General features: G+C 40.7%; 20 protein-coding genes and 1 non-coding gene across 29 annotated transcripts; 12 read left to right on the top strand and 9 right to left on the bottom strand.

Annotated features, from left to right (window-relative positions):
- Positions 1-4,184: 4,184 nt before the first annotated feature.
- plp2b (proteolipid protein 2b) lies at positions 4,185-14,339 on the top strand. The gene is made up of 5 exons (XM_073470789.1): positions 4,185-4,532; positions 10,588-10,743; positions 10,848-10,946; positions 12,096-12,192; positions 12,278-14,339. Exons 1-5 carry the CDS (start codon positions 4,434-4,436, stop codon positions 12,289-12,291), a joined length of 465 nt encoding a protein of 154 aa, XP_073326890.1. The 5' UTR covers positions 4,185-4,433; the 3' UTR covers positions 12,292-14,339.
- A 1,149-nt stretch (positions 14,340-15,488) lies between these two features.
- prickle3 (prickle homolog 3) lies at positions 15,489-41,246 on the top strand. Of its 3 annotated transcripts, none has more exons than XM_073471011.1 (11): positions 15,489-15,635; positions 22,989-23,068; positions 33,096-33,279; positions 33,522-33,635; positions 34,716-34,853; positions 35,164-35,367; positions 35,975-36,161; positions 37,511-37,849; positions 37,959-38,264; positions 38,554-38,949; positions 39,033-41,246. In XM_073471011.1, the coding sequence occupies exons 1-11, from the start codon at positions 15,594-15,596 to the stop codon at positions 39,488-39,490; spliced, it is 2,448 nt and encodes an 815-aa protein (XP_073327112.1). In that variant the 5' UTR covers positions 15,489-15,593; the 3' UTR covers positions 39,491-41,246. The 3 variants fall into 3 exon arrangements, with proteins under 3 accessions (XP_073327112.1, XP_073327111.1, XP_073327113.1); XM_073471010.1 differs by having other exon boundaries at positions 22,986-23,068; XM_073471012.1 differs by lacking the exon at positions 15,489-15,635 and adding an exon at positions 22,817-22,877 and having other exon boundaries at positions 22,986-23,068.
- Positions 41,247-41,475: 229 nt separating this feature from the next.
- On the top strand, positions 41,476-44,810 carry fam110a (family with sequence similarity 110 member A). Its single transcript, XM_073470737.1, has 2 exons — positions 41,476-41,598; positions 43,113-44,810. Exon 2 carries the CDS (start codon positions 43,252-43,254, stop codon positions 44,482-44,484), a length of 1,233 nt encoding a protein of 410 aa, XP_073326838.1. The 5' UTR covers positions 41,476-41,598; positions 43,113-43,251; the 3' UTR covers positions 44,485-44,810.
- A 2,213-nt stretch (positions 44,811-47,023) lies between these two features.
- Positions 47,024-52,588, top strand: mfsd2al2 (major facilitator superfamily domain containing 2a-like 2). The gene is made up of 13 exons (XM_073469699.1): positions 47,024-47,029; positions 47,119-47,238; positions 47,314-47,438; positions 47,542-47,674; positions 48,741-48,819; positions 48,903-49,060; positions 49,960-50,050; positions 50,179-50,300; positions 50,460-50,543; positions 50,667-50,750; positions 51,810-51,922; positions 52,172-52,315; positions 52,408-52,588. Exons 1-13 carry the CDS (start codon positions 47,024-47,026, stop codon positions 52,586-52,588), a joined length of 1,440 nt encoding a protein of 479 aa, XP_073325800.1.
- A 2,678-nt stretch (positions 52,589-55,266) lies between these two features.
- On the top strand, positions 55,267-60,092 carry fkbp1aa (FKBP prolyl isomerase 1Aa). The gene is made up of 5 exons (XM_073470879.1): positions 55,267-55,371; positions 55,480-55,527; positions 56,065-56,177; positions 57,877-58,051; positions 59,189-60,092. The coding sequence occupies exons 1-4, from the start codon at positions 55,335-55,337 to the stop codon at positions 58,006-58,008; spliced, it is 330 nt and encodes a 109-aa protein (XP_073326980.1). The 5' UTR covers positions 55,267-55,334; the 3' UTR covers positions 58,009-58,051; positions 59,189-60,092.
- A 2,690-nt stretch (positions 60,093-62,782) lies between these two features.
- Positions 62,783-66,146, bottom strand: snpha (syntaphilin a). Its single transcript, XM_073469451.1, has 4 exons — positions 66,103-66,146; positions 65,876-66,007; positions 64,210-64,359; positions 62,783-64,031 (listed from the first exon to the last, which is right to left on the bottom strand). The coding sequence occupies exons 1-4, from the start codon at positions 66,144-66,146 to the stop codon at positions 62,783-62,785; spliced, it is 1,575 nt and encodes a 524-aa protein (XP_073325552.1).
- A 4,299-nt stretch (positions 66,147-70,445) lies between these two features.
- Positions 70,446-78,303, bottom strand: rad21l1 (RAD21 cohesin complex component like 1). 2 transcript variants are annotated; one of them, XM_073470892.1, is made up of 14 exons: positions 78,246-78,303; positions 77,736-77,898; positions 77,531-77,660; positions 76,424-76,523; positions 76,160-76,263; positions 75,316-75,411; positions 73,500-73,595; positions 73,263-73,361; positions 72,777-73,009; positions 72,574-72,655; positions 71,749-71,891; positions 71,510-71,620; positions 71,173-71,247; positions 70,446-70,893 (listed from the first exon to the last, which is right to left on the bottom strand). In XM_073470892.1, the coding sequence occupies exons 2-14, from the start codon at positions 77,877-77,879 to the stop codon at positions 70,717-70,719; spliced, it is 1,590 nt and encodes a 529-aa protein (XP_073326993.1). In that variant the 5' UTR covers positions 77,880-77,898; positions 78,246-78,303; the 3' UTR covers positions 70,446-70,716. The 2 variants fall into 2 exon arrangements, with proteins under 2 accessions (XP_073326993.1, XP_073326994.1); XM_073470893.1 differs by lacking the exon at positions 78,246-78,303 and having other exon boundaries at positions 77,736-78,211.
- Positions 78,304-84,278: 5,975 nt separating this feature from the next.
- Positions 84,279-90,200, bottom strand: opn7d (opsin 7, group member d). Its single transcript, XM_073471019.1, has 5 exons — positions 90,110-90,200; positions 89,828-89,990; positions 87,485-87,612; positions 87,057-87,391; positions 84,279-86,394 (listed from the first exon to the last, which is right to left on the bottom strand). The coding sequence occupies exons 1-5, from the start codon at positions 90,198-90,200 to the stop codon at positions 85,912-85,914; spliced, it is 1,200 nt and encodes a 399-aa protein (XP_073327120.1). The 3' UTR covers positions 84,279-85,911.
- An 18,781-nt stretch (positions 90,201-108,981) lies between these two features.
- On the bottom strand, positions 108,982-112,525 carry emilin3a (elastin microfibril interfacer 3a). The gene is made up of 4 exons (XM_073469689.1): positions 112,374-112,525; positions 112,145-112,264; positions 111,456-112,017; positions 108,982-110,934 (listed from the first exon to the last, which is right to left on the bottom strand). The coding sequence occupies exons 1-4, from the start codon at positions 112,523-112,525 to the stop codon at positions 108,982-108,984; spliced, it is 2,787 nt and encodes a 928-aa protein (XP_073325790.1).
- A 14,246-nt stretch (positions 112,526-126,771) lies between these two features.
- samd10a (sterile alpha motif domain containing 10a) lies at positions 126,772-137,619 on the top strand. Its single transcript, XM_073469687.1, has 5 exons — positions 126,772-126,784; positions 128,965-129,146; positions 135,318-135,486; positions 135,577-135,717; positions 137,318-137,619. The coding sequence occupies exons 1-5, from the start codon at positions 126,772-126,774 to the stop codon at positions 137,338-137,340; spliced, it is 528 nt and encodes a 175-aa protein (XP_073325788.1). The 3' UTR covers positions 137,341-137,619.
- A 203-nt stretch (positions 137,620-137,822) lies between these two features.
- On the top strand, positions 137,823-149,783 carry uckl1a (uridine-cytidine kinase 1-like 1a). The gene is given in 16 exon segments (XM_073469686.1): positions 137,823-137,911; positions 142,073-142,260; positions 142,481-142,587; positions 144,365-144,535; positions 144,777-144,848; positions 145,005-145,038; positions 145,041-145,163; positions 145,274-145,335; positions 146,352-146,368; positions 146,549-146,647; positions 146,733-146,826; positions 148,059-148,121; positions 148,223-148,345; positions 148,587-148,694; positions 148,940-149,096; positions 149,704-149,783. Coding segments are annotated over 16 exon segments (1,587 nt in total).
- A 5,208-nt stretch (positions 149,784-154,991) lies between these two features.
- On the bottom strand, positions 154,992-163,246 carry LOC140999246 (uncharacterized). The gene is made up of 6 exons (XM_073469566.1): positions 163,113-163,246; positions 162,568-162,625; positions 162,372-162,405; positions 160,777-161,324; positions 156,226-156,363; positions 154,992-155,531 (listed from the first exon to the last, which is right to left on the bottom strand). Exons 1-6 carry the CDS (start codon positions 163,244-163,246, stop codon positions 154,992-154,994), a joined length of 1,452 nt encoding a protein of 483 aa, XP_073325667.1.
- A 13,052-nt stretch (positions 163,247-176,298) lies between these two features.
- On the top strand, positions 176,299-183,533 carry nkain5 (sodium/potassium transporting ATPase interacting 5). The gene is made up of 6 exons (XM_073470830.1): positions 176,299-176,473; positions 177,529-177,666; positions 179,778-179,858; positions 181,789-181,989; positions 183,203-183,263; positions 183,475-183,533. Exons 1-6 carry the CDS (start codon positions 176,420-176,422, stop codon positions 183,531-183,533), a joined length of 594 nt encoding a protein of 197 aa, XP_073326931.1. The 5' UTR covers positions 176,299-176,419.
- A 1,893-nt stretch (positions 183,534-185,426) lies between these two features.
- Positions 185,427-192,975, top strand: ythdf1 (YTH N6-methyladenosine RNA binding protein F1). 3 transcript variants are annotated; one of them, XM_073470804.1, is made up of 6 exons: positions 185,427-185,807; positions 186,225-186,252; positions 187,608-187,702; positions 187,795-189,459; positions 190,131-190,175; positions 191,440-192,975. In XM_073470804.1, exons 1-6 carry the CDS (start codon positions 185,778-185,780, stop codon positions 191,452-191,454), a joined length of 1,878 nt encoding a protein of 625 aa, XP_073326905.1. In that variant the 5' UTR covers positions 185,427-185,777; the 3' UTR covers positions 191,455-192,975. The 3 variants fall into 3 exon arrangements, with proteins under 3 accessions (XP_073326905.1, XP_073326904.1, XP_073326906.1); XM_073470803.1 differs by lacking the exon at positions 191,440-192,975 and adding an exon at positions 190,537-190,735 and having other exon boundaries at positions 185,449-185,807; XM_073470805.1 differs by lacking the exon at positions 191,440-192,975 and adding an exon at positions 190,537-190,735 and having other exon boundaries at positions 185,449-185,807; positions 187,592-187,702.
- Positions 192,976-199,097: 6,122 nt separating this feature from the next.
- LOC141000316 (voltage-gated purine nucleotide uniporter SLC17A9-like) lies at positions 199,098-208,347 on the bottom strand. The gene is made up of 13 exons (XM_073471015.1): positions 208,188-208,347; positions 206,299-206,496; positions 205,461-205,600; positions 204,218-204,317; positions 204,002-204,127; positions 203,631-203,723; positions 203,439-203,535; positions 203,178-203,265; positions 203,050-203,084; positions 202,205-202,320; positions 201,115-201,170; positions 200,998-201,027; positions 199,098-200,071 (listed from the first exon to the last, which is right to left on the bottom strand). The coding sequence occupies exons 1-13, from the start codon at positions 208,304-208,306 to the stop codon at positions 199,902-199,904; spliced, it is 1,368 nt and encodes a 455-aa protein (XP_073327116.1). The 5' UTR covers positions 208,307-208,347; the 3' UTR covers positions 199,098-199,901.
- Positions 208,348-208,663: 316 nt separating this feature from the next.
- On the bottom strand, positions 208,664-227,624 carry LOC141000253 (glucose-induced degradation protein 8-B homolog). 2 transcript variants are annotated; one of them, XM_073470926.1, is made up of 5 exons: positions 227,509-227,624; positions 212,885-213,012; positions 212,552-212,748; positions 212,036-212,233; positions 208,664-210,268 (listed from the first exon to the last, which is right to left on the bottom strand). In XM_073470926.1, the coding sequence occupies exons 2-5, from the start codon at positions 213,003-213,005 to the stop codon at positions 210,095-210,097; spliced, it is 690 nt and encodes a 229-aa protein (XP_073327027.1). In that variant the 5' UTR covers positions 213,006-213,012; positions 227,509-227,624; the 3' UTR covers positions 208,664-210,094. The 2 variants fall into 2 exon arrangements, with proteins under 2 accessions (XP_073327027.1, XP_073327026.1); XM_073470925.1 differs by lacking the exon at positions 227,509-227,624 and adding an exon at positions 213,355-213,533.
- Positions 218,564-220,808, top strand: dnajc5aa (DnaJ (Hsp40) homolog, subfamily C, member 5aa). The gene is made up of 4 exons (XM_073470808.1): positions 218,564-218,673; positions 218,769-218,982; positions 219,090-219,261; positions 220,528-220,808. The coding sequence occupies exons 1-4, from the start codon at positions 218,564-218,566 to the stop codon at positions 220,629-220,631; spliced, it is 600 nt and encodes a 199-aa protein (XP_073326909.1). The 3' UTR covers positions 220,632-220,808.
- Positions 225,142-230,166, top strand: LOC141000252 (tumor protein D54-like). Of its 3 annotated transcripts, none has more exons than XM_073470923.1 (9): positions 225,142-225,208; positions 225,809-225,924; positions 226,050-226,198; positions 226,474-226,521; positions 227,552-227,653; positions 228,558-228,584; positions 229,430-229,465; positions 229,613-229,661; positions 229,741-230,166. In XM_073470923.1, exons 1-9 carry the CDS (start codon positions 225,196-225,198, stop codon positions 229,822-229,824), a joined length of 624 nt encoding a protein of 207 aa, XP_073327024.1. In that variant the 5' UTR covers positions 225,142-225,195; the 3' UTR covers positions 229,825-230,166. The 3 variants fall into 3 exon arrangements, with proteins under 3 accessions (XP_073327024.1, XP_073327023.1, XP_073327025.1); XM_073470922.1 differs by having other exon boundaries at positions 225,806-225,924; XM_073470924.1 differs by having other exon boundaries at positions 225,806-225,924; positions 229,591-229,661; positions 229,741-229,828.
- A 1,255-nt stretch (positions 230,167-231,421) lies between these two features.
- On the bottom strand, positions 231,422-231,493 carry trnae-cuc (transfer RNA glutamic acid (anticodon CUC)). Its single transcript has one exon. It is a non-coding gene; the product is annotated as a tRNA-Glu (tRNA).
- Positions 231,494-231,924: 431 nt separating this feature from the next.
- ppdpfa (pancreatic progenitor cell differentiation and proliferation factor a) lies at positions 231,925-234,438 on the top strand. Its single transcript, XM_073469802.1, has 5 exons — positions 231,925-232,065; positions 233,412-233,516; positions 233,641-233,718; positions 233,825-233,918; positions 233,999-234,438. The coding sequence occupies exons 2-5, from the start codon at positions 233,462-233,464 to the stop codon at positions 234,129-234,131; spliced, it is 360 nt and encodes a 119-aa protein (XP_073325903.1). The 5' UTR covers positions 231,925-232,065; positions 233,412-233,461; the 3' UTR covers positions 234,132-234,438.
- Positions 234,439-247,087: 12,649 nt separating this feature from the next.
- On the bottom strand, positions 247,088-270,951 carry nol4la (nucleolar protein 4-like a). The gene is made up of 11 exons (XM_073470771.1): positions 270,610-270,951; positions 259,286-259,441; positions 256,414-256,525; positions 254,037-254,146; positions 250,869-251,010; positions 249,895-250,187; positions 249,629-249,814; positions 248,876-249,064; positions 248,645-248,764; positions 248,327-248,516; positions 247,088-247,302 (listed from the first exon to the last, which is right to left on the bottom strand). Exons 1-11 carry the CDS (start codon positions 270,949-270,951, stop codon positions 247,088-247,090), a joined length of 2,055 nt encoding a protein of 684 aa, XP_073326872.1.
- Between the last annotated feature and the right edge of the window lie 6,715 nt (positions 270,952-277,666).

The following is a 277,666-nucleotide window of genomic DNA, read 5'->3' as shown; positions in this document are numbered from 1 at the left end:
TAATGACTTCTTTCCAGATAAAAACACACCTGTCCTACTGCCAATCCTCCGTTTGGATATACAAGATCGTGTTTGCCAAATGGTAAGAGAGGTGTCTTGATTGGTTGTTTTTTTGCTTCCACAGTCCTCATCAGGATGAAATCGTTGTACATCTCTCAGTATATATCAATCCATCGCACAGCCATGGATTCACTCATTTTTTTTAAAATCAGGGTTCTTTGATTCAGGCGGTGTAGAAGCACCTGGCTTTCTCTCTTCCTCCAGTCCTCCCCATGAACCTCTGTTTCTTTCTCTCTTTCACTGTAGCTCTTATAAATATGCTGAAATGAAATATACTCTGTTGTTAGTGGTGAATGATGTCTTGTGGTACTCTCTACGCCTTTGGATAGTGCTGTGTTTATTGTGTATGATGTATTCATATTAGTATTTATGATAATGATAAGTCTGAGAAAAAGAAAAAAAAATCCAAGACTCTCCAGAATTCTGCTGTATTCTTATTATATGGGATCCATGTGAAACAAAATGAAATAAACTTGAAATTATTCTGTTGAAGGTTAAAATGTGTTTTTCTGTTCAGAGGAGTCTTTCTGCTTGTTTGGTCGAGCCGGGTTACTAAAACTATGTTTCAAAATGCTCAGTTTGTCACAGAAGATACCTAAAAAGTCAACACTACTATTCTACAATAAACTACATTGAAAGGTGCAAAATAATAGTGATGCTCAGTCGAATTCATCTTTAACGTTGTTTTTTGTGTTTTGTCCCTTATTTTGGTACATAACTGTGCAATAGCACAAAAAAGAGCAATTACACTTAATGAATTTTACTGTTTTATGGCGGGTGGCAACCAGCGTTAAAGGGTAATCACACCAATTTTACACATTAAAGTGTGTTAACAGGTCTTGTGGAGTAATACTGCATATGTTGAAACCTGGCGCCTACATTACCCACAATGCAACTCAGCCACTGAGTGACATCACTGGAGACAGTGTATCAGATTGCATGTAGCTTCCTCTGGAGCCACAAAAGGCTTTATATATATATTTTCTCATATGCAGTAGACCTGTCAACACACTACTGTGTAAAATTGGTGTGATTACCCTTTAACGCTGGTTGCCACCCGTAAAAACATAAAACAGTAAAATTCATTTAGTGTACTGTTACTGTTAAGTAACTGTTAAGTTACTGTTTTATGGCAGGCATTTGAACACCAACTCAGGCAGGGTGTGTGTGTGCAGGTTGGTCTGGTTTTGTGAGGACTCTATCTTGCACTCCCTAGTGGTCGGGGAGGGTATCAATTCAATTTGATAGGCTTTATTGGCATTACATTTTACATGTCTTGCCAAAGCACAATTAGATCATGAGAGAAATAAAGACAGAAATTAAAAAACAAAAAAGTGTGAGTAAAATTGATAATGAAATACATAAATTAAACAAAATAACACATACACACATACAGTATATAACATATCACATATGCTGTATATCCTATTTCATTATGTATGTGACTGTATGTACATACATATACATGTACATACAGACACATACACACACATCAAATAAAAACAACAATAAAAACAAATAACAAAAGGTGATGGGAGTAAGAAGAAATATGGCAAGTTTTCTCTGTTGTGACATTTAGCAGTCTGCTCTGCACATTCTTTGTTTTTTTAAGGAAATTTTGGCCTTTTTTCAAACTTTTGGGAGAATTCTTCTCTAATATGCCTGCGATTTTGGCATTGTGATAAGAAATGTAGTTCTCAACAGCTCCCCCGTTACAACAACAGCGCAGCCTGTCTTCTCTATAACTGAAGTGGTTTCCTCAGCCAAAAATGATAAGAGAAGAAACCAAAGAGACAGAAAGAGCATATCAATACTGCAAAATGCATTGTTAATGCAATGCATCCGTTTTTGCAGTGAACTGACAATCAAATCAAAGTTTAAAATACATTTAAATTAAATTCAAATGACTATCATGGAGTGGGTAATGTTTCCACAGAGATGTCAGAATCGATATGATAAATGTATGAAGAATTATGATCATATGTTATAATTTAATGTAATACCATGGCCTGTTCACACAAAGATACAACCCTCTGTTATCAGCTTGCAGGTTCTTAAAACTTCTCACTGTCTATTTAGATTTTACAATCTGTATGTGAGCTATTTACCACAGCTGTGTCTCATAATACAAACCTGCAAATCACAACCACAACTGGAATGTAAATCCACACAGTGGAAAAAAAGGTCCACCAATTAGGATATGATGCCTTCAGAAACTATTGGAAATACCAACATTCTTAGTTGAACAAATATGAAGAATGGAGGTATCGTGGATTAGGTAATCAAAGCATTTCAAGTAGTAACACACCACACTATAAAAAATCATCCATAACAAGTAAAAGCCCTGCATTGGCCCTTTAAACCTGCACTTGAAAAAAATGTACAGAAGTTTTTGAAACCAACTGCACTTAAAGTTCCTAAAATCAATATACTTAAGAGCTAGAATGGGCCATGATTATTGATACATTAACACGTAAGCAGTACTTTAATGTTGTTGCATATTTGTATATACTTTTCAGTGGTGTAATCTATAACATATTGTCTGATATATATTTTATAAATTTATCATGTGTTTTGTTTGTAAAATCTTAAAGGAAAAGTTCACGCAGAAATGAAAATTGAGTCATTATCTACTCACCCTCAGGTCGATGGAAAGTCGGTTTCAGACTCCACAGTGTTGCAGCATTCTCCTAAACACCTGAAGTAGATGGGGACTTGTTTTAAAATACAAAACAAACAAACGAAAACATCAAATGGCTCGTCTGGCTACAGCTTGTCCGGCATAGTCAAAGCCTCTGGAAGCCCCTGCGATCCCAAATTCATTTGAAAAGATGTTATTTATGCCTTTGAAGCAGGGTCAAGCTCATGCAGCAGGGCGCTAATGGTTTAGGTTAGCAGATTAAGGACAGATTTCGTTTTTTAAAAAAGGTGTAAATTACGTTTTGAGCACCTTTCAACAACAAGGCTATTCAAAAGGCTTAACAAGATGTAAAAGAGATGCAGTGCAATGTAAAAAAAACAACAACACATAAATATGATTAAGAAGGATTAAAACAAAGTCAAATTGTAGAATATAAACAGATTAAACAGTAGAATGAAAATGAAAGTGCAAATAAGACTGTGCATTTAAATAAAAATAACATTTGCATCAAAATATACTTAAAGTGTAAATAGACAACTTTTCAAGACCCCTCCTTTCCTTCGCGGTGTAGAGTTTCCACTTCCACTGTCCACTGATTTTTCTTCAGCTATTACACCGTGCAATCAGTATTTGTTTCAAAATGGTAAGATGAAGCTAAAAAGTTGTCTGTTTCCAGTTTAAGGAACCGAAAGCAAATGTACTCAATTTGCAGAAAAGTAGATAATGTAGAAAGTAGAGTAGATAATGACTCATTGCTAATGTATTTGTATTTGTATTTCTACTTTTATCTTGTGTTTTATACTGAAACTGTTGTTTTAAACCTGCGTCTTGATTTTAGGATGCCACTTTACATCTGGCCAGGGACAACAGATGAAAACTAGCCTCTTGGCTAATTCTGGCATATTTACAGCAATGTTCATCAATATGCACTGTCCCTGACAAATAAAATGAATAAATAAATAAATAAAAACCTTTAAACATAGCTTTCTGTGTTTGAAAAAATGTCTTCCTCAAAACTACATAGTGCACCTTTAATGCAATAATGTGTACATCAATGTAGTATTGTAGCAGGTGGTAGGCCTAAATGTGGATTATTGTGGTTATGGTTATTTATATACATTTGTTATATATATTACTTTGAAGAAGAAGAAGAAGAAGAGGAAGAGGAAGAGGAAGAGGAAGAAGAAGAAGACGCTTTATTAAGCTCCCTTGGGGGAAATTTGCATGCTTAATACTGATGTTAAGTGAAAGTATCTCAAAACTACTTCAATAAAAGTATAAACTGTTAACAGATAAAAACATCAGCCAGCGAAGAATTAACTTTGCAACAGGTCTCCCGCGGAGTCTCCGAGCAGCCCGTGAAGGCATCACGAGAGCAGCCCTGCTCCGCTCGGCGGTACCGGAGAACCAACAGCAGCTCCCCCTGAGAAAAGTGAAAGCCAACGCCCCACTGTCAGCTCCTCAGCTCCTCCTTCCCTCCTCCAGAGAGAAGTTGAGTTTCTTCAGAGCAACGGTGGTCGTGACGGAGCTCCTCTAGGTTACATTTTTACCGAGACTTCTCATCGGAGACGGTTGATTCATCCGACAAACAAACTTGTAGCTAGCTTGAGCGGGAGCGGCAGTCAACACCCGGACTTCTTTATAAAACTGAAGACAAGTTTGTTTGTTCAAACGCTGGTCGTCGGCTGCTCATACAAGCTACTGTCGGTGATAATAAGTTAGTTGTTACAGGATGGCTGATACAACCGCGGCCAGCTCCGGTGCTAGCTGCCTGGAGAAGCTGAAAAGTTACGTGAGGACCCCGAAAGGTTTCATCCTCGCAGCAGAAATAGTAAGTTCACTGACCAGGCAGCTGACATGTAACTCTCAGCTTCTGTGCAGCTCCCTGCCACTCATGCTTACAAAAAACTGTTTATAATGTGTTGTGCGCAAGTAGCCTGCAAACTAATCAATATTTCATACATTGTAAAGTGGGTTAATGTGGCCTTCGTGATTGCTATTGATTTTGTCCACTTATAAGAGCAGAGTTATCTCAGTCTAATGCTTTTAAGCAGCATGTCTTGTTTAATTTCTGTCACTAATATTCTCTGTTTCCTTCTGGAAAGCTGTTTTGTCTCAGGTCTTAGTCAGGGAATGACAGGCATGTGGTCTGGGCGATCATGAACAGAGGTTAAGGGTTTCCACCTGTCACTTGTGCTCCACTGTTTTCTCATTTGGCACCAAGGAGCCAAATGCTGAGCGTTAGTGGCAGATGAGAGGTCACATGGGTTAACTCGACCCAGTGACTGTTGTCAGGCTTCTCCCTTCCTTCTTATTATACCACAGACAGGCAGATAAGGAGTGTCTTATAATATGGTGAAGAGAAAATGCAGCACATGATACATTTCTGAGGTTTTTCACCTTATGTTTTTGCACATCCAGCTCGAGTTAACACAGCTACTAAGTCACAAATAGAAACATCAGAGTGACACACCAATGTGAGCGTTAGGTTTGTAGTTTTAAGTTTCCCACTTCCTGGCAGACTATAACCACTTCCTGTTTGGGAAGGCCTTTTTTTATTTACACTGTCCTTGAACACCCCTGTGCACATGATTGCCTTTGTTTGCATTTCACAGTGGTGTGTTCATTTAACACATGACTTACTTTGAGCTGAAATTCTTTACTTAAAGGGAAATTATGGTATTTTTAAACCTGGGTTTTGTATTTACATGTTCTGGTGTGTTATCGGTTCATATCAGGGACATCATAGAGGGCACAGAACACCTAAGGCCTTCTGAATAGAAAAGTCTTTAACACGAGATGGCGGTGGTATGACACACATCCCGCCCTGTTTTAAGCCCATATTTTGGGACAAAGTCACTGATGGCTGCTGAGGGGCAAGACTTGCCTATAAGGTCTTAGTTCATACTTAGCAAAAGTTTTGGTCCAGGTGATCAGCTTAGCTGGCAACCGCAACATGGCTGCAACGTAATCCTTCGGGGCAACTCAGACTGTCAAAGTTACGATACTTTTTTGATACCAATTTTCTGAAAACAAAATATTACGTTACACATACATGCGTTGAGCCCTTTCTCTGCGTAACCTAGTGTGTTTCCTGCTTCCTTCGAGACCGTTAGTCACCAGCACTATTAGATCTTGGCACAGCAAGCGTGCTGCATTTTCCGTAATGTCAGAAAATTAGAATAACAACTTCAGCCTGTCAGTAGACAAAACAAGCACTTTTAGTGGGTGTAACACCGACAGTCAGAGTTGCCCCGAGGGATTTAATGGCAGCCATGTCGCAACTGTCAGCTGAAGCAATCTACAGGACCCATTCTGAAACTTTTGATAATATCAATCATATACACACAAAAAAAACTGAATTCCCCTTTAAGCTCTGCAATTCAAAAAAACGTTCATCAGGTTTTAACTTGGCACATGCATTGGAATATTATCACGTATCTAACAGTTGCTTGCAAAGTCCTGAAATCGTAATCGTACTACTGTGTTATTACTCTCCAAGTTTTTCTAAAACTGTAGAAAGCTCTTTCTATAGCTGATAAAACGGTTCCCCTCAGAACTCAACAGGCTCATTATAGAGCAGGCTGTCAGATGTTGGTGGTCAGAGGTCCACCCACTGTTAAGTCTTTTTTTCCTTTTCAGAGGTAATGGAAATTCCAGCCTGTGTGTGAAGTTTAGTCCAGGGGACAAAGAATGCGTGAATTGCTTAGCACACACATCTCTCTGGTGTGTGCCATTTGGGGATAGCCTCAAGCCTCAATGGATACACTCGGTAGTTCGTTGTTTCCTCTCCCACTCACGTCTTTACCGGAGCCTGCTAATCTGTAAAGGAAGTCATCTCTGACGGTGGATGTCTGAAATAGTTTACAGTACAGGCAGGGAGGGAGAGGGGTGTGGGAGTGAAACAGGAAGACAAATGCTATTACTGCTTATTATGTTTAATCTAATGGGAAATTGGGTATTTAACCTCAGCAGTCAGGATTACTGAGGTTTAAATCTTCCAGATGATAAACCAAAAGTCTACAGGATTGGATTATGGCTTACTGTTGTTTGTTGATTGATCTGTGGAGTTCTTTATGCTTGGACTACACTGCATTTTTTAGTCTAATTGATACTGCGCTATTTTATTTGAGGTCACTTTATTTTTTATTTCATTTTAATTAGCTGGTTAGCTCAGTTAGCTGTGTAGCTAGTGGCTATAAGATGAGTTGAGTATGCACGGACTGGGAGCTGGGAGTGTTTGCACTGCTTGCGCAGGAGACTTGGGCTGGCGGGGCTAGCTGGTTAGCATGCTAACTTTAGTAGATATCTTGTCACACAATAGATAACGTCAAAAGTAATATTTCTTTCTTCACATTCTTACTTTACAAAGTAGTCCAGGCCAAGACAGCAGCATAACATTTAAAAGAGACAAGTAACAGACAGCAAATTACATCAAGACAGTGAATTTTCCGGTGTTCAGCAGTAGGACATGTGCATTCAACTGTAAAATAGTCCATGATCCTATATTTATAATACTTATCAAATAATCAAGTTAAAGGCGTCTCTGCTACTCACACCAAGATAAAGGAGCAAAAACTTTCCCCAAAGACAGTTGTGCCGTTTCTAGGAATGACTCACACAATTTGTCCACAAACCAAAGGTTGCAGCTGCTGGTAGCTTTAGGTGTTGTTGTTATGTTGATATGGGCCCCAGGATGATTAGCAACCACGTTAAAGCAATGAAAACAGAGAGTTGTTTTGGCTGAACAGATGCTTTATTATGACTTCACAAAATATCATGTCATCACATACAGGAAACTTAATAAAAACTTAAAATATATCTATTTCCAATAACAGTAATACAATAAAACCGGTATAACGCTGCAACCCTACACATAAATACATGTTCCTTTTTGAGCTGACTTCACTCACTGCCAAATTACACCTACAAGTTTTTCCTTTTTTCTGGCTGTCAGGGACATGACAATACTTGAAGCTGCAGTACAACTTACAGTTCACAGACACACACCCATTTAGTGCACATTTCTGTTTGTCTTTGGGCACAGTTAAGCCAGTAGCGATAAGTCAGGATGAGTCATGCAGCGAGCTGATCTTTCACCCTGCTTTGAATTGTATGAATATGAAGTGGTCACGTATTTGTATAACTGGAAAGCAATCTTTTCAGATAAGGGAGGAGAACGAAAGTAGAAAATGACTAGATGATTGGAAAGAAAGAAGAGTGATGAAATGAAACTGAACTTTCCATTTGCTCCTCAACACACATGGTAATGCGTTTTAGTGAGTCACAACTACTATTAAGAACCAGCCCAAAATGTGCAGGACTTCCCTAGCAACTGTTGCTGTTTTGTGTGTCACTGTACCACGGGCGGGCTCTTGGCTCTCATGTTGCTGCTGACTATAATTAGCCGAGCGTTCACGACAATTTCCCTCCAGTCAGTTTTAAAGAGCAGCTCATTATAAGGATGTGAAAAGATCCTAGCAGGGATTTTAAAAGCTGACCCATGCAAACAGATCCGCCGCTGTGTGGAAAACATAAAGGTGTCAACATCTCACAGCTTTTCTTGTTCTGAGGGACTCTTGTGCTGTGGGTGTTGCTCTGTGCGACGGCCTCCTCAGTAGCCGCTGCCCTCAGAGCAGCCGACTCTGACCTGAATAGAGCCTCTGTTGTGTAGGACTGTGGCCTCAGCCAGCCCGCTACTCTACAGAGGCAGCCTGTGCCAGTCTCGAGAACACATGAACTACTGATGCATCTGGCTGACTAGCTGACTGGCTGCGTGTTTACGTAACGGTTTGCGGGCTGAGGGGAGGAGAAGCAGTAGTGACAGATGTAGGGCTGGTGTAGCCTCAGTTACATCATGTGTGTATGTATCATATAGGCTGCTGTGATTTGACACTCGCCACCAAGTGGTCTGTGTCTGAGAATAAAACATTGCAATGTCCAAGATGAGCTTGTTGAAAATAAACATCAGAGTAAGAGTCTAAAGGGAAACACTGGCACTGAAACGTGTATTTGAAAACGTATAAGCACTGAAATGTATTACTTTTTTCAGTGCCTATGCAACTGTGTTTGAAGTTGTGTTTGAATGCCAATGTTTCTTCTTTCTGTTCAGCTTTGTTCACAATCCCAAATATTATTTTCAATGCCAGAATATAAAGTCACTGTTCTAGCCCCATATAAACTGTAAATCTCTTTCATTAAAGGTGCAGTGTGCAGTTTTTCTTAAACAAAAAGTTGTCTTTACATTTAGTGTCTTTTTTGCCAAACACATTGTGTGTCCTTGAGGTCCAACTCAGTTGTTACTATTTTGAACACATAAAACGATTGTAAAGCTGCATTGTTTACATCCATGTTCGCTTGCCGTTTTCTTCCCTGCATTTGTTGCCATATCAGTATGCTTCCTTACACGTTACCCCACCAATTATTGATTAGTGCAGTTGCATGAAAACAATTGGCAAGGGAGTGAATCTCATCAGGCTGTTCCCTTGTGTGCGTGCTTGTTACAAAGACAACAGGGATTCGCATGACTAGAACTAGTAGTTAACTCCACAGAGTACCTTTAAAATAACACCTATAACAAATACGAATGACTGCTTTTAATCTCTCTTTATATTTTTTCTACTTTCTGTTTATTGTTATTAGGGCTGTCATGATATTGATGATTTCAGCTCAGTGGATCATATGTAACTACAGACAATTTTAAAGATAGGATAATATGATTATATGTAATGTAAGTGATCATATGCACAACTTTATTAAAGCTGCAACAATTAGTAGATTCATTAGGAGTATTTGGTTGGCAGAAAAATTAATTGGCACCTAATCGTTTTTCAAGCAAATATATACCAAACATTAAATTGTTCCAGCTTCTCAAATGTGAAATGAGTTGATTTGTCTTGTTGTACACATTGTCGTGAATAATGAATATTTCAAATTGAATATTTTGGGATTCTGGATTGTTGTTTGGATAAAAAAAATTATATCTGATGGCGTCATATTGACCTGTAGGAAATTAAGTGGATATTTATTTTCAGATGTTATATAGACAAAACCTTAAAGTTTGTTGGCACAGTGTGAAGGTGGCCATGCAATCTTTCCACTCCACTCTATCAAATCTTAAAATATTTAAATGTACTAATATGCAGATGTGCAGGGTCATCTGTGTCGTAGAAAAGGACAATCAAATTAATGCCATTGTAGTGTTTTCAAGTACATTACATTGTCAGGCTTTATAAGACTGAAGGACTATTTGAAATGTCCACTCCTTCACAGCTGTAACATGTTGTGTGAATTCATCAACCCACACAGTTTCACAGCAGCAACAATAGCAGTATTGAAAAAAAAGGGTGATACTGGTTCAAGGCCGTAGGCAGCCTAAGTTTATGATTTCTCCACATTGGCAGCATTTCAGTGGAATGGACTGAGAAGAATGCACGCTGACTTTTTTCCCTCATATGGAAAAATATGATCTTGATTGAACAAACACGTGCTGAAAATCTGAGAAGAGAGCAGCATGTGATGGACACACTAACTGAGGGTTTTATTAGACAGCATGCATTGTTGTCTCCCCCTAACAGTATTTTTGCCTAGAAAATATATTTGTTTTGTTCTTCTGTTGATGTTGAATTGTGAAGTGGAGTAAATGAAACAATGACAGCTTTGTAGGAGTGATTTACTGTCTGGCTGGCCTCGCCTATTGAGTGGACACAGATCTTATTCTGTTACTGAGAACTGGGATGACAAGTCCTTTATCAGTGGAATTTCAGCTGTTTCATGAAATCATACAAACCTCACCCAAATGGGAGGAATTTAGGCAGCATCTTCTAGTTTTATGGTGTAACACTCCTCTCCTCACGTCAAATGATTAATCTGTCTGTCAATCTTAGCTCATCAGTTTCATCATCATCATCTGCTACGCTGCGTCCCATTATGGAGGCTACTCCGCTGTGGCCATCTGCGAGATGGTCTTCGCCATGGTCTTCTTCGGGATCTTCATGATGGATCTGGACAAGCAGATCCAAGTGGTCAACTGGGTCTGGAGCGTGAGTCCACGCCTCTTACAGCAAGCATTCACACACGCACAGTGACAAACACACACGTGCAGAGTAGCATAATGCTTCATCTTATGCTTCCCTCTTTTGTGCAGGATCTTTTCCGTGCTGGTATTGGTGCTGTCCTTTACATCATCACTTCTCTGATCTGTGTGATCGGAGGCAGCGGGGACGGTGCTCGTATCGCAGGCGGGGTCAGTGCTTGCAGCCATAAACTGGATACCAAAAGTGTTTATATGTTTGTAAATGTTTTGTTGCTTATTTTGACAACCATCAACCAGCATCTATGACTCAGTTATATTGCAGGTGTTGAAACCCCGAGGTGGTTTTATCACATTTGATGTGTTCGACACATTTTGAGTAAAGGCTGTCAGTCAGTGTTGAGTAATGTCAACTCAAATCATGTTTCATGCTTCCTTCCTGTTTAGGTAATTTGCAGACTGCAAGGTTTTGCCATTATTCTCTGACTCAAACACATTTCTTAGAACTCAGACAAAAACCTGCAAGTTAACACAGAATCCACAGGTTATTTGGTTTAAGCAGTTCAATGACATGTCTTCACATTTTTGTGAGCTGTCCCAACCTTGTTTTCAAACAGGTTTGATTTTATCAGTATAAGAAAAGTATGCACTTGTAGGGGAAGCACCTTGGAGATAAGTCTGAGATTAAAACGAACGACATTCATTTACATCAACGGGAGGTGTGGAGGGAGGCAGTGGAACCACACACACAACTACAGTACCAAATTGATCAGTCAGCCACTAATTATAGGCTATTATTCAAGTAATAGCATGCTTCATTGGAAATAAAATGGTGGTGGTGGAAAGACAAAACACATACAAGCTACTGTAACTGGAAGAGAGTGAATGACTGATGTTGACACAGCCGCTGTCTTACTACAATACTGATGTTAAGTCAGTAACTAAATATCATTACAGTGAAGCCTTTCGTGGGATGCAAAAAAAATGTTGCCTCACATCCTGCTTAGCTTGCACACTGCACTTAAAGGAACCAACTCCAATTGCCCAATAGCAGGACAAGTGGAATAATCTCGTCTGAGAACGGTTATGTAGGTTGTGTGCCTACAAGTCAAGATGACAGAAGTCTGGTACTAAAACTGTCTTCTGGTGTGAGGGACACAACAATTCTGAGGCACTGAAAGTCTTGCAGTCTGCACTTGGCTTTAATTGTGTAACAGAGAATATGAGATATATGTATTGCAAAATAGATTACAGTATTTTCAAGCATTTCTGTTGCTTTGTCTTGCATTAACAAAACGTTGATGCATTTTATGTGACCAATGATTATTATTGTGATTCTGATCCTGAGCTGTCGTTTCTTAGGTATTTGGTTTGATCGCTGGTCTGCTGTTTGCCTATGACACCTACACCATCTTCCTGCAAGTAAAGAGCACCAGGCAGCACACAGCAGCTTCCACTGGTGAGAGCAGCATATATTCTCTGTCATGACATACTGACAACAATCCTTGTTTCGTATATACAGCAAGTTTTCTTCTTGTTTACAGATGACAGAGTTTAAACACTCCCAAGACACGTGTGCCTCTGTCAAGATGGCAGCAGGAGAACAAAGATGATTTTGTGCAGAAGTTAACGTAAGAGTGGATCAGAGAGGATGATGGACAGTAAAATGAACAGGTCACAGTTTAATCAATGCCACTGTATGGTGTGAACAGATGAGAGATTTGCTTAAGAAGAGGGTGACGTAGTAGCCTGCATGTCAGACAAAATCGTGTCTACTACATGAGGAATTCCCCCTCACAAAGATTTACTCCAGCCTCAATGTACCACTGATTCAAAAGGGAAAACTGTAAATAACAGGCAATGGTTGATAGCAGCAAGCCGCTTGTCTAATACACGTGTCTACTGTTGACGGACTGCTGTAGTAAGTAGTAACTGTAAGTTGTAACTGTGTCATTTGAACTTTAGAAGTACACAATGAACAGGTGCTTTAGAAATTGTCTAACATAATTATTCATTTCTTTAGTGTGTTTTCTGTATACTCAGTGAGGTTTCTCAGCTGGTCACACATTTTCTTCTTTGTTATTTAAATGTTGCTCTTTAGAGTGCTCCCCGTGTGTCACAGTGCCTTAAAGCAGCTACAAAGAGTTTTTAACTGGTTAGGAAACAGTTTAAATTTAAAACGGATGGCCTTCATAAGTAAATGAGATCATCAGCGAGAAGATTGGCTATTTCTGTTCAGTTAATCTTAATGCCTGTCCCCGTAAAAAAACACTATCAGCTATATATCTGTATCGGTGAAATTATAGCCGATAAATATCAAGGGTAAAACAAAGCCAAGGACTTAACAAGCATCTGAGCCTTTCTTACCCTCGGCTGGCATTGACAACAGGTTATGAACTTTTTAAAATACAAAAATGTAAAATTATTGTTTAATTTATCTTGTGATGAGAAGCAGGTAAATTTTCTGTTAGCAGTATTGGCTGAAAAAATCTATAGCATGCATCTCTAACGTTTACATTTTCACGGGCAAGCTTTGCAGTGCGTTAGCAACTTAAAAGGAAGCATGAGAAGGGTTTTTGTTTTAGAGAAATATATTTTCCATTATATTTTCTTTTTATGCCTGATCCTAGGGCAGAGTCAACAAAGACACAAAGACAAGAATTGACTGTGGATTAATAAAAAGCTTAAAGGGACAGCGATAGAGCGGGGACATAGACACGAGTCAGTAATTAAACAGACGAGAAAATCGTGGGATTTGAAAGGATTCAAGGACAATCCTGAATCCTGAACAAGTTTTCCTCCTAATATGTATACTTTATTATTGTGAGACATGGAGCAAAATCAACGTCACAGCACACTGCTTTTATTCTGCCTCAGTGACATTGACACGCAACTTGTTTAGTTTAGACTACAGTGTGAATAGTTAAGTTAATTCTCTCACTTGGCTGGTCCGTTTTATCTTGTTTAATATCCGTTGTCACAACAGTGTGCACCAGTGACAACATAACCACGTATCCGACAAAATCCACACAAAATGAAAGTTCCTTGTAGTCGCTTCAAAGTCTCTTTCAAATTAACCAGTGTCTTCATCTTACTCATCTTTTATTTCTGGATATAAACATTTGAAGTGGCCTACCGTTACTGATGAGAAATATTTTGGCTGTTTTTGTACTAGACAGATTTTAGTTTGGGTCAATAGAAGCTGTAGACGTCCATTAACCATCAACCACATGTTCATCATTTCAATTACAGTGTCATCCTCCAGTTTCACTTATCTACTTTGATTCTTGCTCAGGTTGTTTTTTTTTTTGTTTTTGTTTTTACATTTGTAACACATTTTAAAAGTGCAAAATATTGTTCTGTTGACATTTTATACCGACCAGTAGTTCAGTCCAGTGTTTTGTTTTGTTTTTTTGATGAGACAGGTGAATTTCTCCACAAAAATCACGTAGTTAGAATTTTACTACATGAATATCACAATTTTGAAGCAGTTTTCTGTACCCTCTGGTGGTTATTTGACCAAGTAAAACATCACCTTCTTGTAATTTGTTTAACATGCTTTACCCTTGCTTTGGGAAATAAAAGCCATTGTTAAAACAAAGAAAATCTGTTTTTGTAGCCTGTATTGATTACTCTTGTTGCCTGATATATTTGAACTTTAACTTGCCTTCAATCAGATTGCCACTAGATGGAAGCATACTACCATTTACAGTGTATCTGAAATGAAATGTTTAATCAAAGGGCTCCTGTCCCGTCAGCTTGGGGTTCAAGTTGTTAAGAGTTAACATTGCAAAAGTAACAGCTTTGGTGATGTTTGCTCTAGTCTCTTATCATGTTGGTGTTCAGATGTTATCAGGAACTACTATGTTTTTACACTCTCTGCCAGGATTTTTACTGACCTTGTGCAGCGTGCATCTCTGATCTCTAATCTCATCTGAAAAAATGTTATATTGCATGCTGTGCCCTTCTTTTCATTTTGAGATTACGTTGCATTTATGAAAATCCTTTCCTCCTGCTGCCTTTCAACTCTAATAATCATTACAGTATGTTACCCATGTCATTTTAAAGACCTGCAGTGGAATGATAATCCTTTGTTTGGGGTCATAGTACTGACTGCTATCAAACTAATTCCCCATGCAGCAGCCCGCTTGTAAGAATAACTTTCACCCAAACATATCTGTGTTTGTATCTCCTTGTTAAAATATTTATTTAGGAATATTTGTTCAGAAGTTTAATGTTTCCCTATTTGAACTCTCTTCAGATGGATAAATAAAGACTAAATATGGTATAAATCAAACAGAATGGGAGATGAGAGAGTAGGGGGTGTATAAACTAGTTAAATTCCTTGTATCCTGGGTGAAGTAAAGGCCAAACTTTGGGATAGTTGGCTGCCTGTGTTCACTTCTATGGGCTGCAGAGGTCAAGCTGGAGCTTCGTCAAGATGGCGGCTAAGCACCCACACCTTCAAGATAAAAGTCGGGACGTTATCAGTTTGAATTAAAAGAGTTTCCCAACACAATCTTTGACCTGTAAAACAATGTTACGTGCGTTTAATGAAAACGCAGTGCTTGTTTTGGATTTCATTTTGTCTCTGCTCAATAAATGTCGAACATAATGTGTCGGTGGGTGTTTTACTTTGAAAGCTCCGACGGAAGTAGCGTTTTTCAGTTAGGCTAGCTTGTCCGTGGAGTCGCTGAAGTAGTTAGCTCAGGCGGAAGGAGGAGTCTGCGGCGGTCTGAGGGGAACATCATGTAGTTTAACGCAGACTGAGCGACTTTTAACATTAATACCTCGGTGCTTCTTCCCTTGGCTTTCACTCGGAGACTCGTATGTGTTTTTAACATCCAACCAACCGACATCATGTTCCTGCGGGGGTCCAAAAAGCGACGGTCGACCCGCTCGGTAAGTATCTTTTTTTTTCTACATTTAATTCTTAATGACTGCCCCAACTTACTTTTGGTAACCTGTTCTAACATCTTTTTTTTTTTAATACAAAACACACTTTAAGGTTATTTGTAAGGTGTTGAAGCCCTTCTTCTCTGCTTCACTGTAATAGTAGACTTGAAATGAACTTGTAGGCTATTCAAGTCCAACACAGAAAGAAAACAGCCCGAGCGGAACTTTTCCCACCTTCACCTGGCTTTTGTGTCCGCAAATAGTTGTTTGTATAATGTCCCACCCATTCCTGCACTTAAAACAAAGAGCTTTTTATGTATCCGTTTAGATATTGAGTTAATGTTTTATATTGTGTAGCAGAAAGTCCCAGCTACATTCTTTGTTTCTTGAGTCATTTCGGGCGCCCCAGGTATAGTCAGGAGGGGTCAGACTACGTCATAGATTTTTTACCTTGGCAGGTTGGGATGTGGTGGCTGCTGAAACCTGAACATGTTTACTGCCTTTGTCAGGTTTTCATTAGAAAAACAATTCACGCTGTGTTGAATTATCCCCTTGCTGGACTTTTGCCCAAAACACAGCCTACATGGTCAGGTTACTGAACAATGAAGCTTGTTTTCAGACTAGACTTAACAGCTGTGTGACCATGAAACATCTGGCTCTCCAGCACACTTGGAATATAACCAGACAGTGACTGTGAATCCAGCTGACTAGCAGCAAACCAGACTATAATACCTTTTTCTGAACTTAACTCTATGTCACTATGTTTGTATATACATTTATTAGACACCTATTTGATAAGCTTAGATTTTGCAGTTTGCATGTAACATATCTTCAGTGTCACTGCTTTAACAATATTTAAACCCTCAAGACACCTGTTCCCACCTGACACATGCAGTACCTGCACTCAAGTGATAATGGACATCATTAATATTTTACGCCACACTCAGTTACATCAGCACTAGAAAGCAGACTTTTAAATAATGTTACAACACAGAAGTCTACAAATTTGAAGTGTGTCTTACACACTTTTGTAAGATGCAATTATATTGCCTGTAGTCGTTTAACAAACTTAAAATTACTTAGATCAAACAAATAGATTTACAGTCTATGCAATTAGATATCGTCTGAAATTTCACCATTGGTAAAACTTTATAATAACCATCATTGACAAATGGTACATTTTACTACCTAGTCATTTCACTGTTAACAAACAAAAAAAATGCTTTATAGACCATTTATCACATCTGTAAATGTTTATATTCATTAGTCTAAATAATGTTTATAGCTGAACTACACAGTATTTATTAACCATTAACAAATAATAATAAACACCAGTTGCAACTTCACAATCAACAATTGCTTAATAAATGCTTCGTAAAGCATTTCATTGGTTATTAACAGTTAAATAACTATTAACTGAAGTTTAATTAAATATAAATTTACCATTTTTAATGATACTTATTACAATGTTTACCCACTAATTATGATACAGATGAAATTGCTTAATTTTCTTAAAACCTGCATTACACTTAAGTAATAGCATTTGTGTACTAATCTGATTGTTGTGGCTGAATGAAATGAAAGATGAATGTCTGTACAGTAGCACACTGGCTCTTGGATCTCTAATCTCAGGGACTATATTAGATATAATTATAAAACTCCAAGAGATTAAATGTCCTTTTTCAAAACCACCTGTTATCACTTTTTTATTGATTATTGACTAAAAATGACAAGTCAGGTTATGAATATGACGAAATGAGCATTGAATGACAAATGCTTCACATAGCCAATTTGGTTATAATAAATATTTCCTCAACAGTGTTCAATTGAGACTGCTTTGTAAATTAAATTGCAATACAGGATTTGAGAACAGAATATCATCCTTTACAATGTGTCATAAACTCTTGTTTTCAAGTCCATGTCCAACCTTTTAGGCACAACGATGGACAGCCACTCACCTCATCAGTTCCAAATATTCATCATATGACTGTTTAATAGATGTACAGGTGCAGAGAATAAAAAAAATACTACCAGACAGTGTTGCTGACATACTCTATCTGCCAATATACAGGAAAATTGGATATGTGTTTTGTCCATACACATATCCAATACCTTTAGATAGCGACTTGAGGAGTATGTAGCAACAGCCTCTCTCACAGCAGATATTCTGACATGTCACAGAAGGAAAAGCCCAGTTGTAAATAATAACTTGACAATGACTAAATTCCATTTAGCTGCTTTGGTTTCCAGGTCCTTGTGTTGTTCATGCTGGTTCACTATCATAGAACGGAGCTGTCATTCATGTTATTAGTTTCACCTGCACTTTTCCTTGGATAAAGATAGCTGCTGTGATTTCTGTCAACATTTTAAAAGAGCTGTTCCTGTTCCCACTCACAACAATGAGTTTATCATTCAAGTAACTTGGTGTTTACTTTATTACTATTACTTTTAACTCCTAATGTAGCCTACTCTAATTTTTGCATGAAACATAGATCATGTCAGTGGTTAAAACAGTTTTCTCATGTAAAAATGTCCAATATATTTAATATATTATTAATGATTAACCAATAATCAATTGTTAAGACAGGCCATCAGATAAAGAAATTGTAGTGCTATTACAAATAAAATCTCTGTTTGATCCTCAGGAACTTGTATTTTGGTTTAACCATCCCATTATTAAAGACTGTTGTTTGAGTTGGCCTCAGGAGAAGGAAGCAGTGGTGCGTAAACCATAAGAGCAACAAGAAGTGTTATGCCACAGAGCGACAGTCGGCTTCAGGCTGTCTGTTTGATCCTGTCCAGTGAGGAGAGGTGCATCTACTCGGCATGCCGAGGCAGCAAAGGCCCCCAACCTCTGACCCCTTTTGTTAATGTTTAACCCCTTCTACACCATAACATAGTGGAGAAGAGCAAAACCTAAATGATAATCTTTGTCTCCTGTCACTGAGGTTAATAAACTAAACACACCTGAATAGTATCACTCATTTAGCGTGAGCCTAATGACATAATTTAGGTGTATTAATTCTCCATTCCCTGATGTTATTGCAAATATGGGCTGGCTGAACCAGTGCCTTCTGGTGTGAGGTAACAAAGCTGGCAGGGTTTCAGTTTGTCCATTACCTGCCTGGTTACACGGTTACTTGGTAGCAACAAAAAAGAGCTCAAGCAAACCGAGGCAGCGTCATGTGATTAAACCTTATACCCACTTAGTGAAAACAAAGGAGCTGATATGAAAAGTCTGACGCCGGCCCGAGTGTGAGCATGTGAGCTGATGTGAACATGTTAATGTTGTATTTACTTTACCCACACTTAGTTTAGAAGAAACTTCCTCCCGCCACTCCCATCACATCCTTCACTTGCAGCACAAAAGCTAAACCTCATTGTTGGGCCACAAACTTGACGACACATTATCTTTCTTGGAAAAATGAGAGGAAACACACACGAAAGCTTCAAGTCTCTGTGTAGCCTTGACATTCAAGACACTGTCATCATGATAAGGAAACATTCAAGGAGATGTAAAGCTAACTTGCAGCGGCTAATGTTCAAGGTCGCCCTGTGTTTTCATCAAAACACAGTCGTTAAGAAGTAAATTAAAGGTTCATGTCTGTTCAAATTAACGTCTGTTTTTAACAAACAACAGCTGTGAGGAGCTAAGGTTTTGATGTTTTTCCATCTAATAATCTAGTTTGATCTCGTGAAGCAACCTAACAGGTTTTTATGCATCTTCGGATATGTTTACATTCTTATCTTTTAGTCTGCAATGAGGCTTAATATTTCAAGTAAATTTAAAGCTTTTCTCAGGATTCCTAATCCTTCGTTATTCATTACGTCATGACTGAACCCGTACGTAACTCTTAATTGCCATCTGTCTTTAAGAGAGTGAGCGTCAATGCTATGATGTTGAAACGCTTGTCACTGTTTTGTCAAACTGTTTTAGGGTTGGTCAAGTCATTATGCAGAGTTTAATCTAATGTAGGTCGACCTCTGTATCGCCAGCCTCACAGAATTCAGGAGAAATTTGAGCACAGAAGTTAATTATAGAAAGGCAGAGATACAGTGGGCTGCCATGCTACATCAGACAAATGATATTACTCTTAGAAAGAACTTCTTTGTTTCTAATAAAAAAAAAAATCACGTCTGATCAAATCTGGATTTTGAAATCTTGCTATCTTAATATTTTTGGAAAGATTTTCTTCAGACCTCTGTGAGGTTGACAAAATTGAGTTTTTTTCAGTTTAGTTCAGTATATTTGAGAAGGGGCTGTGTGAATTAATGAAACACATGATAATACATGAGTAAAACACTAGAATTTTCAAAAAAAAGGCTATTTTTCATCTGTAATCCTCTGGCCAAGGTGTAAAAAAGGCTATACATGATAACCCTTACCTACTGTAGACTCTCATTTATACACTCAGTTATACTGTATGCCATGCCAAGTATAATGTCTAACCTAGACCTAAAACGTTTCTAATTCCATGTGTAATATAACCATCTTTAACTTAAGCAGATAAAAACTGTGATGGTGGCTCTTCAGACCTATAACACATACCTTTTAAAGAGGTTAAGAGGTTCTTTTTAAGTGCACCACCAGACAAGTTCAGAGGAAATGAGCCTTGAACATTAGCTTCCTCAGTATCCCTTACTAAATGGGTTATTGAAAAAAGAAGACGGAAATCATAAATTCTGGATCTGTTTTCTGTTAATAAATCATGTTAGTGCTGGTGCAACTTGTGTTAAATGTTGTGCATAGTAAAGTAAACTAGTAAAGTTAGGCTTGACTAAAAAAAAGACAGTCAAAGAGTGCCTGAGTGGAGAAAACTGACACTGCAAATGCGAGGATATAAAGTGTCATTTCAGTTCTTCTCTGTATGAATGGAAAGTAAGTAACACCCTGTAGTATCCTGAAGAGTAATCACTTCTGGTCAGGTATCATTTCCAAAAGTGTTTTCTATCCTGCAGCTGTTAACTTGCATTCTGTGTCACATTAATATATGTAATATTTAGAAGTGTAGCTGTATATCAGTGTTAAACATCCAAGCATTTTGTAGTGTGTGCCTCCCAGGCCCAGTCACCGAATGTGACGGCTCAGGAACACCTTCCAAAGCAAATAACAAGTGAAAGGTCCAGTTACCCAGAAATCATCTGTTCGCTTCATTTAGCCCGTCTTGTCACCTTCCATACCTGCTGCTGTTAACCACAATCAATGTGAATCAAATAAACGATTAAATAGGCAGCAGGGAGCGAGACGGATGCCTGTGCAGACAGTGTGCAGCGACGCGTTCAAAAACAACATGTAAATTATAGTTTACTGTCATGTAGGACTATTCTGGACTAACGAGTTCATGTTCCTACAGCACTGGATACAGTCAGCAGTGCCTTATACAAGCACGCAATTATCTCCACACTGGAACCATGAACAAAACTAAAAAAAAAAAGATTTTATGTTCACAAGATAGCAAGCTGCTATTTGCTCTCGTGGTTTCTCATTTCATTTCTGCGGCACTAACAACTCATAGAGCAACCCTTACGACCCTCAGATATCAGTGAGATAAGCTAGGCAAACTCTGTGATAATCAAAGTACTGCACCGCGGTTCTTGAGTGATCTCATAAAGAACTCTGCATGGGAAAACAGGCTTGACATGAATACTGATGTTGGTTGGTTAAAGCTTCTGTTGAACGTAATGTGTGGTTGGAAAAAGACGATCAAAACAAACTTGAGCAGGTATGCACAGGTACCTCACTCTATCACGTGCCTGCTTTTTATTGTTTCGCTCGTTAAATGTCATTAGCGCCTGCGTGCATGCGAGTATTTTGCATCCTATTGTGCAATTTGTTTGTGCGGCTCGTCCTTCTCTCAGTGGTGGAGCTTGAAACAATAGTGTCACAGAGTCTCTCTAGAGGTTAAAAAATAGATGATAAAGAGCTTATAATACAGAAAATCACAGATGATAAGAGAGGTGTCCTACTGAATAATAAAGGCGTGAGAGAAAAAAGAAAGTGGAGACAAAGAGACTGCATGGAGAGGGAAAGGGTGCAGCTCTCATCCTGTGTCTGCTTCCTTCCTCTCATCTCTAAAAAGAGGCCTATGTCTGCAGTCTATAGTCTGCACACACACACACATTAGGCTGCAGGAATTGAATCAGAAGTGAGATATGAGGTAGTTGGTTTAGTGCTACATTGTTCAGTTGCTGTTGGCAAAGTGAGATGCACAGCTCAGCACTTTTGGCAAAAGGAATTTTTGAGATGTCTCTCGCCTCATTATACTGTACTTTATTTCCCATCATTATACAGCAGACCGAATCACAGTGTTTGTGTACATTAACTTGCAGGTAGAAAACCCCCACATCACTCATTAGCTTACATACAATTTAACTGTATTTTGTAATGATGCTTTTTCAAAGTGTAAACATCTAAAATGCATGTTCGATGCTGTCGTAGCTTATTGAAAAACAAAACTTTCACTAATGTTAGGTTGGATACCTAATTCACCTGTGGGGCCATAAGGCTGAAAATGACAGCAAAATAAATAATTTGGCAACGGCCAGTTTTCTACCCGGAAGTAACTGTTGTTGTTACTGCGTCGTCACAGTGATTTGGTCTATACTGGCAGTATAGCATTCCTAAAACCCATTCGAGACTATAATTAAGCTGCAGGTTTAACACCCACTGAAAGAATTAGTCTTCATTCCGCATTGCATTGACTAGTGATTGTACACAACTAGAGCCCAGCTCTGATATTATCTGCCAGCATTGGCCTTTCACACAGATATATCGGTATTGGCATAAATGTTGTCTGATGTGAGCTGATCTAAAAACATTTTTTCAGAGAACATTATGCAGAAAGAGTTTATTGAGTCATTTCTAATATAATTCCCAGTGAAGTTTACTGTTTTCGTGGACTGATTTCATTTTCGACAAAATTCAGCAACTCGCATTAGAACAATCCAGGTGGATAAATAGCGCTACAGGTAAGAGGAAAGTTGTCTATTCTTGATTTTCGAGTGAACTGTCCCTTTAAATGCTGTCAGTCACAATGCTGTCTGTCACCATACCGTGCAACAGTTCTAATGGTTTATATCTCTGCCAGCGATACATGAGAAATCTATGGATAGCCCGCACTCCAACGCAAACGCTGCTGATTTAAAGGCTGACGCGATGGACTCTTAAGTGCATTCTGCTCGTGGCTTAACTGGACTCACTCACTCAATATGATGTTGATGTTTCTGCGGCCATGTCTAGCGACCACTGTATGTACTCACTATGTTGTTTTAACCTAACTATCTTGTGGCAACAGGTATGAATGGTGCTCCCTGGGAGACGTTGTGAGCTGAAGTGACTTTGTGTTATGTTTTCAGCAGGAGGAAGAGGACCCGGACAAAGGCCAGCCGTGTATGCGCTGTGGGGACCAGTGCCCCGGCTTCCGTGTCCATGGCTGGAGGTATGAACTGTCGGAGTCTTGTACGCTGCTTGTTACCTAAGCAGGAAATGTTTGCCTCAGTCTTTATTTACCTTTGGTAGAGTTACACTTTCTCCTGCTGCTCTTTGGATCTGGTGCAACTTCTTATAATAACCAACACCACGGTCTCAAATCAGCTTTTTTAATCTGTAATCACAAGATGTGGCACCTTAACCATTTATTGGCTTGTTGTGCTTTTGATTTAGTTTTAATATTCTTTTACACACAAGCTTTTATATATGTTACCCACATTTCTGAAGACGAGCCCGGTTAAGATCCAGCCCATGTTTTTTTTAGTGACTGATTGTCAGATATAATATGCAGCTATCAGCAACAAGAAAATTTATCTGTTTCTTATTTATTCATTCCACATAAAAACACTCTTTCCTTCTTTGTTGGTACGTTCAAGTGTAATGAATAGATCTATAAGAATCAGTGTCCTTGTGTTTGTGTATTTTCACATGTCTTATCTAGAACAGCAACATTACAACTAACGGAAATCAGCTTAACCGTGATCTGTGTACGCGATGAGTGCTATACATTAAAAGACAACAAACATGACCCAGTCAGGGTGCCACATGATATTCACAGAGCCGATCAGCCTCCCTGACCCCCGTGGTCCTAAAGAATCAGGACTATAGGCTCAGTGCCATTAAGCCGTGACATCTGCAACAGAAGCAGCTGCATTTTGTTTGAGTCGACTTCATCTTCATGTGAAAACAGAAGCACTACACAGCAGCAGGATTACTGATTACTGTCGTCCTGCAACATGTGCTGTATGTCTGAGCTCCAGAGAATTAGACTTAAGACCTTTTCCTATGTCAGAGTAGTGCTTGTCATTTATTGTACTGAAAGTAAGGCCATATGGTGGATATGCACACCAGAAGGCTTTTAAGGTGAAAATCACTGTGTTGCTTGATACAATACAGGGCTTGACAGTAAGAGTTGCCAGGTTACCACTGGCAACGACTTTTAGAAATTGGCAACCAATTCCTGGCCTTGGGTTGACATCAGTGGCAACCATTTTTAACATAGAAAAAACAGTTGGAACTGAACATTGCTGTAAGTGTGTTGGTGTTTTTATTCACGTGGGCAGTGACTTGCTGGATTTATTTTTGAGGGATCTGTTAACATGACAACAGCTGCACTACAGGTATTTTTTATACCATCAATTGAGGGTGGACACGTTAACTGTTAACACTTACGGGCCCTGACACACCAAGCCAAACCGTTGGTGAATGACTGTGGTCCAAGTTGTTTCGGTGTGTCCTGCACCATTGGCACTGAATGGCCCTTGGCAGAGGTAGAATCGTCAGTGGAGCCCATCAGTCCCTCTGATTTGCTCTTCAGCTAAGGGAATCATTGAGTACCGGCAATAGAAAGGGAAAGCGCCTTGAGCCTGTCACTGTAGTGCATGATTTTGCCCATTTAGTGTGGTTTCTCCTTAATTTTCGCCTCCGCCTCTGTGACAGTGTTATTTGCAACTTTTTATCAGACATATTCATGAGTAAAAGTGTCTGTATTAGCAAGAGTGGTGTCAGAAAACGCTGCTTTATCACAACAAAGGTTTGTAGATCTCACGCAGGCGCAATACGTACAAGCTAGTTGATCATCGTCTGTAGCTTCTTGGCTGAGATACAGGTGATGTGAGGCGACACAACATCAGCCTTCATCGCTGCTACTAATTAAATGTCGGTTTGGTGTGTCTGCACCCTGAGATTCAAACTCTTTGAAGAATAAAACACAAACTACTAAGAATTTTTTTCGTTTACCGTCATAAAACTTCTCAACAGTCTTACAAGGTGACTAAAAATGGCAACCATAATTAAATTTTGGTGAACTGGTTACTATTTAAAGTTTGTGTTGAGCCCAGCAACAGACCAGCTGAGTGTTCATCTGGAAGTTTTATGGACAAAAGACAAGCACTACTCTCCAGATGGACGAGTGTTTCGTAGGATGTCCATATTGTTTGTTTGAGTGTTTGGAGAGTTTTGTTGTTGAGTTTGAGACTGTTGGAGCAGCAAAAGTCTTTACTTTTTAAAGTAGAAGACAGAAGACACTTGAAAAGTCAGCCTACATACCTCCTACACCTTTTTGTTCAGGAGTTGTTAACAACTGTCAAAGGCCCTCCCAAACAACAATTCAGCTTATTCTGTTAAGCAGGTTCTTGCGTTCTTTCCTTTGAGCCCCCTTTCTTTCCTCTTCTTTCGTCCTTTAGTGAATATCCAGCTGGTTCGGTCTCTTGGTTAGTCTAATCCTGTCAATCACGCTAATAAGATTAGGCCTTACTGCTGTGATAGTATCCCTCTCGACCACTTCATACCTCCCTCTGTGTCCCCCATTGTCTCCCCTTCCCTCCCTTTCACTGCTGCTTACGCCTTTCAATGTGACATTTATATTTCATGAAGAGTCAAATCTAAACAAAAGTGTATAAATATTTCTTTATTACGTATTTGATATAGAAGAAGCAACGAGTCAAGCGCTTGGAAGGTTCTTATTTTTCCAAGTACATTGTGTTGTGTTTAGTGTTTCCAGACTCTAAGACTGCAGAGTACAATCACCCTGTTTGACACACAGCTAGATGAATGAATAAAAAAGATTTATTTCTGGTTACAAAGTCTGCATTCACAATCCCAGATGGGCACTGCATGGCTGTGGCTCAGTGATGGAGAGAATAAAACAAAAGGCAGAGGAATGCGTACTGCATGTAACCAAAAGACTGTAATTGTATCTTTTAGCTTTTTTCAGTTCTGTTCCCTCTATTCAGGTCAAGACAAAAAGCTTAGAAGTTAGGATGTAATCTAAAACACGTGTGCTGCTCTCTACCTCCGGCCACACTCTGGTGTAAGTCTAGTCTCTGTACACATTGATTTGTTTACAGTATATTTAATCTCCGTAGCATTAACATACTGCTTATGGAAGATTTTCAGCTATGTATTTGTCTAGAGGACAGATCTGAGATGACTTTTGGGTGAGGTTAAAGAGGGAAATGTCTTGTTAAGACGTTTCAAGCTGATCCAGGAGAATGAGGAAAATGAAAGTGATTCAATGATTGAGATTTATGGGGGTCAGTGTTTAAGACCCCGTAGTCCGTTGCTAATTACATCTTCCTTAATAACCAATTTAGAGTCACACCTTATCTGACGGAGAAGATCATCCAAGTGACCACAGGCTTAGCTGCTGATACTCGCTGAGAGGGAAGTGATCCATCTTCATCCTGATCTTTCTCAGACCGAGCCTAAACTGTGGTGGGGGGCAGATGGTGCTTCCGCTGCCCAGCAGCAAGTGAATTGAGTTACTTTTGACCCGGAGGTCCCTGCCACGCTTCAAAAGTGTTCAAAGCTGCCGTTGCTATTAGTCTGGGTGGCCATGCGGCAATTACTCAACCACAAATTAGTGGCAGAGACTTATAGGACAAGGCCCATCTGTTTCTTAAAATCAGATCTAAGGAGGGCTTCACTATACCCCACTGCAGTATGTCTCACTTATAGATTATCACACCAGCAGCACACAGTTAAAGCAGAGGATTATCTTAGGCATGCTATACGGGATTCTCAGAGTGTTTTAATAACTATATAATGACTACAATATATCTGTATTAGGGCTGCGAGATAACGCATTGAAATAATACTGCAATATTTTGAGGCTATGTAATATATTCTATATATGTATAATATATAAATCTCAATATTTTGAAAATTCCTGAAAAGCACTCCATAAATGCTAGGACTGAGCAACAAAATCAAATCACAATATTCTTTACCAAATACCTAATGACTAACAACTATATTTATACTATATTATATTTGTTTGGTTTTTTAAGGAAAAGCCCCAAAGATTTTTTTTCTGTTTCTGTTTTTTCTGGCATTTATCATGCCTTAATTGGTACAAATATTTGATACAAAAATAAAGTTTAGCATGCATTTGACACCATCTAAATATCCTATTTACACTGGGTCAAAGCACACGTTATCGAAATTGAAGTTGTTCCTGATGGTGCCAAACATTTGATATAACTCTTTGTAGTTTCTGAGATACAGCCATTTATGTATCATACTATATTTAATCATTAGAGGATAGGGATAAATCAAAGGGATAAACACAATGACATTTTTTATCAATAATCATCAGTAATGTGGATATAATGACTAAGTTGATAGGAGCCTTTAAAACCAGGAGCCTTTAAAAACAGGATATACACTAATACTATCACGATTCAACGATCTCCAAAATCTAAGAAGATATACAGAATTCTTATATCACAATAAAGACAAAATATCAATATATTGCCCAGCTGTAATCTGTATACCTAACAAACAATGTATTTCATAATTGATTAATAATATTTTTCAGTAAAATGTGAAAGTGAATAGTATAATATTTCGCTACTTCCCAGAGCAGAACTTAAAAGGAATTAAAAGATTGACTCAGTTTATTATCTTGCAAGACAAAGAAAAATCTGAAACTCTTGACAGTTAAGAAGCTGGCACCAGAGAATGTTTGAAACTGTGTCAAACTAGTAGCGTTTTTTTGTCTGTTGACTAATGAATTAATCAACTATCTGTTACTCATCCTCATATATTGACTGAAGACAGATGAGTGTCGTGACTTCACGAAGATTGGACGTCACGCTGCCAGCTTGATATTTCACTAGAGACACTTTTTTTTGTTTTGGACACCATCATGATCGCATAATATGACAAATACTGCACAGCACAGCTTTGCTCATAGGCTCAAAATCTGCTCTGTGTGTTGCTATGATTAATAACTGCATCAAAGCAACAATCGTCCATCTGTTATAAATCAGTTACAGCAGTCTGGTCACAGTAGAAAAGACACAGTGAGTTTGCTCTTCATGATCGTCACTTGGTCTCATTTGTTGCGTATCTACAAAGGCAGCGTGAGTAAATAATCGGCCTAAATTGAAATGTATAACAGAAAAGCCTGGTGCTTGTGTACTTTAGCTTATCTATTTAAGTAAATTTAAAAATCACATGAGCATGTGAGAACTTTGTATTTTCTGCAGCGTGTGGTTGTGTGCCAGCCTTTTGTTTGAGCCCACTGACAGCACGGAGGAGGGCGGGAATCGGGGGTGGCGGGGACATTGAAAAGAGCAGAGCAGACAGAGAAATTATCACATGAGAAGGAGCTGCCATAGAATATTCTGCTCTCACTGAACGACAGGCTGACAGTAGTCGGCGTCTATCGGATGCAAAGTTTCACGGTTTCAGTGGAAGACAAGTCTGGATGGGACAGCATCAACAAGCCGACCTGGACTAATTTGTCATGATTATAGCAGGTACTGAAGAAACCATATTTACGGTCTAACTGGATTAGAGGGACTAGAAACTCAAACAGTCATTAAGTTGGGAGATGAGGGTAGACTGAAGGATTTGTATGTTTGTCTCTGTGTGTGTGTGTGTGTGTGTGTGTGTGTGTGTGTGTGTGTGTGTGTGTGTGTGTGTGTGTGTGTGTGTGTGATTCTATTGGTGTTTCATAGTCTGACTTTGTGTTGTTTGGTACACACCGTGGGGATGTTAGGTGTAGACCATAATGTCAGTTACAGCTAGTGTTGTTACGCCTACAATGTATCTTAGCAAGAAGAATATATTGTAGCTTCGTGGATACGGTTATATCATGATGTGGCATAAGTGTTGTCTTTTCCTGGTTTTAAAGACTCCATTACAGTATGTGATGTTATTTTGTTAGCAGGTTGACAAAAACTGACAAAAAATTCATAATTCTAAACTTTTTTTGTAGCAGGATTGATACTTTTAAATAAAGAGGAAAAAAATAGACGCCAAATCAGTATATCAGAGATATCTTCCATATTAGTAATGGAAAATGAGAACTGTGCATGTTTTTCTTTTGTATCAAGCAGCAGCAAAAAAGTTGTAGCTTGACATGTTTGAGTAAATTTGCTTTAGGTGACATCGTACATTCTGCGATGTATGATGCTACTTGCTTTTACCCTCTTAGTCATTATATCCACATACCTGATGATTATTTATCAAAAATCTCATTGTGTCAGTATTTTGTGAACGTACCAATAGTGACGCCTCCATTATTGTCGCCATATTGATATCGAGGTATTGAATATCAAAAATGTGATATTTGATTTTGTCACCCAGTCCTAGCACTTATGGAGATATCAAAATATCAAAATATATTGTGTATCGCGGTATGGCTTAAAAAATTGCAATATTATTTTAAAGCCATATCACCCAGCCCTATTTCAGCTCCATATTGTGTCAATATTTAGTTTCTCTTCATTGTTCCATCTAATACTCCAACAGCATGAGAGAGCTGTACTCCTGTTGGCACCTAGCTTATTTTATTTCATTATTATTTTATTTATTATTATTTTGTTTAATATCTATGAATGGGCTATGTATAACCTATACATAGCCCATTCAGATCTATGAAATGACTATCCAACAGACCATGACCCAAAGATATTCAATTTATGAAGATTTAAAACAGGGGAAAAGCAGCAGATGCTCACATCTGAGGAGGTGGAATGTAGACAATGTTTTACATTTCTGCTTTTAAAATGACTTCAACAATTAATCAATTGTAAGTATAATTTCAGATTTCTCTGAAATGACTAATCATTTCAGTTTAAAGTTTAACAGCAGTTTCACACATTTTACATTTTCAAAATTATAAACCAAATTGACAACTCCCTTGTCGTAGTCATAGCTGTTCTTGCTCTATAAATCAACCAGGATAATCAAACTATATTTAATTGGATTTTTCCTCATTTGAAACTTTCCTATTAATTTTTTGATCAATCAGCAAAAAATGTGGTACACAGCCACCAGACAGAGTCGAAACAGACCAGTCGTATTACATCAGAGGATTGTGACTCAAATAATTGAACAGGACGGGGCTGAGCACAGCAGGGGTTGGTAAATTACAGTGTTGAAATACCCTTCAGAAATGTGCCGCTTTTATGTTTACTGAGGTCATGATCTAACAACCAAAAGAGAAATAACATAGATTACAGTAAACTTTGAGGGTGCTGATTTGCTCATGTGTGGGTTCAGCATTTTGTCTCTTGTATACATAGTAAGCCCCCTTGGTTTATGGTTTGCACAGAAGAAGTGTATCAAGTTTAACTCTGCCCTAATGGCATTATACCCGGAGAGCAGCCTGCACAGAGAGGGACATAATTTGAGACTCTCCTGCAAGTTTTCAAACCCAAAATTCTCTCAGATTGGCTCTTTGTCATCTCCCAATTACTGAAGGTTGCATGTGAGGGTTGGCACCCGCTGGTAATTATATCCCTGCTCCAAATGCTTTCATCATGTAGAGGCTGCTGGTGGTGGATGTGGGGGGTGCTGGTGGGGTGGAACAGGGTGAGACGTGGTGCATCTGCCATCTGTCCCATCATGCCAGGTCTCCAGCTCTGTCCTCCTACCCACTTACATAGGCATCTGTGTCATAGTCATCCCCCTTTTTTTGTTAAAACAGCCATACGCATACAAAGACTCATGCCAACATGGCTCAGCCTAAGCTGACGTGTTGTGTTTACTAGTATTTATATTGGGTCTACCTGCTTGGCGATCATAGCGTTATAAGGTGCCAGCTACACATTACAAGAGAGAGATGGTACTGGGATCGCATAGTAGCATTCCCTGTTTTGACAACTTCTTAACAATGAAGTCGTGTTGAGTAAAGAGAGAGGTATACATTCACGCTGACACGCAGTAATTACCGGCCACTGCTAACATTTCAAAGGAGGAAGACTTTTCATGAGACGATTGATTAGAAGAGGAGCTCTCCTGCAGTTGACAGGCAGTTGTGTGTGTTTGTGTGCTAGCTGTTTTTGGTTTGTGTGGGGGTTGGGTGGTGGAATAAAGCAGCTTTGTGCCTTACGAACTTGAGCCACAAGTGCCAGCTGGCAGTCTGTTATGCAATCGTAACAGAGATGCACACATGCAATACACGCTGCATATGGCCACATTGTCGCATCCACACACATGCTCGACACCCACCCCTCATTTTCACCCCTGGGCGCTTTAGTCTGACTCCACCGTTCCCACACACAGAGGCACACCCACCACCAGATTGAATGTGGTGAGGAGGACAAGATGAGGTGTAATATGAGGCAGAGGGAGATTATTGCTCCCATCTTCACCTCCCGCTCTTAACTGCCCCGGGATTGACGCCCAGGCTTATGTCAGTGACCTCATTTCCTGCTTGTTTGGGAAGTGCTGGTCCTGATGTAGATCGGGTCAGTGAGATGTCAGTGTAAGGTGGGCTGGGTTGTCTAATTGTCAGTAACATCTGTGATTAATTGAGTTCACTCCAATTGTGAAAATGCATTACCCCTACACACTATGCTACACACTACACTGCATATTGTTTTTATTTCTGAATCTTCTGTGAAGTTCTGAGTTTGTTTTAAATGATCTGGAGGTTGTGTTGTTGTGTCCTGGCTTGACAACTGTTGTATTAGTAATATTTGGCTGCTAGTGTAGTTGAGTCAACCTCGAGAATGTGTGTGGGCTGATTTGTGTGTCTCCAACGCAAAGTGTGTTCAGAATGTATATGGCTACCAACTGTGGGAGTGCCGGTATGACTGTGATGTAAACAGAGTTACTTCTTTAAGAGCTTTTTGGATTCAGTGGCATCTAGTGGTGTGGTTGCAAATTGCAACCAACTGAATTCTAGGTTTCGTTTCCAAACAGTGAAGGAGCAACAGACTCCTTCAACCCCGCTGCTTAAAGGAACAGCACAGGAAATCATTCCTACCTGCTGCCATCAGACTTTACAAAGCTCACTCCAAAACGCACAAAACATCTATCTATCTATCTATCTATCTATCTATCTATCTATCTATCTATCTATCTATCTATCTATCTATCTATCTATCTATCTAAGTAAGAATACCAACCTAATTACATTGGTACTACCAAGTACTGACTCCTGTAGAGAGAAAGTGATACGTCACCCTGGCAAGAAGTCGCAGTGAGTCAGGGCAACACGCTGCAATATTGCAAAATACAAATCTGACCAGGGCAACATGCCTTACCCGAGGAGACACCTGCTCTAACATAAAATGCATCAAAGCTGAAGAGTGTATCGTGTTTGATAACCTGAAAGTCAGCTGAAATTCCTTACCAACATGCTCCTCAGTGCGCTAAAACAGTGTGTGAGGTTTAGCATGTCTGAAACCTTAGTATGAGATTTGCATATTATTTACAGGGAAATATTACAGTATGCAAGCACTGATGTGGTGACAACAACAACATAACAGACAATGACAGTGTTTCTTTTTCTTTGGATCAAGCAGACTAGATACTGCAATCGTATTGCTGCCCTTTCCTGCTTTTTTTTTTTACGTTCCCCTTGACAGTTACTTCTATCTTTTATTAAGTCCAATACTGTGCTGATATTCCATCAGTTTCTTATTTTTAGTCCAGGTTTCCAGGTTGAGTCAAAGTGTGCAGAGTGAAAACAGTTTCTCTAGCTGCCCTCAGGTCTTTGAACAGCTTCCTCCTTCCTCCTTTTGTATTTGGTGACTTATTTATTGAACTTGAAATTACATTTTTGTCATTACAGAGAGAGTAAAGTGAAGTAAAGCGAGGTCTGTTACCAAATACCTGGTACTGGTACTAGTATTGGTATTGTTTCAAATGTGGATGATAACCAACCCTACTCTGTAGATATAAAAGGCTCATTTTAATGTAATGAAAACACAACAATTCTTAGTTTCAGGTAAGATCATACGCTGAAAACATAATTATGAATATTATTTTCTATTACTGCCAATAGATCCCTTTAAATCCTGCACACTGGACCTTTTCCAGAAATGAGGCACTGATATAAATCTGATGTAGGGTTCAAGTTTTTGTTCTGTGGTTTGCACTTTTTGTACCTGAAGCATCAGGAGAAGAATCCACGTATATTTCCTGAAGTATTTGACATTTGATCTTTTTTAGCTTCTGTTGTAAATCAGTGTCTCAGGGGATGAAGCCTGAAGCTGTCCTTGTCTCCACAGGAAGATCTGTGTGCACTGCAAGTGTGTGCGAGAGGAGCATGCAGTGCGCTCGGTGCCGGGCCAGCTGGAAAAGATGATGACGAAGCTGGTATCAGACTTCCAGAGACACTCCATCTCCGACGACGACTCGGGCTGTGCCTCCGAGGAGTACTCATGGGTCCCACCTGGGCTCAAGCCCGAACAGGTAACAACCACAGTGTGGTGCAGATGCAGAGTAGAGACAAAAATTATTGCTACACAAGCATGAAGCACACTTCCACCTGAACATGTTCATACACACTCAAACAATTTTATAACCATGGGAAAAAACTATTCAGTGTTTTGATTTATGACTGTAATTGTATAAATTGCTCTGTAATGGGTTAGATTGCTCTCTGTCTTCTGTCATTGCGGCCTCTATGTGACCACACTTGTCTCCTCATGCAGGTATACCAGTATTTTAGCTGCTTGCCAGAAGACAGGGTACCTTATGTGAACAGTCCAGGGGAGAGATACCGAATCAAACAACTGCTGCACCAGCTTCCAGCCCACGACAGTGAGGTAACATCACTGTGATTTAGGGATGTTCTAGTTTTTGGCTTCACTCCTGCTGAATTGTAGTGTGGTGACATGCTAAATGCAGGTAATCCTTCAGTCTAGCAAGTTTGCTAAATCACAACACAATAATACTGTGTTATTATTATTGATTCTGAGCTTTTCTTTCAACCTCCACATAGATGCTGTTGTTAGAAAGGCTGGACACTCATTTTTCTTTTTTTACAAGGAAAAAAAACGTGTTGCCAAACTGTGATTTCACATTTTGGATCATGTCTTTTTTAGCTTTGTTTATGTTTAAGAATCTCTTATAGGGTTATTTGATGCAGTTTGAACAACAATATGCCTCAATGTTTTTATTAAAACACTTGGATGTGTTTTCCCTCTGTTCCTTCAGTTTTACAGGAAGCTAACATCCTTTGGACCCTTAAAAAAGCCTTTTTTCTTACTTAAAAATCCAGTAATCCATTGCTTTCTCACTTTTATAATTTATGAATTAATGTAGTTACAGTGATTCTGTGATGTTAGTGGGTTAGTGCTCATGAGATGAAATGATGCATCTCAAGAGCTGTATCCTATAAACAATGAATGTGTTCTAAATTATAAAATGATTAACAGGGTTACAAAAGACAGATTTAAAGGATAAGTTCACCCAAAAGTTTTCGTGGTCCACAAAACATTTCAGGATCCTCTCAGCAACACAGCTTTGCAACATTCTCAGCATTCTGAAGTAGATGGTTACATTAAATTTTAAAAAAAATTTATTATTACAAATAAAATAAAAAACATAAAAACATAAAATGGCTTCATGTAGCTCATCCGATTGCGCTTGTGCACCCACTGCACTGAGCTTTTAGCTTGGCAGCGACAGTGAAGATGTTTTGCTGTGAAGCTCCAGAAATGTTTCATGGACTGCGAAACCTCACCCCACTTTCCATCAGTATGAGGGTGACTAGATAATGACTGTTTTTTTCTTTTGGGGTGAACTTTCCCTTAAGTAATCACACTGAAACTATAAGGAAAATGAGGTGTAGAAATTGTATATTTATGCACCTGTCATCAAGCATATCTATGTGTTTCTTGCAGCCGCAGTACTGTAACTCTCTGGACGAGGAGGAGAAGAAGGAGTTGCGTTTGTTCAGTCAGCAAAGAAAAAGGGAAAACTTGGGCAGAGGCGTCGTCAGACTCTTCCCAGTAACGATGACGGGAGCCATCTGCCAGCAGGTAGAGCAGCACTTTTTTTATGTTCAGAAAACATGGCAGATTCTCTCATGAGACAGGCCAATATGAAGCTCAAAAACAACCAGTTAAAGCCTTTTAAAATACATCAGAGCCGTGCAGAAGAACAATTTCTTACAAAGACTCGAGTAAGTTCAGGTGCAAGTAGGTGCAGGCATTGCTCAGGGGCCACAGCACACTGGGATTTTCTGATTACAGGGCTGTATGAGCAAACTGCAGCGTTCATCATTTGTTAAAGGACACACCAGCTAACTTCCTTCCCTCTGCACCACCCCAACCAAATTTATTTTTCCAGTGTGGCAGACAGATCTGCGGTGGAGACATAGCAGTGTTTGCCAGTCGGGCGGGACATGGCAGCTGTTGGCACCCTCAGTGTTTCCAGTGTGCCTCCTGCAGCGAGCTGTTAGTCGATCTGATCTACTTCTTCCAGGACGGACAGATCTACTGTGGCCGGCACCACGCTGAGAGGCTCAAGCCTCGCTGCCAGGCCTGTGACGAGGTGACTGTCTCAATAATATCCCTGACATATTGAATAAACTCAGTAGCAGTGTTGTGCAGCTTGTCTCTTTGTTTCCATTTCAAATCTCTTGCACCCCTTGTTTCCTTCTCTCTCTACTGTGAATGTCCGCTGAAGGAACATTTTTTAATAATATTTTAAAAAACAAAGCAAGAACAGTTGTGAGTGAGTTATGTAAGACATACGGCTTTTTGTTAACCTGTTTAGAAAGATCCTTTAATGAGTCATAAGGCCCTGTCAGGTGTTTTGTCAGGGCAGACTTCATCATGAGATATTTGCAGATTTTTCAGTTCCTCTCTTCTTTTTTTGAATAGCTTCTCAGTTTGACTTAAGAGATTAGTTGACGTAGTTGACTAATGGATCTGGCACGACTGACCCATAAGTGTGATTTAGACTCAGGGGATGGCGAAGCATGCAACAGGGTGCCGATAACATCTTTTTTTTCCCCTATCTTGTTAACCCAAATCCTCACTACTCATTTTTACGACTGTGATTTGTTTACTACTGTAGTCATGAAATCACCACTGCTGTGCTGGGTGACCTCTGTCTCCCTGTCTGTAACTGTCTGGGATTGTTCTCTCAATCCCAGATTATTCTCGCTGATGAATGCACGGAGGCAGAAGGAAGATACTGGCACATGAAGCACTTCTGTTGCTTTGAGTGTGAGGCCGCGCTCGGTGGCCAGCGTTACATCATGAGAGAGAGTCGGCCGTACTGCTGCTCCTGCTATGAGTCGCTGTACGCCGAGTACTGTGATACCTGCGGAGAACACATAGGTAATGAAATAAGTCTAAAGAAACTCATTTAGCATGAAGCTAACAGCCATTATCAGGCAGGAGAAGGGGATATTCACTCTTTGTTTGGTGACACAAGGATTTATAAGGCTCATACATTTAATAAATTGTTTATAACACACTATAATGTAGTTGTAAGCAGATGTAAGGACATTTTAAGTGTTAATTAATGCACAGAAAATGTATTTTATATTGTTTACAATTATGTTTCACTATATTATTATTCATTATTTGTTTTTACACCATTGTCCACTTGGTTGCCCACAAAGTAGTTAAAGCTGTTGACAAAAACACTTAAATCTGCTCACGACTACATAATACTGTGTTATAAACTGTTTATTTTACGTTTATGTTCTGCTCATAAATGCAAACTAGGGCGGTTATAAGTGAAGTGTTGCCATTTGTTTTAAAGAAAGTAAATAATTAAGAACTATTTCATCAGTAGAAAATTGTAAAAGTAAATACAGCCCCTGTCAGATAGGCAGCTCGTTATGTAGAGTGATGGCAATTAAATAAGTTGGTCTAGTTTCTGATTTATTGCCTGAGTCACTTTTACATAAAAACAACAGCAGTAATCTTACTACATCTGACTTGGAAAGATTCCTGTGACAATTCTGTAAAACCTCCAACACGGCACAAGTCTGAACTGCAGCAGCACAGAGAGAGAAAATAAATGCAAGAGACGCTGTTTAAATTCATTACTCAATTATCATCTCTTTTGCACAAACGAGCAGTGTAATAACCAGGGATCACTGAGAATAAGCTCATTTTAATTTGATTCATGTCAGATCAGTCTGTAAAATTACTTTTTTCTCCTCCTGGTTCTTGGTAAAAGAGGTTTTTAAAAAAAGCCTGCGTACAACCACGATAATATTTGGACCAGCTGTCTCCCTCCTTGTCTTTTAAATTTCATTCATGCCAGCTGCATGGAGAAATTATAAACATCTCAGCAAAACTCCTCACAGTACAACAGTTCCTGAGGTTCTGTCTGAGTTCACAGTGAAAAAACAGCAAATTTTGACTGGCATTTTTTAAAAGTTCTGGCAAATTCATCCATTCTCAGACAAAACAAGCCAGACTGAAACTTAAGTTTCTCCTGCATCAAATGATGTACAGTACTTGATGCTGACAGCTAGAATATAATTAAAAACTAAATAAATACAGGAGAGTCAGGAACCCCAAGTAGTTCAAATATGGCTGAGCCAATCAAAATTGCAGTAAAATACAGTACAGTACAGTACTACTGATATATGTTCATACTGTATACACATTCTGAGATGATAGAGACAGATTGTGTAGTCTTGTGTAATCATGAAATCATTTCCTCTCAGGTATCGACCAGGGCCAGATGACATACGAGGGTCAGCACTGGCATGCGGTGGAGGCGTGTTTCTGCTGTGCCCGCTGTCAGCTACCTCTTCTCGGCCGTCCCTTCCTCCCTCGTGGGGGGCTCATCTTCTGCTCCAGGGCCTGCTCGCTCGGTGAAGACCCCAACAACTCTGACTCCTGTGACTCGGCGCTGCAGAGCAGACCGCCTCAGCATAGACGCTGTGGGAATATAGAGAAACACCAGCAGCCACAGTGTGGTTCTCCACTGCAGCCACTAGAGGGCGTTAAACCCCCTATAACTCCTGTCAAAGACTGCATCCATGCTGCAGTGGAAGACAGAGGTGATCACAGTACATTGGTGTGATACTCAGATGCTATGTAGGTCACAATGGCAATAAATGACCCTGTGAGAGACTTTTCTCACACATTCATCTGCTCTGCTTCTTTCAGGTGTCCACTGCACTGCTCCAGTTCAAAACGGACTTCCTTCACCCGGTGGTCATCCTCACCCAAGAGGCTCCTACTCACCTCTTCCCCACATTCATCTTGGAAATGGCTTAGGGCCATCTTGGCCCAGTGACCTTCCACATTACAGTTTACTGCCAGAGGACTGTGCGATCAAACTTCCTGTCAGTGGTCTTCAGTTCCAGGAAGAGCTGAATGGAGGTACTGGACTAACTGGTCTTAATTCAAGAGGAACCTCAACGGCTAAAGACTGCAGGAACTGGGTGGAAAGGACAAATCAAGTTATGCAAGGTAACAGAAACCTTGAAAGCTGCTATCATATAATGTAACCTGACTCTGTTTTAAAGGATAAGTTCACCCAATAAATAAACATTTAGTCATTATCTACTAAACCTTTTAATTTAGTAAAACATGCTGCTTAGGTTGTTCAAGAGAATGCTGCAACACTGTTTTGCTCCAAAGCTCCAGAAATGTTTACTAGACTACGAAACTTCACCCGACTTTCTGTCAGCATTCGGGTGAAGTTTTGGTCAAACGTATTCTTTAACTACAAAGTGCCCACGTGTTTCTGTCTCCACAGTGTTTCCTCCTCAGAAAAACTCCCATGTGAACCACCTCATCTCTCCAGACTCACCTCCCCTTCTGCCCGACAACCCCTCCATCCTCCCACCTCCTCTACCTGTTAAGTCTCGTGACTTGATGCCCGGAGACTCACCCCTGCCAAACCTCCCCCCACCGGAGGAGAGACCCTCTGATTCTCCGCCCCCGCTGTCCCGCAGTGGCACGGCGAGGGTCAGCTTCAGAGAGCCAATCAGCAGCAGCTACTCTGTTGAAGAGGATGAGGATGAAGATGAGAATGAGGAGGAGCTGCAAGAGGGCCAGGAAAATGAGCAAGAGGTGGAAGATGAGGTGGAGGGAGGCTTCGGAAGCAGGTTGCATCTACAGAAAGGCATCCCACCGCAGATGGATCTGCTGGGTAAGAAAAGGCTTTGAGAGAGTCGAATATTAACGCATCTCATGAAATATGGAAGTTAATTTTGTTTTTGTCTTGATTTCCAGATGGATCCTCCTACCACCAGCGGGGTCTGCGGCGAGGGTGGAGCCGTTGCCGCATCCCCTCCGACCCTGCTCTCCACCCTGGAGCAGAGAGGCGCTCCCGGCGCCCTCGGTCCGACCGGCCTCGACTGGACACCCTGGACCGGAGGGGCGAGCGAGACAGGGACAATAGAGGCTCTTCCAGCACCTCCTCGCTGACCCTCCAGTCAGGCCAGTACAAACATGAAGACTGCTCTACTTGCTCTTCATCCTCAGACTCAGAGGAAGAGGGCTTCTTTCTGGGACAGCCCATACCTCTGCCCCCGCAGCTCCGAAAACAGCAACCCGAGGAGGGCAAAGACAGAGAGGGGGAACAAGAGAGGGAGGTGCAGAGAGACAGGGGACTGAGAGGCAGCATACGGAGGAGAAGAGCTCACAGTCTTGGTGCAAAGGACAAAGATAAAAACTGTGCTATCTCCTAACCCCCAACTGCTAGCAACATCAATATACAGTATGTTGTTTTCTAAATTATGGTGCACAAGAAGAACAACGGCCCTTCATTACTTCGGTGTTCAAGCTGTTTTACGATGCTGATGTAAATCCAACACACACTTACAAACTTTTCCAAAGCTGAAACACAGCCATTGTTCTTGACACTTTAATTAGCAAAGGGAAGAAACCTCAGAAAAGTCACTACCTTGAAAGAGCAATTTATAAGATATGGCCCGAATTTAAGCTTAAAACATTCCAAAAATGAACATTTTCAACAGAATGTGAAGAAACAACAGTTTGTCAAAGATGGCTATGAACGTCCCCGTCCTGACCCCTGACAGTCTTGGAGGCTGTGTTCAGTCCCAGTTTGGTGTCCTGTCGTGTTCACTCTCACGTCAAGGATAGCTAGCAAAGAGCAGCAGTTGTGGGTTACTCTGGTGATATGCTGCCCTTTATGTTTTTGAAGCTACCTTCAAATTACTATCTATCAATCAATCAATCAATCAATTTGGAGCAGGTCGAGAACATACTCTTTAATTAATTTATTCACTACTCGTCTAACTGTTGGATCTCTGGATGTTACAGTGAAGAAAATGATGTATGGACTGTGTGACTAGTGATGAATGTGGACTAATAATTGTAAACATATGATGGGATTATATTTTAAAACCCAAGAAAGAAGTCTCACCTGTGCTGCAGTTTGTTTGAACACTAACTGCCGTGATCCTGAAGTGAAGTGTGACAGCTTTTTAACATCAGCATAATTTACATATGCAAACTTACAGCAGCACATATGACCCGGAGCTCACTGCACACAAAGAAATGTTAAATATGTCTTATTTTTAGTCTACTGTAACATTGCCCCGTGCTCTTATGTGCAATTTTTATATGGCTGTGATATATTACAGTTATGAACACTAAATGGCCAAATATTATGGGATGGATGGCTTCAGCAAACTGTGGTAGTTCTATGCTTTTGAGATCATGAATGTGAAGTTTGTTGCATGTGTTGTATAGTTCAAAAAAAGTACTGCAAAGTTTGTAAACATTTATGTTTTTAATCAAAAATAACACTTTAAACGATAAATTCACCCAGAAATGAAAATTCAGTCATTATCTACTCAACCTCATGCTGATGGAAAGTTGGGTGAAGTTTCGTAGTCCACAAAACATTTTTAGAGCTTCACAGCAAAACAGTGTTGCAGCGTTCTCCTAAACAACTGAAGTAGATGGGGACTGAAATTGAACATAAACATGAAATGGCTTCATACAGCTTGTCTGGCATAGAAGACGTCATTTACACCCTTTTTAAGCCAAAATATTTACTGTGGGTGCTAAGCTAGAGGCGTTAGTGTACACCTCTTCTGACATGCATGCACAAGCTCGACCACACATTGAAGGCTAAATAAATGTAAGTAACATCTTAGTCAGCGCTTCTGAAGACTTGGATTACGTGGGCCGAGCTGTGTGGAGCCATATGCTGAAATGTTTTGCTTCGAAGCTCCAGAAGTGTTTTGTTTACTATGAAACCCAGCTTTGTCTCAGCATGAGGGGCGAGCAGATAATGACTGAATTGTCATTTTTGGGTGAACTTATCCTTTAAAGTCATTTATTTTTATATTCTTGGTGTAGGTCGCTGTTCTTTCTTGTTTTATTTTGGGTCAAAGGAAGAGATTATAATGTCAGTTTCTGTTTCTCTGAATGTGTGAGACGACTTTATGGTGATATTAAATTGTTTAAATTGTTGTTCTGGTTCTGTACTCTCTCACACACTTTACACGGACCTTTGAACAGCAGAACGTGTCAGTTAGTGTAGATGATTTATGTCACCTGCACAAACAAACTGCTTATCATCTAGCAACATAAAACAATAGCAGGGTGACATGTGACTAAAGAAGTCAGCTCATATCCTTGTAGGAGAGTGATTGGACCAATCAGGAGGAGGGGGCGGGCTCAGGAGGAGCACACATGAGTTGTCAAACAGGTTTGTCTTGAGCTGCCTTCAAACACATTCTGTTCAGCAGGACGGCACAGTGTGTTCGCTGGGATCAAACCACAAACCCAGGAAAGGCTGTGGAGACCAACCGGGACTGTCAAGGTGAGTTTTCTTCAGAAATGAGAAAAAAAAACAACCTGTCTACAACTATTACCTTCATAGAGGCAGGGCTGAGCTTGTCAGGGCAAGACCAGGTATGTAGGCCTTGAGTTCATACATGAAGGACATTTTTTTTTTTTTTTTTTGTTTACCTGCCTCTTTGTGTTTCTGTTTCATTTGTCTCCCTGCTTCTCTTTGTCATTTACCCTCAGTGAGCTCAACATGCCGGCACTTGACTCAGAAACACTAAATTAGTGGCTCTATTTTTGTTTGTCTGACCCACCTCTTGACATTCCTCTTTGGTTTGTAATAACACCAGCCTGCTTCCTCATAATCATACACATCATGGTGGTGCTGCCACTGGTGGCGGCCTTTACCGGTAAAGGGAGATCACTTTGTTTTTGTAAACTGGGGGAGACGTGGAGCCAGGTTATAGGAAGTTTCCATCAGCTCTGTCAGCAGGAGTTTGGCCTGGCTCAGACTGGAATGGCAAATATGTAGAGAATGTGACTGGCAGACGCAGATTGTTCGAACGCGCACTGGGAGCCTATCTTAAGTGAAGTGCAGAAAGAGCGAATGTATTTATCAAGTTAATATTATGACCTTCACCACAGTTAAAGGCTTAGAGAGACGGGTCAGCAGATGCTAAGCTGCACCGCTTTGTTATGATTTTACTTAAAGGGGCGCTGTGTAGTTTTGGAGAAGAAATTCAAACTAATATGTACAATATAAATGAGTTTGATCGAATAAACAAGCTGTTCTCAGAGGAAAACAAGGTCCCAGAACACTTTGAAGTTGGAAAGGTGGCAGGGTCCGCCACACATAAACAAAGTAAAATGAAATTGTGTTGTCCTTTTTAAGGTCAGTTTCTTTTTTCAGTTTATTCAGTCATGAAAGCAAAGAGAGTTTTTTCTTTTGTTTGTTTAGTCAATGAGGATCTTTCTCACCTGATTAAAATGTCTTCCCCAAAACTACATAATGCACCTTTAACCCACAGAGATTTGTAGTTCAGGAAGGAGCCCACTAACAAACCCTGCTGGCAACTGGCTGCTTTATTTAAAGATGAGGAGCCTTTGTTCCCATAGCAGCTGTTGGTGTGTGTGGTAGTGTGTGTGATCTGCTCTGTATTGCCTCCAGACAATAGCTTGTTGACAGCTGTCCTGATGAACCTCCCCATCACCCCTCACACACACACACACACACACACACACACACACACACACACACTTGTGCCACTCTTTTCCCAGGCCGTCCACTACTGACTGAAAATGAAGTGTCAGTTTTTTTGTGTGTTTGTCTGCGGAAAGATGGATGACTGCGAGTAATTGTTCAAATCCGCCAGCGTCGGCAGCCAATGAACTTGTAAGATAAAGGGGACTTCGAGAGGCTGATTGGCTGCAGTGAAAGACGGAGGAGGGTTTATGGGTGGAGGGTGTTTGTGGAGTTGGCTGTGTCTTGTCTGAGTGTGCTCGTTGTCTTTAACACACTCTCCTCACTGATGTGTCTCTTTTCCACAGGAAGTACAACTGAGATGCTGAGGTCGCAACTCAAAAATGGAGTGGAGCTGATCATGAGACAGGATAACTTTGCCACTTCTGCAGAATCAAACTAGAGAAAGAGAAAGCAGAAGAGGACAGGTACTTTTAGTTTCACAACATGCCTGTTGAGACTCTTCAAAGCCCAGCGAGGCAGCCGGGGAGGACTGCTGTTGTTGCTACACCACCACGCTTGCGACCCAAAGGGCCAGTGGGGCCGGACTTCTACCGGCGGTTCCCGGCAGCAGCGGCCACACCGAAGCAGAGTGCGGTGGAGAGGCTGGAAGCAGACAAGGCGAAATATGTCAAGAGTCAGGTGGCTCTGTCTAAACAGCAGCCAGTCCGGGCTCCAGACATGAGGAAGCCTCTGCTGAGCCCCGATACTGATCTGAGGCCCACAAGGAAGACTCAGACTCCAACGAAAGCAAAGAAGGAGGAAGTTAATCTCAACTTGGAGCATCTGACTAATCTGATCAGTGGTGTGAATGATGCTGCAGCCTCAGGGGACAGTAAAGCTCCTAATGGTGGTCCTTGCCCCACACCTGCAGGGGTGCAACAGAAGAAGGAGAGACCGTGTCCACCGCCACGTCCCGACTGGTCCAGTCCAGCTAAAGTGAGATTAAAAGCCTCTGGACCTGCCAGGGTGGAGAGTTCTGGCTCTCCTGGAGCTCCAGCTGCAGGGACGGTACGCAGAGTGGACGTCATGCCTCAGGTGAGGACACCCAGCAGACCACCTCACTTCATCCGGCAGCCCCTTCAGCCCATCCCTTTACATTCCCAGTTTCCACTCCGCCCGGCTACCTCACACCTGCGTCTCTTCCACTCCAGAACAACACCTCCTTCTCCTCTGAAACCCGTTGTTGCACCATCGAAACCAGACAACCTCCCCTCCTCTCCAGCTGGAACCCCCACCCCGGCTCCACCTCACCCAAACCTCCATCTTCTCCCTCCCCCCTCCCCAGCGATCACCCGTCTGTCCTCCTCCAGCTCCAGGAAGCGCCCCTCCCTGACCCGGTCCAAATCGGACATGAGCGACCGGTGCTCCCGAGCCGGGACGGAGCTGGAGCGCTTCTTCAACCTGTGTGGTCTGGATCCAGCAGACCTGCAGGAGTGGACCGGATCCACTTCTGACATTGTGTCCATGGCTCGTTTCCGCAGTGTGAGCGCTCCGGGGTCTGAGTGTGCAGGCTCCGGCAAAGAGGATGAAGATGAGGAGGAGGAGGAGGGCGCTGGTAATGCTGCTGAGCGTGTTCCCTACGGTGTTTCTGTGATTGAGAGAAATGCAAGAGTGATTAAATGGCTGTACGGACTCCGGCACGCAAAGGACAATGCAAGTAAAAGCACCAACTTGTAGGAGGTGTCAGGTGTTAAATGGTCTAAAATAAGCTTCAAACCAAAGTGAAAATTTCAATGAAGTGATGGGATCCTGTGATTCAACTGATGATATGTCTGAAAAGTAATTCACTTCCATTTGATTCATTTTGTTTGTTTCCTTTTCTTTTTTAAGATATTTGATTTTTTTTGTTGTACAAACAGAAAACAGCTATTTCTACTGCAGGAAATGATTTTTTTGTTGTTGATGATATTTTTTTGTTTTTTGTGTGAAGCTCATGTGGCTCACCATCAGGACGTCTCATCTCCGGCTGTAAATGGACATTAATGGCATTAAAGATCGAACGATGAAAGCATCTTCTTTGTTACTCTCACACTTTTTTTTCAGAACCACAACATTCAAACCCTTTGTTTTTTAGGAAATAATATGTCCATATTATAAGTCTATATAAATGTATGTGATGGGCGAGGTTGCTTTGAAACTCTTCTTCATGAAATTGCTGTTTATAAACCTGTCAGGGAGAAGAAGAGCAGGATCGACGGGCTTCATCTGATGGAGAGTTTCACTGCTGTTCCACAAGAGGTCAGAGCGGTCCATACTGACACACTCTGTGCTGCTACTTTATACTTAATGTACTTTTACTTTTACTAATATTGTACTTTTCACTCCACTACATTTATTTGATAACTGTGCAGATTGCACGCTGCACCAGAGCCAAAGTAGCGCGTTGTTAAGTTGATTTATGCTCTCAGCAATCAGATGACAGACAAAAAAACATTGATTCTGAGTCTTACTTGAGTGAAGATAAAGATATTGTCTTAAAATATTGCAGTTTCTGGCAATAAATGGGCTTTACTATCAAAAGTACAAGTAAAGATAAATGATACATATATTTATATGTATGTTTACTGTGATTATTGGCCTGTTCGATTATTGGATCCGATATTTACTGTTTTTCTGACTAACAGAATGATCGTTTTTTTTATTTGTCATATTTCTGATGAAACGGATTAAATTAAAAATGTGCTGGTTTGTCTCTACAGCTTGCAATCTGCAAAGTAACTAGTAACTAAAGTTATCAAATAAATGTAGTGGAGTAAGAGGTACAATATTTGCTTCCAAACTGTAGTGGAGTGGAGGTATAGAGGAGCAGAAAATTGAAATAATCAAGCTCAAAACTGTACTCAAGTAAAGGACATGAGTAAATGTACTTAGTTACATTCCATCACTGCTTTTACCTGTACTTTGAAACTTAAGTACATTGAATATCAGATACTCAAAGACTTTTACTCAAGTACTAATCTAATGGGTGACCCTATGTCTTTACTTTTACTAAAGTATGACTTTTGAGTACTTTTTTACAGCACTGGAAAAAGAAAAAGAAGTTAGGATTACTTTTCCTCATGAATGAATCATGTCTTAAAGGAACACACGTGAAAAGCTTTGTTGTGCAGCTCATTCATTCATTCTTACTGTAACCATGAGCAGGTGGGCTGGATAATAAGAGCAGCTCGCGTTCAAAGACGAAGAAGTTGTTCAACCAGATTTCAGCGTCAGCAGGACTTGAATACAACCGTGTGATTATGGAGAGAGCTATTGTTGTGTAATGTACGCAGAGGACGAGTGTAACTGACGGTCCACATGTGGCTTTATTCTCTCTTAACTCCAGAGGATGAGTTGTCTTAAGGATTTTACAAGTCGAGTACAGACATTAAAGAATCAGTTAGTAAAACAGGCCGAGGACGGAAAGTCATGCAGCGAAGGTCAACAGAGGGTGAGACTTTCAATCTACTTCTTTCTACATTGTTTATGTTGTAATATCAACACTGATTATTAGTATAATGCTTTGTCAAAACTGTATTTAGTTATGGTCATGCCAATAAAGTTATTGGACTGAAAACTTTTTAGATTGTCCAAATGAAAATCTTTATTGAAACAGGACAGGAAAATATTCATCTTTTGTGTGCAGATGTGTCATTCCTCGGATAAAATTATTATTACTTCATGGTTTTCTCTCTCTCTCGAGTGTTGGATGTTAATTCACCCCTTGTTCTGCGTTGTTTTGATGCATTGTTAGAATCATTTGTATAATTTTCAGACTTGGTTATGGTGGCACAAAAACAAAATACTCCTCACTCAAGGCAGCAAAATGCAAAATACCCTTCTTTTAAACGAAGTCCATCAAATCACAGAAGACACTCATTTGAAATCTGAACTTAAAATGTTCTGCAAAACACTTTCACTGTGAAGAAAACTGTGTAAACAGTAGCTGAAATCATTAAAGGATAAGTTCACCCAAGAATGAAAATTCAGTCATTATCTACTCAGCCTCATGTTGATGGAAATTTGGGTGAAGTTTTGTAGTCCACAAAACATTTCTTCACAGCAAAACAGCGTCACAGTATTCTCCAAAACAGCTGAAGTAGATGGGGACTTGTTTTAAAACGTAAAAAAAATAACTGTGAAAAACATTAAATTGCTCCACACAGCTCATCTGCATCACTGTGAAGCTCCAGAATTGTTTTGTGGACAACAAAACTTCATTCGACTCTCTGTCTGCATGAGTGTGACCCATTTTTGGGGTGAGCTCATCCTTTAAAAGTCAATTAGCAGAAGATATATCTTCTTGTCTGCTCTTCTCTCTGGTCCTCACAGGGGTCGGGGGGGATTCCTCTTGCCAGGAAGCTGTGTTACGCTGTGGGTGGGGTCCCGTATCAGATGACCGCAGTAGCTATGGGTGTTTCCCTGCAGATTTTTCTTCTGGATGTTGTGCAGGTACAAGTTGTCCTCACAAACAGCAGCTTGCACTTCTATCTGAATTTCAAAAAAAAGCATGTCGGTATTTCACAGATGGAGGCCTCCTACGTTTCCATGATCTTATTCGTGAGCCGGGCCTGGGACGCCGTGACGGACCCTCTGATTGGATATCTGGTGGGCCGCAGTAACTGGACACCCATCGGCAAACTCACTCCATGGTTGGTTGGTGGAGCCGCATGTTTAACACACTTCATCTTGAATTAATGTAGGACGCGTCCTCCGGCGCTGAATTCAACAGAGCCGACGATGTTTATCTCTCAGGCTGGTTCTTTCCACTCCGTTTGGTGTCCTGTCCTATCTGCTGCTCTGGTTCCTGCCAGGAGGCTCCATGTCTCCGGCTGTCAGAGTGCTGTGGTTCCTCACAGCGGCCTGCCTGTTCGAGACCCTCATGAGTGTAAGTCAGTGTGAGTGTTTCAGGCACTTCATGCTCCTTTGGCCTATCTGGTGACCAGGGCCGCCCGTAAGGGAGAGCTTTCTGGGGCCCAGCTGCTTGAGGAGCCTATGGAGGCCAGAATAATCATGTACACCCTAACTCTGATAACCAAATTTTCTTTTGAACCCCAACACCATGTAACAATTTGTAGCAATTCACATGTATGAATCACTTTTTTATCGGCCACTTGTGAGCGGTTTGTAACTTGACGTGAGAATGAGAGCTTCCCCGTCTCTCTCGGTCACCTGTACAAGCCTGTGAACGATTTCTTGAAGTTGTTTAATTCTGCTGGACTGTGGATTTTCTTTGTAAAGGACTCAGGTCAGATTTTCTGCGACAGTCCAAAGGATGTGATTTAATGCACGTTCTTTATGCCACCACCTCCAGCTGCAGTTTTTAAGTTACTTTTAAAATGAAGAAGATAATCTTAGAAAATAGCTGTGTCTACTCAGGGCTGCCTGTCACAGTTTTCAAATATCTAGGAGTTGATAGCAGCTTCACCAAAGACTGATTTACCCTCTAAACTTTTCAAATGATTATTTGAACTGTCTGCAGCCCATAAAGGTCAAATTATTCAATATTTCACCAAGATACAGATAGAGATAGAGCTCCACCTGGAGCCGCTACAACAATAAAGTGCTGTTTATACACTCTTACAGTGCCATCTATGATAATAAATCTGTCACAAGAAACAAGTATATTTACTGTTGAGTGAATATTTGCTGATAAAACTTGATGTTCTTTTATTTAAATTGACTTTTGGATACAGGAATATAACCTGTACTGGAGTATTTCTAGGATTAGAGGTTTTGAGTACTTCTTCCATCACTGCTGCCGCTCATTTCTGTCATCTATCCTCCATCTTGTGCCTCAATCTACTTTTACCCTCACCACATTTCTCTCCATCTCTTCAATTCACTGTTGCTGCTGCCATTTTGCTCCAAGCTGTGTCACCATGGCGACTGAGTTTCACACCGCTCGTGTGCTGTCGACCGGCGTCATGTTTTCTCCTGTCACCCATTAACAGTGCTACAACGTGCCTTACCTCTCCCTCAACATGTTCCTGGGGGGAGATCACAGAGACAGAGACTCTGCCACAGCCTACAGTAAGAGCACCGGCGTTCATTAATCTCAGGCTAAGAGGCTGAACAAAAATGTAGACCGGGATCTTTGTACCCTTCTTTGGCAGGAATGAGTGTGGAGATGGCGGCGATGCTGTTGGCCTCTGTGATTCAGGGTCAAGTTGTAGCTGTGTACAACGCAGAGAAGCAACAGGCCTGTCAACACGTGGACCATGAGACACCTCAGAGCACATCTTCAACACCGATTGCATCCCTCCAGGGAACGGTAGATACGCTGCACTTGAAATGTTAAATATAAGTGGTCACTCCGGCCGAGGTAACTCATGTTTCTTCAGCAGCCAGGCAGCATTGTTTTGACATCGTGCTCACACAGTCTCAGGGGTATCTTGTTACCCTGTAATTTACTTCTCAGCTTCTCTCACAAAGGCATTGTTGTGTTTTCATCCCTTTATGTTGTCAGGATTGTGTTCTTACACAAGTGCATTTAACATATATTACACAACTACAATGTTGAGGAGGCAGATTTAACTGAATTAGCTCTTGAACCCAACTAAGTGAATCTACATCGTTAAATGTCCCATGATTTAATTACAAAGTGCTTACGTGTCTTAAAAACGGCGGTTGCTAACAAGTCACGGACATTAAACGTCATCACCCCGAACACAGAGACTCATCTACTCACTAATCCGTCTTTACAGGCCGACTTTTGCTACTAACTATTCTAACTTTAGCTTTACAACTTGTAGATTTATCAATTTACAGAAAACTTGTATAGTAATCATGTAGTCAGACGCTTAGTGGTGGTGACGTCTAAGTCATGCGACTGCAGTGTAGTCTGTTTATAGCCTAACGTTAGCTTTTAACCTCCAGTGATTTAATTTACGCTTCCAGAAAGTATTATGTCATGTACGTGATAGACATGGAAATTAAAATGAACCTAAAATATATAATGATCATTAATAATCATGAAAGTGAATACTATGAAGTGGAAAAACTTGTTTAACGTGATCTTAATGCAAAGTAATCTCAAACATATGACAGATTACATAACTGAAGGCCTGTTGGCTTGTGTTTGTAGCCTCTGGACATCTGGATGTGTTTGTTGGTAGAGTAATTGTGTCTTTTTTGTCTTTAAATGTTTCATGTGTGTATTTCTGCCCCCAGCAAAAGGCTTTCCTGACCTCAGCTCTGGTCATGGGCGCCCTGTTTTTCCTCTGCAGTCTGGTTCTCTTCCTGGGGGTGACGGAGCAGCGGGGTGAGTCATTCACTTAGTGGCCGATGGTCAATGTTAATAATGCACCAACACTACAAATAAAAACACGTGTTTGCGGTAGATGTGTGTGATTTATGTCATCATAATGTCTTCACTCCTGTTCCTTCCAGCACCTCTCTGCTCCGATGACAAAGTACGACCGCCCTACCTGACCTCGCTGAAGATGCTGATGTGCCACATTCCTTACCAACGCCTGGTGCTCGGCTTTGTGTTCAGTGCACTTGCTTTTCAGGTAGAGTTTGAGCTGCATTCCTCTAAAGATAAGGCCCATAATCCTTGTATAACCATCTTTGCACATCTACACTTCCATTTTTAAATTTGGTTTTGTGCTTTTAGAAGTCGTGCATGTATTTAACGGTTATCTAACTGTCCTGTTTCTGTTTTATCTCAGATGTCCTTGGGTAATTTTGCACTCTTTTGCAGTCATGCAGCTGGGCTGGGTGCCCAGTTCCAGCACCTCCTGCTGGCTCTGCTGGTAAGATGCAACTGTAATAACACACTCTGCTCACCAAGATGTTTTACAGTCATCTAATTTCCCACAGTGCGTGATTCAAAGTCACGACGCATTTTGAATTTCTTGATTTCAATATTTCCACAGTTGTCTGCCTCAGTAGCGGTTCCTCTGTGGCAAGCGGTTCTTCTGAGAATAGGAAAGAAGGTCACAGTTTTCATCGGACTGTCAGTAAGAAACAATACATGTGACCCTGTGACACCCATTAACTGAGATTAGTTAACACGGTCATAATCATTAACTAAGAGTTAACAGTTAACTAATGTGTCCGGTAATCATTCACTAATGGTGTTCATGTTAACTAAGGTATTCATTTGTACATTATTTAATAGTTTATAAAGATTCAAGTGAAGTTTTTTAAGCATATGAAGAACTGTTAACAAATGTTTCTTGTTAACTTTTATTAAGACTTTACATATTAATTTAGGTTTGTACTAAAAGTAGTATAGGGGTGATGAAGATGTTAATAAACATATATGTCATGAAATTCACTGTTTTCATAAATGAACGACTGTCCGTCCTCCAGATTATGACTTATTTTTGGTTTTGCTTTTTGAGATCAGTGGACACATTCTGTGGCATTGATGTCAAGGTGTCCGAGTTCCTTTATCTTCGAGCCGTCCCGGCCCAAAAACCTCGTGTTGGCAGTGTAAACACTCCCAGTCTGAACAACTAGCTGCATGGCTAACTGAGCTAACAAGCTAACGGCAGCTACGGTCAGCAGCTGCAGTTGGCAGCAGTCCGCGGTTACTCTGATGATATATGCTCCTCCTTATTTGTTTTGAGAACAGTTTGACAGGTGGATCATTTTTACATATTGCACCTTTACATTTCCTAGAAAAAAAAAACACAATTTAAAAAATAATTTTGTGCCCCCCTGCAGTAAGTCTGAGGACCCCTCAGGGGTTGCGGACCCCCTGTTGAGGATTACCATAATAAACCATTCATTAATGCTCTTTGTTGTTGAAACACTTGATAAATGCACAAGGTTACTAAGTATAATTAACCGTACTACTATTCTATTTGTAAAATAACCTTTAAAACATGATGAAATAGAAATTTGTTTGTGACTTAATGTTTATTATTGTTTTATATAACTGTTAATTAATGATTATAACTGCATTAAGTTGATAAATGCATCCTTGTCGTAACTTGTTACTCATGTCCCTGTACAATAATCTGAATAAGAGTCATTTTCCACACCTCCCTGCCTGTTCATGTCTCTGTCAGCTCTTCATCCCAGCTTCCACTATAGTCGTCTGTGTTCCCAGTAACCTGCCAGTCTTCATGACTATGTGCGTCCTGATGGGGTTCAGCATTGCGACCATATTCCTGCTCCCCTGGTGAGTGATTTCCCAGCCAGGACACAAAGTTCTCCGTCCTTTTTCCGAGGCCCCTGTCAGATCCAATCAGAATCAGAACCGAATGCGGCGCACATGAATCATTTAGGTTGCCTCCACCTGACCCTGGTCACTGATGAATATTCTAGCGATGATCTGTGTTTTGTTGACTGGTCAGTTTTTCCTCCTCATCTAAGCTGACATGTGGTTTTTGGTATGTGATATGTCAGCTCTGTTCTGTTTCTGCCACAGGTCCATGCTCCCTGATGTGGTGGACGACTTCGCCGCGAGACACCCATCCTTTAAAGACCTGGAGCCTCTGTTTTTCTCCTGTTATGCTTTCTGCAATAAGCTGGCTGGAGGCCTGTCTGTTGGGATCTCAACCATGACATTACAGTGAGTCACTCCTCCGTCCACTCACTTTATCTGTTACGTGCGTGCATCAGTTTGTCCGTCAAATTTTTTTTTGTTTTTCTCCTCGTCTCCAGTTTTGTGGGCTACAGAGCGGGTGCCTGTAACCATGGCGACGGAGTGGCGACGGCTCTGGTTGTGTTGTTCTCACCGGTTCCCATCGCGCTGCTGCTGACAGGGATGGTCTTCTTTCGCTCCTACCCAATCAATGAGAGGCAATCTTTACAGCTCCAGGAACAACCGAGTACAGATCGGTAAGTGGCAGATTAACCTCTCAGGGGATGAAGCCGACATGCCAGCTTTAAAGCAGCTGCGATGAGAGAGACTTTTACATATTGAGATGAAAATGTGAAATGGGTTGCTCGTAGTGCCGAACTGGGCTGTACAGTGTTCGAAACCCTCTCTCCTCCCAAAAACACCTTTTTAGCATGTGTGAAAACGATGGAAGAAACCTCAGGAAGAGCCACAGAGGAAGGATACTTCTCAGAAATGCAATAGATGTTACGTGAACAGAACATAAAACAGTAAACAGGCTCCAATGTCAAGGTACAAGTAGATTAAATATGCGTGAAGAGTGTGGATCCAGGAGGAAGACTCAGCAGGTCGAGGCACGCCGAGCGGAGGCGAGGACAACCCACACAAGATAATTGGCTGGAAAAAAAAAAGCCACATCTGAATGTGTACAGATTATGGCAACAAAAGTACAGATTGTAAAACATACGTGAGCGATGAGCCATTATTCAGCTCATTGTTCAGCTGTTCGGCGTGCCGTGTTGTTTTCAGCTGAAGCAGGCAGCTGATTTATTGAGAAGAAAAGGTCTAAACGCTCACTAAGCACTACCTGCTCAGCACCAAAGAGCAGGCAGACAAATTTAGCCACCAGCAGGTGAACATAATGGAGCATTTAGCAGCTTGTGACGCACATATTTCCCCCAGGAGTTGTTAAAAAACCCTCAACAGCACCAATTTAAAATCTGGTTTCCACCGAGTTATAGTATTTCATATGTTTCTCTTCATTCTTCATCTAGCCCAGAAGCTACATCATCCTCATCAGAGCCGAGAGAAAACAACAAAGAGCGACCAACAAACGTGCAGCCACCTCGTGATGATGTGACAACAGCTTCACATTATAACACTAAGACCAACACGTCGCACAAGTCCTCACCAGGTTGTTACAAGCATGATCAAAAATGCTCTGTCAAGTCGTCCGTCCTGTCGGATGTATCAAGGAGCTGTTCTGGAGAATACAGCGGGCCGAAATCAGTTGTCAAGTCAGATGTAAATCTGAAGTGTCACAAGCAGAGACTCAGCCTGTACCAGCGGTCAGGAGAAGATAAATCAGGCAGAAATGTTCCTGAGAACGATCCTGGGACATCAAACGTGAAATCTAAAGTGTCCTGGGTTTAGTGAGGCACCTTACAGTTCCACGTTTTTTACGTTCTCGTGTCTGTGAGACCTCGGTGCAAATCCCAGCCGTGTTTGTGGTGACGAAAAGTTGTTATTTAGGCAAGAAGAAAGATCTTTTACACAACCGGAACAGGTGTTTTCTGTGCCTAGACCTAACCAGTTTATAAGTACAGTGTTGTCACTACATGAATAAAGAACTGAACCTAAAGAAATGCAAAGTTTCAGCGTATCCGTGGTTTGCAGAAACATACACTGCCAACAGCATCCTGCTGACTGTACAACATGTACAAAGCCCATGTTGCAGATTTGTTCAACTTTGCACGGCTAGCTGCTAGCTGCTGCCAGTGTTTATGCTAAGCTAAGCTAACTTCCGGCTTCCTCTGGCTTCATATTTAGCGTACAGACACGACAGTGGTATCAGTCTTCTCATCTAACGCTCTGCAGGAAACTAAAAAAGCCTGTTTAGAGTAATATGTTTGTTTTTTCATTCACTTTTGAATTTCAATTTGCTGTCTAAATAAAGTTGATTGATTTATTGATTGATGGGTTGAAGGAATGATAATTTATTTTTTGGATAGGATAAGTAGCTTTATTGCTGCCACACTCAAAAAAAAAAGAAAAACAGATCACTATCACGCTGTAACAAGGTCAAATTATCTGATGACGCTGCCTTGCTGCCATTCTCCGCTGATCAAAATCAGACCGTGGGAATGTTTCTGTGGATTTTATTTCTTGGTGTGATAATATGTTCCTGGTCTTAAGTGTATCTAAAACCAAGGGATTGATCATTTATTTCAGACGTAACAGAGACACAGCCGAATAAAACATTATTCACAATGAAACTGTAGAAATTCAATTTAATTCTACTCTTATTTTATTCGTTACTCGTCTATTTCTGTGTCTACATGTTACTGTGTGTTCCAGTATGTGTGCAAGGCGAGCTGTTCCTGGTGGGATTAATAAAGTTGTCTCGATCTGAATCTGAATTTATTATCAGACGTTGGTTTGAAGCTATGTTGAAAACAGGGATGCAGAAGGGCTTTAACATTTTAAAGTGGTTATGATGGTTATTGTGGGAATGTAGGAATATATAGCCTATATTTAAATATGTAGGTATGTATGGTGAGGGGTAAGTGGGTGCTGGACAATACATACTTGGTTATAAATGATATATATTTGTGTGTGTGTGTGTGTGTGTGTATTTATATTTATATGTATTTATTAATGTATTCATAAGTTATGATTAAATAAGGAAGCCTATGCTGAATTATAAGCTAAAGATTAATTATATGGTTTCTTATTTATGGTCTTAGAATAAAGATTTCAACCAACCAATCAAGTTATCGATTATCAATCCATCTTTATGTCATAATATCACTCTGTCACACACTTTATAAAGTGTTCCGGTTTAGTTTCCACGTCAGATTGTGGATGATGTTGTTTTAATCACCATCATCATCATCATCATCATCATCACCGGAGTGTTTTCTCTCCCCGCATCTGAGCCCACCCGCCCGGCGACAGGCCGCCCCTGACTCCTGCTTCCGCTCGCATTGTAGGGTGGTCGAGAAGGAAGGAAGGCAACTCGAGAGCGAACATGGGAGTAGAAATTGAGACCATAAGTCCGGGCGATGGTGAGAACAAATCGGCCTCTTTTAAGCAGCACGACACCGACTTTAACTTCAGATGATGTGTGCTTCCTTTACTAGACACGGTTTTCTGTATTTTCTCCTCATTTTCAGGACAGACGTTTCCGAAGAAGGGGCAGCGCGTCGTGGTGCACTACGTCGGTGAGTGAGGAGGCTGCGGTGCGGGCTCGGTGGGGACTGAATGAAGCGGAAACGCCGGAGGCTAAATCTTTTGTTATTTAGGAAGCGTTTACTACATAAACCTCGCTAACCTCTGGAGAAGTAAAAGCCTGTTGTTTGCGTGTAAATAGACGCGGGGCTTAGTTTGTTTCAGCGGCTAACTGCTTCTGCTGGTTAGCATCGCAGCTAAGTTAGCTAACAAATCGCTTGTTTTTGTGTGTCGGGCTAACACAAGCTACGCCGATACGAATATCAGCATTTTGCTCGCTTGTGTAGTTAATTCAGTGTTTTCTCAGTGTGGCCGTGGTATCGTTATTCAAGGCGTGTAGACGTACACAGGAGCGGCCGAGCTAACGGTACCGCAGCCGCTGTCAGCGTTAGCCAGCCAGCACCGTTATGCTAACGCTAGCCGAGTTAGCGCCAGGATGTGAGTTACCCAGACAGGGCTGCTTCACCGACCCCAGGCTCTGATCGCTCACCAGCCGCCCTCTCTCTTGGCTTTTTTTTTTTTTTTACCAGGCACACTGCCAGATGGGAAAGTCTTTGACTCGTCGAGGTCCCGGGGAAGGCCGTTCAAATTCAAGATTGGACACCAGGAGGTTATTCGTGGTTGGGAAGAAGGAGTAGCTCAGGTGAGGAGCTTGTTTACAACACTGGAAAAATGCAAAAAAAAATCAAAATGACTCAACAGTGGTCATCTATTATACAGTCAAGTGTTTGTATGTTATAACTGCTTTGTGGAGTACTTCATTTAAAAGCAGCAGCAGTAACACTACTGTGGGATAAACACTTCACCAGGGCCAGGTGTGTAGGTGTGAGACCAGCTGAAATGTCCTGTTAAGATCCTGTCTGACATTATTGCAAAACACTATATGATTCAGATAACCATCAAGATATTCTTTAAACTTTAAGATAACAAATACAATTAGATTAAAAATAAATTTCTGCTCACATTTTGTTTTGCATCACAGGTGGGACACGTTTTTTGTGTGGAAAAACAATCAAATCAAATCAGTTTCATTAATATGGGCCAAAATCACAACCGCATTGCCTCAGTGGGCTTTAAAATATGTACAGCGAGCGACATCGTCTGTCCTCAGAGCCTCGATTCGAGTGAGGAAAAGAAAAAAACCTGTCAACAGGGGAAAAAAAGATGGGAAGAAATCTCAGGAGGAGCCACAGAGGAGGGATCCCTCTTCCAGGACAGACAGACGTGCGATAGATGACGCATTTACAGAACAGAACAACAAAAACACAGTTTACAGATTTAATTGATGGAGCATCAGATGCAAGTGAATTATATAAAATACACGTGAAGTGTGTGGATCCAGGAGGACGACTGAGCAGGCTGAGGCATTGCCAAGTGGTGGCCGAGTCACACGACCACACTGCACCGATGTTGGCCTATCACAGATATATTGTTATCAGCAGATATGTTGTCGATATCACCGGGTTTTTTAAACTTTTTGGTCAGAAAACAATGCTTGGAGTGATTTATATTTATTAAACTTTGAGTGATTCAAGGTTTCAGTTAAGTTAAGTGTTTGATACCCACCTTTTAGGAATCACTGTAGAAAATGTGTGTTTATATCAGCCAATATATCGAAATCAGAAGTTGTTATACCCTAATATCTGCATCAGCATCGGCCCCAAAACCTGAATATCAGGTCTCTGATCCGTGATCTACACACATTCGATTCAACTTGTTTTTGTGGTGGATATGTGCAAGACATGCCTTCAGCCATGGTGTCAGGCTTTGGCAGTTCAAAGTAAATTCAGGAAACGAATGTAAGACGTCAAATCATTCATGTGAGGATATTCAAGATTCAAGACAATCAACTTATTATCGCAATCCACGCTGAAATCCTTCCCATCTCAAGTTCAGATCCTCTTTCACACAATTTGCAAATTTTTCAATAAAACAAGTGCAGTCAGAGTCTGAAGAAGTACATTTATTGTAAGCAGACACTTGAACACAGTAAAAAATCCACTTTTATGTCCTCCTTCTGTTAGACGCTTTGAGAATCACACACCCACAGATATTTTTTTCCAAACCTACACTGAATAACCGTCTTCATAGAAACCTCCATAGAAATTTCACGGCCTTGAATGTTTTTATTTTAACAGAAATGTTATATCTCATGGGACTAGAAAAAAAACCGTGGACAATGTCCACCTTCCCCAGTCGCTGATATCTCCTGGCCTTGAGTTACTCCCCATCTTCCATCACATTCTGCGAGGCTAACAGAAAATAAATGTCTGAACTTGACCTTGAATGAACATAACCACGTAAAAATATTTTAGTTAAACCTTTTTCCATCTCTTCCACAGATGAGTGTAGGCCAGCGAGCAAAGCTGACTTGCTCGCCAGACTTCGCCTATGGCAGCAAAGGTCACCCGGGGATCATCCCACCGAACTGCACTCTCACCTTCGACGTGGAGCTCATCGGCCTGGAAGCCTGAAACTTGTGCACTCACTTTGTTTAATTCCACTCAAATTTTCAGGGTGAGACGTTTTACTTAATTCGTACAAATTACCGTCATTTACGTGCATTGTAAACTGCGTAGGTGGGGTAATTATTAGGGCTGCACGATATTGGAAAAGAAAATTATAGTTTTCTGCACACAGAGACAATTCACGTGATGTCACAGTGGGCGGAAGTCAACCTGGCTACAACCAGCGAGTGGCAGATAAACTGCTGTGTGGCAAAAGTGTTTACATTTATACTGTGCTGTAATCCTACACTTCAGTTTACTTAAAGTGACTATTGCGATATTGATGCTGAAGCGATCGTGCAGCCCTGGTAATTATGTGGCTTTAAAGGATAATTTCACCCAAAAATGAAAAATCCAGTCATTATCTACTCACCCTCACGCTGATGAGAAGTTGGGGGAAGTTTCATAACCCACAATACATTTCTGGAGCTTCACAGCAAAACGGTGTTGCAGCATTCTCCTAAGACAGGGACTTGTTTTAAAACGAAGAAGCTCAAAGATCCCAAATTGATTTTAAAGATGTTATTTACATCTTTTTTTAAAGCCGAAATCTTCACTGTAACTGCTAAGCTGAAAGTGTTAGCGCACACCCCGTCTGAATTGGGTACACGAGCTCTACCGCATGTCGAGGGTGTAAATAACGTCTTTTCAAATCAATTTTCTTCCGGGGACTTATTATGCCTGTTGAGCAGTGTGGACCAATTCGATATTTTTTTCACGTTGTGGAAAAAGTTCCCATCTCCTTCAGTTGTTAATGACAATGCTGCAATGTTGTTTTGCTGTGAAGATCCAGAAAAATTATGCGGACTACAAAACTTAACCTGACTTTACATCACTTTCAGGATGACTAGATGATGACTGACTTTTCATTATTGGTTGAACTCGTCCTTTAAAGCATCTCAAAAGTGTAGGTGACGAATGACTCTGGATTTTTCTGTTTGTCACCTCAAACATGAAGCCTTTTTCAGCACCGCGCTCACTTCCGATTTAACAGTGACTTTACGTTTAGCCTTTGAATTTACCCACCGATGTTTAGAGATTAAGTTGTACATGCGTAACAAGCTTTCGCCTCCGCATCCTGTAATCCCCTCTTGCTTCTCCGCCTTAATCACTTCACTTAAGACTCTCCTGTCTTTTTTCGCCGCAGGTTGACTCCTATCTCGGGAACATGGAGGAAAAATGTTCACAGATGATTCCTGCTCTTGATCCCTGCATAGGACCTATGTCTATAGCTTCACAAGTTCACTCTCCTTTCCATCTAGATACAAATTGTGTTATGTCACTTGCTTTAAAACTTTATCCTTCATCCTATACTTTTAGATTCCATAAAGTAATAAGTCATAGGCCATCCCATCCCATGTATTTTGTCATATTCTGTTATGTATTTTTATGGTGATGTTTTATCTTTTTTTTTTATTATTTGACTTAAAATGTTACAACATGTGTCTGCCATCAGGACCAGGTTTTAGATAAATGTCATGAATATTTAATCAGTCTCATTCCTGTGGCTCCGTGGCCTTTACACTAAAATTGTATTGATTGCGGGTAATGAATTGTCTTGAATAGAAATAAGAGTAAATTGTTGTTACACACAATGATATTTCTATGAATTACCTTTGTGATACTTGTTATTGGGTTGAATTAGAAAAAAAGGACATGTAATACATTGTTAAACAGGGATTCATGAATCAAGCACATTATTGCCATGAACAGCCTACAGTTCCCTGCAGATGTAGGATTTTCTTTGTCTATACTGCAGCATCAATTCTTAATTTATGACAGCAAAGTGACCCTTGCTGAAACATTCACAACTGGACATCATTTGTCTTGTTGATTGCTTGTAAAACTTTATTTTTTAATTTTTTTTTTGCCAAAAGAAGGTCTTTGTGTCCGGTGAAAAGGTTTCTAAATGTGCATGGTAAGCTCCCCCACAGGCACATCTTGGGGTTTGTGATTATCTTTATTTGAAGGAGTTGTCTGTAACAAGCTGTGGATGTTGTAAACGGTCTGTTCCTTACTCTGAACACAATAAAAGAGTAATTTTAACACAACCTGCTGTTTTTATCTCACTGGTTAGCCTCAGTTTTTCCTTTTTAAAATAGGCGATATCCTCACTGATTTATCAATTCATGTTTGATGGTAATTCAGCAGTAAAATCATGAAAGAAAACAGGAAGAAGCATCTTTTTGTTTTCCAAGAAGTGAGGAAACACCCGGGGTATTTTGCAGTATTCTGTCATACTACAGTTAATCACTATTTAATTGCTTTTGCATCCAGACTGATAGCGGGTCAACACTCACTGACTCAAACTGCCAAAATCAGAAATCAATTAATGTGCCTGTTAATGCACCAAAATTAATACTGAAAATAGTTTTAAAATACAGGCACTGATTAATTTTATGTGTCATAAATTAAAATTCCTGCTTTAATTTCCCCTCTGTATTTACTGACCTCTATTAATTTAACTATATATTTAATTTGCATTTTATTTATTGATTTATTCATTTTTAAATGTATTTATTTCTGTATTCACCTTTCACATTTCTTAATGCATTTTATATCTATGAATTTGGTGCATTGAAGGACATATTGATTTGTTTCTTGAGTCATTTATTTATTTATTAAGTCCTCTGGATCCAGGCTATGCAATCAGAAGTGCAGCAGTAATGACATATCGAGCAGTTTTGAAAATAAACAACGAAGCAAAATAAGAAAATAGAAGTTCAAATACTACAATATGTGCTTCTCTAACCAAAGATACATTATACTTTTTTTTTCACTAAATTCTGAATATTGAAAACTAGTGGAACCTTATTGGAAAGATCCCTGAAAGTTAAACCATTGCTCTTTTTTGCACAACAAGTCCAAAATCTGTGGCTATACATACTGTACGTCATAGTTTGTAGTTACAGTCGAGCCACTTGTAACATGAGTATTGACAGCTATGACACACACTGTACATCATTGTTATAAATTTGCAGTGAAAGCAACCTACAGTTTACCTTTAGCTGCACAAAGATGTAAAATTAGAAAATATATCACTGTATCAAAATCTCTTCCCATCATCAGACAGAACGAAAACTGCTCATCCATGTCCCTCATTCATTAAGCCATGTTGATCACAATTAACTGTATGTTCTCCTGATCTCCTTTCATTTATAGAAACATGGTGCACACTTCAGGACTGGAGCAGCAGAAGTCAGGTGCGTATTAATACTCGACTCACACACCCACCTCCAGCCTTTATTTTTAGATCCAAACTGCTGTAAAGGCTGTCCTGCAGTGTAAGCACAGTGTCTTGTTCCCCCTCTAACATGATTTAGAGTTTAGCTTTATCTCCATTCTGTAAATTTATGATAAAAAAAAAATAAATGTATACATTTTATCTTGCTCTCTAAGACTCATCTTCATGTCGACGGAAAGTCAGGTGACCATTTTGTTTTTTTCCCCATCATGTTTATTATCTCTTTTGCTGTGAAGCTCCAGAAATGTTTCGGGGACTACAAAACTTCACCCAACTTTCCATCAGCTTAAGTAGACACTGACTGGATTTTCGTTTCTGGGCGTACTTATGCTTTAAGGATAATTGTCCCAACAGGATAAAAGAAATCGAGTCTGTACAGTTTTAAACTCCCATGTTTTGTTTATTGGCAAAAAGATCAAGATCTGTCTGTTCTGCACCTGAGTACTAGATTCAATGCACATGCTCTACTTTTTCAGAAGGTAAAAGTCCCAACGGCTTTAAACCATATTCAACATTTTCATCGGTGGGGATGACTGAGGTACAAAAATGGACGCCTTCCGCTCACTGTGCTCTATAAATCTATTGACAGTTTCGTGCAGCCCAGTCGGCAGAATAAAATGTTGGCATTTTATGTTTCTGCGAAGTTTCGAGTTCGTAGGCGTCGTACTCTTCGTAGCAACATTTCTACAACATGTTTCATGTACAGGAGCTGGCTCTCAGGTCAGGAGGTGGTTCTGTATTTCAACAACTGTGGGTGAAACCACTGAATATTTTTAAAGGAGACCTCGGGGGCAATTTCCAGCTGTGTTTGTGGCCGAGGGAACCGGATAGGCCAAAACTTTTCCTAACTCTAACCAAGCGGTTTTTGTGCCTAACCAGAACATAAGCACGACCCTGTCACAACAGAAAAATTGAACCTAAAGAAACAAAAAGTTGCAACATGTCCGTGGTTTGCTGAAACATACTCTGCCAACAGTCATTCTGGCAACTGGGTTGAGTCGTGACTGACTGTAATGTATTTTTCTGATTTTGTGGGACGTTGTTGATGCCAAACAACAGATTTTAAAAGATGTGATTATAGAGGAGCATTCAACTTCTGACATTTTTTTCCTCTACGTCTTTTCATAAAATAAACTGAAAATATTTGCCCAGAAGATGGATCGTCTGAATTCAGGTCAGGGCTTTTTTAATTCAAGCAAGAGAGACCAACCAAACTGTGGGCTACATGCAAATTCCAATAAAGAGAAAAACCACTTAAACTGCAGGCAGAAGCAGTAAGTATATTTGAGTCATGAACGTTTATGTGCAACTAATCCTTTGTTCTCTAAGGCAAGGCATGACCACAAAATCACAAGGGCATTATGTAAAATCTAAAAATCTTAGACGAGGAGATATCCAGCACACGGCAGTAACCAGAACGTAGTGAAGCAACGTTAGCATTGCTGTGGCTGTGCCTGCAGAGGTTGGGAGTTGTATTGTCACACGGAGCAGGACGTCTCAGATGGATGTTGTCCCGTTCATGCTGGCAGGCCTCCCTCCTCTGCCTGCACCCCGGCGTCGAAGCGAGTAGAGGGCCACAGCACAGCAACCTCTCAGCAGGGACCCGATGTGATAGGCCGGCATGACGTCTCGGGGCGCCCCTCTGCACAGCCACGCCATGGTGGGGACCACTGGCACCGCCAACGCCAACAGATCTACGAGGAAGTAGCGGCTCCAGTGGCAGAGCTGAGGGGAGTACCCGTCTTCACTTGTAACTTCAGTTTCATCCATATCGTCTTCTTCTATCTCCACTACTGTAGCTTCCTGCCTCACAGGAAGTGGAGCAGCAGGGAGGGGCTGGCAGGTGTGTGGCTCTGACGGGGTCTTTGTTACCTGCTCTGGTTTGTCAGGTGGTAGCGGCTCTAAACTGTATGAATGCTCAGGGAGGGACAGAGGAGGTAAGGATGGTGGAACCAGATGTGGCTCTGAGGGGGGGATGTCTGTTTTTAAAGAAATGACACTCAGCTCTTCGGCACAACTTTCCTCACACAGCCAGCTCATGGTCGGGCTGCAGGCCTGGGAGCGCACCTCCGGCTTCTTCTCCGCTGCAGGACTGGGAGTGGGGATGGGATCAGAAGCAGGGGCAGCTGCAGGTGCCGTTGTGACCGGGGCCTCCTCCTGAGGTAAGTGCAGGAACAGGTGATGATGAGGGAGGTAGGCGTGGGCACTGCACTTGCAGGTGCTACTGAGAGTGTGACAGGAGTGTGAGAATGGCAACACCGCCCCCCCGCTGCACAGCTTTTCATAGGTGGAGGAGCGCGGCACAGTTGGGGGGCCTCGGAGGTGGCCCTGCGGGGGCAGCGGCTCTGATAGGAGGGCCGCCTCCAGGAGCAGGTGGGTCTGTCCTGCTGGGCGAGACGCTCGGCCTGACTCAGGAGCATTTGAGCCACGCTCCAGCTGCAGAGCCTCGCTGCTCAGTCGGGTGTGGGTGGCGCTGCGACTCAAAGTGCTGGCTGGGGAGCAGCCACAGGAGCGAGACTTCCCCCCTGGCCGAGCTTGCAACCCTGAGTATGGCTTGTGATCGTGTGGGTCTTGTTCACGGACGTTCAGGTTGGACCTCACCGTCTCAACCACCTCCTGAAGGTGCTGGATCTCTTTGCGGGCCTCTTTCAGGGCTAACTGGGCCTCCACACGGTGACATTCCTCCTCTATCCAGTCCTCCTGCATCCTGTACAGCTGGGTCCTCAACTCATCTATCTCACAGTCTCTGATGACGTATAAAAGGTAAGTGAATATCAGATTTACTATCTCTTTTACAAGGTAGTTAAGCAAACAGGACATCTATAAAGATAAAACTTTGACATTTTAGGGTGTGACCACCAAAGGTAGCTGAAATAATTCTGCATTTAGCATAAACATCAGAGCTGAAGGGGAGAAAGGCTCACCTGTGTTGTAGTCTTTCCACATTGTCCCTCAGTCTGGCTCGCAGATGTCGTATACACACCTCCTTCTGTTGCAGAGGTGTGAGATACTGCTCCGGGGTTGGAGGCCTGATCCCATGGTTGTCACTGCAGGCTGTGTGCTTCGCCTGACGCCTGAATCAACACATAGATATGGAAAGGTAATTTAAGTGTGTCTCTTAAATATGTTATTTGAGCTCCGGAGGAGAGAGTCAGGTGCAGAGCCTGACCTTCTGGAGGAATAAACACCCCGAATCACATCAGATTCTGCTCTGATTCTGAGCCATTTACCGACAGGAGGAGAGCTCAGAGATCACTTGTAAAGTTTTGGGATTAAAAAGTGGATTTATCTTCACTTCTGCTTATCAACCTCACTCCAGCGATAAGATGAGGTGTTCTCCATTGTCGGGTGTTCTGTAATGTTGACTGCTGCCCGGAGCTGCAGGGGAAATGTACTTTACTTCATGAACGTAATGTTACAGAGAGGAGAGGGAAAAAGAAGAGAGTGAGAGTGCTGAATGTGCTGAGGGTTGACCTGAATGCAAACACACAGGTACACACCCTCTGCATGTCCTTGCTTGCTAGTTCATCACTAGTATACAATAAGACAGACTGTTTGAGGCAAATAAACACAAATAATCCCATCTATCTGACATGACTCAGGAAGAAATGTTCATGGACATGGAGGCAATGTTTTAAATTATTACCTAATCTTCTAAAGTCTTGTGGATTTCATTTGGAATAATCATAATAAAAAGTACACAACTCAACAAAATATATTATATAGTTTTTTGGTATTTTAGTGCAGAATTCTAACATATTATATCTTTAATCACATGTGATAAATAAAAGAAATCTGGTAGTTAAAGCAACATTATCTAGAAATCTGCATTTTGGTGCAATCTGGCGCCCCCCACAGTTTCTGAATGCAACACCACTGTCGTAAATACAAATCCCAGGTCTGTAGCAGTTTGTAGGTGCTAACTACAAACAAAACTCATTATCTCATCACATTGTTATGTCTTGAAAACTTAACGCTGTGATCCTGAAGTTACATAGTGCAGAGATAGGGGGGCGGAGTGGCTGAGACAGAGACACCACTCACCCTATTACAAGACACTGTACCATCAACATGATTTTGAAGATGTTATTTTAAGATTAAAAAGTTACATAATGTTGCTTTAATTGTGATAAAAACCTGCATCGAATTAACCAAACTTCTTTTGAGCATGGCCCTGCAGGGGATGAACAAAGCTACAGTATACAAAAGGAACTCTGCTGCAGTATATATAAAAAATAGTTTTAAAACTGCTGAAATCAAAGAAATATTCCACTTAATTAACAACGTATTGGGTTAACCAGTGCAGTCTTATGAAATCCCATTTAATAACCCGGCAAGAAACCCTTAGTGAAGCTTATAATGTCGTCTTTTGTTGGCATCGTGCATCAATCTTATTTTGAAGTCAGTAATCTATGGTTTATTGTATTTCACCAAAATAAAATAGTGGAAATCCCAATTTATGGGAGCGGATGAGAGAAGCAGAGAGCTGCTGGAGTCTCAGCTGATAAACACCCTGAGAGAGGTCAACAAGTCCATCACATCACACCTCCTGCACAGGCAAGTTCATACATTTTGTAAGTCATATCTCACCTGGGTGTACTGGGATGCGTCCTGGCTGTGGGGCTGCCGTCTGCCGTCCTAACCCGACCCGGGTAGGTGTGGGTACTGGATGTGTCACTGTGAGAGTATCGCCCACTTCCGCCACCAGTGCCCACTGAGCGCCTTGAAAGGAGAGATCAACATTACACACATTTATAAAACACAAGTATGTCGGCATCAGTCTGAAACTAAAGATGTGAGAAGGGGGCAAACAGTACCTGCGCTGACCTGAGGAGGGTTTTCGACTCGGAGTGAGAGACATTGATGTGCGAGGGACCTCCAACCTCTCCACTGCTGTCTCTAGAGAGGGACGCTAGGAGCCCTCACAGCTGGACTGTAATAGCCGTTACATAAACGCATTAGAGGCAGAAACCTGCAAATCAGCGATGCTAATCCACATCACAAATGTCCCGAAACAACTGGAGGAAAATTAATCCCAGCGAACAGGAGAGATGTTTTTCTTCCAACACACAGTCTGGTCATTATGTGCTCCTTCGCTGTAAGTCAGTGACAGTAGTCTAACCCTGGCCCTAATGTAAAAAAATCGTCTAGGCCTGTAGCAAAATAAAGCCTCCTTTCTGCGCTGACACAAAGGGGACACAGTGAGTTCACGGTCGGTGCAGCTGCCTCTCTCTCAGCTGTGTCCTCGCCGTCTGCAGAGCTGCAGATAAACATGATAAACCTTCACATTAACTGAGGAAAGACAAAGAAAATCTGACATTTGGAAACTGGCAGGAAAGATAGTTGGCATAGTCATTTCCTGCCTGCAATAAATTGACAATTTTTCATTACTGTTAACTGGGCTGAGGTGAATTCATGTAGATTTAGACTCATTGTTTTCTCCTATAGCCGGGTCCCGTAACTACAGGAGTCGAAGAGGCCTCGACATCTTGTGTCCTCCTTAAAAAGAGTCCCATGTCAGGATTTTAGAAATACTGAAGTCGTGAGTCTAAAGCAACCTGAGCATGAATTATTTAGATATTTTTTGTATTTTATTGACAATTAACTGTTGAATCGTATCATCAAGGTATCAGAACTCATTCCTCGACACTGACTATCGACCTTATCAAAAAGAGTTGGTATCAAACACTGGTCAGATTTCTAGGTTTATATTCTTTTGATCAGTTATTTCTTATCCCAGTTTTTTCTAATTTAGATTATATTTCATTTAAGGTAAATCTTTTGATGAAACTCTGATGCATTCAGAAGTTTGATACATTTTGTTGATTATAAATACGAGACAAAATGTGTTTATTTTCCCCTAAATTAGGTGCTCGATAGCCAACCCTAGTCCTTCACCTGTTTATATTTGTAAAAGCTGTCAAATTGAAGTTTACATTCTGGAAATATCCTGTAAAATACCGACTATGTGTACGTCTTTTAATATTAGATTGTTAATACCCTCGAATTCATAGGAAAAACCCCTGCAGATGACGTGACCTCAGTTGTCTCAGTGGTAGCTACCTTCTAGCTTGAAACCAGACACGTCCCGAGTCATTTTTTTGGTCGCACTTTATTACAGTACACTAATAAAACGCAATAAGTCGTCACTTGTATCAAATTAGGCAAAAAACTAGAGACAATACGTTATTTATTAGACAATAAAAAACACTCAAGAAAACAAACAACATGTAAAAAGCAAAATTTTGTCGAATTAGACAAAAACTAGAATTGAGACAAACACAAACCAAGTATAATGCCTAATTAGACCTAAAATATACCTTACTTAGACACTATTATACCAAATTATACTCTAATTATGAACCAAATAGGAAGTCCTAATACACTATTACACAATATTTTACAAGATCATGCAATTAGAAATGTACGGAGCCCTGGAGCGCGCGAGTTAAAAAACAAACACATCCATGTCACCTCCAGGGCTCCGTATGCAATTTAAGAAAATAACTAAATTTAATTAGGGTGTAACTGTCTTTGTTTACAGTCTAATAAAGACCATATTAATTAAGATTTTTGGCTAATTTGACAAAAAGTACAGCTCATTATGTCTTTTTTGTGTACTCTTAAATAAAGTGAGACCAACTTTTGTTGGTCAAGTCGAGTCGAGTCCCAAGTCAAGTCACTACAAGTCAAGATACGACAGTCCTACTGCAGTATTTGGTCATTTTTAAGTATAAGTGCCTTTCTAACAATTATATTATTGGTCAGTTTATCTAATCTGTTCAAAAAGCATGACAGTGAATTGAAATTGTACTATAATTACTCATATTCAGTGAAATAAACGTAATCAAAGAGAAAATAACATTATGAAAGCTTATTCATGTCTTAAATAATAGAAATACTGGCAGCCAAGGCATCAACACAGCCAAGGCATCATGTCAGGAGTCTTTAACTTCAGAGTCCAAGTCGAGATTCTTGTTGTTTATTTTCATGTCATGTCAAGTCATCGAAACAGTGACTGGAGTCAACATCTGTCTCAATATGAGCTGCTTCTGTCATCACCACAGCTAAAAGACAAGCTCTCTGCTCCCTCAGAGCAAAACATAAAACATGAGGACAAAATGTTCTCCTCTCCTCACAAAGTCCCTGACTCCACGCAGCTGAGTCCAACCTGAGGGATCCTGCTGATCCAGGGCCCAAAAATACACCTGCTGATGGATGAATCTCTGTCGTGGCTGCAGTCACAACACAACTACTACTCCGCTGCTCGTCACGAAAATGAAAAAAAAAGCAGCCTGAAAGACACATTTTAGTCCTATATTTAAATTCTAGGACAAGGAGACATCTCACCTCCCTCTCTTCTTCTGTCTGCGCAACAAGTGGCAGCCACGTTATTGGTGAGAAATACGCAATCATCTTACGTAAGTGTGAGTGTCAGTGTTTACTGTGGAGGCGAGCATCGCACAGTAGGAGGATGAAACTGTGCTGAAAGAGACGCTCGTCTGAATGTTTGAGGGCAGAGAGAGAAAACATCAGGAGGTGCGTTGATGCTGCGCTTCGTCCTTGAATCATCATCATCATCATCATCATCATCATCACATTTCCACATCTGTCGTGTTAGATAAGCAGGCAGGTCTGATTACAGCAGCAGACACGTAAAAAAAAGCCCCCCAAAAAGAAGTGTTATCTGCCAGCTGACTACAGAGGAGTCCTCACACAGGACGTCTAAACAGCCCAGCAGATACTTTCCATAACGCAAAAAGACGCATCCTGATGGAAACAGCTGACTAACACGTTCAAGTCTCCAGCTGTGCCCTACATACGGTTACTTAACAGGGATATTACCGAGTGTCTCACAATCTCACAACAAACCTTCCTGGCAAGCCACACAGACAGACACACACACACACACAACAGACTAACACAGCCCACATTGACAGTGTGAAACATCACCATCTCGGCCGGTGGAAGTTGTGCATCGTAGGAAAGCGTCGGTTCCCGCCGGACTTGATGGTGGTTGAAGAGTCCCTGGTGGCAACAGGAAGAAAAGATGCTGCTGCTGCTGCTGATGAGAGTCCATCCTGCAGCCATGAAGCCCGGAGATGAAATGAGGCGACTGCGTCTGCTGCATCGGTGCTTCTTAAAGAGACAGGAGGGGATGATAACGCTTCATCTGGCAGCCGCACATTAATGGTTTATCGACGGTGTTTAATAGGCCTGAGTAATACTGTCTGACAGGTGACTCTTAGTTTATAAACCCCTCCATCCTCCAGATCTGTCAGCAGGCAGGAGGAGGAGGAGGAGGAGGAGGAGGAGGAGGTGTGTGCAGCTGGACTGGTGCAACCATGTTCGGCCCCTCATGTGATGGATGATTGTGCAGGGTACCATCCTCTGACTAACGCAGGGCCTGGTGAGACACAAAGTTTGTGTCTTTAAAACAGAAATACATTTAGTCAGTGGTGCTGAAAAGTAGCAGCTTCCTCTGGAGCCACAAAAGACTTTATACTACTTTTTTGCACATATGCAGTAGCACTCCTCAAGACCTGTAAACACAAATTGGTGGAGTTATGGAGTTGTTATAGGCTAATAGATAAATAAATGCTGATTTGAGTCCATCAACACTGTATAATCTAACATCAGACACCCCATTTCTTGCTAAGGATTCAGCTTGGTGCTGTACAGAAGTGAGGTCTCGGTTTTCTGGATTTAAGCTGCAGGAAAAAAAAAACCCTGAATATAAAATCTGGACCACAATAAGAGCAGGTTAATAAATTAATTGAGCATCATATCCTAAACATTAGTAACAAAAAAATCATTCAGTCGTTTCTGTTTCATATACATGCCAGATATTTATTTTACCCATTATAACAGAACCATGTTAAACATGTTAATAACACATGTACTTTGAAGCAAGAATTTGAACGTGCATGAAATTTCAGTCCTGAAAGAAACAAGAACAACTACTTTGGGGATAATAAACAATAAAAAATACATTAATTCAAATGTTCTTGCACATCATTTAAAAGGTGCAAAAAACTCATTTACAGGATTAAGCAGTTGTAAAGGTTTATATACATCAGTAGCAACTTTATAATGGCCATCCAAATGTTTGGATTTTGGATTAATGTTTGTGAAAGTGAAATACACAGTATTTATGAACTATTTACAGTGTTATAAACATCAGTTGCAACATCACAATAATCATTTTTAATGATGCTTATTATAAAGTGTATAATAAGTATGTACAAGTTTTGAGACACACACACAGAAACATATAAATGTTTAGGACATATAATCAAAGTAGTCCAAGTTTTTACTATTTAGCCCAGAAACCTATTCAAGTGAACTCTGGGAAACTGACATCGCAACACAAACATACAAACTCAAGAAGAACCAGGACTGCAACGCATTATAACCTGTTTTCTGTCTCATTAATCACAGAACTTGGGTCCAGGTGTGACAAAGATGTCCTCATAGGGAGCACTCTGGTGCAGCTGAAGGACTTTTTGTTTCTTCAGGACCAGCAGGCAGAAGAAAGTAGCTGCAGCCTGCGAACGAGATCCTCCTTCACAGAGCGCCTCCAGGCTGAACCTGGTGTCACTGTTGCTCTGAACAGACACACACAGACGCACGTACACACAAATAACAGAGAATTTAATTTAGCAGCATCATCCCTAATCCTGCTCCGGCCTTCTCTTCTTTAAATCCCTCTCTACTGTGACTTTAGATTTGTATCTGCCAGTCAAATGTTGAATAGAGCAGGAACACCACTCCTGTGTCATGACCATGCAGGCTTTACAAGCACATCATATAACAGATACACGTAAGACGGGGTATGTAGCGTTACTGTGATTCTCATGCCTGAACATTTATTTTTAGGTCCGTACTTTTAGACTGCTCAGAAGCTCCTGTGCACGCCTGGTTATCCTCCTGTCCTCAAAATCCTGGCTGTTCAGCGTAGACTGCAAGATAGAAAAAGGATTTCAGTGGGTGATGCCGGGCACATCGCCAAGGCAGCATGGGAAATTAACACCCGCCATCTGGTAAACACTGACAGACTGAAGCTTGTCCACTGCATCAGCCATTTTTGCAGATAACCATCAAATATTAGTTTGCTTTCATTCCAAAGATAAGGCAACTGAAATGTGGACTCCAACAGAGAATAATTCCCCGCACTTTTGTATTTGTAACCGTATGTGTGTTTGTGTGTGAGTTCACAAGCACCTGAGTGTGAAGGGCGGTTGACTGAGTCTCCTGCTCCATGAACGATGGGTGGACAAACATGGAGGCTTCTGATGGGAGTTCTGGATGAGTGAACTCCGACCTGTTTTCATCCTGACAAACCGCACAGATTATACAGATAAAGATGAGAACGTAAACGGAGCATCATGAATAAAAGAAAAATATATATTTTTTTTTTTAAATGTAAACACCTTCACTTCACCTGGCATGTTCATGCTTACTTGTGTGATCTCGGAGTAACTCATCATTCGATCGTCATTCACGTGATCGAGGCTGGTCAGCTCAGTGTTGTGTGTTTGTTCAGGATCTATCGACGAATCCACGACACTGACATCTGTGGTGAGGGCGCTTATGTCCCTCTGAACTATATGAGACAATATGGGACAACACCAGTCATACATTAAAAATAGTGCGGTAGCTCAGTTGGCAGAGCGTGTGACCCATGTACAGAGGCTGTGTCTTAGCCGTAGCAGCCAAGGTTTCGAATCTGACCTTTGTTGCATGTCACCCCCCCTCCAGTTAGTCGTTGGCGACAGCTTCGCTAAATAAAGGGCTGCAGACAGACTCTGAGCGGGACTTGTTGCAGTTGAATAGTGATGTTTATTTTAGTATTAGCTGGCTTGCTAAGTTCTATGTCTTGTGTTGTTGCACATGCGTAATGGTTGGCTGTGTTAGCAAAGTTGTTGACTCCACAGAGGCTTACTGGTAGCCTGTTACAGCCAGGTGTTATCGTCTCTGGTTCAGGTTACGTTAACGGCCTGCTGTTGCTGTTCTGATTTGTGTGCAAACTTTAACTGTGTGTGAAGATGCATTTTAGCTTTAAGACCGAAGTTTTCAAGACATACCACTGTCAGGACGTGCCAAGTTTTGTTTGCAGTTAGGATGCAATGTTACATTTCATCTGACAAATTGTTACAGAAACCTGGGTTTTTGACTGCACTCAGAGACAGTGGGGAGCGCCAAATCACACAAAATACACATTTTTGACATAATGTTGCTATAAGAGAAATTATAGCTCTCTCACTGTTTGAATAGCAACTTCTTACCTTCCTGTCCATCCTGGCGCATCACCTCAACCTCCTCACACACTCCATAACGTTTCACCTCAAAAATACTCTTAGCAAAGAGCTGCAAAAGCAAAATGGGATTTAAAGGTCACAGCAGTAACTTCACTTTAATGTTCACTATTGATAGATTCATTGTTGTTATGATAAAGACCAAAATTGCTGGAATTTGTTTATCTTTTTACCTCCTTTATCTCTGCCGCTATTACAGTAGAACATGGCTGTGCAAAGAGCGTGTCTACACCTCCGCTCTCCTTCCACTGCATGAGCTGCACAGTTGGTGGGGACATGTCCAACGGGGTGATCAGATCAGAATAGTCAGAAAGCTGGGCTCTGATGAATTCATTTTTCAGCTCTTTTATGCGGTCCACAACCAACTTGCGTTTCCTGTTCCCCCTCTTCTTCTCCTCTGAGGTTGCTGTAAAGAAACAGTAGAACGTCATTAGAATTCTTGTTTTGCTGCATCGAGTATGAAGAATCTGCCGTTTGTTCGACACCGAACAGTTTTTGGTTTGGCTCTCTTTGCATAATAATGTTCAGAATTATGTCAGTGGTGGTTTCAGGGGGTTGATGCCAGCTCTTGCAGCAGCATCTCAGTTAATGTCTGCATAATATACAGTACATTTGTGAGTTAAAGGAACATAGTCTGAGAGTTGTTTGGTTGTGCCTACGAGTGATGGCCACAGGCTCAAGGGCAAAGGCAGTCTCCTCATTGGCAAGCAGGGTGGTTTCACTCAGTGCAGATGTCTCCATTTCCATTCTGTCAACATCTGGAAAAACATAAAGAGTCTGAATGCACGTCTCTCACACTGGTGCTGCTGTACCATCAAACAAAATCTTCATCTATCCAAACAACCCTAGCTGAAAAAACAAAGTACGGTAATAGCACTAATCATCATGATTATCACCTTGTTGATAATTTAGTGCAGAACTCTCTGGATTTTCCTTTTCTTCTCGGACGAAGTCAGGAGACTCAGCGTGATCATTGGAGTTTGTCAGAAAGTCTGCAGTGTCATTAAAAATTAAAAGATAATTAAAAAAGTATCAACACTGACATAATAAGGGCAAAGACATAGTATTAGTATTTGATATTTCAAAGACACGGCCCACGAACACTGGGTCCTTCAGAGGACATGAAGCCCAGGTTGAATTTGTGTGCTCTCTCCCCAAATGAGACAGTCCAGGCTTACAGAAACTAAACGCTAATGGTGCACTTGTGCAATCTCTTGTGAAATCAAATATTTCACAGATTATGACTAAGACATTGCTCTTAAACTGCAGACAAAGTGCAAACACTACTGGGAAACTGGGGCAAATTCCAAAACATTTCAGTGAAACGCATAATTGAAAACTGGAAATCATACCACACTAACTTTATTTTCCCTTAATACCCTCTGATTCATTTAATTCCCGAACAAGAACAAACAGTGGAAAAAGTCGTTTATCAGCATGTTATGACATGCTTGGTCTACAAAGGCTGACTTCAGAGGATCCAGACCTTGAATTGGGACATTGTATTGGGTGCACTCAAGGCATTTCCTCATGGTTTGAGATCGATCACTTTTTGACTTCAGGGTCATTCCATGCCAACTCACCAAAAATTCAGCACTTTACAGTTTGTATCATGGATTTTCTGGAGGAAAAAAACATATAAAAACTTCTAGTGAATTCATGGTCCCTGGCAAAATCCTAAAGCTGTATTCAGAATGGCCCACTGTGCAAAATGTAATCTTATTTGTATGTGTATTCCAAGGATCACCAGTTTAACTGGATTGGGTTGAAATGTGTCTTAAACATCCAAGAAACCTTCACAATGATTCACAACAAGCATTCATCTAAACAGTGGTTGCAGAATGTTTGCAGTTATCGAATTAATAAAAACAAATATTTTTTCATCCCAACGACAAATCGGTCAACTTCACTAGTTTCAACTTTGTTGCAACCAATTTTGATTCTGTGTATTATTATCATTAACTATTATCAGGGTTTCTTGGATATTCGGTACATATTTCAAACCAGAATACACATACAAAGAATTGCTAAAATGGTAAACTTAGCTCCTATATATTTTAAAAATCATAAATAGAAAAGTATTTGGAGTAGAGCTAGAGAAGGTTTTTACACAAATAGTTTTCAAGAAAATCCATGACATGAACCTGGAGGTCCTAGGTGAGTTAGTATGTAATGACCCATAAGTCTACTGTATATACAAATAATACAGTAGCATCTTTTAGCCAAAAATCCAACATAAAGAAAGCCCACTTGGTTTCTTTTGGTCAAACTGGTGGTGTCACGATGCTGGAATTTCTAAATTTGATACAATACAACATTTAATACCATGTTCAATACCACGGGGGAAAAGTGAGACAACACTGAGGGCATAAAACTTTCGATTTTTACAAAAGCATCAAAGTTGATTTACTTCTGGAGGAGGTGGGGCTATGTTGGTACTGCAACAGTAAATGTATTAACTCACTGTTGGAGAGGAGAGCGACAACAACACAGCTAGTACTGGAGTAGCAATACTGCGAAAAATCACTAGTAACACCGTTTCAAATATTCAGAATCAATATATATCAATATTTTGATATTTTTGACAACACAAATTTAAACTTCAGCAATGTGTGTCAAATAACACTATCTACTGTTGTAAAACACAAGAAGTGTTAGTTTTCAGTGCATGATGTTCTAAAATATGTCAAAAACTCATCAATTCATCAATACCGAGTATGTCCAACCCATTATCCTCATCGCCAAAAGCGTCTCCATTTTGGAAGCTCATTTCCAGCAGGCCAGTCTGGTGACTCTGGGACTCATCTCCTACCCAACAGAGCGCAGAAAAGGAGGGAACAAATTGCACAGTCAGTATGATATGTCAGCTCTGCACAGAAAAGCATGTCTTAAAGGGGAAGGTTGATGATTTCGCATATTTTTGTTACTGTCAACAAATACCATGGAAACAGACTAACAACCACAATGTACCCGTTTGTCTCTCGCTACATTCAGATTTCTCAGCCCGTCTGTGGAACTCAGCCCCGAGCACATTCATTTCTGCTTCAGATGTAAACCTTAAAAAACAGGTAACAAATATAGTTTCCTGTCTGCAACTGGTTTAAAAAAAACTGTACATATCTAAAAAAGCTGTGGACTCTTAAAAATGTTACTCAATCAGGTGTTCAAATGTGTAGGGGAGTATTTTGAACTGTGGGTTTGGAGCACTAGTGAGTATTTACTACAGCTGTACCTCATCATTGTACCGAGGAAACTTCCGCTGTCACACCAGCTGAAGTTTAATGTGTGGTTAATGTATCTGTTTATAATTGTTTTGGACCACAATGGAGCTTTATGGCAAGGAGAAATAAGCTGTGTTAAGATTTAGCTGTGTTTACACAAAACACTTTTAATTAGAATCAATTTATTGTTGGTTTTTGACTCATCACGGGATTTGTTGACAATAAGAAAAGTACAGAATATTGCCAGAATTATCTTATGATCTTATTAAAGCAGTAATTCAATAATTCACATCAAATCAGGAAGTACCATAACTTGAAAACAAACTGGCTCTTACCAAAATCTACCAGGTTTATAAAGCCACTTCCCAAATCCTCTTTCAGAGTGATTTCTTCTGATCGACACTGGTTCAGTAAAAAGTGGTCCGCGACATCTATGTTACTGGTGATCCAGTATGAAGACAACATGGTACAGACACAGACAGAATACTTGGTGATACAAATTTAAACTCAGCTCTAAAACTTATGACATCAGTAATGTTTATAATCCAGTCATGAAATCTTAACAGGTGTCTGTGAGTGTATTAAAAGCTGCTCTGTACCTCAGGTCTGGCAGCGGGGCATCAAAGGCAGTGAAATCTTCGATCAAGGTAATTGCTTTTACTGTGGCCTCGAGCACCTCCACAGGCATATCTGTCTGACCTGGTGTGTTGACAAAGAGACCCAGGGCAAAAACACAAATATATACTGCATTTACAACTGTTTTACAATGACAGTAAAGACTTGAATCTAGAAGAAGTATAAACACAACCCAATGACTGAACTGAAGAGATACTTCTTTGGGAAAGGTAAAAAAGGAGACAGATAGAAAAATCACAGGCAGTGTGCCATTACTTTCAGATACTAAAAGGTTGTATCTAGTAGACATCTGACATCTCCTTGTTAGGTGTGTCTTAATTTAGATTTTTTAGCTGCAGAAATGTGTTCCTACTTTCTGTCTGAGTCCTGTAGAAATGTTTAGTCTTGTGGTACTGTACATGAGACATCGTCACGCATGTAACATTCTTGCACTGAGCACCTTCCTTCCCACAATAAGTTTAATAAAGTCTTTGTCACCCTCTGGTGGTGTATTGACCAGTATTTACATTTACACAGTTGATAGTTGGCTAAATTTAATGGAGTATAATGCAACAGTCCCGCAATGAATACTCACTCAGTCAGTTTAAATTTTAAAAAAGCCTGTGTTAAACTGCGGTCAGCTTTTTCTGTTATAGGTGTTGGCCTCTAAGAGCTGTTACAGAAACTAAACAAAAAAGCCATTCTGGTTAAAATCACACAATTCACATGGTCTTTTTTCCCTTCAATGCATCTAGGTGGCCATAGATGTCATTCCCTGTCCTTGGTTAGAAATGAATAATATGGTGGGGCAGCTAATTCCTGTAATGGGTGTGTGAGTTTCTGTCCATACCGTTGTATTTACTTTATTCATATGATTTTATCTTGTCTGTTCACACTCTTTTAATGCATTTTATCTTATGAGTGAGTTGTTCCCTTGTTTATTTTTGGGTGAGCACTAATGTCATTCACTTTATGTTGCTACGGTAATGAAGCACTGAATCTTGAATCATGTCAGCCAGTCCATTTTAACACCACAGCCCTTTCAAACTACAACTTTAATACTTATTGACAAAACAAACAGGATGTGTTACCTGGTCTGAATGCAACTTTAATTTTAACCAGGGCATCATTGCAGTCTGCAAGGAGATACTTTGCTTTTCTCGAGTAGATCCTGACCACACCAACGAGCAGATGACCAAAGGTCCGCAAACTGATTTTCATCTACAAAGACAAATACATCTCAGACAGCTGTCATTACTTGCAAATAATCACATTATACGGTGTTAAGAGTCTTACCTTTGGGGAAATTATGTCCTCGATAGTTGTTTCCAGGTTGCATTCAAATATATGGGCCTTTGTGAGTTTTCTCTCCAAGTGCGCTGCAAGCCAGATTCTGGCGAGAGGTCCCCGCTTGGACGTGAAGAGTTGAGTGTAGAACATGTCGGAGAACCGGAGCTAGCTGTCAAATGTGACAAACACAGCAACTATTTTTAAAGGCAATGTTAATTTGTACCGGCTGGTATTAGGCAACTTAGCAGAATGGGTCGCTGGCTGTTTAGTCGGTGCAACGCGATTAACTGAACTGATCTTAGCAAACGTTTAAGGTCAAAGTCGGCTAAGCTAGCTGCGTTCGCTAGGAGTTAGCTAAACATAGCGTTAGCGACACGGCGACGGCAGGCTGGTTTTTCATACGTAGCTAGCTAAACATCATGGCGGCATGTCAAGTAACACAGTTCATATAAAATTGCTAATTTAATCCATAATACTCTCGTTCCGAGCTGCCTCCACATCAGCAGGACACCCTACCTTCACTCTGAAAGTGTACTTTAAGCGCCGCGTTTGACGTTTGGAGCGTGCGAATCAGCGCGAGCGGTAACCATGGCGGTAACCAAGGTCCGACTTCCGCCCAAAAAAAAAAAAAATAGAAAAAAAGAAAACTGTTGGTTTGAAAGACAATATTTGTAAACATTAATAAATATGTCAGTTGACAACATTAATCTACTATTCCTAGTCTATTTATAAATGTATGTTTAGTTAATAAATGTGTCCGCTGTCTCATGACGTCATCTGGTGTTTGTATCCGACGGTTCGCCAGTGGTGCGTTTCATTGCAAGTCGGAATTCGGGATTTCACCTGTAGTGCCGAGAAGAGACTGCTTGCCGAAAAACGAACGCTTTTATTGTTGTTGTTGTTGTTGTTGTTGTTGTTGTTATCGTTGTTGCAATGTGATTTTACACCGCTTTGATCTATAAATAAAGTCATAATTCAATATCCCTGTTTCAGTGATTTTATAACGAGGATTAGGAAATCAATGCAGAAAAGAATGCAGGAGTGTTTCCACGTCACGTTAGATAGCAATCATATAACACATACTGAGAAATTAGTAAGTGCTATCAGAGGTGGGTAATAACGATTTACATTTACTTCATTACATTTACTTAAGTAACTCTTTGGATAACTTGTACTTTTAAGAGCATAATTATGAATACAATAATGCAGTATATATAGAACTGTAGGCTAACTGTAACGGATTGCCTTTACAATCTGCATAACATTCTCTGTGTTTGCCAGGTGCATGTACAGTGAATTTGGTCAATATCACTCCTTGCAATAAGGACTTACAGGGTGCAGTCACTTTTCGGCAGGCCCTGCCGAAAAGTGACTGCACCCTGTAACTCTGGATTGGGAGGGGTTACATTCTCTGTCTTTTCAGCATTAATAGTAGAGGAAACCAGGTGCATGTACAGTGAATTTGGTCAACGTCACTCCTTGCAATCCAGAGTTACAGGGTGCAGTCACTTTCCGGCAGGGCCTGCCGAAAAGTGACTGCAGGGCCTGCCGAAAAGTGACTGCACCCTGTAACTCTGGATTGGGAGGGGTTACATTCTCTGTCTTTTCAGCATTAATAGTAGAGGAAACCAGGTGCATGTACAGTGAATTTGGTCAATATCACTCCTTGCAATCCAGAGTTACAGGGTGCAGTCACTTTTCGGCAGGGCCTGCCGAAAGTAACAACAACAACAATAAAAGTGGCAAAATAAAGCATCTACCCTCATCAATTGTTGACAACTAGCCTACATTATGGAAACATCAGGTTACTTTTTCTATATGCGCCGTTCTTTTTCCGTAGCCTCTTCACTTGGGCTACAGGACTGCACAGTGAAAAAAACATTTCTCTCGGTGCTGCGTCTGCCAGCTGACCCGTAGTAGACCTGCGCCCACTTCCTCTGAACTGATGCGCGTTCCCATCGGGGGCAGTCGTTTTTCGGCAAGCAGTCTCTTCTCGGCACTACACCTGATCACTATCCCAACCTCCAATCTTAAACGCGTTCCAGTGTATTTGCTCAGAAATGACATGACAAGACAAGAATCTCTTTTTCTATGCCTTTTGATTTTAGTCCACAGAACAAGGAATAAACGGGCATATGTGATTCAAGAATGTAAATTAAAGTGCGCTCGGTTTAAATTGGAAGGCAGAAATTCCGACTTCTGACTTGCATGGGAACGCAACATCGGCACACCTAGGTTAGCTAGCTAACGTTAGCCACCTTTAACACCAGGATATCCTGAACCGTGTCTCACGAAAGTTGAACCTATAATGTTAGTATCTTGACAAAAACGGTCGGTGTAATTGTTTCTCAGTCCTGTGAGATGTAATAACATTGATGTCTCAACTATTTTAGGTGAAAGCAGACGAGCTCAAACTACTTCCAAAGCAGTCAAGAGGTCAGTGTTACTTTTTAAGCTAACTACCACAACCAAGCCATTTGAATCATGTATTAAACATGTTTAATGGAGGGATATTATGTTAATCAACCCTAAAATGCAGTTTAAAGTAATTGTGAAGTGGCAGGGAGTTATGTTATTTATTTTGGTCACCATCAAGGCTCCTTTCAGTGGTTTGATGCACCTCATGGACTCTTTTACAAGCTTTATCTCAAATGGGCAGACTGCTTTAAATTTTATGCTACCCCAAATAGTCTAAATAACTCAGAAACCTTGTTGAGAAGAGTATATGCTGCAGCTAAACAAAAGTGTATGAATATTATGGCATCCTATGCTCCAAGTTGATTTTGAAAACGATTGTGGTTTTTCCAGATATATTATGTTGTGTGACTGCCACTAGACTTTGTATTGTCTCCTGTGTATTTGTTGTTGAGTTTTATGTTTTATGTATTGTCAAGGCCCATCAAGGGGTGGACATTTCAAATGATCTTAGACTATAAATGTGGTGTGTGGCATCAGTTTATGCTGCATACTTGTCCCTATACAAAAAAAACATAAACAATATCAAATATTACACGTATCAATAAGAATAACGAGTGCAACAGAACTAATAGGAGCAACAAATTATCAAAATGAGCTTATGGGCCAGAATTGTTGATTTTTTTCAAAATATTCAATGTACAGTATATTAAAAATACATTGGGGTAAATAGGCTATGGTGCTATTTGGCTGATAGTTGTTCCTCCTGCTCTTCTTTTTGTATACACTGGAGGGCGTCAGGGCATTAGCACATCACTGAGACACTGACTGTGGACTGGAGTATGAATCTAAGTTTAACCTCTTATCACATTGTTATAGATAAAATATGGCAGAGGCTCAGTAGTGCTGACACAGTGAACATGTTATCTAATGCAGTCCAATACAAAAGGCTTGCAAAAAGCTGCTTTAGTAAAAGTTATCATTTTTATCCTTGAGACTTGTTTCTGCTCTGTGGCAATGTTTGATCCTGAGTTTGTCATCATGTATAAATGCGAGCGGTATTTATTTTCATCACTGATTAATTGGCTAATTATTTTCTTTATTGATCTGTCTGGTCTTAATTTACATTCAGCAGAAATGTAACATACAGTATCAAATCCAAATCAAATCAATTTTATTGTCACATTATATACAGTTATGCTCAGCTATACAGTATATAATGTATTGTGAAATGATAAGCACAAGGAGCAATGGGCAGCCACTGTGGCGGGGCACCGGCAGCAGAACTTAATCTAATGTACGTGTTTTTTGATGAATCCAATATGAGTTGGTTTTTGACAGAGCTGGAATAAAATATTATTATTATCTTGAAACCTTTTTTTGTCTGACCAAAAGTCTAAAAGCTGGAGATACTGAGAAGCTGAAACTAGGAAATGTTTGATAAAAAATGACAAAGACAATTTGATAATCAAAACAGTTGCTGATTATAATTCCCCCACCTTACTGCTAGATTAACTGTCTAATCGTGTCAGCTCAACCTTAGTGGAAGTACAGCAGCAAACAAAAACACTGGCAGTGATTAAAGAGATCATTTTTGTTTTATCATTCATCCTAACCAGTATGTTTTGATTAATACAGGAAGGTGTAAGCCTGATGTCAGGATGAACCTGTCAGACATGGTAATGGACTTCTCAGCCAAGAGGTAGGGTGAAGAAAACACTTAATCTTTCTTTCTTTCTTTCTTTCTTTCTTTCTTTCTTTCTTTCTTTCTTTCACACACATACTTAGGAACTAAAATTGTCCTCAAGTCACCACTGAGGCAGCGACGTCAGGCAGAGAATTAAAGATGCCAAAATAAGTTTGTGTTTTGCGTTGACTGTGTGCCGGGGGTTGTGTTGCTGCACAAGACGAGCTGGTATTGCAAGTCTGGATTTCAAGAGAGAGAGCGAGGCAGAGTTTTTGGGAAACTGAGGAGAGCAAGAATGGGGCTTTGGAGAGGAGAGTCAGATGAGGATAAAGATGTGCAGTACTGTTTTTTTATATATAAATTTCACACTCATTTTCTTTGAAGTGGATCCTAATTAAAGCATTTGGTTGTAGCTTTTGGATGCTGTACTGGGTAAACTCTCACTACATCTGTGTTTTGGGTAATATTTGTAATCGTGTTAACTGGAAAGTTTCCGTCTGTCTCTAGAAAAGAAGCTTACAGAGTCCAATATCAAGAATTTTGCACACAGATGGCGCAGTAATGAAAAACCTGGCGAGGTAAATCATTGTTTTAGATTAAGTTTATGGGTTGAAAAATATCGCCCATGTAGCATTAATCTTCCAGTCTCTCTAAAGAAGAGTGAAAAAAAAAGTGCCATACCAGTTCTTTTTCTTTAATTCCTCCTCTGGCTTCATTTCAGTGTTTGCCTATATTAGTTGCGAGGGAAAAGCTTATCCCCCAGACTTTTTTTTGTTACACTGAAGGAAATAAATTACTTTGCATCTAAGTCGAAACTTCATGCATTTTTGCTTGGGCTTCCTGCTGGCAAAGAGGGTTTTCATTTTCATTTTATTCCGGTTCACTTGAGCTCTGATAGAAGCAGATCACTTCAGCAGATACACTATCTACAGGGCATATCTTTGTTTTGTATTTCTAAGATTTAAACTCCACTGTGCTTGTTTATGTGTGCTTTTGGATGCACATGTTTATTATCTTCAAAGGGTTGGAAACCCCCCAGCTGTAGCTTTTGCTGTCATCATGATTTTGGTCAGTGTGCTCAAAAATACTCCTCTGCAGAATGCAGCCTCAGTGGTTACAATGATGAGATAAAGCTGCACTAATTTGGGAGTATTACAGAACATTAAATAAGAAGTCTTTCAACCTCTCAAGAGAGTGCTTTCCCAGATTAAGCTATTCAAATCTGAAATGACAGTGTTGTACTTCTCCACAAACAGATTGGTCAGTTTAGGAAGACAAATAATGTAATGATTAAACAAAAGTTAAGACAAATATGCATTGCAAATTTGGTCGCCAGGATAAAATGGCGTCGGTTAATGTTTCTACAAACCGCTGATATATATGTACGTAGGTCATAGGTTATGTACCATATTGACACGTCATATAACATTCACATTGCATGTTTATGACATGATTTTCATATTGGGAGGTGTAGAGAAGATGGTGGTGGAGACTGTGTTTCAACTTTTGTAAGCGTGACACAGCTGGATGAGACCATGGGACAATGTCCGTGGTGACAGTAAACAGATATTTTTAACGGGAACTTGGGACATCTCCAGCCATCGTTTGTGGGGACAAAACTGGGTGTTTTTAACAAGACCGTGGGACATTTCCATGTGTGTTTCTAGTATTCAAAGCCAAGACATCATTTTTACTTAGCATGAACAAAAGTGTTTTTTTTTCCTAAACCTAACCAGACCATTAGCACAGCATTGCTACAAGATGAAATTGAAAATTGAACCTAAAGAAACATTTCAAGTTTCAACATATCTGTGGTTCATAGAAATGTACATTTTCAACATTTGTCCTGGCGATTGTGTTGACAGTTGTCTTGACTTTTATGATTATGAGGTCAAAATTTTGCAGTCATTTTAAGCAAATTACTCAAAGTGAAGTAATAATGAAAATACAGTTGTTTTGTTTTTTTTTGACTTTTTTTTATGTCACTTTTAGTATATTTGATTGAAAGCAATACAAGCAGTGTTATCGTGTAAAATACTAATGCCATTGTTTAAAAAGTGAAGGGAAATTTAAAACCCGGTGTGCTCTCAAGTTAATGAATCGTGTCAGTTTCCACAGCAACACTTCGTCATAGTTAATTAAATTGAGGGAAAAAAATCAAGTGGTGTTAAAAGTATCTTTCAAAAGTTTCTTACTTTATTAGCTTTACTTACTTCTTACTTTAAGAGCTTTATTCTGTTATGGTATACTGTCAAGTAATTATGTGTTACCATTTCCCTCATATTCTACAGTATATTTTGGTGCTAATGTGATGGCTAATAAGACTCATTCAGGTTCTGATTTAATCTGAAAATATTAAATGAAAGTACTTTCATCACTCTGAGCCCTGGCTTTCTGGGAGAAAATGCAAGTACCTTCCTCCCCAGAAAAATCAGACCACAGCGATTATTCAATGCTTTTATTTCTTTAGTAAATAAGGCTGCACAAGAGTTGATTTTGATAATGATATTAACACATAACCATATGCTTTTCTTCATATGCACACACGATGAAGCCACACAACACAGTACCACATTTAAAAAGGGAAAGCAGAGTAAGATATAGCTAAAGGCTGTTGCTGTTTTTTGGGGGGTTAAAAAAGGTCTTACACTTGTGCCGTGATTTTATTTTAATTGATAGCTTCATTTTAACAGTAAATGCATAAAGTTTGCATGAGAAAATAATAAGTAGAAGACCCACATAAGAGGATCTATAATCTAATATTCATTAGAGATTATATACACTTCTGTGTGTGCACTTCTGTAAATTAATGCTGATCAAAAACATAATTACATTTCATTTGCTATGGGCTACTGTAAAATAAATGCTTTTTTCCATAGTTTTTCGCCTGGACACTTCAATATATAAATATTTTAAAAAATTGGGATTGGCTCTGTTTGTTTACCAGACAGATGATTGTTTTATTGTGTATCCCCTTTAGTAATAAACCAATGATATCAAGTTGAAATCAAGATTAGAACGGAGGGAGTCTGGAGAGGACGAAAATTCCCACAAGAGTTTAAAAGAAAGCGAGCAGCTTGGGTGGCTTTCGCTAAAAACATTCTGTCAAAATCTGGAAACAGCCTGAAGGTCTACAGTGTGCTAACTCGTTTTTGTTGGGTTTATCCAACAGTCCACTGTAGGAGGTGACTTCAGGCTACATGGCACAGTCCAGCCTCATCATGTACATGTGATACTCCACCTAAATCTGTTTTTAAGTTTCTGATACTCGGCCCCTGTAGGCTTCCAGTGGCTGCTAAAAGTTGGTTGTTTGATTCCTTACAGGAAACAGCGGCTGTCAGATTGAGTTTATGTCTCCGTTATGACGGTTTCCACTCTTGACAAGGACAAAACGTCAGTAGTAACATTCAAGCCTACAGGGGCTGAATACTTGACCGTTTTAGGTCAAGTCTACGCGTCCTTTGATGACACATTAACCTGTTTGTCTGCTATCACTGGAAGAACCATAACATTTTCTTCATCTCCTTTAAATCCATAAAAATAATTCCACATATCTTCATTTCTTACGATGTGTTTTGTTTGCACAGGCCAGATATTAAACACAGTTTGTCCTCACATTACAAAGTATGCTCCTGCTGTAGGCAAAAGATAATGAGCTGCCTTTAAGTGTCACATATTTGCCTAATAAACCTTGAGCCCAGCGGGGGTTCCCCGTCTCATTTTCTGCTCCTTCAGAATCCAGTTACGTTACTGTACATTAAAATGAAACAGGACACAAGCTGATACAGAATCAGGCATCAAGACATTACATGTATACAATTTGTTCTCAGATGAGGAAGAACTGTGTGGATTTTTAAAATCTTTTCACAACGAAGCAGCCATTTGTGAGTGACTTTCAGGAGGGATGCTATCAAAGGTCCTTACAAGACTGTGTTGCTGTCATGCCGTAACGTCCCGGTAACACACACTCATTATTACTTGTGGGGGCCTTTTGTCGCCGTGTTGTCCATGCCCAGTAATCTCTGTCTTTTGAGCACATGTCCTGTCTCGTTTGCTTCACGATAGAAGGAGGTTGTACCACTAGAGCAAATCCGCCTGTGGTTTGTCTGAGAGCTGGCTAACTGTCACCTCTCTGTAGCTGGATCCAGTCAGGATGCAGGCAGTCCTTTGGGGAGTGGTCACATGACACGGTGCCGCATTCTCAGTGCAGTGCAGACACGCCCCGTAGCTCTCCTGTTGTCCATTTGAGAAGCGCGTGGAGATGCTCATGTCCTTGTTGCGCTGTGAGGTGGAGCCTAAGCGTTCTTGTGGATCTGAATGAGGACTTCCCCTATAGATCCTCTGTCGCAACATTGATGTGTCTCTGTAGAGACACTCGCGAAAGTTGGGCTTACACAGCAGGTAGACCATAGGGTTGTAGATGGTGGAAGATTTGGCAAACACTGCGGCAAGGGCGAACGCATCAGGAGGAACCTGTGTGGCATCTCCAAAAGCAGCCCACATGGCCACGATGGCATATGGAGTCCAGGCACCCAGGAAGCCGATACACACAGCTACTGACAGCTGTAGAGAAGAAACATTCCCACATGCACACACAGCACAAAAACAGGACATGCAGAGGATTTAGTTAGTGTCATAAAGTACTGAAGTAATAAAGTACTAACCAGTGATGAAATAAACCTAAATACAATTTACTCAAGTACTGTTCTTCAGTACAATTTTGAGGTACTTGACTTGAGTATTTCCATTTTCTACTACTTTGTACTTCCTCTCCACTACATTTATTTGATAAATTTAGTTATTTGTTACTTTGCAGATGACAGAAAAATCACCAATACCAATTCTCAGAAAATGCAGAATATTGGCCCTAATAATCGGCCAGGGCAGATAGTATGTCTACTCCTAGTTGAGACCCATCCTCCATCCAAGTTTCATGGAAATCTGTTCAGTAATTTTTTTGTAATCCTGCTGACAAACCAACCAACCAATATGGGCAAAAAAATATAACCTCCTTGGTGGAGTTAGCAATGTAAATAGAAGTATCTTGGCTCGTTGTCTGAGTCATCTGGACTTCACTGTATGCATGAGCAGATTCCAGTAAAGCTAAATCAAGTTATCAGCATGGCATTTTAAAACCTTTGAATGATTTACTGTCTCATATCCTACTCAAATCCTGTCATCTGTAAAACCTGTGTTCAGTGATATACACACTCATATCCTCTGACCTTGACAATGAGAGCGTGTGCATTGGTGGTCTTGGTCTGTGATGACACATGCTGCTGGACGGCTTGACGTGACCCTCGCACCGTCAGCAGGATGAACGTGTAGGAGAGGAAGATGACGGTGCAGGGCAGCGCGTAGCAAAAGACGAACAGGCAGATGATGTAGGACAAAGCTGTAAGCTCGTGGTTGGACGCATGCCAGTCAATGCAGCAGGCTGTGCCGTAGGGTTCAGCACTGTAATGCCCCCACTGTGCCAAGGGCCCCACAGCAAAGACCGACGCATAGCACCACACTCCAACCACCAGGAGGCGCGCGTGTGACGAGCAGAACTTGTTACCTGATCAGACAGGAGATAGGAAAAGATGCTTTTCAGTTATTGTGTAATTTTTTTGCGTCACTTGTCACGCTGTTAAATACAATCTCCCCTCACCGTGGTTAGGGAAGCAGACTTTAAGGCAGCACACTAAGGAGAGAGCGGTGAGGTTGGTCAAGCTGCAAAGGCCAAACAGCACTCCGCACATAGCATAGAGTTGACAGGTGAGATCTCCAAAGAGCCACCTGTATGCAGAGAGAAGGAAAAAAATGGAAAGATGATGGAGGCTAGGGCTGCAACTAACATTCATTGTCATAATCAATTAATCAACTGATTATTTTCCTCATTAGTTGAGTCACTGGTTGTTACAGCGTCAGGAAGTCATGAAAAATGCCTGTCACGATTTCATAGGTTCAAGGTGACATCTTCAAATTGCTCATTTTGTACAACCAATTGTCCAAACTGAAAAATATTCAGATTACAAAAGCAAAAAATTCTCGCAATTAAGAAACTGGAACCAGAGAAATCCATCTTATGAGGGGCACAACGCAAGTCATGGATGAAATATAGACTTGATTAAAAAATATGAATTGCAAGTCATCCTCAAAAATAATCCAAGGCACACTGGAGGATCAAAATGCCTTTATTTAACATGGCGATATGTATTCAAAATGACTAATGTGATGTCCCAAAGTCCACGCCAAAGGGAGTTACTCTCTCCCACAGAAAACACTGCTCCTGCACTGCGTGCCTTTACTCCCATAACTTATGTTCGTCACTATGTAACAGATGTTAAATAAATTTTATAAATATTTCTCTCTCTCTCTCTCTCTCTCTCTCTCTCTCTATATATATGTGTATATATATATATATATATATATATATATATATATATATATATATATATATATGTATATGAAAATGAATCGATCCGGTCAGTCAGCAGACATCCAGTTGCATACGCTGTTGTACTCTGCCTCTGAATGGCTACATCCTGCCCATTAAGTAATGCGCATGTGCAAAGATTCAACGGAGGCAAGCTGTCTCACTCTGTAGCTAAAACGGAGCGTTCAAGACACAGTGTGAAAAGGGGTGCTGCAGCAATGCACCATATGAGAAAAATAATGTGTTTTTTGAAAATTAAAGTATGTAAACCTATTCTTCTGGGACCCCTAAATAAAAGTATGAACCTGAAAATTAGCATAATATGACCTCTTTAAAACGACTTTCCTCCCTGAATGAGATTAACATGTGTCGCACACCATTAACTCTGGCAGGAGAGAGGTTTTACTTTGTTTTTTAGTTATCAGTATGTGTAAGTTTATTATACTTCCTGCAAAGTGATGCTTCTCGCAGCAGGTCAGGGCTTTCATCACCAAGGTGTCAGAGTAAAGAGGGGCCATTTCAAGCATCCCACTGATTTAAAATAACCAAAGACATCAGGGCACTGTTTGATTAGGTGAAGTGTATGAACTACTCTGCAGTCTGAAGTCTGTTAAGGCAACAAAGCGTGACTTCTTGGAGAAAGACAAGTTGACTGTTGAGTCTCATCCCGAGGTTGTCATATACTGACGCCAGCACAAAGCCTCAGTATTTGACGACCCGGGGATAAGACAAGAGTGACAGATGTCTTGTCTAAACCTCCGTGGGTTGAATTTGCATTGGAAGATCCATGCATATGATTGTCTCCTGTGTGAGTCATGAAGTGGTTATGGGTCTGTAACCCACCTCCACTTCTAAGATTAATGTAAATGTTGTTTATAAATACTAGATATATATCACTCTGGACATTCAGAAATAAAAAAAGGTCATTATTTACTCACCCCAATGCTGATGGAAAGTTGGGTGAAATTTCTTCACAGCAGAACAGTTTTGTAGCATTCTCCTAAACAACTGAAGTAGCTGGGGACTTGATTTAAAACCAAAATAAAAACATGAAATGGTTCAATAGAGCTCATCCAAGTCTCCAGAAACCCTGAGATCCCACATTGATCTGTAAAGATGTTATTTACACCCTTTCTAACCCCGAAATCATCTCTGTAGCTGCTGACGGACGAGCTGTATGGAGCTATTTTTTATTTCTTTTTGGTTGTTTTTCAAAACATTTTAAAACAAGTCCCCAACTTCTTCAGTTGTTTAGGAGAATGCTGCAACGCTTTTTTGCCGTGAAGCTTCGGAAATGTTTTGTGGACTACGAAACTTCACCTGACTTTACATCAGCATGGGGGTGAATATATAATGAACACATTTTTGGGTGATCTGTTCCTTTATTGCAGAAACCATGAATGTGTTGCAGCATTTAATATGGTGCCGTTATATAGATTGGCTTCCAGCATTCCTGCAGATTCCTGCAAGCAATTGCCATTTAAAGTCAATTTTAAATTTTTACAGAGACATTAGTTTCATGTTTCTCCAGATTGGAGAAACAAGATATAGAGGTACGAGGGGAATATGAGATACCTGTGTGAAAAGGATGACGTTATTGCCAGCGGGAATAAAGAGAGTGTCATCCCAAGGTCACTGATGGCGAGATTGATGATGAAAAACTCTGCTGGCTTCAAGGTCGACCGCTTGTGATATGCAACAAGTAGCAGGATGCAGTTGCCCATGAGGGATAGTATACCTGTAAGGAAACAAAATAAAGGGAGATTGAGCTGAGCTGGAGATGGTGCACCTGTGGGGATTTGTCATGCATGCATGAAGGATCAACACGGCAGTGATTCGCTTGTTGTATGGACTCACAAAACGCGCTGTACAGGGAACCCATGAGGATGTCGTGCTCCTTGGAGATGGAGGAGGCAAACACAGCAGATGTGTCTGAAGCATTTCCCATCTATAATGTTAACAAGAAGCACACACACAGGTTAATTGTGAATTATGCAGTGATTAAAGACTTTTCAAACTTGCTGAAAACACTCAAAATGGAGCAAATGTTTAATAAGCAGTGCAAAAGATATTTCCTTACTGCCTGCTGAAACCAGATATACATGTCTCCAGTTTTGTTACTTATTCATCTAAAATGCAGTCTGTTGACTGTAATTCGAGCTGTCTTCCTGTCTTTGTTGCACAATACTTCCAGCCTCCAGGAACAGATGTAGAGATGAAAGAGCTTTTGTATAAAAAATAATAATCCTGTGCGAAAGAGGACAATTCATATTAAATAAAAATATATAACACAAGACTGACAGATGGAAATAATTACATTGTGCCTTTGAGGATTAGATGAGAGATTGAGAGCTGGAGAGCAAAAACAATCACCTTTAGGTTTACATGAGCTCAAATTTACCAGAAAAATAGATTGCAGTGTTGTTTCAAGCTAACACAGGTTTGCACATGATGCAAGTCATGCGCACAGACAAATGTATTGATAGAATAGTTACATAATGAGCAGAGGTAAGAGGGTGTTCATCCTGCCGTGGCAGAGAGCTGACAGATGCTCAGAGCTAATATATTAACCTAATAGACTGTTGGAAGAATCTTAATAGCCTCTTCTCAGCATCAGCTGAAGCATGTCGGAGGCACTCATGCTCTTTGTTATGAGGCAGACTCTTAATCTAAGCAATCAGTACCTCCTCACCCATATATCTGTAAACAAGATGATGATTGCTATTCAGTGCACCACTTTGCCTGATAGAAGAATAAAAAAAAAAGAAATGTAAACGGGGCAGGAAAAGCTCCGTGCAGGCGACGATTCTGGAGCAATACTTGGGAGTGCTATCAGAGATGTTGCAGGGGCAACATTGACTCTCAAGGACTCAGGCAATCACACAGGATGAAGAATGAGTCTTCATTACTATGCAAGTCAGCACGCCAGTCCAATGACGAAATGTCCAGTCAGTCTGAGTGGAGGAGAGTCAGCAGAGTAAGTAGTTATGAGCAGTTTTAGTGCCACTCGAACCCAAAGAACTCAGTGACAAAGGAATCTGTTGCTATCAATAAATCTAATTCGCTAACGGATGGGTTTGAGCCAGACAGGGAATTTATCAGCAAGTTGACAGATATGCAAAGTAAACAAGACTACAGTGTTTACAAGGCTGCATATATAGAATATGTTTGTGTGTGTATATATGCAACCATTACCTTTTCTTTAGATTGTATTTATCACATAGTTTTATTGTACTGATTGTGTTACTTAGATTATAAAGATTAGAGTAACAACCAGTGGGTTTGAGGGGCAGGGTCGAACACTGGGCCCAGTTTATTATCAGAATAAAAACAATAGAGTGTTAAATAGTAGTGAAATATACAAAATATAAAGAGTTTAAAGAGTAAATGCAAAAAACACTGCCCAGTAGAATAACAAAAGAAGTAAAATGAGTTAAGTACAAGAGTAAGAGTAAGTAGAAAAAAGTATCACAGGCATTTTGTATTGTTGTCTAGATTATAATTTTCAGTGTCCCATCTTATCTAGCTGTGGTGGTCCACCACACCTGAAACATTGTATTACATTATCATTTATAGCAATTTAACTTTTATTTTAAATGTGTATTTACATGTGGAACATATCCTTAACGAAGAGTAAATGTTATTTTCTAACTGCCATTGTTTTAGGAGGGACAGGTATGCGTGAAACGGAGATAGAGTAGGGTGGGTCTTGCCGTGTTGAGAGGATTAAAGAAAAGTAAACAAATTGTAGCCTGCCTATTGCCCACAGCCCAGAGAGACTGGAGAACGAAACTAAGGAACAAATATCAGCCATTAAACACTCCATTTCCAGGTTATCTGGTCTGATGCCATCAACAATTATCCAATTAAGCCCTCCTTCATGTAGGTTGTGATCTATTTCTGCTGAAACTGTTTTAGACAAATGTTGAATTGTACTGTGTTTCACTGGTAATTCTATTATTTTGTCAACCCCATTTATATCAGTCTGGGTAGACTAAATAACAGAAACACCTGTATGTATAACGCCGTACTGCCGAGTTTCAACAAAAGCTAAAGATGACTTCACTGCATTAGCTTTAGCCATGAAGTTTCTCCCTTGTGTATTCTCTTAAATGTCAGTAATGATTGATTGGACTCAAAAACACACCAAGTACCTTTGTCTCAGTCATAATTTTGCCTCTTTGATTTTATTCCTGTCACAACAGTGTGATTAAATAATGCCAAAAACAAAATACAGTTTCTGGAGTGATAAGCGTCCTGTACAAGAAGGCTCAAGGAAGACACGTCTGCTCACTCAGTTCTGGGCAAAAGATGTTTTATCTCATGCCAGCTCTTGGACAGAAACTCCTGCGTCCGGAGTATTTAAAGCTTGCATTAATCAGAAACATTTTTGCACAGATCTGAGTGTGTGGATGCATATCTCTCAAGTGTGCCAGCCTATAAGCTCCAGCCCGTCCGCCAAGGCTGAATGAGCAGTATCTCCCTCGTTTTGTTAACAAATCCCACACTGTATGATTTGAAAAAGCAGTGATTCTTTTTTTAAATAAGTGTCGAGTTGAATCTGCGTTGTTTGATTTAAAACATGAATGACGTAGCTGCCTCTCATTAACAATAACAGATGCACAGTATTACTACCAAATATATATCTCCTGGGCTGAGCTCTGTATTTGAACTTGTTTATGTAACCAGAGTAGCAAAACCAAGACGACCCTTTGCCACGTGAGTGTGAAAGAGCTTAACCAGCTGAACTGTGCCTTTGGTCCGCTGTGACAGATTGAGTATTTTGTGACTGGCTGAGCTGTGACACCACTGTTATCATGTCGCTGAGCCCGGCTGAATAACTGTTCTGTTCAGCTGTGATTAATTGGACGCCTTTGAGACAGAGACGTGGACATCGACCTCCAAATGATGATGTAGGCAGTGAACCATATATCACAGGCTGACCTGGCTTTTTGTACCCCATTATTTTATTTTTTATGCACATTTGAACCTCATTGTCCTCTGCCCTGACCCATCCGCATAAGTTTGCTGCCTCTGTGGAGACATTTTGACTGTGTCATTTACTCAGGGGGAAAAAAGATTTGAGTTTATCTCTCTGGGCTATTCTGCTGCTGTCAGCATGACAAGTAATCCCTAAGTTTGTGACAAGTTTCTGTGCTGCATGTCATCCAAAAGCTGAGATTCATCTGATGCCACTGAAACCAGGACTGTCTGTAACTCTTAGATGGCTGTGATAGGAGGAGATAAGCAGCCATTTAAAGGCTGACAGGGTTTCTAAGTGCAGCCGCGAAGACGTCACATGTGCAGTGACAGTTACAATGGCAGTGCCTGACCCTTCAACATACTGAAAAACTCCTTTTTTTTACTCTGTGAAAGTAAACATGTGTTGCTTTAATGGAAGCTAAATCACATCAGACTGTTTACATTCACACCAGCCCTCAGTGTTTGTGCCTTTGACATTATGAGTCATGAAATATTTATGTTTCTGAATGTGTCACATTATATCTTGTACGCTTCAGTTGATTGACGCGCCCTGTCCCTCATGCATTTATACTGTTTTCATTAGTGCATTTCAAGGATATATTTTTATTACCTCCACCAAGTAGGTTATGTTTACACCTGACACATGACACTCTAAGATTGCGAGGTGTTTTTCACATTTTTGTTCATTTTTCAGGGAGTGGGTGAGTAGCTTACATTTGGTATTGATTAATCTACCTTCTATTTTCTTTTTGAACCAGTTAATCATTTAGTTTATTAAAAAAAATGTGAATTTGTCATAACAATTTCCTAGAGCCCAAAGTAACATCATCAGGTTTCTTGTTTTGTCAGTAAAAAAACCTAAAGACATTTCATTAACTCTCAAAAAAGGCCGAGATAACCGGCAAATCTTTACTTTACTTTTAGCTGAAGGCAGCAAATGTGACGTTTTAGCTTGAAAAATGACTGAAACAGTTCAATCGATTTTCTTCAGTTGTTGCAGCTGTAGTCCACATTTTTGTGTTTGTATCATTAGTATTTCCTCAAGCTCATGATTCACTGAATTGTGCAAAATTTAAACACAAATCCTCACTTCAACATACGTGACACACAGCGAGCTGTGCAGCACATCCCCTGAGGGCCCTGTGTGAGACCTTTGACAGATTAAGGTGGGCTGTGTGCGCCCTCGCTGTTCGTAGCTGCCTCCTCATCTGAGAGTGACTGACAGTGACAAGTGATGCCATCACAGTACAATATTTACTCTGTTTAAGCAGGATGACAAAGGCTGGCTGAAGGCAACTCTTTTAGACATCGCAGGGCATGCTGTGACATATCTTATGTAATGACCGTGAAGAAAGATCACAGGATACAGTGTGCGCCCAACACAATGTGTTCAGGATGCCCGGCTTTGTAGTACAGTTATTTAATTAGGGACACAAATGTTAAGCGATTTCTTCCATTAAAAGTCGACTGCTTTAACAATCGATTATTGGCTCATCATTAACAATATGTTGGATGTTTTTCCATTAGAAAACTCTTTCAATCACTGACATGATCTTTGTTCGATGCAAAATCAGAGTAGAGTTACATCAGGAGTTAAAAGAACAGATAACATAAACAACAACTTACATGATAAACTAAATAACACAACATAATCACTTTATTTTAACTGTGGAACTTCCATCTATTGCTATTCAACAACTGGTCCAACAGAATCCAGCCCATATTGAGGCTACTAAATGGCTGAAATGTCTAAATGTTAAATTCTTAACAGCGATCTGACCTTGAATCAGTTGACCCCCTAATGACTCTACAGGTGTTCAGGTTTGGACATTGATTTTATCATAAACAGACATACGTCCATCCGTCCAGACTGAAACATCTCAAGAACAATTCGATTGCCATAAATTTCGCTTCATATATTCATGGTCCTCAGAGGATGAAACCAAAAGAGCTTGGTGAAATGTGTCAGCATCTACTGGACGGATCAGCACAAATGTTGTGAGAGATTGGGGCTGCAAAATAATGGAAATATAATCAAAAACGCAATAGGGTTAAGCGCAATCTCCAAATCGCAAGAATATACAATTTTTTGCTAAATGTTTGACAAAACAGCGTTAAAATAAAGAACTGTAGTGCTGCAGGAACGCCCTGGCCTACAAATCATGTTCTCCAGATGTAAGAGAACATGATTGTTTGGTAAAGACCTCAACAAATGTTCCACCATGTTGGTTTTTATAGGTTCTTTTGGTGAAAGCTAAACTTGTGAAGCAAAAGTTATGATTACCACTTATCGTGAATCATATTGCAATCTGTCAAAATAATGGCCATATCATATCATATCATGTGGCTCCAGTATGTGAGCTCACTTACACTTTTTGTTCTTACACAGAATTCTTTAACACGTGGCTTTAGAACCTGAACGTGATAGTCAATGGATTTGTTGATAATTCCCTACAAATTAATAATTTACAATCAACTTTAATAGAGAGGCTCATTAAACCTCTTCAGCCCAAGCATATCTCAAATTCACAGACATTTATTCTGAATTATTTTCCTGTTCCCAAGGATATAAATGGTGCAAAAACATCTAAAATGTTCCATTTAATGTAATAGTGAAGGCATACAACATAATTTACGTAAATATTTGAGACAATATTGCATCATATAACATTATCATATAACATTTCAAGCTGATCTGCTGATGAGAAATGTGGCAAATGAGCGCTAACCTTGTGAGTAACACATTGCATTTCCTGTAACTGCTTCACAATAAAAGGGAATGTTGTATGTTCAGTAACTTAATACAGCTGTGAAAAGAGAGTGAACTGTAGCCACTAACAATGAAACCTACTTCATAGAAAAGGGTAATTGAGGAATGAGGATACAATTGAATGGAGACCACAGATAGCTTCCAACACAAGGTCTTGTTTCATGAAAATCAGACATTTGGGGTTCTAATATTTGTAATCGCAGATTTTCTTTCCTTGTTTTTTTATTGTAGCCAGTGAGATTGAATCAAGAAAAAAACAGAAGGGGAGTTGGAGGAGGATTTGGTCTTGTGGTGGCACTGATTTGCTTCCAGAGAACGGAAACTCTTGTTATCTCTTGCTACAGACACAATTTATCATGAAACATCTGAAGCAAAAAATACAAAGACTGGTCATTTGATTTTTAAGCCTAATTTAATTGCTTTTCATACTCAGACTTCCTCATTTTGGATGATTAGAATGTCTCCAATGTTAATCTGGCTTTAAAGATCTTCCCTCTCCATACTTAGAGAAGGGACAGCGGCCACAAAGACTGCAAAACAAATAAATAAGTACAGTTCTGCCACCGTGGCAGCAAGTCATCATCACTCTACCACAACTGCTTCTCCTTCATGACACAAACACATTACATAACCACGATCTGATTGAGTATGGAAAAGCAAACAAGACAATGATGGGTGAATGTCTTGCCAAGGACAGCTGGTTTCATTCGTTATTTGCCTTTGACTCTGATCCTCAGTTGAAGGTCATCCACTTTGTTATATCATGTTGTATCCAGCAGAAAGACATCATACTGTGGCATCCTAATCACTCATTGTCAACACATATTGATTGTCTGTTGTGAGGCAGAAAAATAATGTGTGGGAAGCAGCCTGAGCTTTAGTCAGTTGTATTTAAAATAGTCAATATCGATTCAACTTTGACTGAAGGATAAAGAAAAGCAACTGTTTTATTTTTTACAGAGAGGGATGATCAGCGATCTCATCACTAATCCTGCCTCAGATCCCACAAAATTGGCCGAGTTGTCTGTGGCTTCATTTCAGCAGCATATTACATCCATTAAAAAACAATTTCACCTCTGTGAGATGTGAAACTTCACTTAATGTCCTTCAGTAAATGCTCCTTTAACACAACCAGATGTTATCAATGAAGAGGGAGTGTTGTAAGATAACAACCACCCTGAGTCAGAATAAACTACCAGACCCACTGCACAGAATATAAAATCCAAGAAATAACAAAATAAATAGTATTTCAGAGTCATGTTAGCTTCTATATGTTATTATCCATCTATTGGAAGCATTGAGAACAACATCAGCAGAATTTGGACCTTCAAACAAGTGCGTCACCATCAATAATCCTGCTTTTTTGTCATCGTCCAGTCTCTTTGTATTTCACTGAATAGAAAAGACAACCCAACTAACGCTTCGCTGCTTACCTTCCAGGGAGGAATGGCTTGTCCTCAGTTAAACTCATGGAGGCCAGGTGTAGAGCAGGACACAGAGGCGAGGAGCTTGGCCAGCCACCGAAAAAGGGAGACAGAGAGGAGGGACAGACAGACAGAGAGGGAGAGAGAGAGAAGGAGGAGGAGGAGGAGGAGGAGGAGGAGTGGACCTGAATCTGGAGTCCGGTTAAGGTATTCTCCTCCTCTTCGATGACTTCCACACATGCAGCCAGGTGGACGCGCACTCACTCTCTCACACAGCATATGCACTCATCGTTATTGGAGATGCATTGAGCCCCACTGATGTAGAACGGAGAGCCCACAGTGACGGCAGGTCAGCCCAAGAGAGAGAGAGAGAGAGAGAGAGAGAGAGAGAGACGGGGGGGAGAGAGAGATAGAGGGAGAGGGATCAGCATAATACTGGCAGGCTCTGAGTGTCACTGATGACTCAAAATACCACTCCCCACCCCATTTCCTCTATCCATCCTAACGCACTACTTTCCCGCTCTACTCTCATCCCAGACACTTTGATTTGTTTTCTACACTTAAGATTAATCGCCTTCTTACACGTTTCCCCAGATCGCTTGCCTCAGTAGCAACAGTGTGTGTGTGTGTAGGTTTGTGTATATACCATCTATATCACTTGACTGTAGGAGTGGAGAGAAAACTGGTTCTTATAGATTTAAATGTGTGGATGCAACGATGTTGAGGTGGATTTTTTTGTCCAATCTAGCTGAATATGAATTTCAGTAGAATATTAATATTGCAGGATGTGCCTGCGAAGTGGTAATTTAAGCTCGGAGTGAGAGGAAGAATGATTGTAATTTCTAATAGCGTTAAGAGGAAATTAGGCAGCTTGTGACCATCTTTCATCGTATTCTTAATAGTTCACAGTGAAGAAATGGTTATTTATGTGAAGATGATTGTGTTGAGCCTGTTGCTCCTGGCAATTATCTTAGTGTCTATTGAGAATAACAAAATGTTTGATGCATAATTTACGTCTGGAATGAGATTTCTGAGATGACTATAATTAATTTTAAGGTCCATAATGAATGCGATAGCCACTTAAGCAAAAACATCATCCTCCTCAGTCACACAGTAAGTCCTGTCTAGTTAGGACTTAGGGAGCATTTGAACTGCACCTGAAGCGCCGTGTCACCCTACTTTATCATACCCACCCATCCAGTTCGCTGGGAGCAGCGCTGGGAGCCGACTGACAGTCATGGAAAGCTGCTTAAGGGAGCGTGGGCTCATTTGCTGAGCTGTGCCGAAGCTGCAGGGCTGTCACAAAGCTGTAAAGAGCAGTGCTGTCATATTAATACTCGGGCGCAAGGGCCTGGTCCTTCTCAGGCTCCCTCTGACACATTCAGATGAACTGAGTGTCGGAGCCAGTGGTCGGCTGTAGTATGTTGTCCCTTCATTAGAGGTGACAGAAGGCAGGGATTGATCAGAACAAGAGGAAATTATGAGAGACCATGTTGAACATGAGTGCAATCACTTCTCATCACACCAGCAAGTCAAACTTTTACTTAGCCTGAAATATCCCAACTTCTGCTGGATGGATGGGCACAACATTTGGTACAGACATCCGCGCAGCCCAAACAGTGACTCCTAACAACTTTGTTGATCTCTGGGGTGCTAAAAGAAAACTCATGACTTTACCTCTAGCACCATCATGAGGCAAGACATTCACGTTTTACTGAAGGATGAATTGTAATAACTTTGTTGAACCCGTCACTTTTATCATGAGCCATCATTAAATTTGTATGTAGAAAAGGCTTCAGTTTATGACCAATTACCTGCAAAACGTATTATATTCCCACCAGCTGCAGTTTATGTTCAGGGCAAAATTGCAAGTGTTACGATGCTATCATGCTAAACTGAGACAGTGAACATGGTAAACATATCTGCTAAACATCAGCATGCTGACTTTAGGATATTGCTTAAAGCATGGGTGTGCATAAGAACATCCTCACAGAGCTGTAGTCTCTGCAGGCTCTATTTTTGTGGCTGTGTGCTTTGACCTTTTGGTATTTTCCTGCCCTTGAAATTTGCTTTGCCTCTCTGTGTGCCAAGGAGGGAGGATGGGTGTTAACAGGTGGGACCTGTGTGATTAAAATACGACCCAAATGCTGCATTCCAGACATTTTGAAACTTGAGCATTTCAGACCTCCTATACTAGAAAAAATTCAAAGGGAACAGTGATTAAAGTCGGAGTCAGTCCTTCATGAGGGGGCAGTTGTCTGACGTCATAGCTATGGCAGCACCCATGGGGAAGGGATAGAATTTATCTGTAGACGACAGTATTTGTATAAGGCTAATGGAATATTTAGATACGTTTCCAAATATAAAAGTGCCGTTAAATATAATGAATAACGGCGTCTATTACCTTGTGTCGTTTTCCCTCTGCAGGCTGCACTGCTTAGGGTTCACTCACGTATACACTTGCCAAAGACACGTCATTTTGTTACAGTCAGCCAAGTTTTTTGTCAGCTTTTGACAGTGTGCAACTGGAGCACTTGGTGGTCAGAGGTCGGCAATTTCAACGTCGACTGGGACGCAGCATGGGTCTTGCTTTCTGATTGAGTCCAAGGTAGAAATGGTTTGTCTTGGCTCCTGATGAAACAAGACCAAACGGACAGCAGATCAGACTTGGGAAGCGTTTTACTTCGCTGCTGCAATATCGAAACTATTGGGTGTCACCTTTAACACGCCCCAAAATCATTTCTTTACAGGTTATGCAATACATTTGTTCAGTTCTGGTTGACATCCACCTCAGTTTGAATCTGACTAATTGAACTTATCTCTCGTTCCACAGGTGTTTTATCAATACTTGATTTTATTGCTTGATTTTATCTATTGTCAACTGACAACGTATTTGATGACTGTGTAAACAGTGTCATAATATGTGTTGTGATGAGCCTGCAGAAAATTATCACCTGAATTGGCAGCTCCCCACTGTTTTACAGGGCTTCACGCTGAGTTTCAGCTCGTTTATCTGTCAGACCCACACATTTACTGTTTTGGTTCACTCTCACTGCTCTTCATCGTTTTCAGTAGCAACAGGCAGCTGTTTTCTGCTAAATAAAGGTTCTACAAACACACTGTACATAACCAGTTCAGTACCAATTTGCAGATAGACACAGCAGTTAGCTGGTGGAGCATTAGAGGAGCTGGTAGATACCACAGCAGGTAAACACTGGTAACACGACTCTAAATGAATAATGTTGTTGCTCCTTAACTTTTGGGTGTGTAAATAAGTTTGCTATAATTACTTTAAAGTTGATGTTGTCAGTTTTATACTCACTATGTTTCCAAAAAATGAGATATTGTTCATATAAGTTCATAAAATGAAAATTCATTTCAGTCATTATCTGCTCTATCTCATGCTGAGAATTAGAACATAAAACGGCTCCATTCAGCTCGTCCGGTATAATCAAATCTTTTGAAGCCCTGAGATCCCAAATTGATTTGAAAAGATGTTATTTACGCCCTCGACAGGCAGTCGACCTCATGCACCCACTTCAAACAGGTGCACATTAACACTTTGTGCTCAGCAGCTACAGTGAAGATTTCAGTTTAAAAGAGGGTGTGAATAACGTCCTTTCAAGTCAGTTTTAGGATCTAGGGGCCTCCAGAGACTTGACCGTGCTGTATGGAGCAATTTTATGTTTATTTTCAATCATTTTTTATTGTTTTATAACAAATCTCCATCTACTTCAAAATGCTACAACGCCGTTTTGCTGTGAAGCTCCAGAAATGTTTTGCAGACTACGAAACCTCACCCAACCTTCCGTCGGCATGGGGGTTAGCAGATAATGACTGGATTTTCTTTTTTTGGTGAACTTATTCTTTAAAGCGAAGTGAGAAAGTTAATTGGATGTCACTGTTACAGACGAGGAATGTGACTCTAAAGGTAGAGAGGCTCAGTCTTTTCAGTCTCAAGCTCTTTCAGTTTGATATAATTCATGGCACATATGTATACTTCACAGACAGATTTCACAGGATGAATAACAGTAATTTAAAGATCATTCTGTTTTGTTTTTAAATGAAAAACTAGACCATTAACAGATAAATACCAGAGACAATATATATACATATATATATATATATATATATATATATATATATATATATATATATATATATATATATATATATATATATATATATATATATATACACTGTATATATATATATATATATATACTGTATATATATATATATACTGTATATATGTAATAGAGGTTGATATACCTCGTTTACCCAGAGTTATCCACCCGTGGGAAACATCAATATTGCCTCAAGATAAAGCACGACACATTAAAATGACCTTAATCCGTTAGAATAAACGTATTGTTATGTTGCAGAAGAATGATAATCTACCTTCCGACCCTATGTGGTTCAAAGAAATATCATATATCTTATGTATTGTCTGTGGAAAACATTATCTTTGAGGCGTGGGTGCTGTAAAATGCTTTTACACTATAACCTAAAAGACAGTCAGCTTTGTTGTGACACATACATGTCCTCTGTTAGCTTAGACGTGGCAGAGGACTGAGAGCAGAGTCCACTCCTCCACATTTTCAGAGACTGAAATACAAACCTTCAGGCTATCATTTTTAATCGGATGCTACTGCAATATGACTAATTGCCGCTGCTGGAATGTTTTAATCTGCTTCTTGCCAGTAAACAGTGTGAATGTGAATGTGGAATAATGAATGTCTTACAGACGAAAACATTTTTCTGTGTTTTTTAAAATTTTTTATGTAGCAACTGTCACTCAGATCAGTGAATCTGATATTCTGCGTGAAGACGGGAAGGGAGAAGAGAAAATGAGCAGAGCACATTTTAGGCATTGATCAAATCCAAACTAATCAATTTCACATTAGAAGTTGCATCCTCCTGCATTATTACCTTCGCCAACAAGTTAATCTAGTTTGTTTGTTAGTTTGTCTGTCAGCGGGATAACGAACAAACTACTGGATAGATTTTTTAAAAAGTTGGAGATTCAAGACTACTTCATTTTAGAACTCATCAACTAGTTTTTGTATTTTCTTTTACCCAACAACAATGATCAATTATGGTGAAAAAGGTCTCAAACTCAACCAGTAAATGATTAAGAAATGTAGGCAGAACCAACCTGGGAGTCGGTGAAGCTGTTGACAAATGAGCTGACATCTGATTGGACTAAACCCACAGTGGGCTCGTCTGAGCTGGAGATATGGTTTAACCGCAGCAACAAAGCAACTGCTTTCCTTAATACCTGAAATTATTTTTATTAAACGTTGCATAACATAGAAAACAACCCAATCACCAGAATAAATGTCAGCTAAGTAAGTTTCTGCAAAACCACAGACAAGTTCAAACTTAACGTTTCTTTCTGTTGCTACTTTACGTTTTTTAAGGTTCAATTTTCTATATTCTCTCTCGTCACAACGCTTCACTTATACTCAGGTTGGGTTTAGGTACAAAAACCACTTGGTTAGGGTTAGGAAAACATCATGGTTTGACTTAAAAGATCTCCTTAAAAAAACACCCGTTTTTGTTGCCACAAAAGCGACTGGAGATGGTCCGCCTTCCCGCAAAAATGAGCAGTCTTTGGTTGCCACAAAATTGGCTGGAAAATGGTTGCCCACTCGGCAGCCTTGTGGCATATAATAACGCCGCCTCCACATCCCGAAGACAAAGTCAGCTGATAAAACATATAAAAGGTACATGATATGCCACGTTTGGTATAAATGTCAATGTGAGATGGCAGAATAAATGCCATACATCTTATAATCCAGTTGATGGTTGTAAAGCTCAGTTTGGTAGTGACAAAACATTGCCAAATGTAGAAATATGATCTATGTCACAATCCTTATTCATAGATACTGTTCATCTACCGGGTAGCTGACAAATGTAGTTGCTTGTTATGGATCACTCGGCGACAGTGGTTTCATGGGAGAACCAGTAGCATCGCCACAGTTGCCAAACTTTTTTCTCAAACTTAGGTTATGGAAACATAAATACGAATGTATTATGCAGCTAATTATACTCCTACTCACATCCGTATGTAAATTGTCTGTAATAAACTGTCAGGAATATTAACAAAACATGTTCAGACTTTCAGGGGAACAAGCAGAAGGTTGCGCTTGCAGATTTGCATAGAAGAGTGGACTTTTGGCCTCGGCTGAGTTCTGATCGCTCCGAGTGCCCCTCTAGTTTCCAATGTCACTCACATAAGCTGCTGCTTTGGTTGATTTTTTTCAGTCATGGTTCTGTTTTATGATGAGGTTTAAATTATCATTTCAGAGACATTTCTACCTTGGTGGAGAGAGAGAAATGACCATGATGTCTTAGTCACAGCAGTCTGAGTCACAAGGGGAACATTTAAGGTCACTCTATCACTCACAGTCCGACATGTTTATCTTGGGCTTCAAACATCGCACAGACATAAATAAAAGTAAAGTGAAAAATCATCTGAAACCTGGTGTAATCATTAACAATAAAAATCAGACTGTTGTTATTTCATTGTTCGTATTGAAGTGACTGAACCACATCAACATGCTGGACGAGCTGTATAGAGCTATTTTATGTTCACCAGCCACGACAGCTTCGTCGGGTAATGTTTTCACTTTGTGTGTGTGTTTGTGTGCGTGCGTGCGTGTGTGTGTCAGTCAGCAAAATGTGGTTTGAGAAACAGCAGGAACTCAGACAGCAGCAGTTTTTAGTATCTTAAAAACAAGTCCACATCTACGTCAGCTGTTTAGGAGAAATGCTGCAATTGTGTTTAGCTGTGAAGCTCCAGAAATGTTTTGTGGACTCAACTTCACCTGACTCTCCATCAGCGTGGGGGGGGAGTACATAATGACTGAATTTTCATTTTTGGGTGAAACAGCGTTGTTGGAAATTCTTTAGAAGTAAAAGCATCGTCAGGTTTCAAACGTTTCTCTCTGTCAGAACATGAAACAGATAAACGCTGAATAAGAAGTGAACATGATACAGAGACAGTGTAACAAGAACGTGGAAGGCTTGATAGCTCTTATCATTGCCTCCGTAATAGCGCATCATTCAGCTCAGTGTGTCTATCCAGTAAGCCAGCGATTCAGTTTGGCCTCCAGCTGTGAAAATACTTTTCAGCCCAGTCACTGACGCCTGTTGTTTTGTCAGAGAGTGAGTGAGCTTCATTAGTTTCGAAGGAGAACAGAACAGAGCGGTTCACTTCATATAACTAACACAATGTGCAAATTGATTGGTTGCACATACTGCGCATAGGTGTATTCATTCTGCTTTTCAGTCACTTATAGAAGCAGCACGACTAATTAACGTGACGCAAGGTTAGCTGTGTTGGAGGTCGACATCATTACCGGTCTTACAAGAAGAAAAACGACACACAAAGCCCAGTATTGATGTTATTTGTTATCTGAAGTTTTTACAATAATAGCATGAAGTAATAAGGTCATTAAAGGAATAGTTTGACATTTTGTAAATACACCAATTTGCCAATCAAGGAGCTGCTTAAGAAGATCGATAAGACTCTTGTGGGAGATATTTTAAATGTATTTGATTCTGTGTCTCATAAGAATATTTAATTGGTGCCTTGATATGATTACTGTCTGTCCTTCACACTCGGCATTCGAGGAGACTCTGTAGGTTCAGATAAGATGATCCATGAAGAGATTCCAGACGCCATAAATAATAATAAGCTAAGAGACGACATTGACTAATAGCTACACACACGTCGTCTGGTGCCCTCCTGTCGAATGACATGATGACACAAGGGTTTGTATGACGCACTGTGTAAAGCTGAGCAAAATCAATTTTGCTTTAAAATGGCAACAGGCAGCTGCAAGTTTATCCACTCATTTAGTCCATAATAGAAATGGATCACCAGTCAACCTTCCTTTTCCTGGGTGACCGTGTGCCCGGTGGCTGACAAACTTGTATAGTGATAGCGAGGTTTACAGGAAACCAGTTGAAATGCTGATGGTTTCATTGTGCTTTATCCACTACATTGTGCAATCAACATTTACTTCATAATGATATGTTGAAGCAGAAAACTTATCGACTGCCAGTTTAAAGCAACATTATTTAACCAGTTAATCTTAAAATAACAGCTTCAAAATAACTTACAGTGTCTTGTAATAGGGTGAATGGTGTCTCTGTCTCAGCCTCTCGCCCCCTTATCACTTGTTTCTGCACTTTGTGAGATCACATTACGACCGAACGTCACACACAGCACCAACTATCAGCGATTTTGAAACTGGATCATATTTTATAAAGGTTGCTGGTTTTCTCCCTTATGTCCTCCGGCTGCTCTGCTCAACTCTCTGTGATTTATGGATTTTCCTTCAAGCAAACCTGTAATTGCTGCGTGCTGTAGCTGCAAGTTACTGTAGCTGCGAGCTAACTCTGCTTGGAGCACCACTGGTGGGACCACCGGGAGGAGGAGGTTTTCAGGTGCAGGGCCCGAATGAGCACCGGAAGCAGAGCCAGATGTGCAACGGAAACAGGCTCAGCAGCATTTATGGGTATCATGACAACCAAGAGACCAAAGAGGACGTTGGCAGAGGAAGCTAAGAAGAGAAAAAAAGACAGTGACCGAGTGAGAGACAAGAGGGGATAGAGCTTTTTGCTATCAGGGCTCCGAGGCTCTGGAATGACCTGCCAGAGGAAATAAGGCCGTCTGAGTCACTGTAACTTTATCGGAAAGCATATCCTCATTTAACTGATTTGCACGCTTTTTTTATTGGTTTTAATTTGTTAATGTTTATTAATTTTGCTCTCCTTGTATATTTTATCTTTGTGGTATTTTATTTAATTTTATCTATGTAAAGCTCTTTGTTTTCTGGCTTGAAAAGTGCTCTATAAACAAAGTTTGTTATTCTTATGAAGAACCGAGAGTCTCAGAATCTCACAAGTGTCACATCAGACAGATTTTCAGCAGCAATGGTGGTTGTTGAACAGTGAGGACAAAATCCCCCTGATCCCAAGCAACTTCATGACATTAGCAAACTGCATCTTTTGTGTTTTTGTTGTCTTGATTGAGAGACACCATAGCGGCAGAAAAAGCATTCTGTGCGTGCAATTCACAATATGTTTAAAAAAATAAGAGGCTGTGAGAGAAAACAGTTGCTTGTTGGTATTCAGTATATCTGCATCTGACCCTTCTGCTCTTCTCATCCAACTGATGTACATAAGATAGTTCAGAGAGGTACAGTATTTAAGACAATAAGACCTTTGTGCACTTTTCCCTTCTACTATCCTCGTCTAAGTTTAGGCACTTAACTTTGGCAAGAATCCTTCTGTCTGTGAATGTTAAAGCCAAGACTCTTACGAGTGTTTATATAAAGACTCTAGACAAAACGAAATCTAGTTCAGGAAATGGGTGTCGTATTTTTAAGTATGATATCTATACAGTCATCATTGCAGACACACTTCAAGCGTGGGTTTTTATGAACAATAACTAAAGCTCCAGCTTTACGCATTACTGCTTCTTAAAAGATGTCGAATCCTGGATCTTATTACCAAGAAGCCGTGAGTCCTTGATTTAAGGCGACCCTCGCCCGGGCTTCCTCATGTGTTAGCCAACTGTAATCAACACTGTCAGTTCTCTGACCATCACTATAATGAGGACAAAAACTCGTCTTTCACCTTACGCTTCAGCAGAGGACATTATATAGGATGATTCACGTTTTAGACGACTGCAGCCCTCTGCTTACTCAAACATCCTTTGTCCTCTGTCTTTGTGCCAGCATTGCCTTTTGCGATGTGGGTGCGTGTTTCGGCCAGTGACAGTCTGCGCGCCGTGCAGGGAGCGTATAACTCAGAATCGGATCCTTGAGTGAGCAGTGAAGAGACTCTGAGTCAGAGGAGACAAATTCACCAGAGCCCCTGAGTGCCCTTTCCGTCCAAGTGTCTGCTTGCAAACAAACATGATTAATGTGTTGTTGTTTGGGCTTGTTTGAGGTGTGAACTTTAAGGAAGCATGGGAGGAATAGAGGAAATAGATAAGAAAATCTGAACAATGACCGAGATGTAACAAGGACCTGAAGTAATGCAGGTAGCAGAGACAGGATGGTGTCATTTTGTGTCTGGGTTTGAGAACATTGCCTTATTATTCAGTTATTACCCTTCAATGGCATTTCTTGATACATTTACATTTTAAAAGAAGGTAGTTTGTAGGTGATGTGTGAAAGGTTGCTTCAGGAAGGAATGTCTGTCTTTTGCCCTCACTTTATGAACTTGGATCATTACCGAGCTTCATATTTGCGTCTCGACATTGCTCCGTCACTCAGCTATCCCAACATAAATTTGGTGTCTATCTTTTCTGTCTGCCCTCTTTTCCTCGCTGGCATTTCCATAGTTATTATTCACCACATGTCTCCGGCTAAAATGTTTTCACACAGCAGTCGGCTCATCTCCCACACGGCTGTCATTTTAATGGTTGTTTGTCCGATAGGGGAACAGGAACTAACAGGGGAGGGTTATTAGCAAGGTCGCCTATCGTCCCATTGTAAAGTCCAATGAGAACTGTGCTCAGACAGCTGGCCCGGTAGATTTGTAGCCTAGACAGAGAGACGAAGATTTAGGCTATTGTACAGAGTGGCTCCCTGTCTTTCTGTATCACCTTGGCAATAATATGGCGAAATTTCTTCTGGCAAGGGAGAGCTTTCCCCATGAAATTGATTTCTGGAAGGGAGACTGTTATTCTCTGTGTGAACATAGCCTCATTCAAGGAAAACCTCCCCAGTCCCCAGTAGTCAACAGTATTAATGCTTCTCTATTGCTCTCTTGTGGTTTCCTCGCTTCTCTGCATCAACACCTCCCATCTTTAAAGCAAAACATTACTGGTTTCTCAAATTTAGGCTTGGTGTTGTTTATAAAATCCAATTCAGACACCAGCAAGGTCCTAAAATTGTTTTTTCTTTTAGTATCTCACACCTCTTGTGTGAAACAGCCAAGAAAACATGAAAAGTAGAGAAACTAGTTTATTGTCAGGATTGTCAGTACTGAAAAACCTTGAAATTAAACTGTATGTAGCATGAAATAGGTACATTTTATTCATTATAACATTAAGAAAAGAAACTAATGCTCAAGAAATAAAACCACGTAGAAACATAACATCATGTATACTTGTAGAAAAATCAGTACAAAACTTAAACATGTCAACATTGTTAAAATGCTCATATAAGAATTATTTTGAAGCTTTACAGAAACAGTACAGTAACACAGGTGCAGTCTGCTGTTGTTTGTCACTCATTCAATCGCTGGTGGTCTATAAATAATCGTCCATTACAACAAACATTTCATCTTAGCACCATTATGACACATTTTTTCAGATTATGTGTTATTAGTGCAGTTGGAATTAGCTGCCGTTTTCATTTTATAGTGTAAGCAAACTAAAACCATCCTTATGTCAGTGCAGGTTCAAAACCTTCGTATTTTACAGTTCAAATAATGAGATTGGGTTTTAGTGGACCCCTGAAACACCTGCAGAACATTTATCCGTTTTCATTCATTCTTGAAATCTATTGTCCGTATAAACTGAGCTAATTCAAAGTGAAGGTGTCCCCTCGTCTCAGCTCTGCCTCCAACTCTAAACTCTGTTGCGTTGGCGTCACCTTGGAGGTGCAGTTTCTGAGTTCGCCTCTCAGCTCAGACAGCTGCACAGTGTGACTGGAGAGAGTCCCATTCATTTGCAGAAGAAGCCCATTGGACTGTCCCTCCAGCTCCTCCCTGATTCTCTCAAGGTCCTCTGCCAAGTAATTCAGGCCCTTACACTGGTCCTCCACACTGGCTACACGCCCTCCGACCTCAGTGACCTCTTTCTGGACTCCCATAGCTGTGCTCCGGCAGCCTTGGACCTCCTGAGCGAGTCGCCTCTTCATCATCTGCAGCTCACCTTTGAGTCGCGTCAGCCTGCGCTCACCTGCCCCAAGCATGGTAGCTTGATGTCCAACCAGCTGAACCACACCCTTTATCTGCTGGGCCAGACGAGCCTCTCTTTCATGCCAGGTGCTGTTAGTTTGACCCACCTGGTGGACCACTGTCCCCAGGGAATCCTGGAGGTCTCTCAGGGTGTGGTTGACTGAGCGGACATTGAATTTGAGTATTGTGAGCTCTCCCTTGATGGGATAATCTGCCTCTGCTTGTTCCTGCTCGTTCCTATGAGTCAAATTTTTCAGGATGTGCTGCAGTGTGACATTGAGGCTGTTCAAACGGTCGTCTTGCAGGTCGAGTACCTCTTTAACATTCTGCTCTGATGCCAGGTTTGCACTTGGTGCCGCAGAGTCACCCTGGATGGCAGATGGGTTTTGAGGTGAGGAACAGGAAGTGGAGCAGAGAATCTCAAGGCTGCTCAGGTGCTTCTTCACTCTGTCCACATCCACCTCAAGTCTCCCTCGGAGGGACTCCAGCTCCGTCTCCAGAGTGGGGACAGCATGACCCTCCAGCAGTGCGGGGGCGGTGACATTACCCAGCTCCTCGAAAGCTGTCAGTAAACGGCCTTCTAGAGCCCTCAACTTACCCTCCATTCTGTCCTCCAGACTCTGTCCTGTCTCAACTTTGTCTGGGATACCACTCCTTCTTCCAGACTCATTACCTTTAATCTTCCCAGTCAGGTTGAGCTTTGCCTCCACATACCCCAGACGCCCCTCAAGCATTCCCTCTATGTGGTCCTTGTGTCCACCCAGCTCCACTCTCAGGTGGCCCTGGGACTGGTTGAGGCCTGCCACTGATGTTTCCAGCAGCTGCACCCTTTCTGCCAGACCACTCACTCTACCACAGCAGCCCTCTGTAGCCGTTAAACCATGTATCTGTGCCTGGAGGCTTCTCAGCTCTGTTCTCAAGTCTGTACTACTTTCCGCCAGAGCGTCTTCCATCTGCTCCTGCTTCTCACCTTGCTCCCTCTGGCACTGACGACGCACATCCCCAGCTTTCTCCTCGCATCGGCCCTCTGCACTCTCCACACGCTTGTCAAACCCACCAAGAATTTCTGTCCTGGCTTCACTCAGCTTGGCGTCCATCGACTTCTCCACCGCACTCTGGGCATTTCCCTTGAGATTGGCAGTGGAGTCTGACACCACTCCTCTATTCGACATCTTCTTCAGTGCTCCATCATGTCCCATCACTGTTGCTTTAATCTCCTGCAGCTCTGTTGTCTTGGCTTGCAGCTCTGTCTTGAGCTCCTCTACCCTTACATTCAGTTCTGTGAGGCCTGGAAACACATGTCTACCCTCTAGACCTCCTGTCTCAGGACCTCCCCCGGGAATCTCTACAAACCCCATGGTGGATGGGCTTGAGGCTACAGCTGGAGCAGGAACAGGACCAGGGGCAGCAGAAAGCAGAGCTGACAGCATCCTATTGGCATCCTCTCTCAGCGAGGCTCGTAGACTGTCTTCCAGTCCATTCACGGTTCCCCTCAGGGTCTCCAGACCCTGGTTCAGACGTTGTACATCCTCCTCCATTCGAAATATCCGTTCCTCTGTCTCACTGTCAAGGGCCTGGCCTAAAGAGGGAAAAACAGCTGTTAATATTGGAACAAACTTAGTTGAATTTTGGGTAACTTTCATGGTAAGTAGGTGGTAATTATCAAGTCACTTGATTTGAAATTTCTTAAAAAGTGAAGCCCCAATTACAACAATAATTACCTCAAACTTAATTGTCATATTCTGCTATTTTCCAATAATTTTCCAATAAGACGTTGATAAAAAGCTGCTAATTACCATCAATTTATTAACGTATTGTTGGGAATTAGCAGAATATTATTAATAAATAATATTGGGGTTATTTCAATAAATTTGGTGGTAATTTCAAAGACAATATATTGTAAAATGTTGCTTGGTAATAACCACCTACCTACCATTACATTTCTGGACCTTTAATAAAGACTTTTGCAGAAAATGATGTATCAGTCTTTCATATTACTTTGTGAGGGGAAAGATTTATGCTCAGACACGTTACATAATCAAATGCAGTTTCCAGAAAACACAGACAATTACTATGTAGTGTGGAATAAGGACACACCTTTGGTCTCACTCTCAGGCTGCTCACCACCAGAGAGAGGCGGAGGGATTTCCTCTGGTACATGTTCCTCTGGTCCTTGGCCATGCTCATGCTCATGCTCATGCTCAAGTTCATGTTCGTGTTCTGGGTCGTGCTCTGTGTGATGTGGTTCCTGGTGCTCTGGCATTGGCTCTGGCATCGGCTCTGGCTCAGACGGAAAAGGCTCAAAGGAGGTGTCAGGGTACGAGGACCTCGGAGGTCCAAAGTGGCGCATTGGGTAAGAGTTGAAGCCGTTGGTGGGAGGTCCTTTTTGGCTCCATGGGTTGGCCTTCACAGCAGTGTTAATAGGAGGGCCCTTGAACATGGGACCCTTGAACATTGGACCTTTGTACTGTGGGCCCTTAAACTGTGGGCCTTTCATTGGTGGGCCCTTGAAAGGTGGCATCATTTTCATGGTGTGTTGGTAAACTGGATGTCCCTCCATACAGCCATAACCAGAGTACCCAGGACAGCAGCGCCACTCCAGCTCTGTGACGGTTTTATGTGCCACCTTGTAGAGTGGTTTGTACATCAGACGATACCTGAGGGAAACAACCAGCTATTAGTGATAAACATGCACTCGACTGTGGTATTTTGTACCCTTAAGTGATGTGGAGTTTCTTTTATGTTAAGGCACATCAACATGACCTAAAAGCTGTTTTTACTCACTGGAGAGTTGGACATTTCTGGCCCCAGGAGCACTTGTTGTACTCAGCTTTAACATACGGGGCTGCCCCGTCCTGCACGGTGAAGGACACTGTTTTTTCAATGACATAGGCACAGTGGTTCCTTTCAGAGAGGAGAGAGAAAATGACAGAGACAATGTGAAACACATTACTATGATTTACAAATTGAAATATAAAGTCTTTCATGATGTAGAAAGAGAGACAGAACTTACTTGTGTCTGCTGGTGGGATTCCCTGGATCATGGTGTTGACTGAGCCCAGCTTTATACTGGTTAAACTGGAATGGTCTGTAGAACTTGGTTTCGACCAGTGACAGAAATAAAGTCATAAACACAAAAGGACTCACAGCCGTCACAAAATGCATCCTTGAATATCCTCGTGTTAAAAATCAAAAGCTTGGAGAAAGGAGTCCTCAAACTGAGGTAAAGGTGATCTCAGAGAAGAAAAAGTAATCCACCATCAAGGGCAAATATTACCGTAAATATTCCTCTCCGTTCACTTGAAATGGAAATGACTGAACTGCTAAAAGATATCTCAAAAAAGGCTTTAAAAAAGAATTCAGTCTCTGTAGTTCAACCTTTTTGGCTGTGCTATGAAGCAGAATGCCACCTTGTGAGCGTTGACCCTAACACTGGCTGTGGGTGTGGTGGACTGTGTTGCAGTGACAACAGTCTACTGTGAGTTTGGTGGACTACAGACGCCACTAATAGGGCTCCACTGGCACCATCTGCATATCTCCTCCCACTCAACCTCCCTCAAAGTAACACCAAAGTGACGCCGGAGGAGAGAAGAGAGCCCTCACCTTCCCAGTTTGTGTTATTCCTGTGGTTTTCTGTATTACGCAACTTTATAGAAAGTCCAGTTTTTATTATATGTCTAGTTTGAAGGCGTCTCTACCAATCAGAGCAGACGCTGAATTCCCATGAGCTACTTTCCCATGCTGACATCACGGCAAACCAGAGGGGAAATGGTTCATCACATCCAGAGTGTGGAACACGAAGGCTGGTCCCAAAATAGCCTCTTTTTTTTTAGCTCAAATAAAGAATAACCCAATGACAAGTGAATATAGTTAATTTTCACACCATAGACCTTTCTCTGTAGTTGTCTTTCATAGAAATGATCAACCTACTCATCAGAAGAAATGTTGCCAATGTACTTTATGTTTCTGCAATCCATGTATATGTTGAAACTTTCTTGAGCTTTGATTTCAATTTGATGTGCTTATGGTCAGATTAGGTTTAGGCACAAAAACCACTTGGTAACGGGTGAGGAAAACAACACGGTTTGGCATGAAATACCTTTTTTTGTCACCACAAACACAGCTGGAAACTGTCCCAGGGTATATACACTGGTTTTAGACCTACAAATGTTGAAACACAGCCTTGAACTGTGGTCACTGGCTTAGCAGCTCTCTTACCCATAACTCATCCACCATCCCCTCCAACTCCCAAGTCAAGTCATAAACCTGTACGTGATCTGACACTGATTGCATAAATGTCAATGTTGAACATAGCCAAATGTGAACGAAACAGTTTGCAGAAATATAAACTGCCAACATTTTATCCAGGCGTCTTGGCTGAAATTATGCAAATATATAAACCCAAACAATAATAATAAAAAAGAAAGTAAAAATAAAACATCAAACAAACCAGTGAACAATACAAAAAGAAAAGCAGGGGAGGAGAAGTTGGGAACAGACTGGTCAAAAACATCACAATCATTTAATTCATTTGGATGTCAAGGAAAGCAATTTGTTGATTATTTACACCCTAAAAATATATAAAATATAATAGCCAGGTCTGTGGAGTAGAAACAAATGATTTTTGAAAGTCTTTCAGTAAAACAATCGGTGGCTAAAAAAAAGACAAGTTACCTTAAAGAACAGTTAGTTAGAATATGATGAAGTCTTAACCTCGTAGGTCTTTTTTCACAGAAGACGTTTTGATTTGCCACAGTAGGAAAAGCACGAGTGTGACCAACAGAATTAATGATGACTGAAATCCAGTTAGCTGCTTCAGTTCCAGAGCCCTGCTGTTGTTCATGCTGGCTCACTGTCACACTGTCATGGCTAACTGGGACACTTGAATATAACAGAGCCATAAGTAATGTTATTAGTAACACCTGTGCTTCTCCTGCGATGACGAGGCAAAATGTCTGCTGTGAAAAGGAGCTCATTCATTGTTAATGTCAAACATTTTCAAGTTTTCATACAGTGTAATTTCATACTGCAATTAATTATCCAATCACTATACATTAATCTGTTTGAATTAATCATGTAGTCTATACAAGACATTAGAGTTTATGCCCATCACACTTTCCATGAACCCATGATGCAATGGTGGAAGAAGTATTCAGATTTTTTACTGAGGTAGAAGTAGAAATACCACAGTGTAGAAATACTCTGTTACAAGTATATAGATTATAAAGAATGGCCCATTTCAGAATAATTACATTTTTGGAAAATAATTATTTTACTATTAATTTTACTTTAACTTTTTTATAATTTTACTTTATTAATAAACATTAAAATGTATTCGTTGATTATCTGAATCTGCAAATTAACTTGTAACTAATGCTATCGAATAAAAGTAGTGGAGTAAAAAAAGTACAATATTTATATTTATTTAAATGGCTTAAAATGGAAACAATCACACACAAGTGCCATAAGATTTACTAAAGTACAGTTCATGAGTAAATATACCTGCAGTAGTTACATTCACTGCCAAGCTGGTGTTTTGCCGAAAACCAAGTAATATTTAACTAATAATATGAAACAGAAAAAATCCTCACATTTCAGCAGGTGGAACCAGACAGTGTCTTTTCGTTTAAAGGACTTTAATAATTAATCAATTATCAGAATTAGCATACACAGAATATATAATGTTGAATTAAACCTGTATGCTTTTATAAGCTTGATCTGAGATGATATTGTTTAGGTTGTGTGACGGCTCGGCCGTCTCTAAAGTGAAATCTGTGAAACATCTTGAGCTGTTTTTCTTCACACATGCACACCGGCACAGTTGACCTAACAGCAAACCTCCAGGAACGGGAACAAATACAAATAAAAAGTCTGTGTTGAAGGCTGTGACAGTACACACCCATGCCTGAGTGCTTTGCCCCACAGGCCCACACATTCATTCACAACACAGGTCTTTGTACAGTTCACCGCCCCGAGTGTAGAAAGAAGCCACTGCGCTGAACCTCAGCTAGAACACTTTCTGTTTAAAATGGTCAGTTAGACGGAGCCATGTACTCATCGAAAATCAGTTTACCTCAACAATTTCCAAGTAAAACATTGAATTTACAATATCAGCTTTTGGAGGACAAGCTTAATACTTTTGTAGATCAAATCAAAGCCAATACATTAAATCAGGATGAAGGTAAAGTTTTTGAAAGCTTTGACAATTTCCTTTTGGCCTTTAAAACTGTTGATTACATTTCACTTCCCCGCCATATTCTATTATGTTGTAGAATGCAGCACTGGGAAAAGTATGTAATATTTTACAAGGTAAAAATTTACTTCATTTATTCTTTATAAATGTATGAGGCTGTTTGTGACCATGCAGACTGTTTAAAGGAAGATGGGCAAGGACGTAGCAAAAATAAACCACAGTTTTCATTTATCAACAAAATAATTTGGAGGTCTGTGTTTTACGTCAGAGATGTTTTGGGGGTGCGGTTTGTACTTTTTACCCCACTATGTTTATCTGACAGCTGTAGCTACTGGTTACTTGTCAGATTTAGTTTTTACAAACAAAAAATGATAATAACATTATAAAATGCATTATTTAATGTGGTTCCAAACCATTTTGAATTGTGACCCCTTTCACCAGTGTTTTCTTAGCCTCGATGCGTACCGAGAGCTTCTCTGCCTCAGGCTGGTTAAAGCCTTTACGATGCTGGTCTCAGATTCATCCAAGCAACACATAAAATTATACATCAGATGCCTTAAAAGAGCCTCACATGTAGGAACACCAGACACAAACAGGTCATGTTTGCATGTTCAACCCATGCTTGCGTGGGTTTTCTCCAGGTACTCCGGTTTCCCCCACCGTCATAACATGTACCTTAGGTTGATTCTCTAAGATCTGGAGTTGGTCCCTGGGTGCGTACACGCTGCCCACTGCTCCCTCGGGACCGGTTAAATGCAGATTACCAGTTTCACTCTGTTGTACATTGTATATGTGATCAAATAAAGATTCTTCTTCTTCTTCTTTTTCTCACCTAAAATGTTTTCAGAAACATATTTATCACACTGTTTAGCTGCAACGGAGAAAGATGGTGAACTAGAAGTGGCTGATATTGTTCCTGCATTGTAAAAATGGAGGCTGAAAAAACTAAAATCAAATTGTAGAACAAGACTGTGCTGATCAAAGATGAACCCAATCCTGTTCATTGTCTATTATATGCCTAAATTGATTTCCAAAACATATTTTAGTGTACTGATTAGCTGTTATATCATATTGTTTGTTTCCAGCTGGCGACTTTACTGTTTCCTGTTTAAAAACGGACTCCGAGCCAAACCCCAGCGCCACCCAACTCGCAGTATTCACCCATCAGCGGGAGTGTTGTTTGGGCCGGTGAGGTGCATTCTGGTTGTTGTAGGTAGTAAAGTGTTGTTTTTATACGTCACTTTCAACAGTATAATGATGTCACAGGGGCCATATTTCTTCAAAATGAGGACCTTTAATTCTTTAAGTACATGTAGCTGATGCTAATTTACTTTTTTCTATTGGACGATTTTAAATAAGCAATTTTACTTGTAATGGAGGATCTGACTCCTTCTGCCACCACCGAGCATATACATGTTCAGACCACCAGTAATCCCAGACATTCTTGAAAAATGTTTTGCTGCGACCATTGTGACATGACCTCACTATGAACAAGAGTGACATTGTGTCCATTATTTTGTAGCGGTTTTTTGACTGACGCTTTTCAGACGCACACCCATTTCCTGTATCCTGTTTGTACCAGGTCCCACCTCTTCTACCTGGAAACACCCTGTTCAGTGCACATACACATCACTCTGTGTGTGTGTGTGTGTGTGTGTGTGTGTGTGTGTGTGCGTGTTACATATTCTACGTGAGCTCTTTTACTCTCTTGATTTGTAAACAAGCTCTCATTGTATGATGTGAAACATGTTGCAGAGCACACAACCGTCCAGGCTCGGACTTTCCGGTGCCGTGAAACAAGTGCAGCTTTATTCTGCAGGCGGTGGCGGCTCCACCCAGAGTTTTCCTTCAATGGCATCACACAGTTACAGCTGTTTTAGCTTCCACTCACCTGCCCGTCATAACGCATACATCATACTTAAGCTGTTCATGGACCGCTCGACATCGACTCATTATGAGGACAAATTTGCCTGCATGAAAAAACACCACACATGAGTCTAAGGAAGTCTGTGTAGCATATGGGCAGTTGAATTTGTGTTTGTCCCTTCTCTGTTTCTTTGTGTCTGTTTAGTTTTAACACTAGCGGTCTAAATTCTGAGCTGGCCTGTAAATCTCTTTATGTGTGTCTCTAGTCGGTGGACTGTGTGGCTCTGGCTTTCCTAACAGCACTGGCTGATATAACACTTCAGCATTTGTTTAAACTTGGATGGACTAACAAATTAATTTGGAGAAGGATCCAAAGAGCATGGAAGTTTTATAACTTTTTAAAATTAAAGCATCTACCAATATTCTGAAGTGATATAACCTTATTATTGTTGTTATCTTTGACAACAAACTTAAATTCAGTTGGGCTCTCTGCAGCTTCGTCATATCTCAAAAATTAGATCTTTTCAATCCACTAAGAAACTGGAAACGGTCATTCACGCTTCATTTTATCACACTCAGATTACTGTAACTCATTGTATTCCTGACCCACTCAATACAGCCTTTCCAAACTTCGGCTAGTTCAAAATGCTACAGCATGACTACTAAAGAAATCGAAGAGAAGCAATCCAGCCACAAGAATAAATGTTGGTAAATTTAGCCTCTGCAGATAAGTTAAAACTTTACATTTCTTTAGGGGGAACTTTCTATTTCTGTCTTGTGACAGCGCTCTGCTTACAGTCTGGTTAGGTTTAGGCACAAAAAACACTTGGTCAGGGTTAGGAGAACATCGTTTTTTGGCTTAAAATACCTGTCATGGTCACCATAAACATGCCTGGAGATGTCCCAACTTTGTTTATTATGTCCAGAAACATAGTTGGAAATTGTCCTGAAGTGGTGTCACACATACAAATGTTGAAATGCTGTGGTCCCGCATCAAAAATATCCTGCAGTCTCACACTTAAGGATGCTGAAATGCAGCCTCGAAAGCCTTGTTGCCTGTAAGTCCACCTCCTGATATGATAATAAGGTAATAAACATGTAATACGAACTTGATATGACACATGATTAACAAAAGTCAATGTGGTACGTAGCCTATGCCACGAACATACAGACGCATCTGTGGCAACTGGGCTGAGAGAAGAGTTCACATAGCGCCTATTTCCAAGTCTCTACCTTGGTTGCCTGAACGTTTTTAGATCTGATTTAAAAATTCTATTAAAGCCCGTTTGGGTTCGGCAGCTGATTATTTCACTGACTTACAAACCTCATAGTTATAGTAATATCTAGGTCATCGCTGGAGTCATGGCCTCACGACTCTGGAGCGAGCTGCCGGAGGAGCCCAGGCAGGAGAGCTCTGATTCTTCTTTTAAATCTCTCTTTAAAACACCTTTTTTTCCCCCTAAAGTGATCATTCCTCTGTTTTTATTTGTTTTTAATGTGCTTTAGTAATTCATGCATGTTATATTATTGTATGAATTGTACTGTTGTCATATTTATCTGTAATTTGTCCTGTTTAATGTCTTTGTAAAGCACTTTTTAACTTGTTTTTGAAAAATGCTGTATAAATAAAATTATGATAATAGGAATTATTGTTATTACGAACACTGCATGACCCAGATCTCTTCATTTGTTCCCCGTCTGCTCATTATACCAGTTACTGAATAAACAGCTTAATCTATCACTGGCTGTGGCCTGACAGGGAGAGATACCTAATGAATTCATGCATAACCATTAGAAAATACTCCGTCCAGCTTTAATTCATCAGATTAACCAGTGAAGAGGGAATGTTGGAAAATCAGGTTGAGATACTGTTTAAAGTCATGTTTTTATTTCCAGCATAGTTCGTTTGTTAGTTGTTCACAGCCGTTTGAAAGAACAGACAAGAGTAAAACATTTCACAGAACTGAAGCTTGTTTCTTGCGCTGGTGCACCTAAATCTATGTAAGATTGTTCTGTTTTAGTTTATTTTAAGACATTTTCGAGTGAATATTTCTGTTTTTGGTCCCTGTGAAAAAGAATTCATTCTGAGGCGTCACCATCTTAAGAATTTGTTCATTAGACAAGACAAATGTTGGCCTGAGCAAACATAATTTAGTGGCCACATGGAGAGCCAGAGGTCACGGCACACTTCACACGTTAGCCAAGAAGTTCAGCTTTGTTTGCTGTTGCCAGAGTCCCCTGGCAGTGTGTGCACATCTGGAGACAGCCAACACACACACACACACACACAAACACCTCCACAATGCTCTACAGAAACCATTTTTCCCCTCTCCCCATTTTTTTGTGCCATTATCATTCTTTCCTTCTTTTGTTCCTGATAAATAGTCCTCTTCATGATTTTCATGATTTTATTCCAGTTTTTTAACATTTGCCTACACACATCTACATGTATTGAAATTATTTTTTCAAAACAATTTGTCCATAAATCTTAACTGGAACATTTTTGTTGTTTTGACATAAATGAATTCACTAATAGCGGTAAATCTCACAGCCAATATACTTTATTAAAATTTAACAAAGCTAAATCCCACAGTAACTCAGTGTTAAACTGTACAATATTGAAATTAAAATGTGCATTCTTAAAGACCTAATTCTGCACCATCTAAATAAAGAGATGGTAAAGTGGCTAAATATTTAGCACTTCACCTCAGATAAGCCTCCCCCTCCTGGACCCCTCGACAAACAGTGGGAAATAAAGGGTGGAGATTCCAATTGCATTGAAATTCCTTCTATAATGTATGTTTACAGCATATAAATAAACCGATATACAGATAGTAAGATGGATTCATTTATTGTATTTATTTTTGTAATTTATTGTTTACTTGACAGGGACAGTGCAACTGCAGTCCCTGTGCAGGACACAGAGACGACATCTCTGTTAGGAAAATGAACACTAAAGCATCAAAACACAGTTATAAGACAAAACATAATCACAATTTTAAAACATTAGAACGAGATTTTAAAACATTAGAAGACTACAACAATAACAACCAGAGATTTAGAGTAAGTGTTTGTGTTTTTGTGTGGTGGGTACAAGGTCGGGTTGATTTTAGCCTGATTTCATCTTGAATTTCAAGTCAGTGAAGCTGCAGCACTCTCTTATAAAACTCTGCACTGAGAGAGGGCTGTCTGCTCTGTTGGTTGTCCCAGCTGTCCTCCCATTGTCTGAGTGCAGCGGTATTAACTCTTTTAATGGAGAAGGAGCCAGTTCATTGATAACTTTGTACACTTAAGTAGCATCAGCAAAACTTTCAAAGGGTATAGGTCTGAATTATGTTACAGTACCAGTGGTAACTTGATGATAATCTGATCATGTCATCACTACAGTGCTGTAGATTCTGCAGCATATTGCAGCCTTTCTGATCCATCCATGTCATATAGGCTGTAGAGCCCGGCAGATACTTAATTTTTGGGTCACTGCCAATATTGGAGAGTAAAACGTTCCAGTATTGATATATCACCGTCTAAAATAGCATCAGTGCACTGAAACAACTGTACTGTACTGACTGTAGTAGATGCTGTGAAGAGATGTCATTTTACATCAACACATGAAAGAAGCAGTAACGATTTAATAATGGGGTTATATCAGTTTCAGTTGCCCATATAGTTGACACGATAGCAAACCAAACATCACAGTGAACTAGACACACATTGGGTGCCATTCTTGATTGTAATAAACTGCTGGTTCATAAAAAAAAGAAATCAAAGTGGCACATTTTATAATGTTATTTTACATCATTTAGAGTGCAAACATTGATTTGCATTTAAGAAATACAGTATGGAGCGTGTAAGTAATTTTGGATTTGTGAAAAATGGTCAGACGTTGCTCAGTACCAACAGAGTACAGTATTTCTCTGTACACAGAATGAGACTGCCCCCTTGTGTTCACTACTGGTTTAGATGTTAGGATGAGAATCAGCCCCCTCAGTTTCTATCCTCTGTCTTTCAAATACATCACCGGCTTCCACAGGCGAGTCAAGTTATTGCTAAATAAGAAACGATGAACTCTGCCCCGTGCCCGTGGTACAGTACAGTAATGTTTAATGTTCGGACTGAAGGTGGTAGACCGGGCAGGACTGACTGGATCGCTCTGGAGTGACCTTTAAATATAATGGATGATGAAAAATATGATGAAAAAGAATTCCTTTGTTAAACATAGAACAAAAGGCAGCTGCTGAGCGTAAACCTCAAATGTATACTATTAATATTTGAGTCTCTTTGATGTTCTCTCCAGTGGAAACTATTAATTCAAGAGTTCCCTTTCATCTTTTAGTGCACCAACCAGGCCAAATGTGTCCATGCTTAAAGTTTAACAGGAGCCCCAATGCTCCAGTCTCATGAAGAAACTATTCAAACCCACACTCCAGCCAATTAAACTCAAACTAGTCAGCTGACTTTATTATTCCATGTGCGGTTTGTGACTATATCCCAACCAGCACTACAGCCACCACTGGTCTGAGAAATCACAGGCGGTGATTGCCAGAGATTAATGGGAGGTTTTTTCTGCGAGTTATTCAGGCTCTGATTGTGGGAGGATGTAAGAGAATGTCTGGCGGGGCTGTTGTTTTCTAGTGTGGAGTTATTTTAAATAAACATCAATCACATGATGTGAAATCAAAAGCAGCAGGGAGCTCTGCCTTGAATCAACGCTTGGCATCTTTCGCCACTCATAAGCCCAGAGAGGGAGTGTGAAATCAGGACACCATCACAAAGTCTCATACCGTTTAGATTGTGAGCGGGGCTGTAACTTGATGCAGAGATGGTGCAGATCCATAAGAAAATATAAATATCTACAGCTTTGTTTTTGAAACGAAAGATCTAACTAGTGATCGTCTTGCAATGGGATCACACCAGCCCGTCGACATGTTCACGTTCTGATCCAGGACTACTCAGAAGTCTTAACTACATACTCAAAATCCTGAATTTTGAAGCTTTTACGTGTCTTTAAAAAAGTGTTTGTATATTATAGTATACTAGGAAGCTTGGTGTTAGTGACGTTGAAGTAATGCGACTCTGATCTAGTTTGCTTAACGCTTCAAAGATCATAAAATGAGTGTTCATCTGTGAAGATTATCTTGCTGAACAAAGCCTGTAAGAATCATAAACTTTGTTTGCCTCAGAGCTTATTTTCTACAAAAATCCAAGAAAAATTAAAAATCCTGTAGGCTTTTGTCGAGGGAACCAGGGCGACGCTAACATCTGAGTTAACCTACAAAAATACGTCATCGCTGCCGCTCTCTGTTGGTGTCTTCAGGAACACAAATGTGAGCCAGGGGTGTAAAAAGGAGGAGGGCATTTCCCTATTTATATCCTTGCTTGGACCACGCCCATCTCTGAACTCTGCCTTTATTTTGATCTCGACTACACACCTGTAAAGTATCCTGTCATGGTTGTGACGTTATTGCAGTGACAAAAAAAGGGTCCACACAGACATACAAACGCTTGGCTGGCAAAATATTCAAAACCACTTCTGTGGTAGTTCCTGCTAGGACACATTTTACCGTGATGACACAAACACAGATTCACAAGGTGAAAACATTACAAGCCGGCGCTGTCACACCTGCTAACTATGTTGTAGTGCAGCATTCTTATAAATCAGAGTCTCTGAAGTTTAAGTATTACAAGTAATTTAAATTCTTATGTCGTGTGTGGCGTGCGTGTGAATATGAAGCTGGAGCTGGCAGTTAGGTTAGCGTAGCATAAAGACTGGCACGCCTAGTTCTGTCCTAAAATGCTCATTGTTTGTCAGATTGACATTTACGAACTAAACAAACAAGATATATAATGTAAACAAGTGAGCCTTACAGGGGATGACGCAGTAGGTAGATTTTGTAACCTTTGTAGCTATACTTGGAGCTACATGAGGTGTGCACTAGTAACAATGACAAGAATGATGAGAGGTAAGTTGCCTCACCCTAATGGATGCAATAAAAATAACTCCATGAGAGAAATATGCAAATCAAGCAGTGTTTGTGCACGCCCACGCTGTCCTGAGAAGAGATCTAATCGGGCAACATGAGTAAAAACACCTGCATGGAATATTAGTGAGCGGAGGACTTAAGAGTATAATCACTTTAAAGCCGTTAATAACAACACAGTGAAGGACACACATCCAGCTCTGACTTAATAAAAAACATTTATTCAGTGCTGATGCCGGAAAATTGCACTTCAATTATTTTCATTCAGGAAGACTTAAGACTTAAGACTTCTGAGTTAATGTAGTTAACTTTTTTTTTTAAAGTTTCTCTGTGTTTTTGTGGTTGTCATGAAATGTTTCATTTGCAGCTCAGCAACAGGAGTCGATGGTCCCAAAACCAAAATATGATTGCCCTCTTTCTTCTAGTGTCAAATTTTGAATCAAGAATCAATTCTGAATTCAGTCGTGTTCCTAAGAATCGGAATCAAATAGCGAGATTTCCAAAGATGAATATTCTAGTTAAATATGATGTATTGTTATTGATTAAACTACATGGACCGAGCTATTCCTTTGAACGTTTTCATATGGGGCAGATTGAACAATAGCATATTGTATATTTGTGTATTTGTTTAATATTTTAATTGTGTTTCATATGATATCTCACAATGACATTTGTATGAGAATAAGTCTGAACTCCACTAGGGGGCGGTACATCTTGTCACCATGGTTGTAATTTGCATTTTAACTCAGAATAATTAAGATATTGTATTTCTGCTGTGTGACTTGAGTTTGTTCAGATGTTTCTGAATACCATTATTTATATTTTAGGGGTTTTGAGAAGTCTACAAACCAAGGTCAAGAAAGATACCACGTGACAAACATCTCCATCTGTCCATCAGACTGCTCACATTCACTTCTTTCACTCATACATTATTAATGTCTTTAATCAGCCTTCATGATCAAACTCACCCCACGATATTCTCCTGCCAAAATGAGGGCATTCATATTTAAGTCTGTACAGAAACTCTGTTTTTCTTCTGCTGGTTCCACTTTGACGACACAAACAGCTGCAGTGTCATGTATCTCGTTGCTGTTATGTAGATTTCAACCAGATTTCTAAACCAGAGCACGCTGATGCAAAATTATGAGATATTTATGAATAAACAGAGGAGAACCACAAAATGCACTTTAGTCCAGACCCTTCAGGGGCAGTCCCTCTGAAGCTCTGGTGAGATTTGTAGCAGTGGATAAACAAAATTCAGTTTGCCCTTGTTTTTCTTTTAAGGTCTTTTTTATATATTTATATGTTTGCCTTATTTGCACTGGAAGATTCTTCCCCAGTCAGCCGTGTCCCTCCTGCTGCTGCTGAGTGGATTCAGACATCACTGATGATGGGGCACAATCATTATATTGAAAGCTCCTTTTGTTGATGATGGTCTGATGGCAGCATTCAAAAAAGAAAAATAAATAAATAAATAAAGGTCAGTTAAATAGATTTTCATTATTATTATGCTTATTATGATGATTTATTAATGGGCCACATTAATGGGAGTCAGTAGGGTCCTTCCACATCCTCTTTTCATGCAGTGACCAAATCATATTTGTCCTCATGGCATTGTATATTTGTTTTTCCTCTGGTCATCATTAATTATTAATAAATGTTAAATGTATAGTTGTCAAGTTGTGTACTTACATTATCCCGAATGTTTCCAGCAATGTTCAAACCCAGAGGAAAACGCACATTAACTCAAAGTAACACTGGGTTTCATTTGGTTGCCTGGCTACCGCTACATTCAGGTAGGGAAGTCAGCAACAGGACTAAAGTTTACATGAATAAAAATAGTTTGTGAGCATTTGTGCCTGTGTTATGTCAAACAGATTGTAATCAGCAGTGGTGGTTGTTTAATGGTGTGTTCACCACTAGCATTGCGGATCATTTGTGTGTTTATTCGCCCCAAACAGCCAGATTACTTTACTGTACATTAGCCGTGAGCTAATGTTTGCTAGCAAAGGCACACATTGAGGGTGTGTGTGTGTCTGTTGTTTGAATTCAGGTCAACTCTCACTAATTTTTGCTTACTAGCTGCTCCCAGAAGAGAAGTGCTGCTGTGCACAGGGTATATCCTGTTCATTTTATTTCTACTGTTAACCGGCTTGGTTGGTGTACGCTCTATGGTCCTGAAGACGCAGAAGACCTGGGTAATTTTATAGCCCTGAATTCGAGCCATTTTAGCTTCATGCGTAGCAATGAACCGGCCTCTGCCTCCAACACTGTGTCCAGATTTTAATGTAACGTACTTGGCTGTCATCATCACAGAACATAAACTCCTAACAGTGGAGGTCACCTCTGTGGATCGCTGCTGCAGTCGGGTTAATAAACAGGAGTGAAGATAAATCCATTTTCAGTCCCATAAGTTAAAAAGTTAATCTCTGAGCTCTCCTCCCGTCGGTATCTGATGTGACTCCGGGTGTTTATTCCTCCAGAAGGTCCAGCTCTCTCAAGATTGACCATTTATTAATGATGGTTATTATAAAGTGTTACCTCCCCTTTTAGTTTAGTGTGGTGGAAATATATAAAGTGCAACAAGACAGCGAGAAGGACACACTTGGATGCTAGATTATGGTTTGTTTGTGGTTGTGTTCGGTCATCCACAGTCTGATCGGATTCCCTGTCAGCTATGTGCCCAGTAAAGCAGGCTAAACTGGGCAGGTGGGGAGAAGGATGGGGATGCTCACTGGTATCTGCGTCGATGTCCCGCAGCTCTTCTGGACAAACCGCGCATAGAGGGTCCATCACAGAGAGGGCCCACTGCCCACAGGCGCGCACAGAGCTCCCTTTCTTCAAGAAGAGGGGCGAAGGGGAATTCCTTAAGTTGGATGCTGCAGCGATGAGAAGCCTTTTCATCCGGCTGTTTTTCAGAGACTCCACTGGCTGCGTTAATTATAGGGCCCGGGGCTGCACTTTGAGCTCAGTGCGCTCATGGAGGCTCTTGAGAAAAAGGCGCGCGTCTGATTCTCACGACACATTAAAAACACACACACAAACAGACACACACATACACTTGCGATCAAGCCAGCGAAACCAGTCAGTCAGTCAGTCAGTCAGCTGCTCGGGGACATTCCTGTCTCCTCCTCAACAACTTCAGCTCACACACACCGGCGGCGGATTGTTTTTACGCGACGTGAGCTGGTTTGGAGGCATTTTCTCTCAGTCGGAGCGGAGAGAGAGGAGCGGAGAGGATGTGGAGCGGCGGAGCTCCGGCCACAGCTCCATGAAACTTTTTTTTTTTCTCGGAGAGGAGCAGAGGAAGATCCCGCAGCCCTGTGAGACGATGACAGACTTCCACTAGACCCACCTCGGCTTTTTAAAACACCATGGCTGTGGACGGTAAGGCCGCTTTCTGCTGCTCATATCTCACACATGCGTCGAGGTGGTCTTTAAATAATGTCCGTCATTCAGCTGGAAACTGGCTGTAGCTCGTTTGTTTAACTCGATACTTGCGAAACCGGTTCGCCAGCTGTGTGTGGTCGCCTCTGCTGTCGCTCCACTCCTCAGGTTTACATTACACCTGTGTAATCCTGCAGAACAATGAGGACAAAGGCACACAGTCAGGTTTGGGTAACTTTAAACACATGCAGGAGAAATAATAAGGAGGAGGCTGCAGGTTGGTCACTGGTGCTGAACTGGACAGCTCTCCACCAGACACCAGCATGACCAGTCTGAGTGAGGTCAGCTTGTGCAGAGACTCAGCCATTAAAGGCTCAATGTGTAGGATTGTATACCTTCTATTTTATTCTCAATAGAGCTGCAACTAACAACTATCAATGCATGATATAGTTTTCTTGCAGCCAGTGCCCATACCGGTAAGATAACCGATGATTTCCCATTGTTGTGGTTTAGAAAGAGGTTTCCAAGCTGTATTTTCTGCAAATATGGATGATCTCATAGTCCATGTTCTTCTTCTTCTTCTTCTTCTTCTTCTCTGTGTTCACTGGTGGATCGCAACCCAACCTTTAAGCTGCAAAAAGCCGCCCACTGTGTCAGTTTGTAAATGTTGTGCTTGTTGAGTCAATGCAAGACACACATTTTCCAAAATGGGGATTCTAATTTATCGTGCATTCCTGCTTACAACTATTTCCTGAATGAAAAATACTCACCTCAATTTCAAAGATCCTTACATGACGTCATCAAATCTCTCCTTTTGTCCCAAACCCAAAGAATCTTCATTTACTACAAGAAAACTGAGAATTCCTCACACAAGCAGAGACATTTTTGCTTGAGAAATGACTTAAACGATTGAAAGATGATCAAAACATTTAATCTTTCGATCTGCTAATCAACTATTCATTGCTGCTCTTATTGTAACTTTGTTTCTTTCAGTGCCAAATATGCAGATATGAGCTTTAATCTGCAGTGTAGATGTAACTGAAACACTGTGGGAAACATGTTGCAGGCAGGCGAAGACCTTTCAGCTTGTTCAGTAAGATTTTTGTTCATGAAAGCGTTTTCCTATCCGGCGCCTGCTGTTTGTACATGTGTTAGTTAATGAGCGCTTATGCTCCCACAAACAGGCAAATACTCAAGGAAGGGAAAAACTCGGTCTGACAAGTGGTCTTAATTATCTGTATTTAATCCGGGAAAGGGGCTCATTTGCGTTTACAGCAGCAGCCTGAGGGAGTAATAACGCTGTGGAGGAGAGTTCATACGTACAGAGTCTTGGAGTTACACCTCAAAGAAACAAAAAAATCGCATTCCAGAGTTTTATTCATAATAATCTGATGCTGCTGGTTTCGCCTTGATGATTGCAGGACTCGGCTTTGCTGCGCTCTCAGCGGGAGACGTTGAATGACAGAAAGGAGAGGCACAAAGCTAGAAAACCAAAAAGACACTCTTTCATCTCCTCAAACCCTCGTCTCCCCCGGCAGTCTCCCCCGTTCTGTCCTCTTTTCAAATTCTCTTAGTCAATTTAAGGCATCGAAAATGCACAGTAACGCACACACAAACACAGCTGCACACAGAGCTTCAAACACGCTAAGAAAATTCTTCCAATCTGGCACATGAATCAGTAATGACCCGTGGCTTTCTGCCAGGATCTGTGCCAGTAACGGCGTGTTTACTGTAGTTCCACACTTTCTTTAATTACTGGATGTTGGTAAGCCACCTGCTGTTGACTGGGTTTGGATGTCTGCCCGCGGGCCGCCTCGTAATGATGAGAAAGTGACTCGTCTCACTGATCTGACATTCACCTGCAAGGCCTGCGAAAAGTTACAGTGGTACCGAAACGCTGACTTACCTAAATTACAGAGCAGCTTGTCCAGCTCAGATAACTTTTAAGGTTGCCTCCTGCCTGCTCGGTATCAACGGAGCGTGTGTGAGCAGGTCGCTTGTAATGAGATCATTTCTGAATGACAGGGTGTCCAGGTGGGTTCAACTCTCCTGTTTTCAAGTCACGCAGAGTGAGGGAGGTTTTTTTCACAGAGCGTGTCTCATGCTGTTTTTTACATTTTCAGCGGTTACAGGCAGATCCGGCTGTCTAATCATTATACCTCCTGCTTTTACCTCTGCAGCGGCATCCAGTTTTAGTTTCTGCAGGCCAGCTGTGGAGTACAGAGCCCTGCCCGAGGACTTCAAGCACCAGCTGAGTCGACGGACAGGTGGGAACCTAACCTGGCATGACGGCCGCGGACAGAAAACCGCGGGAGGCAGAACAGTGAAGCTGCTGCAGCAGCCGGGCACAGAGGCCCTGCAGGTACTGAACATTTACACCACCTCAACATGTCGAACAGCACACACAGGATTATCCCTCGGGCTTTCTTCATCCTCCAAAGTCAAGGAGATACGTTTGCTTCAGAAGAAACTCTACATCCAACCTGAATTAATTTTTTATAAGAAATCTGCATATTTATGAGTGTCACAGGAGTGAGTCCTAAAACCTGGAAATAAGTTAGCATTTGTGCACTTCCGGTTCCCTTGTCCCAAAACAATGGGTTTTGGTTAGATGCCTGAAAGTAACCAGCTGGGAGGCTAACATTGTTCACTGTTGCTTAGTAGTATCTGTGAGTATTGACTTGTATCAGTGCTTAGGGAAAGGGGAAAAGCACGCCTTGTATATAATTAGCAGGGTATACAGCACACTACAATCAGTAGCACACTATGAGAGTCTCTTAGCAAACTGTCTCTTCAAATATGCACTAACACGTCTTTATCCTTTCTCGAAAAAAATCAGTAAAATAGCTGCAGTGTCATTATAACTGTAACTTCCATGAATAAAAAGTGAGGAGAATTAAAGTTTCTGTTTGAGTCTGAATGGCAGAATCACAAAGCACAGGCATCGGGTTTGTACGAATCCTTACATGGACTCCAAAATCATTTGTATTATTTAATAAGAAATAATTATTGTGATCCATATTAATTATAGTGTTTGCATCATATGGAATAAGAGATTTTTAAGGCCCCATGGCAACAACAAGAAAGTATTTGTCTTGTGTGTTTTTAACTTAACATTTCATTATCTCACAGTTTCCCTCATAAGTTAATTCAAATATTTAATATCCCTGTTGTCGTAGCAACACGACTACACATGAAAACGTTCCTCGCTGATGTTCAGTAGCTCTGAGCTCAGACTCCTCTACAGAAAAGTCTCGAAGAAAAAAATCATGAGTCTGGCAAATGCGGCTGGTCACCATCCATTGTTGCAAATGGGCACTTTGTTAGTAGAGAATGGAAGTTGCTCTCTCCCCAGCGGGATGGTGGGCTCAAACAGCCTTTTAGCCCGGCTTTAAATAGCACAGGTCCTCCATCAGTCGAGCTACACTGCAGCATCACTGACACAGAATTGAGCTTGATACTGAATCCTCGATGGTAAACAGACTGTGATACAGAGTAACACGGTAAAAACTCTGAATCTTACTGAGTATATTTGTCTCATTTCAGGTCAGAATATCTCTTTACGCTTAATATAAGAAACAATCAACATAACATATGCAACATATCAGTGAGATATGTGGGGAAGAAAGAGTATAGAAAACATCTTGTCTGAGTTGTATCTCAGATGAAACAAGTTTTTTGAAATGTCATTTAAGCTGCTGTGTTACTGTAAAAGACTGATCATCCAGTTTCAATAAATTGGCTTAATTAGGAAACCTTGTGGGATAAAAACGATAACAATAAAACAATAAAAACACTCAGGATAAGTTGATTGTGATGAATTTCTACCAAGACAATAGGAGTAGTACCTCATTGTCATGTTGCAGCCTTGTTATATTCATCTTTTCATAAACATCTCTTCCCCTTCTAGTAGCCGCTCTGTTCCAGTTAAACATTTTTTAGTTGATACTCATTTCTTCATCTGATACGGCGTTGTCTGTTCGCACACTCACCGCCGTCCACAGCGACAATCCATCTGTGCAGTAAACTGGCCTCATTTAAAGCCCGTAGTTAGAAGTCAGAAAGCCTGTGCCTTTGTCCTCACCCCATGGAAGGCTCTTTAAAAGGCGGTAATGAGCTGAAGCCAAAGCTGCACACACAGGACTGGGCTGGGCTGATAACAGACTCGTATACAATGTGTTGTTTGTTTGCTTCAATCCTCTTGGACGCACATTATGTAGTGGTCGGTTTATTTTTGTTTTGAGGACCATAAAACTTAACCAGAACTGTGGTTTTGAAAGATGTTCAGCAGTGGAACATGTGAACAGTGTTGTTGCTTCTTCCACAGTTCAGCTCTGCATCCTTCAGTTAGTTTTATTTACTCTTTTTATGAATGTTGTCTCTTCTTCACTCTTCCTCTCTGCAGCCACATACTCCTCACTGATAATGTAAAAGCTGATTTGAGAATTATCCAGTTAAAAGGAGGAAAATACTCATTATAGCAATTCTGTGTTATCTTAATACCTTTATCTTTTATGTTTCATAACTGTGGACAAAATAATTGTTGAAAGAAAAAGATTAGCGAGTATTTGATGATACATTTACATCATCGTTGAGCAAGAATGCAAAACATTTTCTAATGTGAGCCTTTAAATATTGAGGAGTTTGGATTGTTGGTCGGACAAAACAAGCTACCATAACCTTTGGCTTTAGGAAAATGGGATGGCCATTTTTCACATTTTCTTGGCCCAACAGTTAATCACTTCCATTGACAGAATAATTGGCAGATTAGTTAGCAAGAAAAGCCATTACTCGCAGCCATAGTCAGAATGGTGACATAAGATATTTGGGGACAATATTGCGTTGTGAACGCCGTCTGTTTGTCACATTCAAAACAATTAATTTTTGATGAACTGGGAGGAAATGTTTGCTTCATATTTAATATGTTCACATCACAGTGACATTAAAATGGCTCTTGAATTAACTGCTAGACAGTATGTGAAGAATCACTCAGAATACATGCAAAGGCAGAAGTTAAAATATTCACATACTCACAAGTGCCAGAAATGCAGGACTTTAGGCAGCACAAGAAGTGGCAATAGTACACACATGCTTTACTCAAGCAGAAGAACAGATAGTTGTGTGAAAAAAGACTCTGGTAAAAGTAGAAGTACTGATTCAATGGCTTTACTCAAGTAAAAGTGAAAAAGAACAGGCTCTGAAATGTACTCAAAGTGTAAAAGTAAAAAGTTTCCCTCTGTAGGTCATTTCTACAGGCCATTTCTGTGCAAAGCTAACTGAACCTCACATCATATTTACATAAATCAAAGACCTTTAAACTTGAAGGTAGAATCAGTAGGATTTGTCCGAGATGTTCATAAACAGCTACAAAGATAGCTGGTTGTTGAGTCTCATTCCCAGGATGTCAAATAGCCACATTTTGGGTTGGTGAAGCGTCTCGATCACAGCAACAAACGGAGAAAATATGAAAATCCAAGCTCCCTCTCTGTCTGTTTCCATCTTGTTACGTCTTTTTGTCTGCCGTGCGGTGATATGCACTGATAAAAATAATTGCTAATTCCCCTTAAATGCATTAAAACTAGAGTAATGAGCATGTTTGGAAAATGTAAGGAGTGTAAAGTACAGATGTATTTGTTAAACTGTAGGGATAGAAATATAAAAGGTTAACCCTAACCCCTACTGTAAGTACACTAATGAAGTATTTGTACTTCTTTACTTCCCACCTCTGGGCAGCACCTGTCACTAATCCAGCCGACACTAAGTTCTACAAAACTGAGGTTGTGAAGCGAGAAAGACTTTTTCTCACGACAGAAATGGAGGTGCTGGACTGAGCTGGAAGGTTTGAAGTAAAATGAAAAGAAAGAATATTCAGAGTATAACGATAAAAGCAAAATCCTGCAAAACGGTGGATTGGAAATCAGTCAGGAGGCAGAAAAATTCAAACTTTCACTTCAAACTTTGAATGTGTCCGTGTTTGTTATCTAGATCCCCATTAGCCACATGTGCTGTGACAACAACAGTAGCTGCTCTTTGTGGGGTCCCTACTCACAATAAGACTCAGCATTATTATCTACAAACTGTGTCATAAAACATCTCAAGTTCAGTAATTGGCTCTATATAATATTACCACCTCCTAGAGGGGCAACTTACATCCCCCTCACTACAAATAAAGCAGGAGGGATAGCTCTCTCCATCAATATCATATATTTGAGGATCAAAACCAGTTCTGTATTCATTTGCTCACAGTTTATTGTGGAAATAAATATGGTCTCACGATTATTATTAAAACATATTTTACAAGAATGAAGAAGCTTAAAGAGTTTAATGCCACTATTGCCAGAAAAATCTTGTTTTTTTGTATTAAGCTAGTTCTACATGGGCTCGTGAAATAGTAATGTCCAAAAGCTGTTTTCGTCCTCGTGTTTTGTTTTTTTCAACGCTCAAACTTGACTAATGATTATTTATACTCTGTTTGAGCAGTAAAGTCCCAACAAGCTGCTTTGCTCTGCGCTGCATGTAAACAATTTAAGTTGTGCTTTGGTGTGTTGGGCCTCATTACTCAACCGTAATCAAGTGTGACAAGACTAATGCCCAACCAACTGTTAGACATTAGTTTTCTACCAGGACTAAAATAAACTGGATTTTTTGTCTAACTTGTACATGGAGAAGTTTTTGTACTGAGAGTAACTCATTATGTTGGAAAGGAAAGGTTGTTATTAATGGCTCCTTACTTGTAAAGGATACTCAGTTATAGCTGTAAAGATAGAGCAACTTAATACAATGTAGAATGGAGTGTACTGAAACATTAGTGTCAGAACATATTGTAACGCATGTTTCTGAGCTGGAACATGCTCTATATTTCATAAAATGTTGCACTCAATGAGATAGAGTCATCATCTGAAACATCAAGCACAAATCTTCCCCTGCTGAGTCTTAAATGTGAGCCAGCCTCTCTTTTTCTTCCCTCATCTGAGAAAATCTCGAGCTGAAGAACTGCTGAACCTGCTGAATTTTTAAAGCCGATTGACTGATCAAAGACCCGGTTCGATTAGTCCTCGGCGCTTTTTACACCGTGCGCGTCTTCAAGATTAAAGAGCTGGATCTCATGATCACACTCTGCATGTTGGCTGATCTTCCAGACAACTTGGAAGTTTGCATCTATGCATGGAGTGTTTGATCTGCATGGTGTGCTGTGTGCTTTAATGAGTTTGAGACCTGCTCGTATAGAGGACCTTTCAGTTCGTCATGTATAGGCCCGTCTATGTTCATCTAAACCTCTGAGTGTTTGTCAGTCTGAAAGGGTTTGTTGCTGAATGTTCAGCTTACAAGCTTCATGGCAGGTTTTTAACTGAGCGGCAGTGTTTGCAGAGATCGCTCATCATGTGCGGTGAAGAAAAGCCACGTGTGTTTGTGGATCTGAACACATCTCTTCATGGATGAGGGGTGTTTGATGCCAGTTGAGTTTTAGTCAAGGTCAGACAGACGATTGAGGTGTGAAAACTGGAAGGGAAAAGTGAAGAAGCAGCTTTAGAGGATGAGTTCAGCATTTTGGAAGTTGCTTATTTGCTTCTGTAATAGTGTTTGGGTAATGTGTAGCTTTAATTGCTCATGGGTGACCTTAAAGGTGCAATATGTGAGCATTTTGGGTTAAAACATTCAAAAATGATCAACAGAATGTGGAGAAACTCCAGTTTTGACTCAATGTAAAGAAGTCTGTGTGTGCCTGAGGTTAAAAAGCCAACCAGCCAGTCTCAGCCTGTCCTGTCTCATAACTCCACCTCCTACTACCTCAAGAGTCAATAGTGTGATAGTATAACCCCGGCCTCCGAAGGTGTATAGATTAATCAAGTGAGTTTTAGAGGTGCTGGTCGGCAGATGTTACCCTTGCCTTAGTAGTTCCCCCCTCTCCTATCCTTATGCTAAGTTAAGCTAACCCGCTGTAGCTTCATATTCAACGTACAAACATGAGGCTGCTTTCTCACCTTAACTATTTTGTTTTTATTGAAACTGAATCTGGTTGAACCCTGCAGACCAAACAACCAGACCGAGGCGCCATCTTTCTGTCCTGTCCCCTGCTACCTGTCAGTCATTGTTCGTAACATGCAGTATATTTGCAGTCAGTAAGTAATAATAAGTAGTAGTAATACTAATAATGCTTATTAATAGTTATTTCTTCTACACATCAGAAGCATTAAAGTGATGCACACACTGCTGTAGTTAGAGTTGGATTTCCCCACGTGGATCCTGATGATGCAGGATGACATCACCAAAACTGTCCGATGAATAACTCCATGTTCACTCCTCGTGGTTCGTTTGTTAAAAGTCAGTGTGAACAGGAGCAAATCAGAACTGAAAATGCAACTGTGTATAATTTGTTTTGGGTCTGAACCAAATGAACTGAACTTTGGGTGTGACAGAAGCCTCACAATCAGCAAGAAACTGGATAAGCAAATTTCCAGAATAGTTGGACTATTTTTCTAAGACATGTCCATCTTCTTTTTAATAATCTGTCTGTCTGTCTGTCTGTCTGCAGTACCGTTCCAGTGACAATTATGGGATATATCACACAAGCCCGACACAGCCCAGCCTGATCCGGCCCGTCGTTCTCTGGTCACAACAAGATGTTTGTAAATGGCTGAAGAAACACTGCCCGCACAACTACTTAACCTACGTGGAGGCGTTCTCCCACCACGCTATCACAGGTCACACACACTGCTAAGATAATCAGACAATACGTGAATTACAAAGTAAAAGCTAAATTTATGTTTGAGCTGTCTGTTTTCTTCTTCCAGGCCGTGCGTTGTTGCGTCTGAACGGGGAGAAGCTGGAGAGGATGGGACTCGTACAGGAAACACTTCGACAGGAGCTGCTGCAGCAGGTGCTGCAGCTCCAGGTGCAGGAGGAGGGCCGCAACCTGCAGCTGCTCAGCAGAGGTCAGGGTGTGTGTGTTTTATTTTTAAAACTCAAATCTCAAACCCAGACTTTAAATGAGTAGTTTCACATTTTGGGAAATATGCTTATTTAGCTCCTGGCGGAGTGTTGGATGTGGAGATCGATACCACTCATATATTCTTGCATGAAGCATCAGACAGTTAGCTTAGCTTAGCACACAGACCTGCCAACCTTCAGATCTTCTTCAGGTCTGGAGGTCCTTCACAAGAAAAACTTAAGTTTCAAAGACCTTGTTTTGTCATGATGTTGGGATTCAGCTTTATTGTTTCCTGTTTTGCTTTGTAAGCGTCATCATGTGTCATGTTGTGTTACTTCCTGGCGTTGTCTTGTTTTCCCTCCCTTGTGATTGTCTTGTAAAGTTTCACCTGTCCCTGATCAGCCCTCTGTGTGTTCAGCCTTCTGTTGTCAGTTTGCTGTTTGCTCTGTGTTTGTTCCTCGTGTTTTGTCTGTGTTCCCAGCGCTTTATTTTGTTTGCAGTTGGTTTAGTTTTTGAATGTTTTGTGTTTCCTTGGTTCGTCTGCCTGTTTTTCATGAAAGCTGTCCTGGATTCTGCATTTGGGTCTCATTTCGTGCAAACCATAACATGTGTCCCGCCTTCTAGTGACTTAAAAATAACGAAATAATACATTTATGTTAAATGCTTTTAATTTTAGCTTGATTTCTGAGGAAACAGTGCAGAATAATGTGGCCGTCTGACATTAACTTGCATGAATCTTTGGCATAAACTAATATTCATCATTCATTCATTTTTGACAGTCTGTGCTCGATATTTTTGTCAGCTTCTTGATGGTGACGATGTTGGTGCAACCCTTGTGGTCGACAGAAAAATCCAGGACGCCTGAAGTATTTGTTGCTTCTCTAAGTTCCTCTGTCCATTTCTCACTTAACGAGGAGAACGAAGCTCAACAGAGCTCCTGACTACACACTGTAGATAGCTAGAAATAGGTTGTGATAACTAAAAAGGGAAAATGTGTCATAAATCAGGACATATACAGAATTGTGACACAGGGAGGAAACTGCAAGACGGCAATGTCCAAAGGTAAAACAATCTGCTCATCAGCTCTAAATAAAAACTAAAAACAACTCTTTGCTGTTTTACAGGGAGTTATGTGTCAGGGCTGTTTCATGAGTGGGATCAGTAACTTCCTGGAGTCAGAGACAAAAAATTCTCCGACACACAACGGCTTAAACCTGCAAATTGATGTTTTTACACTTTGTTTTTGTAGAAATAAACAAGTGAGTTATAACATGTTAATTGGTGAGCTTAACTAAACTATACTTATGATGGCAGCAGTGTCAAATTAAATGTAAGGAGATAAACGTGGCATCAATCTTCTCATGTAACCCTCCGCCAGAAAACAAATACGAGTATTTCCCAAAATTATAATTAGAATCAGAATCGGCTTTATTGTCCAAGTAAGCGTACACATGCAAGAACTTTGAGTGTAGCTTGCACAGAAATAGACATACAGCGAAGAACAAGGAGAACAAAAACTAAACAGATAAGGTCATGAATTAAAAATGTCAAACAGTGTCTTTAAATGCTCGGAAAATATCAAAAAATCTCTCTGTCTTTCACAGGTTCCTTTGGAAATATATCATAGCCAGTTTTGTTTTTTTTTTGTGGAAGGAGCTGGATACTGTTGAATTATGGGAAACGTCCTCAAATACTCTCATGTGCATCAGATCTGTGGGATAAAAGCATCCAGCGAGCGGCAACGTCCAGAACTTTTTGTTGTCAAGTGGAAGCTGGCAGCTTTAAACAACAGACATAATCTTTACGGACTGACTATGAACTGTGACGAAGAAGCTCCGTGACAATCTGTCCATTTATTGCTCTAATGTGTGATTAATTATTAACTCTCTCTCTCTCTCTCTATCTCTGTCTGTTTTTTTTAATGTCATAAAACAAAATAAATAAAAAAATATCAAAACATCACTGCTGTGTGTTTGAAAAAAACGCCTCCATAAAGGTCAGGATTGTGTGCATTACCCTTGACAAGAGCAGCTGTGTGTGGGGGGGGGAGAAGCACGTGATGATAAACTACATTACCCACAATCCCACCGCGCTGTTAAGCAAGCAGGAATGGCTTTAACCAGCCGATGCCGGCTCCGAGGTCGCAAGATCCCCATGGAAACGGAGTGCGGGAAAATAATGTCGTCCCGCTCGGACAGGTACATGATGCTCTGCGTGTTTCTACCTGTGTTTGCATTGTGTGTGCTGAAATGTGATGTGTTGTTGTTGTTGTGTAGTCCGCAGCTGCAGCGTCCTCATCCTGTAACGTAACGCTAACCACACTGACTCCCCCCTTCTCCTACAAACCGCAGGGATATCTGGCAGCTTTAATCTCTTCATATTCATGTGATTACATTTTAAAACAACTCTTCTCTGTTAGGATGAATTAATTGTACAGTGTGGTGAATGCAGTCAGCTGTAGATGAGTCATTGTGAACACGGAGCTCTTCAGAAGTAGGTGAGCTGCTGCATGTTGACACAGTTGTGCGTCACAGACTCACAAATGACAAAACACTAGAATATAATCTATAATACACATTAAATAAAGCTTTAGTTATATTTATATGACTTTGTCTGTGGTAGAAAGTGTTGTGTTTACATCGACTGTAAAGGCAGTGTGGGTTTTAAACATTATTCTGGTGATTATAGATTAACCTAATAACCTATAAAATGTGTTAAAGGGCTATTCTGTCTAAAAAAACAATGCAAAGACCCCAAAGTACACGACTCAGAGATATTTTAGTGTTTCACTTGATTGTTCATTCTGTGACACAGCTACATTTTTGTTTTGTGTTTTGTGAATATATTTGGTGTAGTGTATATAAAATATTTAATTCTTCTAACCTTCTGCTAAACATTACATTGATGGTGGCAGTGTTGTTGAAAGTACCCAAAAGTCATGCCTGAGTAAAAAAGTAAAGATATCATGTTAAAATAATACTTTGGTCAAAATTAGGAAGAAAAAGAGTCACCCATACGAATAGTACTTGGGTAAAAGTCTGGAAGTATCTGATTAGAAATGTACTTAAGTATCAAAACTACAATTAAAATATATATATTTGCATGTATGTAAATACTGAATACTAGGGAACCACATTGGATCTGAAATTCAGCATATTTCTGATTATCAGAATCATTTTTTTATTCAATCCGATTGAAAATAAAATTAAAGCAATTTAAAAACAAGAATGTAATCTGCAAAGTAACTATAACTAAAGCTATAAAATAAATGTTGTGGACTGGAAGTATAAAGTAGCTCAAAATGGTAGGCTACTTAGTAAATGTACTTAGTTACATTCCATCACTGGGTGGTGGTATATGATAACTCAAGTACATTTACTTAAGTAAAAAAGTACAGTAGCAGCATGGCCCCTGTGGTGTAATAGTACTGTGTCATTATTATTGATGCATTAACATAAACACAACATTGTAATATTATATTTGATCGAGGCAGAACTCAACTGGACTCATTTATATACTGTTGACTTGTTAAATCTATAATAATGAAACATATTCTACAACATGTAAAAACTTAATCTGCAGTTACTTAAGTAAAATGTAACTCAGTACATGTTACTCAAGTACTCTACTTAAGTACACTTTTGAGGTACTTGAGAATTCCCATTTCCTCCTACTTTATACTTCTACTCTGCTACATTTTTAATGCAAATATTGTACTTTTACTCCATCTACATTACTTTGATGCCTTTAGTTACTAGTTACTTTGAAGATTTCATTTTATATGTGATAACCAGAAAAATGCCAAGGATTTAACTTGATAATTGGCCAACTGTAGTTTTAAATAAATGTACAATATGTATAATTTCACTTTTACATGTACTTTTGATACTTCAGTACATTTAATATCAGATACTTTTATGTTATTATGGGTGACTTTTACTTTTGCCAAAGTAATATTTTAACACAATATCTTTTCTTTTACTCATGTAAAGCTTTTGGGTACTTTTTACAACACTGTGCAGTAATCAGTATATAGTACAGTAGCTGTCAGAATAATGTAGAAAGGTACAATATTTTATGTTCGTTTATGAAAAATCAGAAAATGGTGACAAAAGTCAAGTGACTTCACTCTTTGTCCTACAAAAAGGTCCAAACCCAAGGATATTTAGTTAACAGTCACATAAAGAGGTAAACATCGAGTAATGTGACGTCTGAATGAGGGAAAGTTTGACTCAAATGATATATTGATTGTCCACATTATTTCTGATCAATTTTACGTCAAAATGGACTCAAACAAGCTAAAACAACATCTCTTATGCAGCCGCTAAGACCAGGAAAAGACTAAACTTACAAGAACTGAATTTATTCAACGATTGTGGCTCAGGAGGTAGAGCGGGTTGTCCACTAGGTCTAAGGTCGGTGGTTCGATCGCTGCATGTTGAAGTATTCTCGGGCGGTCCGTTGGTTTGTGGGTGTGTGCGAATGGCTGTGCATACACATGTCATTGTGTGTATCGCTCCTGATGGTGGTCGGCACCTCGTATAGCAGCTTCAGCCATCAGTGTGTGGTGTCACAGTAGTGACTAGACTTTCCTCTGTTTTTCGATCATTGTACACTGAATAACTTTTGAAGACTTCATCTTGAGCTGTGGAGGACATATTGCATTATTTTCCCAGATACAGATAAGACTTGTTTCAGTGTCCCTCTGCGTTTGTAGTGGATCAGATCAGCTAACTAAGAGGAAGGATCAGCAGAAGACGTCCGTTCCGTCCTGCTTTAACTCACAGGTGCCTCTATTAATACCAGCCAAGCAGCTCTTTGCTGCCAGCGTTACACTGATCCTCTTAGTTTACTTACACAGAAGGAGGTGGACATAGAGGACGGAGGACACATGGGCAGGAGCGTGGAGACATGAACAGAAGTCAGGTTTTCAGATGATAAAGATGTGTGAATAGACAGAGTGAAAGCAGACTAGAAACACACCTGTGACTGTTTAACTCCAGTGAGTGTCAGTGTTACTCTGTGACTGGCCTGTTGTGTTGTGAAGCTGGAAGGTCGCAAGTTGTCGTCTGAAGCAGATATGACTCTGCTGGACTGCACAGGAGCCAGAATCTCCGGCTGTTGGTCCCTGAGGTCCGACCGCAGGTATGATTGTTTGCTTCAGTTCAGTTTTCCTCCTTTGAAAGCTCTCAGACACGCCGTGGATGTGAACTATAAATACTCTCCAAAGAGGGGTTGTTGAGAGGTCGGAGGAAGTGCAGGATCTGGTTTAGATTTTGTTGTTTATCTGTGCTCAGTCACAGAGGGTCGCCTCCACTGTGTCATCACTGAACAAATATTTGAAACTGCATCAGTTGAATATGCAAAACCTTCATTAGTCCTCTCTTCCAGTTACAGCGTGAGCACGTATATATGTGGTTGTGCATCACATTAGAAGCAAACAGAGTTATTCATTTGGTTTCTAATTACAGCCAGTGGGAATGAACACGGAGTTTAAATGTGTCAGCGTGTGTGACGCACAAGCTAAGCTGACTTTTACTTGTTCCTCAGTAAACTGTGGTGTGAGAGCGTAATCTTAATTAAAGTGATGTAAGCTGCGATGTGTCAATCAAAAAGAAGCATTAATTCAGTCCAGGCAGTGCTGGAAGAGGTACTCAGATACTTTACTGAAGTAAAAGTACCAATAATACGCCATTATATGTAATGGTACTGCGTGTTAAAGTTTTAATTTCTCAATGCAGACAAATAGCTGACAGTATATATTTACATTATTATTATTCATTCATCTTCATCATTTAGGCAGCATTTTACTCTTGTAGTTGGTTGTGGTTGTGATTTTTTTAAAGGAACAGTTCACCCAAAATATTACCTACTCAGCTCCATGCCCGATCCACAAAGCACATCCACAAAACATTTCTGGAGCTTCACAACAAAACAGTGTTGGCCTGTGGCCTCTGTGGTCCACGACAGTCTAAAGGATGTGACGTTCTCGAGTGCCTCTCTTCGCTCCACTAACAGAGAGCAACAGTAGCTAACGTTAGTTTAGAAATGGAGTCCGCTAACATAAACAGATGGCCGGCTTCAGCACAACACAGAAGTTTCACAGAGCTCCTTTAATGTTGTTGTGAATATTTTAGTACTTACATGTGGTGTGTGTGATACACCTGGATTTATTGTGCAAGTGTCAAACTATCATCAACAGTATAATAATAATAATTTAAACATTTTAAAATGAGGCTGTATGTTTATGCTGGGCAGATCTCTGATACTGCAGACTGTATAGAGAAGAAATACTACACCTGTGTGAGACTGTCTGTGTGTTCAGGCTGTAACCTGCCCTGCTGTCTGTGTTTTTGCAGTGGGAGTGGGGAGGACTCGTTGGACCGGCTCCTACCCCCCGCCGGGGCCCCTCGCAGGAAGAGCACTACCTCACTGAGTAAAACCGAGCCTCCTCTGCTCCGCACGGGCACACGCACCATCTACACGGCAGGCCGACCTCCCTGGTATGACGAGCACGGGGCGCAGTCAAAAGAGGCCTTTGTCATCGGTATGATGATGTTTTCACTCCTCCTGACAGTTTTTCTCCTTTCACCTCCTTCGTGCCAAACTGTGGCTCTGAGCTGCAGAACCTGTCCCTGTATTACCGCTGTGTCTTTATATACCCATAAACACTTTACTGCCATCGCACATGCATACCGCCAGACAACATTAGACACACTCTGAAAAACACACATAATGGCCCATTGAAATGCTGTGTGGATCTGCAGGGTTGTGTGGGGGCAGCGCCTCAGGGAAGACCACCGTGGCCAATAAGATCATTGAGGCTCTGGATGTGCCGTGGGTTGTGCTGTTGTCTATGGATTCTTTCTACAAGGTGAGAGCGTCATGCATTTTATGTGGCTGTTACCAATTATCTGTGGGTTCATTATAGGAGGAAATAATCATCTTTGGGATGAAATGTTTTGTTATCTTATATGATTCGAAATTCACATCAAAGCATCATTATACTGCTGTCACAGTTTGGAGTTAATGAGCTCTCAGATCACAGCCCGCAAATCACAGTGTAGATATTTTGTACACATGGAGAAACAGACGACATCTCTACATGTGCGAGGTTCCCTGACACTCTTTATTACCTTTCTAATTATCTCTATGTCTTTTCCCAATACCTTTTATAATGAAAAGGAGACAAACACATGTGACATTTTCCCTCAGTGAGAAAAAAAAACGTAATTATGAACCCTGACATTAATTATTATGTGTTGACTTTCATTGAGCACACACTTAAAAAACAAAAGAGCCTCTCTCAATACTGAATCAGGTCCAATAAACCAATAAAGTGCAGTTTGAACTTTTGAATAGGATGCAGCATATCTCCACAGCAACTGCTAACTGCTGGTAATTGTAGCCACCATTAGCTAGTTAGCTCAGTTAGCCACACAGCTAGCATTCCAGACCGGGAGCTTGGAGTGAATATTATGTGACAGGACGGGCCGAGGCTAACTGGTATGTCAACAGTTGCTTATTTATTTTCTGTTGATGTTAATTTTTTTTTTTGTTTTAATGAAAATTGTCACATTTTAGACCTTTTACATAAAAAGCATCATGAATGACGATCTGTCTCTGCACATTTACGCACGAGGCACAGCAGCTAAACCCATTTTATGACTTTGAATCTCCACACATGCCGACAGGATCAGTTAGGATCTAATGTTAATTAACGTTCTGTGTTCTTCTACACACCCAAGAGGTCACGCACACACACACACACACACACACACACACACACACACACACACTCTCCAGATTCAAGTAAAAGTGTTTGGAGTAAAGCTGCTGTCCTCCTGATGATAAATCCTGAGCTCCATCAGAGCTGTCTAAAAATATTTATTTCAGATGCTAAAAGTTTAATTTCACTGTCACAGTCACATAATTAGTTTACCCTTAATTATTATAGAGTAAGGCATTACAATAAATTCATTAATATTTCCCCCACATGCATTTTTCGATACGGCCACTAGGGGGTTCAGTGAGCCCCCCGGGAACAACACAGACTGCACCTATGGAAGTAAAACGTATAGTTTATTGTCCACACCTTCCCTCCTTGCCAGCTAAAACACAGAACACTGACTTAACATAATGAACACATTAATGCAAAATAGTTAAAGACAAATGTTGGAGCTCCTCACACAAATCTAACACTTCATACTTCATAACATAAAACCTAGAGATTGTCATCCTGCTCAGTCATCCATAATCAAAAGATCACCTCCAGAGCTTATATAGACTACTGATCATCAGCTGACTCATTCTCTACCTTTGACATTTTGATAACATGAGAGATAAGATTACTTCTCACCCTGTTGGACCTGGCCTTGAGCATCCTGAATCTCCAACCAGAGTCACAAAGATCAGGTCTATTTTCTTCTCCAACGTCAGTTCAGTCAGGGGTTTGTGAAGATAACACACTGACACACACACAGTGAAGATGTGAAATGTGAATAGTCTTTGGGAAATCAAGGATCCTAGGTTCATATTTATTTTACCGACATGAAAATTGTATCAATATTCTCAGCAAACTCAATAATGACATTCACCAAAGTGTCAACTAATTAAATCAGACATGCTTAATAATTTGTTGTGTTTTCCAGGTCTTATCTCCTGAGGAGCAGTCTCTGGCAGCAAGTAACGACTACAACTTTGATCATCCGGGGGCATTCGACTTCGAGCTGCTGGTCGCCACCCTGAGAAAGCTGAAGCAGGGCAAGAGTGTGAAGATCCCGGTGTACGATTTCACCACGCACGGCCGACAGAAAGACTGGGTGAGTCAGAAAACTCCTCGATGATGATTTTTAACTGTTAAAGATTAAATATGCATCCTGTCCTTTAGAACAAAGTATTGAAGGAATAAGTTATTCTCTTTGCTGAATTCCCAAAGCTGAAAATATATTATAGGCTTAATGAAATATTATTTAAAAACATTTCCTCTTTAATCTTATAAAAGCTGGACCAACTCTTTATTCTGCTTTGAAGACTTTTTGGTTTTCACTCCTCTCTCTTTAGAAAAACGTGTACGGCGCCAGTGTAATCATATTTGAAGGTATTATGTCTTTTGCGGACAAAGAGCTTCTGCAGGTGAGGCAATATGTTTTCTTTCTTTTCGTTCTTTTTGAAGAATTTTTTTTGAGCGAAGCAAAGCAATCACCCACAGTTATTGTTGTTTGAGCAGCTGCTTTGCTGAAGTGAATATTATTGAACCATTCAGGGCTGTTTGCTCTCCCCCACCTGCAGCTCCTGGATATGAAAATCTTTGTGGACACAGACTCAGAATCACAGAGCGCGGACGAGACATTGAAGGCGTCATCAAGCAGTACAACAAGTTTGTGAAGCCGGCCTTCGAGCAGTACATCGAGCCGACCATGAGGCTGGCTGATATTGTTGTGCCGAGAGGTAAAGCAATCAGACTTTCTCACCACACTTGAACATTTTGACTAACTGTTTACGTGCAAACCAACAACTTCTCCAACTGCACTCATCGCTTTTTCTTTTTCCCTTCCTAGGTGGTGGGAACATGGTGGCCATCGATCTGATAGTCCAGCATGTTCACAGCCAGCTGGAGGAGGTGAGTAGCCACAGCACTGATGGTACATAAGAGGGTGGCGCCACCATGTGTCTGAAAGTTGTAACATACTGACAGAAAGAGAGAATAAAGAGCTTCAAGCTAACATGAAATCAGAACTTCTCACTCACAAACTTTCAGACTTTTATTGTTCTCACTTTGGAAAACATTAAACGACCAGTCTGGTGTTTTACTATATTCTTCTCATTGTTCATATTATTGTCAAGAAACTATCACAAGCACGCAACTAAGGATGATAACCTTTTTCTGTTGAATAAACTGAATAAACAAACTGACCTTAAAGGACAACACAATTTCATACTGTTTTACTTTGTTTATATTTGGCGGACCCTGCCACCTTTACTACAAACAGTGTTCTGGGACCTTATTTTCCTCTGAGAACAGTTTGTTTATTCAGTTATGGAAAAAATAAACATTTCTGAGTTTGTATTATTACCTCATTAATATTGTTAAATATTAAAATTCTGAGTTTGAATTTCTTCGTTGACCTCTTCATAGTTGTTAACTTACTCTCTGAAGTGTGGTCGTATTTTGATGGCATTATACGTTTTTCAATTAACTTTTCCTGAGATTCCTTTGTGTACGACTAGAGGGAGCTCACAGTTTGAGAATAGTGACGATAAGTGATTTATCTGCAGCTGAGCTGAACACATCTGGGTAATTTACCTTTACCTTCTCAGAATTGGATCCAAAATGGAACGAGCTATCAGACCCATTCGTACAAATCAGTGAGCCACGCTGCTACACAGGGCAAAATATTATTTTCTTTTCCACACAGCAGTCGGTCCCGCTGCTGTAAATGCTCATTAGAAACAAAACCACAGCTGGAAATAGTCCCAACAATGCACCGTTTGTTCTTGCAGCTGTTTCAGGAACTTGTATATACCATATATTTGTTAGCAGGGCACAATGCCACACACAGACTAAGGAAGTCTTCTCACCATCTGCATTTTTTACCTTATTTCACTGTCTGTCTCTCACCCTCTCTCTTAACGCAGCGTGAGCTCAGTGTCAGGTATTTACCTTCTACCTTGGAGATTTTGTGTGATTGCCGTGTTCAGACTGAGCCTTCACCCTCTCTGCGTGTCTGTTTAGTGACTCGGTGTGAATGACGACGCTTCCATCTTAAACCCACACTGCTTCATTTCAACAACGGTAAAAACCTTTTATCCAAACAACCTTTCTCTGGTCTCAGGGCGCTCCTGGCCTCGGCTCAGCAGAATCAGCCGCTGCCTCAGACACTCAGCGTGTTGGAGAGCACGCCGCAGGTCAGAGGCCTGCACACCATCATCAGGTACCGACGTGTGCTCAAGTACGAGTCCTTGTATCAGCTCACACGGTGAATATGACTTTTAATCTTTTTCTACTCTGTGCTGCAGGAATAAAGAAACCAGTCGAGATGAGTTCATCTTCTACTCAAAGAGATTAATGCGGCTTCTCATAGAACATGCGCTAACATTTCTACCATCTCAGGTGGGCAGACTTTAACTTTATCATTGAGTATTAATCAAAGTGGCTTTAATCAATTTTCATATTAACAATGGATCAAATAAAAGGAGACAAACCCACAGAGGATTATCCCCTGACCCTGCAGTATCTTTGCATCTTTTATCTTTTTGCTTATACAGCCCGCTGTACTTTTACCGTTTTGGTTCAGTCTCAACGCTCACATTAGTGCCGTTTTCAGATAATGAGTGAAAAAGCTCTAAAAGATACAACTACCTGCTCACCACCGACCAGCAGACAGACACAGTTAGCGACTAGCTTGTTAGCATTTAGCAGCTAAAGAGTTGCTAGAGACCAAAGGAGCTTAAGAGTGGTTAAACTTGTAGGAAATTAGTGGCATCTAGCTGTACAACTAATTATGAATATTGCATAAAAACAATTCTGATAGACCATATTTACATGGCGGCCATTTTCTGGGATAATGTTTTGTTGCTGTGTGTCAGGTCACAAGTTGAATAAACATAAGCTAATCAGATGTGATGTTTTATCTTGAAATATGTCCCATCAGATTTTTATTATCCGTCGTCTTTTCAGGTGCTGATATTTCGAATTTTTACATACTTCTTTCCAGCAGCTGTCACTTTTATTTATTAATTACACCGTGAAAAAAGAGACTACCTTAAATACCCTTTTTGGTACATTCAAGTGCCACGTGCCAAGCAACTTCACTTCTTCAACTTATCTTTTTTACCTGTATCCATGTTTGCTTATTGTTTCTAAAAACAAAGCCTTTAGGCAGCCAACTCTTACATGTCAGTTGTCATAGTTTGAAAGTACCAACAAGAAAGAGTTTTCAAAGCAGTAATAGCTCTCAACGGTGCACCTGACAACAATAAAGGTGTCTGATGGATTGCCTGTGGTGTATCAAGCAAAGTTCAAGTCAGCACAAGTTTATTTTCATACCGTACTGACATCACCCGATTGTTAGAAGGTGTCAGAAAGATATCTGTGGAAAATTGATGGCATTGAAGGAAAGTGAACAACGTTTGTGGAGAATGTGATAAAGCAAAAACATTTTTAAGTGAACTTTGTTGCAGTAATACACAACATACGTATATACTGTATATGCTTCACACGTTCTCAAGACAAAGTTCTCTACATGCAGATACATCATTTAATTGGCACCTCTCTAGTGTCTGCATCCATCAGAGTAGTGTGTTTGTATAATAAAATATTTTTTCTTCTGTGTTTTCTCACAGACATGTGTAGTTCAGACTCCACAGGGTCAACAGTACGAGGGCCGCAGCTACAACGGTAAAGGGGTGAGTGATATTTTTGTTTTACAAGGTCTCATTAACTTCCACTGGAGTGCGTCCTCGGGGGTTTCTGTCGTCACACTTGCTCCACTGCCTCGTCTCCACAGATCACCGGCGTGTCGGTCCTGCGGGCAGGAGAGACCATGGAGCCCGCCCTGAGGGCCGTGTGCAAGGACGTCCGCATCGGCAAGATCCTCATCCAGACCAACCTTGACTCTGGCGAACCGGAGGTACACAGAATGAGTCATTTAGTACCAAATCCCCGTCCCATGAGGCTCTTCTGTGTGCGACGTTTCTGGAGACTTTACTTGATTTTGGACGCTGTCTCAGAATTCGCATCAAACAGAAGATAAAAATGTTTTGATTGTTTTTTTTTTTCCCTTTCTTCCACATGATGTGTGTCTCCGTGGTAACTGCCCTTCCTGCTTTTGTAACCATGGTAACCTGTCTCCTCCTCTCTGGCCTCGCCAGCTGCATTACCTGCGTCTGCCCAAAGACATCAGCGAAGATCATGTCATCCTAATGGACAGCACAGTCTCCACTGGCGCTGCTGCCATGATGGCAGTACGAGTCCTATTGGTGGGTGGAGATTAACATCATTATTCTTCAGTAAGACAGCAATAGGTCCCCTCTCCTCTGGGTCAGTTTCTTATCTGTGTGATTATTAATTGGACTTGTTTGTCCTGGTGAGGTTAGATTGGCTTTATCTCCGGGAAGAGAAATGTCAAATATTTTCCTCCCTTGCTTTCCTCTTACTAATTATCCTCCTGATGATGAGCAGGCAGGCACTGACAGTCGTTGCTGTGATGTGTGTTGCTGAGCAGGATCACGAGGTGCAGGAGGATAGGATCGTGTTGGTGTCGCTGTTGATGGCAGAGCTCGGGGTGCACTCTGTAGCCTACGCCTTCCCAAAGGTCAAAATCATCACCACCGCCGTGGACAAGAGTCTGGACGATTTTTTACATGTAATTCCTGGTATCGGTAAGCCATCACATGCATCTGCTCACTCTTTCTGTCAACATTTTATCCAGAGTAGAATTTATTCGCCTGTTTTGAGCCTCTCAGCTTTTGAAGAGCATATAAAATTAAAACTAAACAGCATTTCAGAAGATGTCGTCAGCATGCAACCCTGTCTTCAGTGTGGTTTTGGGTGCATGCTTTTAGTTTTATGCAGGATGTAGGAATATCCACGCTCGTTGCAGATGATAAAAGATAATAAACATTTCCGTTTCAAGTCGACAGATTTCATTTCATGTCCCAGCAGATTCTAATTTAATGGTGGTGTCACTTCAGATTTGCAGCCAGCACTGGTCTTGATCACCACTGTAACTAAACTACACAATGTGCATATCAGATATACCAGTAGGTTGTCTGTAGGCATAAATAATTTCATACAATTACATAATTAAACATAACATGCAAACATGAAGATGAATATTTAATGTGTTGTGTTAAACCAATCAATTAGTCTCTCTGTTTGTTCAGAAAAGATGTTTTAATCATTTTAGAAAACAACCACTGAGCTCTTATTTACAATTTTTCTAATCATTTAGTTTTACACAGGAGCTCCACTGTTGTGTGCTTTCAGGTGACTTTGGCGACCGGTACTTTGGGACAGACGGGACCGACAGCTGGAGTGACGACGACCAGGACCAGCCGTCATACTGAGACAAACATCTGTGAGCCTCTGTGAAAGAAAACACAACACTACTTGAAAACTCCCATTATTGTGCATATTCCCCTTTAGGCATAAACCAGAAAAAAAACCTGTTATATAATTATATTCACTTTTTGTGTACTGTACATGAATTTTTGTACTCTTATATGACGGATGAGTCTCGGTCAAGTCGTATGCACGAGGGATGTTTTGTTCTGTTCACAGCTGAGTGTTCATCATTAATATTTCATACAGAAGGGTCACAAGAGGTGAAACAGTGCCATTACCTCTGAGGTACAATAACACAATAACAATATTATTATAATCTAAATTGTTTGATTCAGATTGCACCAGCTGTTCATGAATCTTAGCAACTGCTAGCGAGTGTAAAACTAGATTATTAAATCGGGTTGCACCAATAAAACGTAACCAATATGTTAACTGTGTATATCGGCTGCTAGCGAACATCTGTAACACCGTCCGAACAACAGTGTTAACCGGTGTAAACATTAAGTCACTGTAGAATCACAAGCTATGATAAAAGCTTAGTGTCAACATGCTAACGTGCTCACAATAACTATGTTAACATACTGATTTTAGGTAATGTTCACTATACAATCGCTGTGTTATTCTAAATTCTTATATTCAAGATTGCACAACACTGTTTAGGCCCTGATGAGGTTTCTGTGCTGCCCTTGTTTTTTCTAATTGAAGGAGTTTGTGACCATCAAAAGTCAATTTTCAACTAGGTTACCTGCATCAAGAGTGTTGCCTTTCATTAGCCTGGTGCCTGCAGGTTTCTTTTGTACACACCTTTATTTTTTTTCCCGTTACATTTCTTTGGAGGTTTAAGAGGCGGTAAAAGAAGTATATTTCAGTCTCATTATTCTCTTAAGAAGCATTTTATGAGTATTATCAAAGTTTTATGTAGTTTGGGGCTGGCTTGTAGGCATTTTCCTGCCAGTGCCGCCACAGTTTACTACGCTCACTCTTAGTCGATCATGTAAGAAAGCTAGCGTTTGCTATTTAGAACTAAACATCTAGTGTAGCTGAGGCTGATGGGAACAAAATCAAAAATCAACCAGGTGAGAGCAGAGAATTAAAAATGAAGTTGCTGAAATCCATCCTGGGACGTGATCGTCCCTCTACAAAAACTATCATTTAGTTTTCACTAAAAAGCAGAAATGTCAACCTTGTGATGCTCGAGGGAAAGTCACAGGATCCCCAAAGTCACTGTCAGTCAGACTCTGACCACCGTAGATATCTCTACAAACTTTAACGACAATGTACAAATTGAGCAAGAAGATACGTCGCAACTTGTGAAACGAGTTTAAAAACCTTTTTATCGTGGCAACAAACTGAATATTTGTTCTTCCTGATGGTTTGAAGACGAATCTTTGAAGTTATCGTGAATTCCTTCAGGACAGGAAAATGTGACTCACTGCTCTGTGACTCAAATGTAATGTTAATACACGAGAGGCCCAAACTGGAGCTAATTATAGGCTACGTTTGAATTTATGAACAGCTGGTGCAAGAATATGTTCAGATCTAAAGTCATTCATCTTTACGCTGCTCTATTAGGACATATTTTTTGTTCATGTTATGTGATAAAAGATCACAAAGGGAAATTATTGTGGCTCTCAACTTAATCTAAATCTTGTAGGTTCACACATTTACACAATAGGTGTAAAATGCCTAAAAAATACATCTTAAATTCAGGGTAGCAGAAAACAATTCACCTTTCGTTTTCAGTTCTCACTGCCTCTTTCTACTTCTACCTGAAGCTGTCATGTTTCCATCGTGTGTCTGGACTGATCGACGGATCATCAGTGCGAGGTCACGATTGGTCACATGCTCACTTCTGAGTATTTTCCACGGTCCTGTGACTCTCAGGGTTCAGATACAGGCCGCCTGCTTCCCCCCCTGTGATACACTCTAAAGCCTGAAGGGGTCAGTATAGCTCACATTAAGCTTCTCCACAGTGTGATTTATAGGGTGTCCCTTTGAGAACTCAGTGTCTCTTTACATCACAGAAGAAATGCGTACAGACTCACCTGAATCACTTCCATCGCACAAGTTAAAAAATGTTGAATCTGATGTCATGAATGTGAGTTTTGAAGTAATGAAATCATCCCTGTGGTTCGTTATTTTACTGACTGACCTGGTGCAGAATATAACATGTTAAAGCTCAGTTAATAACATGTAAGATAATGACATTAATGTGATTTCAGGGTTTACAGAATGAGCAATAAAAGAAACCTCGAGCCTCCGAGTTTCCCCTCCCTGTTGTGTTTACACTGTTTACTCCCAACATGAAACGCACCTCGTGCTCGTGGTCGGTAATAATATGATTTCCCCAGCCGGTTTGTGACCTTATGCTCGGTGTTATCGCTCCGATTCCTCCGTCCTCTCACTGTCACGTACCTTCATTGAATCTGGCAGCCTTCATTCATGTATTTATTCAGTCATTCATGCTCCTGACAGTGAGATTAACACATCACATAAGCTGTGAATGTTGTATCATCTTCACACCTACAGCATCTCCTGCTCCTACACGTTTGTTTTGGGCTGTTTTTTTTTTTTTTGTTTGTTTGTCCCCCACCCGTGCGATAGCTCCTCGCCGAATGGGTGACACTGTGATCACGGATGTCATACGACGCACGCTGTATTCTCCAAGACAGCAGAAGACTCGCTCGCCCATGTGACTACTGCCTCAAGGTTAACCTGTTACCATGGAGACAAGCAGGCCAATGAAAATTCAGCAGACGGTTGCGATGTTGACTGCAAGCTTTTTGTTTTAAGGGGTGACCTATTTTTTTTTTCTCTCCCCCCCCCCTCTACACAGCTACTCAGACGCAGACCCTGCTACTCTGTGCACGTGCACACAGACGTTCACACTGATAAAAAAAACATGGGAAGGCTACTCACACACACACACACACACACACACACACAGAGACACACACGTGCACGTACACACTCGTACTCCATGTGAAATGAGGTTGTAAGGTTGTACACAAAGAAGCAAGGGACAATAGAAGCGAATCTTAGCTGTAAAACAGAGAATATTACACATTTTTAAAATAATTATCTCAATTTGACCTGAAGAATATAAGTGCATTGGTATATTAAGATATTTCTTGGCTTTGATTGGACTGAAGACATGAATCTACAGGCAGCTTTTAAGATTATAAAAAAAAGAGTTTGATCCGTCTGTAGTAGATGGCAAAGTGAACTCTTTAGGGCGTCGTCAGCGTCTTTGACTTTTTAAAAACACTATGAGATAAAACATCTTTTTTTTAAAGTGCCACTTTATTACAAAAGTATAAACTTGACTGACATTTCATGAATAGTAATCTTGATATAAAACATTACAATCTTTTGCACTTAGCACTTAATTACACGCTTCTGAGTACAAGACCCTGTAGTCTGAATAGCAAACACACAACATTAGCTGCCACATTTAACTTAGCTGGGCTTTCCAAGAACACACCGTAGCTTCATGGCTTCAAAAAACAACAAACAGAATACACTGAAATTTACATTGCAGCTGTTTTGCAGTTTGTGTCACAAGATAAGTCATTCCAAAACACAATTAAACGTAATAGAAAAAGATAGATTTCTTGACACTGATGATATATTTATTATTCTTTCTCTTTTGTAATGTACATACACATTGCATCAACATACAGTATAATCACATTGTTTTGCGGGGGAATATTTGGTCAAATGAAATCACCGTTATTGTCCAGGATTTTGGATGTAATTTTGAGTGTGTTATCCTCGGGGTGATGCTCTGCTGCTTTAGCGAACCATTTGCTTCACATTTTTGTCATTTCTGCAATATTTTTAACACTGATAACAGAGAGAGGAGAGAGAGAGAGAGAGAGAGAGAGAGAGAGAGAGAGAGTTTTCATCGATGGAGTGACGATGAGACATGAACGTTTGCTAATACACATCAGTTCTACTGTAGCTTTCCGAGCTGCACTATGGTGAAACCCAAGCAGATTCATATGACCACAAGGCAGGGACTATGTAGATGGACGAGTCCACAGATATGAGTGAGGACTGAGCAGAGAGGGGTGTGTGCAGGTGTGTGTGTGTGTGTGAATGTGGCGGCGGGTGGTTGAGTGGTCTGTCTCCACCTTTAGCACGTGAGCAGTTCTCTTTAGTCTTGATTCATCTTGTACCTTGTGTGTGGCAGGCAAAGGATGAGAGACAATTAACTCTCCTCTCTGCTGCACAGAGTCCCACTGAGCCAAAGACATCCTTAATCTAACTGGCTTTGTGCTCTACAGAGAAATAAAGCAACACACTAATAAAAAAATAAACAACCAACGACAATTAAAATAAAAAAAAAACATTCATATAGAGGTACCACATGACAGTGCTTGATTTTTTGTTTTGTTTTTTTTTCACTTTTTTAGCATGCAACTTGTAGCAGGCAAAGTGCAGAAACAGGATCAACAAAGTAAAACACTTCATTTACAGACGGCAGTGGAGACAGTGTTCAGTCCATGTAAAGATGAAACAAAACATGACAGAGGGAAGTATACGGTCGCTGTTTAAATATGAAGATGGTCTAAATTAGTCGAAGCTTTTAGGAGGAATGCAAAATGTGTGCAATTTTTTCTTATAATACTCTCATAATTGATTCTCTTGGTCCCTGAGCTTTCAAGCATTTTGATTAGTAATTCATTCCTTTATATCATTTCAATGCCGTCCTGAATCACATCTTGACTAACTACAGGGAAGGCCTGCTCATGACAGACTAAGTGCTACCAAAAGATTTCACACAATGCTGTGTCTTTCCCCCAAACAGGAGTCCTGCTATAGGACCAGGTAAACATCTATTTTTACCTGCTAGAATTGAGGAAGAATTTAGGCTTTTTACTTTATTGTGCTTTGCACATATGTATCAGTAAAATAGAAGTGCTACTGTCACCTACAGATTGCTCTGCAATGGTCTTGTGCTCATTTATTATTCACTACCTTTGGATTCGTTATAAGGTTTATAGATTGGACTTTGTATTCAGCCCAGGTCATAACAGATCAACATTACTGCCCCAAGGCCTCCGAGCCTGTGAAAGGCATGATGTTATGACTTGAATGTAAACAGTATGTGTGGGTGAGCATGACAGGGGCTCAGCCGTCACTCCTTGTGGTGTTAGCTCAGCTCCTTGTGTTGGAAGGATCGGGGTCACAGTGCAGCCGCCACCTCAGAGCCCTGTTACATACATCTCCATGCCATCGTTGAAAGTGAAGATTGTGGTGGTGCTGGAGGTGGCGGAGCCCTGCTTCAGGTCGCCGATGCTCTCGTACAGGTTCTCCCCCGGCAGCAGCAAGGCTTTGGCTGGCAGGTGCTGTAACTTGGGGTTCTGCTGCGTCGGCGGCGGTGGAGGCGGCTGCTGCTGCTGCAAGGGCTGCTGGGCTTTCTTCCTCCTCGGCCGCAGGGTGGCACAAGTGTTGGGGGGCCTCTCCCGCTTCCAGGCACCTCCACCTTCCAGGTTCTCGTAGGCCAGGTCGCACTCCTCCGTCCCGATGGACTCATAGCAGTGGTCGTCAAGGGGCCCTCCAACTGCTTTGCCTTCCTGAAGGGCCCACGTCTGGGGTTTGACCACTACACTAAACCCCCCGTCCCGATCTCGGTCCCGGTCACCACGACCCAAGGTCCGGAAGCCAGGATTGGCTGGGGGAGACCCCGGCACAGCTCTCTTCTTCTTTCCTGGTTTACACACCTTTGAGTACATCTCAGCCACCTGCAGGCAAACAACACATCATCGAGATTATAGACAGAAAGGAAAGGAATACTTTGACATTACGGGAGAGAAAAATGAGAAGATCAACACCATCTTATATATGTAGATTAAATATGAAGATGGAGCCAATTAGCATAGCTTAGCATAAAAACTAGAAACAGGGTGGAGCAGATAGCCTGGCTCTGTACAAAGGCCACACAATCTGCGTACTTCCCAAAACAATGAATTATTCCTTTCATTTTTTATTTTCTATTCTATCTGCTGCACAATAAAAAAAAAAAGACTTATTGCTCACATCGTACAAATTGAGCAAGGACGTGTCCTTTTCAGCTTCCGTCTCTGAATGATGAAATCGGTCAAAAGTCTTTTTTTACTTGTGCAGCAGTCTGAATGTTACTTTTCATTCAGATTGTTGGAAAATTCTTGAAATACGTTCAGGACAGCTCTACCTGGAACGACCTTCCACCAGGTATTTATATTGTTAAGCTCTGACTGTACAAGCAAAATCTCAGAGTGAAGTGCTGCCTCAAGCAAATACAGAACATTGATACTGTAAAACAACATGTAAAGATGTTTTGCGTGATATTGAAGTTACCTACATTTGAGGGGAAAAGGGGGAACAGGGAGCTTCAACACAGTCATTTAATGAATAAACCGAGTGACAGACAGGAGGCGGATGCACACACTGACTCACCACAGCAGCAGACGGCTGTATATTCTCCACTGTGTGAGCACCCAACGGTCCCAGGACTTTATTTTGGTGCATGAGCATCTCCTCATCCTCTGGAGGCTTCCAGATGTACTGCTCTCCGTTGCCCATAAACATCACTTCCTGTCAGCAGCAACAAGAAATTACATTTAGGGCAGAGCTCATTATCATGCATGTCTTCTATGAGTATTTGTGTTTTAAAACCAGATCCAGTGGGGTTCATAATAAAAATAAATAAAAAAAATTAACCACTTTAAACATGCAGTGAAGTGTCGTAGCACAGAGCTGCCATTAGACACATATTGGCTGGATTTCATAAAGCATTGAATAGATTTTCCCTGGAAGGTGGAGCCTGAACGTGAGGAAGCATGTGCCTGTATTCTGGATGACTCAATTTCAACATGTTGCGTCATCCACAAGAAAATCAGTGGCGAACAGCCCTGTGAGCAGACTGTGTACACATGTAAGCCTGTGAACTGTGCGTGTTATTGAACTCAGGTCACAGCAGAGAGCGCAACCTTGCTGACCTCACACGGGGCACCAAATGGTGTCCCACTGTCACCTGGAGGGGAGCACAAAGCCTTATACCCACATTATAAGCTGACAGTCCTCCTGCTGCGAACATATGGAGGGGGTGACACTGCTGAGAACAGACATATCGCCAAGAACTCTTCGACAAATAAACACAGCTCGCTGCCCAGACTTTAGAGGAGCGTGCTAACGTATCACAACACCGTGCGTGATGCAGTCGAGTGCAGAGAAAACTGCAACACCGGCACAATTACGACCGTGTAGATCCTCCGCAGCATCGACAGGAAATCTGACAGAAAGATCCTGCTCCCTGTACCTGGACCACACACTGCATATTAATACTGATGCTGACAAAGAACTACCGAATGAAACATCACAAAGACATTTGTTACACGTCAGTGCAGCCGGCAACTGAGCCTGCCAATCAGATCTCAGGAAGATTAAACTGACAGACTGTCTGTGTTTAAACTCGACTTAAGGCTCATTTAAGCTCCCTTTACATACAAAAACAGACACGTCCGTTTGCATCGATGTCAAGCATTACAACCGCTAGAGGGAGCCACTCAGAGACCTCCACTATTTCTTCGCCACCACCCATTGTCCACCCATCTGTTCTGTAGTAACTGTTGCCAGATGTTTAAAACTTCTCACCAACTCCCATAACCCCTCCTCAAAAAGATCCACCATTTTTAAAACTTCTTCCTCTTGTCCTGTGGTCGTGTCTCGCTTGGCTACGCTGCTACACTGCTCCCCATGACTATCGGAGGCACCACTCTCTTGGTCGGTATCCGTAAGCTTTCAGAAAACGTGTAGAAATACAGACAAAATGAACGCAGAGTAATGACCGAAGGCTCCGTCCATGCCTGTATGCAAATCTAACAATGAGCATTAATGAGCCTGAAGGCTGGTTGGCCCCCCGACAGACTCCAGCCTTGCATGGAAGAATGCAGCCAGCAAGAGGCCAGTCCATCAAAACCACAGGAAAAATGAAAAGAAGTTGAAGTGTCGTAGTCCACAAAATATTTCTGGGGCTTCACAGCAAAATATTGTGTTAGCGTTTAGCGTAGGGACTCGTTTTGAAACATAAAATAACAATCGAAAAACATAAAATGGCTCCATACAGCTCGCCAGGCGTTATCCAAGTCTCTGGAAGCAACGAGATGCCAAATCCAGTTGAAACGTTTGTGCATCCACTTCAGACGAGGTGCACGCTAACGCTTTTAGCTTTAGCTCAGCAGCTAAGGAGAAGATTTCAGCTTCAAAATGGGTCTAAATAACGTCTTTCCAATTCAATTTCAGAGCTTGAGCCTTCCAGAGACTTGGATTATGCTGGGCCAGCCATATAACGCCATTGAATGTTTTTTTTCTGTCGTCCCCATCTACCTCAGTTGTTTAGGGGAATACTGCAACGCTGTTTTGCTGTGAAGCTCAAGTAATGTTTTGTGGACAAAAAACTTCACCCGCCTTTCGAGGGTGAGTAGATAATGACTCAATTTTCATTTTTGGGGGAACTTTTCCTTTAACCTGGCTCGACACTTAAAGTGATACCATCATGTCGTGAAATATCTGCTGCCTTATCGAAAAATGACGCTCTAACATGCATCCATAGCACAAACCTAACCCACCTCTTGAAATGTGCACATACCGACAGAACACTGGAATGAAACTGCTTTATTTTTACTACTTACTTTACAACCCACAACCAAAGATAAAAAATAAAAAGTGATTCTGTGATAACTTTCCAGAGTTGTAAAATTATAAATGGCTGCACTGTGTTTTGGCATCTGATAGCCTTCAAATTTACACATCTGAGAGTCAGTCTCTCTACCTGCATCAACACGCCCTGCAAAGCCCTGTGGGGTTTGTTTTTTTTAAACACAGAGCTATTTTAATCTAAATGCCTGCCAACAGCTCCAGTGATGCTAGCAGCTCTGTGAGATTGAACTTGGTTGGTGTTGTTCCCAGAACATCATAATTAATGTTGTTCCAGGACCATCATCGCAACCCACCAGTCACGCGGTTGTGATGTCACAGCTTTGCGACTCGTGTTGGTGTCGTTCCTGGAACATCATATTTCATGTTGCTCCAGGATTTCATATTACGAAACTGGGACAAAGTCCACATCTGGAGCAAACTGTCAGTGGCTCAGTGGGTTAAGTATAGAAATTAGAATAAGTATATTTGAAAAAGGACAACTTCTCCCATGTGTGTATTTTTCCAGGCTAAGCTACAACGTTAGAAAACCTGATGGGTAAGTTTCTGGAGTAACATTAATGATAATGTTTCATGAACAACACCAACGCGGTGATATCAGCTTGTGCATACGTGAGCACAGTTGATCTTTGAGCTAAATGCTAATGTCAGCATGCTCACTGTGGCAATGCTAACATGGTTATGTTAAACAGTCAGTTGATCACCATCTAAATTTAGCAGGTTAGCATGTTAATATTTGCTAATTAGCACTTACCACAAAGTGCAGCTGAGGCTGATGGGAAGTCACTAGTTTTGCACAAGTTTCAGACAAAAAAAAAAATGGATCGGGTGACTATATGAAAAGTCAGAAGGTCAACTTTCATCGTGGGGGGTTTATATGACTATATGTACCAAATTTCAAGTTTCAACCTCATGGTGACATTAGAGGCGAGATCAGGGGATCATCCCAAAGTGTTTCAGTCCACAGACCAAGGCGGTTGACCAACATGATTGACTGACAGACATCGTCATCCATTTTACACTTTTAGGGCCTTCCTGGCAAGTCAGTGCATGAGGCATTGATTTAGTCTTGATCTTTGCTTTGTATGATCTCACCTCAGACCTCTGGAGAAAAACTAACTACACGACTTAGCTGTTAACTTTCTCTCCCCTCCAGTCATCACTTCCGTCTGCCCAAAAAACTGAATCCTGTTCACCTCTACACGATGATGCTGTCCAGGCTGATCAGGAAGATGTGAAGCTATTGCCTTTGAATGACATCAAATACAAAATGAATGGTTCTCAATTAAATTACATGGCACATATCACATGTTTTCTGTCCTGTTATCTAATCTCTTTCCATGAAAATAATCTAATCTAAAGACTTAATCTAATCCTTACCCACCCATAAAATAATCTCTCAATGACCTGTCACCTCAAAAGTTGCTTACACATATATAAATAGCACAACAGATCATATTCACACAGCAGCCTCTGACAACATTATTCCTCAGGGTGGGAAGCTCAAAGGTTGTAGTGCTGTGTTCAAGTTTCAAATTGTGTAAACGTAGGGAATCTGAATTTTATTTTTTTTTCATTTTACTACTTCCTGATTGATCAGCAACTAAAAAGACAATGGAAAGGGAAAATCCAGAGGGACATCGAGCCATGTTTCGAGATAAAACAACACATTTGCTAACCCGTTAGCTTCTGTTAACTAACATTAGCATTCAACATCTTCTTAGCTAATGTTAACTTTGCATTATAATATGACAGGAAAGGTTTATTAACTCAAAAATAACAGACATCTTGGAGACATTTATTTGAACCTAGTAGTGAAACACAGTCAAATGCTAATTTTAGCTACAAAGTGGTTGAATGCTAACGTTAGCAAATGGGTCATCAAATATGTTGTTTTATCTTGAAATATGGCCCAATGTCCCTCCAGATTTTCACTATAGCCATCTTTTCAGTTGTTTATCAATCAGGAAGCAGTGATATGATGACAATTTGTCAGATTTCACACGTTTAACCAACTTGGAACCAAGAAAACAGCAGCATAACATGATCGCAGCATTTAAGCTTCCCGCCCTGAGCATGACGTGAAAAGAAAATGGCCGCTATGTGAAAATGGTCTATGTTTAAACTAAACTTGTCTCAAACAAGAACTTTAACTAAAACAATCTTCACATGAGGTCTATTTATTAGATTTCAGCTGCATCTCGTGGTCTTCCTGCAGATGCAGCTGAACTTTTAAGCTAAAAAACTGTTTTGTAAACATTATCAGATTAAAAAAAAAGTTCCTCTACCAACCTTTGGGAATGATGGGACATTGAAGGCATCCACGTTCCTGCGGGGCAACTTCGTGCTGTGAGGGTGTGGTGGAGGAGGGGCGGGATGTGACGGCGGGGCGTGTCTCGGAGGCGGCGCCGGCGGCTCCCCCATATCCGTCCCGCTGTCCCTCTTTTGGGGCGCCTTGTCTGCCTTCCTCAGCTTCCTGACGCAGGCGTACTCGGCCGTCTCTGGTTGGTGAGGTGGAGACATGACCTGGGCCTCGGGTTCGGGCAGCCCTCCTTCCACGTCCCCGTCTGGGTCAGGAGGAGCCGGGGTGTTGGCAGGGACGGCCGGAGGGGCCGGAGTGTCCGTCTGCCCGGCTCTGCCTACCATGGCGTAGAGGGCATCGTCAGTACGTGTGGTGGAAGAGCGTCGACCCACCTCAGAGTAAGTGTGCTCTCCGTCCTCTCCAGTCCCAGAGGGGATCTGGGGAAGCTGCCTGCCTTGAGAACGGAGGTCAGAGTTAGACCGGCAGCTGAGCAGCAGCAGAAGGTCCATGCTTGCTGGACGTTTCTTTTTAGTTGCCTCTGCAAGGCACATACAGGGACGCCCACCAGAAAACAGAATTCGCACACGTTTACTCTCTCGTTCTGGACAATTCAACAAAGATATTTGAACGTGGATAAATCTCTCGCTGGTAAAATAAAATCTGGAGCCGACAGTAAACTGGGAGCTGACGTGGATGTTTGAGAAAATGCGTCCAAATTGACTTCATTCCACTGCAGTGGAAGCAGGACAAATATGAAGCAGGACATATGCTTATATTTCTTCAATCGCTCTCAGGCTACTGTCACAGTGCCCACAAACACAGTTCCCTGTTGACTGTCAGTGATGGCGCTCCAGGACTCGTCTTGGCTCTCTGATTTCTGTCTTTGAGAGAGAGATGCATGTTCATAAATCTGAGCCTGAACAGTCCAGTGGAATAAGGCTGAGCTGTGAATGTGATGTGAATTCTGTTTTAGGGTAAATTTCTCTTCTAAAGCGTCCTTAAATTTTAATATAGAAAGGTTTTGCATAAATTTAGGGCCGGATTAGAGACGGATCGCGTAGAGAAAAATGCGTGGTGACACTTTTATTGTTTGAAGATGATTTCCCTAAATGTTTATTTGTATTTTTAGGGGTTGTTTTTGTTGACTGGCATTAATGAAAGAGGATGAAGCACAATCAGAACATGTTCCATTTATGTATTTGCTTTTCATGCTATTGATCTGCTGCAAAATTAACCAATTAATTCTCCATTTCAGCCATTTCACAGACACATATATTGATTCTGTTGTGTAAAAACCATGTATCTCCACTGTTTTTTTAAATTTTCATGCTTTCAAATGAGCTGAGAGATTACAAACTTTCGACTCCTGTGACTCAAAAATCTTTTTATTCCGACGGTGTCAAAAGTGTTTCGTCATGCAGCTAAAACAGGCCCCGTCTGTTCAGACTCATTAGGTATAGATACAAGGTTTTCACCAGAGTGGAGTGAGGTAGCGTTCAGAGCACACAGGTCAGGATTTGTATGTGAAGGATGCACTCACTTTTGCCATTGCAGTTCATCTTGTTCATCTCAGTGTCTGATTTGCTGATGGACCGCAGCTTCGACTGCCTGAGTATACCCTGACAACACACACGCACACACACAAAAGGCCGGTTAAACACTAATTAAGACTGAAGAGGTGTCCTCTGAATGATATTGTTCCCCGATGAATCGAGCTACTCCAGCTACCTCTTCAGCAACACAAAAACAAAACGTGGAGGAGCGCGTCGCCAGATACCTACCATGTCCATGAGACGGTGTTTTCCACCCTCGCCGGGAACATTGTGTGTCTTCCCCTTCCTGTGGTAAACACAACCGCTCTGTCACACAGGTTGACACTTACTACAGTGATGCACTTCTGTGTGTTTGAGTCATTGTCCATGTGTGTCTGAGTCATCTTGTGACTGTGCACTTGTGTGTGTGTGTGCGTGAGAAGGACATACGGAGTATCTTTGCATGTGTGCGTGCCAGTGGTAGAGAGTAACTGAGCACGTTTACTTAAGAGTACTTTACTTAAGTACAATTTTGAGGTTACTTTACTTGAGTATTTTCATTTAATGCTACTTTATTGTATACCTCTAAACCACAACATTACAAAATCACATATCAATCTTAATTTTTGCTTTACAATTATAAATCCATGCCTTTCAATTGTAATTGAGTATTTTCACACAAGTACTTTTTCTTAAGTAAAGGATTTCCACTACTGTTGTGTGCATGTGTAAATAGTCAAAGTATGCATGTGTGTGTTTGTGGTCATACATGTGTGCACAGTGCCTGCTCTCACCTCTGGCAGCCCACGCAGAGCACCACGATGAGGATCGTGACAACAAAGGCTGAGGCAGCAGCGATAGCACCCAGCAGCAGGACCTTGCCGTAGGGAGGAGCCGTGAAGTTCAGCCCGTCCTGCATGGAGGCCATGTGGGAGCGCTGGCGCTCACTTGCTCTCACACACTCACACTCGCACCCTTACAACTCATGCACGCAGGGAAGTGCCACGGTGTCACTGGGATCTGCGGGCAAAGAGTGGTGCTTAATTACAAAATTATCTAACCTTTACAAAACATTAAGTAGGTTAACAAAGCAGCGGAACCAGAAGGAAAATATTCACAGTGGAGAGAGCAGAGGGGAAGATGCAGTTTATAAAGAGGAAACGTGAGAATTCCCATCCAGCGCCGAAGCAGTGAAGTGAACAGACATTCTGCCTCCGGCATGTGCTTCTGCTTTACCTTGTCTGAGGGATTACCGAGCTTTGTGTGTTACACTTACATAGACATCAACATTATATCTGTTCACCAACAAAGATTTTCAGGTATCTAGGTCTACACAGCGTGAAAGTGAGCCTGCACCGAAAGTAATCCAACGGTTATACATTGAACAGCTGAAAATAACCAGAAAACGTATATATGAAAACACAGAGAATCTCCTGCTCATCTGTTTGTCAGGTAGCTGCTACAATTCATGTGAGTAAATACAAATCTCCTGTGGTTTTAACCAGTCAAATAAGAACAAACATACATATTGAGGAGGTACAATGAGTCACAGAGAAGCTGAACATGCCGGCAGCCAGAGTGGCCTGAACCACTGAAGGAGACGAGTATGAAAGCAGAGCGAGCCGACAGAAACATATTTCTTGCTTCTTCTCTACTCCATGCTGCTTGCCAGACAATTTCACATTTGGCAGTGTAATATGTTTCAAATAAACAATAAAAACAAAGAGCTGTAACAGAAAGACCAAACAACAAGCCTGTTCTAATCTCTGTCAAATCATGCCATCTGTCTACTGCGACTGTGTGTTATCATGTGTGTTTATGTGCGTGTCGCTTGTCCATCAGCGACAGCGAGACTGAACGGCAGACTGCAGGAGTCGTGTTGAAGTGAAGTTTCGATACGAAACTGTGAGTTTGTGTCTGATCCAAATGTCTCTCATGTGTTTGTTCAGTTTTAAACAACATATTCAGACAAAACTCTTCCTCCCTCCTCCTCGCTAATGATTAAACCTGAGACTTTAAACAACGGGCTTTAGGAATGGATTCCACATAGATCCTTTGCTTCCAGGCAGAATTAATTCTTCAAATAACAATTTGTCTGTAGCCTGGTGAACAATGTGTATCTTCTCTGACTGTTTGCATGGACACCTCAAGTCCACCGAAAACTACCACATTATTGGGCGTTTCTGTCTTCATACGGACAGACATATCAGTCTGAAGCAGCTCAAATGACTTGCTGGTGCGTTCTTCTTCATTCTAGCTTCTTCTACACTAAAATAATCGGCTCATGACCTTGTGATTTAAGTAAAGGATAGTGCCCGACGAGGCGTCCATTATCAGGAATTAATGGACGATGTGGAGGCCAGAACTGTGCAACGCAGCAAAAGACCGTTGCCTCCCACTTATACCATGGCCACTTGCCAAAGAAAAGACCATTATTTTTTTATTTTCGTGCATTTTTGCGATCAAAGTTTTTCACAAGCAATTACTCCATTTCCCTGCCAACATCTGAGATTTTACTTAAAGCTGGAACAATCACAAATATGTTGATGAAGGTTCTCAGTCATCCAGGTCATGGTAATTCTAAGTGCTGTATCGTAGGCAACTGGATGTGTTTCAGTTTCCTGAAGATGTTTTCACCTCTCATCCAAGATTCAGTTCTAACTAACTGGAGGGGAGTTGCAGGGTTTTAAACCCTGCGTGGGAGTGTCCTTACAGAGTCCTTAAGGACATGTGTGAGCTCTGAGTTTGGACTCTGGGTCGTTGTGGCCCTAACGACTCTGAAATGATGAGAGGTGAAACATCTTCAAGAAACTGAAACACGTCCAGTTGTAGAATCATATCAATATCAATATCAATCAATATCAAGATTTGCATGAACAAATGATAGAATCGAGTCTTCACCCAGACCATGGCATAATTAAACTAAAAGCGGGGTTCATTATGCATTTAATCCCAGATAGGTCTAACCCATTAAAATTACACAATGAGCCAGACTGTAGCACAATTTAATCTATATACCTTGAGTCCAGCCAGGTCTGTTGAGTCAGGTCACATATATTCTTACACAAAACCTACTTTTGCTATTTTCTGTCATCCAAGTGGGACTTATCATATAATAAAAGACTATCTGGAAGTCTGGAAGTCATGGATTATTGAAAAAAAAAATTAAAAATCACACAAAATTGCTGCGTTTTTACTGTTTTGACAATCTAGACTGTGTGACAACAGTACGAGTCTAAAGTGGATCTGCATTTAGGCACAGCAGTGCTTTGAGCTATATGCTGACATCAGCTTGCTAACATGCAGAGTGAAAGGCTAATATGCTAGTGTTTAGTAGGTTTAATGTTCACCATTTTAATTTAGCATGTTACCATTTTACTAATAAGTACACAAAATAAATCTGAGGCCATAAAAATTAATGGACAAATATGTCAGATGAACAGTGATAGATCGTACTCGCTAGCGAAGGAGATGTTAAATGCTAACGTTAGCTTATGGCTTATCTAATATTTTGTTTTTCCTTGAAATACGGCCCAATGTCCTTCCAGATTTTCAATATTAATTATCTTTTCATTTGCTAATCAATCAGAAAGTGGGATGAAATTTTAATAATTTTGTCGGATTCCTTACGTTTATACGACTCGCAACCTGGAACACAACAGCGTAACATTATCCCAGCGTTTGAGCGTTTGGGGAAAATGGCCGCCGTTTGAATATGGTTGATTGATCACCTAACTGGTAAGCTTTATAAATGTCTGTTTAAATTTATGTGAAATAGTTGAGGTGATATTTTAGTCTGAACCAAAGTTGTGGACTGGCAGACAGTCCGACATCTATAGAGCCAGGCTGCTAGCATGTCCGTCTGTGTTTACCACAGCCGACATACACAGAGGTGCTCAAAGCTGCGTTGTGAAAAACCTGACTAGTCTTGCTCTAATGCACTTTGGCACAAAACATTAGATAGTCACTCTGATCTGACTTCTCTGGTAAACTTCAAGGTGTTTTTTTACCAAGGGTTTTACTGTGTTGACCACAGACAGAAGAGGGAAATAAAGAAACTAGCTTCTTCAAAGGAAAAAAAGTCCTGTGGAATTTTTTCACTGAAGGAAATTCTCTGTTATTGTTAACAATAGTAAACCCTGAAGGTCCATCTGCACACATAAAGAAAGCAGGTACAACGTGTCCCACGTGGTGTGTCTTTAAAAAATGGTGCCATCGCTCAAGCCTCAGTGAGTGACATGAGAGTCCTACTAAAATCTCATTAAGTGATCCTTTTTTGTTTGTATTGCTAAAAGTCTTTATTAAAAGGAGTAAAGGTCCTTGGGGAAATATCAGAAATGATCCTTTCCGTCTCAAATGGTTGGAGGGGGTGTCAGTGTCTGTGTTGGCTTGACAGCAGCTGGCAGGCTGAGCACCAGCAGGGGAACTAGAGACAAAGTAAACAAACTTGCGCTGAAGTCTACATGTCGTGGGAAGATATTTGTAGTCATGTCTCATCTAAAATAAGTTATTACAGAAGTGGTTTAGTCTAGGGGTGTATCTTTAGCAGCATGGACACTACTGATTGACCATACATATATTATAGGAATATTATAAGAAGACTATAGACAGCAGTGTGTCTATATGATCCTCTGGCTTAATCCGTGACTACACTTTACAAGGTGGTGCTAAACTTTAGAGTATATAGGCGAGTGAATATTATAGATCCAAGACCAAACTGACACAAGGTGGGACTGAGAAAAAAAGGCATAATTACAGATCCATCTGCTTCTTCAGCATCATGGACAGCGCATTAGATTTATCAATACGCAGCACAGTTAGGCTACTGATTTTTCAGAGCCTTGCTCAGGGTCTTAGATTCTTTTAAAACTAAAACTTCAGTCAGATAGAGGATCAATCAATCAGGTTATTCAACTAAACAACCCCTCTGCCTCTGTACTAGGGGATCAAGGGGGGGATGGCATTAAGCTAACAAGGGGGGTTGGCATCCCCATCGCCTACTGATAGTACTGAAGAGTTTGGACCACATGTGATATTTGCAGACACATTTATAGGCTGTTTAATATTTAGCTAATTGGCTATCTAGCCTGCAAACTGATGTCAGCAGTGCACTTTTCTCAGAGAGGAGAAGGGAAGAGAACAGAGAGAACCAGGGTCTCTGGTGAGTGCTGAATCTAGTGAGGGATGACCTGAAATCAAACACACAGATGCAGTAGGGAGTAGCGACATGCAACCATAAAATGCGCCATTATCTTGAATAAACTTGTGGATTTCTCTGGGTTTGAACATTGTTGGAAACATTTGGGATAATTTAAGTCCAAAATTCAAAAATATATAACAAAGGTCTAGTATCTACCTTTTTCAGAAGGGGGCGTGGTCTGTTGTAGCTATAATTTCCCCGTTTAGAGCAATAAAATCCCCACTGCTAGAATTCAATCTAGCGTAGATTCAATCTGATCTACGCTGACTGAAGCTTTACCCGTCTGGAACTTTTTCCTCAATCTTTTATTTTCTTCTTTGTGGATGTTTCTTCTCCCGTCTATAATATTTGACTGCACGACTTTACTATTTTATGTATTTGCTTTTCTATTATAACAGACAGAGTAGGGATGGGACGGTTTATCAGGCTCTGCACGGGAAAAGGTTTTGCAGACTTTGGGGTAATTTACATTTCTTTTTTGTAGATCCAGCTTTGAACCCAGCTGTTCTCTGCATGAAATCCAATATGCACCAAATTTCACACCCAGACGTCTCAGTGGTTCTTTGCACGCTGCTCGTAGTTTTCTTTGTAAGTTCGGGGCGTCCTGACCAGAAGACAACTGCTTTGTTTCCAAATTCAAATTAGCCCCATGCTAATTATTATTAATATGATCTATCAATAAGTCATATTTTCATACACTGGATATCCAACATAATTACATCCTTCTTTGAGCATGTCTTCGGGAAGTGACAGCAGCAGTGAACATGTTTTCCCAGCATGTCTATCAAAACTGTTTTGGTGTATTTTAACAGGAGCCAGCAAACATTTCCCAGACCGTGGCCTGCTTTTAATGCCACTAATTTATCCAACTGTGCTCCGACTTCACTTCCTGAGCGAGTAGTCTGAAATATTACATTGGATTTAAAGAACCATATGCAACTGTGAGGCAATGATAATTTAAATTACAGTAGCAACAGTGTCAGTGTAATTATATCTGTGCTGATTTGACAACAGAGCTGAGGAGCGGAGAAGGAAAGGGTAATGAGAGAGAAGAGAGGGGAAAGGTGTAGGTGTGGAGGAAAAGAAAGGAGAGCGAGGAGGGGAGGAAGACGTGCGTGGGAGTTCTCGTGGCAGGTGTTTGAAGACGCTGAAAGCAGATGATGAGAAGAAGCTGTCACATTTCCCAACAAGGTTTTCCCGGCCTTCTTCCTTTGCCTTCCCTGTCTCAATGAGTGTGTCCACACCTCCCCACCCATTCTTCTTCTCTCCCTCTATCCCCCTGCCTCCGCCTGCGGTGTTTCAGCCAGAGTGACGCCTCAGCACTGCAGTGTAATCTCTGGCCCTAGAGCTGCCTCGTCAGAGCCAACCAATTGGACGTAGCGCTCAGAGCAAGAGCAAGAAATGGTCCTCCCCCGGCTGCTTTTCTGCTAAACAAAGCCCCCCTCTACCTCAGCTACAGAGAGCCCCCCACCACCACCACCACCTCCGCCTGTGGTGCTCAGTGTGCTCGTTACAAACTACCAGCGAATACCTGCAGGTGCAGATTTGCCAGGTGTTGCCCTGACCATGTATCACAGACCAGAAGGCTACTTACACTGAGAGGGACGAGGAAACTTGAGCATCATCGATAATTAATACCTGCTTTCTTCAGTGATTCACATGCAGCGTATGTTCAATTAAAGCAAAGTAAAAGTTCATTCTTTACCTTTAGGAACGGTGTACGCACCAAATATCAGCAGATGAAGACCGTAAGATGTGTCTGAAAGCTCTTAAAGCTAGAAAGTAGACCTTCGAGTTTACGTTATTTTGCTGCATCTGGAAAAGAAATTCCTTTACTACCTCCAGGTTATGTTTTCAAGCTTGTCTGTTTGTTTGTTGGTTTGTCAGCAGGATTACCCAAAAACAACTGAATGGATTTCCACAAAACTTGGATGGAGGATGTGTCTCAGCCCAGAATAGACCAAAGGAACCTTTGGTGCAGATCCGGAAAAACGGGATGGATCCACCTCACTTTTCATTGCAAGACAGAGTGTTTTTCAACATTTTTTGTTGGTTTCTCAGGGAGTAATACATGAATCCTGATGGAAAAGTCAGGTTTGATGCGAGACCTGGTGATCAGTGATGGTTGGTTTGGAGTGATACAGGGTTATGGAGTTTGATATTGAATTAGACTTGATTGAATCAAAGGGGACTGTTGAGCCTTGGCAGAGGTATGCACTCTGCAGAGTTTTGTTCTAGCTCCGTGTTTGTTTCTTTCTCTTCCTGAGTCAGTGGAAAAACAGAAGACAAGGACTGTTGACTGTTCAATTTATCAGAAACTAGTCAAAGACGTGATCGTCACAGTTTCCTAAAGCCAAAGAGGAAGTCGTCAAATTAACTGTTTTGTTTGAACACGGACACGGTCATGAATTTTTAATCACATAAGACAAAGAAAGACAACAGAATCTCACTCATGACCGGCTGGAACTGAGGAATTTTTGGCATTTTTACTTTAAATAAGATGATAAGACGATTGTTGGAGATGAAGTGAAGCACTTTGATGATCACATGACACAAAAATATTTTCTCAAAGGATAATAAACAAAACTGACAAATGAGGAATTGTCTATCAAATATGTGCAGATAACTTTTCTTTGTTGATCAAATAATCAATTAATCAACTAATCAGGTGAGTGAAGGAGTGGATGAAAGTTTTATTTACAAAAGTTGCAACATGGATGAAGATTTGTCCATTAACTGATCGGTCTGATTTGAAAATGAATCCACAACTATGACGACGATCAGTCACTCGTAGACGTCATTTTTCAAGCTACATTGCTTAAACTGTGAAAGGGCTTCAACTTACAGCTGTTTTCATGATGGACTCTGTCACAAGTTCACAGAGTTGCATCTTTTATTGCTTATTTTCTATGACATTCAGTTACAAAACAGAAAAAAGCAGACAATCCTGACACTGGAGAAGAGACATGATGATGTTTCAGTTTGAAAAATGATTTAAATGATTAATCGATTATTGGCTGACCGATTATCTGCCTGGCTGATCATCTGGGTTGTTGGTTTGTGTGTCCAACTGCTGATAAATAAAGTGAATTAATTAAAAAATAAAATACTTCTGCTGTGATGATGGATGTTTAAAGCAGCAGGAAATGGAAATACTCAAGTAAAGTACCTCAACATTTAAGTACTTGAGTAGATTGACTGTGGTTTCATTCCATCACTGTTTATTCTTAATTTTAACGCTAAGATTTTTATTTTTACTACAAATGTGTATCGGTTGCAAATATCAGTTATTGCTCTCCTTGATCGCTAATAATCAGTATCGATATTGACCAGAAACAGAGATGTCGGTAGATCCCTGTAATGTTTCATCCAAATAGTTTCCAATGAATTTTCTTTCTTTTGACAGACAATTGTTTTAGCCTGAATGTGAGACTTTGCTGTGTTTCCTCTTCTGACTTCAGAGTCAATAGATTCTCTCTAAATTTCGAACTGTCCATCAGGAAATACAAGACACACGAAGACACTGCCTCATTGGATTTTTCACTGTTTTCTTGTGTGTTTCTAGACTAAAGGATGTTTTGATTAATCAGGAACATAACGGTTGGACGCAGTCGTAAATGACAAAAACACATCACCTGTTGACTTTGATCTGATCTCGACAATTAGATGCCTTCAGTGTGAAACATGCCGTGTGAAATATTTGGCCAAAATTCAACTAAAAGAAATGATTGATTCCTTTTTTAAACAAACTCTCCTCGTCCTTCGAACAATGAAAACACGTAGATGGTTTCCGCTCACGGCACCTGACGAGGCCATGAAGTCAAACAAGGAATTATGCTGTAATCCTCATAAAAAATACATTCACAGGAACACATTTAGCCCTACAGTGTTGCAATTAACACCAGTAGGCTTATAATTTTCTAGGAACATGCACTGCATTTACATGCGTGTTCATTATTAATAACACTGGAGCTCCCTGCCAGCCAGCCAGCCAGCCAGCCGGCCAGCCAGCAGTGGCCTCTGTGCCGAATCTGCTCAGGTTTTGATAAACCACCTGGGAGTTCATGTGGAGCAAAAACCTCACCCTCTGTGTGACACAAATAACAGCAATGTGTGTGTGTGTGTGAGAGAGAGGGAGAGATGGGGGGAGAGAGAGGAGGCTGCTATTGTGTGAGAATGTGAATTAGGTCAAATGTTTGCTTGCAACAACGATTAACCATGCCCCTGTGAGGAAGAAAGCTGAGGCTCTGTCTTTATCTGTGCAACGCTGGCCTCTGATACAAACAGCGCCTGACATTATTCACAGCGAATTAAAGAATAATTATGATGTCTTCTTCTGATCACATTACTCACATCCCTTTTTCTTTTCCCTCCCCCCAGCTGCTCTGACAGAATAAGGGACCTTGAAACAGGCAGAACAACAACACAGATGCTGAAAGTTAAAAATGGACTCATCCACATCACCATCATCACCATGTTTTTACGCTTTAGTGGGATAAAGGATAAAGAATGAAGGGCTCATGACTGTGTGTGTGTGTGTGTGTGTGTGTGTCAGGGGAGGTTGGATGTATGTGGCTCATGATGGCACCCACTCAGCAGGCATCAATCACACGCTGGGTGACGGTTCGGCTGCCCGGCTCGCCGCGCCTCTGGGCTCTGACACCTCCAACTGCAGTGATGCTGACAACAGGTTACCACCACGACTCAAATGAAGCCGGATGAGGCAGGGGGGGAAAAAAAAAAGAAAGAAAAAACACCATGAAGGGTGTGATGTGTGCAGGTGGAGGCTATAGGCGGCCATAGAGAATGAGGAATTTCAGGCTGATGCAGTGTGCTTTTTTATCATGTTTCATTAAGCCTGTAGCGCCTGAGATTTTTTTTTTCACCCCCCCTCTTCTCTCTTTCTCTTTCTCTCCTCCTTTTCTTTCTCTAATCATCAAAGCGTTTCCGATTCATTTCCAGATCAAAGTGGGGATGGTAAAGGATGTTGTGTCCCTGAGGTCAGCTGGCAACTTACACGACAAAGCCAGTCCAACCCCCTCTCCTCTCCTCCTCCTCCCCCTCCTCCCCACACCCCCTATTTATGAGTAAGGGAGGGGGGGGGGGGTGCAAATGTTAACGGAAGGTCTAACGTTAATTATCTTTATGCTTCACAGTCGGCGCAGAGCAAACGCGTGATTGGAGGCTCCCTGCGCCTTCCTCGCGTCAAATCACAATGAAGTTCTCTGATCAAATCCGCTCATTTTGGGGCTTAAATCACAAAAAAAAAAAAAAAAAAAAGGGCGATGCAGTAAGGCTGAGGTGGGTTGCACACGTGTCTGTGTGTTAAATGTATGACCGGAGCAGATGAAGAGGAAAAAGGCAGGGCGAGCACAAAGGAAAGCAGCCAAAGCGCGCACGGCTTCATCCCCCCTGGCTCAAAATAAAGGATGCCGTGCACCGACCTGCGTGTGCAGCTTATCGAACTGAATCTATAGGCACATATGAATGACCCCCCCACCATCCCTCCCCCTGCCTCCCTCCCTCCAGCCTGTCACATAGCCACAGGCACAGAGCATTGCGCTATAGCATCCCTGTACTCACTCAGCTCAGAGATTTTGGGAGGCGCAGCATCAACCCTGGTCGCGTCCTTCTGCTTCCACACGGACCAGGCGCTGCCCGCGAGCATAATCAATCAAAGGCGATAACTTGGCTTTCTTGGGCTTCACGAAACACGAATGCAGCATATTGCATGTGACATCCTCTGCGCGCCCGCTGACCCGCTTGTGCGCCCCGTCCTGCGCTTCCTCCGCTCCCCAGCCAGAAGGGGAGGCTGGGAAGAGTCCGACCTGCCGCCGCTGGATGTCCAATATTACCTCCAAGTGCCAGGTTTCTCCTCCACTGTCCCTCAAGCCCCCTCCATCTGTACTCGCATCCCCTCGGCTCAGCTACTGTGCTTCCATGTGACACAGGCAGAGCTGGAGACCCCCCAATTTTTTAATTCGTCTTTTGATTCTAGCGTCATCCCTCGGAAGGACGGGGAAGTGCGGGCGGAGCTGTCAAATGAGCGGGGCTGACTCCGGCTCAGGAGGATTTCTCAAAGCCTGCTAAAGGTGCATGAAGCGCATCAGAAGCATTTAGAGTGATGCAATCAGCGCGATCACAGTCCAAATTACAGCCAGCTCCTACTTTTACGCACGGATCATAAAGATAACCAGTTTGAATCGTTGTTATTAAATGTTTTTAATGACATTTTTTTTTATTTAAAAGTGAATATTTTCTGAAACATCTGGTTGATATGAGACCAGCATGTCATGTATTTACACTGACTTTATTAAACCATGGGAGGAAAAAAGGGCTCATCAGAGGAACAACAGGTCAAACTGTTGTTGTGTCTGAGCTTTTCCTGATCTCTTCAAACATGAGAGAGAGTTTAAAGTGAAATCACAACACTTCATCCACTCATAACCCACCCTGACCCCCCAGCTGACAGACATCCTGACAGGCTGTCTTCTCTATCTCCCCTACAACATAGTTTAAATGTTGCAAACATGTGAAAGTACTCCAGTTATGTCTTGTTCTTCAGCTTGTTTTAACCTTGCCACTCTCTCACACCTTTAAAGCCCAAACCTCCACCTCTCTAACACCACCTACTGGCGACTTCGGGGCATTGCTGGAGAGAAACCACCTATCAGGTTGCAGGAGACGGTGTTGCTGTATGAGGGTCAATCCATGCCACAGCGAGGGCGAAACAGGAGTAATATAATTGAGGTCTTGGAGAGAAAAAGAAAAAGATATAATAAGTGAGAATTCTGCATTAACAAGTCGCTAAAACTTCTGGGATAGAGTCAGAGAGTGAGGAAGGAAGTCTAACTAAAGCATTACGTCGAGTCACATAAGATAGGTTTTCATCACCAATAGTGGTTGTTTAAAGGGATAGTTCGGGTCTATTGATGTGGGGTTGTATGAGGTACTTACCCGTGGTCAGTGTGTTGCCTGCAGTAGATGACCGTCAGCTCTCCCCTGTGTGGAGAAGCAGCATGAAGCACTGACAGGGTAGCAGATCATTGTACTCTGGTCATCTACAGCAGGTAATACACTGACTAGAGATAAGTACTTCATACAACCCCACATCAAAAGACCCAAAATATTGCTTTAATGCTGTGTTCACCACCGAGGAAGCAAGTTTGACCACAAGATCATTCGCCACAAACAGCCAGACTAGTTTACTGCGCATTAGCCGTGAGCGAGCAGGAAGCTGGTGTGTGTGTCTCTGTATTTGAATTCAGGTCTACTCCCGCTGAACTCAGCACTCACCAGAGACTCCAGTTCTCTCTCTTCAGTCCCCCTCTCCTCTTCGTAACGTTACGCTCGTGAAGTAAAGTACATTTCCCCTCCAGCTCCAGTCAGCAGTCAACATTATGGTAAATAAACACCCGACAACAGAGGTCACCTCGGCGGATCGCTGCTGTATATAAAACCATGATAAGTGCAGCTTTAAACGCAATTATAATTTCGACAAGTTCCTTTTTATCAGCTTCACAGAATCAACTACCTCTTTTCTTCACAAAACAAAACTAACCCAAGGAATCATTCGTCAGACACCTCAGCCTGTCAGCGGCCAAAACAAGCACTTTTGGTCGACGTTGCAGTTTCCTCAACGGATTACATTGCAGCCATTTCAGCCTGTCACAGCTGCTAGCTGAGGCGATCTACAGGACCGATTAAAAAAAGTTTTGGTAATATGAATCATTTAAACACCAAAACATGTAATTATAGGCTCCAAGTTTAAAGATACTGGTGGGTCATATTATGTTTTTTGGGTTTTTGCCTTTCCTTTATTGTGTTATGTAGCATTTTTGTGCATGTAAAAGTGAAAAAGACCAAAGTCCGCGCCAAAGGGAGTTACTCTTTCCCACAGAAAACACTCCTGCACTGCCTGAAACGCCTGGTTTGGAGTCGAGCCTTTACTTCTGTTACTTATGTACGTCACTAAGTAACAGGTGTTATATACATTTATATATTTATTATAAAATGTATACACTCCAGTTGGCCAGCAGACATACAGTTGCTACTGCTTTAGCGGCGTTATTTTAGATCACACTACCTTGCATGGCACGACCCGCCTGACTCTGCCTCTGATTGGCTACATCCTGCCAGTTAAGTAATGCGCATGTGCAACTCTCGCCAAAGATTGAACAGTGGCAAAATGTCTCGCTCTGTAGCTAAAATGAAGCGTTCAAGACACTGTGTGAAAAGGGATGCTGCAGCAATGCAACATATTAGAAAAATAATGTGTTTTTTGAAAATGAAAGTATGTAAACCTATTCTACTAGGAATCCTAAATGAAAGTATGAACTTGAAAAGTAGCATAATATGACCTCTTTAACACAATTTGTCCTTTTCCTTCCTCTAAAATGCCCAAATGTTATTCCCTTGTTACTCCTCTGTACCTAAATTGAACCTCAAGTATTTTATTGGTACCTGATTCAGACAATTAAATCACATTATGGTTTAATTGGAATTTGTGCCACATTATGATGGAAACTGACTAAAGTCAAAATAGCTCCTGGAGTTTCCTCACAGACATTACTGTCCACTATAAAACCCCTCACAGCCTCTTGAAGCTCATCTTGTCCTTCAGGGTTTCCCCCTCTTTACTCCTTGTGGCACTGATCGCCTCTCATACAGCCTACCCTCCCCCTTCTCTGTAGTTTCCACACAGGGACAGCCTACGTGTTTTCCTCATGAGGTAAAGTGCATTGAGCGTTTCCTCACACGTCTGGTAATGGACCCAGAGCCCTGCAGGTTCTTCCCTTGTGTTTGAGCGATTGTAAAAAAAAAAAAAAATCCAGAGTCTTCTTCACTGTTGTTACCCACATCCTCATCATCAGACCCAGCGGGAGCAGAGAGGGGAGGAAGATGGGCTGCTGCTCGGCACGATGCATGCTGATCCTCCTGTGTTGTCTGCAACTGGTAAGATGTTTTTCTTTCTTTTACACAGGATGCGTCGACATGAACACATCTGTTCACACATCAGGACTAACTTCTCCTCTGTGGTGGACAACTTCATGCAAAAAAACTCTAAAAACTACAAATAAGAGCAACATTTTTTGATGACTTCAGACTTTTACAGATCACAGTAAAGTTCATTTTTTTGGTGCTTTGAAACCTCACCTTTTGTATTGTTTCTGACCTTTTCTCACATTCAGACTACAGACTGCAATATGTTATTAATCACCAAACCAGCTTGTTGTTCTTTGGTGTTGTGTCTGATGACCTTCCATTCACATTGTCATTATCAAGTCAGGATTCTGCATAAACTGCAAACTAAAATGAAATAAAGACAAAAATCTGAGCTGATCAGTGCTTTTATCAACTAGCTGATGAACATAAAGTTAATCAGAAACAGTTAAGTTTATCATTTTAGTTATTTTAAATGCAAAAATGCCCAAAACAACTTGTAAAAATGTGAATATTGGCAAGTTTTCTTGGTGATCTGAAAAAGAAAACTGAATGTCTTTGTGTTTTGAATTTGAAGACATCACCTCGAGCTCTGGTGACTTATCACGGGCATGTTAAACTACTTTCTTACATCAAAAAATTGGCAGATTGATTAATATTGAAGATAATTCTTGGCTACAGGCCTTTTAAAGTTTGTTTTTTGTGAACTGTCCTCATAGGAAGCTTATTGTAGTTGGAGGCCCTCTGACCGCCCTCCACTACAACCACCACAATGAAAGGCTGCACCCACTGTGTCCTCCTCCTCCTGTGTTTCCCACCCTGCCCCCCCTCTTCATCCGACCCTCAGAGGACACAACATTATAACCACGTCTGTCTTTTCTCCCAGCATGCCTTGTCCCTCACGGCTCAGTTGCCTTGACAACTTATGAGAATGAAAAACCTTGAGGGACACACGGGCAAAGAATCAGCGCCTAACAGCCCTGGGGCAACACCGCCTCACCTGACAGAGAGTAATCTTTTCTATAAGTCATCATCAGGGTGTCTGAACTGTTTCTGCTCCCCAACAGATCACAGCGCTGGAGAGGCAGGTGTTCGACTTCCTCGGCTACCAGTGGGCGCCCATCATGATCAACTTCTTTCACATCATCGTGGTCATCCTGGGCCTGTTTGGTGTCATCCAGTACAGATCGCGCTACGTTATTATGGTGAGGAAACTGTCTGAGCTTGATAAAAGTTTGTGCTAACCCTGAGAGACGTGGAATAATTTTAAGGGTGTGTCACACATCAGTGCCATTTGATTCAGGAGAGCCTTAAGTTTAAGTCTGGCTCATTTAAAGTCCCAATTTTACATTTCAGCATATCATCAGAGTAACGGACTGTGGCTTCTTTTAGCTAGTTAGCTTGGTTAGCCGTGCATGTAGTGGTCCGGTATGGGAGCTCGAAGCACCAGGAGACTGTTTACACTGTTGTTTACACCACCAGCACAGGTATGTTGGACTGGGACGGGTCAGGGCTAGCTAGTTTGCATGCTAACTTCAGTCAGTATCTCTGCAACATCAATACGAAGACATCATAATGTCAGAACTGTTTTTTCTTCACGTTCAATTTGGTAATTTTAGATATTTTTTAAATGTTTTTCAACTTAAATGCTTACATAGTGCACCTTTAGACCTCAGGACATTTTTATTTAAAGGATGTACTTGGATCATTTTGACTTCCATATGAATTTCTGTCTACATCGGTCCTTTCCTATGCAAGTTACAGCTATTTATTATGGTATTATCCTCAGTGCTTTTCAGTGGAAAACAGGTATAATCCTATATTTTGTTTACTAATCATGTATGTAAATGTGTCCAAAAAGTTAGAAAGGTTATAAAATCAGGACAAAGGACATTTTAAAGCAAAACTGACTTTTTTCAGAGGAATATACCATCCATTGAGCATGAACAACAAAAAGTAGCTTGGCTACAACCGTTGTTTGTTGGCCCAGAGGATGAAACTATGTGAGTTTCCTCGTCATATCAAATGCCGAAACAAGATATATGTGATACTAATGAAAAGCTGAGAAACCCCACTTTACATGTGTTTTAGATAGGATTAGCTGGCTACACTGTAAAATCTGGCAAAGTGATCTTACTTAAAAAAAAAAAATAGCTCTTACAACTTGAATTTAATAGTTTACTTCACTTGGTAATTCTGAGGTAATTGATTTCCTGACTTTTTTTTAAAGTCATGTCACATTTTAAAATGTACAGTGAAAGTCTCTGAGGGTTAAAGCACTGAAGAATAAATGTTGGTTTACACCCAGCCTTTTTTGGCTTGTTATGAGTACTTCAACATTTTGGGAAATAGACCTTTCCGAGTTAAATGAGAAGGTTGAAACCACTCTCATATATCTGTACGTTAAATATGAAGCCTGCAGCTGGTTAGTATAGCTTAGCTTAACACTCCAGGAAGTCACCGAAAATACATAACCTCTCATAAAAACCAATAAATGTAAGCTTTTACACTTTTTTTTTCTTTTTCTTTTTTCACAGATTAAACAAATAACATGAAACATGTTAATTACTGAGTTTTAATGGTGCTGGTAGGTGTATTTTGTTGCCTGTGGATGGAGCAAGGATAGCTGTTTCCCCCTATTTCTAGTATTTATGCTAAGCTAAGCTAACCTGGCTGTGGATTCATATTTATTATAAAGTCAAGGGAGTGAAATCGGTCATCTCATCTAACTCTCTGTCTTCTTTTAAAAAAGAAGTGAATAAATGCATTTACCAAAATGTCCAACTCCTCATCACAGATGCAGATCAACCATAAGAGTCTCCCCTCTTATTTACGTGACACAGTTGTGACAAGTATGAAATGGACAGAAAACAAAGTAAAAAACCGGTTTAATTAAGAGAAAACAGCTGCTGTGATATGCAGAGGTAACTGGAGTATTTATTGATTAGATATCTGAGATGTGTGTTTGTTCATGTATGTGTGTATGGAGGTGGTGTGAGAGCTATTTTTAAAAAAATGTGTTTAACCTTTGTTTTACCAGGAATATTCCCATTGAGATTCAGAATCTCTTTTAAGTTGTACTAAATCAGAAAACCATTCATTCATTTGAAGTGTTTTTGGAGGCCTGACGTGATGATAGTGACCAGTATGTCACATGCACCATTCAGAGAAACATCACCTTAATGGTCTTGTGATGTCTCATATTTATCTTGTAAACCAGTCGGGTCGTGTCAGATTCAGGACATTTGTTAGTTAAAAGAGCAGCCCAGAGTTTAATCCATTTTCTTTGTAATAAACGTACCTTTTGTCTTCTCAGTACCTGCTGTGGATGCTGTTGTGGGTTGGCTGGAATGTCTTTGTCAGCTGTCTCTACTTGGATCTGGGAGGGCTTTCAAAGGTAAGTCTTAATGGTCACGTTAAGTGTCAGATAATTAGAGACTCGGGCAGCTTCAGCTCCTAAATACAGTGTTCAGCTCAGGACCTGCCTTCGGAAACAGTCACATGAATAAACAGCATGTTGACTGTATGTTCCTGTTCTCAGGTACGAAACGTTTAGTGTTGTGAAGGGACTGTAGCTTGTTTATGTCTCATATCTGCAGCAGAAAACATATTGAAGTGGTGTTTTTTTCGGTCCTGATTGATGCTGAAGACACAAAGACTGGTGACAACAGTTCAGTACTTGTGGTATAATTGGTTTGAGCAGAGATAAGTTCTGGTGATAAGTGGAGGAGATACAATAATGATGCAATCATAGAGAAAACTTAACTTTTCTGAAGTAATTTCTCATTCATCAAGTGAAAATACAAAACGTTGGATGGTTTCGGCGTCACAAATACAGCGCTTTTAATTGTTAGACTGCAATTTAAACACATTTGTGTCTGACAACTTCTGACAGGCGTTAGTTTTTATTTGTTGATATTTTATACAAACAATTAAATCAATCCATGCAGCTTTTCTTTCAAACTGTCTTCCAGTTTGGTTTCTTTCTACCAGCAGCTCGTCTCGACAATAGAGCTTTTAAGATTCATCATTCTTATCTTTCTCTCCGGACTCGTCACTGTGAAGTGAAGCATTAAATTTCCATAACTATGCAGCACTTAACTGGTATTAATCTATTATATCAATTACATAACTGCCTTCTTCTTTTTTCACTTTGTGCTGTTTTGCCAAGACATAACTCTGTGAGACAAGACAAACAAAACTATTAGAAATAAACTGAGCCCTTCTTTTAATAATAATACGACTGGTAATAAACTTTATTTATATAGTGCAATTCATGCTTGAAGTGCAAAACAAAGTGCTCACCATAAAAGCAGATAATCATAACATTTATGATAAAACAATAAAGTCAATTTTAATGAAACAGACAGGAAGGGACAAGATGAAACAACCATTATGTCAAAACACTTCAGGAGGAAGCCAGGAGTATGTCAAGGCTGCCTCTCTGTGCCTGTTAGTCCTGACCTCAAGAACAATCAAGAGGTTTGAGTCAGAGGATCTGAGGGACCTACAGGAGCATATATAATACAAAGTCCAGCCCTGATTGCATTCAATATATATTCTTTGTACTGTTTTCAGTTGAGTATATACCACTTTGTGAAACACACGAGTGTATAAAGGATGTTTCTACATGAGATCAGGAACACATTATGAGACTGTTGTCAGCAGAAACAGTTTGTGAATGACTGCATTTTGTTTTTATTTACACAGCATTCCGACTCTTTTGAACCAGGGTTGTAATATAGTTTTAACATCCTTTTTTATGAACATTTAACTGTGGAATTAAATCCAATATCACATCACAAAAACTCCTTTTTTACAGTTTGAAACATTCACACAGATATTTACGTCCATTATCACCAGATCAATCCCTTCAAATGATGTGCAATTCACTGCATACATTAGAGAAAATACCAAATAGTGAATTGTTTTTATAGACTTTTCACTTCACAGCCCTCATATATGAAAAATGTTTTTTTTCTAACTTGTTAATTTTATTGTTTCTGTGCTTTCTATTGTTTTATGGCTTTTTGTCCTCATTATTTCAGACACATATTTAAAACTGATGTTTTTTATACAGTAATTAATAATAGAATTACATGAAATAAAAGAAAAATGATAGCTTAATAGATGATGAAAGTAATCGTTAGTAGTGGCTCCAGACAGGAAGCGAGGCTCATACTAAAACATATCATGTTCTCACTGCACCTGATCCTCGACGCAGGTCAGATTTCTCTGCGCTCGGTCTATTAAAGCAGAAATATCTTCAAGAACCTGAGAGCTCAGGAGTCGTCTTCACGTCTCCTCTGCCTGTTTTGTCCCTGCAGGACAGCGATATTCTCTCCCTGGGAGTGTCGTCACATCGCTCGTGGTGGATGGACAACGGGCCGGGGTGTGAGAGGAGCGACAGCCTTCCCTCCGATGGGTGGCAGAACCAGCAGAACCCGGAGCTGACCACAGTGCTGAGCTGCTGGCTGGAATACCAGTACATAGAGATCCTGCACTGCATCGTCCAGCTCGTTGTATCGGTGAGACTCACTGTCACTGTTGGATGTCACATAAAACTGATTCGTTCATCTACATTTTGTTACATACAGTATATTGTGTCGAGTTGTGTGCTTACATCATCCCAAATGTTTCCAACAATGTTCAAACCCAGAGAAATCCACAAGTGGACTCAAAGTAACGGTGCATTTGGTCACATGTCACTACTCCCGAGATAGGAAAGTCAGCTAATGAGACTAAACTAAACATGACTAAAACTTTAAAACGTTACCTCGTCTGTAAAGCAAGTTTGATCGCGGGATCATTTGTGTTTATTTGTGTTACTTGCATGAGTGTATTCGCCCCAAACATCCAGATCATTTTACTGTACATTGGCTGTAAGGATGGCGAGTGCAGTGGGTACTTGTCCAACAAATCTAAATCAAACTTTAGATCAAACTTCAAAATACAAATCAAGGAGCCACTGCTGCACCATGGGCCTGTATTGTATGCAGGCAAAAGAAGTTCAATGTCCATTCAAGGTTCTTTTGGCTTTCATGGTTTATTTTTCCAAAAAAGCAAGCGAGCAAAGAACAGAAGGATCCTGCATGTCTCTCCTGCACAGGTAAAAAGAAAAACATAGGCCCACCCAGGTGCATCATGGTCCTGCAACTATCCCTCTGCCTATATAACCTAGTCTTACACAGTGTTACCCAAATTCCCAAACAAAATATGAATGAGACAAGACTAAACATGCTAAACAATAATTGAACTAAACAAATAACTAGAAAAGGAAAATGCTATCAAAGTCCTAATGTAAAACAACTAAACATCTAGAAAAATCTAACAACAATGTGGTGTATTGACTTTGCTTTAGATAATTACACAGACCTGCTTGATAAGGAAGAAAAAAGCAAAATAATCTTGTTTTGAATCAATGATTCGTCAATCAAAACAAGCTGGTATGAGTTTTCTCTCACTGCACAAGGATTGTAGCTCTGCAGACACACCAGACATTTTGACTCGTCATAGTAGAAAAGAACGCAGGTGTTTCTAAATATAACATGAACAAAGCAGCTAAATTTAATTCTGTCATCATTCATTTATTATTTACACCTGTGCTGTCCCGTTGTCAGGAGAGCATTTCTGAAGTGTGTTTGTGATGAATAATGCTTTTTCAGGATCAAAGAAAGAACATTAATTGTGTGATTAACTGTGCGATTCACTTTTAAACATTTTTATGTTAATTTTTTGTAGCTCCCGGGATTTGTTTACGCCTGCTACGTCGTCAGCACGTCCTCAGATGAGGAAGACAGCTGTAAGTACGCTGCTGATCAATAATAGAAACCACAGATGTCATTTATTCTGCACATATAATTCGTTCAAAATACAATATCCATCAAGACATTTTAGAGTTATTTATCCCCAAAATATAACAGAATGCTTCCTACATGATTTGCCATTCCACTTTATGTTTTTGTTTAGACTGAGGTTGTTTATTGTTTATTTCTTTCCTCGCGTTATTTCAGTTAATTTCATTGGTGAATTCCATCATCCATCCAAACCCTCTCAGTTGCTCTTCTACTGACCTACAGGTATGTTTAGCGGCACGATAGCTATCACTTTTAATTTAATTTTCCATCTTATTTACCCAACATTTTATGCGTAATGTATTTTTTCTCTGTTTTTGCATAGATTATAAATAACCACAAAAAATGGTTGAAGAAAAGCCGAAAAGAAGCCGGACAGAAGGAAACCACTGAAGATCGTGAAGTTGCTTTTGCCTGTTTGTCAAATAAAACATCATGTGAACCTTTAGTGTACACACTGTCTGGAGTCAAGAGGGGAATGATCAGTATATTACTATATGATGTGTTATTCCTCCGACCTTAAATGCTGTAAAGCTAAATGTAAATCTACCTCTCTGCGTGTGTGAGTGTGCATGTGTGAACGAAACAGATAGAAATCACTGGATATTAAGCACTCGAGTACAAAAGAAAAGTGTGCTTTAAAAGATGTAAATAAGTAGCTCATTTTTAAATGTTTTTTTTAATACATAATTTAATAATGTGTCATTTTAGTGTGAAAACCACCCGACTTATTAAGTGTACGATGAAATAAACCACGTCTGCAATGGAGTTTGTATCGAGGAAATTGTGTTTTTTTTGTTTGTTTGTTGTTTGTTTGTTTGTTTTTGTTCTGAATGGCTACCACATTTATAGCACAATAATTTTTTACTTATCAAATACTAACACAGGAAACTAAAATATTACACTGCCGCTGTTTTATCGGCTTGAAGTTGATCTTATATTAATTTTAAAAGCTTAAATAATGAGGAAAATAGTGTTTTTGTTGTGTTTTAACATTACTTCTTATAATTTGTCCCTGTTAGAAAATAAGATATTGCACTGCCGCTGTTTTATCGGCTTGAAGTTGATGTTATATTCATTTTAAAAGCTTAAATAATGAGAAAATAGTGTTTTTGTTGTGTTTTAACATTACTTCTTATAATTTGTCCCTGTTAGAAAATAAGATATTGCGCTGCCACTGTTTTATAGGCTTGAAGTTGATGTTATATTCATTTTAAAAGCTTAAATAATGAGAAAATAGTGTTTTTGTTGTGTCTTCTTATAATTTGTCCCTGTTAGAAAATAAGATATTGCGCTGCCGCTGTTTTATAGGCTTGAAGTTGATGTTATATTCATTTTAAAAGCTTAAATAATGAGAAAATAGTGTTTTTGTTGTGTCTTCTTATAATTTGTCCCTGTTAGAAAATAAGATATTGCGCTGCCGCTGTTTTATAGGCTTGAAGTTGATGTTATATTAATTTTAAAAGCTTAAATAATGAGGAAAATAGTGTTTTTGTTGTGTTTTAACATTACTTCTTATAATTTGTCCCTGTTAGAAAATAAGATATTGCGCTGCCGCTGTTTTATCGGCTTGAAGTTGATCTTATATTAATTTTAAAAGCTTAAATAATGAGAAAATAGTGTTTTTGTTGTGTCTTCTTATAATTTGTCTCTGTTAGAAAATAAGATATTGCGCTGCCACTGTTTTATAGGCTTGAAGTTGATGTTATATTCATTTTAAAAGCTTAAATAATGAGAAAATAGTGTTTTTGTTGTGTCTTCTTATAATTTGTCCCTGTTAGAAAATAAGATGTTGCACTGCCACTGTTTTATAGGCTTGAAGTTGATGTTATATTCATTTTAAAAGCTTAAATAATGAGAAAATAGTGTTTTTGTTGTGTTTTAACATTACTTCTTATAATTTGTCCCTGTTAGAAAATAAGATATTGCACTGCCGCTGTTTTATCGGCTTGAAGTTGATCTTATATTAATTTTAAAAGCTTAAATAATGAGAAAATAGCGTGTTTCAGGTGGTAAATGTAATGTAAACACGGTTACTATGGAACGCACCGACCGCTGCTGCTAGGTAGCCGTGGATGCGTCGTTACGTCACCGACGTCAGTTCCGCCTCGCAGACCCCGGATGAAGCTGCCATTGGGGCAAGTGAGCAGGGCCACCGAGGCTGGTTGGATTTTAATTTAACGGTGAGGGGGTCGGAAGCGGATTGAAGCCCCGCAGGATTAATGTCGACAGGGCAGCGCGGAAGTGCCAGCAGGGCTACGACGAGCAAACCGTCCGCGCCGAGCAGAGACAGCGGCTAACAGCTGCTGCTAACTGTGTTTAACTGTTAGCAAAGTAACGCAGGGGAACAGCTTCTCTCTTCTGTCTCAGCTATTAGCCTCGGCACACAGCGGAGTTTGTGCGGCTCACACACTGTACGTCTTGTCGAGGCTTCAACTGACAACACAACACCTGGTGGATGAATGATGTCTGCCGCTAGTATTGACCCTCAGGTAAGCAGCGGAGGAGAAACGCTCCGGGTTTTTATCTCTCCAGAGAGGCGAGATGTGCGGTGTGTGCATCTCCCCCCCCCCCCATCTGAAGACGATGCCTGCTAGTCAGCTAGTTAGCCATCTGAGAGGGGAGGTTAGCTAGAAAACTGGTCTCTGCTGGTAACCAAAGGCCTGGACCACAGCTTCCAGTGGGTATCTCTCTGGCCAAATGTTGTCACAACACACCGCCCAGCATTTTTTTTTTCCTCTTCTCACTCTTACGTTATGTGTCAGTCACGTTTTCAGATGAGACGTCAAAACATCTCAATGTGTAGCTAGGATAATGTGTGATGCCTTGAAAAACACTGGAGACCCATGCAAGCTTTCTTTATCCCTCCTTTTTCACATGTGTACCCTCCTTTTACTGCGACCACCAAGACATCGAAAGGACAAGATGCAAGCAAAGGTAAGAGACGCACCTCTATCCAAAGATGATACACAAACCTGTTTACATACCTGTCACCTGATGCCTCATGTGTCATGTACTGTAGCCCTTATGGCAACAGAGAAACCCAAACAACATCCACATAGCAATACATAATGTATTAGCAGCAGTTTGGTTCACATGATTGCTTCACAGTTAAATGAAGATGCATCATTGTGAGAGCAAACAGCTCATCATTGTAAAACACCTCTCACTTTTCAAAAGGTCAGCTCCACTAAAGGTTACATTTGGACAGACAGGATAATCTATTTTTAATCATTACACATCGTGATTGTTTTAAAGGGTAGCTCTGCCAATTTTACACATTTAAGTGTGTTTACAGGTCTTACAGGTTTACTACTGCATATGTGGAGAAAAAAAGTAGAAAAAAGGCCTTTTGTAGCTGCATGTAATCTGATAAATTGCCTCCAGTGATATTGCTCAGTGGCTAAAATGCATTGTGGGTAATGTAGGCACCAGGGTTTGAAAAGGAAGAAGAATGCAAGGGGTGGAAAAAAAGGCATTTTTCTGCTTTTCAAAACCTGGCTCCCACATTACCCACAATGCAACGTAGCCACTGAGTGGCATCGCTGGAGGCAATTTATCAGATTACATGCAGCTTCCTCATACTACTTTTTTCACATATGCAGTAGTACTCCCGAAGACCTGTAAACACTATTAAATGTGTAAAATTGGTGGAATTGCCCTTTAATTCTCTGACTGTATCTTCACTATAGCAGTAATGGGGTTCACACGGCTCTGTTGCTGTATTGTCAGAAACAAATGAGTGGCAGTTAAAATAAGCAGATAAAATTAAAGTTGCATTTTTTCAGTGATGATGTGATAAATCTATGATTTAACTAGAACCGGTACAATGCAGATATGTTAGACTTCATATTAGACTTGGCAACATTATTGTTTGAATGCAATTAATTGAAATGTTACCAAAACTGTAACATGGCTGAGTGCAATATCCAAATCGCAAGAAGCTTCAGTTTCTTGTTAAAGATAAAATGTGTGACAAATGTGTGTGTATTGAAGTCCTGTAGTGCTGCAGAGGTTGCCCTGGCCTACAAATCTTGTTCTCTAGATTTAAGACAACATGTGTGTTTGGTACAGACCCCAACACATGTCATCATGATTTTAATCCTTTAATCAGTGAAAATGAAAATTGTGTTAGATAAACATCATAATTACAACGAATTGAGAATCATAACGCACTGGTAATATCAGTCAAAAATAATCGCAGTAAGATTCATTTTTTTTACCATGTCGTGCAGTCCTATTTGGAAAAATTCTGATGGTCCAGCTTTGACAACAGCTTGATTTTATTGCAGCCTTTCCAGTTTCAGTGCAGAATGGCTCCCTCCACCAGAAGGACACAGTCCATGATAATGACTTTGAGCCTTATCTTACCAGCCAGTCTAATCAGGTACTGTGAACCTAAAATCATTTTATTTTGATTTAATTCCTGTCGCATTCTGCCGCCCTAACAAATTATCTTGATTCTATTTCTGTTTGTAGAATAACAGCTATCAATCCATGACAGACCCGTACCTGTCCAGCTACTATGCCCCCTCCATTGGGTTTCCATACCCGCTCAGTGAGGCTCCTTGGTCTACAGGAGGTGACCCACCGATCCCCTACCTGACACCCTATGCCCCCCTCAGCAATGGAGACCATCACTTCATGCACGACACAGTGTTTGGGCAGCCGGGGGGGCTCAGCAGCAGCATCTATCCTCACAGGTTTAACTTTTTCCCAGAGAACCCAGCCTTCTCAGCCTGGGGCACCAGCGGTTCTCAGGGTCAGCAGACTCAGAGCTCAGCCTACGGGGGCAGTTACAGCTACCCACCCAGCTCTCTAGGAGGCACCTTAGTCCCTGATGGCCAGACAGGTTTTCATAGTGACACCCTGAGCAAGGCTCCAGGTATGAACAGCCTGGAGCAGGGCATGCTGGGCCTCAAAATAGGTGGGGATGTGACAGGAAGTGGTTCAGGTGTGAAGAGTGGTTCTGTGATTGGTGGAGGTGGCGGTGTAGCTGCGGCTGTCGCAACAGGCAACGGTGGCACACCAATTGGGATGCCCCCTCCGAAACCTACGTCATGGGCTGCTATCGCGAGTAAACCTGCCAAGCTGCAGCAGCAAAAGACCAAGAACAAACCTGGACCACCCCTCGCTGGAGGAGGTCTGCCTCCACCCCCCATTAAACACAACATGGACATTGATACATGGGATAACAAAGGGACCATTACCAAGATGGCCCCTCCTTTACCCCCCCACCATCACCACCACCACCACCACCAACAGCACCAGCACCAGCACCAGCACCAGCCCCAGCTTCACTCCCATGCTCCCAGTCTCATACCCCCCCTCCAGCAGTCCCTGCAGTCTGCCCAGTCCCTCGTGCAGCAGATGACCATGCAGGGACCTCCACCTCCTCCTCCACAGTCCTACCAGAATCACAACTCCGCTCCAACACCTCAGACCCGCTGGGTAGCCCCACGCAACCGCAACTTGTGCTATGGCGGTGGAAGCTTGGACAGCAGTGGCTCCTCTAACGGCGGCGGTGTTGGTAATGGAGGTGGAGGGGGTGGGGGTGTGCCTCAAGAGCCGGGAGCAGAGTCCCACCCTGTGCTGGAGAAACTGCGTGCGGCCCACAGCTACAACCCCAAGGAGTTCGACTGGAACCTGAAAAACGGGCGCGTGTTCATCATCAAGAGCTACTCCGAGGACGACATCCACCGCTCCATCAAGTACTCCATCTGGTGCAGCACGGAGCACGGCAACAAACGTTTGGACTCAGCCTTCAGAGCTATGAACGCTAAAGGTCCCGTCTACTTGTTGTTCAGCGTCAACGGCAGCGGCCATTTCTGCGGCGTGGCCGAAATGCGCTCGCCTGTGGACTACGGCACCAGCGCTGGCGTTTGGGCGCAGGACAAGTGGAAGGGCAAGTTTGATGTGAACTGGTTGTTTGTAAAGGACGTGCCAAATAGCCAGCTGCGCCACATCCGCCTAGAGAACAATGACAACAAGCCAGTCACCAATTCACGTGACACTCAAGAGGTTCCTCTGGAAAAGGCGAAGCAGGTGCTCAAGATTATCGCCCAGTACAAACACACCACCTCCATCTTTGATGACTTCTCCCACTATGAGAAGAAGCAGGAGGAGGAGGAGGTGGTGAAAAAGGTAGTGATTTCCTTCAGACTTAACACATGACACACTCAATTTTCAATTAAAGATATACCAAACTATAATGACTGAAGTGGAGAAAACTTTGGTTCACTTTGTAAAAAGTAAAGCAAGGTCCTCCACAGTTATATAAATTATAGGCAAATGCAAATCCACAGACCTGAGTTTCCCTTTCTGAATGACAAATATAGACCACTGTCGCCTGGTGGTATGGTGAGTTATCTCACAGACACTGAATGTGCGAGCTAGTTTCGTCATACTTACGTCAGCTACTTCTTTAATGTTACTCTGGTGTGTCTTGGCCCTAATGATGAAAACAAAACCCAGGTACAGGCAAGACTTCTGTATTTTGTATCCAGCAAAGCACACCATTATGACAAATGGCACACATGAAAGCTGTCTTGTTGATGTAGCTATTTTATCTCTTCTTTTATGTATAAATGTCAGAAAGGAAGGCAACTCCCTGCTCTCACACAATAGACCACTCCCTCCCTTCAGCAAAAACAAAAATAACCGCCCCCTCCCTGCCTAATGATATTTGCACAGTCCGTCACTTAATAGCTTGTTGTCGTTCTTTTTATTTGAAAAGTTTTCTGGTGTTAAAAGTGATGAGATGTCCTTTTCTAATGTGACTCTTCAGTAAGACTTTGTGTGTGTTTTTTTAACAGAGCTATGAGCCTGCCTCAATACAGAGCCGATCCCGACTTGATCAGGTAATGTTAACTTATTTCTCTCTCTCTTTCTGGGTTTGGCCTGATATTGACAGATATCACTGTATGACAAATGTATGCAGAATCCCAGATATGAAGTCATAAAGTTGATATATGATGTAATTAATTGTGTTGCACTGCTGTACATCCCACCAGACAAAACTCACATTGTGAAAAAAGAAAACTTCCATATCTCATTGTGTTTGTCTAGAATTACAATTTGCCTAAAATCATTCATTTATGCAAAAATGATAACACAATATGGTAAAATTTTCAGGAAATAACTCCACTGAAAGTCTCTTTTTGAAAGCTAAGACTTTTGTAATTTACTGTTATAAAAATACAACCCTGTCCCCTGCCATAGTGTGTAAGAGACCCTCCGGTTCCACTAGAGGTCAGTGTGTGAGGATGACAATTCAGCTCGCCTAGGTGTGAAAAATACAGGCGAGTATGAAGTCACGGTATCAGAAGGGGTCGATAATGATGTGAGCAAAGGACGACCACAATTACGACCATTAATTAGTCTGCGTTGGGAGGTCAGGGATGGTTAGGTGGTTCATTCATTAGGGATGGGTATCATTAGGATTTTATCGATACTACTAATCCTATTGATACTTTCTATCAGTTTGGTTCTACATTGGTATTCTTATTGGTTATTTTTCATAACGAAATAATTTCTTTTTAAAAAGAGACATTATTGAAGAACAGGAGAGACTAAGCTCAGAACAGGAAAAGAACAGAATATTTGAAATATAACTATTGTTTTAGAGCAGCAACAGTTATATTTACAACAGTAAAAACTCAATAAACTCATCAAAATACTGAGTGTAGTTTAGAAAGAATGAGGAACACAGACATCTGTCAATACCATAATGTTTTTTTAAAAAGTACTGATAAAAGAAATGTATTAGTATTTCATAATTGAGCTCCACGGCTCGTTTAATAGCAGGTTTCTGTCCCATCCCCATTATTTATTTATAGGAGTTTCATACAGGCGACCAGCATTTGAGTTCTGTGTGAGACAAACAGCTGTTGGCGTTTTTGAGGAAGAGGTTATTTTAACCGAAACAATGGTCCCTTCTCATAAACCTAACCAAGTAGTTTTGGTGCCTTTATTTTGAATATGTCAAAGCCAGCGGGTCTGTTACACAGTCTGGCGTGATGCCTGGTTGAAAAATGAGTCTTGTCCTAGATAATACAGGTGTGGGTGATGTGATATTGATTAATCTGTCTAATAATTTCCTGATATGTTTTTTTTCTCCCCCAGGATCGTCAGAAGTAAACAGAAGACGGCTGCCGACGAAATTTAGATTAAAGAGGAAACACAAGGACATAAAGAAATTGAAAACTAATATTTTTTTCTAGTTCATTTTGTTGACTTCGGCCCACGTCAAACTCTTGACCCACGTCGCTCCTGGTTCCTAGTCTTCAAGATGCGTGCAGGGATGAAGCTAGTTCCACCAGTCGAATCGCTTCAATAATATATATTTTCTTGTTTTTTCTGTATTTTTTAGCCTTATAAAACTCTATCGCTACCCCGGAACTTGCATTCTTAACTAAATATAAGTAACAAATATCTGCACGTCTGTTTTTTGGAAATCTCTTGACAACATGCTGCTGATATTCAGTGACTGTTCACTTTGTGGTTTGTGTGTTGGAGAAATGTTAAGTGCTTGTATTGGTTAATCTTAACGAGTGAACAACACTTTATTGACAAATGTCTGCTATCTGTGTGTGGCCAGTTGTATTTTATATTATCAGAAGAAAAAAAAACTACTTCTATAAAGCCCCTTTTTTTCAATGTGAGGGGGGCGTCTTACGTTGGTGGAGGAATGTGTACACTGAAAGTTTCTGTATGCATAGACTTAATCGTGCAAGGTTGTGACGTTAGAAAGCGTAAATGTTAGAAAAATATTTTGAATAATGTATCACCTGGCTTATAAACTGATTTAAATTTAGCGGAGAAAATGTGGGATTTCGTCTCTCCAGAGTGGAGCCTTAACATTTCTTTTCAGCACTAGTACAAATGAAATTTGTAATTTTCGTTTTTTCCAGAATTGTACCTCAAAATTTTCAGCTATAGAGATTCAGGGAAAAGACGTCTAGAGATCAATTGCTCTTAAAGGTGGTCCCTCTCTTTCTTATTTAAAGGATGGAAATACAAATATACTGTATGAGTTCTGGTTTTTATCAACACAAAAATTTGCTTTCTGTCTGATTCCCCTGTGACTTTAATTTCCCTCTGTTCCCCCTGCTGTTCCAACAGAGGTCTCTGTTAGTGAAATTCTGGAGGAAATGTAGCATGTACTGCTTTTAAAAACTCAAGCCAGGCCTGTCCCTTTTTTTTTGTTTCTTGTTCTCTCTTAACATGATTATAATCTTGGCATTCTCATCATTTTCATAGCTATAATAACCTGTCCACATCATCCTCAGACAATGTAAGCTTTAATGTACCGGCATTTCTAACTGAGATCGCCTCAAAATGTTTAACTGTAGCATTATACTTAACTGATTTATTGTCAAGTGTATGAAAACCCAGAGACTAGCCTATATGGTATATGTTTGTGACTTTTCTTTTTTAATTGCTTGCTGTATTGTGTGTATGCAAGAGTGAAAGAAAAGAGAGGGAGTATGATTGTGGAGCAATCAGAGTTATATTACTGGTATTGGAATATAGAAAATTTATGCAAAAAGAAAAAAAAAAAATTTAAGTCATCCCTGAATTAAATATCCGTTGTATCAGAGGTCACCATCACATTCTTAGATTTGATCATGATCATTATTAAAGATATACTTATCTGTACTCTGTTGGCTTTTTATTATGTCAGATGTTGTATTATTGTGGCCTCCTCTCATGGAGGTTATGTTTTCACCCGTGTCTGTTGGTTCGTCAGCAGGATTACACAAAAACTACTGAACGGATTTAATAGAAATTTAAGCAGCCTTATTTTTATTAGGTGGCTGGTATCTACGAGTGAGTACAAGAGGAGAGCACTTTCAGATATTTATTTAGACTTTTCACTCTCAGCAGCAGCAGGTGTTGTTCAGGAGTTACAGCTGGCAGGTAGGACAGTTGTCAATCATGACATTAAACGTTCAACAGCCGCACACCAATTTGTAATGCAATTAGTTTTTACTTCCCCTGAAGCACAAATAGTAGGATAATGTTTTTACAGCTGATGTGTTTAACTTTATTCACCAAACACTCCCAATCCTCTCCAGTTGCAGCTTCTTCACTGTGAGGACTGAATATCTTAAATCTATCTTAATCTGCTGAATGTCTTTGGGGTTTGGACCGTTGGTCAGACTTAACAAGAAGTCATTAGTTTCTTTAGTAATGTCAAAGAAATATTGTTTATTTTGTCTGACCAGCTGTTGGAAACCCAAAGATCTCCAGTTTATTTGTCATATGACAAAGAAACTGAACAAATCTTCACATTTGAATTCAGATATGTTTGGCCTTTTGGGTTTGAAAACTGGCTGAAAAGATGAATCTATTAAGATAGCTGCAGATTATTTATTTTTTTTGATCGAGTAAATTAATAAATCAACAAATGTTTTAACCTCAGATCACCTTGGACCTTGTAAGTTAGGATTTCACCTGCTTACTTTCTGACGTTAACTACATCAAAGGATTGATAACTTAATAATAATTAGGGATAAACTGATTATCAGTATCTGATTTTGTGTGTGTGTGTCTGATTGCTTATAAAATAGATTAAAGGGGCACTATGTAGTTTTGGAGAAGAGTATATTTACAATATTAATGAGGTAATAATAATAACAATAACTGAATAAACAAGCTGTGCTCAGAGGAAAATAAGGTCCCCAGAACACTGTTTGAAGCTAGAAAGGTGGCAGGGTCTGCCACATATAAACAAAGTAAACAAAATGAAATTTGTTGTCCTTTAAGGTCAGTTTGTTTATTCAGTTTATTCAGACGTGAAAACAAAGAGAGTTTGTTTATTTAGTTTGTCTAGGCATAAATAAAGCAGTCAGTGAAGATCTTTCTCTTCTGATTAAAATGTCCAAAAATACATCATGCACCTTTAATTTAAAAATGTCCTCTATGTCCCGCCCACATCACTATCTGACTGGTTACCAGTAATAGCCTATCAATAATGAATAATCTGAATCTACTAGTCACTAAAGTTACCTAGTAAATGTGGAGGAGTGGAAGTATAAAATAGCAGAAAAAATGGAAATACTCAAGTTAATTGCTATATTTCATCACTGATTTTTCTAAATTTGGACACAAAGATTTTTATTTTCACTCAAATAATAATATATATCAGTTCCAATTATCAGTTAACAGTCATCTTGATCACTGATAATCAGTGTCAATATCGGCCCTGGGGGAAAAAAAAAATCCCTAATAATATCTTTTTGATACTCCACAATCCATCCTGAAATAAAGAAGCACTCCTGGTTAATGTGACAAACCTTACAGAAACATCAACATCTTACAACATGATACAAAACCTGCAAGAAAATCAACACAGTCTGGTTACATTTGGCTGATGATCGCTGATGAAACACTGTTTTCCTGCAGATGTTTTAAACCTCTTCATGGATGCTGCAGGACGGGGGGATGGTGGAGGTGGTGGAGGTGGAGGTGGTGGAGGGGGATTCCTCTCTTGGCATTCACCGCGTGCCTTAATTGTATGGCTAATAAATCAAGGTCCGCCGTGAACACGAGGAGCGGCACCCTGGTCCCTGATCGAGGGAAGTTGGAGCTTTATTCGCATCTGACTGTGACCATCACGCACTGAAACACACAAACACAATGACTCGACAGGCCTGAGCGCCATTAAAACGCGATGCATATTTAAAATGTCCTCACATGAGATCTGTATTTTATAGGCCACAAATAAAACAAGACTAGAGCACAAACATCACATTTAAAAACACACATCAGTCCGCCTCCTCCGCCTCCTCTTCTTCTTCTTCTTGTCCTTGTTATCACCTCCTCTCTCTAACGCCATCATAATGAGCTCCTCAGCTCCTCAGCTCCAGCTCCGGTGTGCGCAGCTGCGCGCCTTCATTCCGCAACACAGCAGCTGTTGTTCAGCTCCACAGCTGACAGTCCTCGTTGGAAACATCCCTGCGCATTATGTGATTTAAAGAGGCGGACATGGAGGTGAAGCAGGCCGAACAATAGCGTCCACAGTGCTGGCAGCGGTGCAGAGAGGCGCACAGGCCCGGCGGTGATGATGTCCTGTCAGGGTTTGTTGTCAGGAGATAAAGACGCGCTTCAGTCCGATCACACCTGCAGGATGAAGCTGCACATCACACTATTTATTCTGCTTTCTCTTTATATTTAACATTTCTCTACATCAAAGCCTCCCTGTCCTGATTTGCGTGCTGCCGGGTCCTCATAGGCTGAAGCGATAACGTCATGACGTGGATCCACTCCTCGCTGTCAAACGCTAAACGCCGCCTGCCCCCATTAAAGCGTCAATCTGACCATCCTAATGTCCTGTATGTGTTCCTACATGTCTCCATCTGACCATCTTAATGTCCTGTATGTGTTCCTACATGTCTCCATCTGACCATCTTAATGTCCTGTATGTGTTCCTACATGTCTCCATCAGACCATCTTAATGTCCTGTATGTGTTCCTATATGTCTCCATCAGACCATCTTAATGTCCTGTATGTGTTCCTACATGTCTCCATCTGACCATCTTAATGTCCTGTATGTGTTCTTACATGTCTCCATCAGACCATCCTAATGTCCTGTATGTGTTCCTACATGTCTCCATCAGACCATCTCAATGTCCTGTATGTGTTCCTACATGTCTCCATCAGACCATCCTAATGTCCTGTATGTGCTCCTACATGTCTCCATCAGACCGTCTTAATGTCCTGTATGTGTTCCTACATGTCTCCATCAGACCATCCTAATGTCCTGTATGTGTTCCTACATGTCTCCATCAGACCATCTCAATGTCCTGTATGTGTTCCTACATGTCTCCATCAGACCATCCTAATGTCCTGTATGTGTTCCTACATGTCTCCATCAGACCATCCTAATGTCCTGTATGTGTTCCTACATGTCTCCATCAGACCATCTCAATGTCCTGTATGTGTTCCTACATGTCTCCATCAGACCATCCTAATGTCCTGTATGTGTTCCTACATGTCTCCATCAGACCATCCTAATGTCCTGTATGTGTTCCTACATGTCTCCATCAGACCATCTCAATGTCCTGTATGTGTTCCTACATGTCTCCATCAGACCATCCTAATGTCCTGTATGTGCTCCTACATGTCTCCATCAGACCGTCTTAATGTCCTGTATGTGTTCCTACATGTCTCCATCAGACCATCCTAATGTCCTGTATGTGTTCCTACATGTCTCCATCAGACCATCTCAATGTCCTGTATGTGTTCCTACATGTCTCCATCAGACCATCCTAATGTCCTGTATGTGTTCCTACATGTCTCCATCAGACCGTCTTAATGTCCTGTATGTGTTCCTACATGTCTCCATCAGACCGTCTTAATGTCCTGTATGTGTTCCTACATGTCTCCATCTGAGGACAGAGGAGCACTGATGGCTGCCACGTGCGCTGACCGGGGTGCTGAAACCGACCGATAACATTTATATGGAAGACCATTTCTGCCAGAAAACAAGACAATAAAAATAAGATGACAACAGCTGATGACAGCATATTCCCATATAAAATCATAAATATCAGATGAAAAGTCACATTTTGAGCTAAAAGGTCAAAATTTTGAGTAAAAAAGACAAAACTATGAGACAAATAGTAAAAATTAGTCTCATAATTTTCACTTTTTTCACTTTTTTTCACTTTTTTTCACTTTTTCACTTTTCACTTTTTAAAAAAGACAAAACTATGAGACAAATAGTAAAAATTATGAAATTAAAAAAATCAAAATGATGAGCTAAAAAGTGAAAATTATGAGACTAATTTTTATTTTTTGTCTCAATATTTTTGGCTTTTTAGCTCAAAATTTTGATTTATCTGATAAATTAGATTTTTTTTATCTCTTAATTTTGACTTTTCAGCTCATAATTTGATTTTGATTAATCGCATGATTTAGATTTTTTTTAAATCTCAAGATTTTGGCTTTTTAGCTCCAAATTTTTTACTTTTAGCTAATAATTTTGAATGTTTGAGCTAAAAAATATGATATATCATCTCACAATTTGATTTTGATTTATCTCATAATTTAGATTTTATTTTTTAAAATCACATAATTTTGTATTTTTAGCTGAAATTTTTTGACTTAAGCTCAAAATTTTGTATTTTTAGCTCAAAATTTTGTATTTTTAGCTCAAAATTTGGAATTTTTAGCTCAAAATTTGGAATTTTTAGCTATAATTTTGGAATTTCTTACCTGAAAAATATGATTTTTCATCTCACAATTTGATTTTTTTTTATCTCATAATTTGGGTTTTTTTAGCTCAAAATTTTGATTTATCTCATAATTTTGTTTTGTTTTTTGCTCATAATTTTGAATTTTTTAGCTGAAAAATATGATTTTTCATCTCATAATTTGATTTTGATTTATCTCATAATTTAGATTATAGCTCATAATTTTGGTTTTCTAGCTCAAAATTTCGGTTTTCTAGCTCAAAATTTTGACTTTTTAGCTCAATTTTTTTACTTTTAGCTCAAAATTTTGATTTTTTAGCTCAATTTTTTTACTTTTAGCTCAAAATTTTGATTCATCTCATAATTTTCAGCTCATAACTTGATTTTGATTTATCTCATAATTTAGATTTTATTTTTTAAAATCTCATAATTTTGTATTTTTAGCTCAATATTTTTGACTTAAGCTCAACATTTTGAATTTTTAGCTAATAAATTTGGATTTTTTTTACCAGAAAAATATGATTTTTCATCTCATAAGTTGGGTTTTTTGTTTTTTAGCTCAAAATTTAGATTTTTTTTATCTCAATTTCTTTTTAGCTTTTCAGCTCAACATTTTTGATTTATCTCATAATTTTGTTTTTTTGCTCATAATTTTGACTTTTTAAGCTAATAATTTTGAATTTTTTAGCTGAAAAATATGATTTTTCATCTCACAATTTGATTTTGATTTATCTCATAATTCAGATTATTTGTTTTTATCTCATAATTTTGTTTTTTAGCTTAAATTTTTGACTTTTAGCTCAAAATTTAGATTTTTTTAATCTCAATATTTTTTTAGCTTTTCAGCTCAAAATTTTTGATTTATCTCATAATTTTGATTATTTGTTTTTATATCATAATTTTGATTATTTGTTTTTATATCATAATTTTGATTATTTGTTTTTATATCATAATTTTGATTATTTGTTTTTATCTCATAATTTGGGGGGGGGTTAGCTCAAAATATTGTCTTTTTAGCTCATAATTTTGACTTTTGTAACTAAAAAATATGATTTTTCATCTTATAATTTTGAATTTTTTGTCTCATAATTTTTGACTTTTTTGCTCATAAATCTAAAATTTTAGTCTCATAATTTTGACTTTCTTTTAGCTAAATTTTTTTTTCATCTCATAATTTTGAATTTTTAGTCTCATAATTTTTACATTTTAGCTCAAAATTTTGACTTTTAGCTAAAAAAAGTCAAAATTATGAGATCACAAACTCAAACTTGAGATACAAGTCAAATTTTTTTGCTAAAAAGACAAAATTATGAGACTAAAAATGTTAAATTATGAGACTAAAAACTTTAAATTATAAGCAAAAAAGTCAAAAATAATACTGGGGAAGACGCCCCCTCCATAAACGATAACTCATCATAGTGTGTTTACAGGTCTTGGGAAGAACTACTACATATGTGTAAAGAGTAGTATCAAATGTTTGGCTTGTGGCTCCAGAGGAAGCTGCATGTAATCTGATAGGATTCACATAGAAAACAAACATTTCTTCATCAAAAAGAGTCTTTTTGGATAATAAAGGTTGTTCATTAACACTTTAATATATTACAAACACACATGTAAGAAAGTGTCAGTTTACAAACACCATAGCCAAACTGTACAATACCACAAAGCTTTCTTTAAAAAATGCTCAGTTGAATAAATATTTATAAAATGTCATTATAAATACACATACAAAAGATTGTTTTTAAAGCAAAGCGCACGTCAGAACACAAATCTTTGTTCTCACCTCGCTCGTGAGTAGCACCGCACTAGTTCCAGTGGATTTGAGCATTTTGCTCTGGTTTGGTCATAAAGTCTTTGTTCAACAAAGCTGATAAATAGATCGTCAATTTGGCCTTTTAAAGATTTTGCTGCAATTAATCCAACATGCTTTTAGATTCAACCAGCAACTCACATCGTTCATGAAATCATTATTAATGTAAACGTTTCTGTGAGCAAATCAAACTTTCTCTCATAAATATCATACACTCACAAACATTTGTACAATGTAGTCACATTTAGTAGACAGTGTTTTTTCTAAAGCGACTCTCATTAAACACAACAGAACAAAACCTTGTGCGCAATGTTCAATTTCCTTCATTTTCAGGAGAGGAAGTGTGCAGCATTTCCACCTTTTATGATCACCATAAGTGATTTTCCTTTGTCCAAACACTGATAATAAGAGCAACCCAAAACTGTCAATCACTGTAATGTGTTTGTAATTATTTTTGCATTGTTCACAGCCAGTTTCAGCAAAGAATAAGTCAAAATTAACGTTAATTTTGACAGAATGCGACTGACTATTGATACAATCAAATACAGACTGGTATTTGCTACAGGAGGTCTGGGTCAAGCCACATCAATCTTTCCGTATCCGTCCAAGTCCAAACGACGAGCATCTCCGAAGATGAGGAAAACACCGAGGCCTGTGAAATTTACTAAAATGATGAGTGAGAACACGTTGACCCACGACAGCGTGACCTCAATCAGGTAACCGGACACGGAGACCAACACCAGTCCTGTGCAAAACACACCAAGGAAAACAGAGTCATGTGAGATCAGTGCCAGAAGTAACAACAGGGAATTTCAGCCCAGTCACCAGGATGAAATGTTGGCAGTCAATGTTTCTGGAAACCACTGATTCGATTTGTACATGTCATAGCAGCGTACCACACGGACACTTCAACAAAACATGTCACATGTCGTTCACATTAAATAGGCCACAAGGCTGACAAGGGTTTGAGACGGTGTTTCAACATCTGCAGGGGTGAAACCACTGGATAATTTTGACAAGGGGGCCACGCAGTTTCAACATTTGTAAGCCTGTTCGTGGTGACAAAAAACATGTTTTTTAAAGGAAGTCGGGACATCGCAAGCTATTTTTTTTTTTTTTTTTTTTGGCAACAAAAAATAGATATTTTTGACAAGAAGTCTGGACATCTCCAGTTGGTTTGTGGCAACAAAAAACAGATATTTTGGACGGGATGTCAGGACATCTCCAACCTTGTTTGTGGTGACCAAAGAATTATATTTTTTACAGAAAGTCAGGCTTCTCCAGTTGTGTTTGTGGCACCTAAATTTAGTGTTTTTAACAGGAGCTTGGGACAATTTCCTGCCATGTTTGTGGCAACAAAAAACAGACATTTTTGACAGGAAGTCGGGACATTTGCTGCCGTGTCTGTGGCGACAAAATCAGGTATTTTAAGCCAAAGTATCTTCTCTTTCTTAACCTTAACCAAGTGGTTTTTGTTCCTAAACCTAACCAGAGCATAAGCACAGCGTCGACACATGATAGAAATGAAAATTGAGCATAACATTTTTTTACGTTTCAGCAAAATTAGTGGGTTTTTTCAGAAATGTCCACTGCCAACATTTAGTAGTAAACAAGTACAGACACTTCCTGTATCTTGAAAAAAGTAAATATAAAACAAACTTAGATACATACCCATAAAAGCACCACACATGTTCATAAAACCTGTTGCAGAAAAGGAAAATTGATTAAATGTCTATCAGCAAAAACTATTTATTATCAGTTTTATGAAACATAAACATAAAGACTCACCGTAGAGAGCACCAGCACATGATGGGGTCAGATCCTGTACATTCACAGACACACCACTGAAACACAACAAAAAAACAGTTAAATCAACAACAAATTAAATAAGGATAACTCTAGTTTACCTATTTACAACACTATAAAAATAGTGTGTATAAAAGGTGTGTCTGGCAATATTTCCTATTTTTATCATTGTCAGTCCACCATTTTGTTGGAGGTGCAAACAAAGAGGTCATCGGTGTTGAGATCATTTTAATTCTGCTTATCACTCTTAAATATTTCGTTTTGGCCGGCGCTAGTGTAAAACCATGATGAAGTGGTGTAGTGAAGGGACCTGCAAGAACCATCATCAGATGAAAAATGAAGACGGGAGCTACAAATATGCATCTCTTACATTCCTGAGCCATGAATAAGAGCCTGAGAGAGGAGCATTGTGCACAAAAGGCTGTTCTAGAAAAGATCCAGTCAAGCAGAGGCCATACCGAGTGATCAGTACATGATGTACGTGATCAGCCGCTCATAACAAACCACAAACCGGGTGTATCAGTCAACAGTCTCAAATGTCTCTGTTGTCAACCGGTGGAGATTCCTGAGGACCATTTAAAATGTCACCAAGGACTTCGTTGGAACAATCCATCAGTCAACAAACATGCTCGAAAACAGACTCCAGATTTTCTTTTCATGCTCATAAAAGGTATCTCTGTGTTTGCACCTCCAACAATATGTCAGATAATATCATCAGATAGACAGTGAAGTCAATGTTGATAAATGAAGTGAACTCCATTGTTGTCAAAAAAAACTGTTAAAAACACACAAAAGAGCCATGCTGTTGCACTGAGCGACATACTCCTTCATTACGACAACTAGAGCACCAAATGTGTATTCATCCGCTGCAGGAAATAGTCCCCAATAAATCCTCAACATGTGTAGAGGGTGTAGATAACATCTTTTCCAAATTAATTTGGGATCTAATGGCTTCGGGAGACTCACCTGAGTTTCCATCAGCATGAGGGTGAGCAGATTATGACTGAATTTTCATTTTTAGGTGAACTTTTCCTTTAAGCACACACACAGACTCTTTCTAACAGTAACATACCCGCTGGCGAAGGCGTACAGACCAATCGCAGTAGAGACGAGAATCACACTTGAGGGAAATGTGACAGCTCCAGGCAGCAGCATAATGAACAGACTCGATGCACCCATGGCAAAGAACTGAGGATGAAGAGACAAACAGCACGTGAAATGCGAAGACGACTCAGAGAACAACAGTCTGTCGATAAACGCCGATATAAACTATCTGCCGCCTAGGTCAATACCATAGCAACCTAGTCAGATATATTGGTGATGTCTGGACCAAAAATTCAATCTGATCACTTGCAAATAATAGTGCAGACACTTTATTTTTCTAGTTTGGACTTGAGAGACAAATTGGACTTGTCTGCTGTGTGAATATAACCTTTGAAAACCACATTTCATTGCAAAAAAGGTGCATATATCAGCCGTTAAATCAATATCAGAGTTTTTTACTCTGGTATCAACATTGGCCCCAAGTATCAGTCGGGCTTTACAACAAATCAATAATTCTTTACCACTTTAATACTAGTGGTTCATCATGAATGGCAGTGTGACAACATCGGGGTGGAAATACCTTTTTGTTTTGCTTGAGCTTCTCCCCCCTCCAAAATATCTGCGCACATCCCCGTATATGTTAATCTCATTTGGCCCATATAATGACTTATACACTTGCGTGTCCCAAAATGTAACAGTGGTTCACAGCTCTTCTACACGCCCCCGGGAAGCTTTAAGACTTGTATTTACATGTTTGAAACGCACACAAAAATTCAAACATGAAAACACCTACACAGCGAGTCAGGACAAACCTTTACACCACACACAGACTCGAAAACAAAATTATACGCTGACTGTTTTTCCAACACTTACCTGCATTAACTTTCTCACATATGATACACGATATCCTACAGAGAAAGAAAAACAGGAGATTTGAACATATTTCTGTTTTTATGAAGAAAGAAACTGACCTAAAAATAATAAAGACTCTTGTTTAATACCTTGGTTTATGAGATGATCTGAAAGGCATCCTCCAACGAGTCCTGATGGGATTGCAGTAAACCATGGAACTGTGTTATACACCCATCCCTGCCGAAACAGTCGGGTTGGAGAGAAACATTAATCACTTTTCTTAAAGAATTGAATCAATGTAGTGGACTTGACTCAGCCTAGAACCTGGAGTGTCAAAGTGGAACAATCAAAAGATACAGATCAGCATCTTTATAGGCTAAATAACAACATACGGTGGAGAGAAAAAATACCTTGGCTTGTGGAAATGATTCTTCAAAGTATGTAGGCAACCATGACAATAAAGTGTATGAAGTGCTGGCGACGCACGCGTGAGCAAACACCATGGCCCTGAGAAAGAAGAGAGGGAGCTGGGATCAGGCTGGAAACTCAAACTCAAGCATGTGTTGGATGAACACTGAAGGATTGAAGAGTGTGAGCTTTACCAGACAGGTGGCTGCTTCAAAAGCCTCAGCCAGAGCGCCAGTGACAAATTTTGTCTACTCGACTGCTTCGGTTTGGGGGCGACTTCACCTGAAGCACACACGGCACATTATGTAACACTGTTGTATATAAGTGGCTGCATCTTTTAGCAACATAGCACAAATGAACATGGCTAGCCACCATTATCGGTCTCCTTGATTACTGATAATCAGTATCTGTATCTGACCTGAAAAAACTATATCGGTCAAAATTTCATCGAATATCTTAGCCCGTACACCCAAGTGGTGGACCGACCGACACTGGCATCCATAAAGCCATGTTGCTACTGGGCGAGTGTGTTATTCAGGAATGACTGACAAGTGTAGCTGATGTACCTTTTAAGAAACACCTCCAAACAATAAATGCCCAGAGGCCAGACAGAAAACCAGAAGCATAGAACATGCTTTCCCAGCCATACCGGTCCAGCAACAGAGATGCCATCCCGCCTGCCAACAACATTCTGACAAAAAGAAACAAAAAGCAAAGATAAAGATGTAACCACAGGTGGATGGTGTGTTAAATTATGGATTAAAGTGTAAGTTTAACATACCCAAGATGGCTACCGCTGTTCATAGTGCTCATTAAAAGCCCTCTCTCTCCCTCCACTACACGCTGTGAGCAAAGGCTGGCCAAGGACGGGTAAAAAACACCTGTAAGACATTAGAAGATATGGAAAAATCTGTGAGCTGGTACAGTTCAGGCACCAATTGTGATTCACTGGAGCATTTATTAAAAAGTCTGGAAACTGCTCTTAGTCCAGTTATAATCCTGCATATGTTAACCATTTAGTTTTAATACAGATGAAACAAATAACTGGTTAATAGGTGAGCTGCAGAGGTGCTGTTACCACAGGGCAGCCAGGCTAGCCATTGCCCCATGTCCCCCAGTCTTTATGCTAAGCTAAGATAGCTGGTTGCTGGTTTAGCTTCATCATTACTGTACAGACATGAGAGTGGTATCGATCTTCTTATCTAACTCTTAGCAAGAAAGTAAACACACTTATCTAACTAAAAGGGAATCTCAGTATGTCTGTCTGTCGATAAAGTCTCTTGACAACCGTTCATCCAATCGACTTCACACTTGGCTGGTGTACAGAGGCATAGTCCCTCCCCTTTTTCAGAAAAAACATGTATGGTAGTATGATGACAGAGACAAATCCTTTTGTCATAAAACTAATGACAGGTAAGACTGAAAATATGTAATCATAAAGACTACACACCCAGCAATCGTGTAAGTGACGTCATCTCATTAAACGTTCACTGAAACCCTGTTTAACCTGTCCGGTATCTCAGACAACTCATCAAGCTGACAAACTCTCCTTTCACTTAACTGCAGTTGTCAGTGTCGCCAGATTTCTTGCGATTTTCACCATTTTTAATACTTTTTCTGTGTCGAGTTGGCAGCCATGTTGGTGATGATGTTGTATGTTGAGCGTAATGAATGTTTTACAGTTTTACACAAAACTAAATGACACTTTACTATCTTTACAAACTAGGACTTATTTGACTTGAAAAAATATCATTTTAATTGACAAACATCATATGTGTAAATCATGGCACAATTCAAGCAGGATCAAAATGTATTCGTCTCTCCTCATTGACTCATTGACTACTGTACAAATTTCTTCTGAAATAAGGTCCCATGGGGCAAACCGGAGGGGGCGTGACTTCGCCTCTCTCAAGTGCAGTGTCGAGTATGAAGTGGTTTGGATGAGCAGTTTTCGAGAAAGCTGAAAAATGTTGTACTACTCCTTTAATTGCTTATTCCTATACAGTAACTGGTACGGTGCTCACCCTGCAGTAGTCCCATTAGGAATCTGGCCACAGTCATGAGAGCGACGGTGTGTGAGCCCATGCGGCCCAGCAAAGGAGTAGCAGCTGTGATGAAAGCCCACGAGGTTGCAGACATGAACAGGACGCGCTCTCCTCCCACTCTGATAAACAACAAACATCAGAGTTAAAGCATGAAAATCAAGCCCGGAATAAACACTCAGTCATCCATAAATTTCATCAGATCATTGTTTGAATAGAGCCGTGTGAAGTCCATGACTAAATAAACTGAATGAACAAACTGAACTTAAAGGACAACACAGTTTTTACTTTGTTTATATGTGGCGGACCCTGCCACCTTTCTAGCTTCATACAGACATTATTTTCCCCTGAGAACAGCTTGTTTATTCAGTGATGGAAAGAATAAATATGTCTGAGTTTGTATAATTACCTCACTAATAATGTAAATATTAAAATTCTGAGTTTGAATTTCTTCTCCCAAACTACATAATGCCCCTTTAAACTACCAATAGTCAAGTTATCTTGGATTAATCAGCTAATTAACTGATTCATTGATTGATTGATTGGTTTATAAATATTCTGCAAAAAGTGAGAAATGTTGTCACCAGAGCCCAAAGTGACATCTTCACTACGGCTGTTTTGTCAAATCAACAACAACAAACATTTTCATGTTTTGTCTGCAAGAATCTTATTTTGTAAAGTAACTGGTAACTAAAGCAGTGAGATAAATGTAGTGAAGCACAATGTTTCATATTTCCCTCTGAGATGTAGTGCAGTAGAAGTAGAGAGTAGTAGTAAATGTACTTAAATACATTTGAACACAGGCTGCTGACTTGCTTACTTGTCACTGGCATGTCCTCCCAGGATCTGAGTCAAACAGTAACCCCAGAAGAATCCACCCAGTACCAGCCCAATGTCGATCTTACTCCAGTTCATAGAGGCTGCCATCGACACTGCACAGACCGGCATGATCATCCTGGCACAGAGGAGCAGGCAGGTGCCCATAAACAGCGTCGGGATCCATTTCCTTGCCAGGTGTCTACAAGCATGAAGGGAAACAGGTTTTACTTAATGGATGAATTAAAACATTGACCAGTCAGGTGAAGTTTTGTGGTCCACTACGGAAGCCCTGAAGGGCCATGCATTCATACATTTTATTTCCTCGGTTTTCCCGTGATAACGAGTTAATTTCATTTGTTTTCTCAAGATCTCGAGTTATTATCTCGAAATAACAACTGCTGTTTTCCCGAAATAACGGGATAATTTTCTCGAGATAACGATATAATTAATTCGAGATCTCGAGATAATGACTGTGATATGATAGGCCGGACTTACCTGACTTTTTATCGGCATGAGAGTGAGTAGATAATGACTAAAATTGTCATTTTTGACTGAACTTATACTTCAAAACATTTCTGGACTTTACAACATGCATCCCATCTGACATAGACAAGCTGGACCGTGCATCGAGGTTGTAAATAACATCTTTTAAAAATCGATTTGGGATGTCAGGACTTTCTGGAGACTTGAATTACACCAGAGTAGCTGCAAAGGGCCATTTTATGTTTTTTTGGTTGTTTTAATAGCCAAAGTCTTAAAGCAAGTCCCCATCTACTTCAGTTGTTTAGGAGAACGCTGCAACGCTGGTTTCCTGTGAAGCTCCAGAAATGTTTTGTGGACTATGAAGCTTCACCATCGACATGAGGATGAGTAGACGATGGATGAATTTTCATTTATGGGTGAACTTATCCTTTAACCTTATCTAGTCACTGTTTTAATTTGTCCAATACTTGGGTTTATGACCAATTATCTGAAAAAATAATGACATTCTCATGATTCTCACCTGTTCCACCTGTAAGAGATTGCACGTTTTTCCTCTGAGGGCCATGAAAATCTGTATCATAGGTCAAAGGTCATAAATCAAGACCAGGGCTTGTCACCATACGGTTCAATTTGGTCCAACAGATGTTTCTAGTGATTAAATAAATACAAATTATGATCATGTATGTGCTGTTTAATTTTTGTGAATGCTCTTTATTCATGTATTAACTTGTTGTCATGTTCTCAGCCTGGCAGGCAGAGTTACAGTTTGAGCAGGAAGTCAGTTAAGGGAACTTAGTATCTCTTTGCACCTCAACAATACAATTCAAAGTTTCAAGTTTCAGTTGTGGCCCTCAAAGGGAAAAAGTTTGGCCACACCCAATCAAGACATGTCAGCTGACTGGTGGTGCTACAGAATAAATCATTGGATTACTTCCTTTGGGGATCATAATTTTTGTCTCCCAAAGTTTTATTGCAGTTAATCCAATAGTTGTTGCAAATATTTCAGTCTGGAGTAACGCAGTGGGCCAACTGACAGGCTGACAGAACCAGCCACAGAGCAATGCCACCAGCATAGCTAAAAACAAAGCAAAGCTCTACTCTTCCAGGAAACTACCAACAGTGCGTGCCAATGTTTGTCTTTGATGTGGCAGTGACAGTTCACATCAAGGTACCTATTCATTTCAGTCGGCTCACATGGTTTACATTGTACTCATTTAAAAAATCGTGTAACATATATACTCTGTGGTGATATGAGGGTCCTTGTTGTTCCACATTCTTATTCTTAAAAACACCAGTTGTATTTCAGCTCAGACACAAGAGTACAACTCGGAAGAATCTTGTTAGGAACCGCAAGACAGTGTGTAAACTAAATCTCAGCATGGTGTTTTGAGGCTGTCTTAGTCTCACCTGGGCCACAGGTTTGGGTCTTCTGCTTCCTCTCCTGCATTAGCTGAGCAAACCGTAGGATCCAATACAGAACCAATGTAGTTGTTCCTGCCGTTTCCTGATGTGTGCTTGTCGGCCATTCAGACAACACTGGTTTCTTTTCTGTCGTCTGTGAAACTCTCTCGCACGGAGGGAAGTGCTGCGGCTTTACCTCATCTCGACAGGCAGACGAGCCGAAACAGGTCAAACTTGTTGGGACAAAACTTAAATTGAGCACCTGATTTGCAAGGCTGACGGCTGAGGTCAGGGCAGTGTTTTTACTGGGTATAGTATTTGCCTATTTAAATGTCAGAAGTGTATTTGTTGATTTTAAGTTGTTGGCTCTTAAAAACATTTTCAGTTTCTGATTTATTTGACATTACATCTTTAAATTATCAGTGGAACTTCCCTTAACATCTGCACACATGCACACTCAGAAAATGAAAAAAAAACAGCTCTTGTATGGTTCACAAAAGTTTTGTTTATTTTAATAATTGCAAATCTGATCTTAAAAATGTTGAATAATAAAAGGGATGTGAGCTCTCTGGGTCTCAATATTTGTCAAAGCCAATATCTATAAAGACAATACAACCTTAAAAGAAATTAAGGATGGACAACTAGCAGCAAGTTTGTTGTTTTTTTTATAAAAGTAAACAAACAAAATAAACAAGCACAAGTGCCTTTCCCCATTGAAACAAAAAGATACACTTACATGCAGATAAAGTGAAAATACTAACGGCTTTAAAAGTGGCAAAATGGACAGCAAGTTCTGTGACCCTTTTCAAGACGCCATCACAATTTAAATGCATTTGATCGTTATATGAATTACCAAAACAAAGCCAATGAACCAAAGAATCAGACTAAATAGATTTGAAATATTTCACACTTCAGAGTTGCTGTAATTGGCCCTGTCATTCATTTGCATTTCTTAATCGGAGCAGCCCTTTCTCTCATCGTCCCTCCCTTCAATGGGTTTTGGCAGAACTTTGTCCTAACCTCAACCCCTTGTCACATAAAACCAAAAATAACCATTAGAAGCATGTTGGGGGAGGTGCATGCTCAGTCAGAAAGCCATCTCTGATTTCAACACGTCAGTCAGGACGGATTTCACTCTGTGAAATGATCATTTTGCAAAGCAGTTTATCCCATAGACGTCGTACTGTAAAGGTACAACCAAATTTCAAGGTGTAGGATGCAAGTGGTTGATTCTTTAGCAAATCTTCAAACATCACACTAAATAAAATTGTAAAATATTATATTAATTAAGAGTATATTACATTAATAAACTGTCTTTCCATTAATTGAAAAATATTCACATTTTGAGTAAGAAATTTAAATTCTTAATTTATTTCTGATTTTAAACAATCTAGACTCTTGCACTGTGTCATCTCAATCTAAACATATCTTCACTAGAAAAGGGCAGTTGTGTGTCTGCTGTTTCAAAGTTTAAACCATTACAGTTATTCTCCCCTCCATCCAGAGGAGCTCAACTTTTGGCTCCACACATGCCACACCTTTTAACATTGTTCACTTATACCATCATCTCTCTTCCTGGCAAAATAAAGTCTCGGTGGGGAAAATGGTCACAATAAATAATACTACTGGCTTAGGCATTAGAAAGACAAAATATAAAACAGCAATTTGAATTTTGTTGGCTCCGAGATCTATCTAAAAATCCAGGATCAGTATTTAAACTAAATAATTTCTGTGAATTTGCAAATAGAGCAATTTACAGTTTGCACAATGAGTTAAGTCTTACCTCTCATGAATGAAACATGAAAAAACAATGTAGCATTTGTTTATACATATATGTTACCTGGTTGTCACACAGTCACTGACTGATCATAAATTAAGGGGACGAGGAAGGTGGCTGTTCTCTGCGGTTATGTTCACTTGGGGTCCTCGATGGTGCCCGTGCTAAGGTCAGTCATTTTGGGATATTTCACCTTCTTCTGGTCCAGCTCGTTCTGAGCCCACAGCAGTAACTTCAGGAGTTTAGCCAATTTGGGCGTCGACTCCCTGTTTTCATAGTCCAGCACAGCTTGGTTCACCTCACTCCACACCTGTGCATCAATGTCGAATGTCGAAATTAGAGAAAATGTGGTCTGACACACCTCGGCCACAAAAGGAAAGAATTCAGTCAACCCGGTTCCATTAAAAGGTGTTTCATGATCAACCTGTTCATTGTCAAACAAACTTTTGTGTATTTTTTGCATGTTTGCTTTAGATCTGGTATAAAAGCTGTCAACTGAGGTGATTTAGTGCATTTATTCAAAAGCTAAACTACTATTAAATCCATCTGCTGTTTGTGACCTGTTCAGGAAGCGATTATATAATAAACAAGTATTATAAATAATTTGTGTATTTGTGTCACTAATGTGGTAAACACAGTAACATGTATGCTTGTCAGTACTTGAGCGTAAAGTTTTTTTCCCTGATCAGAAAGTAAAATGCAGCTGAAACAGCAGTGTGCTCTGGTTGTATCCTCCTCTGTGTGATCACACAATAATACCCCCTGTAATAAAGTCACTGTACAAGATGCTTCTTTTCTGCCCTGCCTGTGTTTGTCATAAGTAATAACATGTAGTACGTAGTTCATCTGGGGCCTACAGACATATTCGCACGGGACTAGTTTTACCTGGGGACGTCATGTGATTTAGAAATTACTACCTTGTTTTTGTTTCGTGTAGTGCATTCCCACTGGATAAAACTCGTGTTATTGACATGATCGCTTGGATGTGATGTTAAGGCTCTGTGCCACTTCAACTTTCAGAAAGCTAAGCATCTGATTTTTAACAGCCACATTATTGATATAGCGTAGAGTTGATTTGCCCACTTTCTGCTCGTGTTACAAACATAAATACACATATTGCAGCTCAGTTAGATTAAGTTACACACTGGTTGTGGATGCACTTGACTATGACAACTTTTTATTGCTCTTAACCTTCTCTAACATCATGTGAAAGGTCAATGTCAATGATCTCACAGCATAGCTGTTGATTGCTGTTCAATATATCAGGAGCCCCAATCAAATTTCTTATGCTTTCAGTTGTTTGACAACAGAAAAAAAAATATGACCCACAATCATAGCGGTGCCAATTTGCACAGGACTAAGGGGGATTAAGATCACAGACGTCCTCTACAATTATTATTACTGGAGGTGCCTAGGTAGTACTAGTCCCATGCAAATAGTGCTTTAAGTCGTATTGATATGATAATATTAGTCCCATGCAAATTAGCCAGTGGAGATACAATCATCTGTCATATTCATGTACAGCCATACTGTAAAGCATCTTTGATCTTTTATGCTTGTAACACATGTAGAAAGTGGGCAAATTAACTGTAAACTATAGTAATAATTTGGCTTCTGAGGAAGAGATGCTTCACTTTTGAAAGTTGTTAAACAGAGCCTTAACATCACATCCAGGAGATTATGTCAGTAAATACAAGTAAGATACAGCCTTCGCTTATCCTGTGCGAATGCACACACAACACAACCATGTCTTCATGAACTCTTTGTGACAAAAGGGAACATAAATATGAACATAAGAAGGGCGGCATGACTTGACTTTCAGACACCGCAACTAGATTTTCCCACTCCGTCCATGTAACATTGAGCAGTCTGTGTATCAGAACTAAAAAGAACAGGAGCTCAGATACAAAAACAAAAGTAAAAATAAGTATTTGCACCATAATATTACAGGGATAACTTAAGTTGTGAAAGCACCCTAAAATTGCTGCCCACATTTCTATTCTGTAAATCAACTAATGAGGTGAAACCGTGAAGTATAACAAAACATGTGGGTAAGAACTCATATAAACAAACCAACCTTTTGCCGCTGCATCATGTTGAGCAGGTCTCCAAAGGGTGACTCTTCTGGGTTGTCAAAGGCCAGAAGGGCTAATGTTCTCTCCATCTCTGTCAGACACTCGCGGCTCTCCTCTCCCTGCTCAGCCAGCTGCGTCTGGGCAAACTCCAGCGCTGACTCAGTCTCCCTTAGCCTGATTAACTCAATCAAATGTTGCTGCTGCAAGAGTGGAAATGAAGCACAGGCTGTGGATGATGAAGTTACAGCTTTATCTAGATACAATATTTACCTATTTAACCAGAAATTAACTCATTATGTTAAGTGATGGCCTGGCCTGGGTTATTACCTACAGGGGATGAACGGGTCTCAGATGTTCTTAATAAACTTCAATACTTTTGCTGTGCCTCAATCTCACTTAAGCGAAGCTCTTACCATCACATGAAATGCATGATTAGGTACCGGCTACTTTCCAGTTGACAGAGGCAGATACTAAAAGGAGAACTACTGATGTGATCACAAAGCTCTGTGCACATGTACCTGAAGATGAAAATACAAGTATCGATTGGTGTCCAGCAGCTCTGGGTGTAAGCTGTTGATGAGTGCAATAGCTTCCTGTATCTGTCCCTTCAGGATCATCTCTCTAATCTTTATCCTTTCATCCAAAGAGTCCAGGTCCACACTTGGCTCGATCCCAGACTCCATCCGAAACTTCTCCGCAGCCTCTTTGAAACCCTCTTGAAAACAGATGTGAAACAGACACAGACAAAGAGGCAAAGACATTAAGGACAGTAATGAATTACTTTTTTTTTTCTTACTTGTACAATCTGTACATTCAGCTCACAGTAGCTGCCTTCAAGCTACATGCCTCACCTGTCACCAGGTAATTCATAATGAGCCTATTCATGTCCGCCCTCTGTATGTGAACATTGTTTAATTTGTCCATCCACTCTTCTTTTGTGATGTCTTCTGGCTTTTCAGCATAACTCATCATTGGGATCCTGGAAAGAGGGGAAAGCCATTTGGAAAAAAGCAGCCAAACGTGAGCAAGACTGACACAGCTTGGTCACAGTTTGTACCTACATGAACAGCAACGTTGCCACCGTGCAGAGATAGATATTGAGGATTTGAACACAAACATGGACGACACACACAAATGGCAAAATCACAACTTAATACCCAAACAACAGACTCGATATTTGTGCGCGTAAATTAAGGTTGGGAGCTTGCTAGCGCCACTAAAAATTGATTTGGAAATTCTCCGAGGCTTCCAAAACAAACCCATTTCCTCCTGGGCAACAGACCTGGCTAGTTAGCAGACTGTGTGCGTTTACACAGCTTACCGTGCAAACACAAGGTCCGGCGATTATCCTTTCTCTGCAGGCGTGAGAAGACAACAACCAAACAGCAGTGCGCGGTCCTGACAGTGCTTTAAGAAGAATAAAAACACTGTTAAACCGCGGCTACACAGTCAAGCTTTTTTTCGCGGCTAGCTAACTAACCAAGCTAACGTGATAACCTCGCGATAGCAACGTCACTCCTGCGAGCTCTGCGATTGGTGGGGGCGTTGACGTCACGGTTGCCGAGGAACAGTTTACAGTCGGTGCAGTGAATCGTCCAGATGTGATCCGCTGCGAGGACGTGATGTCCGACTTTTACACGCTGCGTTTGTCTGTTTATCTATACTACAGGGCTTCATCTACCTCGTTACGAGTCACAAAATGAAACAGCAGCAACACAGATGCTCCCATACGGTGTCTGAGGGGTTCAACTGAATGGTTTCATGGTGTGATTTATCATGCCCGTGGCCCTCACAGTCACGACCTCGACTAATTGCCTACTTGTATTTGTAAGGGAAGATGCAACACAAAAATACAATATATTAACCAGTAAATATAACTAGTAAGAATGATGCTAATGTTGTTATCTTGCACTCGAGAAATAATTTGCTAAAACAGTGACTTTAGAGGGTCCTGGGGCCCAAATGTGCTGTTGCACCTTTGTCCTAGGAATTATATTCACATTGGATGATTCTGCACTTCATTGTCCAAGATAATGTAGACTATTCAATCAAATTACAACAATCTAATGTAGGCTACAAACCATGAAGTGCAGATTCAACCAATATGAATATAATTCCTAGGACTTGCATTGCTATTCCACCGTATTTGAACTAAGGTGCAACAGCACATTTGGGCCCCAGGACCCTCTAAAGTCACTGTTTTAGCAAATTATTTCTCGAGTGCAAGATAACAACATTAGCATTATTCTTACTAGTTACATTTACTGGTTAATATATTGTATTTTTGTGTTGTGCCCTTTATGGAGGGGCAGAGAGGAGGGTTATGGTGGTTGGGTGTGTACCGCATCAGACTTTCTTGCAAAAGACAGGAGTTTGCATCCAATCACAGACCCACAGCTAACCATCACTAAAATGTCTTTCTTTAGCCTGATCGCACTGTAGTTGTCATACACAGATACTGTAGAATGGAGAAATTTAAAAAAGCGGGTTGTCAATTGAACACTACCTGGGTTTTGTTACAAAATCAACCTTCTAGTCTGCTGACAGGGTTGACTTTCTAGCGTACATTAGTTTGTTGTAATTTGATTGAATAGTCTACATTATCTTGGACAATAAACCACGTGAGCACAAACTATCTAGATTACTAAAGAAAAATAGTGTAAAGCATCACATTTAATGCAATGTTAAGTCTGATTAAATTAAATTAATTCAGATTTATATACACCCTATGTGTTTATTCAATTAGCTATTACATATAAATCACACATCTAGTTTTTGAATTTACAGTCTACACATTGGCTCAACATGATAGAAAAACTTTGCATTAAATGTGACCCTTCACATTGACTTTATGGAATAAATTCAGATGGAAAATTTACATGTGTTTATAATATTTAAACGAGCTCTGTCGAACTTCTGTGTTAATAATTTTTCACCATGTAGGCCAATCAATCCATGCCTTCATGAGAGACTTTGGACTGACATGTCAGATAGCACTCTTCAACACTGTCATGACAACAGCAAAATAAGAGAACGTCTTTTGGAAGAATGATGTTCAACCCTCCAGAGTTCAGAGACATTAATCTATGTCAAGCAGCACCGAAGCAGTTCTGGCAGCTCACGATGCCTCAACACAACACCTCCCACCTCCCATTCGTAAAGAAAACTCTCTAGGTCAAGGATTCGAATACTTTTCTTCATCACATGCACAACACAGGATGTACAATGAAATTTAAAGCGACAAGCATCACAAGACAACAAGAACAAAATGGGCTACTGCTGCCAATCCCTGACTAAAATGCGACTCAATTAAACTGTTAAATTAGATTTTGTGTGCTTAAACAATGCACCAGGAGTAAAAAATAAAAATAATCTCAAGTAGTTTGTATTTCAGGGATTACAACCGGGAGTTACAGTAGTGTCATGCTTTCTAAGCTGTGTGTGAGTGGGATATTATGACTTGTAGAAGAAGGAAGTACGACTAAGTTTCCTATGAATTATTAATAATAAACATTTTTCATGGCAGACATAGCAGGAAAACCACAGGTGAAACTATTAACATCAGTGATGGTGTCAGTGGCTGTGGTAAACAGGCTGTCTCGTATCAATATTTCTCTGTATATTTGTGGAAACATAAAAATTAGAAAGGTGTTTTAAAAGATAAGGTAGGCACTTGGTTTGTTCATGACTCCGAGGCATCTGCCCTACTTTTCCTGTGGATTATCCAGGCATGACACCCGAGTTGGTTGACTGTCCCACTCACAGGGAGTCGGTCAGATGTTTGATAGCAACTGAAAGATTAGAGACACAGACAAATTGTTACAGTTAAAATCATGGGAGCATTAATTTTTTTTTATAACTTTTGCTTCAAGCTCAGTTTCTATGGAAATACAAGACACAGACAAAATCAAATTAGACCCTATGTTTCCTTCTAGTATCAATAACTGTAGCTTGAATACCTTCCACATCTCAAAACTGCACTTCATCTGATTTGAAATTTGAGTGGTAAAGTAATGTGTTTCCTTCAGATATTGGTCTCAATCTCGTGGAGTAGGCCTTTGATAATGAAACTCAGTCCAATAGGTCTTTCTCATAATAAAGATTTTGTAGCCAGCCATCATACAGTACATTTTGTAATAGGCTACATCTGTGCTTTTCCTTCTATGACGCGTGTCATGTTTTGGTCCAGCTCATACCTTAATCAGTCTTTGGATGTGTGCGAATACTACGCATCGTTTGTCCTTCTTCAAATCAAAATGTTTTCAGTGACAAAGGCCTTTACAGTAGATGATGAACATACTGCATGTTTTCACCAGTGGTCTAAAATTCAATCAGTTGATTTTACACTTCCAAAAATATATTTTTACACAAATTGAAATATTGTTTATTATAATATTAGTGAGCTTGTGCTGTAGATTTGTTTTACCGTTTGACAGGTAATTTGGCTAGCTGTTTCTAGTCTTTGGACATATCACAGAGACTGATAAAGCCTGTCATCTGCAACAGAAAGCGACTAGCATATTTCCCAAAATGTGTAACTTTTGCTTCAAGTCTATTAAAGTTATGTGACTGCAATGTTGCAATGTCTGTTTGTAGCCTAACAAAAGCTTTTTACTAAAAGCGATTTAATTTACGCTTCGAAAATCACAAAAGTGGCGTTCATCTGTAAAGATTATCTTGCTGAACAAAACGTGTAAGTATCAAAAAATTGTGTTTGCCACAGATCTTATTTTCCAAAATCCAATTAAAAAGTCCTGTAGGTTTTTTGAGAGGGGACCATGGCTATGCTAACTTCCGGGTTAATATGAAGCTTAGCAGCTGTATATAGCTGTATGTAAACAAGAGGAAACACCTAGCCTGCCTCTGTCAAACCTGTCTCTTAAACTAAATAATAAAAACATTATATTTAGTTTGCTTAATCCATGTAAAGTGATAATTAGTCTGTATTTGACGGCAGGGATACTCTCTGGCTCTGGGCCAGATTAGCTGCTCACTTCCTGGATCTCCTTTGGTTGCCTGGCAACTGCTCAGGGTCCGGAAATATGCTAGCTCGACACAAGCTAACTCTTGTGGTCGATTTTACACTTACAATAATATATTTTTACACAAATTAAAATATTGTTTATCATTATTATAATATTAGTGAGCTTGTGCTGTAGATTTTGTTAAGCTAGCTGTTTCCAGTCTTTACGCTGTAACGGACATATCATCTGCAACAGAAAGCGACTGGCGCATTTCAGAAAACGTGAAAACTTTTTGCTTCTGGCCTATTCAATCAGTGTTAAGTGGTCTTAAATAATTCCCTGCTTGAAACAGTATTAACGTGAGCGGCTGTGTTTGTCCACAATAAGCAGATTTCAGCTCCGCTCCGTGGGCTCCTCGGTGCTGTAGCTGCACTTTGCATCCAGCATCCTCTCCATCATCCCAGCGCCGTCGTGAACGCGCACGTCGGGTCGCCATGGGGCGTTCGGAGGGGGGGGCGGAGCCAGCGTACTGCTGCAGCTGTCCATGGTTGCGTAGTGGGAGCCAGAGAGGGTCCGGGTACGTGCGAGATGCAGCCATAGTCACGCTACACTGTCTAAAATCATAACCTGCTGGGATCGTTAGTGTTGCAGCGCATCAGAGCCGACAAAAGGTGAGACCGAAACGTGCATTTCGACCATTTCTTTTTCCTCGAGACGCTGCCCCTTGCCCTTGAAAATTAGTGCTGACGATCCATCCCCCCCCTTCTTGCATCAAGAACAGGCCAGGAAGCAAACCAACATGGATGCTGTGCGCTATAGCAGTGCTGCTGATGATGCTTGCAGAGAGATTATGCTCCTAGCATCGTATTCACAGACTTTAATCCTTCTTGTAGACAATTGACATCGGGATGCGATTCGTATGAAAGGGAAATTTGACACCCACATGACATAAGAGACAGTTTTTTGGTAAAAATGTTGAAAAAAGGGCTGCACAGGGCTTTAAATAGACCACTGCCTATTCATTTGTGTCAAGATGACACCCATCTGGAAGCAGCTACATTTTCAGGAATGGCTTTATTCTTTTTTTTTTTTTCTTGCAGCATGAGTCAGATTAATCATTTTCTTTTGCAGTATGGTCGGCTGTGTGGATGTCAGTTACTGATTTACTTCCAGCAGCAGAGGCAGTCAGTGATCCTTCCAAGATGTCACAGTTTAACTATCATCATGTAGAAATGTAGCCGGACGACTGACATCATCGGTGCAATTACAGTGGAAAACGTCTGAAAATTGAATGAGTGCAGGGAAATGGAATAAACCCAGTATGTTGCAAACAGAGGTGGATCTTTCCTCATATAGCTTGTGCAGGACAGTTGTATTTAATGAGACGGACCAGCTGTTGCCTGCAGTCAGGAGGATTCAATCACACGGGCCTGACTTTATTTGAAGGCCGGATGTATGTCATGATAAACAGGCTTTCTTAACAAATAGGCCTTGCTTATGAAGCATCACATGCAGCCCGAGCAGCGCGTTTAGTTTCCTGTTTCTGTTCCCAGCTTGTGAGACATCATGGCTGAGCACCAGAGGCAACGCTCTCTGTCCACCGCTGGTGAGTCTCTCTACCACGTGTTGGGAGTTGAAAAGGTGGCCACATCAGATGACATCAAGAGATCTTACAGGTGAGGCATCCCTCTTCGACTCAGCCTTCCTCCCGACACTGACAATGTGTGCTGTGATTCTTATTTCATTGTCTTTTTGCCAACTTTCTCCACAGGAAACTGGCGTTGAAGTTCCACCCTGACAAGAATCCTGACAATCCAGAGGCAGCTGATAAGTTCAAGGAGATAAACAACGCCCATGCAATTCTGAATGACCCCACAAAGCGTAATATTTATGACAAATATGGTTCTCTGGGACTATATGTGGCCGAGCAGTTCGGAGAGGAGAATGTCAACACTTACTTTGTCCTTTCAAGCTGGTGGGCAAAGGTAAGACTGAGCGAAGGCTTTAGTCAGTTTTATGATTTCTTGTTTCAGCTTATTATTTGCTCACACATTGACTCTTCACTTCCTCCCGTGATTCTGCTTGCCTGCAGGCTCTGTTTGTATTCTGCGGCCTTGCCACCGGCTGCTACTTCTGTTGCTGCCTGTGTTGCTGCTGTAACTGCTGCTGTGGAAAATGTAAACCACGGCCTCGGGAGGGACAGGACCAGGAATTCTATGTGTCCCCCGAGGACCTGGAGGCTCAGCTGCAGTCTGACGAGAGAGGTGAGACTGAATCACCTGCGTCGCCCTTCCCACTTTGAATTGGTCAGAGGGGTTATTAACAGGAGGGGGCTCAATGCAAAGGTGCGTTCTGATCGCCTGGTGATTCCCTGCAAAGTGGACTACACAGGGTATTTAGCCAATGTTTAGTAAGATAGCAAACCGTAGGAAGCAGAAAATGCTCAGTTCCAAGGTGCTAACTGTGTAGGGAGGAACTGATCAACTGTTCATCACTTGACAAGCAAGATCACCCATCAGTCATTGAACTCAAACCATGGAGCTCACAAAGGAGTTTACATATGTCGCTGTAACTAATGTTATCATTATTAATTTGACCATTTAAAGCTGCAATATGTAAAATTTCAAAAGAATAACTTGAAATTATCAGTAGAATGTGAAGACATAACAGTTTTAGTTATCTAATGAAGAAAGCATACTAACCAGCTAGCCCTAGCCCGTCCGGGTCCAAAGTGTCTCTGCAAGCGGTGTAAACACCAACACTCAACCGTTGCTCTGAGCTCCCAGTCAGGACCGCAAGCTGTACGGCTATCTGAGTTTACCGAGGATGTTACATTAAATCTGGACACAGTGCTGGAGGCGGAGCCACATTTATTCCTATGAAAGCTGTACAGTGGCGTTTTAAAGTCTAAAAAGCTCGACTTCCCGGTTATGAATATACCCGGATCTGCCGTGTTGTGCAGCCCATAGAGCGTGTGCACTAGAGACTTCCACCAGCCAAGCCGGCTACCTTCGGTTTTGGCGCCCGGCTAACTTGAATGGGGATAAAGCTATTTAATCATGCTGCTCTTCTCGACTTTACAAATTTTATTGGCCCGAATGGCTCAAATTGTGATGCTCTTTCTGGGGTCTTGGAGGTTACAAGCTAATGGCAATTAAAGTCAGCAGCCATTAGTGTTTAATCTGGTGATATGCTGCCCCCATATTTGTAATGAGTTTGAATTCTGCATATGGCCAATTCATACATATTGCACCTTTAAGTAGTTTAGTATTCATCATTTATTTATTCATATATATTCATTTTTATATTTCTCTAATATTTCTTGGGAAACAAGCTATGGTGGACCTTTTAACTAACTACCACAAAAAAAAGTACAGTAGTCAATGGGAAGAGACAAATACACTTGACTGTGCCACAAAATCACAGATATATGGAGGAATTTTGTTGAATTTCCTAAACAGACTTTCCTTGAACAGGACGCAGGGATTGCAGTTCGCAGAATGCAGCTACTGAAAATGTTTCTGTTTCAGAGGCTGGGGGTGACCCTATAATGCTGCAACCATCAGCCACAGAGACGACCCAGTTGACATCAGATGGGCACCACTCCTATCACACCGATACCGGCTTCAACTAACCCTCCATTCCCGTCAATCCTGGCCTGCGGTCCTGCCTGCTTCCCTGCTCCACCTCGATGAGATGAACGAAAAGAGCGATCCATCTTTTCACTTCAGAAAGGGAGCCATGCGGAGGAGAGGGACTAGTAAGCATGGCCCATGAAAGGAACTTATGAAGTCACACCCCTTACAACCCTCCCCGATTGGTCCGCAACTTATTTCCCAAGACAAGAGAAACATTAAGTTGTTTCCTTGTCGTTTCTTTCTTTTTGTATTTCTTGGCCTTTAACCACACAGGTCGCCTACCCCACTTCCCCTCTCCCACATCTTGCATCATGGTGTAGCATGCACTGTTTATAAAACATGGTCTCCAGATTTTCTTTCATCTTTAGCAACATTTTTACTTTGCAAGACTCATAATGTAGGTGCATACTATGTGCAATATGTTCGAATAGTACAGTTCACAAGGAGGAGGAGGATATTGGGGTTTTGTGCTAAAAGAAAGGAGAGCCATGGCTCAGGGAGGTGCTGGTTAGAGAGATTTGTTTATTTGCGAAGGCGGTCGGTGCCGTCATTAAACCTTCAAGAACAGAGCTGTCATATATTAGTGCAGTTTTTACTTCTGATTTGCAATCAGCACTGTTTTAGTTGAAGATACCACCTGCCATCGTCAGATCCACAGTACGTCTTTGGCACTGTGTTTGTCTTTAGTGTGCCCCCTCCGAGTGTTTTTAATGTGAATCATGAGGTTTGTAAAGGCACAGAGCTTTATTTGCAGACATGATTTCATGAATGCCTGCTGGCGTCACATTTCTACTTTAGTAATTAATTAGTATTGGCTTTTCTCTTCTCTGCCTCAGCTTTAGTTCAGCTCATTCTTGCAGGATAGAGCCTACTCTCCTGTCGTTCCTGCAGCACTGAACAGTCGTCATGACAGTTGTTTTTTATGTAACGTTCATGTTGGTTCATAATATCTTGAATTCTATCTATTATTGCAGGTTTCAGCCCAGGTGGGTTATTTAAAGTGTCATGATTTTATGTTGATATGCTGTTCTCAGACAAACCTAAGAAGAATTTTTGTTTCATTTTGTTTTTATTTTTTATTACATTTGATTGATCGGATTTGTTGACATTGGATCCCTTTGTCTGAAGTTTGTAGGGCTGAGTATCGAATTGATACTTGTATGGCACTGACCATGTTGCCTCGATACTATCGAATATTGAAAAATGTCTTGTCATTCGTTACCAAATTTCAATACCTAAGGAGTTAATATCATCAGCGTCAGTGAGCCAATAAGCATGCAGCATGCTTGTTGTGCCAAGAGGTAAAAGTGCTGGTGATTGGCTGTCTCGAGGCATGCAGGAAAGCACGAGGTTACACCCAGAGACAGGGCTCACTACATGACGTATGTCTAATTGAATCTTTTGTTAAAACAGATTTCATAAGATTGACATCAATAAAAGTATCTTTCAGGAACCGCAATCAAAGTATCGTAAGGTATCAATATCGAAAATTTTAACGATACTGAGCCCTGAAAGTTTGGCAAAGCATCTCGGATATTAATAATGTCATGAATTTCTGCCGTCTTTTCCGTTTTTATTTGTTTGTTTAAAACAAAAGCCAAAAGTTTTTATTTCAGAGATGTCATAGAGACTGAAAGATATTAATTTCATCCAGTTACTGCAAGTATTTTTGTTAATTTATTGATACTGAGCTGTATGAAGCCAAGGAGCTGCAGGTAATCCAGTCGGCTCTGCTCAGAGGGTGACATGTTTTTCACTGTGAGCTGTCTTGAATATGTTAAGTAATTAATGTCGTGGAAAAAACATGTCACACTCTTCATAGCTGGGAAATAAAGCTGACTACAGAGCATATATATAATATTTTATTATATTATAATTATAATTATAATATATGATATTTTAGGTGGTGAGGTATATGATTTTCATCATGTTTTTAGTCCTCGTGTTTTGAACTAAAGTCTGATGACATTTTGTCCGATGCTGTGACCGTTTATCATTATTGACTTTTTTGAATCCATGTAGATATAAGAAGCTCGTCAGGCATATCATCCGTGAGCCAGCGCTACAGGCAGCTCCAAGTTAAATGACTCTATAGATTTTTCATACGACTGAATTTGCATATATTGCCACACATTTGCAAATTGCCATAAATTGCCATGAACATCTTTGCCACTTTTGTCAGTTTCATAACTGCTAATAATGTGTTTCAATGGTTTACAATTGGTGAGCTCCTGTTGCCCACCCTCTGCTATTAATGGTATGGATGTTGACCTCTGTGGCCCTTGTATGATGTTTCCTGTAACCCTTGATGAAACATAGATGTTCCTGTCATGGCTTTTTCATTGAGATACTGAAAAAAGCTACTGTAAATGTTCTCAGTTGAATGCACTGTGTGTTTAAAAAAACTATAATGGATCAATGATCAGGAAACGACTCCATAAAAAGACAACATAGTATATAGTGTAACTATAGTGAAATGGTTATATGATGCATTTTTGGACTTTTATTTATTTCATACTTTGTCATGTTTCAAATGATGATTGGCTATAATTTTAACTGGTATGATGTTGTATTGTAACCATTAAATTTAGCGAGGAATGGTTTAATGGTTAAGGTTGCTTGTACATACACTCGGCCTATATAAAGTATAAACCTTAACGTTTATGTTGTAGCATGGTAATTGTGTGTCTGGAAGAAAACAAGTGGATCATTGATCTGATTTGCTGTTGTTGAATAAATGTTCCTGAACATTGCGGCCTTATCAGATTATTTCATTATAAAACACGTAACACCCAATGTGTTACAGTTGGGAGGGGGTTTGAGTGTGACTGACTGGATTTATGGAGGCTACAGTGACTTATGTTAACACAAAAACACATTTACAATATACAGTCAGTAGAAGACAATGTATTCAGTAGTACTTCAGAAGTACTAAAACCACACTGTAAAAATACTCTCACAAGTCCTGCAGCAAGAAACTGACTTAAAAAAGTATCTCACTATAATCAGAAAAATGAACTTTTATTTTTACTTTTTAGTTGCATTAAAAGAAAAGGTGGGTTTTTAGAGAAAAACATACCCTGTGACTGTATAATATTGTTATGTTATTTATCCTTAGATTAATATCTCTGGCTCTGATTCATGCGAAACAACCGCAGAAAACCAAAAGCTGCAAAATCATTGTTCACTTGCTTCTATAGGAGTCTCATCACTCTGCAGTGTCGTGGCTTGTTTTGCCAGCAGGTGGAGACAAATCTTTGATTTTACCAACTTATTGTTGGCTGGTAATTATAGATGAGAGTCCACAGACATTAAAAAACAAAACAAAATTGCATTTCATTTAACAGTGACGGTGACAGGAGCCATTCTGTCTGTATATGTACGGTGGTGTAAGTTTAACTTGATAATTTACTTATAATTAATTTAAGATTATGAATCAAGGACAGGTAAAGAGTATTTTTACACCATGGTATTACTATTTTTACTTAAGTAGAGGATCGGATTACTTCCTCCACTACTGATTATTTGGGAACTATTTTGGTCCGTTTGGGATGTCATGACTCACAATTAGGTGCAAAAAAAAGTACCAACCACTGGGCCAGCAATGTTTTATCTTGAAGAAAATTGAACACTGTTATTCATGACAGTTACATTACTGAGATATTACTCAATTACAAGTAAAACTCAAACTCAGTATTAGTTACTTTTTAACCGTTGATGTTGAATGCATTATCAATAGCAAGCATAGATGACATGGTGTATTAAGGAAAAGTAAAATTACAGACTTAATACTCTACTCTTAGTACAAATACCCAAAAATGACTTCATTACAGTAATATGAGTAGATAGTAGATAGGTAGTAATATGTTACTTCCACTCCTGCATGTGTGTGTGTTAATGTGCAACAGTGGAAAGTAATAAAGTACATTTATTAAAGTAGGCTACTGTAAGATCCTTTTGAGGTATCCTACCTATACTTAACTCCACTACCATTTAGAGGCAAATATAGTACTTTTGACTTTACTAATTTATTTGATAACTTCCCTTACCTGTTACTTTAAGAGTAATAATATAGAATAAAGTATATATTCCTATGTGTAGGCCGCTGGTTATATGTATTATTATAGGAAGTGTTGTTAAAAAGTAGCCAAAAGTCATATTTGAGTTGAAGTAAAGACATCATGTTAAAATATTACTTTGATAAAGGTGAAAGCCACTCATACATACAAATAGTACTTCGGTAACAGTCTTAAAGTATCTGATATTAAATGTAAGTATGAAAAGTCATTTTATGGCGATAAATGTACAAGTACAAGCAAAAAATACTACATAAATTACATTCCATCACTAACACTGGATAAGATGGAGGGGAAGCTAGAAGTAAACAAATTAATTATAATGAGATCCTGTGTGTGTGTGTGTGTGTGTGTGTGTGTGTGTGTGTGTGTGTGACATGCTCCTGCCTCCTGCGTGTCTCTCGCGCGCTGATTGGACGGAGGCAGCAGGCTCAAACTAAATGAGCTAACCAGTGAAAACACTCCGAGGTGAGAGGTGGCAGCAATGAACCGACCAGGTAAGACTTTTATCACAATAGCTTTACAGAGTACTTTACTATGATTTTTGACAAAGTGTCTTAGTTAGTTTTGGTCGCCAGATAACGTGTTTAAAGTGCGTTTACGCTGCCGTCGACGCCGGCTAACGTTAGCTCCGTGTGCAACAAGTAGCTGTTAGCCTGTTAGCCTGTTAGCTTCAGTTAGCCTGTCAGAGAGAGTGACGTTCAGCACTGAGGACAGCTCCTAGCTCCTGTGTGTGTTTATTCTTATGTAAGATATACAACTGATCTATCTATCTATCTATCTATCTATCTATCTATCTATCTATCTATCAATAATATATAAATTGATGGTTTTAGAGGAACTACTTCATACATCAATGCAAAATCTGTAATAATGTCAAATCTATCTATCTGTCTATCTGTCTGTCTGTCTGTCTATCTATCTATCTATCTATCTATCTATCTATCTATCTATCTACCTGTCTGTCTGTCTGTCTATCTATCTATCTATCTATCTATCTATCTATCTATCTACCTGTCTGTCTATCTATCTATCTATGTGTCTGTCTGTCCACCTGTCTACCTGTCTGTCCGTCTATCTATCTACCTCCTCAGCAGGTTTTGGTGGACCTTCCTCATCCATGAGCTTCTCCACAAGGATACCAGAAAATGGATGTTCACCCTCAGACCTAACCGAGGAAGACGTAGACCATCTACGGATTGAGCTTTCAAAGGTGGTGCAGCTTTTTTGCGGGCGATTCAGTACAATATATTATAAAAAGCCGAAAACGTTCGTGTTTTTCACGGTATCTGCTTACTGTTGTCTCTTTTTGTTTGTTTGTTTTTTTCTGTGGTACAGATGGAGGATGAAATTGAGACTCTGCGACAGGTGCTTTTTGTCAAAGAAAAATATGCAGCAGACATCAGGAGGCAGCTGGGCTTGAGCCCCCTCAGTAACCTCAAACAGAACCTGTCCAAAGGCTGGCATGACGTCCAGACCTCAGCCCCGTAGGTTGCATGTTCATACTGGAAGTATAGCTTTCTATGTGTGATTGTCACTGTTACTTTAAATAGCAGTAAGCTGTAAAAACTCCACTACGCACCTCTGTAGTCTTACCTGGTTTAAGACACTCACACTTTCCGCTGGCAAAACATTTGCCACGCATTGACTTCGTGTGACGCAGTTACATAACTGTGGAACGCACGCTAATGACTCATGACTGTCGTGGTCCTAAGTCGATGTAATAATCTGCCAACTTGTGCATCGTGTGCTCTTGTTCCAGGTATCTCTCAGCCTCTGCCACTCTGGACGACATCAGCCACTCAGACATGTGAGTGTCGGTCGTCATGTTTGCATCCTGTCCTATAAAAAACACTTGTACGGCGTTTCATGCAGAGGGGTTTCCCAACCTATTTGTCCTGTGCTCACATGTTAAAGAGGCATCTCTTGGATGGAACAAGTGATGGGATTTTCCGGGTCAAATAGGATCGGTGCCCTGTTAATAGCCTTACAGCCTGACTTAGCACAAGGAGCAGTAGTATTAACAGGCAGTGGCAGGGGTAGCCAGATAGTCTGTAGCCAATGATGTACACAGGCCTGTTGTTAACTGTTTTATTTTTGTTACGAGTGTGTTTGAATTCATACATTTGTGCTCTTCTGGGGCCTCAGTGCAGAAAAATGTCCCAGACGTTTGTCCAATCTTAGCTTGAGTTTCAAAGACAGGAAAAATCCAATCTTCCTGATCTCATGGCTGTCCTTTCCTACCACAGACCTCGCATTTTATGTTTCAGATATCCTTACTAGAACTGTAAATTCGAACCTTCGATCGGCACTCAACCTGTCATGCCTTTATCTGTATGTACAACGTACTCGAAACATTCTGTGTCCATGACGAGTTGTAATTGGCTAGCTAGCTCGCTTTAATAGACTTGCTTCTTCTACTGGCTAACAACAGAGTTAGCTTCTCCAAAAGGTTAACATCGGTGTTAGCTTCTCAAACAGGCTGACAACAGAGTTAGTTTCTCCGATCACAGATGGAGAAGCCTTTCCTTTCAATCATAACGTTTATCTTCACTGTTACTGACATACAGATCCAACCACAGTTAGTGGCAGTTATTTTGAATGTAGGACAGGGTCTATGACATCCTAACTTAGGATTCCTGACTAAAAAAATCATTAGTTAGGAAAGTTCTGTAGTAAATACATTTGTGTCCTAAATGGAGTTAGGAAAGATGATTCTGTGCTACCAAAAATCCCAAATATCGTCTTAAACTGAACTAAGATGTGTCACAAGTGTGTTGGGAGTGTCGTGACTTGCCTCCATTCAGGTTCTGACTTCTGCTGCTTCTTTGCCCCTGTAGATATATGAGGACACGAGATGGTCTCTCTCAAGCAGGCCAGGTGACAACTTCTGCCCTGTCCAGTATGGGCATGGTCCTCACCAGCAGACTGGCAGCAATGAGGTAACCTCACGATTTTGACCTGGCTCCTACCACCTAAGTTATGGGAAAAAAGAAAAAAAAAAACAGTTTTCCAATTTTATTTGTCAATAAAATGATGAGTAATGAGTCATAACAAACCAAAATGAGCAGACGAAATTAGTTTAAGATGGTAATAAAAACACCAAACTCTGCACACAGAGAGTGCAGAAGCTACCATTGAGGGGCCTGGTTGGAAAATCTGCCTTTGGCTAATTCATCCAGACAGATGGACGAGCAGGAGACCAACAGAGAGACATCACAAGTAGACAAAATGTCAGAGGGATGCTTTAAAATGCAAACTGAGGTTACTGTTACAGGGACGTTTGATTGGTCTTTTCATGGGATTCATTTACAGCTTGACATTTTTAAAAGGGAATTCTTGTCTTTTTAAGCTGTAAGCAATTGATGTCCTTTCATCAGCCTGCATAAACACTTCATTTCAGGATCCCTTTTTATTATGTGATACTGCTCTCAAAATCTATTTTTTGGTAATCAAACAGTCACGCCCATGATGGCTGAAAATTTTCCGTAAATGATGTGTAATTCTTTCTTTTGATGCTTTTTCCACTGTAAAAATTGGTTATTATTGTAACATCTTTGAAAACAACAACAAAAACACAACCTGGGCACTTTAAGACTCCGTGCTCTGAAGTGAAGGACACCACAACACACCACTCATGACCACTTTTTAAACTGGTTGCATGTTTTGAACTTCAGCTCGAAGGCCTCCTGTCTTGTGTTTTTGTTGAGCCAGTAAGCGACCATAATCCAATCACACTAGTACAGCTGGACATCAGCAGCAGTAGCTGATAAGTCTGTTGTTCTCGTCTGTGTGGAAACAGAAGCTGGTGTGACGTTATCTGTGTGTCTGTTTTTATCTCAACAGAGCTCTGCCTCTCCCGAGCCCACCACGGTAAGATCTTTGAGTGCTGAGACTGAGCTCAGTGTTGTCGAGCTGAATGGTCTGAAAAGAGAGTGTGTGTGTGTGTGTGTGTGTGTGTGTGTGTGTGTGTGTGTGTGTGTGTGTGTGTGCTCCATTATATGTTTCCTGACCAGAACATAACATTTAAAGTTCAATATATTGACTCTAAAGTGCGTTTTATCTTTGTGCGGCTGTGGTAGCTGTTAGACGACCATACAGTTCACATAAATAAGATATTATCTACTGTTTTAAACATGAAAGTTACAAAATATTTTGATAGTTGATTCATCATTAAGATTACAATTATTAAAGAATAATTATTATTGAATAATTGTGTAAGAATTAACAAATAATATTAAAAATAAATATTTTCTGTTTACTACTTCGCAAAATTTGAGGATTTGCTCTTTTTCTTCGTTTTATATCCTTTGAAATCAAATTTTTTATATGGACTCCTAATTTATTATTATGTTTCTGTGTCATTACCATTAAGTTTTCATTATTATCTGTATTTTATTCTATTTGATGTTTTATACTGTACTCAGGTGTCACTTGTTAATGAGATCTCGATCTCAAAGCGACTTCCTGATTTAACAAAGTTTATATTTTTGGCTCTGGCAAATTGTGACGGACATTAGTAATAGTAAACTATTAATCCATTAATCATGAAACACAAGTGACAGATTAATTAATAATCATTAATTGCAGCACTACACAACTGATATATAAAAGTTTGAGCAAATTAAAGGCTTGTTTTTTATACTTTCTGCTGAGTCTGTATGATGTTCTTTAATGCTCAAACTTTCTTTGTTCTGCCTTTTCAATGTGACACCCAGCTCCCTGAGCCACAACATAAGTGTGCCGACTATGAGGTAAAACACCATGAATGTTTCTCCTTTATTAACTGTTTACTGCTGTATCCGTGTGATTAAATAAATGTTCAGTTTAGGTTTAACTTGACTAGATTGTCTAAAATATGACAATATTAATAGTGTAGTTTTCTTCACGTTTCTCCGCAGACATTCCTCCACATTTAAGTCTTTTGAGGACATGGTCGGCAATGTGAAGGTGAGTTTGTCCAAACAGGCACAAAGTGTTTCTTACTGTGTTTCTGATTATTGATCACCTGTTCGTCTTGAACACACAGGACAAGGTGACTGGCAGTCTGGCAAATAATGGTGACACCTCCGGGTTTGAACAAAGATCCTCACGCCACAGCACATCAAAATAAATTATGTTTCATACCATGTAAAGTTATGTAAGAATGTGATTTTGTTCCCTTGTCTATGTGAATTTCTCCAGTTATTTCTGACTGTTGTATTAATACAATATGACAAATAGAATGTATTATTTAAAACTTCAATGTAAAAAATAGTCTTTTAATATGTCAGTGTGTTATATTTCTGCATGTTGGATACACTTAAGACTTATTTATTTTGACCTGTGAGTGCAGTGAACATATTTTCCCAAATAAGCATTCATTGACAATAATTGTGGCATTTTACAAAACAGAAAATCGCAACAAGTATTTTTGTACTTTGAATCTTTTTCAATTAAAGTCAATCGAATGGTGTGTGGTCTTTTGTCATTGATGGTCCATTGCCGGGCTGCTGTCAGTGGTGGCCTTGTTTCATATTGAGCCTTTGGGTGGCGCTAGAGGCCACAAATGTATGAACAGTTTTATTTTACTATGGAAACTAGATCCAAGTGTCCATGTCTCCTAATACTGTGCATCCTCTTGTACTGAAAACAATAGATTTAGGTTTAATTATCAGTGATGGAAGGAAGTACTTCTACTTTACTTGAGTATTTTCATTTTCTGTAACTTTATACTTCCTATCCACTGCATTTTGGAGGCAAATATTGTACTGTATTACTCACTCAGAGCCAGTGTAGTACATTTTTAAATTATTTTATTGGGAATTGGATAAAAAAACTCAGATTCTGTAATGTGTACACACAATTACATATGCTACTTGTACATATAATGTAACGTTTCCCTTTTTGTTTATTCATTTAGTGCATTTCTTTGATAATTTTATTGTTTTTATTCTATTCTCATTCAAATACACTACTCAAAATGAGTTAGGGACATTGGGATATTTTAGTGTTTCATTTAATCGACATATCTGAATTGTTATTTTGTATTTTCTGAATATTTTTGGTCCCAAAAAAATAATGCGACATTAATGACATTACATATTGCATATCCATGCACATGCATACATGCGCCCATATACCAATATCCCTTACTCATTTTGCGTAATGTGCATATTTTCTGTGCACCTTCCTGTATTGTATATTGTAATCTACGTACAATATGTGCAATATCGCTGTACATTTTATGTCTGGCATGTGACTGTAATCACTTGCATGTGGCAGCCGTTATCGTTACCAACTATACACGTGTTTTTCTTGTTGAAATGAAGGTCGTGAGTGCGTCCTCTGTGGTCCTGACGCGAACTACTTTATCAGAGTCAAAGTAGCACATGTTTAAATCATTTTATTGGGATTTGGATAAAAAAAAAATAATGATAATAATAATTAAACAAAAACACTTAGGGCCTATTCTGATGATCAAAAAATGCTGATCATCAGATCCAGTAATTATCGACCCATATTATACACACTATACGGATACATAAATATATGTATAATTTACTTTTCATAGTTAGGAATAGTCAATATCAGATACTTCTGTTTGAGTTGTACTCATATAGGAGTCTGTCACTTTTACCCAAGGAATATTTTAAGTTTATCTGTACGTCCTCTGTAATCCTGACGCCAATTTTAAGTAATCAACAACGTCAAGCAAGAAAAACATGTCGTTCCCTGACCGGGAATCGAACCCGGGCCGCGGCGGTGAGAGCGCCGAATCCTAACCACTAGACCACCAGGGAAGGCTGCGAGGTGATGGTTGTCATAATATTTCAAGTTGGGGAAGGTAACCCTTGATAGAGTTATGAGTTAAAGTTAAGACCTCCCTTCGCTAAAACAGGTGGCTAATTCACGGATTGACTTCCAAGTTAGCTCACGTCACCTGACGTCACCGCGGCCGGCGTCGCGAAGAAAAACAACACGATAACGTTCACGGCCGTAAAACAGCTGCTATCTACTGTTATCTGTCTGGAGGTGAGGTGTGTGAGGAGTGTGTGTGTGAGGAGTGTGTCCCTCAGCGGGTTACCTAAAGCCTCCCCAAAGCCTCTCAGGTGTCACTGAGTTCCAGCAGCACGTTCCGTCCCCTCGAGCCACCGCAGGCCCCGCCCCGTGCCGCGGAAAGCACGCGCCGGGGCTAGACCCTATAAAAGGCGGTCGTCCTCCCTCAGTCGGGACAGTGACATCAGCAGCAGCAACAGCGAGTTGACCGACTGGGTCAGAACAAACACTTCATCCACAAATGGGCCATTGTAACAACTAGGACCTCTTCTGCTTCAAGCCATCCGAGCCTTGCAACCGCATCCTGATCTCCAAGGTAGGTCGAAATAATTTAATTTTAACATTAAAAAGTTACATTTTGGGGAAAAGTTGGTGTCCGTCAACATTTATACAACAACAGTGGTGTTTTTCTCTCTTGGAGCAGATTCATCAACTCTAACTTTAAAAGTACTCGGCAATTATCTTGATAATTGATTTATCAGTTTGGGTGATTAAAAAAGAAATTAATAAAAGTCCAAATTCTCTTATTCCAACTTTTTAAAGGGGCACTGTGTTGTGTTGGAGAAGAAATTCAAACTCAGAATTGTTATATTTACAATATTAACAAGGTAATAAAACAAACTCAGAGGAAAATAATAACCCTAACCCTAACCTAGAACACTGTTTGAAGCTAGAAAGGTGGCAGGGTCCGCCACATATAAATTGCAATATCATGTAATTTTTTTAATTCAGTTCGTTTGAAACTGTTTTGTTTGAGAGTTTGTTTAAAGTGATGATTACCGTTTCTTTCTCCAAAATAACATAGTGTTCCTTTTTAAAAGAAAAAAAAAAACAAAACTTGTTGAACTCGTTTACACCACGTGCAACCTTGCTTCTGAACATTGTACAAGTGCTGTTCTTACGCGTCAGCTGCCTTGTTTATCTAGACTGTAGCCTATTTGTCTGCTTCTTGAAATCCCCAAAGCCATCTGCTGCTCACCTGGAGTTAAGCTCTACAGCCTTCAGCTGGTTCCAAGGCTCCAGGCTGATAAACATCTTCTACTTTTAAGAGTCAAAAAGACAAACAACATAATTGTTTTTGCATCATTTCTGATATTTAACACATTGCAAACACATTCCTGTAAAAGGTTCAGTTTATTTTTTACCAATGAGAAATTCGGGCACAGCCATCCCGTCTATAATTTCCTGGCTGGACAAAGTAGCACCTTGGATATGGACCAAACACTCGAGTCGTGTTCTGCCAGGTCACTTCTCTGTTCATGCAGTCGGCTCGTGCACAAGCCGTCTGAGTTCAGCTGGACTCGTGGCCAGTATACTCTCCCACACACTCTGGTTATTTGAGTTATGGGAAACCAGACTCTAGGAAGAAGCAGCTGCATATGCTTTTTTATCGCTCTCCGGTGAAGGCCTGCGGACAGGAATGTAGCATAGAGGGCACGAATGCATGCAGCAAAAGCTTCCCTGAAACTTGTCCTGAGTGACATGTTGTTATGCTGTCAATGCAGATGTGTCTTCTCGCTTCATGCCTCCACACGCCTGGCCTGCCTACACAAAAAGCAAGAGATAAAATAAGTTAAAATGGAAGGAAATAAAAAAAACAGGATCCATTCTGCCATATTATTACCAGGATAATAATACCTTTTTTGCTTGTCTCTCCTCCAGATTACCATTTTCCATCTTTTGAGCGGTTTTTCCACCTAAGGTCGGAGAAAATGGCAGCAATTCCATCAAGTGGCTCCCTCATCGCCACCCATGATTACTACAGAAGTGAGTCGGACGTGGCCTACGTGCATTTACATTGTAGTCATTTCAGTGAAAGGCAAAAATAGAAGATGACTTCTCCCAGTATTTTTCTGGTGTTATCACTAAAATGTCTATTTCTTTATTCCAGGGCGTCTCGGGTCCGCCTCCAGCAACAGCTCCTGTGGCAGTGCGGAGTACGTAGGAGAGGTCATTCCACACCACCCAGGTATGAATAAGGTTTCATTTATTTTTTATATCTTTTCAACCTAAGAGAATGAAGTGTCCTTGCATCAAATCAAGTTTCTGTCTAACATCCATGCTGTTCTTCGCAGGACTTCCCAGGCAAGATTCTGGCCACTGGTGGACTTCATTTTTCTTTGCAAAACCGCTCCAGCCCGGCATGCAGAATGGATCCGAAAATCAAAAGTGAGCACATATAAAGATGGCCTCGATGAAGTTAATCAGGTGCAGTTGCCCTTTAAAACTCATGTTTCTTTGTGTTGCAGAAACGGAACCTACACAGTGGCCAACGGTCAGGTGACCTGCATCGCCAGGGAGATGGTTTTGAAAAGACAAGTCAGTGAAAGCAGTGAAAGCGGGAAGTCTGAACCATCACATCCTCCACCAACTCTCTCCTAGGCTCCATTCCCTGCCAGCGCCTCACCTTCCTTCCTGCCCACCTGCCCCTCGCACCTCCCTCACCCTCAGCTTGCCACCCGTCTCATGCAGATGGAGTTGGAGATGATGGGGGTGATGACGATGGTGTTCGTTAGCTTTAGAAGTTTAAGTTTGCTTTTCATATTTGCCCATGTATAGTATCTTTTTATTATGACCAAAAGTTCAAAAAAATATGTAAAAAGTTTTTTCATTTTGTTCTTCTTGTGACTTTACACTGTTAATAATAATAAATGATAATAATAATAAAAAGCTTGCATCAGCACCGTTATTGTGTTTTATTTACTGTACATGCCTCAAGAGAGTAAACGGAACATAACATCATTATTTGGGAAAATAAACTGTGACATTATCCGTTTGGTGTTTTTATAAACATCAAATCTTGAGGAGTGTTGTCTTCAGGTGAACCTTAAAGGGTAACTCCACCAATTTTACACCTTAAAGTGTGTGTTTACAGGTCTCGAGGAGTACAACTGAGCATGTGAAAAAAGGAGTATAGAGCCTTTTGTGGCTCCAGAGGAAGTAATCTGATAAATTGGCCAGTTGCATTGTGGGTAATATAGGCACCAGGTTTTGAAAAGCCATCCACTGATCCACTAGCATTGCACTCCTATAAGACTGCTGGACTCAGTATGAACAGTTTAAAAACAAATTATTAAAATCAACACCACAGAACCAGAGATATCTCCACATACTCAAAATCTGGTACCTATATTACCCACAATGCAATTTAGCCACTGAGTGACATCTGTAGAGGCAATTTATCAGATTACAAGCAGCTTCCTCTGGAGCCACAATGAACTTTGTACTACTTTTTGAAGTTGTACTCCCCAACACCTGTAAACACTGTAAACACACTTTAATGTGTTCAACTGGTGGAGTTGAGAGACTGGTTTGCCAAAAGAAACAGACCCTTATTACCGCCGCCAAGGAAGTTATGTTTTCACCCGAGTCTGTTTGTTGGTTTGTCAGCAGGATTACACAAAAACTGCTAAATGGATTTCCAGGAAACTTGTATGGAGGATGGGTCTCAGCCCAGAATAGATCCCAGTAACTTTGAGAGACAAATCCAGGAATGTTTTCTCATTTTCTTTAACATTGCCAGATAGAGCATTTTTATTTATTATTGATTTATTTCTCGAGGAATAATGAATGGTTCTTGATAGAAAGAATCAGGGGTTTTTAGGTGGCTGGTATCTATGAGTGAGTTTATGTGCCACTCTAGTTTGTTTTCTTGTTTGTTTTCTCTAAATGGATTTCCATGAAACTTGGATGGAGGTTTGGTCTTGGCCCAGAATAGAACCCGTTAACTTTTGGTGCGGATCCGGATAAAGGGACTGGTCCAGGAATATTTTGTCACATTTTTCAACATTTTTGTTGTTTTTCCAAGGAATAAGCCATGGATCTGAAAAAATCTGGTGTATTTAGGTGTCTTAAGTGAGTGCAATTTAATGTAAATCTTTGATTTGATGAGCTTAAATAAAGTTTAGAGATAAAGTTAGGCAGTTATGAGTGGTTTAAAGTCTAGAGAGACACAAAACTATATAGAGTTATTGAACTAGGCTTGATTGAAATAAAGTGGACTGTTGGGTGTTGGTGGAGGTATGTGCAATTTGTGACATTATCTAACCTCAAATCTCCAGTACTATTGTCTCTTTCCCAGGTGATCCACACAGCAGAGCAGCTGTTTTATAACCCTGCGAGGGAACACAAGCAGCCTACTTACCGAACCCACCTAATCTGTTTAGCTTTGATATGATTAGCCGCGATTAATTTAGTTGTTAATGCCGTTTACATAATGCCTCACCTGAGCTTCAATGTGGTCCAACAGCTTCTGGAAAAGTAAAGGTCAGGACAATTTAATATGATTTTTACTGAACAAGTGCACTTAAACACGTATGTTGTGTTTATATTTTTGTTTCTACAATTGAATAAATTATCTAGGAACCAGCAGACCATGTTAGCAGATCACGGGTCAGTTACCAGCTCTCACTGCAGACTTCACCACACATCTTTCCATAATAACTGCATGGCATAAAAATAAAGCAGTCCACCTGCTGCTGTCAAATCTTATTATTACACTGGATGGTTTGTGCTCACAGCACATTGTTGTAAACGATTCAGTCTGTTCAAATGCTGCCAGGAGACAGCATTTAAAGGACTAGTTCATGCAAAAATGAAAAGTGAGTCACTCGGCCCCATGCATAGAGGGCATGAATGCATGCAGCAAAGGCTTCCCTGAAACTTGTCCTGAGTGACATGTTGTTATGCTGTCAATGCAGACGTGTCTTCTCGCCTCATGTCGCCACACGCCTGGGCAGAATCTGGAATCAGGATAATAATACCTTTTTTCCAGCATTTAAAGGACTAGTTCATGCAAAAATGAAAAGTCATTCACTCGGCCCCATGAAGATTGAAAGCCAGGGTGAAGTTTTGTCGGCCACAAAACATTTCTGGAGCTTCACAACAAAACAGTCTAGCAGCACTCTCCAAAACAGTGTTTTAAAACAAGTCCAACAAGTTTAGGAGAATGCTGCAACTTTGTTTTGCTGTGAAGCTCCAGATACGTTTTGTGGACTACGAAACGTCACGCGACCTTCCTGTGGCAAGGGTAGGAGTAGATAACAACTGAATTTTCATTTTCGGGTGAACTTATCCTTTTAGTTTCACCTCTTCCTCTAACTGATGTGTTGACCTACATACTGTCTACATTGTAAGTGTAGATCATTGATGGTTACCCATTCCACCACACTGCAGTTCTCTGTTCAATTCATTTTCTAGATACTACATACTCCATTTTAAAGACACTCTGTTTCCTATCGGTCAAATAAAGGTCAATGTAAAGAGCATTAGTCCTCTGAAACTGTAACATTTAAACCTTTCTAAAACAATCAGCGGTTAAGCTGCACTAAAATCAAGTTGAGGAGGTCGAGTTTGAGCAGTTACTGTTGAAAATCCTTCCCTGCAGTTGCTCAAAGAATCTCTTTCTATTGTATTTCAGCCTTTCGATGCCTGGTTCTCTCACTAAACACCCTATTTTGTAGACTCCTGAAGCAAATCCTCATGTCTGACATCACAAATAAAACTAACTTGTCAAGTTTTTGCACAATGTTGTAGTTCAGCTGTATAAATCCTGCTTCTTCACCATTAGACCTGTCTGCTCTAATGTCTTTGTTTGATTTTTTCTCTACATCTAGTGCTTTGTGGATCGCTGCAACTGTGTTGTTTTCATATTCATATTCGGGGGATTTGCCCTTCACCTCCACCTGCAAACTTTGCACAGACTAACCTGGACTGCCCTCTTGAATATAAAAAAAAGACATGATGACGGTGCATGATGGGAGATTCCCACGTCGCCTCACTGGCACACGAGCGTTTGCACTTGGCCCGGATTACGGGACAATTTTAGACCCAAGTGCCTCTCTGATATGCTGCCAGGAATAGGACAGCTTTGTATGGTGGGTAGGTTTTAAAGTGAGGTGGTTGACATGAATCATGTCTTTGGTCCTTAAATGTCAAAATGTTTGTCCCAGTATGTTGCTCCAAATGCTCCACATACAGCACCGGAGATGTTTGACTTCCCTGTTTGAACAGAACAATTATCTTGCAGCAGAAATGGACTGTAAGTGGACTTTGTTTGGTCTATTCTTAGTTGCCAGTGTGCACATTGCAAAATTTTTGCTGCATATTGATTTCCCAGAAAGGTCCATTCAGAGAACCAGTGCATTTATTGATCTCTCTACCCTACCCTAACTCTAGCAGTACCCCATGGCATCAAATTAGAATATTTCAAAGATCCAAAATGAAAGGAAATGATGCTAAATTATATGAAAACTTTCATAATAGATGGATTTCACAAGGGATTTATGGCATGTTTTTGAAAACCTGGTGCATTTGAATAGAAACACACACACAAAGGTGGCAGGAGGGCATTTAATGGTCTTTCCATTCCTGTCTGCAGGCCGTGAACTGCACAGCGAGAAAGACAGAGCAGCTGCTTCCTAGAATCTGGTTTCCGATGATTCAAATAACCGATGTGTGTGTGAGACTCTGTCCACATGTCCAGCTGATCCTGGGCAAGAGTAAAAAGTGACCTGGTAAAAAGATTATCACAGTGTTCGAGCCAAATAGGACATATTTGTATTTCTGGTAGACGTCCAGGCTACTACGGTGTTCAGCCGGAAGATTCTGGATTCTCCATGAACGGTCTTAATGAAGGTTGTTGTTGTGAAGCTGAAATGATTAGTTGATTAAAACGAAATTAATTGTTTAGCTACTAATTTGATAATCCAATAATTGTTTTGGTAATTTTTCAAATATAAATGTGAAAGAACTCGCCATGATGGAGACTCTTTGTAGTATAAAAATGTAGGGGTATGCACTCATGAATAAAGGATTTTTAAACAATGGACTTTCATTACAAGTAAACTGGACTGTCACTGTTTATTGCTGCTTTAATCTGTATTGAACTGTCTTCATCCTTGAAGAGCACCTGATTTTTTAACTTCTACAACACTTTTTTTTAGTGCTGCACTCACCTTAATAGTTTTTCTACATAAATATCAAAGAATTTTTGGTTCCTGCTTCTGATTTGTGATGTTTTTATTCAGTTTTTTTTTGTCATATATGATTGTGAACTGAATGTATTTGTGTGTTTACTGTTGTTAAGACAAAACAAGATGTCTGAGGACACTAAGGAACTACGCAGTGGGTATCTCTGACGTTATATAGACCAAACAATGACTCAACTACTTGTGAGTAATCTTTAGTCGCAGCTTCAGTTAATTGTTTGCTCAACTGAGTAAGCTCCAGTTTGTTTGTTTGCTGTCCACCCTCAGAGAAAAATATGTGTTGGATAAGAGTTTTATGGAGGATTTGTCTTCACAGTGTGATTTGAATATAAATCTACCTTGCACCACATGTCTTTGTGATGCTCAATGAAACTCTCCTCTTGGGTCAGAGTCTTAATTTAAACCCTGATCTGCTGTCATCTGCTCCTCATATTCAATGGAAAGTGTTGGCATGCTGTGACAGAGCGCTTCAGCACGGTAAATAGGGAATCTGGGGCGAAGGTGTCTGGCCCATGACTCAGTGCTGTCAAAGAGTTCAACCCCCTGACTCTCAGAAAATGTCCAAACTGCACAGATAAGAGGAGAGAACTGGTACATCTAATTCTCAGTATTTAGCAGAAGTTGTTGTATAATGTTATTTGTCTTTTGAGGTAGTAAGGGTGCTCAGACTGCAGGGGATCGGGTGACATCCAGTTTTAGATCTTTATTTGATCAGCAGCATGAGCGGAGAACGTGAACCACAGAGCTTGTGTGAGTCCACGTGTCACTGAGGGACGTTCAATGTCAACACAGTTGCACGCTGTCCCACCATGATTGGTTTCTAGCGACACAGGCCACAGTTATTTATTTGTGTTTCTTGTGTGGAGCAAGTTGGGGACTTTTAGAAAAATAACAACAAACAAATCTGATGTCAAAATAGGCTTCAGACTTTCACCTTTCAAGGTGATGTTCTTGCAAATATTGTGCTGCTGTGACTTCTGTTAATATTATCCCTCCTGATCTTTGAAAGTTGAAGCTTATTAAAGAGAAGAGTGATTTGACTTTTGATAATTTAAGTACATTTTGCAGGTATTACTTCTGTACTTCTACTTGTAACATTTTGATTGCAGGACTTTTAATTGTAGTTGAGTATTTTTACATTGTGGGATTACTGCTTTACTCAAATAAGGTATCTAAAAATGTCTCTCAATACTTTTTATCATGATTTTATAAAATACGATCCACCATTACATCAAACAATAGCACTATTATGCATTAACTGTAGGGCATCAGTAACAATAATCTAACAGTACATGAAGGTAATTATCCATATTTTTACTTAAGTAACATTTTCAGCACAGGAATTTTACTATTTTTACAGTCGGTGATTAGAAATGACAATGATCTGTATTTTCATTACGTTTCAAGCATCATTTTAACTATAACTTTTTTTTAAATGAGGTGACATTGTTGTTGTCGTGTTTTCACTATTTGGAAAATATTGACCTTGCTCCAACAGAACACAGCGTCCACTTTCACACGAGAAGCCAGCTGTAAAAGTTCCCAGACCTACATCAGCACCACCAAAATACTTGACGTCATCACTGCTCCACTTCCACTCTGAAATCATGAGCTAATTCAATTTAGGCCACACTGCACGGGACAAGACGACTGGACTAAAAATATTAGGGGGGGCGTCAGAAGCGCAGGTTCAATCTGAGTATCATGGTTTGTGTTAACCTAATTAATGAAAATGTCTCTTTAAAGAAGCTAACAGCAGCCTGAAACAATAAACACGGCACATATTTAAATAAGTAAAGACAAAAAGTAGGCCATTCTTCTCAGAACCTTTGTTATCATCACAGGTGTGGGGTTGTTCAGTCGCTCAAGTCTGAAATAATTAGACTATAAACTGGATTTCAGTGAAATTTTAAACATTTGTGCTTTCTGTGAATCCCTCTGACTTCAGTGATCACCACCATCAGGATGACATTTATGGTTTTTGGGTGAAATGTCTCCACAACCACTGGCTGGATTGCAAAATGGGTTCAGACATTCAAGTCCTAAATTATGATAGCCAAACTTCAGTGATCCTCATGTTCTCCTCTAGCCCCACCATGAGGTCAAAATGGTTTGGTTTATGACTAAAAGCCTGCAAAATTAATGACCCGTACTTCAGCCACAGCTGTTCTTTGTGTTAATTAACATATAATTGCCTGTAAAACTAAGACGGTGATCACGGTATACATCATACCAGCACAAAGCAAAGCAGTGCATGTACTGATTCAATTAACAAACAAGCTTTAGTCCAGCTCTTGTGAATAATTTGTAATCACTAGAACTGAATTTGTTGTATAATATTGTTTTCACAGTTTCACAAATGCCTCCAACAAATATCTCAAAAGCTTTGCTGTCTTCAGTCTATATCTAATAAGTCTAATTAACGGTCTTTATTATTCAAATACCGAGGAGAGTATTGTAGTGGTTTTCAGTGTCTCTGATCTCTGTACCATATCTTTACCTTCAGTATTTCCAGGGACACAGATGCCTGTCACAGTTGGGGGTGCTGAGGGGGTCAGTCTATAAAATGACTTTGTAAATGGAGTTCATGTTTTTTGTATTGATTTGAACGGTCAGGATCATTTATATCTAATAGTAATCACCAACAATTCACAACAATATGGTGACATTTTGCACTACAGCAAACTATAGGTCAAAGCAGAAACAGCAATTACAGTCAACAACAGCAGAAATATTCCCCAGACTCCCTTATAAAATCGCTCAATTTGATGAGTTGTTGAGTTTGGAGAAACTTTGTAAACTTTGTGAGACGCTGTCTTTGACAAATTCTTCATTATTTGGGCCTTCTTGTACATTCGGCTTATGTTATACATCAAGTTATTTCTCCCTGTTAAAAATACAGTGTCCCTTTGTCCCAGCGATGTGAGTGTTCATCTGCATTTAAGCAGGGACGGGATACAATATAATGGTATTTTGTTTCAGGGTGTGCTGCAGTCCCCTCAGCGCCTCAAGTATATCACTGCTTTCTTTAACTCTGCTGCCCTCTTGTGGAAAAATAACTTCACTCTCGAAAATAATCCATGTTGAACCACCTGTGTGTGTTGTGTGTTTGATGTTTGCAGAAATGAAATAAAAAAAGAATAAAAGGAAACCACAAGGGAGGTCTGAGTTAGATAGCTCATCGCACTATTTTATTCAATTACTGACATCTCAGGAGAAGAGGAGAGCCTTGACACTCTGCTGTTGGTAAACCACTGGTGTTTTTTTTTTGTTTTGTTATTTTTTTTTTCATAGCGTTGATGCAACACTGAAAAAGCGCTATTTCCAAACAAACACAGCTCCCTCATTAAGTGATATGTAAGAGGCAGAGAGAATCTCACCTGGACAGTTTTGCATGAAACATACAAATGAAACAGGTTCAACCTTTTCTTTTAGTCTTTTTGTAGTTTCACATATAATAATAAATATCCATACCTATAAACACTCCAAAAAAATCAAAATATTAAGTCACAGGTACTGGAAAAAGCTCCACTTTTAAATCACAATGATAAATGTACAAAACAATAGACATCTCATATAAATGTTAATGGTTTTCGTTAGAGAGTTAAATCTCATTTCAGAAGAAATCAGTGGATAAAAACTAAACTCGGAGATTCAGTATTTCCTGAGGTTTATGGGTTCCCCTTTAAAGGCCAGGAGAGGGGAATGGCTTTTATGTCACCGAGGAGATATTACAACAGGTCAAAGTGTACCTTTCAGGGTACCAGTCGGGTTAAGGACAAGGAGTTTTTCCCTGACGATAAAGCCGGGATGTTAAAAGATTCTGAGCACTTAATGTAGTATAATAAATGTACCTCCGCCCCACCAATCTCCATTTAGGCCACAATAGTATTCTAAAACAGCTGATTAAAGTCGTCTTGATCCTTAATAAATCTTCGCTGGTCCACTTTGAGCAGTTGTGAAGCTCCCTTTTTACTTAAGATTACCTTTTAAAAATGCTGGAAGCCACCACAACACCGAGCCGACCACAACCAGTTGTCACGGCACACTCTGACCATGTGACCGAGTAGTCAAAGAGGTCACATCTGCACTTGATGCAATGAAACAACGAGAAAAAAAAGGAAAATATCTGGGCAAAATGTACACAGATTCGGGGTTCGGGTGAGGAGAGAACGAAACATAGCCTGAATAAAACGCAAAAGTATTCTGAAAAACTGTACATGTAAACATCACACTTTCACTGAGTCCAAAAACCAGAGGGGAAAATACAAAGCTTCACACAGGTTTACAGTACAACCCCCTGCACAGAGCTACAGTCTCTTATCAGTGCAGGAGAGGCAACAATTGAAATAATATAAATAACAATAGAAGTAATACAGACCACCACCAAATGATAAGTTAAAACAGGCAAGGGCTAAAACCACTTTGATTTTTTTTTTAACAGTGCTGTACCCACAGAAAAAAGAAAGGTTTAAAACATCTTTTATCACTCTTTGTACAGCTATACAGTACATTTATCTGACCACTTTAGCAATCCACAAGCTACCAGGGCATTTTAATCAACACCAATAGATTACATTGTCCAGTCAATACAAAGAGAAAAATCCATTGGGCATTATTAGAAAAAACGAAAACAAAAACAACAACATGACAACACGTTGGTTGTCGTTGATCACAGTAACTCCAGCACACAGCTAAAATGTTGCTCAGCGTAGACTTAAGACAGTTCATCATCTGCAAGCTAAATGTTTTCGGTGGCGAGAATGAGATCAATGTGACATCACTGAGTTAGACGTGAAGTGTCGAGGATCTGCTATGGCTACAGTAACACAAGAGCAGTTTGGAGGAGACGAGGAAGACATGTGCGAGGTCCCGCGTACATCTACGATTACGTCTGTCTGAGCCCGCAGGAGTGTTTCGTGAAGCGAACCAGGCTTCTTTCAGTAAGTCAGGGACGTCTGTTTCATAAAGGAGGTTTTAATAAGGCTACCAATGAAAATTCATCCAGTGAGACTAACTTGGTTAGCTGGTCAGGTTAGTTGTTTTTTTTAAGGTTTTAAAACAAGTCCCCTTCACTTCAGTTGTTTAGGAGAACGCTGCAACACCAACACCTCGTATGTCATGTTTTGCTTTTCATTTCCTCCCTTTGTCTGTGTCTCCCGCCTTTGTGATTGTCAACTATCACCGATTTTGGTGAAACTGGATCATATTTTATGGAGATAATGTTTTCTGGTTTTTCCCTCTGCCTCGACTCCGTGATTTACGCAGTTTCCCGAAAGCAGCATGTAACTGCTGCGTACTGTAGCTACAAGTTAGCTCGGCTAGCAGACGCTGCTCGGAGCACGGCCGCGGACTGTTGGTGTTTGCATCGCTATCAGAGGAGCTTTAGACCACTGGGAGGACGAGGTTTTCAGGCACGAAACCGGGCTCAGCAGCCACAACCTCGACTGAGGTGAAGAGGCCGAACGAGTCGTTGAAGGAGGAAACTAAGAGGAGAAAACGGGACTGTGACCGGGCGAGAGATAAGGGTGTCGGACTGGCTAAATAAAAGGCGGGAGACAGACGCTGAGCTGGACTGATCCGAATATAAAGTGATTTTAGCTGGCTTGTGTTGTTCCAAATTGCAGAAATTGGGAATTACTACATAATGTTGCTTTAATTTCAGAGTCTGAGCTCCGTCTGCTCTGCAACATGCAGCAAACGGCTCTTTTACGTTTATTTATTGTAACGATGTTCTGATGTTTTGCTGTAATATTTTAGCCTCCTTATTGTATTGTTTGTGGCTGCGAACATGGCACTTCTGTCGCAACATATCAATTTCGATACTTGATGTCTCCGGGCACGAATTCGACCGCTCACGTTAGCTCCAAACCAGCTTTATGAAACAGATTTGTCCTGGTTCGTGTCACTTCACAGTAACGCCTCCTTTCTGAAACACTCCTGACACGGACCATTCAGACCGATGAGTTCAAACCGAGCTCCGATAAGCTTTTCAAAAAGTAGCTGTCAGCTTTTTTTCTTTATAGTCATCAATAAAGCAGATCGACAGCTGCTTTCTGCTTGAGTCGCGTCAGACTGTCCTTTGTTACGATCAGTTCTCAATGTGTTTGAACTGAAGCTGATATTCCAAATGAGGTAAAGACACACTCAAATCACTGTGTTACGTTACCTTAATCCTGAGCTATAAAGTGCTTCCAAACTTGCAATAGATAAATTTAAAATGTAAATGTAACGCAGCCCAATCATGACATGGTAATAAAATGTAAAAATGGTTCATTTAGTATGTGAATCCAACTCTAAACCGCCCTGTGGTGGTGATTTGTGATAAATAACTGATAGATTTGTGATAAATACAGAAATATATCTCTCTAAACTTTGACAAATCAATAAGGTGCGAGCCGCTTTCGGCTGCTTGAAGAGTCATTGTCCTTGTTTGGAATGTTTCAGCCGACTGAATTAAATCTTCACAGATTGATGCTGTACAAACTGGGTCACTCCACTTATACACAAACAGAAAATCAACAATACAATAACACTTACGTCAACAAAATAAAAAAAAAATAAAAAAGACACCACATACACACACTTACACAACTGTTTTTGTGCCGAGTGACTCACCATTAAAAGTGTCTGTTGTGAGACTGTGCTCTAGATCTGCTTTGAGTACTCTGGTGTGCCCTCAGAACCACACACACACACACACACGCACAAACACATACACACACACACCGTACACACACACACACCATAGCAGAAAGCTGGGAGAGTAAACTGTGATGTGATTACATCTTTTTCAAAGATTGTCTCTTGCTTCTTTTCAAACAGTGTGTTTTCAGACAATGAGTGGAGATGAGGGAGAGAGGGTTTCGACGCCACTGAGGTCAGAGGGGACGATACGGACGGACGGACGGACGGACGGACGGACGGACTGACGGACGGAGTTTGTTTTTGTCTGAGCAACCCGCACACACTCACGCTGCATCCGGTAAAGCCTAACAGGTGCATGTGAGCTCGTTGTGCCCTTTTCAACTCAAAAAATACTCACAGAACAATTCCTTCACAAAATCACCTTAAAGTTAAAAAAAAAAAAAAGACGTGCAACATTAAGTCTCATTTTTCTGCCAGGTCCCATTTCCTTTTCTCACGATGGATGACTGATCCCAATACATGAAAGTGCCTCAGTTATGAGGTGAGCGATAACGATCAGTATTCACAACAAACAACAACATTGAAATCGGCTACAATGCTGCATGGGATATCATTTCTTTTTTTTTTTTTTTTTACAGTTACAGCAGGAGATTGTGGTAAAGTACTCCCCTCTTTTATGCCTTAAAACGCTTCTGACAGATTCATCTCAGTAAACTCACCATTACTGATTATCTTCGATATTGCACCTTTTTCCACTCTTCCAGGTTATAAAACCAAGAGTCTAAACAATATATTAATCTCCTTATTTCCCTGACAGGTGTCTGTGACCTCAATTTGCATACCCATGCTTCTTTAAAAGCCTCCTTCCTGTTTAATGACAAATCGCCTGTGATAGAAATATTCTTGATAAAATAACTGAAAATGAAGTCACGTTGGGTAATGAGTCTTTGTCTCTTGAATCTGGAAACAACTCCAACAGAGCAGGATCGAGGTATATTTTTTTTTTTATAACAGATCTGTTGGTCAAAATTTACAGGTGAAAACTGTCAAACACTGTCCTGTTTTTATTTTTCTTTCTCTACGTTTATTTTTTTTCCTTTTTTTGCGAGTCACCACGTCCTTCAGTAGCTGTTGAGGTTAACAGGTCAGTGGATTTAGCAGCGATTCATCTATGGACGTTCAGAAAGCAACGCAGAAGAGAATTTAGGGAGACGACCCGATCAAATCATGCCACTGTACAGCATATTTTACATCTGTGTTAAGATAGAAAAAAAGTTACTGACACTAAATCACTGCTAGTTACCCACTAATTTGTCCAAACATCTGCACAAATGAGCCAATGTGGCGTTATAGACACAGCTAACACTTCAGGTACTCCCCTGTGTACCAGTGCAGATCATTTTTTCACATAGATCATCGCTTCCTGAGACGGATGGAGGTTGAAGTGGTAAAATGAGCTGAATGGGATGAATGGCTACAGATAACAGGGCACTAAGGTCAAAGTGAACCAAATGCATAAATAAACATTTTTCAGCCTGTGATATGTTCTGGCCTGTCCGAATACAGAAACATGTGGGAATAAGCAAAGGTACCATACCTACAGGACCCACTGTGCACTGCAGTATCACTCGTGTACGTTTGTGTCTTTGAATGCAAGTCTGCCCGGATGCGTGAGACCGACAGAGAGCGACAGGATGGGTCTCAGTTCTGCTGCAGGATCAGGTTTTCCAGCTCGTCTGCTGAGCGGAGCAGGAAGGCGGCAGACTCCCGGTATCCAGCGATGAGCTGCCTCACCGCCGTGACCTCCGGAGGGCTGAGCTGAGCCGAAGCTCCACCGCCGCCACCGCCCTGACCGTGACTGTTGGAGCTGGAGGTGGAGTTTGGGCCGACTGACTTCATACTCAGATCTGTGGGACCTGCAGAAAGAATGGTAACCATGAAATGAGGTAAAACAAGAGTGAGCGGACAGGCATTCACTCGATGGAGAGCACCGGCGAAGCCTGTTCCCATGTTGATATGTGTTTCCTCTTACCACCAGGATTTGAGATGGTTCAAGACCAACTTTCTTCCTACTAGATCAGTAAGTACCAAAACCTGCCTAATTAGTACTACAATTGGGTGTTTTGGCTCAGATCAGGGTTTCTAGATCAAATTGGGATTCTTACGGTTGTTTTTCTCTTTGGGCTGTAGGTTGACCGTAAGCCGTTGCTAACACTGTCTTTACAACAACAGTAACACCACAGGGAGAGACAGGGAGGAGGTAAATTGAAACAGCATCTATTTCTACTTTAAGAAAAGGGTACAATACAGGAGAAGCATCAGAGAAACATCCTAACCCCGAGAAGTCCTTTTGTGTCTAGATGTCAACTATGTAATTATGACTGAAGGTATTCTGACTACATACCCCGGCCCCAGCAGGAAGAAAAATGCCTGTGCCCATCTTGTATTTCAGAGATGCACCAAAGAGGAGCTCCTGAAGAAAAGGAGATTCCTGCACACTGATTTTAAAGAATGTCTTGAAAGCTCAAAAATAATCCTCAAAACATATTTTCTTTTATGCTCACCATGTCCACCCATGTGCCTATGAACTGTGTTGCAGAGATATTTACTGAAGTTAGCATGCTTTCCAACCAGCCCTGGCTCATTCTGTCTTGTTTTACCACTCCCAGCTCCCACTCCCTACCGCTAGCTGCATGGCTAACTGAGCTAACTAGCTAATGACAGCTATAAGAAGCAGCAGTTAGCGGTCACTGTGGTGATATTATACCCCCTGCTTGCATACTGCACATTTAAATGATGAAATATGTACGTTGTGTTTTTTGTAATTTGTGCAAACTGACCCTTTAATACCATGAGCAGTATTTTCATTATCTATTTCTTCTCACTACACAACATTTTAAAGCCACATTCGGTTGAACTGGACTGACAGAAGCTCCTCACCGTTGGTTTGTGCAGCTGCAGAGTTCTGCTGGTTGCTGCCGACTGTCCCGTATCCTCGCAGGCTGTAGTTGAGGCCTCCGTTGGTGTAGAGCTGGTCTTGGGCAAATGCTGCGGTGGAGATGGCGAACGCCGACGGGGCCACAGAGGTCGGATCCCTCGAGTTGGGCTTGTCAACAGAGGCGGGTTCATCCTGTGAGAGATTTTCAGTGTGTCAGAATGTTGTAGTTTATGTTGTGCAGTTGGGCATTAATGATGCGTATCCATCCTAGCACATCCCTGCTGGGCAAATGCACAAACACAAACTGCCAAGACTGTTACCGTCGCTGGGTACACGTCGAGCCGCATCCTCTTGGCAGCATTTCGGGTTTCATTGTCACAGGCAGCAGCGAGGATGTTCTCAGCCATGGCAGAGGTGAGGTGAGGAGGTGTTGGTCGGATCTGGGAAGATGGTTCAACGAATTTATTGCCAATTATGAAGGTGAAACACTGCATTTAATGACTGCATGTTGGATTTACACAGACATCACTTTAACTGGGGGCACTCTGTACCTCGAAACCGCCTTTTTTCATGCGGCGACAGGATTTGAGGTAGGTGCGGATGCGCTTGCGTGAGCGCTCCTGGAACTCTGGGAACTGGCGGCTACAGGACTCGATGATGGCCTGGATCTTTTCCTTGGGCTGTTTGGAGATGGGCACCATGCGGTCCAGATTCTCATCCACGAACAGACGCACAAACATCTGACAGGGAGAGGGGGAGGGGAGAGAGGGGATGTAGAGCAGAAAAATGGGAGTGGGGGTGGAGGGTGGAGGGTGGAGGGAGAGGGGTGTGAGAGAGTCGAAAACAAAAGAGAGGAAAAGGGAAGGCAGGGGATGGGGGAGCGTTAGAGGAAGAGGAGAGGATAACGAGGGAGGGGGAGGTGATGAAAACAGGAGCGATGGAAATTGAATCATTTCTCATATTCGGGACAATATTTCAAGTGTCGGGTTATTCACTCATGTTTGCATTTTTACAACTCTGCAACTCTCCTTGTTTCTATTAGATCCAGAAATGCACATAAAGTGGTTTTCACAGAACAAATACTGAATATAGGGAACTACACAATATTGGATCTGGGACTTCTCTGTTCTCCTCTTTAATAGAATATCTACATATTCATAACCATACTTATAATTTTACAGAGCCGGCTGGTATCCATCAGCGCTGGAGAGCCACAGATGAGAGCAGCACTGTATTGTATCCTAACTATATGAATTTAATTATTCTAATTAATTAATCTGCAACAGTTAGACAGTAAGACTTACATTGAAGGCTTTGAGTCTTTCAGGGTCCATACCCTCGGCGTCATTGATCTTGTCACTGTCATCGTGGTCGTCATGATCGTCGTCGTCATCGTCAATTATCTGTGCCCGACCAGAGGTCAAGTCCTCTGCGCTCATGCTCAGTTCAGTTTTCACAGAGTCATAGCTTCCTGAGCTGTAAGGAGGGGACTACAAACACACAAAAATACAATTTTTATACAGTAAACAGACAAATGAGCTGTTTCTGTTTCTCGGTCAAAGAGTCTTACCTTGTTGGAGTACTCTGTTTTGATTGGGTACTTCCTGTTCGGGTCTGCAGGGTAAGAGTTTGGAGTCGTGTTCCCCGCCGGCAGCAGTCTGTCACTCAGATTGACCGGCTGCTGATCCTCTGAGGAGGACGAGGGCGAGGTGGTGCTGAAGTCCAGGGGAGCGCTCAACCCATTCTCTGTCACCTCCCCGTAAGGGGCCCCACCATCTGGGGGGTTCCCACCCACAGCCAGCACCTCCGGGGAGGTCAGGGCCGGCAGCCCGTTGGCACTGCCGCTCTCTGAGGAGTCATCATCTGGCAGAGGGGATGAAGACGCAGATACAGAGATGAGCTGTGTGAATCTTTGTCATCATTTAATGTGAATGAATGTGAGTTTGTTTGCTACAGTAGGAACTATTTTTCTATCTTGGGTGTGTTACTACAGCGGGATGGGACTTCCTTCCTCAATGTTGTGCTTTCTGAAACTGTTAAGGAGGTGAGTATTGGGGTCAACTGTCAAGATAAATAAAAGTTACTGTACAGGGGGACTCACAGGAGTTGATTCAGCGAAGAGGGATGAGGGTGGGGGAAGGGAGCCTTCACTTCCTGGTCGGTGCACATTACAGCCTTTCAACTTACTTTATGGTTTCTACATGTGCACACCTACGTTCACTGGAACAGTAATTATTATTTCCAGTGATTTTGCCCCATTTCCAGTATTTTCTATAATGGCTCCTAATCTGTGAAGGTTAATGTTGGCCTTTGTCCTACTTCTCTAAGCCCTGTACCCTGAGAGAGAGGGGTGCACAATGGATTGGGGCTGCGGTGGTGTCCCACCCCCTGTAAGAGTGGATTTATTTGGATTAGTCCACTAAGAACAAGGCAAGCTGTTTCCTGCATAACACCAATCTGTACGCTTCCTATGCAATGAGTTTACCATCAAAATCCAGATGTAAACACAACTAAAAAAATGACCACAAACAAATGACATCATACCATCCTCTTCTTTAACGTTGGCTGTTGAGTTGCTGACTCTGTCTCCGTTTGGTGGACTGGGCTCAGGCACTGGGGGCTGCTCAGTTGCGACCCATGTGGGTTCAGCACTGTTCATCTCCTCGCTGCTCACCGAACTGTCATCCTGAAGGGAGACAACGGGAGAGAAAGAGACTGTGAGACAGAGAACGAACTCTGAATGTGCAGAGGCCATGGACTGTAGGTGATGAGGAGAAAGATCTTCACACTTCTGACAAAACTTCCCCCGAAAGTTCCCCTTTCGTCCCGTGATTATAAAGACTATGATCATGTCTTTTGAGGCATTTGAGGTTCACACTTTTTGAAGTCTATCCTGAAGCAACACTGGCATCCCTTTGTGTGCATCAAAAGCAGTATTGCTCGCCATAATTGTTCCTGCTGTCCACACAGTCAACAAAGAAATCCCTTTTTAAAGCTGTGTCAGTGTTTGTGATTGGAGACAAAACCCTGCAGTCTTTGTTTTGTGTAAAAATGTTTTTTTTAAGTTGAATATGAGGCTTAAGCAGTTTAAATTAGACAAATCAAGTGGGAACCTTACAAAACTTCAGTGTTTTCAGCATGAAGTTCATCTTTTTCTTGCTTCTTTGAATCTCATTGAGGCCTGTAGGGCAGTTACATCAACCAATAACATTTTCAATGTACATTTATGTCTTGAAGAAAATGTGAACCTACCATTTATTATCATGATTAAGTCTTGATAAAAGACGCTGACGACTGGCAGCAGAATAAAGGGAAATACTGGAGCCTCCCTGTTAAATAATATGTTTCTTGGAGCGCTGCTATTTTTAACTCTGTTACGTAGAGAACCTAAAGATGCTTGTTGTAGCGTAACACGAGTGAGTAAACCACGGGGGTAAGGATTAGCGAAGGAGAGCTGAATAATCTCACAAACTATTCAGACGCTGTGCTTCAAACTACAGAAATGACTGAACATCATCGACTGAAGAGCCATCAGTGCTGAGCTTCACAATATTAACGGTGACTCCTCTCTGGCCTGCTCGAACGCCGTCATGCGTCAGCTGGCAAAAGGGGGCAACACCATAATGACTGTGTGACGGAAACAGAGCAGAAATACATCCCGTCCTCTCATCATTCCCCCTGCACGAGCACACGAACGGGCCTAGACTCCTGGGAATACGCAGCCATCCCTCTGTAAGAGGTCTTTTTAGGGAGACCGAAAATGCTCAGTGACGGCTCCATTAGGTACCTAGTGAGCATTAAACTGAGAGAAGACGCAGAAGGAGGAGGAGGAAGAGTCTCTAATTACATCTACATTACATTACTATTCAACGTAGTTGGAAATGTGGCATCATTAATGTTTTAAGGTAGTATATAATTGATAAAACAGGGGGATATGCCTTTAAAACCGAGGCCATGAGAATTAACTTAGTGGCCTTGACTCAGATATTTATATTTATATTTTAACTGAACAGTAGGGCTGCACAATGAATCCAAATAGATTCAAAATTGCTTTACTTTGCTTTTTTTGGTCGGCAAGTGATTATTTTGGTTCTAGTTTGTGTATTTACCATGTGCCTTTTGGATATCTTACTGTCTAATATTAATACTGTCTTTTTATATTTAAATAAATAAACACTTTAATTCCAAAAAAAGACTAATAATAATCGAACAGAAGAAACTTTATTGTCTCACCAATTAGGACAAACAAAACAACACACACTGTGCAGTATCTTAAGAAGTTGATGCAACTTATAGTGTTAAAGCGTTACAATCTCTGTGCATGGAGATATTTTTCTTAGAGCTGTAACTATTCTACAATCAAGAACCAAAAAAAGTGACAATTTTGACAATCTATTAATCGTTTGGGTCATTTTTCAAGCAGTAAAGGTCAAACATTCAGCAGTTTGAGCTAGTAATAGTAGATTGCTAGCAGCTACTGATAGTAGACTGAATATCTTTGGGTTTTAACCTGTTGTACACTGAAAACAAGGACATCTGGACATTCTTCACTAATAACTGATAGTTCAAGTAGAGCCTGACTGATACTGGATGATACGATACGATTACGATGCAATAACATACAATACAACTTAACTGTCAGGTCACACACAGATTAGACGCACAGTTACACATCTGGAACACACTCCTAAAAGCACATCAACAGTTATGACCATATCACATAATATGCTCAGATCCAGATCTTACTTAGCTTTTTCTGCATTGTGATCTAAAAGAAATGTTGTCATATCGGACACCATGTGCGGCAATACTTTGAGGACCAACAACAACAAGTTGCAGCTCTATCTTAGTGATGTTTACATAACTAGACCTGTATGCGTGCCTCTAACTGGACTTAATGATGTGTACGACAGTGAGAATGTTTGGTAAAAGGAGAGGAAAACAGATCTGCAGCATCGTTTCATCTCCCTCTTTTAAACAGACCGGACCAAAGTTCTGCAGAACCACAGTTAAGAAGTGACTGCTGCTTCAGACTACACACACGTTCACACACTTTCTGCCTTCAGTGGAAATAACCTGCTGCTTTAAACTCTCCTCCAGCACAGCAGAGATATGGAACAAATTACTACAAGTCTCCAACAACAGTGCAGTAACCCTCTGTGATGGTTAATTATTAAATCATCGGCCTGCTCATTCTCAGTCTGCACGCAGATGCGGCCAACAGTCCTGAGCATTTGTTAATTTGTACTCACCCGCAAATCACAGTCTGGGTCATTGTTCCGGATAATCCTAATTATGCGTGAGTGAGGTCGACAGTATCATCATCAAGTAGCGCTCCCTGCACTTCAGTGACAGCGGTTTGTGAGTGTTTCTGTCACAGCCACACATGGGAGGGGTCTCGCACGTGACGTCACTCTGCACAGATTTACTAATCCTGCTTTCACACTGAGCTCCTCCTCCCAGCAGGAGCACTGCTCTGATTCTTTGATTTAAAAGTTAAGAGGAGGGATTTTTCTTATTCTGTCTGCTCTGCACAAAGCGCTTCTCCCCGCAGCCTCGATGAGACTGAAGAGAAAACAATCAGGGGATTTGTGCAGTGAAGACAACTATAGTGAAAAGGAGATCTTAACAGTGGCTGACTGTCTAATTAATCCTTGTATCTATGCCCACTCTTCACAGACATTTACACCACTGGCAGAGAGAGGTACTTACCCTCTCTGGAGCAGTCATGCACTGCAGTTTCATCTGTTTCAGGTAGGTGGCAGTAAGAGGCATGTTGTAATCAATGAGGTCCGGGACCAGGGAGGTCGGTCTGTCATTTTCTGACAAAGAAAGAAAAAAAAAACACTCACAAAAAAGTCTCTAACATAAAGACTTAATGTCTAATAAACACAGACACGTGCAGATAAATCAAGTGGGAACTAACCCTCAGTGGATCATGTGTATTTTATCAAAGTACATCTCCTCAAGTACTGCGTTTAAGTCCAACTTTGACATACTTTACTCGAGTATCAAAATTAGTATTTTCACTGCTGATACTTTAACAGTGATAGAATGTAACTAAGTACATCTACTCAAACATGTACAGTATGTACTGTAAATTATGAGTCAACCAATTATTGACCTAATATTCAGATTTTTTCTGAATATCAGAATCACCAATAAAATGTATTCATTTCAAAATAAAGCAGACTATTTTGGTTCTAACGTAGCAAGTAATCTGCAAAGTAACTAGTAACTTAAGTCATCAAATAAATGTAGTAGAATAAAAAGTGTAGTGGAGTGGAAGTATAAAGTAGCAGGAAATGGAAATACTAGATAATAAGTACAAGTACCTGAAAATTGTACTCAAGTACAGTACTTCAGTAAATGTACTTAGTTACATTCCATCACAGCTAATTACTACATTACATTACTTGTATTTGTACTTTTTATACTTAAGTGTATTAATTGCCAGAAAATTACTTTTGGATACATTTAAAATCAGATACTCTCAGACTTTTACACAAGTACTATTCATATGGGGGACTTTCACTTGTACCACAGTAATATTTTCACATGATATCTTTACTTTTACTCAAGTATGACTTTTAGTTACTTTTTACAACACTGTACTTTAAATACATTGTGTTGCTTATACGTCTTTACTACCAACACAATGAGTATGTTAAAGTGTAGTATTGCTTCTTTTACTTAAGTAAATGATATGAATACTTCTTCCACCGCTGCACACTAACTTTCATTTGTGGAACAATAAATGAAATACAACCCTTTGCAAAATATTATATATTGATAGTAATTAGATATATCATAAAGTATGTTATACTACACAGGGTTGGATCAGATTCTACAGTGGTTTTACAACTTTAAATCTGAAGTTGTGAGGTGGAAAAAACAAGATATCAAACGAGAAAAGATATCTAAAGTTGACTGATACATACCATTTTTAACAATGGCTATTATAAAGAGTTACCCACTTCCCTCACACCCATACAGTACTCTTGACTGGCTCTTATTAAAGTATGCTGAATCATCGATCTCCTATTCCTGTCTGAAATGTAGCCATAAAAGCAGTAGTAACGGCTGTTACTGGATTATTTTGTGACTGAAGGAAACTTTAAAACATGATGATTTTCAGGCAAGTTCTGGATTAATAAGGGGCACCTGTTTTATATGAGTTGTAAGCGGATTAGTTAAAGTGTATTCATGAAGGACATCAGATAAAATATCATGACGAGAAAGTGTAAGCGTTACACTGAATCAAACGATATGTGTATCGTGTCTGCGTGTTGAGATCTGACTGTGTGATGACTGAAAAAGACATCAGTGATGGCCAAACTGTAAGAGCCAACAGTCTGATAACCTCTGCTCCAAAATAACGGTAGGTAGAAATGTAAAAGATTCAAACTGGACAGCAAAAGAATGAATACAACAGCAGCAAAATTCATTTCAGTGGCTGCACGGTCTATAAGCTAATTACAGACAGATTTCTTTGACTGAGGCAGAATTGCTGCAATATCCTGTCGAAAGCTGAAATCCAGGCAGCATCCTCGACTGTATGTAACACCTGAAATCAAACAATGTGGCTGACAGCCGCCTGCAGCCTCCACACCGGCCACTAGAGGGATTCAGTGATCATTTTAGTGGGTCTGTACAATCCCAGAGATGTGGTCCTCTTGAGTCTTTGTTACATCATGTCCGTGATGGATATACACAATATGTTTAATTAATGAGGTTTGATTCAAAAACTCTTCAAAATACAAACAGCAATGATCATATCAGCTCATGTTTACAGTCTGACGGGACGAAGGAGGAGTCACCGCGTCTGTCATTCAGAGGAAAAACTGAACATCATGTCATGAACCAAATAAACATTTCTATTAGTCTGAAGGTAAAATTATTCTTCATCTGTCCGGCTGTTCTTGCAGAAGATTGATTGCTTCATACTCGCATGCATTTCTACATAGTAATTAACCATTTTCCATGTGTCAAAGGATCTGAGAATTATCCACTCTCAAAGGTTAATCTCAAAAATAGCATATTAGTTAATGATGTCTCCAGACTGAGCAGGTCGGGTGTGTGTCGTTACCTTTGAACTCTGCAGTGCTGGGGTTGATGTGCATCCTCTTCTGACACTCTCCACAGCTCATTAGGAACCGAGTCACCGCCTCTCTGGGCAGGAAGGCGTAGGTCTCTGCTATCTGTGCCGGGGGAGCAAGCAGGGGAGACTGGGTTACGGCTCAGGCTGTGGCTGAGCACAAAATGTGTGCAGGTGTTGTTTTTTTTTTTGTGCCGTGCATGTGTGAAAGTTTGGGGTCAGTGATTATGTGTTATCTCGATGTGGCATGAGGAGGAATCCTCCCTCTAGGCGCTCCCTCATGCCTTCGGATGGCCTAATTCCAGCTGCAGCCTTGTACATATTTCTGCTTTGATAACCAAAGTGGTGTTTGTCATCCTTTTTCCTCCCTGTTCCTGCTCTCTCAGGTGCAGTCAACTCATCTCTGCACCTCTCTCTCTCCCATGCCCAGCCTCCCCTCCTCTGTTGTCTCCACTGCTGTGCCACCCTCCCCTCATCGCCCCCTCTGGCGTTTCCCTGTAAAATGCGACCTTCACGTGACCATGGAGAGGCAGCAGGGGTGCCCACCCCCACCGGCCCATCACCATCACCAATGCCACAGCTCCCCATCCCCTTTGCCCCCACCCCTCCTGGCCCCTTGAGGCAGCTGAGAGGGAAAGGCCACCCAGAGGAGCGTTCACCTCCCAGAAGGCCACAGTGACAGTTCCATATTATGCCCTGCCCCAGTGATGCTGCCTCCTCAAAAGGGTACACTCTATGAGACGTGACAGGACCTCTCTACAGGGCAGGAGGAATTGGCTCCATGGTATTTTTTTTTTTTTACTCCAGGGGAGCAGAGAGGAGGGGTACCAAAGTCCCGCTAAACCCCCCTGACACCGCACTGCATACAAAGACCCTTGTTCTGTCAGGACACCACACCCGACCTGAGACCACACCTCAGGAAGCAACGTTAACTCATGTGCTGCCTTTGTTCCAGAGACGAGCACTTGTTTCCTGGATAGGTGGTTAGTGGTTCCCTTGGTAACCCTCCTGATGCTAAAAAATATATGTTGCCAGAGTGAAGAAGAAGTACAGGCTGTTGTCTTTCACAGAAAAAAAAAATGTCTTGGTGGTCTCTGCATGCCTTCAGTCAGGGGACGTCTTAGTCATGCCGACATCGTTTTTTTTTTTTTTTTCAATAGAAACAAATTCTAGTGTGATTTTTCACACAAAGGAAAAAGAGAGTCTGTTGTCTGCATGCTGCAATTTTCACGCTTCCAAAAAATGTTATTGTTGATTCAAGGTGTTTGTCCGGCAAACATCCATGTAAGAGCCCAGACACACTAAACCAACATCAATGAACGATGAAGGCTGACTGTTACATCGCCTGTGTGTCAGGAGAAAAAGCTGCATTTGAACACACCGCAAAGATTCTGTGCAACTGCTTGAGAGGAAATAACCACTCCATACCACCAGGTAGCTGTCGTCTGTATTCATCATTCAAAAAGAAGACAAAATTGGAAGATTTGGGACCGCAGAAATACAAACCATTGTTATGATAAAGCAGCTTTTTTTTGTCACCACTGAGGTTAATGTAGCCACTTAAAGTCAAAAGTATGTCTGATAAAAAGTTGCAGATGGCGGAGGTGGCAGATATTACAGCGACAGGCTCAAGGGGGATTTCCCTTTCTTTTTCAACAGCCAATCAGAGGGATTGTTCAAGTGTTAACCCACCGCCAATTCTACACGCTCAATTGGCCAAAAAGCTGTTAACAAAGGCCGACTAGTGCCACTGGTTTGGGACACACACAGATGCTCACTGATGGCTCCTGACACTGGCGGATAGACGACTATTGGCCTGGTGAAAAAAAAGCAGACTTGACTATATGAAAGTATCTGGAAAATTGAAGGTTTGAACAGCTGGAGGAAAAGTCTGGGAATCTCGTAAGTTACTAGGATTTATCCTCTAGGGACCTTGAATATTGTTGTTGTTGGAGTTGGAGCTGTTGAGATATTTCAGTCTGGACCAAAGTGGTACCAACATTGGCTATAAATGTGCTCACGTATGTCATGTATGGGCTTTTTTTAGGACACTGTTTTTTAATGTGCAAAGACAAAAACAAATCACTTGGGTACAATGAGTGTTCGAGATGAAGCTTTCATTTTTAGCCACTGCTAGCAGCTAGTATGACTGAAATCTGTCTGACGCTTTCATGGTCCCCTCAGAAATTATTGTAAAACTTCAGTTCTTGTTTTGTAGTCACATCAGTTTAAAGTTTGAATATGTCCAATATTTCAGTTTATCACTAAATACATTCAAAAGTACATTCAACAGTTTTCCCGTAGCTTCAGCTGTACTTTGTTTGTACCATGCTAACATGCTAAACAAGGACGTTACATTAAATCTGGCCACCTGGCGATAAAGTTACCTTGTTCTTCCGCGTTGTGGGGCTCATAGAGCGTGCGCACTAGAGACTTCCGCCAACCAAGCTCGCTAACTTCCGGGTTAGCGCCCGGCTAACTTGAATGGGAATAAAACAATTAAAATGGTACTATTCTTTTGTTTGGCGCTATCTTTGGCTGTAGCAACGAGCTGCTGTTAGCAAGCAGCTAAGTTAGCCGTGGAGCTAAGTAGCCCTATTAGCTGACAGTAATTGAGAAACAAAGGTATTTAAGACAGGACGGCTTGGGGCTAGCTGGTTAGCATGCTAACTTTTGCAGACACCTTTGACATAAGCTAACGTCAACACTTGTTTCGTCACACATTTTTAAATGTTTAAAACTAAAATTCCTGCCGGGGCTATGTTTACAAATTTAAAAATACTCATCAACAAGTATAAAGACAGCGAGAGTAGTGCTAGCAAGGCTAGCTGCGACCTGCCGGCACCTAGCTGGATGTACCCACCGCTTTGTAGGTCTTCTTCTGGCCTGCATGTTTGGGTGCTCTGCCGGGGTCGGCTCCCATCTCCACATGCATGGCATAGATGATGTCAAAGAAGTCTTCAACCACAGCTACACGCTTCAGGGAGGAGTTGTCCTGGGCCGAGTTCCCATCTGAACACTGAAACACAAAGAGGTAATAACTGTTGTTTAGAGATGATGTGTGTGTCATCTACAGCTGAGGAATCTTTGTTTTTACAGATGCAAATGGAGACATTCCTCCATCTGTGTGACGTGAGGAGGCACATGAGTCATACGGTTCATGCACAAGGTGTCTTCACCAGCACTGAGAATAAAACTTTCATTTTGTCCACCATCATCTTTCTGTCTTCACTTCCTCCTCCAGGTGGAGAAGTCTCGGCCCGACCATCACCTCATCTCTGCAATGTTTAAAAATAACCAACTCCACAGACTCTGCACCGGACCCTCCTACCACCACCTCTGGCGCTCGTGCTGCTGACCCTGTCGCCATAGAAACTGCCACTGATTTCTCCCGGGCAGGTGTGCTGGGCAAAGGGTCACGTGACACACCGTACACGAGTGGGATCACCAGGACAACGGCCTCCATCCGCAGCACGACATGGGGCTTTCCTCTCCTTCCTCCCTCCTGCTCCATCCTCACCACACAGTCAACACACTGAATTTAGATCTTATCTTCAGATTCCTGCACCTGCTGGTATTTTAAAGTGTCCCAGCAAGCATAAAAATGGAGGCGAAAAAAAATGGATTTGGGCTTTTAATTAGTTTTTTGTCTTTCACGTTGATATGAGACAAGCTCTGACATTTTCTAGAGATTGGGTTCTAGGTGGGGAGTGATCTTTTTTTGTCTGAGTTCAGAAAGTTGTCCCTCTGGCACTGAGGAATCACACTTTTTTTTTTATCCATCCCTCCTCTCCTTGACATTTCTGCACACTTCCTGGGATCTGACATTTGATATTCTCGTTTTTTTTTCCCTCATCCTCTCCTGCGTCTTCATCCCTTACCTCCGTCCCGTCATTCTTCCTCCCTTTCTTTCTCTCTACCCCCTCCTCCCCTCCTCTCTCCTTGCTCCTGCTCTCCCAAGTGCGAGGTAATGATCGTTGCCATGGCAACTAAAACCAGCTCACAGAGCCGGTTTGTTTTAATCCGGCCCTCTCTCTCCCTCTCTCTCTCTCTCTCCCTCTCTCCCTCTGTCTCTCTCCCCTTCTCGCCACTCTCCCCTGTCAGCATGGGCTAAATGTAATGATAATAAATGAAATAATAGCAATCCTCCACCTCATCATCACAGCTGTAATCTATCGCACTTGAAGGTATCATCATCTTTTCCCCGGTGACATCACCAGCACCACCGCCACCGCTGCTGCTGCTGCTGCTGCTGCTGCTTGGGACAATGGTGTCAGGTCCATTCACGCTGGATTTAGATAATCTCATACAACTGTGGGGTGTGCAGTGCACCCACACCGCGGCTGCATCCTCCGGTGAATTCTACCCCAACAAAATATCCGACATGCACACCAGATATTCTGCTGGGAGTGAACCCTCTGACCTGAAACCCAACCCACCAGTGATGGACCTGCAGAAGTCTCAGTCTAAGACCAGAATCTGCAATAAGGATTACTTGCTCGATTAATGTCAGAAAAATGTCCATCACAATTTCCTGAAGCCCATGGTGAAGTCTTAAAGGTCTTTTTGTGTCCAACCAAACACAAAGATCATCGTTTTAAAGATATACACAACAAAGAAAAGCAGCAACGATAAAAGATTTTATTGCGGTTTGCGATAAAAAACCTGATCGTGGTGAAATATTCATGATTGGGATAATCGATAAAGCTGCTGTGAGCATTATTTTCTTATTAAAATGAGTGTTAAATAGCTTTGTATTTGGCGAGTAACCCACGTCTATCCTCCCTCGGCTCATGCGGTAAAAGAGAAGAAAATCTTTCTGGTATCCCCGCCCACTTTATCCAATCAGGACAGAGAGCTCCATAAAGAGCAGGATCCTCCTGTTTGCCGGCAATGGTGCAACACAGAAAGCTACCAATGCCAGTGCTCCCAGTGATGGCTTGTACTAAGAAACAGATAAAAACGTGAATATCCTCACATGAAAGACTCGAAAGCTGTCTAGCTCTCTGACGTACGGTCATAGTGGTTTCCTGATTTATTTTGAATTGCCTAAGCCTGTCACCATGGCTGAAGGCATGTCATGCACATTGTTTCCCCCTATAAAATGTTTAATGTGTGTAAATACGTTGGATTGAGATCACCGCTTTACCACATTATAATGAATTATATCATATTTAACATTATTTGATTGATTGTTTTTAAACAACAAAGGATGTATGTCTCATCTGTGATGCAATCAAAATATTTGTTTCCTAACAAAATGTGAGATTAAAGTGAGTCGAGTAATGCAAGTTTAGTTTTTATTTTAAAGTTTAAAGAATATTTTTGATGATTATCGCTATCATGCATCACAATTATGTTGGATATTAAATTTATTAATATCGTCCTGTGTCTTCTTCACATTCAAGAAGCTGAAACTATTTTTTTTTCAGCGTGTAGGATGTAGTAGCATCTAGAGGTGAGGTTGCAGATAGCAACCAACTGAACACCCCTCGTCTCACCCTCACCTCTCATGTCATTTTAGAGTATTGTTTATTGTTGAAATGTAAAACATCCTGCCTCTGTTGCGGATCTTTGTCACAAGTGTTTGATAACGAAATTTGAGGGATAATTCGCAGGTGGCGGGCCGGCCCACATACCGCATGGCATGATGACACTTGGGCAGTCCACTCCTGTTTGCCAAAGCTGAGCCACAAGCAGGTCATACCATGGCCTCATGTCAGCCAAGAATAAACTGAATAAACCAGAACTGGCCCCACTCTGGGCCACAGCCCGTCCACCAGAATAGAAATGAGCTGTGGCCCAGATTTAGGCTAGTTCCTGTTTATTTGGTTCACTTCTGGCAGACGTGTTCATGGTATGGTCTGCTTGTGGTCATCAAGTGCCATCAGTCAAGCTGTGTGTCGGCTCGATGAACATGTCTGGTGTGGGTCAGGTCTGTCGCTTATAGGCCTATGTCGATATCTTAATTTTTCACTCCCTAATAACAGTATTGGCTGTGAGAATCAAGTATCGGTCGGGCTCTATACAAACTTCACCTTTAAGATGATTAATCAATTATAAAAATAGGGGCTGATTATTCTACTAATCCATTAATCTGGCTCTACTTTTGTGTACTGCTACTCCTCAAGCAAGGCAACACTGCATTTCTTTTCAAGGCCTTCTCGGACTCCTCTGCACCGATAAGCTCTTTAGTTTCCAAACACGAGTCAACAGGGAGTTAAACATTCACCTCTGAACACAACATGCTTTGAGTGTGTGCACTTGTGCGTGCCATGTGTGTTTAAGTGCAGTGCATGTGTACCGGGCAGCGCTCGTAGCCGAAGCATCTCGGAGGAGAACAGCTGTTGAACAGCGCTGCTGTAGATATTTGGTCTCATCAGCAGCAGCATGCCATTTTAAAGAGCAAAGGAGACATGTCAGCATCCCTAATCGCCGACAACACCGCAAAACTCTCGCCCTCCTTCTCCTCCTCGCCTCCTTCTCTCCGTCTTTCTAATCCTGGAGGACTTTGCTCCCCCCCCCCCCCCCCCCCAAGCCACTGTACAACCAGCCCCCATCCCCTGCATGCGCTCCCTGTCCCGCACCAAACCGCTCTGTTGCTAGGAGACTGGAGGGGTTGAGTCGGCTGCCCCCACCCCCGCTGGCAGTCACACACACACACACACACACACACTGGAGCAGAGAGGGGAGAGAGGAGCAGTCCTGCACACAGGCAGGTCAGGAGGAGGAGGAGGAGGAGGTGGTGAAGGGAAGAGGAGGAGGAGGAGGAGGAGGAGGAGGGGTTCACGGGAAGCAGCTGGGTCACAAAGACAGGCCGCCGAAGATGGAAGAAAAATTAGCTCCAACACTCGTGTCACATGCAAAAAAAAAAATAAAAAAATCTCAATTTAGGTTTAAGTGGCAGCGCATACTTGAAGGAGGTGTTTTATTTTGTAAGGAGGCTGCACAATAAGTAGCTTAAGTTGTGGCAGTGGCGGTGATGTGTGCTCAGGTACTTTCAATGTGTGTGTGTGTGTGTGTGTGTGTGTGTGTGTGCTGCCAGCAAGTAGGGAGTAAAGATGGCTGTGTCAACAGTACTCATGACTCAGATTATCTCACTGCAGATGTGACAACAGGTCATCTTTTAAAGCCCCATCTCCCCTCTGTGAATCTATCAGCCGGCTAATGGACACATAAATGGAACAATCTCAGTTTCTGCATGTGTGTGTGTGTGTGTGTGTGTGTGTGTGTGTGTGTGTGTGTGTGCGTGTGCTCCAAGGGGATGAGAGTACAAATTAAAGGCTCATGTGATAGAAAAACTGGGACTACTACCTCCACATTTTCTCTATAAATCAAGTCCCCTTCCATCTCTTCCTCCTCTCTGCCTCAATTACAAAGCCCTCGTCATTAAATCCACATTAGGTGAGCTCTGCCCCTCTGTCCGACGTCTGTGTGTGTGTGCGCGCGCTCCCATGATGAACATTATTTGATAGAGTGTGTGACATCCCCAATATCCCACAGAGCCGGAGACACAGACGGTCCCACCGGTCCAGCAGACCGGCCCTTCGCTGACTCAAATGGTATGTAAATGACTCGCGCAGATACATCATCACATCCCAGAGTCCATTTCAACGTTTCCAGGCTATTATCATGCTGTCCCAGTTTAATGTTGGCCTTGCAAAGGTATTAAAAATGACAGTAGCGGTGTGGTAGGAAGATTATTGCCGTCTTAAAGAGACTGTGTGTGTGTGTGTGTGAGTGAGCGAGTGTGTGGAGCAGAACTCAGACTATCTCCCACACAGGGGGGAGGCCCCCGGGCCAGTTAAAAATGGTGTTAATTTCTCCTCCTATGGGAAAGCAAAGAACGGTCTCTCCATGGCAACAGAGAGGGTGCTGAAGGGAGGAAACACAGAGCATGCGATCAGCGACCCCCTCTTTGTACGAGCACGCACACACACACACACACACACACAAAACTACCACAGAGGGATGGATGGATTTCATCACCAGTAAGTCACAGTAACACGTCTGAAACGAACATATATTGACACAAACTTCTTTATGAGTCTCGTTAGAGCCTCAAAACAGACACGTCTCCACCTTTAGCACTTGATGAACAAGTCAATCACGCGCGGGGTGAATCCGGCTTCAGTCCATCTGTGACTGAATCAAGACGGTTCTTGTTTGGGGTGACGAGCGTTTTCTCCTTTTGAAAAACCCATGAGTGTGAGCCCATGTGTTGCCCCCTAATAAGCGCTGCCAGAGAGGGTTTAAATACAAAAACACACGTCGAACAAAAGCTCAGGAGATCCTCTGTGCAGAAATAGCATTAATGCAAATGCAGTAGAATAAGAGGGCCACTATTCTTTTGACTCTCTGGCCCGTCCACAAAAGAGGAGCTCTCGAGGGAGATGTGGACTAATTAATCAGATAATAATGATGATGTTCCTCTTCCCTGCTGACGGTGAGCTGCAAACATTTAGGGCCCGTTTTCCAAGACACAGATTATGAATAGTGGATGTAGAGGACGTCCCGAGGCAAACCTTTATTTTGTAAGTTGATTGTGTGATTGAATCTTCCTATCCGTGGTAGCCCAGTTTAATTTGATCCTTTCCTGTCACTTTGACAAAATTACTGACAATTCAAGCTCTGTTTTTTTGTTTGTATTTGTTTTATGGGCTCATATAACCTATTATAGTTTTAAGTTTTTATTAGGTGACATATGCAATCGGCTCTGGTTGTGCTGATTCTGGGGATGTGTAACACATGATGATACTGTAAAAAATAACAACTTTAAACAGAAATGTGGGCAGCAGGCGGTTAAGGCTGCAACTAACAGTTATTTTCATCAGCCATTAAGCTGTTTTTTGTTGATAATTTACTGAAAATGAAAATTATAACACCAAAATTCTTATTGTATCTCATCGAAACCCAAAATTATTTAGTTTGCCGTCATGTAAGACAAAGAAAAACAGCAAAACCTCACATTTGAGAAGCTGGACCGAGAAAATGTTTCTGTTTTTACCTGAAAAAACAGCTGAAATGATTAGTTGATTAATCAATTAGTTGATTTGTCTTCTTCTGGCTTTTTAAAATGTGACTATTTTCTGGTAGTCTTTGTCTTGACTGGTTACCATAAAAAACAAGACATTGAAACATCGACTTGATCTTTAAAAAAAATCTAAATCTCAGAATATACTGAAAAATGTGTGTTGGCGTCATCAAATTTCTTATTTTATCTGATTAAAATGATATTCAGTTTATTATCTAAGACGAAAAAAGCAGCAAATCTTCACATTTGAGAAGCTGGAACCTGAAATTTTTTGTGTTTTTGCTAGGAAAAATTGCTTGAGTATCAAAACGGTTGCTTATCCGCCTGTAACGATTAGTCGATTAATCAAGTAGTTGATTTTTCTGGTTCCTGTTTCTTAAAAGGTGAATATTTTCTGGTATTCTTTGTCTTCTTTGACTGGTTTCCAGATGAGACATTTAAAACCTTGAGCTTTTTGAAACCATGGTAGACATTTTTATAGCCCAAATGATTAATCAAGAAAATAATCAACAGGTTAATTAAAATTTAAATAAATTACTAGTTGCAGCTCTAGTTAGCAGTTAATTTTCTGCTCATCAACTGTTGATCATTTCAGCTTTCGGATAATTTTTCGTGACGCTCTGTTTTAGCTCCTGTCTCTTTAAGGCCCCCCTCCCTCCTGAATACCCAGTCTGCTGTGATTGGTCGACTCACACACGCCTGAGCCAGCACCGCTCACCGTGTCACCGGTCGGCTCTGTCGTGTTTTCAGCTTCCAGTTAGCATCACTTCTGCTGTGAATACAGGCATCGATTATGCAAATATGTGACATGGTGACACGGTGTGATGTCACAAAGTTGCAGAATTAAAGACGGGACGACTGACGAAGCGTTTCAGGAAGCGGACTTTGACTTTTTTTTCACTGTCGAGATCTTTTACATGCACAATAAACTATATAAAACACTGAAGGATTGTTAAAAAAACAATAAAGAATAAAATGTGTCCTTTAAATGTTTGATCTGAGCGGTTGTACATTCTGGTATGTTGGACTAATCAATCACTAATCAATATAAAGGTTTGCAGAAGCTGAGGTTGATTGTGAGAGCACGATTCAGCTTTCACTTTTAAACATAATGTCAAATGTTTCTGAGCTGTTACATGTATATACATAGACCCTATGTGTGTGTGTGTGTGTGTGTGTGTGTGTGTGTGTGCGTGTGTGTGTCAGAGCATGTCCACCCAAACCTAGTTGTGCGAGATGAACAGAGATATTTACAGATTTCAGTTGGCATGGCAACAAAAAGCATCAGCTCGCAGTACTTCAAATTTTTCAGTACAATGCTCATGTCAGCTGAAAGGAAAAGCACAGGGCGTTTAAGTGTTGCTTTTGAAACGGGCTGCACTCTGACTCCCGTCGTCTCGGGGAAAGTCTTGTGCTCACGCCGTGTGCGATTCTGCGGTGCATCTCTTGTGTGTGTGTGTGTTCCTGGTCCTGCTCCCCTCCTCCTCTGTAGCGTCCTCTAATCAGGACATAATGAGAGCTAAACGAGGTTGCGTCTCCTCACTGAGGGGCCGCCGGATTCTCCGAGTTGAGTCGATGTGGACAGAAGAAGAAAATAATTCTGTGCTTCAGCATCTGTGCTACTGTGCCCGGCCATTTCTGTCCCGTCTCGCACTGAAGCCGCCTTGTGTGCCTCACTGATACGTAGAAGAGACCTTCTCTGTCTGCACATCAGCCTCCGTCCATCCCTACCCCCACCCAGCCTCCCGTCATTTAGCCCCATTCCTGCCCCCATACAGAAACTTGGCACACCCTGGGAGCAGCTGCAGCGGGGCTTCCAGTGCTCGAGCTCCAGAGACACGCCCCCGGCCCTGCAGCCATGAGGAGGCACTGACCATTGTGTGTGTGCGTGTTTGTACGTCTGCTCGTGTGTGTGTCACTTTTCCACTGGCCCAGGACGGCCTATTTATAAAGCCTGAATCAAAAAATCATGCTTTCTAATAGTCACATGCATATAAATTGGTTGCTTTCTTGCTTCTGACTCATCATTAGAAGCAGCTTGTGTTGGATGATGTTTCGCTTGTTGTTTAAATTTCCCAAGTGGAGCTGAGTCAGGGGGAGTCTTCCCCTCCCGCCTTATGATATCAGCTACAAACTGTCTGCACTCGTCTCCAATAAACAGTGAGCTATACTCACTGTTATGACTTCAGATTTCTTATTTTATCTGATCAAAACCCAAGTATATGCAGTTTTCTGTCATTTAAGACAAAGAAAAGCAGCTAATCCTCACATTTGAGGAGCTGGAACCAGAAAATGTTTGTGTTTTCGCTTGAAAAAATGGCTGAAAAGATGATTTAACTATCAATAAAGTTGATAATAGAGCTGCGATGATTAGTCGATTAGTGATTTTTCTGGATGCTGGTTCTTAAAATGTGAATATTTTCAGGTTTTCTTAGTCTCCTTTGACTGGTGACGGTACTGAACAAGATATCTGAACATCGACTTGATCTTTTCAAAATTAAAATCTCAGAATGTACAGAAAAGGGCCTGTTGGTGTCTTCAAATGTCTTATTTTATGTAATCAAAACCCAAAGACGTTCAATTTACTATCATTTAAGACAACGAAATGCAGCGATTTCTCTCATTTAAGATGCTGGAACGAGAGAATATTTGTGTTTTGGCTCTAGAAAATGTATAATATAATTATTGAACAAACATTTAGAGCCATTTTCCAATACAGATTATGAATAGTGGTTTCTTTTAGGAGGAGAGGACGTCCCGAGACAAACCTTTATTTTGTAAATTGATTGTAGGATTAAATCTTTCTGTCTGTGGCGGCCAAATTCAACTGGATCCTTTCTTGTCACTTTAAGGCTGAAACTATCCATTATTTTCATTGGCGGCAGATTATTTTTAATCAACCTGTTTACTGAAAAAGGCCTGTTTTCACTTCATTTCTTATTTTATCTGCTCAAAACCCAAAGATGTTGACTTGATCTTTTCCAAATTAAAATCTCAGAATATACAGAAAAGGGCCTGTTGGTGTCTTCACATTTCTTATTTTATGTAATCAAACCCCAAAGATATTCAGTTTACTAACATTTAAGGTAAAGAAAAGCAGCAAATCCTCACATTTGAGAAGCTGGAACCAGAAAATATTGGGTTTAATGGGTTTTTGACTAACAAAACAGCTGCCGGGAGAGCTTTTCTTGTTCCAGCTTCTTAAAATGTAAAATTTTCTGGTATTCTTTGTTGCAGCCCAAGTTGCCAGTTAATTTTTCTGCTGATCAACTGTTGATCATTTGAGCTTTGGGGAAGTTGATTTCAGTTATGGTCTGACAGACTGCTCAGCTAATTATTTCAGCTCAGCCATTGTTAAATGAGCCTCACAGAGACATCAGGCTGACCTGGACAACGTTTCGCTGTCACATATGTTGGACAAGAAGACAGAAGAATGTATCTCAACAAGAATTGACAAGAGCCGCAGACAAAAGCTAATCAACAACACAATTCAGGCACCATCTGCACCTGCAGAGACAGATCACACCTGCCCTCCTGCCCAGAGGGGAACATAATGTTGAGAGCAGATCAGAGCAGTTTTGTAAAGGCAGTTGGCCTAAATCTAAAATGTGCATTCATACAGGTAAAACACCTGTGGAGGGATCAGTGCTTTTCAAACCGAATCAAAGGATTCTGGGTCTAATCGGTGCCAGTAATGTCTCCTGTTTATTAACAGAAATGTGTCTGCGCTCTGTGAGGTCCGGAGAGACTCTGTCCCAGCAGGGTGGGTGGGGGGAGATTATTCCCTGGAGGCGCTTATTTAAAATGGTGGTTGTCTCCTTGCTGGCACAGCAGGCCCAAACACCACACAGAGACATCGATGCGCGCACACCAATAGAGCTGCTGGGGCACCGCTGACAGTTCACCATGTAACATGTTTATCTTGGTGAAAGAGGGATGTGTTGTTTAACCCCTCACGCGCCGGCTGTGCGGCGGGACGTGCGCTGACCTGACTCCCATCATCACCACTAGAGACACGGAGAAGTGAAGTCTGAGCTCTAACTGTGGGCGTATGTCGCCATCAGTCCCGTGCAGCCCCTTTTGTTTCCGCCACAGCCTCTCACGTGGTCACCAATTACGCACAGCCGCCACCCTCCGTCAAATGTACAGACGCGTTTTTAAATGTTTCCCTCACACAGGCAGGTCTTAAACGGGGTTATAGAGCTTAATGTCGGAACACACACAATAAAATGCGGCAGACCCACACACACACACACACACACACACACACACACACTATCCTGGACTACACAGGTGTTGCCAGAGCAACGAGTGCCTGCGAGCCGATCCGCATCCTGCCCAGGACAATGAAAAGTGGGGTGCAAACACTGAGACTCAGACTGGCAGCCACACAGTGATATGTTTGTGAAAAAAGAGACAGCTATCTGATTGTTTCATGGATCGGGCTTTGCTCTCTCAAGAGAAGACGAATCATTCACACACAGTCCGGTTCAGACGGGACAGTGAGGCGCGTGTCTGTGATGAATCTCTGACAATCAAACCCGCTGAGCCTCACAGCGGGAAGCTGAACCTCACATCTCCTGACTCGGCCTCGATACCCTCCAGTCCCTCCGAGAGCACACCGGAGCACCCTGACATACCCTGACATACCCGACCCGTCAACATGCCGTTGCATGCGCACACGCGCGCGCGCGCACACAGCATCGCCACATCGGGCTCCACGAGACCTGAACAGCACGGTACAAACTAAATGTTGTCAATAGTCAATTATCTCGTGCTTCGCTGGCAGCAGAGCGCCGCGGACAGGACTTCAACCTCACTGGCGAGATGGCTATGCATGATAGCCACCTTTTACAATTGCGATTGCCAGGAGGCACCGGCGTTGCTATGGCAGCAAGGGATGAGAGTAGGGCTGCTCCGGTTGGGATGTGGACAAAGTGAAGCTTTATGAGGAAGGACGAGGGCGAGCCGGGACGCCGGAGCGTTATAAGTTGTCATTTTATTCATGAGGCGGATGCGTGAGAGCGGCCTGATATAATGACAACTTAGAGCCGAGGCGGCGACGGGACATCTCGTGCGCGTGCACACGCACGATCTCTCTGTGTCACACATGCACACACACATACACACACACACACACACACACACTTTACCGTTGACTTGACCGGGACATATAGGACGGGTTTCCCTGGAGCTCCTTTCTTGTTGTGCTCTCCCAGCACGTTGGTTCCGACCTGAAATCCTTTAGACTTCACCCAGAATTTGAATTTGGCGTTGATGTGGCTGTTGTCGATATAAACGCCGTCCGACTCGTCGTTCTGCAACAGTGTCTGCATGATTTTGTTATATTTTCTCCGGGTGACGGTCTTTGTCTTACCGGAGTCTCCATAAGTCCGGAGACACCAGTCCTGAAATTCACTGAACATCTCCGCCTCCAACACGACCGGACTCCGGCTCCTTTTGGGCGCATCCACGCACGCCTTTTTCGTTGCCATCGCTCCCTCTCTCCCTCTCTCTCTCTCCCTCTCTCTCCTCTCTGTCTGATCCCGTTCAAACAGCCCAGGCTAATAAAGAAAAAGACTTGAGCCGGCTGATTCTCCTCCTGTGGTCCCCGCTGTCCCGCGTCCGGGAGTGCTTGGTTCCGGTTTTGGGACGCTGCCTCACTGTGGTTCCCCGGCACGAGTGACCCGGACAGTAGCACACCTGTTTGCAGCGGAGCAGTGCTGTCCCGAACCGCAGCGGTGAAAAATGTCACTTCCTCACATCATCCGCTGAGGAGCAGAGAGGAGAGGAGAGGGGGGCTGTCCTACAGTACGCTGAGCGGGTATCTCCCACCTGTGCGTAAAACGCTCCTCACTAAAGGGTAGGCTGGGGGAAAAAAACCACAGTCCTCGCTAAACAACAAAGAACACAGACAAAAGCGCGGAAACAAACGTCGCTCTCAGTTCCTATCGACCTACTTTCTAACAGCCAACACTATTTTCGGATGCGGGTTGCTCAACCCTTAAAAAAAATAAATAAATAAGCGCAAAGATGCTCACAATGCGCTCCTGCGTGGCCACATATCCGATCAGCATGCGCCACCTGGGATTGTCTCAGCTCCTCACACCTGTTTGAATGCGATTCTCGCTCGTAACGTGTCTCTGCTCTCTCTTTCTATCCCGTCTAAAGACACTCTCTGCGTGTCTGCATTTCACCGGTAACTGGCTTCATATGCAGCAAAAAAAAAAAAAGAGAAAAAAAAAAGCCTGCGGTTCACAAGTACAGCGCCGTGTTGCCCAGACGCAGAGAGAAAATGTCCGATTTAGAGACGTGGAAGGTGAGAGAGGGTGGGGGCAGAGTTTATTTGATACAGTCTGAGGAATATGCTGGAAAACACTCATAACACGACCTCCTGTCGAGTTGGAGACACTTTTTTTTATTGGCAGATTCAAGTGGCCAGTGATGTGGATATAAACACCTATTTATAAGAAGGCAAACGTATTGTGATATATCCAACTGTGATTTTGTTTTGTGTTGCACCGTGTGACTGAATTAATTAACAGCTACTTTACATGTTTTTAGAAACCAGTGATGTGAGAAAGGAAGTTCCTCTTGAGAGTCCTGCTGAGTTTAATGCTCAACATCTGTCCCATAAAAGAGAAACGTATCATTTTATTGTTTTTTTTTTTATTTCTATTCAGTCACTCAGAGGAACAAGAGACAGAAACTGCATATATTTAATATATTTATGATTTATATTTGTCTCCGATGTGTAGTTTTCTGCCTGTGTGGTGTCGTGCTCTCATTGTGTGTGTGTGAGTGTGTGTGTGTGTGTGTGACTCCTCCTGGCCTGCGCATTATAGGCCCATGCTGGCGGTGGTGACTGCTGCTGTTGCCATGACAGCAGCGCAGCAGTGTCTCCGGCCGTGCAGAGGGTGAGTGGGATGCCCCGTCCTCATCTCTCCATCCTGACTCAGACAAAACAGAACCGCCCCACCTCGACCGACGAGCAGCTCCGCACCGGTCAGATAGAGAGACAGACTGAACGCATGTGTGTGTGTGTGTGTGTGTGTGTGTGTGTGTGTGTGTGTGTGTGTGTGTGTGTGTGTGAATGTCCGAGACCTTTGCAAGACATTTCCTTTCATTTCATCATTTTGGTCTCCTGCAGTGTCCTCGCTCTCAGGACAGCTCCAGGGGCTCCCTGTCCACCCCTCAGGGGAGGAAACATCTCAGCACGACTCTTATTTTGAAAAGGTTTGGGTTTGGACATGAAGCTCCAGTTGGTTATCTATGCAAACACATGACCCAGGGTTCCTCCTCTCATCTCCTTCTACTTGACAAAACAAGTAGTGGAAAGTAACTGAGTACATTTTAGGAGCGAACGGTACTTAAAGGATAAGTTCACCCGAGAGGGAATATCCAGTCGTTATCTACTCACCCTCATGGTGATGGAGTCTGGGGGAAGTTTTGACGTCTACGAAACATTTCTGGAGCGTTACAGCAATGCAGTGTTGCAGCATTCTCCTAAACAACTGAAGTAGATGGGGACTTGTTTAAAAAAACAACCAAAAAATGAACATTAAAGGGCTCCTTAGAGCTCGCCCAGTGTAATCCCAGTCTGTGGAAGCCACTGAGATCCAAAATTGATTTGAAAAGACATACAAAAAAAACGTCAGTACTCACTCTGTCTGAAGTGGGTGCACGAGTGCAACAGCATGCAGCATTCTCCTAAACGACTGAAGTAGATGGGGACTTGTTTTAAAATGTTAAAAAAAAAAACTACTGAAAAAAAATAAATAAATGAAAAGGCTCCTTGCAGCTCAAACTGCGTAATCCAAGTCTCTGGAAGCACCGAGATGTATTTACTTATTCACACTGTCAACGTGCAGTCCTGAGGGCTTCCAGAGACTTGGATTACACTGGGCGAGCTCTCAGGAGCCATTTTATGTTTATTTATTGGTTGTTACTTAACATTTTAAAACAAGTCCCCAACTACTTCAGTTGTTTAGGAGAATGCTGCAACGCTTTTTTTTTGGTGTGAAGCTCCAGAAATGTTTTGTGGACTATGAAACTTCACGTGACTTTCTACCAACATGAGGGTGAGCAGATAATGACTGAAGTTTCATTTTTGGGTGAACTTATCCTTTAAGTACAGTTTCTAGGTAGTGCTTCTACTAAACATCAATATTACATAGTGGTTCTTTAAGATCAAGCTTACGTAACTGTGTTGTGTAGGTCACACACCAACCATCACTGGGTCAAAACTAACCCAATTTGGGTCAAGCACAGAGGCAACACTGGGTTAACTTTACGCAGTACCAATGGGTAGAAAACCATAATACAACTGGCTGTTTTGGCCCAGTGTTAGTGTTATTCTGTCCGATTCATTTTCCGTGCAATTAACAGTAATGCCTTCAACATGTACTATTCTCCATGGAGTAAACCTGTTGGTATACATCCCAACATATAATACAGTAGATCCAAAGGTAAGTTAGCATTTAAGATGGGTGATACCTCATTTTTAATATCTTCCCAAAATGTCTGCAGTTTTGGATAGTCCCAAAAAATATGGGTATGATCCCCAATGTTGAGGATTTTTAAAGGCCTTGAGAGGTAAAATGATTTAGTGTTTCATCTATTTTAATTATTTTTAGAAACTCAGGAAGTGTAATTCACAGCACACGTTACAGAAAAGCAAGAAAAAAATATGTATTTTTTTTTTTTTTTTTAATTTAATCATCAGGGGAACCCTCAGATTTCTCCTGGGACTCCTTGAGGGATCCTTGAAGGGGTCCCAACAACTAAGCTGCCACAATAAAGTGCTGCTTTCACATAAAAATTATGTCATCATACAACACTCACAGGAGATATTTTCAGCCTTCAGATGCTTTTAATACGTTTAGCTGATGATACTTCAATGTACATTTGTGCTTTTAGATTAGTATTTTCATGTTGTACTATCAATACTTGACTCCAGTAAATCTTTTCCCACCACTGGACAAACGTGCACACATGTAACCGGATGATCCTCTTCCATCTCTGAGCGAAAATCATCTCTCGGCGCCACCATCCGTGCGGTTCAGCTGTCAGACCTGTAGGCAGGGTCACGCCTCCTCACTCCTAATGAGGCAAAACTGCTGTAATTACGCTCACCATCCCCCGCCGAGCACTTTCCTTTCTCCATGAGGTGGACAACTCCTGTCCTGGAGGGCCACAGGGAGGCCTGTCTCACGCTGAGATACCCCATGTTCAAAAATAAAAGCCCCTCACTTAAAGACTGTCGCTGATGACAGCAGCTGCTTTCACCCTGAACCTGCACCGCGCTCTGAGCAAACCGAGCAGTTCATCATCCTCCGCCCTGGTGACATGCAGCGCTGTGAAATCAGCCTGCTTGTGTGTGCATGGTATGATGGAAGAAGTATTCAGATCCTCTACTACTACAAGTCATGATAGTACTACTTCTTAGAGTTGTATAACGTCTTCTGTGGCTCCAGAGACAACTTTCTAAAGCCTGGAAAAAATAGAAGTTTGAATGTATGAGGAGCAATTTTGGGGCGCCCAGTGGTTCAAGAAGTAAAAGTCCCATTCATTTTCCCATAGACAAGGTTAATGAGACTAGAAATGGAGACTCACAGTTGGAGTATTTCTACAGCTTGCATCTCCTGACAAGGTAGGCAAGTAAGATACAAGCCTGCTGGGTACATTCAAATTTCAGGGGAGATGATAACTCAGCCTCCCAAGGTGCATTTTGACAGACAGTGGACGGGAGCTGAAGTTAGTGAACTGATTTCACAATCTGGGTCAATGTTGGATGAATTCAGCAACTATGGCGTCCAGTTTTATTAACAATTGCAACAACAGAGCTTTTTGGCTTTTTCTCGATAGAAATAGCAGACGAGGCTCATGGGTATTGTAGTATTTAGACCTCTCCTTCCTGCCAAAAAAGACATGACTTCTCTGAAAGTTAAAATAATTAAAAGTGGTGGTCATAAACCTAAAGGGTCATTACATTATCCTTGAGTGTCTAATGAAAGATGCTATTGAGTTGCATTGAGGGAAATGTAGGATCTGGTGTTCATAGAGTTTGACCCATGCAAGAGACTAAAAGTCTGAATATCTCGGCCTCTGCTGCTTTGTTTTTGACCAATCTGTGTTTTTACCACTGTTGTAAAAAGTACCGAAAAGTCATATGAGTAAAAGTAAAGCTATCGTGTTAAAAATCACTTTGGTGAAAGTAAAAGTCACCCATACATATAGTACTTGAGTAAAAGTCTTTAAGTTTCTGGCAATAAATGTACTTAAGTATCTAAAGTACAAGTAAAATATAGAAATACGATGGGTCAACCGATTATCATATTCAATATTGAGCATTTTTCTACTTATTAAATGTAAAAATGTGCTACTGTGGCTCTGATGCAGCATGTAATCTATAAAATAACTAGTAACTAAAGATAGCAAATAAATGTGGTGGAGTAAAAAGTACAATATTTGCCTCCAAAATGTAGTGGAGTGGAAGTATAAAGTAGCAGAAAATGGAAATATTCAAGAAAAAATAAAAGTACCTCGAAATTGTACACAAGTTCAGTATTTGAGTAAATGTGCTGGTTCTATTTAATGACTTTTTAATTTGTCTCTTGCCAGTGTCTGAACTTTATGGGGGTGCAATATGAAATTGCTGAAGTGCTCCTTTAAAGGGGCATTATGTAGTTTTGGAGAAGACAATCAAACTCAGAATTTTAATATTTACAATATTAATGAGGTAATAATACAAACTCAGAAATATTTCTTGTTTCCATCAGTGAATAAACAAGCTGTTCTCAGAGGAAAATAAGGTCCCCAGAACACTGTTTGAAGCTAGAAAGGTGGCAGGGTCCGCCACATATAAACAAAGTAAAACAGTATGAAACTGTGTTGTCCTTTAAGGTCAGTTTGTCTATTCAGTCATGAAAACAAAGACAGTTTGTTTATTTAGGTTGTTTAGGTTTTTTTAAAAAATCAGTCAATCAAGATTTTTCTCTTCTGACTCTTCTGATCTTCTCCAAAACCACAGAGTGCTCCTTGAAGTAGAATTAATAATACATTACTGCAAAAACTGTTAGTTTTTATTGCTGTAACTGTTACTTTAAAGACTCCCGCATTCAGATTCTTCTTAAAGTATTAAAAGACAAAGTACTCATCGTGCAAAATGATCTCTTCTGTTACGGGACTGTAATGACAATCCTGACGATCAAGGTGTTATTGTTGTCATTGACTCCTTTTATATATATCTATATATTTTAAAGCAGGTGTTAAGAAATATTTTTTACCAATGCCTCATTTGAGAAGATTTTACTTAAGTTTCTATATTAGTTTTTTGTGTAATTACACTACAACAGTATAACAGTATAAGTATAAATTGTGTTATGTGGATCTATCAACACGCAGGCAGCTTTCTGATGTTGCAGCTGGTCATGTATAAACTAATTCTGGTAACACTTTACAACAAACATCATTAATAAATGGTAAATTTACAGCTAATTAAACTTTAGTTAATAGTTGTTTAACAATGAAATGCGTCATAAAGCATTTGTTAAGCAGTTGTAACGGTTTATAACCAGTTTCAACTTTATATTGGCCATCCAGAAAATGTTTACAGATGAGCTGCACAGCATTAAACAAACATTTACAAAGTATTATAAACATCAGGTACAACTTAACAAAGTAACTACAGCTGTCACATAAAAGCAGTAGAGTAAAATGTCAATATTTGCCCCTAAATGTAGTGGATTAGAAGTATAAAGAAGTGCATCATACTTGAGTAAATGTACTTTAGGTTGACTTCCCTCCCTGACGGTGTCACTGAGTGCTCAACCAGCCACACTCAAAGTTTCCTCCTGGGGGGGTGTTTACACTCGTATCAGAGTAGATGTCTGCAGATCTCGCTGTAAAGACACTTCTCCTGTACTTGTAGTGTAAACAAACAAATCTGTCTTCCAGGATTGTTTAGCAACCTCAGCGGAGCTTAAGGGGAACATACAGAGTAAACAGAGCAACAGACAGTGACACAGAGCTGTGAGTGTTAGACTGAATATGAGAGGCAGACACACTGTGAGGAGGAGTGATGGTGAATCAGCCTCGGTTAGGCTGACAAGTTTACCCTGCTCAGCCCTGTGTTGATCTCACACACTGATAGAGTCTGAGTGACAATTTGCTAACTACTGCCTCCTGATGGTGGAGCTGAAAACTGCA

Source organism: Pagrus major, chromosome 7 (assembly GCF_040436345.1).
Source record: "Pagrus major chromosome 7, Pma_NU_1.0".
Taxonomy (NCBI): domain Eukaryota; kingdom Metazoa; phylum Chordata; class Actinopteri; order Spariformes; family Sparidae; genus Pagrus; species Pagrus major.
Note: the sequence above shows the minus strand (reverse complement) of the source record. Positions and strands in the feature narration are given on the sequence as shown.

What these genes read in the sequence shown, in the direction of transcription:
- emilin3a (XM_073469689.1), bottom strand. Translation starts at nt 112,525, where the DNA reads ATGCATTTTGTGACGGCTGTGAGTCCTTTTGTGTTTATGACTTTATTT. An exon ending in CAGAAATGTCCAACTCTCCA is followed by an intron (nt 112,018 to 112,144) that starts GTGAGTAAAAAC and finishes TGTTTCCCTCAG; the next exon opens with GTATCGTCTGATGTACAAAC. An exon ending in CTGAGAGTGAGACCAAAGGT is followed by an intron (nt 110,935 to 111,455) that starts GTGTCCTTATTC and finishes TCTTTAGGCCAG; the next exon opens with GCCCTTGACAGTGAGACAGA.
- LOC141000252 (XM_073470922.1), top strand. An exon ending in ATAAGTGTGCCGACTATGAG is followed by an intron (nt 229,466 to 229,612) that starts GTAAAACACCAT and finishes GTTTCTCCGCAG; the next exon opens with ACATTCCTCCACATTTAAGT. An exon ending in ACATGGTCGGCAATGTGAAG is followed by an intron (nt 229,662 to 229,740) that starts GTGAGTTTGTCC and finishes TTGAACACACAG; the next exon opens with GACAAGGTGACTGGCAGTCT.
- nkain5 (XM_073470830.1), top strand. Translation starts at nt 176,420, where the DNA reads ATGGGCTGCTGCTCGGCACGATGCATGCTGATCCTCCTGTGTTGTCTG. An exon ending in TCCTGTGTTGTCTGCAACTG is followed by an intron (nt 176,474 to 177,528) that starts GTAAGATGTTTT and finishes GCTCCCCAACAG; the next exon opens with ATCACAGCGCTGGAGAGGCA. An exon ending in GATCGCGCTACGTTATTATG is followed by an intron (nt 177,667 to 179,777) that starts GTGAGGAAACTG and finishes TTGTCTTCTCAG; the next exon opens with TACCTGCTGTGGATGCTGTT.
- mfsd2al2 (XM_073469699.1), top strand. An exon ending in TTGCATCCCTCCAGGGAACG is followed by an intron (nt 49,061 to 49,959) that starts GTAGATACGCTG and finishes TTCTGCCCCCAG; the next exon opens with CAAAAGGCTTTCCTGACCTC. An exon ending in TCAGTGCACTTGCTTTTCAG is followed by an intron (nt 50,301 to 50,459) that starts GTAGAGTTTGAG and finishes GTTTTATCTCAG; the next exon opens with ATGTCCTTGGGTAATTTTGC.
- prickle3 (XM_073471010.1), top strand. Translation starts at nt 15,594, where the DNA reads ATGTTCCTGCGGGGGTCCAAAAAGCGACGGTCGACCCGCTCG. An exon ending in TGCTGCAGTGGAAGACAGAG is followed by an intron (nt 37,850 to 37,958) that starts GTGATCACAGTA and finishes TGCTTCTTTCAG; the next exon opens with GTGTCCACTGCACTGCTCCA. An exon ending in ACCGCAGATGGATCTGCTGG is followed by an intron (nt 38,950 to 39,032) that starts GTAAGAAAAGGC and finishes CTTGATTTCCAG; the next exon opens with ATGGATCCTCCTACCACCAG.
- nol4la (XM_073470771.1), bottom strand. Translation starts at nt 270,951, where the DNA reads ATGGCAACGAAAAAGGCGTGCGTGGATGCGCCCAAAAGGAGCCGGAGT. An exon ending in AGAAGAAGACCTACAAAGCG is followed by an intron (nt 256,526 to 259,285) that starts GTGGGTACATCC and finishes CCCCCGGCACAG; the next exon opens with ATAGCAGAGACCTACGCCTT. An exon ending in TCGACGTGTACCCAGCGACG is followed by an intron (nt 248,517 to 248,644) that starts GTAACAGTCTTG and finishes AATCTCTCACAG; the next exon opens with GATGAACCCGCCTCTGTTGA.
- fkbp1aa (XM_073470879.1), top strand. Translation starts at nt 55,335, where the DNA reads ATGGGAGTAGAAATTGAGACCATAAGTCCGGGCGATG. An exon ending in CGTCGTGGTGCACTACGTCG is followed by an intron (nt 55,528 to 56,064) that starts GTGAGTGAGGAG and finishes TTTTTTTACCAG; the next exon opens with GCACACTGCCAGATGGGAAA. An exon ending in GGGAAGAAGGAGTAGCTCAG is followed by an intron (nt 56,178 to 57,876) that starts GTGAGGAGCTTG and finishes TCTCTTCCACAG; the next exon opens with ATGAGTGTAGGCCAGCGAGC.
- snpha (XM_073469451.1), bottom strand. Translation starts at nt 66,146, where the DNA reads ATGTCTCTCACTCCGAGTCGAAAACCCTCCTCAGGTCAGCGCAG. An exon ending in CCCTCCTCAGGTCAGCGCAG is followed by an intron (nt 66,008 to 66,102) that starts GTACTGTTTGCC and finishes TCTCCTTTCAAG; the next exon opens with GCGCTCAGTGGGCACTGGTG. An exon ending in ACGCATCCCAGTACACCCAG is followed by an intron (nt 64,360 to 65,875) that starts GTGAGATATGAC and finishes GTGTTGATTCAG; the next exon opens with GCGTCAGGCGAAGCACACAG.
- dnajc5aa (XM_073470808.1), top strand. Translation starts at nt 218,564, where the DNA reads ATGGCTGAGCACCAGAGGCAACGCTCTCTGTCCACCGCTGGTGAGTCT. An exon ending in TTTCAAGCTGGTGGGCAAAG is followed by an intron (nt 218,983 to 219,089) that starts GTAAGACTGAGC and finishes GCTTGCCTGCAG; the next exon opens with GCTCTGTTTGTATTCTGCGG. An exon ending in GCTGCAGTCTGACGAGAGAG is followed by an intron (nt 219,262 to 220,527) that starts GTGAGACTGAAT and finishes TTTCTGTTTCAG; the next exon opens with AGGCTGGGGGTGACCCTATA.
- ppdpfa (XM_073469802.1), top strand. Translation starts at nt 233,462, where the DNA reads ATGGCAGCAATTCCATCAAGTGGCTCCCTCATCGCCACCCATGATTAC. An exon ending in CACCCATGATTACTACAGAA is followed by an intron (nt 233,517 to 233,640) that starts GTGAGTCGGACG and finishes TCTTTATTCCAG; the next exon opens with GGCGTCTCGGGTCCGCCTCC. An exon ending in GGTCATTCCACACCACCCAG is followed by an intron (nt 233,719 to 233,824) that starts GTATGAATAAGG and finishes TGTTCTTCGCAG; the next exon opens with GACTTCCCAGGCAAGATTCT.
- LOC141000253 (XM_073470926.1), bottom strand. Translation starts at nt 213,005, where the DNA reads ATGATGAGTTATGCTGAAAAGCCAGAAGACATCACAAAAGAAGAGTGG. An exon ending in TATGAATTACCTGGTGACAG is followed by an intron (nt 212,749 to 212,884) that starts GTGAGGCATGTA and finishes TCTGTTTTCAAG; the next exon opens with AGGGTTTCAAAGAGGCTGCG. An exon ending in ACTTGTATTTTCATCTTCAG is followed by an intron (nt 212,234 to 212,551) that starts GTACATGTGCAC and finishes CCACTCTTGCAG; the next exon opens with CAGCAACATTTGATTGAGTT.
- LOC141000316 (XM_073471015.1), bottom strand. Translation starts at nt 208,306, where the DNA reads ATGGCCGACAAGCACACATCAGGAAACGGCAGGAACAACTACATTGGT. An exon ending in GGAGGACATGCCAGTGACAA is followed by an intron (nt 205,601 to 206,298) that starts GTAAGCAAGTCA and finishes GTTGTTTATCAG; the next exon opens with AGTGGGAGGAGAGCGCGTCC. An exon ending in CATGTGTGGTGCTTTTATGG is followed by an intron (nt 200,072 to 200,997) that starts GTATGTATCTAA and finishes TGTTTTGCACAG; the next exon opens with GACTGGTGTTGGTCTCCGTG.
- fam110a (XM_073470737.1), top strand. Translation starts at nt 43,252, where the DNA reads ATGCCTGTTGAGACTCTTCAAAGCCCAGCGAGGCAGCCGGGGAGGACT.
- plp2b (XM_073470789.1), top strand. Translation starts at nt 4,434, where the DNA reads ATGGCTGATACAACCGCGGCCAGCTCCGGTGCTAGCTGCCTGGAGAAG. An exon ending in TCATCCTCGCAGCAGAAATA is followed by an intron (nt 4,533 to 10,587) that starts GTAAGTTCACTG and finishes TGTCAATCTTAG; the next exon opens with CTCATCAGTTTCATCATCAT. An exon ending in TGGTCAACTGGGTCTGGAGC is followed by an intron (nt 10,744 to 10,847) that starts GTGAGTCCACGC and finishes TCTTTTGTGCAG; the next exon opens with GATCTTTTCCGTGCTGGTAT.
- opn7d (XM_073471019.1), bottom strand. Translation starts at nt 90,200, where the DNA reads ATGGGAAATGCTTCAGACACATCTGCTGTGTTTGCCTCCTCCATCTCC. An exon ending in TTCCCTGTACAGCGCGTTTT is followed by an intron (nt 89,991 to 90,109) that starts GTGAGTCCATAC and finishes GTTTCCTTACAG; the next exon opens with GTATACTATCCCTCATGGGC. An exon ending in CACACGCTCTCATTGTCAAG is followed by an intron (nt 86,395 to 87,056) that starts GTCAGAGGATAT and finishes TCTTCTCTACAG; the next exon opens with CTGTCAGTAGCTGTGTGTAT.
- LOC140999246 (XM_073469566.1), bottom strand. Translation starts at nt 163,246, where the DNA reads ATGGCCTCCATGCAGGACGGGCTGAACTTCACGGCTCCTCCCTACGGC. An exon ending in AACACCGTCTCATGGACATG is followed by an intron (nt 162,406 to 162,567) that starts GTAGGTATCTGG and finishes GTGTGTTGTCAG; the next exon opens with GGTATACTCAGGCAGTCGAA. An exon ending in TACAGCCGTCTGCTGCTGTG is followed by an intron (nt 155,532 to 156,225) that starts GTGAGTCAGTGT and finishes GTTTGCCTGCAG; the next exon opens with GTGGCTGAGATGTACTCAAA.
- rad21l1 (XM_073470892.1), bottom strand. Translation starts at nt 77,879, where the DNA reads ATGTTCTACACTCAACTCTTCACGTCCAAGCGGGGACCTCTCGCCAGA. An exon ending in TAAAGTTGCATTCAGACCAG is followed by an intron (nt 76,524 to 77,530) that starts GTAACACATCCT and finishes TCAACACACCAG; the next exon opens with GTCAGACAGATATGCCTGTG. An exon ending in GCGCCAGGATGGACAGGAAG is followed by an intron (nt 71,892 to 72,573) that starts GTAAGAAGTTGC and finishes TGTCTCATATAG; the next exon opens with TTCAGAGGGACATAAGCGCC.
- ythdf1 (XM_073470803.1), top strand. Translation starts at nt 185,778, where the DNA reads ATGATGTCTGCCGCTAGTATTGACCCTCAG. An exon ending in TTACCAGCCAGTCTAATCAG is followed by an intron (nt 187,703 to 187,794) that starts GTACTGTGAACC and finishes TTCTGTTTGTAG; the next exon opens with AATAACAGCTATCAATCCAT. An exon ending in GCCGATCCCGACTTGATCAG is followed by an intron (nt 190,176 to 190,536) that starts GTAATGTTAACT and finishes CCCCTGCCATAG; the next exon opens with TGTGTAAGAGACCCTCCGGT.
- samd10a (XM_073469687.1), top strand. An exon ending in CGGGCACAGAGGCCCTGCAG is followed by an intron (nt 129,147 to 135,317) that starts GTACTGAACATT and finishes GTCTGTCTGCAG; the next exon opens with TACCGTTCCAGTGACAATTA. An exon ending in CCTGCAGCTGCTCAGCAGAG is followed by an intron (nt 135,718 to 137,317) that starts GTCAGGGTGTGT and finishes TGTCTTTCACAG; the next exon opens with GTTCCTTTGGAAATATATCA.